Genomic DNA, 246,932 nt, shown 5'->3' on the forward strand with positions numbered 1-246,932 from the left:
GAGATTTGTTATATTACTTATTACTACAGTCGCTGTTTCTATTTCTTTACCGTAATCAAATCTTAAATAATTTAGTGACTATATCAGTTTATATTGCTTGGTCCTATTCATTTTACGAGGGATGGAAAAGTACCAAGACACGTTCAACTAATCACTTAGTAAAAAAAAATATATTTCAACTGCTATTTGTGTTCAGTTTTTGGTGTGGTCCGTGTTGCTTTGTTGCTAGTTTTCTACATTGTTTCTTGTGTACTATTTGTTGGTTGTTTGTTTTTTTATTTTTAGCCATGGCGTTGTCAGTTTATTTTCGATTTATGAGTTTGACTGCTGTTCTGGTATCTTTCGCCCCTTTTTTGTACGGAGATGTTTGAATATACACCCTCTGTTGTTATAACACTACCGTTATTAAATTTGAAATATTTACAAACTTAAATCGGTCAGTGCTGTTTATTTGGAATTTTAAAGACGCAATCGTTCTTGTAACATCGTAACTGTCGTCACCGTTTAAATTTTAGAATTGTGCTAGTTCATATCGCACTTCACTATTTGTATTTGACACAAATCTTTGCAGTCTCTGTTGTAGATAGCCATATATGATATAAAACATATCATGTTTAAAACTTTTAGAATTGTACCCAGGCGTTTTTAAAACTTATGTTCGGCTTAACTGTTTTTTTTTTTTATTAATTTGAAGATTGTTATAGTTAAATCAAAGTAGATTGCCATGATTCATTTAACATCATAATCATACTGATGAAGGATATATGTTATCGGAAATATTTGTAAATAATTAAATTTATATTTTCCTTTTATTTGTACTTGATGTTGTTTTGTACACTTATTTAGGCGTGTATTTAATTTATTTATTGTGTACATGTATGGTTACTCGTAACTATCCAGCACCCTCGTGGGGAAAATCGTTGACAATTGATATACTTAAATGAACAATTATTTTACTTTTAAGTATGAACAATTATTTTACTTTTAAGTATAAACAATCATTTTACTTAAAGAACATTTATTCTACTTTTTAGTATGAACATTAATTTTACTTTTAAGTATGAAAAATTATACCACTTTATGAACAAATCTTTTCTCTTAATGAACACTTATTATACTTTTAAGTATAAACAATCTTTTACTTAAATGAACATTTATTCTACTTTTTAGTATGAATAGTTATTTTACTTTTAAGTATGAACATTTATTTTACTTTTAAGTATGAACATTTATTTTACTTTTAAGTATGAACAATTATACTACTTCATGAACAATTATTTTACTTTAATGAACAATTATTCTACTTTTATGAACTATAATTTTATTTAATAAACAATTATATTACTTTCTGGACTAATTATTTTACTTTTTTTTTAACATATATTGTTTTCTATGAAGAATTATTTATTGTTATTAACATTCATACATTTTTAAGAACAAATATTTGTTTTATGAACAATTATTTTCAAGATAGTATATACGAAATTTAAACATCTCAAAGAAATTTGTGAGTATATTTTTGATTTATGAGTTTGATCGGCCCTCTTTTATTTATGTTAAATGCATATTTATTTTATTTCATGAACGCATATTTTGATTTTTCAAATATATATTTCTTTTTTATGAACATATATTCGTTTTTACGAAAAATAATTATTTTTATGAACATATATTTATTTTTTTGTGACTATTGCAATATTTCATGTTTATTAACCGCAATAAATACTGGGTCGCTATACATTATTGCTGAAAAAAAATTTCGTGCTTTTTTTTGGTTGCTTATATTTCTTTATCGTAGAAACGAACACACTTCATCATTAGTTACATTGTGTGTTAGGTCACTAGCACACCGTGTAACGAATTTATCTTATCAACTATCTTTGCATGTGGTATTTTGACTAGCGGCATTTCAAAGTGATACAGTCTTCAATATTAAGTATCAAGATTATACTTCCATTTGTCTATACACAAAAACAAATGCCAACAAAGATAACTTTTTAGCTTTAAATTTGTTTTGTGAAATTATTTCAATCATTCATTACATATATATATATCAATTTCTTCGTCCTTTCAGGTTTCTTTCTTTGTTTCGAAAGGGAAGTAACTCCGTTATGCCAATAATAACAACTTATTAGGTTAAATTATGTTTTATGAGTTCATAATCAATTTCCTCATCTGTTGAATACTTTTAGATTTTTCCTTAATACCGTGTTGTTTTTATAAAGGGTCGTAGCATCCTTTTTGTTTTGAAAGGGAAGTAACTCCTTTCTATCCTATAAGGTAACTAACCGTGTATGGTAACTAACCCTGTATAGTTTAGGACACCCTATATCAAATTTACATAGTCACCACGTGTAGTCCTTTAATTAATCGTATCTCTATAAATCTATAGGAGGTAAAATAAAAAAATATATATAATATACTTATATTTTGTGCTGCGTTATATACAGAAGTATTGGTAATGAGTTGATATTAGTCGAGCTGCAATCAAAGGCAATCTTTTTGTCTAGACAGTAACGTTATTAATAGTGGAGCAGCAGCACCAACAGCAATATATTCGTCTGCAGAAAAAAAGAAACGTCAATTCTTTTCGAGCAGCAATCTTAAAAGCAATTTTTCAGTTTGAAAAAAAAAAATATTCTAGTGGAGCTGCAGCCTTAAAGAAAATGTATTATTTGGGCGAAAATTTTGATTCCAATCGAGCAGTAATCTTTAATAAAATCTATCCGTCTGAGAGAAAAAACGTTGATATTAGTTGAGTAACAGTAGCACGGTACACTGTGCATAATTCCTTTACTTCTTTTATTATAACAGACGTATGTTACTGGTCGAAAAATATGGCCCATAAGAATTATGAGATTTACCGTCACGATTGTGAATTTGTTGACCAATACGATGTATCAATATCTCAAAGCATAAGGGATATTTCTGTTGTGTTAATTCTTTAGATAATAGTCATCTGATTATGTTCGATTATTGTTTTACTGGGACTGAGTGTGTACATTTATGGCCGGTGGTGGACATATATCGGCACACGCATCTTTAACATAAATAAGGGTACCAGCATAATAATGCTAATATACATCAAATAAAACAAACCAAAGACAGTAGTTCATCTATTTCCGATATGAAATTCAACACTGTTAAACTTGTTTGAATCTTTTTTATTACAATGATGCATTTAAATTACAATCTTAAGTTTGTTGCATTTCAGAAACATGACATTCAATACTGATGTTGAGTTCGTGAGATTGTTTTACTTGTCAGAAGAAGTATGTACAACTGCCATCCAAAATCTTGTACAAAGGACGCTGTTATCGGGATATAATTATGATCTAATTCAGTATCTCAATAATGAAGATATCAAACACATGTTTTATCATCAATTGGAAAGAAAAATCCGATGCTGTGTATGTCCACCAGAAGGTTGTAGAAGCTTTAGCAAATTGCACTATAGGTGTTTTTTTCTTACTTTATACGTTTTTAAGAATGATCATCTTTTTAAATGTCATCACAACACAAACGGTAAATTTAGAACGCAATTTTGTGTTCACTCTTTTTCGGCAAAGCAAAGCATAGCACTAAACGGATTAGATAGATCTACTCTAATTTGTCTACTTGAACCCTGTATGGCTTCCTTATTACAAAACGAGCGAAATTCTTTGACAGTAGTAAGAGAGATCAGGAATGAGATTTGCCATACAAAACCAACTGATTGGATCGCACACGATATCAGTTCTAAGTGGTCTGAACTCGAAACGGCTATACTTTGTCTGGATGACTCAAACAACACCAAAGTTTTAATACAGAAATTGAAGGAGAATATCATAACTTTTACAGAAAGTGAATTTGACGACAAAATGATGCAAATTGAGAACTATAGAGTAAGTGTCTTTGGAGATTATTTTCAATGCATAAATACTCCAGAATTTTGTGACATTTTTTTATTACGAGGAATAAAAGAGGGACAAAAAAACCAGAGGGACAGTCAAACTCATAAATGGAAAATAAACTGACAACGTCATGGCTAAATGAAAAAGACAAAGGGACAATCAATAGTACACATGACACAACATAGAAAACTAAAGAAAAAGCAACACGAACCCCACCAAAAACTCGGGGTGATCTCAGATGCTCCGGAAGGGTAAGCAGATCCTGCTCCACATGTAGCACCCGTCGTGTTGCTCATGTTATAACAAATCTGGTAAATAATCTAATTCGGTAGGTCACATTCATGAAAGGGAAGGGGATTGTAGTAAAGACGTAAGGAACATATCCGATATCATTTGTGAAACGGTTATTCCATAAAGGTCAACCGACTCGTGATGGAGTCCATAAAATTTACGAAGGGATGATTTCAACTTCACCATTTGGAACTCTTGGTTTAATAGCGTCCTTGTGAGCAGCAACCTTCTATCAAGAAAATCATGATAGGAAATGCAAGCACGGAAATATCGTATCAATTTGGAGATATATACCCCGAAAGCAGGTGCTACTGGAATGTTGCTACTTAGAAATGGAAAGTTCACAATTGGAAAGCTGAAATCATCTCATTTTTCGTAAAGATTTGTTTTCAACCGACCCTCATTGTCAATATCTAGATGTCATAAAACAAAATCGCTTTAATAGACAAACCACATCATGCTTTGTTTTCTGGCCAGGTGGAAATATGCATATTCCACGCATAGGTATCGAAACCTCTATTCAATTAGACATATGATCTTAATTTGGTTTTTTTCTTTTCATTTTGACAAAATATTTCTTTTTGCGGTTCCTAACTCAATATTAAAAGTAAACTCAGCTATTTCTTTTAGTATATCAACAATTTCAAAGTTTTAGATATAATTTCAGTAAAAAATCATTATATATATCTAATGAACACCATCAACAAACAAAATCACTGACTATCAGATTGCTGACTTAAGACAGATGCAAACAAATGCAGCTGATTTAAACTTTAAAATAGGCGCCTACAATCACCGAACCCTGAAACAATAGTGTCACACCACAACATAGTTAAACACACATACAATATCAATTGAAATGGTTTAACTCAATAAAATGACATATTAACAACATCAAGCGAACATACACTGAACGATTGAATTAGATCTATGACACAATGTAAATACAAAATTGATACAACAAGTGTGTTAGATATAAACCAATATCAGAAAGACAATCATAACTTTCGTTGTTAATTTCGATTTATTATACTTACATACACACTATTTGATTTCTAAATCCTAATATGAAGTTGCTTTTGGTTTATGTTTTTTTTATATTTTTTTACGGGCAATGTCAAACCAATAACCCTAGCAACCACATTCATAGTTTATTAGATGCATGTCGTAGGGAGCGAATGTTCACTCTGCTTTCCTACTTTTTTTTATTTACTTAGCTTAACTTGTTATTGGTTATTCTGTTGTTGATTGTAAATTGAATGGTTTTATTGCATTAATAGTTTTACGACCACTGGTCAAGATAAGCTACTTGGAAGGATTTTTAGAACGCAGCTTAGAAAGTTTGTTTATTATTATTTGTATGTTTGTTTTTTTTCTGAGAAGTTGTGGGTTTGTGGTAGATGTGGTCTGTTGTACTTGTAGTATCTTTGTGGGTTGCCTGGATAACCCTTTGTATTTATTATATAAATATAGGAAGATGTGGTTTGAATGCAAATGAGACAAATCTCCATCCAAATAACAATTTTAAATAAGTAAACCCATATAGGTCAAGGTACGGCCTTCAATACGGAGTCTTGGCTCACACCGAACAGCAAGCTATAACGGGACACACAAATTAGTAATGTAAAACCATTCAAACGGCAACCCAACGGTCTAATCTATATAACTGTAAGTCCTAAGACAGGAATCTGATTGTCAGTAGTTGTCGTTAGTTGAGGCGGTTCAAAAGTGTTTCTCGTTTCTCGTTTTATATACAGATGAGACCCTTTGGTTTCCCGTTTGCATGGCTATACACCAGTATTCTTTTGGGGCCCTTTATTGATTGGTGTTTTGTGTGAACCAAGGCTCCGTTGTAAAGACCGTATCTTGACCTATTATGGTTTACTTTTATAAATTGTTACTTGGATGGTGATTTGCCTCCTTACAACTCATACAACAACTTCCTATATCTATAGCTTTTCATTAATTACACCTTCTTGTGTAGTTCATAGGCGCCCTTTTAAATTAATGTCAAATTCATATAAATAAGTTTATCCTTGACCGAGGTTGTAACTATAAAAATGTGTTACACAGAAACAGGAAATGATACTTCATTAATAGAAATGTAATGTAGGACAAATTCTGAAGGTTTCATTCATAACTCCAATGTACAATTGATATCTGAATGACAAAATCAAAATATTAGGGTGTTTCCTGTTTAGATATTAACAACAACTTATATAGTGGTTTCCGTTGTAGTCTATATACTCAACAGTTTATACTACGTTCAAGGTCCAAACGGTACTTATATATATGTATGTTAAATCACACAATGGTGATAGCTGTACCTCAATTTCTGACATTTTTCATAATGTATTTTCTTGTTTACACATCGTTATCAATATTGTGGAATTGGATGCGACTGTCGTACAAGTGAGAGATTTAGCTAGCTATAAATCCAGGCTTATCTACCATTTTCTACATAGTTAATGTCTGTACCAAGTAATGTTCGGCAAAATCAAATGATCAAACACATCAAACGAATGGATAACAACTGACATATCCCTGAATTTGTACAGGCATTTTCTTATATAAACCTCTTACTTTCGCTTCAAATTCCTTTATATTGACAACGACGATGCATGCACAAAACAAATAACTTAGCGCCAATACACAGATTGTAATAATAAGTATTAAATAGCTGACTGTAATTCTTAATCGATTTATACTTTTATGACCTGTTGATTACTCTAATATAATCAATGTGTGGTTCGTTTATATCAGTGTCATTGGTCGAAATTCGATTATGACGTCAAGTTGTCTTGCTTTCCTCTGAAATACCTAATGTGACGTCATGAAAAATGTGACCTTGCCTAACGAGGTCACAGAGAAAGATCACATCTTTTTTGCAGATCTTTAAAAAAAAAAGAAGATAGATTAAAATTGTCTGTTTATCGTCGTTAAAATCATTAGAGAAACGAATTCCATCCCCAAATCTCAAAGTCTCGGGTTGATAAATATCGTATCACATACGATGCATTAGAAGAATCTACTTTTGCGCAAAAAATCGTTACATGGGACATTCTATTTTATAACACTGTTGGAACAGTTTTTATATCACAAGAGAACATACCTATTAATGAAGTTCATATACATGTAGGGTACACTTTAACGACCAGAACTCTTTTAATTGGGATATGTTTACGTTATACAATGGGGCAACGATGTCATACTCCTGAGAAATGGAAAGTTGACAATTGTAAATTTGACATTATGACGTTTTAAAAAAAAATACAATTAGGCTATTGATAAATTGGAATACCTTTATTGGTTTAGAATAGAGCTATTGTTTGATGTACCAAATTATAAAACTCACTTTACTCATGTTGCATCAAAACTTTATCCAACCTAAAGTTTAAATTATTCTATTTTATAATATATCAATTGTTTTCGTTTTTTTTTAGAAACGAGACGGTGCAGATAATGAATCGTATGAATACGTAGAAAAAGATATTGTATCTGGAAACCAATACATGCACAAACAAAGGGAAAGCGAACAGGACGATGGATACAAAGTCAAAGAAGAACACTCCAGCTTAGCCTCAGCCCCAGATGACGACAATATCGAGCAAGATGCAAACCAGACATATAAGACGGAATATCATTTACACGATGAAACTGCTAATCGAACAACATCCAATAAAAAACAAACTTCTCATCGAACATCAACAGATCACATAGTAGAGAAAGATAACAGCTCATATCAGTTATCGTCAGGACAATTAACAAGTGGTGAAAATGTAGAATTAAAAGACAGTAATTATGCAAACTTAACAAATCACAACAATTCAAAACAAAGTGTTAATATCACTGAAAAAGTAATGGCTATTCTTTCAAGTAGTTTAAATGCAGAAACTGTTAATGAAATAATAGCTGTTAACACGAATACAATTCACATTGATCATGCTGAAAACGTTAGTATACACAATACAACACACGTACAGTTTACTCATATCAAACACGAAAAGCAAAAGTTAGATAGCGACCAAAAATCAAACACGTGGTAATCATAAAAAACAACAATGTACAGCCCGTAACAGAGTAGTGATTGAATTCGCGTTTCTTTACCGTCAGAATAAGTTACGTTATCGACAAACTTATTTCAGAAGTGACATAATTTAGTTTTCTTCATCGACAAAATATTTCATGTCCAACTTTTAAGTTTTCATTGTTTAAGTCGAAGTTTTTTTAACAAAGTAAAACATTTTTTATAATCAACCTCTGTCATTGGCATTTTCATTAAAATTATTTCAGTGTTTATTTAAAGTTAAGTTTATTTTCAAATATCTTCTGTTTAAAATTGTCGAAACTTCCGTTTAAGATTTCTGTGGTAAACTACCTATTCTACAGTTAGGACCATTTTATAATAAATACCCTTTTGTACAAGAATACTTTCTTTATAGAAGTATAGATCTGCAGGTTATAGATTTTTTTTTATAACTTTCATTTTTGTGACGTCCCGCTATGAAATTCAGATTAATTTATGAATGAAGTTGTATATAAATTTTTGGTCATAAACACAAATCTTTTAAACAGTTTGACGAGTGCGTCAATGTTACAGTAATCTGTTTACTGTAAGTTACTAAGCTTGGCCGATTCATCTGTCATTTATGGAAACTAATTCACCACTTTCTGAGACATTCATTTTATTTCGCCATCAGATATGGAGCTACATTTGTAACTAAAGGAAAACTCTCAAATTAAAGAAATTTGACATGATATACTGAAACTTTCTTATAATCAATTAAACGACTGTTTTTCTTAGATATGTGATTTTTCATGGTCAAACTTTTTCATTGTTAACGGATATTTTGAGATTTTTTATTGTAAAAAAATGGTGGTTTTTTAAAGAAATCAACATTCAAAATTTAGAACTTCATGAACATGTACAGGAAGCTGAATTATAGCACATCTATGTACTACTTAAAATTGTACTTCGATCTGTTGCGTCCTTAAACTGTTCTGACCGTCCTAAGATTTAATGTACGGAAATGTTTCGGTAAATTGAGTCAAATCCTAATTGAATGTTTATGACACACAAAAAGAGAAACCAGAATATCTTGATGACCAAACGTATGTACACGTTGGGGCGATTTAGAGCTCTTCAGAAGGAGTGAGATTTCACCCTTGTTGAAAACCTCTAGATTTTAAAATTCCGTCAGTTTTTCTCATGGATGGAGTGTGGTCTCTCTGTAAATTACCCCATATCTTTTCATTTTCCTATTTACCGAAGGTTCCATGTGAAAATTTCCATTGGATCATATCTGTTAAACTAAATGTACAAAACAGGCTCAAGAAAAGGCGAAATTTCTTTTTCAAACCCGAACTAGAAATCCATTTTTTTTCTTATAGAGCACCTTACATTATCGTCAATGAGTTAAGGCATGTGAAAAGTTATATAATCATACACAAGAAAAAAAAACCTGAACAGGCTTTCAGCAATAATCTTTACCTATTTAATATTAAGTAAATATTAACATGTACATGTATTTGAAAGTACAGATATAACAAAGAAACTGTCCGGTATCCGACGTAAGAGTACACTTTTTACTGCACGCGTAGTCGGGTGTGTTCACTACGAGGACACTTGTACCCAACTACGCGTGAAGTATGAGTACAGAATCGTCCCATACAGGACATTTTCTATGTTATCCTAGTATATTATCCGACAGTTAAGAATAGAGTCTGGTCAAATTGTGAAGTTGAACATGTGGGAATGTTTTATTTTTGCCACGGACCGTTGAATTTTCATTGAGGAAGGGGCCTGGTAGTTTTTAGAAATATTACAATATTCTGACCCTGATTTTGACTTAAAAAATCTGCTGCCTCAATATTTTGTCATATGAAAAAAAAATTGTCAACAACAAACTACTTTTCGCCCAATCGAAATGGTGCATGGACATATTTTGTTTCATATTATTAGAATTATTTTCAATATTATTGGTATTAAAATTGATTATCGACACATGAAAGTTTGTCAGCATTGTCAATCTTTTTAATGTTCAAGTACCAATAGTTCGGTCACTACTCACTACTACAAGGTTTGTCGATAACGTAGCTAATTTTGACGGTAAAGAAACATCAATTCGATCACTTCTCTGTTACGGGCTGAACATATACTCTAATGCAATCTTTTTGTATCAATGGTTTTGATTGGATGATTAACTGTTTATGCTGTGTTTTGTATACTTTTTTTTTTTCTTTAAATAGCTTGTTTTCAACTTGTAATTTCGTCTTTATTCGTGTAAAGGAGAAAATTAGAAATAAATGATACTGATTTATCTGGACAGAAATTTTAGATTGAAAAGTTTTGTTTTTATGTGAAAAGAGTAAAAAAAAGTATAAGACGTGTGAATCTCTTTTAACTGTTTTGATACACATCAAATAAAAACAACCAACGTTAAAACATGTACAGTTAATTTTGTAAAATATTGTTTTGTCATTATATATCTTATAGTTTTCCATGTTTTAAAAACGGATATCAACATCAATAGTTATGCTACTTACATAAAAGCAGGACCAATAAGTAGGTTTAACCTACGTCAAACGCTATCATTTATAGTACATGATTTATTTGTTATTACAATAATTCAAGTTTATATAAATATATATTGAGTCAATAAAGATTTTACCATTGTGTATTATCCCATTTATATCAGTTTGAGTAGTAAACAATGAGGTTTTATTCGAAGTAAGGGACATAACTGTAAAACTCTTATGTTTTTACTAAACCTGAAACAAATGTGATTATATGGATGCCTAAACGATACTTAAAACCTCATTAATAATTATATATAAGAGAGAATAATTGAATACATATAGTTAGTAGTGCTTGAAAGCAGATTAAAGCTATTTATCCACATCATTATACTATATAATTTTTCAACTAAAAAAAACCAAATATAATAGCCTACCTATATGGCTTTTTCGTTTTAAATACATACGTTGTACCTGTAGTATCTAAATTATGTACTATTTGTTTTTCTGTAGGTATGTAACAGTTATATATTAATGAAAACAGTTATCAATTCATTGACTACTAAATACCGTCATAATTTGGTCAAACTCGTCAGATATAGTCTTCCCTTTGCATAGGAAACACAAAAGAAATGTGAGTACAAAGTTTCGATCAATGTTCGTGACCCATATTCCCATATGCATATGCATGATGTATCTGCACTGCCAGTCCCAAATGTAAAAGGGCGAATGTTGCTACAGAAACGATTGATTTTGTAATAGCCATACATTTACGAATTTTTGTTATCAAATGAACTTTTGAGCCTAGGCTCTGTGTTGAAGACCGGACGGTGACCTATAATGGTTTACTTTTATAAATTGTGACTTGGATGGTGTGTTGTATCATTGGCACTCATACCACATCTTCCTATATCTATTAACAAGCTATGCGGGCATCATTTCCATAGAAATACCAAAACGAGGACATAGCTCATAAGACCACTGGTGGCAGGATGAAGTAATTGTTCTTCTTTTAATGTATCCTTGATATTTTCAGACACACCTTGGTGTAATTCTGAAAATCTTAATATAGACTTCAATTTTCCTGCAGCAAATATGGCATCCCCTAAATTGAGTTCAGAGCTAAACTCTATTATTCATATCCCTTGGCCCCACTGTGTCTGAATTGTAAGGTGTCACAATATCTAGTTAGTTCTGGAGTTTGTCAGTTTGGTAAGCATCAGAGACAATCTAGGGTAAAATTGATCGGTATATATAGAGGATGTGCTACATGAGAAAGGCTTTTTCTTATGGAAAAACAAATCACATCACTAACAATCGTTATTAATGAACTGACAGCAAGTTCAAATTCTATTTTTTCAGTGGATGTTTTACCTAATTGCACAGGTGTTGACTTCTATAGGTACTTGGTTATGCATGGATAAATGATTACTAACATTAATAAGCACAACTTAAAAGACTGTTAACACGTTTAGAGGACTCGGTTTTGCGTAGTTTTCTGGGGTTTTTTTAAAGGTTTTTCTTTTACACAAAAACCCTGTTTTCATATCCAAACTACAAAAAAAGAAACTGAGCGCGAGATCGTATAAAAGTTTCAGGTTGTGAGGTTACATGTCGATCAGTTTGGTCACATATATGGATTTCTGTTGTTTCTAATTTTAAGTTCCCCAAGGGTGACTGGGGAAACGAAATATGGTCACTTGGTCTTCCCCCGACCGGCAGTAAAACGAAGTTGGGCGTCCGTTTGGCTGTGCGGGATGTATCAAGTTCGCAGTCACGTCCGGTCAGAATGGGGACGTTAAATCCGCTGCCTCGTGTAAAGGGAGTGTCACGTTCTTTGCACGTTAAAAACCTTTGCATCAACTCTTTAAGGGGTCCGTAGGTGGCATGTTGCAATGGAAAATTTCTGTCCCAATCCAATATCCCATCATTTTCCAGTGGCAGTCTAAATTGTCCCGATTATCATCCCGAATGGCCTCTATTATGACAAAACCTACCTATTGTTTTTATTGTTAGCTTGTTCTCGTCCTGAACATGCATGAAATATTTGCCACTGGACTTTAAGCAACCAACAATCAATCAATCAATTTAATTTAAAGACGCACCAATTTTGCCTTCTGGTGCAAGTCTCATAACATCACTGATGATTCGCCCACGGAAAGCAGAATATCAAGAGAAGTTGGTTTTAGCATTACCTTGTCACACACCAAATCTCTGCGAAACTTCAATAGTACTTTTCCCCCGACCACTTGCATGCATATTAATTGCTCTGAGGTTAAACATTGACATACAATGTTATTTTCACACAATGTCAACTATAGTCATTATCCGAAAAAACCTCTTATCCAAAGGATTTGGTTAACTTTTATATAAAGTCAAAATTTTATTAACAAAAATATAACTTATTTACAGAAAATACACGAAAGAACTACTATATATATTCAAATCACTAAAAATAAATTAACTTCTCCTACAAAATCTACATAATCACATCGAAACTATCAAATTGATTGTGAATGAAAAAATAAATGGTGGAGCTGATTGACGGATAGGAAATTTCCGTAATTAAAAAAGGTACAAATGATGTTTTTATTTTTGAGTTTTTGACAAAATTGTTTGGAATTTGCCCAACAAAATTTGCATGCAGTAACGCAATAATATGTTGTGTCCTCTCAAATGTCAAATACTGTTTTTGAATCATATGTTTTCTCGTTTTCAAAGAAAAACGCGTTAAATTTCTATATAAAAAAACAGCCAACTTTAAGTTTGAAAGTTTTACTTGGAGATGGTATAATATTTATGTCTTCATCATTCCGATGATCCTTGATGATATGTGCATAGAAAATATTTACGAAAATAGCGGGAAATTTAACCAAAAAATATATTTTTGGATTTTAAGGTAACTACCCAAAACCGTAAATTGAGGGGTACCCCCATTAAAGGGATAAAATACAAAAATGTGACCATAGAAACTTTTTACGACCCGACGGAAATTAAAATATAGATATTATTCTATCATTTAAAACAATTTGCAGCCGTGTGTTATTCCGGATCATTAAACTCGTTAACTAAGCGTCTTTATCGATGTCAGTTGCAGTACTAATAGTGAACAGCTTTTACATGTAGCCTACTAGAGGTTAGTCTCGATCATCCAGCCGCTTTATTTTTCAAAGTAGAGCGTCTGGATGACAAGTGATATAAAAATGGTAATTTATGACATTCGGAATAGTATCGGCTTTTTTAGCTTGTTATTAGAGATAATATCCAAGACGAATAACCAAAAAGTTGGTTATTGACTTCGGAAGAAATGACATTACGATAATATTATTGAAAAGCCCGAGTGTATTGATTGTTGTTGAAAGCTATTTATATAGTTTTGTGACGACATACAATTCATGGAAAACACCATACAGCATGGCTTACATGGGCATGGACGCGGAGGAAAAAATCAGCACATCCAACCTTGGTAAGATGTTATAGCAACACATACTGTAACATAAATGGCAATGCAACCTGATACATATATTCTTTCATGCATGTTCGTGCAACGAAAGGGAGTTTATTATTCAATAAATGTCAATTGTTGTGTTGACTGGGACCACTCGAACAGTCGTTTACGTTATAAATACATTTTGGGGTTGATGTGTTGTATCTTTAACTTTATAAATACTTGATGGAAAACTTCTATGAGGCCGAAATATCACCTTCATCCAAGTCGATATAAAGAATGTTGTATCTATCTAGTAAATAAGGGAGTTTGCATCTTGATATGTGTAAAAAAAGGGGGAAAAGAGATACACAATGATGTAAAAATTCAAAGAAAAACAAACTAGAAGATGCCATTTTTTACATAGTATACTAAACGGTCAGCTGATTCATACATTCGATTTTCTGCAAAACAAAAGACAATTAAACAATATATTCAGCATCAATGAAAAGAGGTGTCAATGAGGCAGCAACCAGTAAACCCAATGACATAAATTACAAAAAGTAGACATCATCATGATTAAGAATTTATCATGTAGACTATAAACAAAAAGTGAAGATAAAATTACCAAAAGCTGAGCAAATACACAAATACAGGAGATGCGGTATGAATACCAATGAGACAACTATCCACCAAAGTTCAAATGAATTGGATGTGAGCAGTTATAGGCAACTGTATGGCCTTCAACAATGAGAAAAATCCGTGCATGGTTTGGATAGAGAATACAAACAGGGAATGCATCAAAGATACACTGGGCAACCCGACCAAAGATCAGTAAACAGCTGTTCCAATGCCACCAATGGGTCGAATTTTCAACGCAGCAAGATAATCTTGCACCCCGAAGTGGGATTCAGCTTGCACCAGGACAATAATGTATACAATATATTTCTATGATGTTTTTTTTTCAAACATTTTGTTTTTCATATATATGCTATGCTGGTGACCAAAAATTGGTATTATTTTAATATTTACTTTCTTTTGTAGACAAACCAATGATGATTTATGGACACAGATTTTATATGTAAAATGTGAAGAATTAAAAAAAAAAGTAATATTCAGGAATTTCATTGTATCATAAACATGCTTCAATTTTATAAGAACAAGATTCAAACTGAAAGAATTTAATTACTGAAGCATCAATCAGTATAAATAGGTCGCAGTACCAAAATGTTGGAAAAACAGTATTTTGACAGCCGCCACAAAGCAAAAAAAAAAACCACACAGACGTATATTGATTAAATGAAACAAGTATTGTTGTCAGGTATGTTAGGGAAATCAGATTTGTATTAACAAATTAAAAATCATAGAAACAATTAAACAGTTAGTTTTCACGGTTGAATTGTATCTCATTTTCCTGTCGGGCCTTTTATACGTGGACTATATGGTACAAATGTAGGGAGTTTTCTTAATATTGAAGGCCATGCAGGGATCACATTTGCGTATATCCATGTCAGTTGAACTCTGATTGGTTGTTGCCTCGTTAGCAATAATACAAATTTCCTTATTTTTATATCATAGATTCACAGGAGAAGTTGCGTTCTTGTGAAGCTGTCCTTTATTGCATGCTTATACATGATGGATATTATAAGAGTTGCAGAAGTAGAATACACTTTTGAGTTTGTTCTTTTTACAAGTTACTATGCAAAATGGGATAAATCCCATTCCATCTTTTCCATGCGCATGCTTCAAACATGCATTCAAAGAGTATTGGGTTTCATTGACTGACTGGTTAAGTTCTGTATATCTCCATGGAGACGGGCTACACTTGCAAAGTGGTTTTGTGTGAAAATAGGTTCCTAAATATTTTCTTCCCAAAAGGATTAAGCGATTATTGGTGTAACAGCTAAGAAACATTCAGACTATTCTGTCGTTTGCAGTTTTAAGATCAGTAATTTTGTAAATGAAAATTGAGTTGGCTCATTGTATGATCTTCCTGATCTGTCAGTCATAGTTCAGGAAGTTTTTCTTCATATCATGCAATCTTAGTATTTGTACGAGATGTTTTTCGTTACATAGACGTAACTTGATGTGGGCTTTTTTGTAAGGTAAGTGCATCAGATATATAAAAAGGACAGCATAAATTATTACAGGAATTTACAGAAATTAGAATAATAAGACAAGACTAGGAAAAATGGATTAAAAAATAAAGTAGAGATTACTAACGGTGACACAATATACTGATGGTTGGTTGCGTAACGTCCAGTGACAAATATTTCATGCATGTTTAGGACGATGTGATACAATATAAAGAATAGAAAATAGTGGAATTTTATAGTATGAAGATTAGAGAATAAAGTGGACAGGTGTGCAATAGTATAAGAATAGATATATCTTGGGTTGCTTTTTTATCGTCCTGTGGTAAATAATGTTCAGGACGAAAAGAAATTAACAATACTTAGAAACAGGAGGTCCTAATGTATAGCCCGTTCGGGATAAAGGTTGGAGAAATTATGACTCGCTAAAAAATTAGGGTATATTGCATTTGGGTAGAATATAGATAAGTGCAACAGTCCACATACGGACCCCTTTTTTAAGGGCGCAGAGAGCGTGGTATCCTCTATACACGAACAGTGTGAGAATCCAGGACTTGTTATTAGGGAGGGCACTACACCCACTCATGCTACAGTGTTTCCCTATATAATCAACCCCATTTTTCCTACGAATAAAAAGGGGGTTGGATCCGCCTATGACGAGTGCTATAATATTTAGACAGGGCCATAACTAGGCCTCAGAATCAAACGAGGCAGGCGTTTAGGTGCCACCGTCTGCGGTACCCAGGTAATGGGGGAACTAGGGATGAAATCACCGGCCGAAAATTGTAATATTACGGGTCGAATAATTTTACATCCGTTTTTGTAACGAAAAAGGACATTAGACTATCTTTCAAAGCAGGCTGACAAATACTAGTACTTGCCTAGAACCTTGTTCTATCAACATGATCAAACATGTATCCATTTACAGAAGAGTTTTATGTTTGAACGTAGAAAAAAAACGGGAGACCGGACAAGTGTGTGTGGCCAACGCTTCATTAAAAAATAACACAAATTTTTAATAACACTTCATAAAATAAGCCCAAAGAGTGGAACCTAGTTATTGTATGTGAATGCTAGTTCGACCTTTCTTTACCAATTCGTGTTTGTCTTTTTTTAAAACATTAACAAAATTCAGTTTTTTTTAGAAATTTAAACTAGAAAAGTAGTTTATGGTCAAGCTCGGATCAAAACCATGACGAAAAAAGAGTGAAACTTATATAAAGTACTTTTAATCAACGAAATAAATATCCCAAATCTGAATATAAAGTAAGGACAATTAAAGCTTAAATTTGACTTTAGATCTTAGCTTCAGAAAAGAACTCTGAGAACAAGACTACGTGTGAAATGTTTTTTTAACCAGTTTTTTTTATTTGACTTCACGTTTGTATTAAAATTAAAAAGTTGGCCAACATAGGATGAGCTACAAGAATGTCATATACATAGATATAGGAAAATGTGGTATGAGTTCCAATTAGACAAACTCTCCATCCAAATAACAATTTAAAAAAGTGCATTTACTACTACACTGTTTACTGTTGTTTTTTTTAAATTATTTTGGGGATAACTGAAGTGCTATTTATAGATATGTTCTATATTTAATTATTTGTTACGCCCCCTATAAATATTTGACCAGTCCGGTTAATCACCCCAGACGCTACATTTAAATATGCGTCTGGGTAATCGAGACTAACTAGAAGAGCATTTGCATTAATCAAGTATTTGCTGGCGTATCAGTATCGACGTATCGTATAACACGTATATGAGGAAAGGATGAATTAAATCAAGTTGGTCCCGATGGAAATAATTTATAATGCATTTAATTTTGATTGAGATCGGGGTTAAATCATTATTGTAAACAAATCTGTCCGATACGTATACGTCGATCCGTGCACGTATCTAGATACGTGAATAATGCAAATGCTCTTCTAGAAGAGCATTTGCATTAATCAAGTATTTGCTGGCGTATCCGAATCGACGTATCGTATAGCAGGTATATGAGTAAATGATAAATTAAGTCAAGTTGGTCCCGATGAAAATATTATATGATGCATCTAATTTTAATTGAGATCGGGATAAAATCACTATTGTAAACAAATCTGTTCGATTCGTATACGTCGATCCGTGCACGTATCCTGATACGTGAATAATGCAAATGCTCTATTAGAGCATTTGCATTAATCAAGTATTTACTGGCGTATCCGTATCGACGTATCGTATAACACGTATATGAGGAAAAAATAAATTAAGTCAAGTGAGTCCCGATGAAAATATTATATAATGCATTAAATTTTAATTGAGATCGGGGTAAAATCATTATTGTAAACAAATCTGTTCGATACGTATAGGTCGATCCGTGCACGTATCCTGATACGTGAATAATGCAAATACTCTAGGTGGCACGGTAGTATTTCCTGGCCCATAAGGGATGATGATAGCCTTTTTAGAATTTTCACCACTTTCTAACACTGCAAAAAATTCTACATTCACAGTTAACTGAAGTACTTTCATTTTACTATGCAGAAATGAATTTGAATATGTATCATGACCGTTTACTTTTTTTGCTATTTTTAAAAACCTAAGGCCACTAGTACGTTTAGGTCTTTAACGGTGCAGTGAATACAAAATTTAAAAAAAATTCTCAAAAATTCATTTTCATCTGTATGTAAAATTATTTCATATTTTTCTACACCTGATTCATCCCTCAGTTTGGGAAAGTATGTTCAGTTGATACTGTATTTTTTGTCCAATCACACTGTTTAGATACATTTACCTAAGTAGGGTACACAAAAGAGCAACCTAAATTCTGGAACGCAAATACTACCGTGCCACCTCTAATATTAGAGCATTTGCATTAATCAAGTATTTGCTGGCGTATCCGTATCGACGTATCGTATAACACGTATATGAGGAAAGGATAAATAAAGTCAAGTTGGTCCCGATGAAAATATTATATAATGCATTTTATTTTAATTGAGATCGGGGTAAAATCATTATTGTAAACAAATCTGTTCGATACTAATACGTCGATCCGTGCACGTATCCTGATACGTGAATAATGCAAATACTCTAATATTAGAGCATTTGCATTATTCACGTATCAGGATACGTGCACGGATCGACGTATACGAATCGAACAGATTTGTTTACAATAGTGATTTTATCCCGATCTGAATTAAAATTAGATGCATCATATAATATTTTCATCAGGACCAATTTGACTTAATTTATCATTTACTCATATACCTGATATACGATACGTCGATTCGGATACGCCAGCAAATACTTGATTAATGCAAATGCTCTTCTGGTCGGTCATTTAAAAACGTATCAGCCGTATCGTATACGTTGACGTATCCGCATCTGCAGATATATCAAAAAATATTGTGTGATCCCGAGCTTTAGACCATTATACGTTTTCCTTCATTTTAAACATAAAACTTAATTGGAATCTCTTCGAAACAATCAAACATTCACTTTCAATATTTGCGATAGTGGTGTTTTATAAAAACAAATAAGGGAGTCTATCAACTACTTTTACATGACATTATAAAGGAGCCAATGAAGGGAAGGTACACGAATATCATACACAATCCTTTAATAATCTAGTTGAAAATATTTCAAGATCTTTAAATGGATAAACACGTGTACTTCTTATATACGTGTGAGGAACTTTGAATATAATTGTTCATTTGCGATTTTATCATAAAAGGTAATAGAAACACGAGTTGTGTTCAGATGTCTGACATATAAATACATTTGAAAAAAACAGTACTTAGTATCAATCTATTTGTCAAATAACAATTTGGTTCTACGTGAGCACTAGTAAGTACACAAACAAACAAGTTTGCCGTAGTCACTCCAATCATGCCTGTAAACTGTTCCAACTATCCGGAATATCTTTAAAAGTCGGATTACATCAGTCCGATATGCGGTTTGAATAGAACAAAAGAATTCGACCTCTTGTGTTTAGAAGGTAGAAAAGTGTAATGAACTTTGTATACGGTTGTCAAGATGTCACAAAAGTTACTTTCCGTAAAGTCATTAAAAATATTTGCATTCACGTTGTTTAATTTTCATATTGTACAATTGTTCACAATGCAACTTGCAAACAATCGTTTTTAAAACGACCATAAGTCAAGCTGTTACGTCATTTAGGGGGTCTCCTTATAAACTGCTACTTTTTTTTGCTCGACATAGAAAAAATCTGGGAAAAATTACAAAAATTGAGAAATGAATTGTCAATCGTTTAAGACCATTCCCAAAGTGGCACACCTAAATTTGACATTAAGACGCAACTTCAAAGTTGGATGTTATATGACGGGGTTTGTTAATTAATTTACGCATCGAACACACCCGTCCTATATATGCAACATCACATGACTTTTAAGTGATTAAAACTAATTTTTTTTAAATAATATTTGCATGCTTGACATGTTTTTTTCTTAAACAATTACAATTACACCGACAGTCATAATTTCTGTAATATTTAAAAAAAAGTTGTGTTAAACATTTTTTTACACCTTAGTTATGCAGTTACCCGGATTGGTTGACCATTGTGAAGTTGAGTTTTTGGGGTAGCATAGATTTATATCGTTGTATTCCTTTTGTTTGTGTTAACCGATTGTTGTTCGGAATTAATTTTTATACATCATTTATTGATCTTGCAATTACTTGTAATTTAGTTTGGGTCTTATTTCTTGAGTGTCATATTTTGGCTATGTTTGTGTTCGATCATACAGTAGATTGCAGTTGGTTTTTGTTTTGTTTCATGTGGAGATATGGTGTGATTTTGTTTTTCTTTTCATGTGTTTGCATCTTAAATTGGGATTGCACTGAGTTATTTCATGATTTCTTTTGTGCTATATTTTCGATACATTTTTAGTCTATCTTATAGCATCTTACAATTGTCAGACGACATAATGTGATACTTTTTTGTTCGTCAATATTATTCACACGATTCATACGATTTGAATTTACTATTTATATCTTTTTCTTTTCTTAATAGTTTACCTTCAGTCGAAAATTTGCAAGACATTAAGAGTCTTTACTTATTTAAAAGTTTTACATTAGGCTCAATTTTATTATAGTTTATCACATAAAGACTCGATTGTATTATACAAATTGTAGTATTTTACTTGAATAACCACCCCACTGTTAGTTCTTCACAACTCAGAAACAGATTCAAGGATATCAAAGTTCCCTTATATTAATTTTTACCGTATACGGTAGCTCACTCTATATTTCTCATACATGCTCACTATTACAAGTCAAGTACTATAGTAGTACACCGGTGTCTTCATATTTCATGTACTACACATGCGTATATATATTACTCGAGTGTGAAACATTCAACAATACCATACCAAAGCAAGCCAGGAAACAATCCATCAACAAGGAAGTAAGTCAATCATTTAACTTCAAAGGGGGTATGGTTTTCTTGTCTGAGCGCGAACATTTATTGTCCGCCTCCATCAATCAAATATTTTTTTTCTTTCAAAACTTATCACTATAATGTTTTAGAAGATCAGAATTCATAATACTTTTTGGTTTTAAATTTTGCCTGAAAACAATATGTTTTCGAAAGAATTTTGGATCAGACGATATTTTTTTTGAATGAATCTTACCCCTGACTCTTTTTCGCAATTTGAATGTTAAATTTTCGTTCCTGTATGTAAATAACCAGCAGTCAAAGACTTTCATTATTTTTTTATATACATTTGAAGACTTCCATCGCACTGTTCAAACTAATATTCAGTGGCGGATCCAGAATTTTACATTGGGGGGGGGGGGGGGGCTCTGACTGAGCTTAGAAGAGCACGCTTCAGTCATGCTTCAGTGATTCCCTATGTTTAATAAAAAAAAAAATTTCCGACTAAAGCTTCCCCCCGCTCGAATCCGTCTATATTCTCGAAAACGTTGTTCTTATACATACTTACCTCCATGCTATTGTCTCAAGTCTTCAGTCTCCGCACCAACGCTTACAATCAACCAAGCCGTTGCTAAGACGGTGCTTAAAGAACAGGGGCTTAGGTTAAAATTGTACTTACTAGACAGTCTTTGATAATCTGTTACAGTTTTGTACAAGAGTTAGTCCTTTGTTTTTTTTAATAATAAAACGGAACTATTATGATGTTATGGAAAATATCGAGTTTGCTGGATATTGACAAATCAAAAACTCAAGTCACATGATAATGGTCGGGATGCTTAAACCTTTGACAAATGAATATACTAAAGACCTTTTTGGGGTGTTAACATTTACGGTTGACTGGCATATTTTATGTAGAATGTACAACCTGTTTCATTTGAAAAAAAATAAATAATGATTCTAAAAAAAAACCGAAAATTAAGCATATGCTCTTTTAACTGTTCTTGAACAGGTCTCAAATTTAAAAAAAAGAGTTCAGATGATCAAGTTCTTTGAAGAATTAGAAAGGGGAAACCAATGGCACTGCTATATCATCTCAGAAATTATATAAATTATTACCATCAGTATTACAAGGCTATGAAGGATGCATTCACATCTCTTCTGTTATGGATACGTTTGACAAATTCAGTATATAAAAAAAGAAGTTCCTTTTGTGGCATAACTTTATTCATATAGATTATTTCTCCAACATATCTTTATATATTGCTGTCTTGAGTTCAAATTGGAATCTCAGATAAGCATCTAGTACCTTCTCCTCTCAGTTCCATGCCTCTGGTCGACATGTGTACTTCAGAATAATTCCTGACTGTCAGATGTACAAATGTATAGCACGGTATTCGGTCTATTTTTCATTTGACCATTTCTTGATGCATAAGTAGGACAAAAACAAATCAATTCTACGTTTTATTAAATAATTACTTGTCTTGATTCATCATTTGAATCGAAATTAGATAAAACCTGATTTAAAAAATAAATAATTGTATGTATTATTACATAATTAAGCAAAAATTCCGTGTTCATAATGCCATTTTTGCCGTGTAAGACGTAACAACAATAACTAACCATCCAAATATAAACAAAGAAAACATACAAACTACTGAATGGAATTCGATGAAATTTGTACAGGTGGGATATAATATTATCATTTTCATGATATATAGTAGATGTTGCTTCCATTGACACGAACGAAGATTTTTTTTTTATATATGATCTTCTTGAAAGACACATATTTGGGATGTTGATAGTACGGATAAAAAGACCCTAAATTATTCTCTAACTGTTGTTCAAAAACTACAGCTGAAGGCGGGACTATAACATTTATACTATTTTACCCCTAAACAGCTTCTGAATCGGCTGTTTCAACGCGATGTATATGCCCAGACTTAAATACTTGTGATGACGGAATCCTGAGCATCATAGAGGATAAGCATTTTGTAACAATTGAAATGCTTGGGCAGTGACAAATATTTGAAATGTATACTTTCGTTAAGTTAAGATTATGATAAAATAAAGTTTATTTAATTGTCAAAAGTATACAATCAGTCATGTAAACAGTATATATTTTTAAATGAGTAGTTAAACACGAAAATGCCAGCCGTATTAAAAAAGGTGCAAAGCTTTGACGTTTTGTACAGAAGTTTGTTTAAAATAATTGAAAACTACGTCGAGTAACGTTACCATTACTAAACCGAACACTGTGCGTAACGTCAGAACTTTCACATAACTTCTTGATAAAACTGCTGTCTTCCTCCCTTTTCGACACTGCAAACAAAAAATCGAACAGGCAGTTAAAGAGGGGGTTGCAACCACATGTTCCCCATACAAACGGATCTGAACTAAGAGCTCTTTCCCGGATCTGGCACTGGATTTATACATCAGATGCGTCACAAAATATAAACATGTTATTAAATATACTAGAATATGAATCGAAAATGTTGAATTTTCATTGATGTCTACGAAACCACAAGATCCTACTTAATTGGCCATGTTTTCAAATCATATCAAATGTTTTCATTGGTTTTCACTTGTTAGAAAAATGTACTGAATTTATTGTTAGCTAAATTATCAATGTTAGGTTATTGCATATTCTTCAGAGCTGTATCTTGAACTAATGAATTGAAAAAGAGGGGATGGGTATACGTACTAAACATTTGTCTGTATTTTCAACATATCTAACAAACATGTGAGAAAAATTAGTTTTAGAATACGAAATATCTCTCTCATTCTGTAAACAGATATTGTAGGATTGTTAAGGTATTTTGGTGTTTTTAAAAGACCCCCCCCCCTTTTTTTTGTAATATACACCACAAAAACATTTAGTTAGGATAAAGAACTAATAAACGATAGTCCAATAATGTAAGGCTTCAGAGTTTCATATCATTTACATTCAACATGTTTATCGGATTTTTTTTTACTATCAATGTTGAACCATTAATTTTTATCGGATTTTTTTTTAACTACCAATGTTGAACCGTTGAACCGTTCAAAATTGAAAGTAAACAAAAATTCGATAAAAAATGGTGAATGTAAATGATATGAACCTCCGGTCTTATATTATAGGACAATATATAAGACTTCTGAGGTTCATGTCATTTACATTCAACGGTTTTATCGGATTTTTTTTAAATTTTTACTATGAACCGTTCAATATAAATAGTAAAAAAAATCCGATATAAAAACGTTGAATATTAGTGATATGAACCTCCGAAGTCTTATATAATAGCACTACGGAAAATAGAATAATTGAAATTCAGTTAATTGAGTGTGAGAGGCTATTTTAATCCACTTTATGAGTGTGTATTATATAATGTTACAATGTAACAAACCTATCAAACACCGTGAAAAATAACATTATCTCCCCTGGAAATGCTTAACAACACGACACAAAAAACTGCTACCTTTTTTGGCTCTATATCACATAATTATGAAAACACATTACATAGATAGGAAATACTGTGCTTGTGTACACGTTTGAATGTGTAGGTGGCACACTCAGAACGATTGTCTCTAGATTTTTTTTTGAAATTCGTCCCGGCCTCTCCTGGTTCATGTAGCAACACGTTTCTTTCCTTCTCAGCTATTCCTGATTATGAATTAATCCAAAACATGCATTTATCCCAATGCAACAACTATTAAACAACTCACCTATACTAATGGTGATCGTCTAATTCCTAGCTGATTCCTTTAATCGTACCTTTCTTGACGACACCAATCGTTGTAGCGTCTACCATTGGAGGTAGCGAAATTACATGAATTGACAGGAGAGCGAAATAAACAAGGGGAGCAATTTTATCGAACAACATTCCGGACTGACATGTTCCACAAAAAATCCGATCTCAATTAAAATTAAATGCATTATAAAATATTTTCATCGGGACCTCATAAACGTGTTATACGATACGCCGATACGGATACGCCAACAAATACTTGATTAATGCAAATGCTCTAGTAATAACTAGACTGAGGTAAATAATACTCATGTTTGGGCAAAACAATCAAACTGTATAATACAATAAAAATGCTATTATAAAAACAAATTTAATTTTTTTTTCTCAACCTTATTTGTTTTTATAATTTCACTTCATTTACTGAACTCAATACACACTAAAGATATTTTTTTTGTATTATATATACGGAGTCAAATAAGTTTTGCAACAAATTTATAAAATTTTATTTTATTACAAAATGATAACATTATATAATTTTGATACGGGTAAAACCTGTATAAACCGGCCGGCTACAGGACTATGAAAAAAGGGCTTGGACAGTGAGCCGGTTTATTCAGGTTTCCGTTTTGACCGGAAGTTAATGACTTGTGAAGTCCGATATTTTGCATGTAAAAGTTCTATCTGTCAGATTGTAAATTATATCTGAAAAATTAAAATACTTTCACTTCGTTTTTCATTGTTTGCATTTGCATCAAAATACTCGCGTTGTTTGGATTGTGAGACGAAAATTTCGATTTTCTTCCATGATCGTTAATTTGAAACATTGGAATGCCATGGCCGATTAAAAAGCCAGAATATTATCAAACGTAATTTCATCACTATCGAAACGTTGTCGTACAGTGTACAATACCCATTGATTGTTGCCATCCGGATGTTTTTCATTATCAAGGTCATGTGTTTAGGGGTTCACAACAGGGAACCCAGGATTTCGAAATCACGATGTAAATTTCTTACTCCGCGATTTTTAAAATTTGTTCATCCAAGTTACAACGTAAGTTCAATCCGAGATATATTCAATGTGTCTTTTTGTTTAATTGACACGTTTATAATGTTTTAATAAATAATACAGCTCACTCCTGTACGATTGTCAGTTCACAGTTTAACACCTGACTAATTGATTATCCTGAAAAGCCATATTGTATAAATAAGTCTCGGTTATTGTATAGAAAGGTATATATATACTATGAAAATTAGAGCGAGGGGCTTTGCCCCAAGCTCTTATTTTCATAGTATATACCTTTCTATACAATATCCAATTTAGCACATATTTACAACTTGAGTATAATTCTGTAATTAGTCTATTGATATGTTTTGGCTGACTGGATGTAGCTCATTTACGTAGTTTTGTAAATCTACTCATTATAATATCATTGTAAAAATGGGATTTCAAAAGGCCCTTGACTTTAAAATGTAAAGAAGGTAGCTGCTGGTGTAAGTATGTTTATTGATATGAACGAAGCGTTGTTTTACTATACATGTACTTATTTACATGGTAAGATGACAAAATGAATTGACCAAGAGCAGACAATTCTTAAATTGCAGTGAAAGCTTACCATTCTTGAAAACATTTTTTTAATTTCACATAAAACCTAAAACTAGCTTTTGAATGAGTACAAACAGTTGGATCCCCCTCCCACATCTTTGGCTGAAACACCTTTAAAAAATGGCTGGATCTGCCCCTGGTATGTACCCATAGGTAGTCTAGTAGATAGTTTATATGCATGAAATATTTGTCACTGGACATTAGGCAACCAATTATCGACCAATTTATGACTAAATATATCAAATTGCTTTATTAATAATTTCCCTTCAAAAGATTCATGGTTGACTCTTTTTGTGTACAAAGTAATTGCATGGAAGATAAAGGATTACAAATTTTAGATTGAGTTGTACTTTAATCAAGGTATAAAGCACCATTATTATTACTCTTTATTTAAATGAAGAAACTTTTTTAATTGTCAAAACAAAATTTAGATCAAAAGATTGATTAGTAGGATGTTAAAAATCTGTTTGAAAACTAATTACAAACTATTTAGTTAAATTTGGAACATCATTTATTTCAAAATAGCCAGTAGCAATTTTTGTTCTAATATCTTGATTACAATACAATGAAATCTTACCCTTGTGGTCATTCATGCGTAGTTACTTAGTACACGGAAAAGTATGTACTATGAAAATTAGAAGCAAATTCAAGCAATTTGATTGGACGAGAAGTTGTAAGTATGTGCTAAATACGTTTTCATTGCATATCGATTTTGAAATTAATTAGACAAACCGGTTTTGACAGGTAATAATTAATGTAATTAAGAGTATTGAGACTGCATAATAAGCCCGGAATTCGGAATACACAGGGTCCGGTTTATAAAGTGTATTTTAACAAAGACTCTGAAGGGGAAAAAATGGTACTTTCATTTTCGGCCGGAATGGACAAGAAACCGGTTTATTCAGGGTCCGGTTTAATCAGGTTTGACTGTAATTACAAAATGAAATTATGACATGTCAGAAGCAACATGCACTAGAAATTTCTTTGTATGGAGGGCATTAGGTTCAAAATACGGAAATGAGTATAGTGTTATTCAAATTCAATTTCTTATTTATGCTCCACGTGTATTGATGAAGGATTGACAACTACTCCAGTAGCTGCCCTAAGCATATGCAATACTCTTGTGGCCGGAATAAACTTGTCACATGTTGACGTTAAGCGCAGGTAGTACTCTTCCCTCATAAACTGTTGACTTATGCACATTAAATCGAGCCGCGACGTCGGCAACACTCATTCCGGTATCAACCATTCAAGGAGCTTTCAAACGGTCATGTTCGTGGATGCCAGATTGACGCCTCCATGCAAATTTTTTTAATGTTTATGTTTTTTCTTACCAATGGTGCGTCTCTGAACGTTAGTGAAAAACAAAATTTTTAAAAGTACAGGTACAGAAGGTAAAACATAAAATACACGCGCAAAGCTTGAATGGCGCGAAGTCAATCTCCCGGAAAAAAGTACGACCGTTTAAAATCACAGATAGACCTCAGTATTATATCAATGATGTTGAAAAAATCTTGGCAGAAACAAGAAAAAAATAAATTGAAAAAAGGGTTGCTAAACTTTTTGGCTCAGTATATGTTACACTATCATTACTATGGTTTAATCCTTGTTTATTTATTTATCTAAAAAGTGTCTTTATTTCCAATTGCTGAAATCGATGATTGATTTCAACGTATAGCAAGTTAATCTGATGTCAGTTAAAGACGCGAAAGACAGTACTTTTTCACTTTTCAACTTCAGAGAAAGAATTATCGCTTGTTTACCTAAAAATCGGAGAGTTATCATACTATACTTTTTTTTCAGAATTCCGAATTTTGAATCTATGATATATATATTTTTTGACACGTTACCTAAGCTGTGGTTGGAAAGTATGTATATCTTTTATATTCATTTGATAAAATTTACTGTTTGCAATATCATTAATTGTTCTAAATAATAAGGATGTTCTTATCCCAAGCAGAAAACCCTAGCCGTATTTGACACAACCTTTTTGAACTTTTGATCCTCAGTGCTGTACAAATTTGTACTGTTTTGACCTTCGAACTTTTATATCTGGGCGTCACTGGCAAGTCTTGTGTGGAAGAAGCGCGCTTTTGGCGTATTGAATTTTAAACCTGGTGCCTTTTGTTAACTATTATTCATGTGTTTCTTTGTCTAATATGTTCTCCTATTTATTTGTATTGTAGTCCTGTAACGTTATGTTGTCATTTTAATGTTATATTTATCATTGCCATAAAGTGGGAGGTTTGACATTCTTTAAAAAAATGTCCTGTACCAAGTCAAGGCACAAGGTTTAAAATTAATTTAACGTAATTCAAATAGTTTGGGGGTGGGTTCAAAATTGCTGAAAGTTTTGTTTAATTGACATCAGCTATTATATGTTATTCATGTTTCCTACAAGGTCTACAAAGTGAGGAAAATAATCACCGTAAGCTTGGAATTTCACATTTATACCATGCCTGAAAACTACACTTGAATTACGGATAGCTATGAATTAACTGTACTTGCCTTTACAAGGTCATTGTTTAAAATGTAGTTAAAATAATAATTTATTAATGTGTATTAATTAATAGCGTAGTTTTAAATTGAAAACGCCCCAATTAAGGGTCATTGTTCTGTTTTATCCCCTTTTCAGCCCTCTTAAATATTTTGTCAACATGTAAAATTACGTCACATTACAAAGTTAAAGTCGACATAATGCAGGTTTCAATTGTGATTAAAAACCTAAAAGAACTCTTAATATTTTATAATCTCATATCTTTGTGTGCTTGACGTTCTATTCATTTTGTAAGGGACGAAATCAAATAAAAGTTCAAAGTAGGCTAAAAAAAACGTAATTGATATAGTTTTTCACTGACCCCCTACCTCCACAGTTAACTTAATTTGATAGACCAATAAGGATATATGTAAAATCGATGTCAATTAAACAAAACTTTCAGCAATTTTGAACCCAACCCCAAACTATTTGAATTACGTTTTTTATCCTTCATTGATCTTTTGGTGTCGCTCCTAACGGGCTATTGACTATGGCTGAAATAGATTTATCTCCCTTTGTATCGTGTTGTCAATGTTGTATTTACTTTCTTGTACATACACATAAATCGTCAGTAATTTGATTATTTCTGATATATTCCGGCGTAAAAATTAAGTAAGTACATAACTAATTCATGATTCATTCAAATGATTAAAGGGGTATTAGGTAAGAGATATAAGAACAAATACAGTATAATTTTGTTTTGTTCAATTGTTAATCATGTTTATCAAAGTAAAATAGTGATGTAACATTTCGCTTTTATTAAATGCTTAAATCGCTCATCAATAATTTGAAAATAATTTAATCAAAGTATTAAGTTCATTTTGGATGCCTGATGTACTAATTAATATTGCTGCAGCAGTTTCAGTCTTTATATTTTTTTTAACATTTTTACGTTTGATTCTGTTGTGTAACCTTCGTAGGCACTTTCGGTTGGCCATATTTGTTTACAGATTTTACACGTTACAGTGAATAACTGAATCTCATTTTCCACACTCATCTATTTTTTAATTCTTTTTCACAGTTTCTTACATCGTAAAAAGAACTTTTTACCTTTCATAATCTCGTGTATTTCACCGCAAATTTCAAAAATATAAAGTAATATTAACTCTAGCTTTAGTCATTTCGCTTTTAGAACTTTTTTGATATAATCACCACGGATAAATATCTTGAAGATGAAACGCACGTCTAGTATACAAAATTTCAATCCTGGTATCTATGATGAGTTTATTTACATGTTCTGTACCTGTTCTGTACATTCAGGTGACGTTTTAGTAAATGTTACCCTGTCAACAATTTACAGAAGTTATTTTAATTCGTTGTTTACACTGTCTCCGCATTTATTATAAAGATTCAGTCACAACGCACTATCTAAAACATCTCCAGGATTTATTTTTAAGGCGAGTTTGGCAAGGTTGTCGGTATTTTTCAAATACATATTGTTTTGTAATACACGTGTTCTTAATCAACAGAACTTAACGCTTAGATTAAGTTAAGGTAATATGAATATGGCTAGGTTTTTCAAATGATTATTTGTCAAATAATTACGAAAAAGACACCAAGATTTGCACAAAAACAGCTATTTGCACGAAAGTTATATTTTAGAGCCAATGCATTGAGGTATCATTGTAATAATTATTCTAAAAACATATTTCTACATAGCAGTCGAAAATGTATACCAATTAAAAATTTTCGTGTGTTCGAGGCTCTTATCTGGATTTTGTCAACCTTATGAACGTTTAAAGTAAAAATAGACCTATCTGAAAAGCATTTGCATCGCCGAAAAAGTTTTTGTAAAGATTTTAATTCTGCGAATGGGAGTCAAATATTAAAAACCAAGGAATTTATAAAAGTTACAATTTTAAGATAAGAAAGTTAGGTAGGTTTTGTAAATTTTATTAAGTCGGCGTATATGAACATAGTAAATAAAGGCAACAGTAGTATACCGATGTTCAAAACTCATAAATCGATAGAAAAAAAAAAAACAAATCCGGATCACAAACCAAAACCGAGAGAAACTCATTAAATGTAAGAGAATGACGATACACCATTAAAATGTAACACACACAGAAACGAACTAAGCATTTGACAAAATCCGATGAGAATAACAAATGCAACATCAAAACTAAATACATGAATTTGGGATAGAAAAGTACCGTCACACGACTCTTACAACAATGTGTATTCACACTCAAATATAAGAGGAAACAAACGACACAAAAGACACACAACGTTAAAATTTAATACACTCAGAAACGAACTATAATATAACAATGACCATATTCATGACTTGGGACAGGACATTTTTCAAAGAAAAAAAAAGGTAGGTTGAACCTGGTTGTGTGGGATGCAAAACCTAGTAACAGATAAAATATGAGCACTGGTGATATCTTTAAACGATTATCATACAAAAAATCATGCAACTTTAGTCAAATACTAATCAATAGAAAATAGAAAAGTATGTAAATATGATTAAAGTAATGCGGTAAACACCCCTATAGTCATTGAACAATGGAAACAGCAATCACTGATATATCATCAAAAATAACATAATAAAAAGCATAAATAAAAAAAAAAATTCTTAAATTTGTTAAAAGATATCATAGTTCTATTCTAATTGGGAAGTAAATTAAGGCCTTTTCTATTTTTTATTTATTATAACATTTGAAATATATAAATTGAATTTTAATCTAAAATCAAGCATAGCTCCAAAAAGTGTAACCTCATGCTTACATGAAATGGAAATTCAATTCAAATGAAGCACAATATATTTATCTTATTTTATTTGCCAAGAGAAATAACTTGAAATGCCATCAACAAAATTATATAAAAACATTTAAAAAAAAAAACCTTATGAGACCCTTTTAAATATGCCAAGAATACCACTTAAATTGTTTTTTATGTTTACACACTGTTTTCTGTTTGTTAAATAACTATATAACGTATCAAGTAATGACTTTTAAAGACCATAAGCTTTTTGTTTAAGTGGCAGAAAGTCATGGAGAAGATAGTCAAACGTTTTGAGAAGTTTATCGAGGTAGCTGCAATGCATTTATTTTGGTCCCGGGCTTACTTTCCAATCTTTAATCACTTAATATAGTTGACTGACATCCGAAGCCCAATATAAAAGCTACCAAAAAAGTGTTAGAAGATATTATCAAAGTACTGTACTACATGTAATTGAACTTATATGGCATGTGAATAGTGTTTAGAAAAGGCCGGTAAAAAAGAAAATAAAAAAGAAAAATAGATCAACTTGAGCTTCATTAAAGCTTTCAGGGATGGTTTATGAAAATAATGATAAATTAACAATATATGTTAGCGGTTTTACAATTGCAGGTTAGCAAAACGTAGTACTTTAGATAAACTACCATCTAATCCAATAGTTTTTTTTTTAAACATTTATGTTAAGCATATCTATAATACTAAAATTATGAAGTCCAATTTGTCAGCCGTCATCGGGTAAAAACGACAAATCAAAGAATTCAACTCTATATATAATTAATATAGGACAATGGTGTAGATTAAAAATTACACCACTCCAGACCCTTTTGTTTTCCACATAATTAATATTGCCAATAATTAACAAGTTCCGGGTCTAATCCGATACCGATACTAATAGTATATTCACATGTTAGCTATTACCTTATCTGTACGTTCCGCATTTGACAGGCGCACCACCAAACGGTGTATTTAGGATTTTGCTATATACACGGGTCATAATCAAAGAGCTGACACTACTAAATTCAATCATTGTCAAATTGTTCCCTATTGTAGCTTTATTCAGCAATCAGCAAGACTTTCTAAGATAACTAATATAGGACAATGCTGTTGATTAAAAAATATCCCATTCCGGGATAGCCTGGACCTTTTGTTTTCCAAATAATTAATATTTCCAATAATTGATAAGTTCCAGGTCGACGGGTTCAAACAGAAAGATTTGTAAGCAGAGAAAATTCTGTATCTTATAATCGACATGACTTTATCAGATGACAATACCAATTACTAAAATAAGGCTTTAAGTTAGGCATAGTTATACACTTTAATTCAGTCACGGACCCGCGATATCACGGGTGTGTACTTGTCGTTTATAACAAAGTCTTGATCAATAGGGGAAAAGGTAAATCTGTTTTGGTCAGGATCGGGAGATACCTTGTACAGCAAAAATACTTTGAAATCTATTTTTTTTATAAACGGCATTTTCTAGCTGTCCATTCATATCTGGATTTGGAAATATTTTTCTTTCCTTCAAAGATGCATTGATTTCTTTAGCTACCTCAATGAAACGTTTACGAGCATCAACGTTTACGAAAATATAATTGCCATATCTAGACATATATTTTATATATGTATTTGACACTGATAACATGTAAGTTGCTGTAATACAATTTTAATAAAAAAAATTGTGTATTGAGGACGGTAAGTTGTAAGATCAGGTACAACGTACAACTGCTATAGACTATTTTCATATTACCGACTTTTGTCTCTTAGGTTTATATTGTGTCGACAGATAGCCTACTCTAATGTATGACATACTGGTACTCGGTCGAGCAAGAGCAACCAGAGGAAAAGAAAAATCAAGCTTACAATCAGTATAATTTTAGGGCAAAGTTAACTGTTAAAATTATCTGAAAACAGTAATCTTTCCACCTAAATTGCATAAATTATAAGATTCATTCTACTTTTTTTGGTTGCTCTTACTTGACCGAGTACCAGAATGTCTTGCCCACAGAGTAGATAATCTGTTGAATAGTAATAAAATCCGGAGTTGGTGATATGACAATTGTCTATTGCATGGTTATTAACTTTTGATTTTTTAGATTTGCTGTCAATATGAATTATGCAGAAGAAGAAATTTCACTTAAGTTTTACCATTACGTATGTAGCATAATTGGCTCAGAAGATGTCGTTGAATTAAGACGTAACATATTTAAGGTTATGGAATTTGTACTGAAGGATACTAATCGCATTACCTTCATAAGTAGTGGTAGTAAAGCAGAAGGATTGGACCTCAGAGGTAGTGATTACGATCAGATGGTTGTTTATGAAGCTTTCCGTGTATATGAGAACATGAATAACGAGAGAGATGCAGAAGTCAAAGTGCCTCTTTTAATGGAAACAAATGACACAAAACTTGGGTTTACGAAATTAAAGTTGTATAACGAAACGCAGAAGAACATAATTTTTATAAATCATTGGGTCGAAACTTTAGGACAGGAAACATTCATCTCAAGCAAACTATTCCGGGAATTCCTTTTATTTCCTGATATGGTTATTCATGGTCCTTGCATTTCTCTACCAGGTGATTTGTATGATGATGTAAGTTGTTTCCGAAGTAAACAATGGATAACATCAGCTCAGCAGTGGATATATAGACCAAGATCTATTTGGCCAGATAACAAACTTGTTACTTCAATAGTTCAATATGGAGTTTTATTTGTTCCTATTGGTTGCAAAAGCTCACAAAGCGAGGACTTAGAATGGCGGATCTCATTTTCCATGGCAGAAAAACAATTGGTTTATTCTTTTACTCACACTCAATTATTATGCTATGGGCTACTAAAGGTAATTTTGAAAGACATTATTAAACCAAAATGTGGGGATCTCATTTGTTCATATTTTATAAAAACAATAATGTTTTGGTTATGTGAAGAGACAAATCCTCTAGACTGGGAACCACGGAAAATAACCTTGTGTTTTATGGACTGTTTAAGACGACTTATTTACTGTGTAGAACATAAAATATGTCTACATTATTTCATCCCGGACAACAACCTTTTTGGGAATTGATATGATGATGATCAAAAAGCAGTATTACTGGAGACGCTGAGGATTATATATTCTTCACCATCGACTTCAATTTTTAATACGTCTACCTTTCAAGAATATAAGTTGAACTCCATCAACTCACGTGTGCTTGAACTGAAAACCTCTGAATTGTCATGTCTTTTTCATTTAAATATAAAGATTAGTGGCATCAGTAGGGAAAACGTACATTATTTAAAACGTGCTATAATGCTTTGTACTGAATTCTCAAATAAGAAATTGTTTCAGTACGTCTTATCTTTGGCGTCAAATAGATATATGCAATGTTGTAACTTATCGAATTTGACAAGCAGTAACAAATATTTCTACAGACAAAACAATATAACATTAGGTTGTTTCAGGATTGTTTTATTGGTTTATTCACCGATACATTATGTTCTTGGTTATTGTTGGCATCCTTTATGTATCAATGTAAACGTTTTAAAGAGTGTTCATATATTATCAACTTCTGTTTATCTGAATGTACACCAGATGTAATAATTTTAAGCTTTTCAAATAGTTTAAAAGACCACACGGTGTTCCAGAGAATGAAGCAGGCAGTTGGTTTGTTATTGACGTGTAAACATTTTATTATTCAATACTTAGTCTTCAACTACCCATTTAATTTATTGCCACGAGAACTGATAACATTATCACAAAACACTGAAAACATCATGATCCCCCCTGTTGTTTACTGTAATGTGTTATTATTTTTATGTTTTCATTATCTTCGAGATGACGTTGGAAAACAAAATGCTCTTCATGATCTTGAATTAACAATAAGAGAAATATACTTTATTCAAGGAGATTTTGAAGTCAGTAATGAATGCCTTGATATAATTAAAAACAAATTGTAAAAGTTATAAAAATCACATTGATGTATAGCAAGATTCACTTTTCATACATTAAGACGATTTGATGATTACAGAATATCAAAAGGCCAAGAAAAGACATTTCTTATCCAAATTTTGTTTAATTGTTGGTTTTTTCAATTCAATTTTCTAATTGCATATTACTGTAAAACAAAATAGAAGTTTTTCATGTGTATAAAATGCCTTGCTAACAGAATGCTGACAGAAACATTAACGTATTTGTAAATCTAGAATATTTGCCTATTAATAATTAGTGAATGCATGTAGTTATGTCCATCCAGCAATGACTACGTAGAAAATGTATTACAATGTGTATGAAAGACATGATCAAATACTGTAATTTTATAAAACGATGATTTGTTTCCAAAATAAAACAGAAAGATTCAACATCATGATAGGTAGTTTTATTACAGAGCACCTGATATAAGACCCAGTTTTATGTGGTTTCGTGTTGTTCTGTCATTAATCTTCTTGTTTGAATGTTTAGATATAAGAAGATGTGGTATCAATTCCAATTCGACAACTCTCCATCTAAGTCAAAATTTGTAAAAGTGAACCATTATAAGTCAAAGTACGGTTTTCAACACGGATCCTGACTCACAGCGATTAGCAAGCTATATTTTTAAAGGGTCCCAAAAAATGACTAGTGAATAGCCCATTCAAACAGGAAAACTTCGGTCAAATCTATACGAGAATTGATAAACACTTATGAACCACATCAACAAACGACATCGACTGAATATTATATTTTGTATTTCTGTTTGTCTTTTCGTTGTTTCATGTTCTTTGAGTTTTTTAATTACCGGTTTGTCAATGACGCATGCGTTTGAATATTCCTTCGGTATCTTCCGCCTTCCTTTTATGTCTTTGTTGTATTTTAAATTGTATTGAGTTACTGGATTCTGAAAAGTTATTCCATCGATTCATGATATTGGATAGTAATGTATGAACCATGAACATCGGCAATTCATTGATTAAAACAATGTTCAAGAAGGGAAGTTAAAAAATAACAAAAAGTGATTTTTCTATTGTAAATAATTAAGAATCAACCAATTTCTAGTATGCAAAAAACATTTACACCCGTCACAATTTCAGTGCCTGTTCTAAGTCTGGAAGGTCACCAGTATCCAATATCTTAAATTGTCTTTTTTTAATTTATTTATTGTACTTTACAACTTACATAGACTCATGACGATTTAGTGCATGGCAAGATGTACAGACCATTGCTTATATTGTACAATGTATAACGTAAATTGACTCCTATCTGTCATTAGTTATTTGTTTGATTGCTGTCACAATTCAAAAGTGTATACTCACATTACGATTTAAATATATGAGTTTGACTGTCCCTCTGGTATCTTTCGTCCCTCTTTTATATATGGATTTGTTTGGTTATGTTGTAAATGGCTAACTATATCGTTAGACTGTTTATCTGAATTGATCGAGCTTGTAGTTTTCATCCGGACAACTCTTCGAATGAGTTATGCAATAATGTTTATATAACAAAACAAGGAAAATAGTGGAATAAGATAAATCATACTTTCTAAAGAATCACTCTGATTCAAACAAAAAATTCTCTGAAACCGATATTATCAAGATGCTTGATTTCTTGATTGACAACATATTTGTAACCTTCGGAGGACGTGTTTTTCAACAGACTGTCGGCATCCCAATGGGAACAAACTGTGCCCCTCTACTTGCCGACTTGTTTCTTTATTATTATGAGGCTGACTTCATGCAGGAACTTCTTAGGAAGAAAGATAAGAAGTTAGCAATATCCTTTAACTCTACTTTCCGCTATATAGATGACGTTCTTTCACTAAACAATTCAAAATTTGGTGACTATGTGGAACGCATCTATCCCATCGAATTGGAGATAAAGGATACTACAGATACAGTTAAGTCGGCTTCATATCTTGACTTACATCTAGAAATTGACAATGAGGGTCGGTTGAAAACAAAACTTTACGACAAAAGAGATGATTTCAGCTTTCCAATTGTGAACTTTCCATTTCTAAGTAGCAACATTCCAGCAGCACCTGCATACGGGGTATATATCTCCCAATTGATACGATATTCCCGTGCTTGCATTTCCTATCATGATTTTCTTGATAGAGGGTTACTGCTCACAAGGAAGCTATTAAACCAAGAGTTCCAAATGGTGAAGTTGAAATCATCCCTTCGTAAATTTTACGGACGCCATCACGAGTTGGTTGACCGTTATGGAATAACCGTTTCACAAATGATATCGGATATGTTCCTTACGTCGTAACTACAATCCCCTTCCCTTTCATGAATGTGACCTACCGAATTAGACTATTTACCGGATTTGTAATCACATAAGCAACACGACGGGTGTCACATGTGGAGCAGGATCTGCTTACCCTTTCGGAGCACCTGAGATCACCCCTAGTTTTTGGTGGGGTTCGTGTTGTTTATTCTTTCGTTTTCTATGTTGTGTCATGTGTACCATTGTTTTTCTGTTTGTCTTTTTCATTTTTTGCTAGGCGTTGTCAGTTTGTTTTAGATTTATGAGTTTGACTGTCCCTTTAGTATCATTTGTCCCTCTTTTAAGTGTCCTAAATTTGCTCGAAGTACAAGTATCTAATAAATTCCATGGTAATTTTAGATTTGGTTCTTTTGAATCATGTTCAAAGTTTAGATTTTTCTAGCCTATACAGAAATATTAATAAACTCACCATATATACCAGGATTTAATTTTGTATTTACGCCAGACGCGTGTTTCGTCTACAAAAGACTCATTAGTAACGCTCGAATCCAAAAAAGATAAAAAGGCCAAATAAAGAACGAAGTTGAAGATCATTGACGACAAAAATTCCCAAATTTTTTGCCAAATATAGCTAAAGTAATCTATTCCTGAGACTTAGTATTTCAAAATTGATAATTGTTTCACAATTACTGATAACTAGGTCAAAACAAATAGCAACAACTAAAAAAATGCATCTAAGACTAAAATATCAATCATTACTCATCCTTCATCAAATGCATTTAGTGTAAAGACGTCAATAATAATCAGAGAAAACATGGCTTTGTGGATTGTCAAAATATAAAATGTTTTGTGTATAAAAGGACGAACAAAGTAAAAACAAGCAAGGGCCATATCATACGTAAGAAAGTACCAGTATTTAGAATGAAACGTGTTGTGCCTCTTTGTTCGCCGACGTGTTCCTGTATACAGGGATTTTTTAGATAATATAATTAAGTAGTTGACCACAACATTATAAGCGTGGTATCTTTACCATCACCTAACAAAACATCTTTCGCTAGGTCCATGGTCCGGTTAGAGAAGTTATGAATTCTGTGGCACAACAAATTTGACAAGAATGATATTCAAAGTGATAAATTGTAAAGATTAGATACAGTCGAACCATATTTAAGTGTCCAACAAAATGCGAATGTCTTATGAGCTCTTAAGCCGTATTTAAAAAAAAAGCATCGAAATCAAGGTTCAACGTAAATAGAATTTCTACTCAATTCATAATAAAAATGCCGATGAAAATAGTATATGTTCCACGCTTTTATCCTCATAGGCGATAAAAGGTTTCATACAAAGTTTCTATAATGTTGTTTTCAATCTTCTGAAAACACATGAACAGTTAATTATACCATCATCATGATCATTTCAGGGTTAATTAAACAGCTATTCATGATAGATATGATAATTTAATTTAGCTGATTGATTGATTGATGTTAAATGCACTTTCAACACTAGTGTTATATTCCTTGGCGGTCATTTTGAATTGATCGAGGAAAGTGGAACGCCCGGTTAAAATCACTGATCTTTGGTAAGAAAACCAATAGTCAATTAAGATTTGAGTCGAGTCACCTACCAAGTGCGGAATTCGGCACAAAACCACAGTATTGACAGGCTAGTGTTACATTAGGTCGACTACTAAAGAAAGCTATCAAACCAAGAGTTTCAAATGGTGAAGTTGAAATCAACATTTCGTAAATTTTACGGACGCCATCACGAGTTGATTAACTGTTATAGTATATCCGTTTCACTGATAATATCGGATATGCTCGTTTTGTCGTGACTGCAATCCCGTTCCCTCTTCACGATTATGACGTACTGGATAAGACTATTTACCGGGTTTGTATTAATATGAGCACCACGACGGGTGCTACACGTGGAGCAGGATCTGCTTAAGCTTTCTATGCCCCTGAAATCACCCCTGTTTTGATGGGGTTCGTGTTGCTTACTCTTTAGTTTTCTATGTTGTGTCTTGTGTAATATTATTTGTCTGTTTGCCTTTTTTTCTTCTTTTTGTGTTATTTTAGCTCTAGCTTAACAAAAAAAAGCACATGATGATCTTTTCTTCTTATTCAAATTTTAGGGAAAATGCATTTAGAAAGTTTCTGAGAGAACTTTTTGTGAAATTTAAATAAAATCAATAGGTATATTTTAATAAACTAGAGAAAAATCAAGCATTTCTTTCTATTTTTTTTCTTTTTTTTTTTGGCGTCCATTTGTAAATAAAGCGCATGGTTGTATATTTTTTAAACTTGAAAATTAAAAAATATGTATAAACAAGATTTTCTGAAAATTTTGTGAAATTGTATTTTCAAAAAAAAAGTTTATTCTAAGAAAATAGAGAACAATCAGCCATTTTCCCGTACTTTTATTTGTTTTCAGCGTTCAGCTAAAAATAAAGCGCATGATGACATATTTTTTTTCTTGGAAATAAATGACAAATTTATGAGGAAGATATTCTGAAAATATTGTGAAGCTGTATTTGTAGAATAAATGTTAATTTTAAGAAAATAGAGAACAATCAGGAATTTTCCCGTACTGTTTTGTTGATGTCAACGTCTAGCTAAAAAAAGTGCATGATGATATATTTATTTCTCGGAAATTAATGACAAATGTATGAGGAAGATATTCTGAAAATATTGTTGGGATATATTTTGTTTACGAAGATGTTTATTTTTAGAAAAGAACAAGAAATCATGAGTGTTCACCAACTTTTTCAATTTTAACTAAATTGCTAAAATAACACAATTTGTTGATGGATTTTATAGAAAAAAATATTTAAAAAAAATGTATCACTGATATGTATTATACTTGTTCTACCACCAATAAAATATTATACACTGAAAATATATTGGGCATCTTTTTTTTTTTATACAAAACCTGTTTCTCTAGCTTTTCACAACTATGCCATATATTGAATATTTGAAATGAGTATACCGAAAAAAAAGAGCGCATTAACCCATATTGTTTTTCAACATTTTTTTAAACATCTATCTATACTGAATGTAGAAAACCAGAAAAAGAATGACCCTATTTATTTTGAGTTTGAGCAGAATCATCCTTACACGACATGATATCATGTGTACAAAAAGTGTGAATACAACTGTTATATACAGATAGACAACTTGTGTATTGTGTGAACACTTAACACACAATACATTATGTTCTTTCTTTTTTCTTTAGTTTTCTATGTTATGTAATGTGTTCTATTATTTGTCTGTTTCTCTTTTTCGTTTTTAACCATGACGTTGTCAGTTTATTTTCGATTTATGAGTTTGACTGTCCCTCTGGTATCTTTCGTCCCTCTTTTTTAAATAGATGTATATTATCAAAAGGAAAAAGGGAAATCTTTCAATGTTTTATGGGGAAAATGTTTCTTCACTTCCTTAACTTATTAGTCATTATAAGAAAGTATTCTGTACTGAAAATAATCAAGCGACAGGGAAACTTTTGAAAAATTATAAATAACTGTTTTGTCACAATTACTTTCGTGGCATGAAAGTTTCAGCATTATGAACTGTGTTGTTCTTCGATTAGAATCATACCACACTGTCCCCGTTAAACATGAACATCTCAAGTCAGGAATATAATCGTGTTTTTCTTAGGATATATTAAGTGTTTGTTTATTGTCGAACTTAAATCTTGCAATATGTCATGTTTTTTTCTTCAAAATTATAGCCATATATGTTTTTTTAATGTAACATAACACGATTTATATTATATTGACCATGCTTATCATTAAACATGTTAAATGCAAATTAAAAGAGTATCATTATAAGAAAATAATTCGTACTGAAAAAAATCAAGCAAGTGGGAAACTTTTCAAATATCAATATTCAATGAACATTTCTCAACATTTGAAATTCCTGCTCCCAAATAATTTTTGCATCGATTTTTTCCTATTCATAAAACATCTTTGATATTCAAATAAGAACAATTAACTTGTTCATGCGCAAATAGTTGTGAAGGTCAACACCCACTTTCAATTTCGATGCAGTTGTTGAGACATTTACATGTTTTATCTGAACTAAACCTAATACAGGGCAACAGTAATGGTTACCAATCATAAACCTACATGTGACTACCCATTAGTTTGGGTAATAAACGAGTATGAAAAAAAGTTTTTGTGTACGGCGTACAACAACTTAACTATGCACCGTACATAAGGATTTATTTGGTCAGCTAAACACCGTACACAACGCTACTTTAGGGATAAAATATCGAATAATAACATATGTATGAACGATTGCAATGCCAATTATTGAAACAGCTATACTTATAACACACGCACATTGACCTTCTATCAGAAAAAGAGTTGCAATGAATATAGAATTATATCGGATGAGACGAGGGCCTACTTCTCTTACAAGTATTTGCACATGCTTTTGGTAATCCCTCTTGTTTTGGGAAAATAATGAGACATCAATAATCATCAACCTACGACCAAATCATTTCTTAAAACAGCAATTATTTTTAGATTGAAGTACACATTGATATTGTGTGAACAAAACAAAGATTTTTCGTTACCGTGTAAGATCAAAATTGCTCACGCCCGCTTGGTTAGTACCTATTTCCGCTGTACAATGATACACGGTGATTATATATGTTAAAAAGAATGAATGATTACATGGAATTTAAAAACAATAATGTAGAATACCAAAAATCGATAGTATTGACACAATATCAGAATATAAGTGATATTAAGTAAACTATATAGAATTGGAAAAAATAACCAATATGATAGAGCTTCTTCTTGATAATTTGAAGTCGCTTAAATTTTGAAAATAAATAGAAAGGCTAATATTTACAATCAAATTCACACCTGTCATGTCTTGGACAGCCGTTTTGAACTGCATGAATTTACAAATATTTGATTGATAAAAGCTGATCGACAAAATTGTAATCTATCTCAAAAACCATTTTAAATAAAATGTTATCCAAATTTTTTACAATTTTCAATTTCTGATGTACAATTTCTTTTTGAAATCCATTTAAATTGGAATAACAGTACTCCAGTTTTTGATTGACGGTCGATATGTCTCGTACAACCTTAATATTTATTGTTTCATAATTTGTTTTATTTTCTTATTTCTTTAGATATTAATAATGAGTACGAAAGAAGAACTTTCACTTACACTTTATCATTATCTTAGTAGGATAATTGGTGCAGAGGATATTGTAAAAACCAGACAAAACACATTTAAGGTTATGGATTTTGTAATGAATGATAATGATGGCTTCACCTTTATTAGCAGTGGTAGTAAAGCAGAAGGTATTGATCTTAAGGGTGGTGATTTCGATAGGATGATAGTTTTAAAAATGGTCCATGTTTATGAAAGTATTCATTATGCAACGTATGCTGCAAATAGAATCTTTATTTTACTGGATCATACACCATCTGGATTTACGAAATTGAAGTTGTATGACAATTTACCAAAATGCATTCCTGTTATAGGTCAATGTTCTCAAACTTTAGGACAAGAAACATACATCTCAAGTAAACTTTTCAGGGAATACTTTTTATCAGAGGATATGATAATACATGGACCGTGTCAGTCTTTACCAGGGGATGTTTAAAATCGTGTGGTTTGTTTCCGATGTAAACCATGGATTGCATCAGCTCAACCATAGATTAACAGATCTCAATCAACGTGGCCAGATTACGAGCAGGTAAAGTCAATTGTGCAAAATGGTGTTTTACTAGTTCCTATTGGATATAAAAACTCATTAAATGAGAATTTAGAATGGCGTATATCTTTCTCTATGGCAGAAAAACAATTAATTTATTCTTTTTCACATACACAATTACTGTGCTATGCTTTGCTGAAAGTTATTTTGAAAGATATAGTGAAACCTAAGCATAACGATCTTATTTGTTCATATTTCCCTAAACAATGTTAAAACAATAATGTTTTGGTTATGTGAGGAATTGGGTCCTGTTGTATGGAAACCAGAAAAAATTATCACTTGTTTCATTAATTGTATAATGCGACTGATATACTGTGTAGAATATAAAATGTGCAGTCACTATTTTATTCCAGAAAACAACCTTTTCGAAGACAGATTTACCGATGACCAACAAGTTATGTTAATGTCTACGCTTCGGCTGATATCTTCTACACCATGGTCTTCCATTTTTCAAACCTCAACATTCGAAAAGTATAGGTTAGATGCATGTGGACTGACAGCTTCTTCATTGTCGTGCCTCATTTATCCTACATCATTAATAAATCAAATAACTGGTAATGTTTTGAAAAACGTTATACGAGCTATAAAATGCTTCCAAAGTTGTTCAGACCTGGAAGTATGTAAATACATTATAGCTTTATTTTCTATTTGTTACATACAATCACAGAAATTATATAACATTAGAGAACAAAACAAATCTGTGTATAAACAGTTTGATATAACATTTAGTTGCTACAGGTTTGGAATATATTGCGATGCGTTGTCATATTGGTTATTACTTGCATCATTCATGTATCAACATAAGCGTTTTAAAGAATGCATAGATATAGTTACCTACTGTTTATCTAAAAGTACACCAGATAAAATATTTTTACAAGCGACAAATAGCTTGGAAGAACAGACTTTACTCGAGAAAACGAAGAGAGTGGTTGGTTTATTAGTGACATGTAAACATCTTATCATCAAAAATGTGTTTTTTGTCTCTCCATTTTATTTATTGCCAGCAGAACTGTCAACATTATCAAACAACACAAAAACCATCGTGATTCCGAACATTGTTTACTCTCATGTACTGTTATTTTTGTGTTCTCATCATCTTCGAGACGCCAAAGGGAAATCTGAAGCTATTCATGGTCTTGAATTGACAATAAAAAATAAACACTTCATTCAAAATTGGAGGAATTTAATAGTAGGAAATAAAGTCGCAATTTGAAGATAAATTAAGGAAATATTACTTTTCAATAAATATTGTCATAACAAAGTTGTTTTTATTCAGTTAATGGTAAAGTTGAAGTCATCCCTTCAAATAAAAGTTTTACTGACGGTTTCATTATTTGGTTTATCGTTATGATATATCTGTGTCACAGATGACTATGGATATGTTCCATATGTCACAACCAGAATATTGCATCTCCTTTTCTTGTAATATAACATCATAGAATTTTCTGAATTATGACAAAACGGAAGCGACTGATCACCGTTTTTTTTTTAACTTGTTATAAGTTATCGGAAGGAAGCCACTATTAATGCGGGTACAGTTTACCCGTCCAAACCACGTTGTTTACCTCTAGATTTTGATGAGGGTGGTGTTGATCAATCTACATATGTTTTCTGGTGGTTTGTGACTTTTTTTTTTCTTTTAGCCGTTTGTTCACTCTTAGGGCATATCTATACTACTAAAGGGAGAGACCGATTTCTTTGAGCCGCAACTCCTCTGAAACCATTCAACATGTTCAAAGTCGGAAATATTTCTGACATGACGTATTAATTTAATGTTTTGTACCTCCTAAATTTGTCTTTGAAACAATCTTATTTTCCATAGAAACCGACAAATTTTGAGAATATAAAGTGATTCTCAGTATTGGATAGTAATAACATAAACGATACCAATTGTTCTGCACGAGATGCGCATTTTGACAATTGTCTCTTTAGTGATGCTCGAAGCCCAAAATATTTGAAAACCCAAAGCTTAAAAAAAGAGAGCTATAAACCAATAAAATTGAGAATGAAAATGGGGAATATGTCAAAGAGACAACAACCGGACCAAATAGCAGATAACAGCCGAAGGCCTCCAATGAGTCTTTAACGCAGTGAGAAAATCATCCTTCTGGGGTTGGTCCTCCGCTGGCCAAAAGCAAAAACGACAAAATAGGTAAAGCCAAAGGCGACCAAGGAATCAGAGCTTAGTTGTTTATTTATATTTTAATCAACGCGATAGTGTCAATCTGCTTTGTGCAAAATATGTATTCAGTACACAATGTTTAAATATCTGCAGGCCTAGGAAGTGGTTTTTTTTAAACCGACGAAAAGACGATACGCGTCGACCTACACTGTAAATGAAAACAAACTGTAAATTCGAAGACCAGGTAGACTTTGATCTATGCGTAGTGTAAAAATGTGTACTGATTGATATAACAACAAATATCAATGGCCTTCAGACTTGATACAATCACAATTAGAGGGGGTCAAACCAGATTTAATTGCGGTATACTACTGTTGTTTTTATTTACTTGCGCTAAAACTTCAGCATTAAGTATCTAGAAAATAAATCAAAATGAAACACGAAATGAAAGCCTTTCACCGTAAAGCACAGTTACCACCAAGATGACCACTTACTTCAAAATAAAAATAAAAGAAAACACCAAATAAGACACAAAAATGTTACTCTCACAACAGAAAACGAGTTAAGGATGGTATCTCTCCTTTTGCATTTGTAGAGACAAATATTTCTCTGTTCAAGAGTCATAAATCGATTGAGAGAAAACAAATCTGGTTTACAAACTCAAAGTTAAACTTCGGAAAACAAATCAACTATAAGAGGAAAACTACAAAACAATAGAAACGCTGAAATGCAACAAAATACAAACGACAATGCAACACACACAGAAACGATATATTAGATAACAACTGCAATATTCCTGATTTGGTAGAAGACACTTTCAGAAAAAAAGTGGTGGTTTGAACCTGGTTTTGATGGCTAGCCAAACCTCGCGCTTTATGGCAATGATAAATTTCCGGAATACAGTACAAATAAATGCAAGATCACTCAGGACACATGAATATATGAATAAATAATATAATAGTACATTTCGACATGTAAATTACAGAAAAAACAACGAATACCCAAATCAATTTACGACAACACTCAAAAACAGCATAATAGAATTAAAAACTGTGCGTCATATGAATGTTTCAACGCCACAAAAAGTGACGTCACAGGTTAATTTATAAAAATTGAATTTAAATCGAGAATAAGTATCTAATTATGTTATAATATAAATACCCAAAATCCAATGAAAATTAAACTAGAGGCTCCAAAGAACCTGTGTGGCTCACCTTGGTCTATGTGCGTATTTAACAAAGGATCCTCTCTAACATTGTAGACGGGAATAGATGTATGACAAAATTCTCTGCATTTGTTGATCTTGTATTACATGTTCTGATAATTTAATCTCTTTAGCTGCTCTACAAATTCTTCAATTTTTGCTAAAAACAAAAACCCAAGAGAAGGTAAAAAATAATCTACTAACTATATTGGTAACATTTTCTTGTTAGTAGAAATTGCCTTGCTGATCATTTTGTGACTTGAAGACGAGTATATTGACTTATTATAATATTTATCATATAATGCAACACGTAAAAAAAATGATGATTATCGTCATTAAAGGGCAATAACTACAAAAAAGAGTCGTCGGACGATTTCTTCCATATCGTTCTGGTTGTTGATCTTGTCTTGCTCATCGTTTTTGCGTATTAAAGTATCTATAAAATTGTGAATGAAAATGGGGAATATGTCAAAGAGACAACAACCCGACCATAGAAAAGCAACAGCAGTAGGTCACCAACAGGTCTTCAATGTAGCGAGAAATTCCCGCACCCGGAAGCGTCCTTCAGCTGGCCCCATAACAAATATATACTAGTTCAGTGATAATGAACGCTATACTAAACTCCAAATTGTACACAAGAAACTAGAATTAAAAATAATTCAAGACTAACAAAGGCCAGAGGCTCCTGACTTGGGATATATCCATGTATTGTATTTGTAAAGCATATGAAGCAAAAAACAAATGGTAAATTCGTCTTCAAATGGAAATTTCACTTTAAAAAGAAGTTGAAAGACGATTTCGGCCATTTAAAACTTATTTGTTGATTATTTTGAGTTTTTCTCCGTCTATTTTAGTTAACAAGATGATTGGCATATTGAAAAAAGGTGAAATTTGTCAATAAAGTGAAAACCTAAAGGAAGTCGTCTGACAGTTTTGACATAATGAGACAAGTGGTAGAGCTCAACGTTCGAAACAATTTTTTGCTCCTGTCAGATTTTTTTTCTATTTATAACGGTTTTAAAACATCGGACATATTTTTGAAGCTACATTGTATATACCCCAATAATGAGTGTGACTTTCTTTGGTTTAATTTGGCCCAGTAGTTTCAGATAAAATCATTTTTGTAAAAGTTAACAGACGACGATGGATGACGGACGACGACGGGTGACAGTGACAATTGATGGGAAAAGCCCAATTGACCCTTTGGGACAGATGAGCTAACAAAAGTGGAAGTCCATAACACTGTATGACACCTGTTTATAGCTCCGTTATATTGCAAAAAATGTGTGAGAAACCTCTAACAGATGTAAAGGTTAATTTGACAAAATTGTGTCAACATAATTATATCATATACATACAACACAACTGAAGGAAATATTCAAACAAACATACAAACAAATCTAACAAAAACGCCATCAAAATAGTGTTTGTGGTTCACAATCGATATATACATACAACACAATTGTAGGAAATATTCAAACAAACATACAAACAAATCTAACAAAAACGACATCAAAATAGTGTTTGTAGTTCATAGTACACACAGAAATTAACTTTCGCGATCAAGTATAAATTAAGTAAAATATAAAGATAAAACTAAACCAAACGATTTCAGCAAAACAATCTTGCACTAGGACATGTTAGAATGCCCAAAACAAACATCTGATAGCTGGATGCATAAATACCGAGTCCGTTAAAGGCCAAAACGACAAAAAGAAACATAATAGCAAGATAACAAATAAATCGAAAACTGTAATGGTAATTAAAATTTACACAAATTCAGTACTTAGAATCTATAACTGAAGACCATCGGTAGTGGACACTGCATATTTATCTATTAGGTCTTTGTACTTTCCGATGAACTTTTTGAGAAAAAGAATGAGACGTTCTTTGACAAAAACCTGCTAATCATTATTTTGATCGGACTTAGATGACGTTTTACAAAGTCTAAGACAGAGCTGCAAACTTTTGCATATCTAATCTTAAAAGAAATATATATTCAATACGATGGTGAAGTTGGTATATCGCTTCTAAGTCGTCGAATCTGAACCGAAATAAATATACATAGTTTAGTTTAAAATATATTCTCGGCATTGGTACAAAAGTCGATAAAAGAAACTTGTAAAAGTCTGGTCATTTGAATTATGTATTGCACGTTATAAAAAAGATGTTTACACAGAAAGTCTACGTTTTACTAATCTGTGTGTTTAAATTTGTTTGTATTTTTAAAACAAATCGACAAAAAGATGTTAGTCATAAATGTTTCTAGTAGCGCTCGGTGTTTAGGGATAATTGGAACCACAAATCCCAAAACTTTGTGCCAAATTGGAACATCTATACCATGGAGTTTCTTCAACAAAATTTCGAATGATTTTGAAGAGTAATGAATAGTGAATTCAATTAAAAATATTTCGTATCAATAAAATTTCATGCCAGGAACAGGAGAAGTGGCTCCTGGGCTGGTAATATTGTAGGAGACAAAACGTCTGATTGGCAAAGACTAATAAGTTGTTAAAACTCGTCAAAGACAGCAGAAAAAATTCTGCTCAAATAGGTTTCTTCGCAACAAAAGTCATTTTAATGGGATTCGACAATAGATTGGAGATTAATGTGACTTTTAAAAATGGGTACCGAATCACACTAAAGCAGAATAGTTGAACATTTGAATTATTTTGACAAATTAAACAAAAACATATTCTTATAATACTTTAATACAGCCTGTTTCTTGTTAATAACAAAAAAAAACATATTTTGATATCACATTTGCCTATTGTTACGTGAAAAAGGACATATTTTAAGATTCAGATGAATAAAACCTATCTAGTGTGTGACACATTAAAAACGCTGAAGAAGGTTTATTTTGCTTTAGATATAACAATATCATTGTGAAAATTTTCACACTCATTGTCAAAGGTGCCATTGGCTCATCTAAGTGTTACTGGTGAAATATGTCCTATAATACATACGGTTATAATATTACTTTTAAGAACAACAAAATTAAATGAGCTTTCTCCTTTATTTTATTATATAATTTTGTTATTGACACTTGTGGAAAAAACTAGAGTACTTATTCAATTCTGAAAGATGGTATATTTAATTATGACGTCTTTTATTTGTCTTTATTTGTCCGAGAAGTTGTTTCTTTCAGATTTGAAATTAACGAAAAATTATTAAGTTTCCACTTATAACACAAAATATATATATACAATCAATTATTAAACAAAACTGAAACTTACATATTTTACTCATCGAAATTTCATAATAATTTCCTTAAAAATGAATAATTTTCATATTTCTTGGAAAAATTTATATCATCTAACAATAGAAATAATCTTATCTAAACCATAAGCTTACTGTGTATAATAACATTTTCTACTGTTAAACCATGAGCTAACTTTATATAACAACATTTCTTTCTGTTCATCACTAGCTAGCTATGTATTATCAATTTCTTTCTGCTCATGATTAGTTTACTTTGTACAATGAAATTTCTGTCTACTCGAAAGTAACTTACTTCGTATAATAACATTGCTTTCTGCTTGTCAATAGCTTACTGTGTACAATTACATTTCTTTCTGCTCGCCAGTAACTTACTTCGTATAATAAAGTTGCGTTCTGCTTGTCAATAGCTTACTGTGTATAATAACATTTCTTTCTGCTCGTCATAAGCTAACTTTGTATTATTAAATTTCTTAATGCTTACCATTAGCTTACTTTGTATAATTACATATCTTTATACTTAATATGAGCCTTATATGATATTTTTTTACTACTTTTCGAATACGTCCGTATTTGTGATTTGTATTCGTTTGTGTATGAATGAATCAATAATATCCTAGTTCAGGTGGCACGATAGTATTTACTTTCAGGGAACTATGTTGCTCTTTTGTGTTCCCTACCTAGATTCATGTATTGAAAAACTGTTATTGTATAAAGTATACAGTATGCACTCAACATATCTTCAAAGCTGAGGGAGAAACAAGGTTTAGGAAAAAGAAAATATTTCAAATATAGGTGAAAGGAATTTTGTTAAATTGTATATTCAATGCATGATAAAAGACCTCAAAGGGCTATTAGCCTGATGTTTATACAGACAGCAGAAAAAGTAAACAGTCATCATCATTAAGATGTTTACTTTTGCCAATAGTGACTTGGATGTAGAGTTGTCACATTGGCACTCATACCACATCTTTTTATATCTATATATCATACAAACACATATTTTCTTCTGAATATTGTAATGAAAGTACTTCAGTTAACTGTGTATGTAGGTTCTAAGTCAATGTTAAAAAGTGATTAAAGCTCCACATTAAATACCAAGATTCATGCTTTCACTGTCGAATAACATGTATAAACTATTTGTACTAAAGTTCTGTCCCTTTGAAATGATAATTCTATGGAATATTTCATTATAAACTCTCACACTCTCAAGTGTATAATTCGTGTATCGAACTTACACGAAAGGTTTATATTCGCAATGTCTCGGACAAGTTCGAAAATGACTCCGGATTAACTATTACAAAAAGAAAATACCGCTTTAAAATGGTTGATTATATGAAAATTGCATTGTAAGGGCTTTCAGGCTTATAATTCTATAAGAGAATTAGAATTTTTTTTAAAGAACACAAAACAGTTTTAGTTTCTGCCCTTTCTATATTTATAAATCATTATTATCATCAATTAAAGACGAGAGGAAACTTACACCTCGTAAATATCGTATAAGTTAAAATCCCTAAAGTGGATACCTTATGTATCTGTACTATAAAATACTTAAAACTTTTAAGGAATAAGATAATGATCAGTGAGGTTGGGGGGGAAATCTGATGGAGAGTTTTTGCCATTTAAATCAATGAAAAGTACTTCTATATATGTAAATCTGATAGGAAAAATCCTGTTTGAACGAAGCCAATTGGAAGTAATATACCTCTGTTTGAACGAAGCAACATTGTTTATCATTCTTATTAATAGTTATCAAAGGTACAAGGATTATAATTTAGTACGCCAGACGCGCGTTTCGTCTACATAAGATTCATCAGTGACGCTCATATCAAAATATGTATAAAGCCAAAAGAGTACTAAGTTGAAAAGTGAGGATTCAAAATTTCAAAAAGTTGTGCCAAACACGTCTAAGGTAATCTATGCCTGGGATAATATAATCCTTAGTTTTTCGATAAATTCAAAGTTTTGTAAACAGGAAATTTATAAAAATGACCATATTATTGACATTCACGTCAACACAGAAATGTTGACTACTGGGCTGGTGATACCCTCGGGGACGAAACGTCCACCAGCAGTGGCATCGACACAGTGGTGTAAATTACTTTCAGACCTTCCGTCACTTTCTATTTAAAAATTTCTCCCAATAGTGACATTGCACTATGGCTACTTTCCTAGCCAGCAGAGACAATCGTATGGCTTAGCCATGGAAATATAGATAAACAGTCATGTCTAAATGCTTAACATTAGAAATGAGCATTTCTGAAAGCATAACTTTCTTGCCATGTACTATGAAACATGCGTGAGGCTAAAATTTGAAGTAAATTTTATCAGACACGACGTTCTGGTTCTCTTTTTGCTAACTAAATTATCGCTATCCGTAATCGGTATTTGTATGGTATGTTAGCCTTTAAAAAAGTTAACATAACTTTTTGGTAGATCAATTGTAGAAAAGCTTTATTAGAAAAACAAATCACAAAGCAAATTAACTTTAACATAATCTATTACCAGATTACTAAGGTAGCAAAATATAATGATATGTTCTACCCCAAGTAGACAGCTTTGAACTGATGAAATTACTTTTATACAGCTCTTAAATTTATAAATGAAGAACCAAGACAAAGAAGAAAGATACATTTTTCATATGCTTATAATTTCATTATATATAACTATAACATAATCGGTTATTATAAAATTAATTGCCAAATTGTCCACATTTGAATGAAATTTGCTTTTTTGTATCCTTCGTGAAGCTCATCAACTTCATTTTAATTCACGCATTCTCAAGGGTATCCTTCAGGATTGACTATATTTCTAAATCAATTAATTTTTGATCATACATAAAGAAAAATACACACCTTGTGCATCACAAATCAGATATGGCGGGAGAAGTTATATCACAGTTGACCTTGATCTAAGTCATTTGCTACTGATTAGGTCAAAACTCCGCTGACCTGGATGTACATCAACTATCAATAATCTCAGTAGTCAAGTTACACATTGCATTAACTTTTCCATTTATTTCCATTTATTTCTTTTTTTTCGCCTGGCAGCTCATATATTACATATAAATGTATTTATTTGGAATGTATTTTCTTTTTCTATGCAATTTTCCATCTCTATTTTCCATAACTGTTTGAATAGCTGGTCATAAAGCTGTAAGTTGATTCTATTGATCGAAATAATTAAAAAAAAAACAACAACAACATCAAACAATACGTGTTTATTCAATTCCTAAATGCATGTGTTTGTTTTGTTTTGTTTATTTTTACCTATATTGCTTTAATTTGAGAAACCATATCAAACGTATGTTGGCCAAAATGAATCAGATTGAGAAAGTAATAAAAAAAAATACATTTTATAAACGACGAAAGTGAAGGAGCGGGAAAGTCTTGAAATAGACAATTTGAATAGATATAAACTTAGTAAACCGGAGAGCGGAAATAAACGCTTTACGACAATAAAATTTACAAAAGGGAAGAATTTATATTTGTTTTCTATACAATATACTTCCCTTTATCAAATACCTCCTAGAGAAAGGAAGTCAATAATCAGACCAAACAATCAGTTTGTTTGTCATATTTTGCAGAAAGTAAGATGAGAAAATAATGATAAGAAATAAAATATCATTAAATTTATTCATTCTTTTTATTTTAAATGATTTGCTCAATTCATAGAATAAGAAATTGGGTGCCATTTTAAGTAAACTTTCTACAAATGGGTAAATAAACCCAACATAGATACCAGGACTAAAATTTGTATATACGTCAGACGCGCGTTTCGTCTTCAAAAGAACTTATCTTTAGAAATTTGAAATGAATCCTTTTGTTAGTGATTAACTTAATACTACACGAAAATTATAACGTGCATTCCTTGGCTTATGAGACCTTGTTTCAAGGAAAGACATAATTAGATTTAATAATCATTCTTTCATTTCAAACTTCTGAATAAAAGCTTAGAAATAAACATCTTTAAATTTCGCAAAAACAATATGCTGAGATAAGAGCTTACAAGTGTAGAAACACAAATTAATCCATATGAAATTTGGCCCAACAGAAGCTCGAAAGACACAAAACCGGTTGAAATTAGTACAAAAAAACTAAAAACAAATTTTCATATAAACAAATACTAAAAAGAAACAAACGAGAAATACATCAAACAATATGAATAAAACTTTGAACACTTGAATTATATAATGTAGAAATTGTAAAAATATGATATTTTGATTGCATATGAGTGGGATTTTTTTTTATTTGAAAGAATCAAAAACTGTAGTGGCCAAAGACAATAGCAATCAAAACCAAGGAGCAAACAGAAACTCACAAATCCAAAAGATATGTACATCAACAGATATAAATAATAAATAAGAAACAACACGACCTCCTAAAAAAACTGGGAGTGAAATCAGGTGCTCCGGAAGGGTAAACATTTCCTGCACCGCATACGGCACCCGTCGTGTTATTTCTTTGTTCAGTTTGGTAATGATGGAAGGTTATTATGACTGAGGAAGAATCTCAGATATTATTTCTCACACACTTTTGTCATAATGGCCAATCAGCTCATGATGCGAAATCAGATCCATTGATAAAATTAAAAATGATAATTTCCTTAACGTCTGAAGAAATAAGTTCTTTGTATATATCTTAATAAAATCACCTTTATGCGTTAAATAAAGCCGTTGAAACCGTGACTAATATCGATGATATGCCGCTATACATAAATGATGTGTGTGTCAAGCCTTTGCAATCGTGACTTTTTTTGATGATATGTCTTTATACATACAAGAGGTTTGTCTGTGTTTTTGATGTGTTTTGTTATTTGATTTTGCCATGTGATTACGGACTTTCCGATTACATTTTCCTCTTAGTTCAGTATTTTTGTGATTTTACCTTTTTTGTGTGCAACCTTTAAAACATGACTTATACAAATGACATGCCGTCTTACATATAGGGGCTTGTGTGTCAAGCATTTGCAACCGTGACTGATATCGATTCAATCACGTTACACATATTTTTGTAAAGATATACAAACAAAAATTAATGAAACGAATTGAATGTTTAAGGACGATTTTTTCCCGTGTGTTACTCATTTATGTTTTTTATTTGGTCGGGTTGTTGTCTCTTTGACATATTCCCCATTTCCATTCTCAATTTTACGGAAGAAAGTACTTAATCCATTGTCAAAGTTTCAAGTTTCTCAAGTGGTTTTGTGTTCACTATTCTTATTAAAATAGGCACAACAGTGATGAATGTGATGACAGTTGACGCTCATAGTAGTACTAGTGTGTAAACAAGTTAAAAGGTCCAAGTCATAAATTTGTTATATATTACATAACTAATTGGACACTAGATCACAGTTGACACTAATACTATAATATTCAATTATATAAACCAAAAAAGAGGTAAGTTCTTTTTCGATTCTATGTTTCTCAAATAACGAATAGGTTTCGGGAGGGACAATGCCTGATATTCAGATGATAAAGGCATAATCTTTCAATCAGTTTAATTGAGGTCTGAAGCTGGCATGTCAGTTAACTGCTAGTAGTCGGTTGTTGTTTATGTATTATTGTCATTTTATTTATTTTCTTTTGTAACATATCCTGACATCGGATTCGGACTTCTCTTGAACTGAGTTTTAATGTGCGTATTATTATGTGTTTACTTTTCTACATTGGCTAGAGGTATAGGGGAAGGTTGAGATCTCCTAAACATGATTAACCCCGCCGCAATTTTGCGCCTGTCCCAAGTCAGGAGCCTCTGGCCTTTGTTAGTCTTGCATGATTTTTTTTATTCTAGTTTCTTGTGTATAATTCGGAGTTTAGTATGACGTTCAGTATTACTGTACTAGTATACATATGTTTCAAGTAGTCAGCTGAAGGATGCCTACGGGTGCGGGAGTTTCTCGCTGCATTGAAGACCCATTGGTGGCCTTCGGCTGTTGCTCTATGGTCGGGTTGTTGTCGCTTTGACACATTCCCCATTTCCTTTCTCAATTTTATTTGTATTTTGGTTTTTCAAATCATCGTTTACAAAGTACCGTATTGGTCATTTTCAAAACGACAGGTGAAAAAATAACAATTTCACGGCCAAAGAGCAAATTTAGCGAAAAGATAATCCACATAATAGCAGAAATTTTTGCAACATGAGTGTTACTTATACCGATGGGGAACTATCAAAAACTCTTTTCAGTTTTAATACTTAAACTGTTGGTCTCTCGAGAACGCTTAATGATTATTTAAGTTAAACAAAGAGACCAAACACTCAACGATCTTAGTATTTATGTTGCCTCAGATTCTAATCCCTCAATGAAAAGCTTTAACAAACTTTGGATAACACAAAATGCGTCTTTTATCTGTGGACATCTTTTTATTTTAACGTCAATGATGAGTTTTTTGTAGACGAAACCGTTTCGCGCGTCTAGCGTTCATTATCTTAAGCCTGGTATATATAATGAGTTTATATATAGAGCTATATTTTCAAGTATTCAATAAAAAAATCAAGTTTCTATGAAAAGAAACTAGATAAAAAATGGACCACTTGCAATATGTGTCAGGCTTTATATTTTCAAAGAGGGGTGGTGCATCTGCATATTAATATTAAAAGAAAATATTGAAAACACAAAATCTATAATATTCATCTTCCAAATTTACATTCAAAATTCCATACAAAAAATGTTTAGCAATAAATCATAACGTGGTGCGTTAATTTGTCAAGTACCAAATGAAACTAAATTAATAGTTGAATTATTTATTTCTTTTAAAATTTTAGATTTTCTGGAATAATGAATCATACAGACGAAGAAATTTCACTTGAATTTTACCATTACTTCTGTAACATTGTTGGTTCAGAAGATGTTGTGAAAACAAAACGAGGTTTATTTACGATAATGGACTATGTGTACAATGGTAATGGTTTAACCACTCTTATTAGCAGTGGAAGTAAAGCAGAAGGTTTAGATCTAAAAGGCAGTGATTTCGATAGAATGGTTGTATTGGATTTATTTCAGGTATATGAGAATAACAATAATGTGATAAATGGTCATTTACATAGGCCTATTTTAATGGAAACAAATGACACAAAACCTGGGTTTACGAAATTAAAGGTGTATCCCTTTTTTAAAAACATACCTTTCATGAGGGACATGCTTGATACTTTAGGCGAAGAAACTTTTATCTCAAGCAAACGATTTAAGGAACTCTTTTTGGTATCGTATTTAATTATACATGGTCCTTGCATATCTGATCCAGACGAAACATTTGATTACGCTTACTGTCTCCGATGTAAAGAATGGATAACATCAGCTCAACCGTGGATTAACAGACCAAGATCTACGTGGCCAGATTACAAACTTGTAACGTCAATAGTCCAATATGGTGTTTTATTTGTTCCTATTGGATCTAAATATTCACCTCACGAAGACCTAGAATGGCGAATTTCATTTTCAATGGCAGAAAAACAATTAATTTATTCTTTTTCACACACTCAATTATTATGTTATTCGTTATTAAAAATTATTTTAAAAGACATAATCAAACCGAAACATGGTGACCTAATTTGTTCATATTTCCTTAAAACAATAATGTTTTGGTTAAGCGAAGAGTCATGTCCTTCAGACTGGAAACCCGGATCATTTTTGTCTTGTTTTCTGAACTGTTTTAGACGACTGAAGTACTGTGTAGAATACAAAACATGTCTTCATTATTTCATCCCAGATAATAACCTATTTGAGGATCGATTCACTGATGACCAACAAGTTTCTTTACTGAATACGTTGCAGCTTATATATATGTCACCATGGGCTGTCATTTTTAATACGTCGATGTTTCAAGAGTATAGGTTGGATTCTAGATATTCACACGGGTTCGAACTGACAGTTTCCGTATTGCCATGTCTCTGTCTTTCTTTATATAGTAGTGATGATTTTCCAATATACGATTTAAATGCTGCACTGAACCGCGTTATAACATGTTGTATTAATTTTCCAGACCAGGAAGTATCTAAATACGTGATGTCTTTGATGTCAAACCTGTACATACAAGTACATTTTCCGAGGAACTTAACTATAAGTAACAAATCTTTCTATAGACAAAGCCATATCATATTTGGTACCTTCAAGATTGGGCTATCTTTCGATGTATTGAACTCTTGGTTGTTGTTTGCATCCTATTTGTATCAATGTAAACGTTTCAAACAATGCATTACTATAATAAGCTACTGCCTATCTAAGTGTACTCCAGATAATATACCGTTGTATTATTCAGTCAGTCATTTCAGCTTAGAGGAGCAGACAGTTTTCGAGAGAATGCATCGGGCAGTTGGTTTAATAGCAACGTGTAAAAATCTTATTATTCAAGATGTTGTTTTCTACTTTCCGTTTATTTTACTTCCAATAGAACTGACACGGCTACCTAAAGTGATGAACAGGATGTATATACCGTCTGTTGTTTACTGTCATGTATTATTATTTTTGTGTTTTCATCATCTTCGAGATAACAGGGGAAAATTAACTGCTATTCGTGATATCGAACTCACAATAAGAGAAAGATACTTCATAAGCCATGATAAGAAAGCATTAGACATAGTGAATCAATGCCTGGATATAGTAAAAGCATTGGTATAGACGGAATACACCGCAGCGTTGAATAATATACAATTTTAGAATAAAAAAGATTACTTTAATAGTCATGAAAGATACTAATTCTGAATTAAAAGTATGATACAACAATATCTTTTGAATTGGTCTTTTTTATTTTTCGTTTTTATTGATAATTTACTTTAAAAATATGAGTATGTTGTTTGTAGTATGGTGTCGGTAGGCAAGACAAAAATATTGAGACGAAATTAAATTTTTCATGACAAGCCGTTGAATCAAACTAACATTTGAAATATGATTCCTGGCCGTCGATTTATACTATTTCTTTAATTTAAACCATGATGGTCTAACATGAGTAACACGACTTGTGCCACATATGGAAAAAATCTACTCACCCTTCTGGAGCACCTTAAATCACCACTAGTGTTTGGTGGGCTTCGTGTTGCCTAGTCTTTAGTTTTTAGCTTACCTGGCCTAAAAGGCCAAGTGAGCTTTTCTCATCACTTGGCGTCCGTCGTCGTTAACTTTTACAAAAATCTTCTCCTCTGAAACTACAAGGCCAAATTTCACCAAACTTAGTCACAATCATCACTGAGGTATCTTGTTCCAAAACTGTGTCCGATGACCCGGCCAACCTACCAAGATGGCCGCCATGGCTGAAAATAGAACATAAATGGGGTAAATGTAGATTTCGGCTTATATCTCTGAAACCGGGGCATTTAGAGCAAATCTGACATGATGTGAAAGTGTTTATACGGCCAAGATCTATCTGCCCTGAAATATTCAGATGAATAGGACAACCCGTTGTTAGGTTGCTGCCCATGAAATTGTAATTTTAAGGAAATTTTGCCGTTTTTGGTTATTATCTTGAATATTATTATAGATAAAGATAAACTGTAGCAACGATAGTGTTCAACAAAGAAAGATTTACAAATAAGTCAACATGATTAAAATTGTCAGTCGACCCCTGTTATTGCTCTTTTTTGCTTATATCTCTGAAACTAAGGCATTTAGAGCAAATCTGTTACGGGCAAAAAATGTTCATCAGATTAAAATCGATTATCTGCCAACAATTTTTCAAATCTAACAACCCGTTGTTGGGTTGCTTTTCCTGAATTGGTTCTTTTAAGGACATTTTGCAGTTTTTGGTTATTATCTTAGCTATCATTATATTATCTGAAAATATTTAACATCTAATACTATTAATAATGTTTTAACCTAATTTCACATAAATAACAAAGCATTCGTAAATACAGGTGATCAACACAAGCTCTTGGGAGCCTCTAGTTTTATATTAAGTTTGGAATACTGTTAGTTGTCTTTTGATTAATTGCTTTTCTTCTCTTGCCATGAGATTGTCAGTTGTTTTCGGCTTATGAGTTTGAATATGCCTTTGATCACTTTTTCTCACGCATTTACTTAAATACTACATGAGTACTCTTTTCCCATTCTATTGATAACTTCTTAATTATACTATGACGCTACATATTTAAACTCACTTATACGTTAAAAAAGAAAAATTAAAATTAAAATTACACATCAAGATATAGTTATCAAAGCTACCAGGATGACAATTTAGGACGCTAGACGCACGTTTCGTCTACATAAGACTCATCATATGTGATGCTCATATCAAAATAGTTAGAAAGCCAAACAAGTACAATGTTGAAGAGTATTGAGGACCCAGAATTCCAAAAATATTGTGCCAAACACGGCTAAGGTAATCTATTCCTGGGATAAGAAAATCCCTAGTTTTTCGAAAAATTCAAAGTTTTGTAAACAGGAAATTTATAAAAATGACAATACAATTGATATTCATGTCAACACCAAAGTGCTGACTACTAGGCCGGTGATACCCTCGGGGATAAAACGTCCACTGCAGTGGCATCAACACTCAGAACTCCAAAGTGTTAAGACCGATTGTGTCAATAAGGTATGCGTCTCCTAGTTTATATGTTGAGATCAATTGTGTCGATAGGGTATGTGTCTCCCAGTCTATATGTTGAGACCGATTGTGTTGATAGGGTATGTTTCTCCTAGTTTATATGTTGAGACCGATTGTGTCGATAGGGTATGTTTCTCCTAGTTTATATGTTGAGACCGATTGTGTCGATATGGTATGCGTCTCCTAGTTTATATGTTGTCCAATTGTGTCGATTGGGTATGAGTCTCCTAGTTTATATGTTGAGTCCGATTGTGTCGACAGAGTGTGCGTTTCCTAGTTTATATGTTGAGTCCGATTGTGTCGATAGGGTATATTTCTCCTAGTTCATATGTGAGACCGATTGTGTCGATAGAGTATGCATCTCCTAGTTCATATGTGAGACCGATTGTGTCGATAGAGTATGCATCTCCTAGTTTATATGTTGAGACCGATTGTGTCGATAGGGTACGCGTCTCCTAGTTTATCTCTAATGCACTTCGAAATGAGGAACTCAAAAATAAAGTGAAAAGAAAAAATCTCTGTGTAGTGATATTGGGCATATTTCTATTTTTTACAAATGACTGAGCTTAACCATTTGTGGTGATTAGGAAAGTAGAGGAATATAGAATAAATATGTAAAAACTCTAGAGTTATTTAATGTGTTCAAAGTATTAAATTTTCAAAGAACTTATTGTCTTCAAAAGTAGATATTTTACCACAAGGAGCCGCATCACAAAAGGCTGTTCGGGGTATGCTAATTTACTGAAAAAGTAATCTCACTTCGTACCCCGAACATTTAACCACATATGTGAAAATGTCACAGCATCGAAACGAGCTATCATACATATCCAAGTTTACGATATGGACTGAGATACAGGAAAAAACGTTACTATTACCGCCTATGTAAAAACAATTTAAGATATTGACCCAGCTGATTTTATGATGTTTGTCCAGATTTTAACAGGTATAACAATTATTGCAGAGAACAGCTTATCACTTTAATAACCAAAATCCCCCCACCAAAAAATAGATAAAAACAAAATGTAAAACAAAGTTTTTCTTTTTATTAATATCCGAAAACAACGATTAGAAGTTTATCATACTGACATTTTGCATATGAGTTTTAAATATTATAAGATATAACGTTTTCCCGATTCAGAAGCAATTGCAAACGTAAGTTAACCCAAATTTAATTTTAGATATGGAATATATGTTTAAAATATAAATTATGGGAGAAGAAAGAAAAAAAGAAAGTGGGGAAGTAAATTGGCAAAAATATTAAACATTGTGAAGTAGAAAAGTTACAAGGTCATAAACCCTCTATGAAAGTACAATTAATCACAAGGAAGAAAATACCTACGTGTTTGTCAGTTTCCTTTAGATAATAAATTCCTATACTAAAACTCTGTGCTAAAGGACCTTACTAAAGGGGAAGTTTCTATTTCGACGAAATTCAAAAATCCGTGTGTATGTCAAACATATGTTTACAACTTCATAATCGCTTATACAATGCGAATACAATGGAAACAAAATAAAGAAAAACTCAAGATTCGAAATAAAAAAGCAACAAATTCAAAAAAATTAATATATAATATTTAAGCTTATTTATTCATGACAGACACAATATCATTATTTCATGATAAAATATAAATGAATAAAATAAACTTTTTCAAATATTTCTTTTGTCAAATGAACATAATAATCTTAATAGCATATGAGACAATATCCCTAATGCGTCTTGAAATGATGAAATCAAAAGTCACGTGTAAACAAAAAATCTCTGTGTAGTGATATTTGACACTTTTCTATGATAAACGTGTGACTGAGCTTAACCAATTGAATTAATTTAGAAATTAGGGGAACACAGAATAAATGTGTAAAATCTATGATGCTATTAAATGTGTTCAAAGGACTTAATTTTATTGTGTTAAAAATGGAACGTTTTACCATGAGGAGCCGCATCACAAAAGGATACTCGGGGTTTGCTAATTTACGGAAAAAGTAATCTCACTTCGTACCCCGAAAATTTAACAACATATGTCAAAATGTCTCAGCTTCGAAACGAGCCATCACACATATCCAAGTTAACGATATGGACGAGCAATAGAAGAAACCGTTACCATTACCGCCTATGGAGAAACTAATACGCATACAAACAAGTTATAGGAGCAGTTAATTATCACAAATAGTTTATATATTAAACTTTAGCTGTTGTAACGTACAATATCCAGTCATACTCATAGGTCGAAAATAAACTGACAACACCATGGCTCACAATGAAAAATCAAACAGAATAACAGTAGTATACATGACACAACATAGAAAACTAAAGACTAAGCAACATGAACGCCACCAAAAACTGGGGAGGATCTCAGGTACTTCGGAAGGGTAAGCAGATTCAGCTGCACATGTGCACCCGCCGTGTTGCTCATGTTATCACAAACCCGGTAAATAGTAAAATTCGGTAGTACACATTCATGTAAAGGGAAGGGGATTGTAGTTACGACATAAGGTACATATCCGATGTCATATGTGAAACGGAAATTCCACAAAAGTCAACCAACTTGTGATAGCGCCCGTAAAAATTACGAAGGTATGATTTCAACTTCACCATTTTGAACTATTGGTTTGATTGCTTCCTTGTGAGCAGCAGTCCTCTTTCAAGGAAATCATGATAGGAAATTCAAACCTGGGAATATCGTATCAATTGCAAGATAAATACGCATGTAGGAGCTGAATTACTGTTGCTACATAAAAATGGAAAGTTCACAATTTGGAAAGCTAAAATCATCTCTTTTGTTGTAAAGTATTGTTTTCAACCGACCCTCATTTTCATTTTCTAGACTAAAGTCAAGATATGAGGCAGACCTAACTGAATATGTTGTATCCTTTATCTCTAATTCGATGGGATATATGCTTTCAACATAGTTACCAAATTTTTAATTATTTAGTGAGAGAACATCATCTTTTTTAGCGGAAAGTAAATTTTAAAGGATATCATCTTTCTTCATAAAAAGTTGCTGTATGAAGTCATAATAATAAATAGAAAAACAAGTCGGCAAGAAGATCATCTTTCTTCATAAAAAGTTGCTGTATGAAGTCATAATAATAAATAGAAAAACAAGTCGGCAAGAAGATGAACACAATTGGTTCCCATTGGAATGCCGACGGTCTGTTGAAAAATGTAACAAATATGTTGTCAATCAAGAAATCAAGCATCGTGATAATGTCAGTTTCAGAGATATTTTGTTTGAATGATTCTTTACAAAGTAGGATTTATCCCTCCCTAAGACAGGATACTTGTATCTAGGTTTGCCATTCTTTTTTATGATACAAAGCAATACCATCGCTTTCAATTTGTCTTTTAGTTTGGAATGGGAATACTTGTGTAAAGTGTAGAAAAGTTAAATGTTTTGATACTATTGCAAGATGAAAGAAACTTAGAATGTGTGTACTCTAAAGGATGTTTGGATTTTTTTTTATCGAAATCTAATTCATGCCATTTCTTGAATAGGCATTCTAAAAATATCTTATAGCCCGGCTTTGATTGCTGATAAAATAGATGTTAATTATTCAGATAAAGGTTTCGTGTAGCACTTGGAAGTGTTTGTAATGACACTTATGTAGTTAAGTTATACAATACAGTGATGGAAGATCCATTTCTTCGTCTTTAGTTGAAACTGTAAAAGCATTATAAGACGTCATGATTACTTGGTCTACATTTTTTACTTAATTAGGTGCTAAATTGTTTTTTTTTTATTTCAACCAACCTCTATGAAGACTATCTAAGGAAAAAACAAGTTTTAAGGTAAGTCTTAATAATAAGAACATCTTGAGCGGTCTTTTAAAATGTTTGCGTTTAATGAAGATATAATGAGGTCTTTGCTGTAAAAACCCATAATCGCATCTTCTCGATTTGGTTTCAATAACAATATGTACGTTACTCTTTCATTTTTTTATATGCACCTCTCCATCGAGCCATTAGCTATTTAATTGCATTCCTAAAACAGATAAAATTGAGAAGGGAAATGGGGAATATTTCAAAGAGACAACAACCTGACCGAAGATCAGACAACAGACGAGCAAAATGACAAACATAAACCAAAGACAACATATGAGCAACATGATAGACATGAACCAGGGGCAAAAACTGAACTACAATGGACAGGCACATACACAATGTTGTGGATTAACACATTACAAAACAATAAGCTATATAATAGTTATCTAAGGTGCTAGGCTTATAATTTAATACTCCAGACGCGCGTTTAGTCTTCAGAAGACTCATTAGTGACTCTCATATTAAAATAGTTATAGGCAAACAAGTACAAAATTGAAGAGAATAAACAATCGAACACCAGGTCAAACAAGTTTATTTTCTTTCATAAATGTCTATTTTAGTGTATACGATAACATGTGGTGGAATACTAGAAATTACATTACAAAGACAAAATAGAAGTTGCTTGTATTTTAGAGATTCATCATTGTCACTCTACACTGAATGACTCGTTTCCTTGTACTTTGTAAGTGTTTTTCTTGCAATTACTAAAATCATTTGACCACGAGTTGAAATAGTGATCCCAAACTTTCTTCATTACTGGTGGATAAGGTTGGAACGTTCCAGCATAATGAGCAAGTTCTTTATCCCAGTCAAACTGATTGTGACACGTGATTCGTCGATTGGCCCATCGTATTCAATTATCTTTTGCATTTCTTCGTCATTCGGTAATTTTGCTTTGTTTTCCAACACCGAACGCATAAACAGTGCTTCGTGATCACTCATCTTGAAAAACGACACCTGCCGTGGTATACCCATGAAAAACAGAGTGCGCCACTCAGCGGGAAATATGTATTTAAAGAAGTTTCTAACATCTGAATTTTTCCCGATCTTGACTATTCCTTCCGGTAAGAATTTAAATTCGTGTTTATATCCAGTACAATAGATAACAGCATCGACGTCAAGTTTGTCGTCATTGTCTAAAATGACCGATGATTTGGTGAACCGCTTAAATGACGAACGTTTCTCTGTTATGTTATCTGGTAAGATTGTTGGTGCTTTAGTCCAATTATGGCAAAGATAAACTTGTAAAATAAATGATGGACTGTTCAAAAACAAAAAACAAAATCAAATAATGTAATTGATTTCCGTTGTTACTTTCAATCAGGTATAAATCGGACGTCCAAACATCATTTTTTCTTTTAGTTTAAAAATAGGGTTTTTGTGGTATCTTATCAATTGTGTCATATCATGATATTCATGTTATAAATAGGGGGAAAATGTATTTTTCTAGAAAGTTTTTTTTTTAAAAGAGAGGCGAAAGATATTATAAGGACATTCAAACTCATAAGTCGGAATAAAATTGACACACCATGCCAAAAAATGAAAAAGACAACCACTAGAGCACACACCACGACAAATAAACTAAAACCTTAGCACAACGAGTCCCCCAAAAAACTTGGGGTGATCTCATGGGCTTTAAACCTATGTGTGTGCCAAATGCGGTGAAAGCATAAGAGTGACTTAACAGTAATAGGTAGAAAAGAATAAATACTGTATCTGAAATACGTAAAGACTTTTAAAAGAAAACTGTAAAATAAATCGGGGATCGAAACATCAGGATTTTTTCTGTTCAAAAAATATTTTTTGTTAATAGGCTTTTAGTTACGAAATTGAAGAATGAGATGGTTAGATATCCCATACTTGTAAACTATTTCAAATCGATGCAGTCATTTTTGTATATTACTGAAATATATTGGAGTTTTATATGCTCTATTTCTGTGTCCCTCCCCCCAGTTTGGATGGTTTCACGTTGCTAAAATTTTCTTTTTCAGCTTAATGTTATGTAATGTTGTTTGTCTGTTCGTCGTTATTCTTTCGCCATTGGATTTGCCATTTTTAAAAGGGAGTATCCCATTGGTGTCTTTTTTTGTTAAAACAAAAAAACAAATTAAGTCAACAGTAGTTTACCAGTGTTCAAAATGTATCAATTGATTGAGAAAAAAACTGTTTGATAACAACTGGCACATTCCTGACTTGGTATAGGGCATTTTAAGAAAAAAACGGAAGATTTGAATCTGGTTTAATGGTTATCCAAGCCTTCCGCTTTATTATAATAATAAATAAAATAACTCTAAAAAACGGTGCATATGTTTCACAATAAATATATAACTTACTTTCTTAGCAAACTTTGATAGTTCAAAAGCAAGATCTATCCCAGTATACCGACATCCAAGTAATGCAACTTTCAGATCTACAAAATTTTCTGGTCTACGGTACCACATACTGTGTAATAAAAGCCCTTCAAATTCCTCCTGGTTTTCTACGTCCGGATATTTAGGCACCGAGCAATTTCTGCAAACAAAATCAAAGATTTCAAATTGTTAACACTGAACAAACATTAGAAATTTCTTAGGGTACTAGATTTCATTTAAGGTTTATCTTATAGTAAAAAAAGGTAAAATCACAAAAATCCTGAACTCAGAGGACAATCAAATCGGAAAGTCCATAATCACATGGCAAAATCAAATGACAAAACACATCAAAAACAAATGGACAACAACTGTCATATTACTGACTTGGTACAGGCATTTTCAAATGTAGAAAATGGTGGATTAAATTTGGTTTTATAGCGCTAAACCTCTCAATTTATATGAGTCTCATCTAATTCCGATTTATTTACGATGATGCGTGAACTAAACAGAATAAGAAATAAAATAGTCAAAATACGGGTACAGTAGTCATCATCGTGTTATAATTTTAAAAGATACAATTTCGCGTGTCTGACGTCTGAACAATTATACGTCACATATTTTTGTCGTTCAATGTTTATACAAACAACTCTAAAATTTCACATGGGCAATGTTGGATAAGTTTGAATCAGTGAACATATAGACTGAAACAATATAGCTACATGCAATGTAACAATTCCCCTCCTTAGATGGCATGACAAAACTGTTACTTGTTCATTGTATTATTGTTCTATGGTATAATTTTTGTATTCTTGTTTTTCATATTTGTTAATGTGCTTTGTCTTAATGCCTTTTGTAGGTTTTTTTTGTCACATATGACGTGGCTCTGTACTTAACATCCCGTCATTTTGTTATTGTTCTATGGTAAAAATGTGTACCCTTGTCTTTCATTTTTGCCAATGTGTGTTGCCTTTTTGTGCTTCTTTGTAAAATATTTGTGCTTTTTATTGTTTTGATAGTGATTAAGATTAAATAAAATTGAGAATGGAAATGGGGAATGTGCCAAAGAGACAACAACCCGACCATAGAAAAAACAACAGCAGAAGGTCACCAACAGGTCTTCAATGTACCCGCACCCAGAGGCATCCTTCAGCTGGCCCCTAAACAAATATATACTAGTTCAGTGATAATGAATGCCATACTAATTTCCAAATTGTACACAAGAAACTAAAATTAAAATAATACAAGACTAACAAAGGCCAGAGGCTCCTGACTTGGGACAGGCGCAAAAATGTGGCGGGGTTAAACATGTTTGTGAGATCTCAACCCTCCCCTATACCTCTAGCCAATGTAGAAAAGTAAACGCATAACAATACGCACATTAAAATTCAGTTCAAGAGAAGTCCGAGTCTGATGTCAGAAGATGTAACCAAGGAAAATAAACAAAATGACAATAATACATAAATAACAACAGACTACTAGCAGTTAACTGACAAACCCATTGTTGACTGCAGTATTCCTGTTTTGATATTCTTATTATTTTTGTTTCTTTTGTTCACATATCGTTGTCAAAATAATTGAATTTTATACGACTGTCATACAAGTGAGAGGTTTAGCTAGTTACAAAACCAGGTTTAATTCACCATTTTATACATAAGAAAATGTCTGTTCCAAGTCAGGACTATATGAGTTGTTATCCTTTCGTTTGATATGTTTGAGCTTTTTCACTTTGTCACTTGATTAGGGACTTTCCGTTTTGAATTTCACGGAAATCTGTATTTTTGTGATTCTAATGATTTGTAAATGAACATTTAATAATTTTTTACTCACCCATTGCACACCACAACGGCATCAAATTCCTCTGTTTGCAAATCATTTTTATGTCTGATGTCACCGTATGTAATTTTCCATTTTGTATCTTTTGCTGACAAGTCAACAGGTTTTACCTCTTCAACCTCTGTATTGAACTTAGATGCATAAAAAGAGATAGAATATTACTATATATGATCAAATATCTTCATTTAATTCAAGTATATAGCAGTTTTACGGAATTGTTAAAATGTAAACATTTGGCTATTTATTGTAAAGAAAAATACTTTTGTTACATACATATGGGTTAATTTTGACAATACAATACACATATATCGGATACTAGCATCATTAAGTCATGCTGATTTACTGAAATCTTCACAATCTTAGCATTTGAGTTAAATTTTGACTGTTTCCGTCTTAAATAGACGTGGCAGCAATTGTGTCCATTCTTAACATTTAAAAGCAAGATGTATTTTGTAATAATACATAACATATATAAAAGTGGAGGATGAACACGGATGCGGCCACTTTCATTTTTGACAAAACCATCTGAAAAGTGTAAAATAATGGTAAATTTGATAGAGTTTGAATATTTAAATTGAATTTGAGCGTATATTGTGACTAAATTAGTCCAAATATATCCCCAAAACTCATTGAATATACTAAATTAAACACTTAAGTGTTCAAAAAATGTCAAAAAATCTTTCATCAGATGAACATGAAGTTTTAAACCAAAATTGGCCGGCACCAGATCTACTCCTTTCTTTAGAAAGTGAAAAACATGTCAATCGATTACGGTGCAGAAAAACAAAAATTACCAGACGAAGGTGTACTAATACAGATTGCACCGAATCGGCTATTAATAATCATCATATTAATTACAACAACAACAAAATAGATAAGTTTATTATTTTTGAGTCGAAACATGTGATTTTTTTAGTAAAACATAGTTCACTACAATTATTAAGTGACAGTAGTGAACCGCTTTTCAAACCATGTAGTCGTAATAAATGGCAACATAAGGACATAATAAAATAATGAATGGATTACAAAGAGAAAGTTTTTTCTACAGTTCAATCGTATCCTGCTTTGCAAGCATCACCTGCCATTCTTTAGCATGCTTGATACCATCTCACATATACATTATCAATTTACCTTGATCAATTTTCTTATGTCACAGTCATCAACAATCCAATTAAGATACTGTAAAACCTGCTGATGAGTCATAAAGCAAGGTAAACCATATTTTTCTAATGGATAATCGTCGATTTCCATCAGTGGTCCTGGGGTTACTGTTCTACAACAGACAAAAGGTATGTTTATATATAAATAAACTCATAAAACATACAATACTTATTATAGTTAACGCTAGACGCACGTTTTGAGTACACAAAAAAAGCACACATAAATGCCGTTCGAATATAACAGTTAATAAATATGATTGTACTTCAAAAACATAATGTTATACTCGTTTTCAAAAACTTTAATTTGAAAAACATTACAGTGCTAGTGGAAAATAATATTCGGTACTACAAGTTTATCCTGAAGATCTTTCATATCAGGGAATCGTGTGCCCCTTGGTTGCCTGCACATTATCAAAAACTGCTGTCCAATTTTAACAACACTATTGCATATCTTATCAATATCGTGAAAGTAAAGTAAAGTAAAGTGCAACTAAATTTTAAAACTTTAAATGACTTGCATGTTCATATACATGTAAATTTATTCTTTTAAATTAATATACCGAACATAGAATAAGGTGAAATCTATCAACTATTACAGCATTAGCCCAACAAAAATGTATGTGTGTTTACAGTACCCCTACCTTCCATAATTTTTATCCACTAAAGTTTTTTTTAAACATTTTTGATCAAGCATTGTTAAAGTCCCAATGTTGCTACCAATAACTCAATTTTGAAACCAATATTAAAATCAAAATAAATTCCTACCTACCTACTCTACTTTTTTTCAGTATGTAACAGTAAACACACATATTGTTTTGTTTAGCCTAAACAGGGAAAAGCAAACATATGTGAAATTCCAACATAAAAGTAATATCAGGATTTCAAGAAAGTAGATTTTTTTTTACTTTATAAAAGTATAATAACAAAACAACCGACCTCCAATGAAAGTTCAAGTGGCAAAATTAAAAGCTCAGACACAAAAAGCGAGTGGAAAACAACTGTCATCACATTTCTTGATGTTTAAAAACGGTGGATTTAACTAGGTTTTCTAACTAGCGTAACCTATCACTTGTTTGACAGTCGCATAGAAGTCCATTATATTGACAACAACAAAGTTTGATACAAAAAAACAAGCATAGTTGGTATAATTGAAAACAATTGTGGTTCTGCAGTCAATATTGTGTAATGTCCGTTCATATTCACGATACAATAAATGCTAGTGCCGATATTTTCTTAATTACTTGTATTTAAATGTTTTTTAAAAACTCAAGTCATTAGTGTTTTTAAGGTCTGCAAACTTTAGAAAAACTATATAGATATAGGAAGATGTGTTATGAATGCCAATGGAACAAATCTCCATCCAAGTCACAAATTATAAAAGTAAACCATTATAGGTCAACGTATGGCCTTCAACACGGAAATTTGGCTCACACCGAACAGAAGCTATAAAGGGTCCCAAAAACACTTTTATAAAACCATTCAAACGGAAAAACCAATGGCCTAATCTATATAAAAATGAAAACGAGAAACACTTATTAACCAAATAAACAGACGACAACCACTGAACATCAGATTCCTGACTTTGAACAGGTACAAACAATTGCATATACAAGGTATCACTGTCTTTGTGGTTGTCGTATGGTTTACTTTTACAAATTTTGATCTGGATGGTCTCATACTGCATCTTCCTATATCTCAACAGCGTGAAATATTTATTGTCTAATAATAACATACCTTAAATTATGATAAATGGCACTGGTTATCGGTCGTCCATAAATGTCTTCTTTGATTTGATCTGTATACAGCCATGTTCCTCCTAAATCAAAGTTTCTCTCAAAGCATTTTAATTTGAAGTTTTCATTTTGAGAAAGACGTCGGAGTGCTGAAATACCATGAAGTCCGGCTCCAATAATACCGATTCGTTTTATGTCAGACATGTTTTTCTTAAGACACTCGTCGAGTGCTATCTATGTGACAAATAACTTGTAGCTATGACGGATACTGTGTTATTTGTCCGTTTTATACCATTCTGAATTTTGAATTTCAAATATACACCCATTGATTTGATATTTTAATTTGTATACGAAGGGGGAAAACAAGCACAAACGTCCTGGTTACTAGCACGATTTTTGTCATAACACTGTTTTATTGGTATGACTATTGATGCACATATAGTAAGAAATACGGTTAACTACTATGTCCTTAATTTTACACTATAGTGCGTGGTAAACTTAGGTAATCTAAGGAATCTTCAAAGTTTTGTACTATTGATTAAAGTCAAATTTGAAACGGATTTTAGCAGTTAACTTCGTACTGTGTTTAAAATATCATTATTAGTCAATAATAGTATAAATGCCTCGTATGAATTTTCGATTTTGAATTTAATGCCAATACTTAACGAGATTCTGTTTTCTGTGTGGGTACATTTGAAAAATATTACCATAAATGTATTCAACGACAAGTTCTAATAAATATCGAGCAAATTTTGCACTTTCGGAGATTAAGCGAATAATTAATCTGCAGAAGAATAAAGGCAACATTATCATACCGCTTTAAGCAAAATCCTTAATGGATTGAGAGAAAACAAATCCGGGGTACAAACTTAAACCGAGGAAAACAAATCAACTATAAGACCAAAACAACGAAACAACAGAACACTGAAGGGCAATAAAAACAAACGACAATGCAACTTACATAGAAACACTCATAGCCTGGTACAGGACATAGTTTGCAAGGGAAGAGAATCATTCTATAATGCGTATTTGGTTTCTTGTTTTTGTAGTGCTTTTTGACATTAACATCGTCCTGACTTTTCAAATCTTTTAACTCGCTACTGATGAGTCTTATGAAGACGAAACGAAATTATAGATCATGTTTCGTTGATGATTCTTGTTAAAACTTAAGGACACCAATGTCGGCTTTTACTTTAAGGGGCACTAGCTGTCATATTTATTTTCACCGATTTGACTTAAATTCTTATATATGATTGATAACTATATATAAGATATTTATTCAAGTTTTAACCAGTCTAAAAAAATATGGACTCGAAAGGTCAGTTTAATTTGATATTGAAGATTAAAAATATATGTTAATCATAGTTCTACTTGTATAAGAATGATTTTTTGTGGTTTTAATCAGTCTGACAATCAAATGATTTTCCTTTTTTTCACTTTCAATGTTGACATTCTTTTCCTTTAAATAACCAAACCACACAGAATTCATGCGTTTTAGATCTCTAGCTAAGGGGTTAATTTGAAGTTCACAGGAATACAGATTTAATGAGGCCGAATTATTCACTTGCAAGTAATTCATAATGTTTCATCGCTTAATTAGACAAACACCATACTGGCTGCTATTTTACTTCCATTAATGAACAAAAAAAATCATATTTTTTTTATTTATCTCGTAGCTAGCTATAGTGCTCTTCTTTAAAGGTAAGTCATTGAAAATTGAATTAATTAAAAGTTGAAGATAAATTTTTCATAGCGTTTTGTCTCATCGTCGACGCTCGAATAAAAAGATACGATTTATTGTACTTTTATCATATTACACAGGACCAGGTGAGTTGACTTATTTGTACTCTTTCGGGAAGCGGATATACATTTATCCTGATTTAGAGTAATTTCTCGCGTTTTGATTGGCTGATATTGTCCTAATAAATTTCAGTACAATTTTTTATCACGTCAATTGGAATTATCTCCCTTATTTATTACGTCAATTGCAATTATCTCCCTTATACCATTGACCTAATAAAAAAAATAAAAAATTGAGTTGCTATATAGTCATAATATTTTTAATTTTTCACAGTTTTAGATTAAATATCTAATATATATTATTGATATTGTCCAAACATTGAATTTGAATATAATAACATGTAATATAACAAAATCAGGATAAATTCGTTACACAGTGTTCAATTGTCCTAATACTGAATTTATCGGGTCAATAAAATTCATATCGGGTTTGACCCGATAAATTCTCGTATTAGGACAATTGCACACTGTGTAACTAATAATATCTTTTCATATGATTCAACATTAAAATAAAATTGTGGTTAAATGTTATGGAGTGAAGTTTGTTTTCCAGATCATTCACCAATTAAAATTTAATAAATATTGTTTTCTTTAATTTTTTAAAGTGTAAATCATAGTTTTTAATCCGGGATTAGGTTCATTTGGTTATAAAAAAGTATTAAAAATCATGAATGTGAAAGTACAATGATTGAAATTTTCTGATTCTCTGACCTATGCTCGTCCGTTTTAAAGTTTTTCTACTCTAAATTCATAAGGTTATACATTTTTACGTTGTGTTTCTGTTGTGTCGTTTGATTTCTCTTATATATATTTCAGTGTGAATTCACATTACTATAAGACGTGTCACGGTACTTTTCTATCCCAAATTCATGTATTTGGTTTTGATGTTATATTTGTTATTCTCGTCGGATTTTGTGTAATGCTTAGTCCGTTTCTGTGTGTGTTACATTTTAATGTTGTGTCGTTGTTCTCCTCTTATATTTAATGCGTTTTCCTCAGTTTTGGTTTGTTACCCCGATTTTGTTTTTTGAACAGCGGTATACTACTGTTGCCTTTATTTATAAAAAAGGCAAACAGAGACATAAGATTGATTGCGATACAATATTTCATTTAACTGAATTGCAGAGATTTCTTCATTTCAAACAACTTAAATAGACCTAGAATAATTCAACAGCACGTGGTTGCTTAATCTATTTATATCTATATTTATGTTTACATCGCTTATATGGTCATCAGATGACTATAGAGGTCAACTCTAAAAATAATTAGATGGTGTCTACACTCAAATACACACGAAACGAAGCTACGTATTTTAATGCCAGTGTCTTGTTTATTGTTTTATTTAGACTATAAATGTTTTACATTGTTATAAATCAAATATGAGAATTTGATTAGAATCGGTGAACATGAATTTGACAGCTAGTGCCCCTTTAAAGTCTTATAATTTGATTCAAAATTCCATTAAAGTTGGAGTTATGACGACACGGTCACATGACAAAAATATGTGTTAGGCCAATCAGAAGACGCGTAACATTTAAAATTTATACAAATACCTAGATGACAAGCCTCGTTTCGATGTAACTGCAAAAAATCTGAATCGACCAAAGTCATGAAGATAGTGAAACACTGATTAACCTTTAAAATACAGGAAACAGATTATGTAAATCTATGAAATGTTTGCATAGTTTGCGTCTTATGTCAGCACAAATACTGCAATGAACAATGTATATACCGACATGTTAAACAGTCTTCATTTATTCGCCAAAGATTTTCGTGGTATGTCGTAGGGTGCAGAAATGAAAGGAACAACTACACAATAGTATCACCTCTTACATAAAGGTACATTTCATTTAAAATTGAAATATATAAGCGTCATACATAGCAGAATTATCGTTTCATCTACGATATTGTCATCAGTGACGTTCGCAATAAAAGTCGGTTACGTGTACTTTTATTATTATACAGAGGACCCAGGATATTGACTTATTTGTACTATTACGGGAAAGCGGATATAGATATTTTAACAAATCGTGGTTTTAGTACTATGCTATGAAGTGAAGTTTGTTTTCCATATCATTCTATAATTTAAATTTTTAAATTGGTGTTATCAAGTGTAAATAGTAGTTCTTAATCCGGGATCATTTTCATTTATATATAATAAAAAATATTAAAAATCATAAATATGAAAGTGCAAAGATGAACTATACTTATGCATCTCCTTTTTTCGTTTATAATTTTTAAAGTTACTTAAGTGACTAATTACATTTTCTAAACTGTAAAAACATTGAAAATTAGCTTGCGATTCATCTTAATATTTTTAATCTATGAGTTTGACTCGCCCGCTGGTATCTTCAGTCACTCTTTTAGTAGAATACAGAAAATACATTTGTCAGCTACAATATTTTTCATTTAAACGTTAATAATCTAAATCATCAATCATTCTATTCATACTGTTCATTACAAAGCTACATTATAAAGATTTTATATAAAAAAAAATCAATATATTCCAAAGTTTATCCATTTCCTCTTGAATATTGATAATGATAAAGATGAAAATACAGCGACCAACATGTATGACAAGCAATTCATCAAATAAACCCATATCAGTTTTGAATTTATAACAAACGAGAAAATCATATATCTGACAGCAATTTGAATGTCCGAAATTGCAAAAGTCATGGAGACAGTGAAAAAATATTTTTGACTGGCATTTGACCTACACAAAAACACATATGTCAAGATCCAACAAAACAGATAATCATAAAAATATATGATGACCAATTTTAACAATTCTTCACAAGAGAAAAATGTTTCTTTAAATAAAACTTATTCTGATTATCAAGATAGCAAGAATGTTAGTCTATAAAGACAACAGTAGAATACCGTTGTTCAAATATCATTAACCGATTGATATAAAACAAATCCGGGTTACAAACTAAAACTGCGAGAAACACACCAAATATAAGAAGAAAACAAGAAAACAACAGAAAACCAAACGACAATGCAACACACACAGAAACGAACTATAAGATAACAATTTCCATTTCTCTGACTTGGTACAGGACATTTTAAGAAAAAATGGTGGTCTGAACCATTGTTTAATGGCAAGTCAAACCTCCCGCTTTTATGGCAATGTTTAATATAACACTGATATGACAACATTATATGACAGGACTACAATACAAATAAATGGTAAAACTTCAGAACAAAAACTATGTACTTTGTTTGCTTGTTCTTTTTGTCTTTGTAACTGTTAATGGTTATTGGAGTTTCTAGGGAAAATAAACGTGTAATTGTTAAGTCAGTTTTAATCGTCGAATTAAAAATAATATTTATTTTGGTTTTAAGTACTTGGACGAGAAATCAGAGTTTTCATCAGTATTGACAAAAATCAGTTATTACAGCAAAGGGACATGTTTGAATATGCTTCACGGTAATTTGATAAGTTTAGTCGAATGAATTGAATTATCGGATAAAACTATGTATTGCCGGTCTGTTTCTGCATTGTTCCTCATTTCCAATAACACTGTAACATTGAGCCTTCAGATTTAGTCCAATTTAAGATGTTTTCAAAATGTGAAAGTCATGACATGATCCAGGACAGTTAGCACTTACATTTTAAAAAAACTAAACAAATAACATATTAATATTCTAGCTCTTATGTGTACAAAAAGAGGGACGAAAGATACCAAAGGGACAGTCAAACTCATAAATCTAAAACAAACTGACAACGCCATGGCTAAAAAGGAAAAAGACAAACAGAAAACAATAGTACACATGACACAACATAGAAAACTAAAGAATAAACAACACGAACCCCACCAAAAACTAGGGATGATCTCAGGTGCTCCGGAGAGGTAAGCAGATCCTGCTCCACATGCGGCACCCGTCGTGTTGCTTATGTGATATCAAATCCGGTAAATAGTCTAATTCGGTAGGTCACATTCAGGAAAGGGAAGGGGATTGTAGTTACGACGTAAGGAATATAAGTTCAACGGGATAAATCTACTTAGTGTACAATAGTGTACAACATGCACAATAGAGTAAATGAATCATAATGCATTCATTCTTGATGGCTTTTGACCTACATCCAGTAGTCTGTCTTTTTCATATTTTGTTATGCCGAGAACCTATATAATTAGCTGATATCATACGTTATATATGGGGTCAGTAACTTTTATATGAGGTAAGAGCGAACATTGAACCCCATTTGCAATGTATTGTCCGAATATCGTATTATGTCTCTATCAAACTGTATAACGAGTTTATCTTACCGACTTAACACGAGGCATCGAGACTAGTAGCATATTAAAGTGAAAATAAGCCAAAATCCAAAATTAGAACTTGACCTAGACCTTTGACCTTCATCTTATTCTCATTTTTGTTGGACCAAGGATCTCAAATCAAAATACCCTATATCTCTATCACTTATGGTTAACAAGTAACAAATGCATATAACTTAAATCCAATGAATAAGGGAAAATAACTCGCATATGGAGCTTACGAAAAGCTTCGGTCCAACCAATCTCAACATCCTGAGGATATAACGAGCAAATTGGTGGAATAATTTAGCCGTTATCTTTAACAATTGCGAAGGAGAAGCAAACACAAGAAAAACATTATTCGGGGAGATATCTCCTTCAAAGAAAATTGTTTGTGTAAGCAGTGTCAGTTTTGAAAGCGCATAAAGCTATTCGGTATTATATACCAAATACCAAATCGACAGCTTGAGAAACAACCAAACAGCGAAAGAACACAAAATTCGAAAACAATCCATAGGTCTTTCCAAGGGAAAGGTTAAAGATCTAATAATCAGAAAAAAGGCGAAAGGTCTTTCCATGGACAAGTAGGGAAAACTAATGATCGAAACAAAAGTGGAAAAACCTAATATTCAAAACAAAAGCAAAAGATCTTTCCACAGAAAATTAGAAAGACCTAATAATCAGTAGGAAAGCAAAAGGTTTTTTCACGTAAAAGTGATATTGATATTTACGAATGATGTCTTTGTACCATTGATACAATTTAGTAAATGTATGCGTATTAAAATCTAATACGTTGTTACATACACACACGAATCGTACAAGTTGAGATATGTAAACACCATAAGATGGTGACAAGGAAACGTCACCATCTAAAATGAATAATTAATAGTAGGAAACAAAAATCATCTCTTGTGTCATATATTTTGGTTGTAAGCTACACGTTAATAATATAGATATCAAGATCCAGTATTTATTGTTAGTTTTAGCTTTATTAAAAGTATGTTCAACGGGATAAATCTATTTAGTGTACATACTGAACTCATTATTATTGAGACCCAAAATCTCATCCAAATATCTAAAAGTATTATTTTTAATTTTTATATCAGATGTCGTTTCGATGGGTCCTGCTAATTTTAGTCATTAATTGTAACATGGAGCATTTGCTAAAATAAAACAGGAAGCTTGGACCATAAAAACCCTTGAAATAATAAAGAGGGACTAGGAACCTAAATTATTTTCAATATCAGTGTCTACTAAAACTTCCATATTAATAGCGGAGTATAAGAACATTTCTATTTTAAGACATAAATCTATCATTTTGCTATATAATATAAAAGGTTTAATACTTGCTTGAACAGGAATGCCTCTCACGAATATCATAGTTGTTACTATTCGTTTGATGCGTTTGGTGTGTTTGAGCTTTCTTCTTTTGTATTTGATAATGAACTTTCCGTTTAGAATGTTCCTTGAATTTCGGCATTATTGTTAACTTAATTATAGGAGGAATATTGAAGAAAACCATGCGAAAGGAAACAGTAGACGAAGGTGCAAATGGAGGAAAACCTTGACAGTTATTATACATTCGTTTGATGTGTTTGAGCTTTTAATTTTGCCATTTGATAAGGGACTTTCTGTTTTGAATGATCATCTGAATTTAATATTGTTATAATTTTAATTTTTGACTATAAACAAAGACGAAAAGACCAGCCATATTTGATGTTATTGACTATATAAAACTGTCTCAGTTAAAATAACTGCATTTTTAATATTCCAATACTCCAATGAACGAATCTGCCTCTCATCGCAAACGTCAAACAAACAAGTTAGAGTTACCTCGCATTTTACTGATGACAAGCAATATCTTTTACAATGTTATTTGTATGCCTAGAAAATCAGTCTAACAATGTTAGCGTATATCTGATTCTTTATTTTCGGGGCCTGGAACGTGTTCATTTCAACTCTCATATTTAATTCATCCTCGTGAGACTAATTTTGTTTAAATTAATAAAATGTATTGATAATCTTACATGAGTGTACTGACATAACTATATCAAATGGAACCAACTGCACCGGAAATTCTATAACAAACAGTGATTATTTACGGACAGGGTACCTGAATTTTGAGATCAGAATCATATGCATGTGTCTTTTGTGTTACTTAGGTCATCTATGATAATCATAGTGAACTAAAATCAAGTCTTCTTTTCATAGTTTATAATTATTTTAAACTACTTGTTCATTCATAGACCAATGTCGTGAATTTGATATATTTGATGAAAGCACATTTTTCATTTTTTTATGGGAACTATTAAATCTATGATAATGGCAAAAATAGTAAACAGCTGTTCAAAATGATTTGAAAAATTGATATGAAAACCCTGCAGTGTTTACTCCCTGTGATGGTTATTTTCTAAAATGCTATTTAAATTTAAATAGCACTGAATAGATTAAACCTGTAATCTCGCATTATTTATTTATTTATTTGATACAAAGATGAATTCTGCACGATATATTTTAAAATGCATATCTTACAATAAATGGTGATATTATACAGGTTTTTTTTTTTATTTGATATCTGTTTAGTTTGATTTGTTATAAAAACGTTAACTTAAAACTAGATTTGTCATATCATCGTTATAAAAGATTTTAATCAATTTAAAGGTATCTATTGTTTCATTAATTTCTTTGTTTGCTATTGCAAATCTATCACGAATACATGTTGAAGTTTATCTCATTAAGTTATCCAAAATACATAACATTATGCAATTCTAACTATTGGATTAAATGTCACGAAATTGACAATAAAACTTTATGTTAATAATCTTTTAATTAATCATTTAAACATATCACTCAGAAATTCTTGATCACATATTAAGATGCCCTATTGCCATACGCTAAGGAGAAAAACAAGTTAGGTATAAAATATTAACACCATCGTACCAAATGTATTTTTCTGAAAAAACTAAACTAGAAGTCATATATATGAAGTGGTATTATAGTTCGTTATTTACATTTCGCATATTATTCAACAGACTGATCGGAAATATGAATTTTAATGAAATGTTAAAGGGAACGAATTGAAAGTTCTTCAATAGTTTTGATATACCTTGTATCCACTCGTTTTGTAGTAGCCTTAAAATCAACCGCCAATTGCGAATTAAATTGACAAGTTCAAAATATATTTTAAAAATGTGTTAATAGTTCTGTTAAAAGAATCTTCAAACTTAAAAAAGTATAAATATTAATCATATCAAAAGAAGATGTTGTATGATTCCCAACTCTCCACAAGAGACCAAATCACACACAAAAAATAACAACAGCAGGTCACCGTTAGGCCTTAAGCGATGAGCAAAGACAATACCACATAGTCAACTATAAAGTAACAATGTTCACATAAAGAGAGAGAGAAGACACAAAGAATTTTACATAATTTAAGGAAGGCATAAAATATCTGGAAAACCAAGGTTGAACAAAGGTGCTCTTGGAGGGAAAGTGACGTTATTGTCACGATGGCTAATAAGAAGCAGTATTGTGGTAATATCCATGAAACATATGAGTTGTCATATGTGAAACAAATTGTTCATTAAAATTAAAGAAGTCACGATGTCAGTGTAACTATGAAAGTGACTACTCATTTTTACCACTTGGAACTCTAGGTTCAATAGCCTTATCTCAAAGATAGAACGATAGGAAATGCAATTCCTTGGAAATGCAATTTGAAAATATGCACACCCGCATTTGGAATGTTGCTATGTAGAAATGAAAGTTAATTAGAAAAGCTTAGTTGTCAATGACCCTCATTGTCAAATTAATGGTGCTAGTCTGGATATGAAACAGACATTCCTTTGCATATCATGTATAATATCTGTAGTACAAGTTCATTGTATTTAAAATAATCACAAGAGTTTGAATAGCCATGTTAGCCAAAAGTCTAATTAAAAAAGTATTAACTCTAAGTTACATACCACAGCAAACAGAAAAAAGTTAGATAACAATAGCCATGACTCATCATATCGACAAAATAGTTATCAAAAGTACCAGGATTATAATTTAGTACGCCAGACGCGCGTTTCGTCTACATAAGACTCATCAGTGACGCTCATATCAAAATATTTATAAAGCCAAAAAAAGTGGAAAAGCATTGAGGATCCAAAATTTCAAAAAGTTGTGCCAAATAAAGCTAAGGTAATCTATGCCTGGGATAAGAAAATCCTTAGTTTTACGAAAAATTCAAAGTTGCACAAAACACGAACACAACTAACGAAAAAACTAAAAACGCAATGTATCGATGAAGGACTACTCACTTGTACTGAAAGCTACTTGCTTGGTTAAATGAATGATTGTTTGTAGCTTAACGTCCAGTGGAAAATATGTCCTTAACGTCCAGTGGAAAATATGTCCTTAACGTCCAGTGGAAAATATGTCCTTAACGTCCAGTTCAAAATATGTCCTACATGTTCAGGCATTAAAGCTACTTAGAATAACATAAACGGTACCAGATGAGCATTTCGACAATCAATGTATCTTCAGTGATGATCGGGGTAAAAATATTTTAAAAATTTAAAGCTTATTAAAAAAATAAAGATATTTAGACAAAAGGAACAAAAAAGGATAGCCATGACGAAGAATGTGCGAACCAAAACCGGACGGTTTTTTTGTTGAATCTAAGTCAAACAATGTATACACAGTATGCAGAATTCTAATCTTTCAAGAAACATAAACCCAACAAACATAGCCTTTTATAAAATAAAGGTATATCAACATATTATTTTTTGGGGAGTCTGTCTTAAGTGTATGACCAAGCTCAGTAAAGTCCCGTCTAAATTGAATTGAATTTACCGTTGTCTTGGTGATATTTTTTCGTTAGATAATCAAGAATTTTCTAAATATAGTCGCGAAATTTACCCAAAGGAACGGTTTAAACGGGAACCTCCACACTAACATTTACGACAAAAGGGACGATTTTTCGTTCCCTATTGTTAGTTTTCCCTTTTTGGATGGTGAGGTTTCTTTTCCACCAACTTACAACGTTTATATTTCACAATTATGAAAAAAGAAGATGTGGTATGATTGCCAATTAGACAACTCTCCACAAGAGACCAAATGATACAGACATTAACAACTATAGGTCACTGTACGGCCAACACTGAGCAACAATATAAACAAACGACCAGTTTGCTATTCCCGTGTCTGTTGTGACGTTTTTGATTTTGACGAACATGATCTATGTATCATTTGTAAATAATTAAGTCAGGGATTTCGTTACCACAAATTAATTAAAACCTTTACTTAATTCTTCGATAAGTATACTATTTGGTTTGGAAGTTTGGTTGTCTGATTTCAGACGGAATAGCACATCCTCATTATTACGAAAAAGCTGTTTCCTGTGCCTGGAAATTTAGAAACGTTCCTGGTAGTAATAGTAGGTGCTTGCATTTCATACATCCAAGCGAGCGATCTTAAAATTAAGAATACTACCGTTAGTAGAAGGTTTGCTATATATCTTTATCTTTTACATCGGTATTGACATGACTATGCGGTATGGGGTTTTCCCATTGTTGAAGCCGTACGGTGATCTATAGTTGTTAATGTCTGTGTCATTTTGGTCTTTTGTGGATAGTTGTCTCATTGGCAATCATACCACATTTTCTTTTTTATATATAGATTGAAGAATTTGACTTATATTCTATGACAAACGTAATGTTTTCAATTTTCCAATTGTCAACTTACAATTTCTTAACAATAACATGTCCTCTTCCCTATAGCATGTCGTTTATGTATTTCAATTTATACATTTATAACTCATGCATTATCACACTTTATAAACTCCATTATCAGAGGTATGTTCCTTATACAAAAACTGCTGCAACAGAATTGTAAGGCAGAACCAATGAAATTGGACGCAACATAACTTTTAAGGTCTCCATCCCAAATAGGTAGAAAGATACTATATATGTGTGTCTCATTTCACTAACGACATGCTCTTGAAGTCTAGATCTTAACATATTTAAGTAATCATCTTATCTGTATTTTTATCGATTGTGTCTTGTTCCCAATTGTGTGTTGTTGATTGAGTGTGGATTCATAAGTAGGCGATGTGTGCATAGCACATGACGTTTATTATGCAAACACCTTGGATATCGACCCTTTTTTTATTCATCCGATTCTCTTTTCTTTTAGACCTTGATTTGACTACTTAATCGAAGGTCTAAAAAGCGGGTATCTACTGTTCTTTGTACCTAGATTGTTAAATTAATTGGATTTAATCAAATTCAGTGGTTTACATTCGAGGTAAAGAGTACAGATTGGTGGTAGCGACAATTGGAACATATCCGGCGAAAGATATATATTAATGTGCTGTTAAAGTATAACTAGCAAAAACCTGTATTTGTCTCGTTTGAAATGTGTTTTGTAACAACGCAAATAAAACAAACTGTAAAAATTTATCATAAGTACCAGGATAAACATGACATTCGGGGTTTTCTTGTCAGTCATCCCGATATACAAACCATTAATACAATGTGTAGAGAATCACTCTTTTTTCAATATCATGTCTAATAATACATTCCAGCTTCCAATACATCTTTTCATTTTTGAATAAGTTTCAGACGTGTTTTACATGGGAATAAGAGTTCAGGAATTGCTGGCATCCGAAAAGCTTTTTACAGATACATGTATATCTGGACATCATGAACACTAAAACCTAACACTCTATGGTGCATTTAAAATACGCATTTGGAATATGTTATGCCTTATGAGCTAATTTCAAAATGTAAACCTAATATAATGATTGGTTTAAAGTTTAGGTCACATTTACTAGCTCTAGTTATATAAACGTTATGTGACCAATGTTGTACAAAAGAGGGACGAAAGATACCAAAGGGACAGTCAAACTCATAAATCTAAAACAAACTGACAACGCCATGGCTAAAAATGAAAAAGACAAACAGAAAAACAATAGTACACATGACACAACATAGAAAACTAAAGAATAAACAACACGAACCCCACCAAAAACTAGGGGTGATCTCAGGTGCTCCGGAAGGGTAAGCAGATCCTGCTCCACATGCGGCACCCGTCGTGTTGCTTATGTGATTACAAATCCGGTAAATAGTCTAATTCGGTAGGTCAAATTCATGAAAGGGAAGGGGATTGTAGTTACGACGTGAGGAACATATCCGATATCATTTGTGAAATGGTTATTCCATAACGGTCAACCAACTCGTGATGGCGTCCGTAAAATTTACGAAGGGATGATTTCAACTTCACCATTTGGAACTCTTGATTTAATAGCTTCCTTGTGAGCAGTAACCCTCTATCAAGAAAATCATGATAGGAAATGCAAGCACGGGAATATCGTATCAATTGAGAGATATATACCCCGTATGCAGGTGCTGCTGGAATGTTGCTACTTAGAAATGGAAAGTTCACAATTGGAAAGCTGAAATCATCTCTTTTGTCGTAAAGTTTTGTCTTCAACCGACCCTCATTGTCAATTTCTAGATGTAAGTCAAGATATGAAGCTGACTTAACTGTATCTGTAGTATCCTTTATCTCCAATTCGATGGGATAGATGCGTTCCACATAGTCACCAAATTTTGAATTGTTTAGTGAAAGAACGTCATCTATATAGCGGAAAGTAGAGTTAAAGGATATTGCTAACTTCTTATCTTTCTTCCTAAGAAGTTCCTGCATGAAGTCAGCCTCATAATAATAAAGAAACAAGTCAGCAAGTAGAGGGGCACAGTTTGTTCCCATTGGTATGCCGACAGTCTGTTGAAAAACACGTCCTCCGAACGTAACAAATATGTTGTCAATCAAGAAATCAAGCATCTTGATAATATCGGTTTCAGAGAATTTTTTGTTTGAATCAGAGTGATTCTTTACAAAGTAGGATTTATCCCTCCCTAAGACAAGATACTTGTATCTACGTTGGCCATTCTTTTTTATGAAGCAAAGTAATACCAACTCTTTTAATTTGTCTTTAAGTTTGGAATGTGGAATACTTGTGTAAAGAGTAGAGAAGTCAAATGTTTTAATACTGTTACAAGATGAAAGAGAGTTAGATTGTATGTACTCTAAAAGATCTTTGGAATTTTTAAGTATCCACATCTGATTCACGCCACCTCTAGAATAGGCAGTTTCACAATAACTTTGAAGCCCGTCTTTGATTGCTGATAAAATGGATGTTAATAATTTAGAAAGAGGTTTTGTGGAGCACTTGGAAGACCCAGCAATATACCGCTGTTTGTAAGGACACTTATGTAGTTTAGGTATCCAATACAGTGATGGAAGATCCAGTTCTTCATCTTTGGTTGAAATACCAAAGGAACAAAGAACAGACCTATGATTATCCAGGATTTCCTCTTTGGTAAGTGTCGTGAGGGTATATGTTGAGTTTCCAAGTGAATTGTCTATACCTAATTCGTTTATCAAGCAATTAATGTAATGACTTTTACAGACAAAAACGATGTTATTTGGGGCTTTGTCTGCGGGGACAACAACATATTTATCATGGAGGTCGGATAGGTGTTTAGCAACATTTGGGTCTTTAAAAATTGACGTAGCATGGGCATTGATGGACCCATTCAGTTTCTTAATTCTGATTTGTATTAAGGACCTCACTGCCTTTATCCATTCGGATAGAGTGTCTACGTCTTCCTTCTCGCGCTTAGCCCATTGCCTGGCATAATCCTCGACTGAATCCATCAAAATTTTAAAATTGTATTTCCAATTGATGGATTTAGGCTCACGATATTTCGGACCTTTCGATAACACGTTTCGTAGAGAAGTGTTATTAACAATGTTAAGGTCACCGGTAATAACGTGGCCAGCGGGATTATATGTGAATTGGGAACTAGCACAAGTGCAATCAGGAGGTTTAGACTTGAAGTCGTCAATATCGAGATCCTGCAAAACTCGTTTGTAATTGAAAATTTTAGTTGCAATAGGTTTGGTATAGGTATAAGAAATTATTGGTACAGACTGGTCTTTAAAATAAGGAGGTATTTTCGATTGAACTAATTTATGATGAAGGATATTGCCAAGGTTGACGCCATCGAGACCTTTGTTGGCAAAGGAAAGATATAGAAAATATCTTTTCTCTTTTTCATCTTTTCCAATGCGAACTGGCTTGAAAAGTCTGTGACTTGCAATATCCGAAATTATAGCTTGAAGTTTGTATTGGTTTGAATGAGGGTTTGTAACAGTGGATTCCAAACATAAATTGAACAGAGAATGAAGTTTTGAAAGGGGTAAGTACAAGTTGTGACGATTGCAGTTACATGTGTGATACTTAATAACAGGAGATAGTAGTTATCCGTTGCATTATAGGTAGGACATACTTTTATATTCCTAGATTGATTCTTTTTTACGAGAACATACTCTGCCTTATTGTCCAACCAATTAATAAGAAATATATCAACAATTGAATAAATCGTTTGATATTTTGAATAAAATGCTGGTTAGTATAATCATAGGATTTACTCTGCGAACCAACTACATCCCTGCAATAATCAATCAAATATAGCATTATTAAAACTTTAATAATCAGTTTGAAAATGAAATAAGTTTTCATATCTGAATGTGTTTTTCGTTGTTTGATTTACTTGTTTTATTACTACAGTTTTGTTTTTTTTAATTTTTCATCCCTATAAAACATACATAAAATGTTATAATATTCAATAAAATTGTCGATTTAAAAGTCTGATTGCTAATCATCTAAAATTCACACAAACCTTTTCCCCGTAATGAAAAATGTATACTTGATTAATATACTTACTGGAAGTTAATTAAAGTAACTGTTGGAAAATTTCTTCTCGACATCATATGCGTAACAATAGATTATAGCTATTTCGAAAGGTACCAATTGCGCTTCTTTAAAAGCAAACTTGTTCCTCTGCTCTAACTGTGAATGCAATCTTTACACTTAATCCAGTATAACTTGTATGTGTGCTGATATTTTAGTTTTAGATGATTTTCCTAATATTTTGTTTTCCTTATACAGATAGATGTAACCAACTACGTGTAATCGTATGTCCTTCAACAACGACATTACATATACATGTACCTTGAAAAATAATAAACTGCCCCGACAGAACAAAAGATAAACAAGACAAACTGAAAACGACATAAAAAAATGACTGATAGGAACAATTGACAGCCACTGATTTCCAGACTCCCGACTCGTGACAGTCACGAACAGAGCGTTGCTGATTTTGAAACGTTTGCAATTACAAAAGTCTGCCTTGACATTATACAGTGATGCAACAGCACACTAAAAGAATCGATTGTAAAACTCGGTTTGAAAAGTCTTGACTCATCAAATAAAAAATAATCAAAACAAATATTAAGTATTTAAATACAATATATTATAGACTCAATTGCTGAAGCTAGTTCAAGGCCAATTATTTGGTTACATCTTCTGACATCAGACTCGGACTTCTCTTGAACTGAATTTCAATGTGCGTATTGTTATGCGTTTAATTTTCTACATTGGCTAGAGGTATAGGGGAGGGTTGATATTTCATAAACATGTTTAACCCCGCCGCATTTTTGCGCCTGTCCCAAGTCAGGAGCATCTAGCCTTTATTAGTCTTGTATTATTGTCAATTTTAGTTTCTTGTGTACAATTTGGAGTTTAGTATTGGCTTTCAATATCACTGAACTAGTATATATAGTTTTTTAGGGGCCAGCTTAAGGACACCTCCGGTTGCGGGAATTTCTCGCTGCATTGAAGACCTGTTGGTTACCTTCTGCTGTTGTCTGCTCTATGGTCAGTTTGTTGTCTCTTTGACACATTCCCCATTTCCATTCTCAATTTTATTTATGTTAATATCATTTTAATATATTACCCATTACAGAGGTGTTTTCCATGCATGCATTTCGAACTAAAAGACAAATAGAAAGAATTTTGTGTGGTTTGTTTCATAAAAAGAATTGGCACAATAGAGACAAGTATCGTGTCTCAGGGACTGATAAATTCTTCTCTGTATAAAAATACCTCTGATTCAAACAGAAAATATTTGAAACTAACATTATTTCTTTCATTTGGGGGACATGTTTTCGACAAACAATCGGCATTACCTTGGGAACCAAATGTGTTCCACTTCTTGTCCATGTATTTGTTTCTTTATTTATATGAGGCTGACCTCATATTGGAGGTTTTTATGGAGAATAAAAATAATCTAACGTTATCCTTAACTTTACCTTCTTCTATATAGATGATATCATGTCACGAAATAATTCAAAGTATGGTGACTGCGTCGAATGTATCTATCCAGCCGAACTTGGAATGAAGGTTTAAAAAGATACAGCAAAGTCTGCCATCTATTTCTTGAGTTACATATAGAAATTGTCGACGGGGTCGGGTTAAACAAATGATATGCTTTAAGCTTATGAATTATAACATTTTCATTTGTTTTTGGAGTATTCGTTGCACTAAAATCAAGAGTAGCAAATGGTGGAGTCGAATAATATCTTAGAATTTTTAAGGTCGTCATCAAGAGTTGTGTAAATAGTTATAAAAGTTGCCAGGCTTATCATTTAATGGACCAAGTGCGCGTTTCGTCTACATAAGACTCATCATTGACGTTCATATCAGATTAGTTATAAAGTACAAAGTAAAAGAGTATTGATGTGCCAAATACGGCTAAGGTTATCTATGTTTTGGATAAGAAAATCCTTAGTATTTCGAAAAATTCAAAGTTTTGTAAAAAATTACCATATAATCGATAATTATGTCAACACCGAAGTGCTGACTACTGGGCTATCTGCTTCAATGATGACGCCGGATGTGTGCAATTAGTGCAATTTCAATCACGCCTCTTTTCCTAGAATGGGACGAACGAATAAGATTGCACACCGGGTTCGTTCTGACGTGAGCATCTCGATGAGTTAAATGATATGCTTGCCCTTCTAAGGCACCTTATTTCACCCCAGTATTTGGTAGGGTTTGTGTTGCTCAGTTTTTATTTTTCTATGTTGTGTAAGGTAAACTGCTATTTATCGTTTAATCGATTTTTCGTTTGTTATCAATAAACTCATCATAGATACCATTACTAAATTTTTTATATACGCCAGACGCGCGTTTCGTCTACAAAAGACTCATCAGTGACGCTCGAATCCAAAAAGTTAAAGGGGCAAAATAAATTACGAAGTTGAAGAGTAGTACGGACCAAAATTCCTAAAAGTTTTGCCAAACCAGTTTGTTTTCGAGATTTTGTTTGTAACTTTGGTATCTTTTATAAGTAAATATCGATTTTATAAAATGACGTCATCGGTAGTTTAACATTAACATGAACTTATGCAATGCTAAAATATAGAAATCACTAGATTGTCAACTCTATACCTGTTCATAACTGTGTAGCAGTAGATTTAAAGCATTCATGTATATAAAATCATAATTCGTTCCAATTACGAAAATACAATAAATATGGTATTAAACTGGTAAATTAATAACCTTCAGAAATACATTTACAATAAGAATAATGTCAATAAGCTCACATAAACATCTAAATTTATTGTTCATTAAACCACCATGAATTTCAAATAAGGATGTGATATCCCAATTGTACAATTAATGAATACGTACATAAATCTACAAGGCAAATCTTTGTATCTATGAACTATTAATTAAGGTTTCAAGTACCTTTTTGTAACTCAATGTTTTTACAGTGATAGAAAGATAATACTCATATTAAAATCTAATATATAACTACATAATCAGGCATGGCAACCGAGCTTGGAAATAAAAACCCCACTTTTGAGTCTTTTGTAGACGAAGCGCGCGTCTGGCGTAAATACAAATAATAATCCTATTATCCATGATGAGTTTATTTACAACCACAGGGTCGATGTCTCTGCTTGTGGTGTTTTAATTCCCAGAGGGTATCACCAGCATAGTAGTCAGCACAGAAGTGCTGACATGAATTATCTTTGGTATGGTCATATTCATAAATTAATTGTTTACTAAACTTTTGAATTTTTGAAATACTAAGGCTTTTCTACCTCAGGAATAGATTACCTTAGCTGTATTTGGAAAAACTTTTAGGAATTTTGGTCCTCAATACTCTACAACCTCGTACTTTTTTTGACGTTTTTAATTTTGTAGATTCGAGCGTCACTGATGAATCTTTTGTAGACGAAACGCGCGTCTGGCTTAAAGAAAAAATAATCCTGGTATCTATGATGAGTTTATCTACTGCTTGATTTATAAAATTTCCCGTGTGAACCTGAAATATCTAATTAAAATCTAGAAAAAATGACAGATAATGCTGATTATATTGAATTTAAGGACTCGGTCAGTTTTGCAATACATGAATTACATCAAGTTGACCGATCTTAACAGGATTTGGTTAAAACAATTCGGGAACAAGTCTGCTAATAAAGGGGTGACACACTATTCCAGGTTTTTTTCCAGTTACTTCACAAGAGGGGCGAAAGATATAAGAGAGACAATCACAGGTTACAACCCGTACGAAGTCATGCCCCTTTACCGAGGTTGCGTGAATCAGATGTAGATACTGAAATATTCCAAAGATCTTTTAGAGTATATACAATCTAAGACTCTCTCATATTACAATAGTATTAAAACATATGACTTTTTTTCACTTTACACAAATATTCCCCATTCCAAACTAAAGGACAAAGTGAAAAAGTTCGTACCGCTATGTTTAATAATAAAGAATGGCGAACGTAGATGCAATTAACTTGTCTTGGGGAGGAATACATCCTACTTTGTAAAGAATCACTCTGATTCACACAAAAAATTCTCTGAAACTGACATTATAAAGATGCTCGATTTCTTGATTAACAACATATTTGTTACGTTTAAAGGACGTGTTTTTCAAAAGACTCTCGGAATTCCAATGGAAACCAATCGTGCCCCTCTTCTTGACGACTTGTTTCTTTATTATTATGAGGCTGACTCCATATCCATATAAGAATTTCTGGGGAAGAAAGATAAGTAGTTAGCAATATCCTTTAACTTTACTTGTCGCTACATAGATGATGTTCTCTCACTAAATTATTCGAAATTTGGTGACTATGTTGAACGCATCTTTCCCATCGAACTAGAGATAAATGATACAACAGATACAGTTAAGTTTGCCTCATATCTTGACTTACATCTAGAAATTGACAATGAGGGTCGATCGAAAACAAAACTTTACGACAAAAGAGATGATTTCAGCTTCTTAAAGTGAACTTTCCATTTCTATGTACTAATATTCAAGCAGCGCCTTCATACGGAGTATGTATCCCAATTGATACGATATTCCCGGGCTTGTATTTCTTATCTCGGTTCCTTGATAGAGGGCTGCTGCTCACACGGAAGCTATTAAACCAAGAGTTCCAAATGGTGAAGTTGAAATCATCTATTCATAACTTTTATGGACGCCATCAAGAGTTAGTTGACTGTTATGGAATAACCGTTTCACAGATTATATCCTTATATCCTTGGAGCACCTAAGATCACCCCAGTTTTTTGTGAGGCTCGTGTTGCTTAGTCTTTAGTTTTCTCTGTTGTGTCTTTTGTACTGTTATTTTCCTCTTTTTCTTTTTACTTTTTACCAATGGCGTTGTCAGTTTATTTTTGATCTGTGAGTTTGACTGTTCCTATGGGATCTGTTTCTCCTCTTTTTTTACCAAAACAATATTCATTATTGTTCATCTTGTTTGTTACCATTGTTTATCAGGTTCTGAGCTATTACTATTGCATCTATCTTTAAAACACCGTGCAAACTCCATGAATGCTGAATAGAATAAATAACTTGTAATTTTAACAGTATGATAGTTGCATTAAATTTACGTAATTTCCATATTTTCTGAATTGGTATCAAGCGGGCCTGATATAAAAAAAAACTGTTTCAGCTATTATCACATGCCTATGCGTAACGTTATCGCATGGCATTCCGGCGTTACTCGGTAAATTCCGGAAAGTTAACCTCAATGGTACGGTTTCAGTAAAAAAAAACATATAAAAAAGGATTACAAAAAAATTATTAGGAAAAAAAAATAATTATAGTATGTTTAAGAAAAAATTAAAACAATAAATGCATTTTCAAAGTCTTCAGCATCATTTAGAAAGAAACTTTACAAAATTGTTGTTGACCTTTCCAAACAGTACTATTACTGTTCATTGTGTTACGTTTGTTTTGTTTTTTTTTGCAGTATCTGCGGTGCTGTTCTCATACTTACGCATGTAAATTTGTTTTTTTTCACTTTGTCATCGTAATTGACATGATATGTTGTTACGAAGTCATTCTAATTTCAGCATATCTTATCATTTATGATGAGTACAAGTGCGTCCAGCAATATCCAGCATGGAGAAGATCTTGACAGTGTTATTCAGACACTTAATTATACAATAGTGTGTGGAATTGAGATTAAGAATTCTACAAAATATACTCTTCATTTACCTAAAACAACAGTTCAGTGGGGATTTTTGTTATCCTCACCGACCACAGCTATCAAATCTGGTGGAAAAGGACATTTTGTAAGTCACTGTACAACATGTAATAAAGCATTTTCATGCTTAAGTTTTGTTCAAAGCTGCATTTCCCCATATTTCCCCATGATATCAGTAAATATTTGTGTGACTATCTGGTAGTAAATATCAGAATTTATGACTTACAAAAACAATAAGGGAGAAGATTCACTCAGGGTTCAAATTGGCCCTTAATTTTTCATGTTTTTTTTTTTTTTAATTGGGCTTAAAAATTACAAATGTTACATAGAAATATTGGTGATATTACTATTAAGACAATTTTTTTTTTTTAGCTCCTTTCTATAAAACTTGTGAAGTTATGACCCCTTAAATACACATTATTTGTATATTAAGATCAACTTTGGTAATATTTTTCCATAATTTTAGCTTTTTTTATGATAATTAACCTTAGTCGCCATCCACGATCCAAAATGTTTTCCTAAAGCTTTTAGATCAGTTAATTGCAAATATAATCATATTTTAACAAAATGTCCTAAATTGGATTACTTTGTAGAATATTTTTTACTTAATTACTTAAATGAAAAGAACTGACTTATTTCGCATACAGGCTTTTAAGAAAAGTAAAATCACAAAAATACTGAACTCCGTATAAAAATTAAATCAGAAAGTTCCTTATCACATGGCAAAATCAAATGATAAAACACATAAAACGAATGGACAACAATTGTCATATTCCTGACTTGGTACAGGCATTTTCAAATGTAGAAAACGGTGGATTGAACCTGGTTTTTAGCGCTTAGCCTCTCACGTTTACGACAGTCTCATCAAGTTCCGTTATTTTTACAACGATGCGTGAACAAAACAGAAATAATAAATAAAATAGTCAAAATATGGGTACAGCAGTCATCACTATGTTACAATCTTAAAACAAACAATTTTTATAAAAAAAGCACAAAAAGAAACATTTACGAACCAAATTGTGATCTTTTTTGTGTATTATGATATGTTAGGCAATTTGGGCCATAATAGAACCTTGTCCTTTTTCAATGCATTTCAGTGGTATTCAAGTGAAAATTTTCCACAGCTTTATGACAGATTATGAAAGTAAGGGTTAGTTCCCATTTAAGTGTGACAATTGCGATTTTCTCAAATTCTCATTTGGCGATTTTGAAAACTTGTGGAAAATATTTAGGAAAAAATGAGAGGAAGAAATTCGAACAGTATTTATATAATAATGTTGTGTTTAACATTGACTATGTGAAAATAGTAGCCAGGGTGAGAGACAATAGTGCACGACCCGAAGTCAATGTTAAACACAACATTAATATCATTATTATACTGACTGTTTACTATTTTGAATAGTGACAGTAGTGTATTTCAGTGTAAAAAAAAATGCGCTTTATATATAGATGTATTCATACTGCAACTAGTTGTGTCTATTTCCTAAATATAGAAGCATAGCTATATTTTGTATAATGTCAATTTCATCATGGAACACTTTCTCCACAATCAGAGGTCCATTAAGGGATACAAAAGGTTTTTTTTACGATTAAAAAAGCTATGATTTTATTAATTTAATTTGCAGTATAAAAACAATACTCATATAACTCAATATCTTACAAAAAAACAATGATAGCGGATCATAACTATTTATCTGTAAACAAATTACTTCTAAAGTGTTCAAACAATTTTGGCTTCAACAGCAGTAAGCAGAAGTTAACAAAGAACAAAAACGTTCCAACAGAAACTACAGTAATTTAAAGTCTCTTAAAATGTCAGAGAAATTAAAATGAAAATATCTTCTATTTCCCCTGATTGTTCAATTGTAATAGTTTATTAATTGCCATGCTTATAAATCCAACCCCCTTGTCTGTCAAAGCAACTAAGCTCCGCCTTTGCACGTGAAATTGACAATGATTGACATGAAAATCAATAGTCTGTTGCAACAGCAAGGCATACTATTTTCGCATAGTGCAGTTAACGCTATATATTTCTTTAAAAAACTAATCAAAAATATAGCATTTTTTCTATAGAAGGACATTCTTACAGGAAGTATAATAATACTCGATTTATTTCACTTGACAGGGCGGAGTTTAACCGATTCGCTCACAATTAACCAGTCCATCTATAGATAGGTGTTTTAGGATAAACTGATCACTGAAGTGTCCGGTCATTGTTTTTTAAATTCCTTTGGTGACACTGATAGGTGATTATCAATCAGTAATAATTATAACGGCAATCACACGTCTTCAAATAGACTGTCCTTATGCAAATTAAAACGTAAGCTCCGCCCGATCAGTTGAAATAACATTGGTAATACTAGACAAATTTTCATATAACATATTTCATTGCTTATTAGTAGAAATCCATTGCTAGAAGAAGTGTGCAACGCACTTTATAGTAAGGCGATCACGTTGTCCTCGAACTTCCAACTGTAATTGAAACGGGATTTTAGCGAGATTGCTATCAATAGTTCAAATAATCGATGGCCAAATATGCATTTTGGGTAGAGATAAGTTATGCGAAACACCCTTTAACTTAATTAGCACACAGTTAAAAATAATGTTTTAATTGAAGAAACATGGTTGTCTTACCGCATTTCATGCGATAATGACTTTTATATGTTCAGACATATCCATTCTACAATCAAACCGCATAAAGCATGGACAATTGCGAAACAGTTTTCCTACTTCGTGTCGCCGCCAAGTATGTTATTGACTAATGTTTCTATAGTACGTTATGAAGATGAAGATGAACATTTACTTTGCGACAAACAATGACAAATGCGGAAGGTTCGTCTGGAATATTGTTGAACACTTACTGGTATACAAGACACAAGAGATGATCAGACTATGGCAAGACATTATTAACATTAATCCCATTCAGTTCAGACTTTTCTGGACAGTCTTTCGGCACATGAATTCACAACAACAATTCTCTCTTGCAATACGTCATATGAATTAGAAAACGATGAATTACCGTTTTTCACTAAGACTTGTGTTCGTCACATTGAAAAAATCTACAGAGATTTCTGCAATCGATAGAAGATGTGTCCGTTATCAATATTACTAGTATTGACAGTGCTCATGTTTTCTCATATTATCTTTAACTAGTAACTTTAATTCTTTGTTTTTAATTTTCTGATTAATATATTTCATGTACACCAAATCTAAAGTTATATATACAGTATAAGTAACACAGGATTAGGAATGAGTTTAATAGAAATAAACATTCTGTTATATATATATTTTATAAGAATATATGTCGAATTAAACTGAATATTGGCTAAAACAAAACATCCGAAAGTGGTTCAGTCTGTGCAATCTTTGTTGGAAACTAGAATTAAAACACATAAGTGTATTGCGTAATATTATTACTATAAATAGACTAGTTGATTAAACCAAGACAGTATTATCTTTTCAGATTGGTCATAAACACAGCGCCGGTGTAACGGGAACGACAGGTGTTGTATCCTATTTGATTGGGGAGTTTGATTTGCGCATGGTTATTATGTGGTCCGCACCATATAATTTCGATTTTTTTGACAACCGTTTAGCAGTTGGATTTATAAATTCTAAGGAGGATGGGGATATTTACAACCGCATGTATTATGGAATTGACAAAGATTTTGCCAGGAACAATTATTGTAGAAGTTGCAACGCTATATCAAATGAGAGAGATGGCTTTATTATTCAGGGAATCATGGGAACTTCTCATAAATCAAAGGTGGAAGTTGAGTTATCGGAAATAGTTAAAAAGAAATGAAGTTAAAATACATTTGTTACATAATAAAATAATAAGAACTGAAGATTTTAAATGTCAAGTGTCTAAAATAAAATCATTAGTAAAACTATCATCAAAGTGAGAGGGTTAGCGCTACAAAACCAGGTTTAATCAACCATTTTCTACATTTGAAAATGCCTGTACCAATTCAGGAATATGACAGTTCTTGTCCATTCGTTTTTGATGCGTTTTGTTATTTGATTTTGCCATGTGATTATGGACTTTCGGAATTGATTTTCCTCTAAATTCAGTATTTTTGTATTTTATTTCTCTAAAAATATATGTTAATTTGTTGGATTGTTGTTTTATTTGCAATCGTACCACATTTCTTTACCTTAATATTGTTTGAACATTGCCTTGAAAATTTGTTATAAGCATTAATTCTTTATCTCTTTGCTGTCAATAATGCACATCAACCATTTTCAGTCATACCGATGCGACATTGGGTAAACTGGACAAATTTTCTGTTGTGAAGCTGACCTTGATTAACATGATCATGTACAGTAATACAAAGGTGACCTGAGGTAACCTAACCATTTTCAGTGATAATGTGGTAACCTGATGTAACCACACGATGTGAAGTAATACAGATAAAGGTGACCTGAGATTAGCTGGAATATTTATGCTTTGTAAAGCTGAAATGGGTTAACTTGACCATGTATGGTATTTCAGTGATGATCTGGGGTAACCAGACTATGTATGGTATTGCAGGGATGATCTTGGATTACCTGAATTTGAGAGGTTTAGCTAGCTTTAAAATCAGCTTCAATCCAGCATTTTCTACATAAAAAAATGCCTGTTCCAAGTCAGGAATATGACAGTTATTATCAATTCGTTTAATGTATTTGGTGTATTTGAGCTTTTGATTTTGTCATTTGATTAGGTATTTCCGTTTTGAATTTACCTTGGAGTTCAATATTTTTGCGATGTTTTTTAATGGTATTGCAGTGATGACCTGGGTAACCTGAATACATATATACAATAAGTTTTGTTTAGGTGACATTTGGTAACTGTATACATATATATTTAGGTTACCCCAGGTCCTAAATGCAATAGCATACATGGTCAGGCTACTCTAGGTCAGCTTTACAACACAAAGATATTTCCAGATATCCTCAAATCACCTCTGTATAACTTTAATGTTGAGGTAACCTCAGTTCAGCTCAGTTTGACTAACCATGGCCATGTTTCCCCATGTTAGCTTTACAAAATACTAATATTTTCAAGTTACCTCAGGTCACCACTGTTTTAATGTACATGGTCAGGTAACATCAGGGAACCATTGCAATACTGTACAAGGTCATGTAACCCAAGTCACATTTACAATACACTTGTATATTAAGATAACCTGAGGTTACCACTGCAAAAAAACATTTACACGGTCAGGTTACCTAATGTCACTTTTACGAAGAAGAAAAAAATGTATCTATAAGAAATGCAATGCAAAATTAGACCAGGTTCCTTAATTTCACCTTTATAATATCATTGATATTCGGATTACCACAGGCTGCATTTGTGATTACAGTTCATGGTCAGTTTTATTCAAATGTCACCGTTAAGTAAAAAAACAAGCTTTATAAAACACAAATGTTTCCAGGTTACCTCGGATCACCATAAGAATACTGTACATAGTCACGTTACTGCAGGTCATCACTGTATTATTGTATATTAACTATACCCTGGGCCAGCTTTACAAAACACAAATATGTTCAGGTAATCTCGGGTCAGCATTGTATTACTGTGCATTGTCATATTATCTCAGGTCACCCATTGGCCAATCCATAGCCTTCCCCAACCCAATTTCGTGGAAAAACTGTGGTGGAATATATCGGGAATCACTGAAGCATGACTGTAGCGGGCCTATTCAGGCAGTCAGTCGACCCCACCTTTATAAAAAGTTTTTGATCCGTCACTTTCGCAACTCTATTACTGTACATGGTCAGGCTACCTCAGGTCAACATTGATTCACCTAAAATGTCAAGTCATTTTATCAATTTTAATTTTCCTGAAAATGCTATTTAATTTTACCATCCACCCCCAGTCAACATGCACACATAAGATATATGATCGGTGCCTTAGGTATGAAATAATTAAATGAGCAAACTTAACATCTTTGATATTTAGTCACATTAAAATTTGCTATTAAGGACAACAACTTAGTAAAAAGTCGTTTTCGGTCATGTTGACTTATTTGTAGTTCTTGTCTTTCTATTCCAAATAATTATGACGTCTAGCAAGGCTATTTAATTTTTTTCTGACGTAATAATTATTTGGACTATTGTCTTTCTGATCATTTTTGCTGTCACAAGTTTCTCTCGATCTATTTTAAATTTTCTGAGATAAAAGCAAAAACAAAACAAAAGGGCCAATAACTCCTACAGGAAGTCGTTTGAGTTTTCATGTTAGATGGCCATAGTAGATCTCGACTGCATAATCATATCAGGTTTTGTAAGATTTTGTTTCTATATATAATGGTTTTTAAAATATACAAAACTTGTAGGGCGTCTTGGTTTGCAGGCGGGGTCATCGGACACTTTTTTTTATAAAATAAAGTACCCCAATATGACGACTGTGGTCAAGTTTGGTTTATAGTTTCAGAGGAAAATATTTTTGAAAAAGGTTAACGTACGACGACGACAGATGACAGACGCCAGTTAAGCTCATAGACAAAATTCTGATTAAATGGCATATAATGATTGTCTAGTCTACTGTTATTGAGCCCTGTCAGTATCTTTACAGGTAAAACAAGCACCTGGACATGCAACTTCTGGTGGACCTTTTTCTCCTATAGCATAACCAGACAAATTACAGTTTTTTTTATTATCTAGTCTACTGTTATTGAGCCCTATCAGTATCTTTACAGGTAAAACAAGCACCTGGTCTATGCCACTTCTGGTGGACCTTTGTCTCCTATAGCATAACCAGACTAATTACACTGGGTTTTTTTTTTTTTTGATTTCGACCAATGTTAAATAATTCATCAAGAGTGCAAACATATCGTTTAGGATGATTCTGAAAGATTGGTCACTAAGGGTAATGGTTTGAGGATATAAATTTAAAATAAAAAGGATTGAATCAATGAATCACATTAAAAACATTACAACAAACCATTGCATATAAACGTTGGTTTACATGACAATATTGTATTTACAATATCCAAGCTTAAAAAGGCTCGTCTAAAAAAAATAGGGAAAAGATTTGCCATCAACATAAGTACATAACACTGAATGACAAAACAAAATTGGATGTAAATGAAGCAAATCACTTACAAGGTTTATAACTCGTGCCAAGACATAGGAGCCAGTTATTGGAATAGTGATTTCTAATGGTAGATGTGCACAGCAACAGATTTTAAACAGCCAGCTGTGGCAGTCTTCCAACTTGGATTTTTGTAAAGCACCTCATCCAACTGACGTAAATATATACTGCTCACAGATGAAAACATTAGAAAAATAGAACTATTTCAATTCGTGAGTCACCTGAGGGTTTCTATATGCCAAAAGAAGACATCGATAAGGAACCATCAACCAAGTCAAATTTCCAGCTCTATATAGATCAAAGTCTGAGTCAGTTCTGAATGAATTCATTACATATGTTGAGAAATATTCAGTGAATCCTGCCTTTGCAAAACTCTTGTATTTCCATTAGACAAATATTTTATTTAGGGGGTTACAGAATAGCATTTGTAGCTGGTGTAAAAAAAAAACCTTCAAGATAACAGGCTTATAAATAACTATGCCAGACACGCTTGTAGTTCAAACAAGACTCATCAGTGGCATTTAAAATAACACAAAGTTGGAAAGCCAAACCAAATACAAAGTTGAAGAATATTATTAACCAAATATCAAAACACACGATGTGCCAATCGTAGGCCATCTTTGGCTGGAGCAAGTAAAGCCATTATGTTTCGAATATTTCAATATTTATCCACAACGTGTTTTAGATGATTCCATGCATTGGGTTAATTCAACGGTATATTTAACATTCCCATAAAGCATGAGGTTTTGCTAGCCACACAACCAGGTTCAAGCCTCCATTTTTGCTTACAATGTTCTGTACCAAGTCTGGAATATTGCAGTTGTTATCTTATAGTTCGTTTCTATGCATATTCGTTGTCGTTTGTTGGTTTTTTTTTGCACTTCAGTGTTCCTGTTATTTCGTTGTTTTTCTCCTATAGTTGATGTGTTTCCCTAGGTTTTAGTTTGTAATTCGGATTTGGTTTCTCTCAATCGATTTATGACTTTTAAACAGCGGTATACTACTGTTGCCTTTATTATACACTGCTCACAGCTAGATTGACAGAGTAATCATATTTCAATTCGTGAGTCACCAGAGGGTTTATATATATATATATATATATATATATATATCAACTAAGACATTGATATCAACCAAATCAGATGCCCAGCTCCATTAAGACCAAAGTGTGGGCCTGCTCTGAATGAACTCTTTGTAGATATTGATTAATATTAGGTGAAACCTGCCTTAACAAAATTCCTTTGTTTCCATTAGATAAGTGTTTCATTTAGGGGGTTACAAAATATCATTTGTATATGCTTAAGGAAAAACCTCCTTAAAGATACTAGGGAAATCAATTACTATGCAGGAATGCTTTTTGTCTATACAAGACTCATCAGAGACGCTCAAATGAAACAAAGTCAGGGTGCAAAACCATATAAAAAATTAGAGAATATTGTAAACCAAATATCAAAATAAATACTATAAAGGCTATCTTTGGCTGGAGTAGGTGAAGCCTACCTGTTTCAAAAATTAAACAATTTACCAACAGGTTTCCACCATGTATTGGGTTCACTTTAAACAGCTTCAATTGAATGCATAAATATAATAGTTGATGGTGCAGGCAATTAATACAAACACTTCTCACTAGTTCCAATTTGTTATTTTAATGGAAGTAATCAAGTTTAATTCTAGATAAATTACATCTCACAGCTGATCCTACAAAATACTCAACGTCTCAACGGTAATTTGTTGTACATTTTCTTGATAATTTGCCTCAACCAGTGAGACTGAGTGAAACAATACACTACAAATGTTGATATAGAGCACAGTGTAATGGTAGGTGAAAAAAGAGTGGAGAAAGATACAAGAGGGTCATTTAAACGGTAGGTGAAAGCTGTGATTAGGGATACTTAAACATGCATGAACTTCTTAAAAAGTAAAATCACAAAAATACTAATACAGTATTAGTCGCTTTTTCTTCTCACTATTATCATTGGAGAATTTTTTCCAGGGTATAAAAAAAAATCAGTCTTGACATTAATTAACATTGTATTCTGAATTAATGTCTTGTCAGTACTATTTTATCTGTGTTGGTATACTAGAATTTAAGAATTTTGACATTAACATTTTAGTCTGATTTTTTGTCTTGACACTAACATTTAAGTTATTATTTATTTAAATATTAAAATACTAGGACTTCCCTTAATTAATCATATGATAGTTAATATGATTTCTCTTTAGGATTGTTATAAACCTTGAATGAAGTCAGATTGGTGAAAAAAGATTTACCAGTAATATTCTTGTAAAAGGCTGTCTACCACTAACAATATGAAAGCAATTAACTTATCAAGACAGCCAGTGAAGAAGACCAACCCAGGTGAAGCCCCCCCCCCCCTTTTTGTGGGAAAAATGTGGTTGATTATTTGAGAATTATCTGAAGCATGATTGGAGTGAGTGCCAACTTAGGCAGTCAGTGAAAATTTCTGGATCCACCACTAAACACTTTCCACAGATCCTACTTTTATTTAAATATTAATAGTTTAATTCATCTCTACATTTTTCTAAATAGGGATTCAATTCTATCCAAGATCAAGGGTTTGTTCTTTAATAATACCACTAAGTTTGCATGTTAATGGGCAGTTTTTAAAACATATCTTTAAATATTGTGAATTGTATTCAATATTTTCAAACTTCATGGGTATATTCTTTATAAGGTACAATCTGAATAGTATTTGACAACTTTGAAAATATACTACATTTAGAAGAAATTGAACTTGGAATTATTCCATTAAAATTAATTAGTATGATCCTAATTATATTCCAAATGTAAAGTTTTTAAAAAACATGAATAATCTGATGCCTTATTTACTCTCATCCAAGTTTATTGGTTTACCTTATAAAAATGAATCTATCTGAATAAAAGGAGGAAAGGGATATTTACCTTAGTTAGTACAGTCTAACCACTTATTAAAGTCACCTTTTGAATTAACCTGTCAGACCCCTTTCTTTTTTCCCCAACTGTAGTAAAAGCTAAACATTTTGAACTTCAATTAAAAATCTTCTCTTTTCTTAGCTCCATTTTCTCTGGGTCCACCTTTATTTATAGGTTGTAAAAGCTTAACACTTTGAACTTCAATTAAAAGATCTTCTCTTTTATTAGGTCCATTTTCTCTGGTCCCATAGGGGTCCACTGGGTGACCTTTATTTATAGGTTGTAAAAGCTCTAAACATTTTGAATTTCAATTCAAAGGTTGTCTTATCTATTAGGTCCTATTTCTCTGGTCCAGAGGGTGGCATTTATATATAAATATGACTGTACCATTTCTCTAAGGTCAAATTTCTCTGGTCCCCAGGGGGTCTACAGGGTAACCTTTATTTACAGGTTTGACTGCAACATATTTCACCTACCAATTACACATGTGCTCACATGACTGCAATTGGAAAGGAGACGTTAAGAATATGACAAATTAAATTAATATTTACAAAGACTTCTTTTCACAAATCTATTACATACATACATTTCAATTTTTTAAGAGGAATCACATTATTTGAAAAAAAAAAGATACTCCTCAAAAAAATATTCACTTGTCATTATGGCAAAAAAAGTTAAACAATTGTACGGCACACACGCACCCTCACACACACCAATAATATACAATTAATTTCTCATTATAAACACTCATACACAAAATACACATAGAAAATTATATCTATTATGAGTAAATCTAAAAATAACTTCTCCCTATAAAAGCCCCTTATTCTAATATTAGATGTGTACTCCATTTCTAAACAAAATTCATTATATTAAGTAAGATCTTGCAAGTAAAACATATTTTCTCCATTGTTTCCCCTTGTTGGCAAAGATATTTGTTTGTTTACTTTACAATATATATATGGTTCACTTTCTTTGGTAATTTTAAGACTTCAATTCAGCCCATTTCATCTAAACAAAATTTTCCATTCTGTCGGATTTGTTTTGGTTTTTTTTTGGGTTCAGAAACTTAAACATTGTCAACATTAATATATAGTCCATGATTTTTTTGGGCTTGTAATTAGTAGAAGAAATGTATTTAATGTCATATTATGATATCAACCTTTGAATAATAAGAATTACACTTTATGGTGTATAATAATACAAACCTTTGAATAATGAAAAAAAAATTCCACAATATTACAAAATCTATTAATCATTTTTTGGTATAACAGATAAAAATTCTCAAAAATATCTAAATACAATTTTTTGTAGATTTTTTGGTATTGGGTAAAAAAGGCAATTACTGAGGATGGTCTTAAGAATTTTTAACCAGTTATTTTTCAATATATTATATTCTTCAGAGTATCAGATATTTGACTTGCGGTTTGTGGACCTAATAAAATATATTTCAATAATGTCAGTTTATCCTTGCAGTACAGTCTTCCTTTTATAGTCGAAACAATCAATGTGACTTGAAAAGAGATGTGAATGTATTTAATATAAAAATAGGGTTCACACGTATAATTGTTTCTTTAAAAGTCAGGAGGTTTTAAAAGTTTAAACCAATGCATTGCACTTACTCTGCCATATTGTTCATAAAGTTCAAGCTACTAGTCTGACTGAATGTGATAACAAAAATACAGAAATGTCCTTTCTTCATTTCTAACTTTCTTGCCGATTAAAGAGTATCAGCAGATGATTTTTTATCTTTTATTTATCATCTATTAAGCAGAAAATGTCACTGCTAGAAAATCTGAGAGTCTTTTAAAAGAGTTAATAATAAAATTTAGAATAACTATACTAAAATTATGTTTCTTTATAGAAATTATTGTGAATACAACCTTAAACAAAACAAATAATATACAATATGAGTGTTTACAGGGTTTGCCTTAATTTCAAAGCATCATGTATGAATGTGTGAATAAATAAAATATTAAATCACCAACTACCATATCTGATCTTATAAGTATCTATTATCTCTTTCTTTTTAAATTCAATACTGTGCACAAAAGATTAGTTTCTTGGTGTATAAATTTCCCAACTTCTAGGACCAAACCAGTTCCCAAGGGTTTATTCTTATGTTTTCCTCATCCAGACTTCAAATCTTCTATAATGATTTGTGATGAAATAGTTTTGCCATTTATCCTAATTGCAAATTAAGGGTGAAATACACTGTCAAGGAAATTTCTTTTTACAATTGAAATAATGGAGACAAAAAACATGCATTCTCCACTGCTACTTTTGCTTAGAGAGCTACCATTTGATTTTTATGGGGGGGCTAGGATGATAAATTTTGTCCCGCTTTTTTTTTTAGTTGTAATCTCTGTCTTTTTATTTTTTACTCTATTCGGTCCTGCCTTTTTTTTTACTAGTTTATCCTGACTTTTTTTACCCAAATTGTCATCCTGTCTTTTTTTTTGCCAAGATGCTCATCCTGCTTTTTTTTTTTACTCAAAACTCCTGTCCTGCCTATTTTTTTCAAATTTCATCCAAGCCTCCCCATAAAAATCAAATGGTAGCTCCCTTATTTAAAAAGTAAACTGCAATTGTAGTAACAGACTAGTCATTGTCCAATTATGTGCCACAAATGGCAGAAATCAGTAATGGCCTGGTTACAAGGTTAACAATCAATATAATGAAGGGTCACCAGAGATCCAAAACGTAAAATCTTTGTGATGAAAGTTACCTTTGCATGAGACAAAAGTATACTTTCTATGGAGTGCTGTACAGTACATGCTAAAATAAGAGTTTTTAAATAAGAGTACTATACAGAATGTGTTCATATTACAAGGATGCCCCACTCCCACTATCATTTTCTATGTTCAGTAGACTGTGAAATTGTGTTTAAAACTCTAATTTAGAATTAAAAAGAGAGAGATCATATCATAGGGAACATGTGTACTAAGTTTCAAGTTGATTGGACCTCAACTTTATCAAAAACTACCTTGACCAAAAACTTTTACCTGAAGCGTGACAGATGAACGAACAGACAGATCAAAAGACCCACAGACCAAAAAACCCAATGCACCTAGGAGGGGCATATTGTTTTTTTATGTAAACCTGAAATAATTAATACAAGTGCAAAGAAGACAATGACATTTGCACAATGATATTTGTAAGATCCGATATGGTATTTGGTCAAAACACCTTGATATGGTAAATTAATTGTAATGCCTCAAGTTTATCTGTCAACAGATATGGTGTAAAATTAGTCCATTGTAACTACAACAAAAATGTAAATAAAAGATATGTGATGGATAAATAAATACAACCCTGACTTAAATTAACATCCGATAAATATTTTCCTGATACATTTTTCTTCTTCAACTATTTACTGATGAATATGTCATATATAAGATTAAATGACAAAGGAAGAAAGCTTACCAATAGATAGAAATTCTTTAGATTTTAGGAAAAAGATAGGGAACATACAACTATAAAGTAATTCTTTGGATTAAAGGAAAAAGAAAGGGGACATATTCAAAGTTAGTAATTCTTTGGATTTTGAGAAATAGAAATGGGACACACAAAGTTATTCTTTGGTTTAGGAAAAAGAAAGAGGACATACCGAAAGGTAGATTAATTGCTAAGATTTTTAGAAAAAAAAGGAAATACAATTAAGACGCAATTCTTCAGATTTTGTGAAAAAGAAAGAGAACATACTGTATATGAAATTCTTAAAGATTTTATGACAATGTCTGACTAAAGGGGAATAATCTAGAATAAAAAAAAGAAAGATTTTTTACATCTAAATATTTAGAATTTTCAAGACAATGTCTGAGTAAAGGGTCACTTATGGGGAATATCTGAAATGACAAAAAAGAGATCCCCTTTAACATCTGAATATTTAGAATTTCTAAGACAATGTCTGAATAAAGGGGAATAACTAGAATGATAAAAAGAAAGATTTTAAACATCAGAATATTTAGAGTTTCCTATCTTTTATGAAGTAAAGCACAGCATGCTAACAAACATAACCTTGTTTAAACAGACATACAACAATGCTACCTGTAATTGCCTGTTTCAGAATCTACTGCATTCTGGGTAATATTTTCAAAAGCATACACAGTGATTGGTTAGAAACGTTCTAAACAATGAAAATTCAACCAATGACGTAACTTTATTTTCATTTTGGTGTACGAACAATGAGATTACCCATAGTCCTTTAGATTCTGAAAAGGCGAATTGGATAAATGATCTTTCTTCTATTTTTATTCTTCAAATCATCAAGAAAAACTTGACGAGTGCAAATAAAAACATAGAGAGCTTCCATAACATTAAGTAAACTTGAATGCTACCTATTTCTAATATAAACGTGAACAGATTACCTCCCTTTGTCTCTTGTTTCCATAGAAACAAGATTTTCTATAAATAAACCACATGCACACATAACTTACATTTAGTACATGCACGCACCCACACACACACAACCCTAACCTAATTATCACTCGATCACAAATTTAAGAACATTCTAAGTCAGTTTCTATAAGAGGGTAAACGCCATTCAATCTGCATGAGTCAAGCCAGTGTAGACTCTGGAATCATCACCAGGACACCAGTCCAACATCTTGAATGGTTTCCTGTCGACTCATAAATGGATTTCAATTCACTACAACCTAAATGTCCTGAAAAATATCAACAAATTAAGTGTTTTATTTGTAATTTTCCAACATACAATTGCTAATTTATATTTGACAAAAAATAGTTTTTTGCACAATTTTTTTTATGTTTTACTCAATACAGAAATGAATATAGTATGCATTTTAATATACAAATTCAGTAAATTACAATCATAATTTGTGAATAACTACCAAAATTGTCCATTTACAGCCATCTAAACAATTACTAATATTAAATCAATACCATAAGGTGTATATAGCCCAATCCTTTAGCTCTGCAGCATAAAGGTGTATGAAATATGAGGGCCCTCATGGGGTTTTTGATTATGTGATTACTTGGCCGTTTTTTTAATGATTATTTGATTATTAAGCCAAATATTTCATGATTATTTGATTACCTAGGACTGTATTTTTAGTTTATGATTATTTGATTACTAAAGATAAGCAAATATTTAATGATTATGTGATTATATTGGCAAAAAAATGGTGATTATGTGATTACTAGGACCCCCCCATGAGGGGCCTCAAATATGTAAACAACACTTTATAATTACATTAGATGTATGTTTCATTATAATACGTTATTCTGATTGGCTAACTACAATCTCATGTTATTCCATAATCAACTTCATTACACAATGAAATTTATCATTCATGATGACACGAGGTCCCACAATAAAGTGCACATGTAAATTAAATAAAAACTTGATAAAAATCGTGTTTTCATTATCCTAGCTAAAAAATGTAATCATACGTATTGGATGCTTTTTTTTGTAACTTCATAGGGTTGTAAAAGAGTTGACGGTGCGCACATTTTTAGAATGAAGTGCAGAATATAAAATGTACTTCAGTCAACGCTTTTACACCCCAATGAAGTTACCAAAAGAAGTATTCAATTCTTTAATAAATTTCATGTGTACAGAAAGCTCTCAGGATTTACCTGTATTACATATTTATCAGAGTATGCCTGTCTTTTTAAAGTATCATGCAAAGGAACAAATTTAAGTGGGTAATAATATATCAAACTTATATCAATCAAGTCAACAAAATTGTGAAAATATATCACCAGGAAAAGGCAAGAAAGGACAAGATGGTAACAAAAGTATAAGCAAAATTAAATCACTACGATGATTTCAGTAAACAATTTTTTGACAAGACTTTGTGTGATTGGTATTTTTTTGCCTCTCCCCTTTTACTTTCTGCTTTAAGGTTATATTTCAACAGGCCATATTAACAATGTCCAAGTGCTTCTATTTCATCACTCTAGGATGAAATGGTAGTTTATAATTTTTTTTACTCCCTCTCAACCTTTTTTCTTTCCATTTCAAGGTTGTATTTTGACAGTCCATACTTACAATGTTAAAGTGGTTCTGTTTCATCACTAGGGCACTGAAGTTGTTTTTTTCTCCCTCCCCCCCTTTTTTATCTTTCTGTTTTAAGAGAGTTTGATTCATACTTACAATGTTAAAGTGGTTCTGTTTCATCACTAGGGGACTGAAGTTGTTTTTTTCTCCCTCCCCCCCTTTTTTATCTTTCTGTTTTAAGAAAGCTTGGTTCATACTTACAATGTTAAAGTGGTTCTGTTTCATCACTAGGGGACTGAAGTTGTTTTTTTCTCCCTCCCCCTTTTTTTATCTTTCTGTTTTAAGAAAGCTTGGTTCATACTTACAATGTTAAAGTGGTTCTGTTTCATCACTAGGGGACTGAAGTTGTTTTTTTCTCCCTCCCCCTTTTTTTATCTTTCTGTTTTAAGAAAGCTTGGTTCATACTTACAATGTTAAAGTGGCTTTGTTTCATCACTAGGGGACTGAAGTTGTTTTTTTCTCCCTCCCCCCTTTTTATCTTTCTGTTTCAAGGTCATATTAACAGTCCATACTAACAATGTTAAAGTGGTTCTGTTTCATCACTAGGGGACTGAAGTTGTTTTTTCTCCTGTCCCCCCCCCCTTTTTTTCGTTATGTTTTAAGAAAGCTTGGTTCATACTTACAATGTTAAAGTGGTTCTGTTTCATCACTAGGGGACTGAAGTTGTAATGGTTCATTGTCAGGAAAAAATATACTAGGTTCTGTGTTTCGTCTCTTTATTTTATTCTTACTCTTTTTTAACATTGTTGCCTTTTAAAAAATTAGAATAAAGACATGGACATAAAATATCACCATAATCATTACATACAAACTATTTATGGCTCCCTTTATATTGCAGGAGTCACAACTTCTATATTGACAGAAACTATTATTGACGTGGTCCTATTTACAAATTAACTGATTCTGCAATTTAAAATTTTTCGAAATACTAAGGATTTCTTTTCTATCCAAAAATAGGTTTCCTTACTTGTATTTGGTTAAACCTTTCTGAATTTTGAGTACTCAATGCTCTTAAACTTCATACTATATTCAGCTCTTTTTAACTTTATGATTCAAGTGTCACTGATGACTCTTTTTTTTTTAAAACAAAGTGCCCATTCGGCATAAAAATTTTAAGTCTTGTTTCTATGATGAGTTTATGTAAGACATTATTGATATAGTAGTGTACAATTGGGACCATCTTCCTAATGTTGTAACATTTGACATCTTTATTTCAATATTTCAGATCTTTAAACTATTGTCAAAATGTAGAACAGCAATAAAATAAGGAATATCATGACACCATGCCCTGCTCACATTTTTTGCATGTTTCTCCCCTCAATACATTTTTTCCCCCTGGTGCATGGCAAAGACTTGCAGTCCCAAAAAAATAACTAAATTTAAACTTAGGCCACAGTTTTTTAATTTGTTGGTTTACGGATTTTCTTCATGAAAAAGTCGGTCGGTCGGTCGGGAAAAAAATAAAAAAAATACCTTTCAAGACAGAAAACTGATATGCAAAATAAATATATATTTCACCTTTCTAATAATATGTTTGTTATCCTATTTTGTCATCATTTCTTAAATTTTAGTTTAATGAAATATTATTGCTCAGTTGTAATAAAAATTGCATGACATTGCCTAATAATTTCCCGTAAAAAAGGGGGTGCACGGACAAAGACGTAATTAAATTTCATAAAGGAAGACAAATTCACATAGCTCTTAATCAATTCCAGAAAACTTGGTGAATAATGATCTTCAAGAACGAAAACTGATAAAGAAATAAATGTAAAAGCGTGGTAAGAAAATAATTTTCAACACACGCGTCAAAAACGTAATAGACTCGTCCACTGGAAAAAACAAGAATATCGGGTTAATGTCACGCATTCCCGTTTTTATCCAAATGGACGAAAATTTTTTATTATCTATGAAACAAGAAAATTTTAAACGATCTGTTAATATTCAGTACTTTAACTTGATGTCCTGAATTTCCACCTGTCCACATTTGGACAAGTCTATTTCTATGAGAAGATGCATCTTACGGACTGTTGACAAATAAGAGAAACGAACTTATTGTGTAATTGGTTTTAAACACAGGTTTCGTTCCACAAAAATATTTGTCCAAACGACATGTCAAGGTCATTAATAATTGATTTATCTATTTTTAGAAACGTAAACTGGAAGTTTCATTTTTTCACAACAGAAAGTGTTATCAATTCTGTTAGTGATTTATAATGCATTTCATTTTATAAAAAAAGGCTAATTTATTTATTTTTCAGGGATAATGCATTTGTTAGGGTCGGCGGGAATGAAAAAGCATGAAAAGTCAATTTTATTTTTATTCTGGAAATAGGCAAAATCAGGTCGGCGGATCCGTAAACCAACAAATTAAAAAATCCTGGCCTTATCACTTGAACTTATATTTAAACCGAACACTTAAAATAATTTAAACTGATAACTAAAACTTAAATTTAAACCAATACTAAAACTTAAATTTAAACCAATACTAAAACTTAAATTTAAACCAATACTAAAACTTAAATTTAAACCAATACTAAAACTTAAATTTAAACCAATACTAAAACTTAAATTAAAACTGATCACTAACACTTACATGTAGATTTAAACTGATCATTAAGACCTACATTCAAACCTAAAATTCAAACTGATCAATGAAACTTAAATTTAAACTGATCACAAAAGCTTAACTCTAAACTGATCATTAATTCTTACCTTTAATGCTGATCTAAGAACTACAACTTGACCTGCAGGTTGTATCCATGGTTCACCGTCTACGTGTACAGGAAGATCACTTAATAATGTTATTCTTAGCTGAAATAAATACGTCTATATGTACAGGAAGATCACTTAATAATGTTATTCTTAGCTGAAATAAATACGTCTATATGTACAGGAAGATCACTTAATAATGTTATTCTTAGCTGAAATAAATACGTCTATATGTACAGGAAGATCACTTAATAATGTTATTCTTAGCTGAAATAAATATGTCTATATGTACAGGAAGATCACTTAATAATGTTATTCTTAGCTGAAATAAATTTTAAAAAAAAATCATAACTTCAATAGTAAATTTTTGCTATTTCTAGCTAAGTTAAAGGTGTTTTTTTTTTTTTCTTAACACTTTCACTACTGAATTTATTTTTTTCGCGGGATTCTCTGGCCGAAATTTATTTGCACGAGCCGTTTGCCTGACCGGGATTAATTTGACATGTGCTGCAGCAAAAACAACCTCGTAGTTTTGGTCATTGAAAACTCAGGAACCATGGCGAGTTGTGCGGTCAAATTTTGATAAAATGAAGATAAATATCATAGGTTGAGCGTCCGTAGACTGTTCATAGAGAAAGAAGCAGTTTACCATAAAAACGCGTGTCGATAACGTAGATTGATTGAGTCGGAAGATAATTTTTGTCATTGCGTACCGTATATCACTTTCACTTACATTCGGCAACATTTCTTATGCACGCGTGTGTTTCAAAATGCTATTTCAATGAGCCACTGAATTTTTTTCCTTCAAAAACAGTTTCCGTTTTCGTTTTCTTGGCAAAAATACTTGTAAATCGAGACTGTCGTTCACGTAGATTTTGGCCGCCATTTGTTTACGGTTTCGAAAGAAGAAAGATAACTCCGGTTTGATAACGGACAATAACTCTTCCAGGCGATTTGTATAAATACCCCCAGCGTTGATGTGCGATCATGAACTAATTAATAAAAGTTTTTAACAGCAATAATAATCGATGGGACTTCCTTACTTTATGACTTAACCCCAGTAATGCATTAATTCTTCCACATGTGAATGAGATGAAGCTTTCCAATAAATAAAATCAAGCCAAAAAGTAACTTTTTTTCTAAATCCATGAAATTTCCAATAAATTTGATTTGTGTCGTGGGGGTTATATAATATAAAAAATATTTAAACATGAATAAATGTACTACAGATAAGCAAATATTCAGCTGTTTCTCAAGAAAAAGACCTTAGTGAATTTTGTTTGTTTGGAAAATTGTAAAAATTAAATCTTAACTATGTAGTCAAAATTTAGGATGTATAAGATAACATAAATTTGACAAATACATCAACTGATGTTTGTTAAAGCAGCACAATTAAATACCAAAAGCTGACAATTAATATTTTAAATTTACTTTCATCATAGTTTTATTTATTAATCACATGAAGTACAGGCAAAGAAGATAATAGTATATGCAGGCAACTACTGGGTACTGTTTTATTTAAAATCATGATATGCACACACAGATGCAAGTCGTTGAAAACTATTGCCAAAAAAAGGGATTAAAATACATGTTTTACTGCAGAATGCAGTTTTAAAATTCATTGATGGAAAGCTACATCAGGGAGCTGATATAGTTTGTAATAACATTTGGAAGCTATGAAATTTGTTTTATTTTCAGTTTATTATGCTGCTTTGAATAGAAGGATTCATATCATAAATTCTAATTTTTAAATTGAGTGAGGACATATGGAAACTATTTTTTTAATTATTTTCTGTTCATATTGTTGGGCTATTTAATGGAATGGTTTGTCAAAAGGTAAATAAAAATAACTTGAGTGAGGTTGTTATACTATAACCAATGTTACCAGTCTATTGATTAATCTATTACATCCAGTAGCAAGTGTCACTTACATATACATGTAAGCCTATATATTAATGTGGTATGAAAATCCTGCTTACATGTACTAGTCCCATAAACAGTGTTAATTTAAGAAGCTGACTTACAAGGTAATAGCCACAAGACCCTAAAATAGTCCCATTATCCCATTTCCAATTTGATCAGTCTTTTCTCTTTAGAGTCCTATATGACTTGGCTTCTGAGAGAAGCAGCAATTTCAATACCATTTGAATTCTCTTTTTGAACACAAAAGAGGTGTTTCCTAGTGTAAAAATGGTTGTTTATATGAGAATTACAAATTACAATAACAATAGACACTGCCACACTGGTCATTCATCTTTTGTGTTTATATGCAATATGAGGGAGAGTAATTTATTATGTTCCACAAAATTATTAAAACAAAAAATTGAACCCCTATTTTTTTCAGAAACATACAGGAACAGTATTATTTTACAATAATGAATAATGCCATCTTAAGATTAATCAGTAGAAGCAAACAACACGTTATGTTTTTCACTTTGGAAAAAAAATCACTTCCCTTCAGCAAAAAAAAATAATTATTTTTCCCTTCCCAATTCTGAAAAAAAAAGCCAATTTTCCCTTCCCTTCTAAAACAAATATTATTTTTCACTTCCCTTCTTTGACAATGTTTTCTTTAAAAAAATATAGAGAATAAAAACAATTTGTTACATAAAAATAATCATCTTGGCATCTTTCAGGATTTTTTTACTCTCTGTCAACATTATTTGTTTTTCAAAACAACTTTTAAAATTTTTGTATGCTGAACAAGACTTTTAAAAACCTCTGTCACAAGACGAGATACATCATGGAAAATAATTTACACTCGATTAAAATACGAATAAGATTGCAGAATATTGTCTCATCTTTCAAAACCACTTTTCTTTTAAATAATAAAGCTATGAGATGAGACAACACATGTTTTTATGAACCTCACTATTTATAGACTCTCAATTTTGTCAATATCCGGTTCTATTTTTAATGGAAGTGGACTTTCGTTTTGTCGACCTAGATACTGCAGTTCAGCCTTTCAACTAAAAGAAATAAAACCCGTAGCACTGCAGACTCCTGAGAGTGTCTAAAACGATGATATAGGACTCTGATTCAATCGGTAATGAAAAGTTGACCATCAAACGGCAGCGAGAAATAATAATTTACAGTCGTGCACCTGATGACGACAATCAAAGTCTCGATTTCAAGTTGTTTTACAAATATGTTTCTCATCAATCCAAAATTTACGTTCATACATTACTTTTGTACAAGTTAAACGACTTTCATGACCGCATGTTAAGTTTTCTCAATGTTTCAACTCGAAATGAAACTCCTGACCACGATTGTTTATGATTCCGCCATTTTGTTTTTCACGCGGTTTTTTCTTGTCAACAATCTTTGAAAAAACATATTTTGACAGCGTTTTTACGCCCAATACTAAATTATAGAATGCATTTGATGTTTATCATAACATCTATGGAGCAACTGCACCAAGAAACATGTCTAAACTTTATTTTTACTGTTTGCACTGTGACCGTCTAAAAATAGATATCTATGTATCCTTAAGGATAATTTCGCCCTCAGCTCCGTGGTGCCAAAAGGATAATTTCGGCTCGCGCTCGAGGGTGCCAAAAGGATAATTTCGGTACGAAAGGGTTAACTTCAATAATAAATTTTTGCTATTCTTAGCTGAAATAAATGAACAATTTTTCATAACTTCGAATTTTATAATACATTTTTGCCATTTTAAGCTAAAAAAAAATGATTTCTATTTCAAAACTGCAATAATAATTGTTTTCTATTCTTAGCTGAAATGAATAAACAAATTTTCATAACTTCAATAATAAATGTTTACTATTTCTAGCTAAAAAAATCTTTTTCATAACTAATAATAAAAAACATTTTTGCTATTCTTAGCTAAAAGTAAATGATTTTTTTTTTTTTATTCAATAATAAACTGTTTCAACTCTTCGCTAAAACATATTAGATTTTTTTTCAGAATATGTCATAAGTCTGGAAAACTATGTCTGTGAAAACTTACATGGCCTCCCTGGGCTATCCGTATACCAGTGCGTAAACCACTATGTATCTGACCCATATGGACGACGCCTGTCACTCCAACAATTTCAAGCATGCCATCATAATGTGTAGGCTTGGCAAATTGGTCCTCTCTTTCTGGCCCCCATGGATTGGATCCTGATCCCCAACTACAAATAAGAAAAGTATATTTTTCAGGCTCTCACAGAGGTAAGATCACAAGTTTTGTACTCTTGAAAATTGGTTCAGACAAAGTCAGTCTAAAAATACATCAAGATTGTAAAATGTTGCATCAACTGAGCACATATATCATGTATATCATTTTTTTTAAAGATTTTTTAACAAGAGTGCACACGCTGAAATGTCTCGCCTTCTATACTAATCATTGATTTTATGTTGATAGTCCTTAGTATAAAGCTAAGCTTTATTACAACTGTCACATAAACATAACATTAACAAAGATAACTAAACAAAGACCAATGAACCTTGAAAATGAGGTCAAGGTCAGATGAACCATGCCAGGCAGACATGTTCAGTTAACAATGCTTCTATACAACATATATAGTTGACCTATTACTTATAGTTTAAGAAAAAAATAGACCAAAACACAAAAATTAACACTGTGCAATGAACCGTGAAAATGAGGTCAAATAAAACCTGCACGACTGACATAAAGATCATAAAATATTTCAATACACCAAATATAGTTGACCTATGGCATATAGTATTAGAAAAAAAGACCAAAACTCAAAAACTTAACTTTGACCACTGAACCATGAAAATGAGGTCAAGGTCACATGACATCTGCCCGCTAGACATGTACACCTTACAACCATTCCATACAACAAATATAGTAGACTTATTGCATATAGTATGAGAAAAACAGACCAAAACACAAAAATTAAACTATAACCACTGAACCATGAAAATGAGGTCAAGGTCAGATGACACCTGCCAGTTGGACATGTACACCTTACAGTCCTTCCATACACCGAATATACTATCCCTATTGCTTATAGCCATGATAGTATCTGAGATATGGACTTGACCACCAAAACTTAACCTTGTTCACTGATCCATGAAATGAGGTCGAGGTCAAGTGAAAACTGTCCGACAGACATGAGGACCTTGCAAGGTACGCACATATCAAATATAGTTATCCTATTACTTATAATAAGAGAGAATTCAACATTACAAAAAATCTGAACTTTTTTTTCAAGTGGTCACTGAACCATGAAAATGAGGTCAAGGACATTGGACATGTGACTGACGGAAACTTCGTAACATGAGGCATCTATATACAAAGTATGAAGCATCCAGGTCTTCCACCTTCTAAAATATAAAGCTTTTAAGAAGTGAGCTAACGCCGCCGCCATAGCTGCCGTAGCCGCCGCCGGATCACTATCCCTACACGTATGTCGAGCTTTCTGCAACAAAAGTTGCAGGCTCGACAAAAATCTGATGTTATTTCCTTGCTCTATTTGGTCATCTGGATTTAAATAACAAATTCTGTAGCAATAAAATTACATCTTCTCACTGCTCAACTTGCCATGAACAGTTGTTTAAAGTGGTGCTTACTGAATGACACATGCACACAGTTTATCTGTGTAATGGAAACTATGACTGCAGTTAAACACATGGAAGGTAACTTTGCTATATGTTGCCAACGGTTATTTTTCAAGTAATGTTTTTCAAAAAGCCCTAACCGTAACAACTATGTTGACTAAATACAAAGTATTTTGTTATTGAAATGTGCCTAAATATTTCTGTTAGCTTAATGAGAAACAGACTGACATATTGAGTGAATGCAATATAAGCCCCACTACTAGCTATAGACTCAGGATACAATGACTTAAATACCTGAGTATATTCAATGTGTGTGATTGGAGCATGACAAAATATATGTTTAATAGCTGAATTGACAGACAGACTGACAGACAAAGTTAATACACTATAAGCCCCACTCCTACACTAAGGATAGAATTACTAACCTGAGTATATTTAATATAATAAGTCCTTCTACAGGTGGCAGGTCTATAGGTTTTCCGTCAACTTCTACCTTTATATACCGATGTAAATCTCGTACTAGGGAGCGTCTATTTATCATTTTTCGTAAACCAATTTTAACATATACACCTTTGTTATGAAATCTGAAAATAAATTAATCAAAAGTAATTATGAATTTCTCTTAATTTGAGTCAGACAGGAACCATGGATGTGTCAGACAAACATCACCAGGAACCATGGATGTGTCAGACAAACATCACCAGGAACCATGGATGTGTCGGACAAACATCACCAGGAACCATGGATGTGTCAGACAAACATCACCAGGAACCATGGATGTGTCAGACAAACATCACCAGGAACCATGGATGTGTCGGACAAACATCACCAGGAACCATGGATGTGTCAGACAAACATCACCAGGAACCATGGATGTGTCAGACAAACATCACCAGGAACCATGGATGTGTCGGACAAACATCACCAGGAACCATGGATGTGTCAGACAAACATCACCAGGAACCATGGATGAAACATTTCAGTTCACTTCTGGTTTTTAGTGGGATTGGTGTTGTTTTTCAATCTTACAACTTTCAGTCTTATTTTCAATCAGTTTTTTCAACTTTTTGTCCTTGTCTATGTCCGGCATGGACTTCCAACTTTAATAACCTCACTCGCATATTTTTTTTGATAATGGCAACTTCCAGTACCCCTTCTCCCTTTTTTGTTTGAGTGCTCAAATAATGAATACGCCGACTATTTCCCTCAACATTAGTATTCTACTCACCTGTATCTAAATGTCTGCTTGCTTTACTGTACTCACCTACTATTAAATTTATCTGGTTTCCCTTCCCTTGCATTATGGAAGTCCAAACAAACTTCAGCGTCAATGCCGATTCCAAAATAATTATTCATTACAAATATGGTTGTGGTGTCCTCATTAGTGTTAGGACAGTTCGTGTCATGATCTATAGCTATTTTTGTCTCGTCTTGCTCTTTCTCATTTGGATGGAAAATCACAGTCCACCTGGAAATTCAGGAGTTCAATTAAACCATATAATTTTTATAAATCAGAAAGTGACAATTTTATTTCTTGTCAAATTATCCTTCTTCGGTCCCTTCTACTTATTCATTGCTTCAGCTATTTCAATAAATTTTCTCCAGATTTTAGTAAAATAAAAGAACCTTGGCCTATCCTCCCTAGACTTTAAAGTCCAAAAAGTATGTTACTAAGAAAGAATTTGGTTTGTGGAATGACCTATTTCACACGACAATTAGAACATTATTTGAATTTTGGAAGCCTTCAGCTTATTTTTCTTGAACTTAAGGGTTACTAACCGATCTAATTTGATTTCATCAGCATCTATCACATCACGTAACACATTTAATGGATCTTCTCCACCGCCATAACCTGGTCCCCATCTCAGTACACGTGCCAGATCATTACCTGTAAGCAAAAGAAACATTTTTTTATTTTTTCTCAATAGTAAATCATTTTATTCATTTAATAAAACCTTTGATCAAAATTCTTCAATTGTACAAATTACTGTAAATTCTCTTTTATCATGAGATGTTTTCTTCAAATTATCAAAAATCTCAGAGCATTTTCATGATTTTTCGAAGAAATGTACCCCCCCCCCCCCTATTTTTGTGTTATCTTTATGAATAATTTCATATGATTATCTAATTACAGGTATTGTTTATCTTACCTGTCCCCAGTGGAACAATAGCTAAGGGAGGCGACTGGCAAACTGCATCCTGTCCAACATTATCTAAACAGGATAAAACCCAGCCAACTGTCCCATCACCACCACATGCTAAAATCTTGTAATAAGGAATATTTCGAAAGACATACAACCTAAAAAATTATCATCACAATATTACCAAAATTATTCTTCTTATTCAGCTGCAAAAAAAAATCTATAGCAAATTCAATATATCCCATGTAAAATGTGTCAGTAATTATGAATTTTTGCATCATACATTCATTACATGTAATTTTTGTAACTGATGAAATCTGGTTACTCCTAGGAAGCAGCTACACCAAACACCAGAGTTATTACTGTATAGGTGTTAATCAACATATTTCTATTTCTTTTCCTAACATCTTGCTGATCACATTTTGTCTTGTGATGACACATATGAAATAATGAAGGTTATTCTACATTTGACGAAAGAAACGCTTCACTGTTAAAATTGCAAAAATAGTCAGGAATCTAATCCTGTTTTCTTGATATTTTATCAAACATCAATGGTATTTTTAAATGCTATGTAATAATGCAAACCCACTTGTATAAAGTGGATACTTTATTTCATATTTACCCCTTTATAGCAAACTTGGCGACAATTTAATTTATTGCAATTTTATAATTACTGTGGAATCACTATTATTAGTTGGATACCAATTTTCGTGGGCTTCTTGGGTACAGGTGAACCAAGAAATCAAATGTTCAATGAAGTACACATTATAATAGGCTTTGTATACAGAGATTGTCTAAATCACAAAATCAAAAATCCACCAATATGCAAGTTTTCAGCGATCCATGAAAATTGATACCAACGAAAATAAATGAATCCACAGTATATAACGTTTTATATATTCAAGCTCAATTTATCTTTTATCCCTTAAATAATTAACTTACCCTGGTAAAGGACCACCATTTTCTAAATTAAAAACTTGATGAGGATTGAGAAGCTTGCGAAAGGACGTAATGAGCTCACTTCCTTGGCAACCACCACTTTTCACATTTACAAAAACTAACAAAGGGTTGGTGCTATCAGGAATCATCTGTGACTGAAATATCAAAGTCATTCATTCAGATATATAAATACAAGAATCATAATTCTAACGCAACATCGTTTGCACCTTTATTTTAATTGGATAATGTCACCAATTTTCATGGCATCAATTCACAATTGATGCTATGTTAAATACACCCAAGCGCAGACGTCATATGACATATTTTAAATGTATGATTTAAGTAGTTTTCTCTCAGTTTCATTAGAATTGAAATAACAAAATTGAATTTTAATCTCCGACGGAATCAATTGGTGATTTGATGGTTGCAAATCCCTGTTTACTGGCACCGCCAATGCATCGCCAGTAAACTTAATTTGCGACCAATTGATGCGGTCAGAGCTTAAAATTCAAAACAGTTATCTCCTGATTATCACATGATACCAGATAATGATGATAACAATGATGATGCTTGTTGAAGGCCATGCTGGTATCTATATTATTACTTGTATTTTAATGTCATTTGGTCTCTTGAGGAGAGTTGCACTTTGGCAATAATACCACATCTTCGTTTTTATAATCATAAATCTGAAAACAGCTGTTTTTATTTCCACAATATTGACTGATTGATTGGTCAGTTCTGAAAGTCATGTTTGTTTTCACAGAGTATAAAAAGAAGATGTGGTATCCCATCACACCTGATCTACTTTATATGTATTATCTAAAAATGTTTCAACAGTAAACACCTTTAAACAAGCTTAAGTGTTACATATTGTTTTCCGTTCATTTTTTGTACATAAATTATGCCATTAGTTTTCTCATGTGAATTGTTTTACATTGTCATTTGTGTCAATTGTTTTACATTGTCATTTCAGGGCCATTTATAGCTTACTATGCGGTATGGGCTTTGTTTTGTTGAAAAAAAACAATACCTGCAATACCGTATCCTATAGTTGTTAATTTCTGTGTCATTTTGGTCTCTTGTGGAGAGTTGTCTCATTGGCAATCATACCACATCTTCTTTTTTTAATAAGACATACCTGAATGTTTGGAAGTAACAAAACAAGTAACTGTTTGTCGTCAAACACAGCATCTTGTAAAGAATTAAAAACTGCGTTAGCTTTCTCTGAAGTGGTATACACTAATACCAGGGCACCATACTCATAATATATTACATCTACTGCTTGCCACTTATTTCCTAAAATACAATATCAAGACATTGTTCAAACTTGTCTCTCATCTACTAGTTACCTATTTAACCCAGTTTCTACTTAAACAAGAATGTGTCCATAGTACACGGATGCCCCACTTGCTCTATCATTAGGTCTTTTTGTTTTAAATTTTCCCCAGTGTCTAGTATATTTGCTAGCTTTCTTTTCTCTGATTATCTGATTGCAATATGCTCAACATTTTAATAGCAAAATCTAGTTTTCTGCAAAAATTTAAGTTCATGCAACAAAACTGACGATACAGATTCATCTTGGCCAAAATGAATTTAATTGTTTGAGAGAAAAGATTCCTGCTTTCAAGTCCTCAACAAAAGAACAAAATCGTGAAAAAAATATCAGGACCTTTGCATTGGTAATTTAGATTAATTGGTAATTTCTACAATTGAAAATGCCTGTACCAAGTCAGGAATATGACAGTTGTTGTCCATTTGTTTGATGTGTTTTATCATTTGGTTTTGCCATGTGATTAGGAACTTTCCGATTGAATTTTCCTCTGAGTTCAGTATTTTTGTGATTTTACTTTTTAGATAAAATTAGCCCTACCTGGACCAATTACATCCAGTAATATTTTTTCATACTGGCGTTGTGCTAAACCAGTAGGTAAGTTTCCCACAAACAAAGAAATCCTTGGTCCATGGGGATCTTCTTTTTGTTGAAGGTAAAATCGAGTCATTCTGTTCTGCCGTAAAGATTCCTACAAAGATATAAGCATTGTAAAAATCATTAAAAAAATTTCATCGATAAAATATATCTATCTGTCTAAGTGTCTATCACAAAATTATGTGCTTGGAATAAAATGATAAAGAAACTATTACACTACAATGTTATAGCAAGATCAAGTCTTTGACATAAAATATCAAAATAAAGTTCTAGATGACACAATAGACATGTGACCTAATTCAAATTAACAGTTAAGCTCATATTTTTCTAAGAACATGGAATCACCCATTTTTGTAGGGTTCATGTTGCTTGTTCATGTTGCAGTTTTTTATGGTGGGTTTTGTTCATTGTTGTTTGCCTTTTGACCTTTTTTAATTTTGCCATGGCATTGCCAATAATTATTTTGAATTTTAAACTATGAATATCCCCTTGATATCTTTTGTCCATCACATATTTTTTTTATGTTTTTGCCTAGGACCAAACTAATTCAAAATTAAGTACTGACATGAATGTTGCCATGGTAATGACCTACCTTTCTACTTTTCTGCATTAGTTGTCATGGTAATAACCTACCTTTCGACTTTCCTGCATTAGTTGTCATGGTAATAACCTACCTTTCGACTTTTCTGCATTAGTTGTCATGGTAATAACCTACCTTTCGACTTTCCTGCATCAGTTGCCATGGTTTTTCACTCATGTCTAACATTCTTTCTGTTACTCCTTTATCTAGTGATACTTCTATTAAACTGAAATTCTCTGGGTTGTCATGAATATCATCCTATAATTGGAGAACATAATGCATAATAAAGTTATCCTGAAAATGATCCTAAAAACACTTATATTTCTTTGATATAAAACTGCTGTGGAAAATTCAACTTTTTAACCCTTTTGCAACAAAGACAGATCTATCTGGATTCACACTTTATACAGCTGATGATTGATCAGGAATTACATCAACATATATACCGCTTTTAAATTTCCAAAAACATTGTGAACACAAGTTATCTTTCTTGGTTTGTTGCCAGGATGAAAATGTTAAGCTGGTGTTATCATTGAAAACTGTGCCAAAATAAATTAAAAGGAGTAGGTTCAGTAAGACCCTTTTTTGGCCCCAAAATATAGCAGTTTTACAAAATTGTGAAAATGTAATCTTTTAGCTATTTAGTGGAAAGTAGAATTCTTCTGCTACATAAATATGGGCTGTATTTTGACAATACAATGCACATATATCGGGTACTAGCATCATTAAGTCATGCTAAATTACTCAAAACTTCACAATTTTTTTGTTAAATTTTAGACGGTTTCCGTCTTAAATGAAAGTGGCTGCATTTGTGTTCATTCATAATATTGAAATTTAAGTTGTATTTGATGATACTATATAACATATATAAAGGTTGAGGATGAACAAAGATGCAGCCACTTTGATTTTTGACAAAAACCATCTGAAAAGTGACGTTTTTTGGCATATTTGATAGATTTTTCATATTTCAGCTTGAATCGGAGCATTTTTAATTGACTAAATGAGTTAAAATCTTTCACATAAACTAATTGAATCAATAAATATAGACACTTAAGTGTTTAAATAGTGTCCAAAATCTTTCGTTAGATGAACCTGAAATTTGAGGACAATATCGGCCTTTACCGGACCTACTCCTTTACACTTTTTACAGAAATTTGAAGAAAAAGATAATTTTTATAAGAATTAGGAAAAACTGAAGCCAGTGTATGTACTTACACTGAATCCAAATTTCCTCAGTGCTAGCTGTATAACTTCCTCTGTAGTGGTATCTTTGGTTACTTCAATGTTCTTGTACCCAGATGTGCCTCTGGAAGACAAACAGTATGGGATGAAAATACAGTCAAATATCTATTAAGCAGTCAATTGTAGGAAATACTATAAGTGATCCCTTACACAAGGTTCGCATTTCGAATATAGTCTGTGTTAAGTACACTCAAAATATTTCCATAAGAAGTTTTATCACAATGATTAATTAGTAGAAATATCATATTTGTATAAACTTATTACTACTTATTATTAGCCCTATGTTCCACAAGGAAAGAAGAGGATTAAGTCAAGTAAGTCATAAACTTATTACCATTATTAACTTAGTTTATCTAATCTCTTTATAAAAACCTTTTAGTATCCACTGGTTTAATCACACCTTAATAATTTAAAGGCTGAAATTTCATTGCCTCAGATAAACAATTAAACATAATAGACCACTGCATTGTAAGCAGGCCCGTAGCCAGGAATTTCAAAGAGGGGGTTATTTGGACCCACAAACTTGACTTTAACAGTCACAATTCAAACGTTGACATTAACAGTGCTTATATGTTTTCATGGGGGGGTTTGTCCAAACACCCGAACCCCCATGGCTACGGGTATGTTGTAAGATAAGGATGTTCTAGGATATTTATTCTGATCAGATTGCACAAGTGGCCATTTTGATCTTTTAGTGAGTGAAGCAATCAAGTTCCATAAAAAAATACAAAATATCCCTTCAATTATTTATCTGAATCAACTCACCTCACACCGCCTGGGTACACCTTGATAACACCTTTATTGGGGTCTCTTTCTTTGTAACGGAGGAAAATTGAAGGCCTCTTCCCGTCTGGCGATAGAAGTTGGTCTCTGATTGGACTGTTTTTATCTAGCTCCTTTTCACCTGCAAAATAGACACCTGTAAAATATTGTTAGTATTTATTTGTAAGTTCATAAATATTATATATATAAGAGAAAGAAAATTATTATTTCTAACACACAAGATCTGAGTTAAGTTTACATGATCTTATCAAACAAAATGTCAAGCAAAATTTTCACTTTCTCAAATGCATTCATAAAATGTTACTTGATAAAGATATAAATAATAGAGTAGATAAGACAACATCAAGTCTTTTACTAAGTTGATTCACATTTTGTCATTAAGGGACCATTTATTGCTTAATATATACAGTGTTGCATAGAATATATATATAATACCTTCATTCAAAAAACAAGGATAAGAAACTTACAAACTACAATGCTCAACTGTCATGAAAGAATCTCAAGAGCATTTTATAGCTTGCTATTCAATATAGGTTTTACTGATTGTTGAAGGCTGTACAATGACCTATGATTTCTAACTTCTACCACATTTGGTTCATCCGACTCTGTTGGGGAGTTGTCTCATTGGCAATCATACATCATCTTATATTTCTATATCTGATGTAAGAGTGATAATATAGAGTAGCAGTGACCTAAATAAAAATCTTACCATATTCAGAAGCCTCAGATACATAGTAATTCTTTGGGTCATCTGATGTTAAAGTGATAATATTGAGAAGCAGTGACCTAATTAAATATCTTACCATATTCAGAAGCCTCAGATACATAGTAATTCTTTGGGTCATCTGATATGTGGAATGTTTTCAAAGCTGCTTCCTGTAATGATGAATATAATATATAGATTCATGTGTAATACAATACTTCTACACTCAAGATTGTTTAACTTTCCATTTATAGCATATAAAATTCAGAAATAATTGCAATGTTCTTATTATTGCAAAAAATGCTACATGGTTTAAATTGCAACAATTTAAACTCGCATTTTGAAATTTTGTATATGAATTTTAACAGTTTTTTTCTCAATCTTGTAAAAATTAAAATTGCATTTTAGTCTACAATAACAAAATCGAAATAATAAATGCACACATAATTCCTGAATTTACAGTATATTAGTTTCTACTGCTGCATCATGTGTGATACAAAATTTCTACAGACAAGAGAGTTAAATTTTCAATTTTATATCCAAGGCTTGCAGAGCTTCATAAATATTTAAAATATCAAACTGTGGAGGATAAGCAAATATCATATTGCATGAAATTCTGTGTTTGGAATCTGTTTTCGCTAATTTCCTGCTTTTTCAAATTCAACTATGATTAAAGAAAGATAACTCCAATTTTAACAATGACAGCATTGATATTTGCATAATTTATGTAATTTCTTGACAAGTATGGTTGGTTATACACATAACAAATCATTTTGTAACTTGAATATATAACTGTATAATTCATTGATAAATTTTTTAATGTTCATGGGTAGGATCGTTAAGAATGTTATGCTTAATGTTTTTTTTTAATTTCAAAAGTAGTGACAAAATCTGGAAAATTTATAACAACCAAGTCAGCAACAGAAGTTATAAAGGAGGAACAAGTTCTCCCTTTGTTTTCCTCACAAGAACCATTTTTTCCACAGTTATATTTGAGATTTTCAAAACATTGCTTATGATTGCATGTTGATTAATAATTGATTGTTGGTGTTCTAATGCAACTTTTAAGCACCACTTTTGGGCTATTTTGTGGTGGCCAGTTTTTATTGGTGAAGGAAGCCAGAGTGCCCGGAGAAAACCACAACTTCAGATAGTAAAACTGACATTCCTAGTCAATTAATTTTGGAGTCGAGTGCACCTGCAGGGTTCAAACTCACAACCTCAGTGTAGACTTGGTTGCATATTGAAAATTTAAAAATAGTTCTGAAATAACATAACTAACAATTAACATATATTTGATGTTTGATTCAAGAATATTACTTTGACTTACCAAAATAGCTTGAGCAGGAGCATTTTTAGGTACAGATATTGTCCTTGACTTTGACTTACCAAAATAGTTTGAGCAGGAGCATTTTTAGGTACAGATATTGTCCTTGACTTTGACTTACCAAAATAGCTTGAGCAGGAGCATTTTTAGGTACAGATATTGTACTTGACTTTGACTTACCAAAATAGTTTGAGCAGGAGCATTTTTAGATACAGATATTGTCCTTGACTTTGACTTACCAAAATAGCTTGAGCAGGAGCATTTTTAGGTACAGATATTGTCCTTGACCTTGACTTACCAAAATAGTTTGAGCAGGAGCATTTTTAGGTACAGATATTGTCCTTGTCTTTGACTTACCAAAATAGCTTGAGCAGGAGCATTTTTAGGTACAGATATTGTCCTTGACTTTGACTTACCAAAATAGCTTGAGCAGGAGCATTTTTAGGTACAGATATTGTCCTTGACTTTGACTTACCAAAATAGCTTGAGCAGGAGCATTTTTAGGTACAGATATTGTCCTTGACTTTGACTTACCAAAATAGATTGAGCAGGAGCATTTTTAGGTACAGATATTGTCCTTGACTTTGACTTACCAAAATAGCTTGAGCAGGAGCATTTTTAGGTACAGATATTGTCCTGTATAATTTCCTCTTCATGGAAGAATTACCATCAAAAACTCGTATTATTTCAGCTATGAAAAAAAAAATATATATATAACATTGACTTATGGAATACAACACAAAATATCTGACATCTGACTCAAGATGTTTTGTATTGAAGAGTTGCTGTTTCACCAATATTATTGTAAAGTCCAGTTTTCTTTTTTATTTGATATCAATGTCAAGTGAAGAAACAATTAATCACAATTGTATCACAATATCTTTATCCACATCTTGATTTTTAGATCATATCATAACAGATTAACTCAAAAGCATATAAAATTCTTCTGTAACTACCACCTATATGGCCTTTCAAATTATAAGCTTGATAAAACATGTATTGCTACCTGGTCATTTAAGCTCTTGTTCAAATTTTGTGCTCTTCTTAAATCTGATTCTGATTTTTTTTTCATAATTAGTACAAAATTATTTCATATTGAACCACCATACAAAACGCTTTACTAAATCTGTCAGTTTGAACTTTTTACCAAGTTTTGTGCTCATCTTAAATCTGAATTTTAATTTATTAGCACAACATTATTTCATACCAGCATGCAGGCACTATATTTAACAGTTCATTAACTAACTTACTTTCTAAATCCTTTTCTTTATCTTTTGAATCTTTATCCTTTGGTGATCTTGTAGGACCTTGTCTCTCGTCGTCATCGGTTGTAGCTGTGTCACCACTAGAGGGCCATTCCTCGGAGATTGTCCTTCCTACTGTACACAAATTAAGCTTAGAAATATCTTATTTACATTTTTAAGAGCCAAAAAAAGAAACTACAGATATTTAAATGTGGAAAATAAAATTTGGTGCAATTTTCTATAATACAACAGAAAAGTGACAATATCATATAAGCAATGATTAAAAAAAAACTTGCATTCACAATTTCAGTGACGAATTTCCTGCATAAAATTTTTGCAATCACATTAATTTCATTAAGCATTTTTGTCAGTAATTTGCAATATAAAAAGCATGCATTAATATATGAATGTTCAGTGACATATCATGTGACAGTGTTACAATAGCTTTTGCTGTAGTGGTCAAGATGAGTTTTTTTTTACTTTAGTCAATACAGCTGCTATAAGTTATAAGTGACATATCATGTGACAGTGTTACAATAGCTTTTGCTGTAGTGGTCAAGATGAGTTTTTTTTTACTTTAGTCAATACAGCTGCTATAAGTTATAAGTGACATATCATGTGACAGTGTTACAATAGCTTTTGCTGTAGTGGTCAAGATGAGTTTTTTTTTACTTTAGTCAATACAGCTGCTATAAGTTATACACTTTGTTTCTCCTTCACACTTTCAAGCTTGAAATCTTTAAAAGTAGGTTCAAACTTAAAAATATCATATAGTGACCATAAAGATCATCCAAATCCAGAGACGGTTTTGTATAAGTATTTCATCAAAATTGTTGCTGGACATAAAAATACACCTTTCCACTATTTACAAGTAGGATCTTCTTTCTAAGTAACACATGGCAACCCAGCAGCCAAGGCCAAGCTGATCAACAAAATTGAAATAAATAGAAAATGTTTGCACTGTAATGTTACAGATGTTTGCATGAAATTTTTTTAAAAACTCTTTTGTCAAATATTCAGAACCCCTGACTTTATCCATTTTGCCCGCTAACTCTACTTTTTAAGAATAATTGTTCCTGTATCTATAAAATCCTTTCTGAAATTGTCCATTTTCTTAAAAAATCTGTCAATGAATTCCATTTATGCAACAAAACTTAGAGAACAAACCTATTCATACATAAATTTATGCCTAATTCTTAAGAGAGATGCTCTGAATTTTTCTCCATAATTAAAGTTATTAATTGCTTTTTTAGAATTAGTTTTATAATGCAACCATCGACTCACCTCAACAGTCAACAAAGTATCTTGAAATATAGATAAGAAGATGTGGTATGATTGCCAATGAGACACCTCTCCACAAAAGATTAAAATGACACAGAAATTAACAACTATAGGTCACTGTATGGCCTTCAACAATGAGCAAAGCCCATGTTGACTAAAATTTTCAAGACTTACAAGTATTATTTCTCACAAGAAGTTTTGGAAAACAGTCATAATTTTCTGCAGAAATATATTTTAATAATTTTAGTTTTTTTTTTTTTTATTATTTCAATTTGAAATACTGTGGATTCATTTCATTTCATGGGTACTAATCTTCATTTATCGAGAAAAGTTCTAGTTTCATGTATACTTGATTTGATGGTTTTAGCAAATTATACAAGTCTATGGACAATTTGTATTTCGTTAAACACTAATATTTTGTTGTTGTTCACCTTTACATATAAAATCTTCTACAATTAGTACCCATGGAATTTCATAATAAAGCCAAAAAAAAAACTTAATCTGTTTCTCCCCTCCTTGCAGAAAAAAAAACATGTTAGTTAATATAGAATAGTTTATATGGGGATTTTTTTAAAACTTTAACAGTGCTTTATTTAAAATATTTATGACCAGTTTCACAAAAACTTGCGACTAGAATTGAATTCAGAAGTCATGAACAATTCAATATACTTATGATCGAATTGAGTTGTAAGATTTTTTTGTGAAAGTGATAACTAGACTTCAAACATTTCTTAACCATGTGAAACAAAAATGTGCATAAAACACAGTAGTCTGCACCAAAATCTTTTCTAATTGCTAGTCTGAAGAGTAATTTTTCCAACATTTTTCTTATAAGCCCAAACAAAGTTTGTTAAAACTTACTATTCCCAATAAAACTTTTCTAGTCATGAGACTAGTGGCGAAAAGTGCTGATGGAAATCGAATAGGGTAGGCATGAAACTTTATAGAGTAATTATAGAGGAGTGAAACAGAACTATATTTTTTTGGCCTAATAACGAATCTCCAGTATATATAACAAAATAAGCTTACTTCTAATGAAGCATCGACTGTAACATTTTTCTAAACGCGTTGTTTGGGTTTTCTTTTGTTTTCTACGTTTTCTTTTCTTCTTTCTCTCTTCAATTGTTTGAATTTTCAAATTAGATGAGGGCAGCATAGATATGTTGCTTTCTGAAAACCATTTTTGATATATTTCAACAAAGATTAAAAATATGAATACAACAATTGAATTCACTTTATCTGAAGAATTTTAAAATCAGACAGTAGTCGTCATTTTCATCTGAATACAATGAGGTTTTCTTCCTCAAAAATATAATTTTAGTATGGTCTCATATGCACTTATCTATGAAAACTAGTTTTGGAGGGAAAATCACTGTACTGTTTTGTCCGAGTTGTACAATGATAAAAATATTCAAATAGTAAGTTTACTTGCTAAACTTTCAAAGATCACATTGTGAAATTTTCAGTTTAAATAAAAATCTCTTACGACTGATCCAAATTTAAATATTGACATAAAATAAGAATCTTCTAAGAGCCTGAATAACTCACTTGGTAACAATATGACATTTTGATATATTTCTTTAAATTTAATTGCAATCCTTTCGGTCATTTTCATTACATTTGTACAATGTTGTTCTACTGAGCATTTTTATTGAACACATGCACTGCAATAAGAACCTTTTTATTATACTTTTGAGATAACTTGCAAAAATAAAATTTTTGTCAAAAATTGTTTACAATTTTTTTTTTCTCTTCCCCTAGTTTATTCATCATTTAAAATATATTTGTTGTCAGCTTGACCTTCATGCACTCATTTACATTGATCACATTCCCCAAAATAGAATTCACCGTTTTCAGAATCTAATGCATCCTGGGTAATATTTTCAAAAGTGTAAACCAAAACGTCCTGATTGGTTAAAAATGTCATAAACAATGAAAATCTAACCAATGACGTGATGTTATTTTCATTTTGGGGTACGAACAATGAAATTACCCATGATGCTTTAGATTCTGAAATGGCCAATTCTGGACATTACATTTTTTTAAAATAAAGTGTGATCCATTTAAAGGAGAATGGAAATTTTGTTGACCATTTTTAATTTCCACTCTGAAAAGCAACACTGTAAACAATCATCTGGCATTTTAACATGGAGGAAAATAATTAAAAATTGACATCTTGCTTTTTACTCTCCTGTACAACAGCTATTTTTTTAAACTTAAACACAAGTTGAATTTAAAGTTCATAAAGTTTTCAGACTAAGTAGACTACAATCATACCTGTTCAAATTTGTAATTCTGCAGTATTTAACAACAAACTAAACACATAGAATTGTTAGATATAGGCAAACAATATAATTCATGACAATTGGCATTTCAAAAATATGAATAAACAATTTGCATTTCAACATGGCAGTGGTTAAATATAGGAGGTGAATAATGTGAGGACAATTAGTAAAAGCAGGAGGTATGATAACAGCCACAAGAGACCCAGGGAAAATAATAAAACACATTTTTGTGTGAGGCACCAAGAATGATGCATACAAAGCAATTCCTGTTCATGGGTGGTCAAATTTAATATTTTTTGAAGATCATGACATTCAAAATGTGTTCTTGATCAATATAAGTTTTGTTAAAATCCCAGCATTGTGTATTTTGTGGCCATGGACAACCAAATATGTTTTGGCAGAGAGAATCCTTTTGAAATACCAAGTTATACCTACATTTATTTATTATTGAAAATTTAGCAAAAAAACAGAGACGTTTCTCAAAATTCATAATTTTTTACAACAAAATCTAAGGTTGGACTATAATTTTGATATCAGGTTACAGTCGAATGGAAAGCATAACAATAATTGTTGAAAAAAGGACATCTTTCTCAAAATTTCAGATTTTTTTTACAAACTTTTGAAAATTTTTACCATAACTTTTATCCATTTCACACAAAGAGAAAGTGACCTTCCTTTTATATATATCAATGGTGTGCATCCAAATTTTGAAAAATTTTCAAAGTGCTTTTATCACCAAGGAAAAATGAGGTATTTTTCCTTGGCAATATTTTTGAATAGTTTTGTATAAATAAATCTATATTTTCTTTATTTCTTTAAGGATGAATTAAAGTGTTAGAATGTCAACATGTCAAAACTAAGTAAAGGCTAAATGCAAATAATTCACATTTCAAAGAGAATATAATTAGACTGTCTTTCTTAATTCTGGATTAGGGATTAAGGTAAACTTGAGGTAAAGCTATTAGCACCTTCAAAATGTTACAATAAGACTATAATTAGCTATTTCCTATTTAAGATAAAAATACAATAGAAGTGTTATATTTTTGTTACATAATTTTATACTTTAACTATACATTGTAATTGATAAAAAGGTATCTAAGGGACCATATTTTTAATAGCAAGGTTTTAAATAATTACTCTCCCCTTTTTGGGAGTTATGTATTTTGATTGGTCAAGTAACTTTGATATACATTAAATGATTATTGAGAGAGGGGAGATGTGTTTTAGAAAGGGACTTGGATATATTAACTTGATGTAATTTAGAGGATTGGATAATTTTAGGCTTTGTCACATCATGGTGACTTAGTCCCATATTCGTATACATGTATGACTTGTGTTGTAAATATAAATGCTTATCTATTCGAGAATAATTAATGTGTACAATCATCAAACTTAGTGTTTTATTGACTTCTTGTGCGTTATACAAAGAAAACCAGACAATGCATTACATATGCTCTACCATCATTATTCACCTAGTTCCCCTACAAAATAATATGATCAGAACTGGGTCGCAGAATGTCAGCTAGTTCCCCCACTTATTGACATGCGATCCAGTCCGGTCATACTTTTATCATGGTAAGTATGACAGACCCAACCATTACTATAGAGCTCTTGCCAACTAATCAATAGAGTCTTAATTAATGAACTTAAACTTTAATGATGGATGATCAGTGGCGGATCCAGAACTTTTCATAAGGGGGGCCCGGGTCAGTCATGCTTCAGTGATTCTCTATATAATCAACCAAATTTTTCCCAGGAAAGAGGGGGCCCGAGCCCCCCAGGACCCCCCCCCCCCCCCTTAAATCGCCTATGATGATTTGCCGGTACGTAAAGGTTTAGCATGAAGACTATTATTAAAGCTTCAAATCAACACAATGGTAAAAATAACTATAACTCAAAAAAACAAAAATATAATTAAATAATACAAACTGAAAAATACCGCTTTTTGTTAACCGTGAGAAAAAACCAGCCCCAGATTCCCATAGCTTCTCAAAATTTGAAGGTTCCAATATCTTGTTTATTTTTTCAGCATGCAACCGTTTACGTTCTACAAAATAGACAACAAATAAAAATGTTTACATCATAAACAAACAAAAAATAAACAACAGGAATAATTAATAAGATCACTACATACGGTCTACAATAACTATCACAACTGAAGAGAGCACACACTACTTTTAACATTTCAATAACTGAGTGTTCAGAAATTATTGCGAGGTTTTGATTATTGCAAAAAATGGGACAGAGTTATGAACGCAAAAATTAAAACTCACATTTTGAAATATTTTATATGAATTAAACAGGATTTTTCTCAAAATCGTAAAAAAATAAAATCGCATTTAAGTCTAAAATGACAAAATCGCAATAATAATTGCACACAATAATTTCTGAATTTACAGTACCTGTATATTCAGACACATTTGTGTGGATCTATTAAAGGGATTGTTGAACAACAGTCAACAGATTAAAATGTGGTATACATTGTTGCCATATCGGATTAAGTTAGTTATAAGTAATACTTTCAATTTTGGCGAAACCTATCCAGTGGCAATTTCCACAATAATAAAAAGGTTGCTAAAACTTTAGGAAATATTGCATTCAAATTGTGTAAATTGTGAATTTCTAATTTACATGAAACCATAACTCGACAATAAAAACATCACAAAAATTTCTAACTTTTCAGAAAATTGAAAGCAAGCATGCCATCTTCAGTTTTGTATAACAAAAATATGATGCAAAGAACTACACTACAGTTCATGTTATTTTTGCTTTTTGCTAGCCTCAGTGGACAACCCTTCCATGTCCAAAAAAATTATGATTCTTTATGAATTTAGTCTGCTTATATCTATAGGTTGTAATTGTAAGCATCATGATTACACGAGGGAAAACAGCATTTCCTGGTCATAGGGTAGGCAGGTTGGGCTAGCTACGATTTATGCCCAACTTATGCCCAAACCCATTTAGTATTGTTGAAAAAAGCTGAATTCACCAGTTAAAGTGTAATATTTCATAGCTCTATATAAATGCCATAGTAAAGCTGTTCATTAGTTTAATATCTGAGCGCTAGTAGGTTCATTGCTATATCCCGAAGTCATAGTGAAGGTCTTTATACTTTGTGCCTAATTCATCTAAGGCATCTTGTAAGTCTCTTTAGAGCTTTATATCTAATCTTTAGTGAAGGTCTTTATAGCTTTATACGTAAGCCACAGACTAGGATTTCATAGCTTCAGGGTTTGAAATTAGCAGGGGACCACTCGCCAATGGTCCCTTAAATTGGTGTGGGCTCCTCTAAAGTTTCTGCTTTTCTTGTATAGAACTATATATATTGGCTACAAAAATTAAGCTGTTAGCAACCATTGCCAAAACCTTAACTTTGTATCAAAGACATGGTGTAGGTTTCAATATATTTAACATATTTATAGTTAAGCTTTTGTGTACATGTGTATGTCTTCATAGCTTTATATTTAGGCCATACTGTTGACTTAGTCCTTCTATCCTTATATTGATATCTAAGCCATAGTGTAGGTCTTCACAGTTTACTATCTAATTTAAAAGTAGGTTTTCATAGCTTTATATCTAAACCATAGTGTAGGTCTTCATAGCTAAATATCTAGTTTTTAGTGTAGGTCTTCATAGCTAAATATCTAGTTTTTAGTGTAGGTCTTCATAGCTAAATATCTAATTTTTAGTGTAGGTCTTCATAGCTTAATATCTAGTTTTTAGTGTAGGTCTTCATAGCTAAATATCTAGTTTTTAGTGTAGGTCTTCGTAGCTAAATATCTAGTTTTTAGAGTAGGTCTTCATAGATTTATATCTAAACCATAGTGTCCGTCTTCGTAGCCTTATATCTCAGTTGTAGCGTAGGTCATAGTGGCTTAATATCTAAGCTGTATTGTAGGTATTCATTGCTTAATATTTATGCCATAGTGTGATAAATTGTTGAGAATTTAAAAATACCCACAATTTTTCTCTAAAAACGGTAAGAGCATTTTATTTCTTTTAACAAATTTAAAAAGGATTTTTTTTTTTATAAGTATTGGAATAGTGCAGTGTTTATTAAACTATTATAGCATCTATTGATTGGCATAATTCTGAAAACATCATGGAAATAATTTATATTTTATTTGACACAATCTTCGTGGAAAGTAAAAAGGACTTATTATTTAAAGGATAAGCTAAAGCTACTGTGGATTCATAATTATTAGTGGAATACCAACTTTCGTGGATTTCGTAAGTATAGGTTAACCACAAATACAAATGTCTAAAGAAATACAAATTTTCCTAAGGCTTGTAAGGAGACTTGAACAAAACCACAAAATCAAATATGCAATTTGTTTTTTAAATCCACCAAAAATTGGTATCCCCCCCCCCCCCCCCAATAAAAATGAATCCACAGTAATTTTTAACATCATGCATGTCACACAACATCAATTATGGAACAATGTAACAATAACATGCAGTTTTACATATATAAATAAACATGCACACATACATACCCTGAACAGCTATTTTTGAAAATGAAAGAAGAATATAGTCGAAACCTTAAACTGTTAATCTGTTTTGTTTCAGAATTTGTTCTCATCTTTACAAGACAAAATGCTCTTTGGACTTTTTGTGATTTTGATTCCTATGGATTTCAGTAATGACTCATTGCCATTGTTGGACAAGGAATTTCTAATGTTCTTCCTTGTGACACACATACTACTCACATTCAAACAAGAATGTGTCCATAGTACACGGATGCCCCATCCACACTATCATTTTCTATGTTCATTGGACCATGAAAATGGGGTAAAATCTCTAATTTGGCATTCAAATAAGAAAGATCATTTCATAGGGAACATGTGTACAAAGTTTCAAGTTGATGAGACTTCAACTTCATCAAAAACTACCTCAACCAAAAACTTTAACCTGGAGCAGGACAACAAGACAGACAAACGACAAGGGACGAACAGACCAGAAAACATAATGCCCATAAATGGGGCATAAAAATCGGCATAAAAATTTATGAAAATTTGACAGGAAATGAATTTGAATTCCCCTGTTTAAATTCAAATGCAAATTCACAGCTAGCAAAATATTTTCAGTAGCACATAACTTTTTAGCTTGACAATTAGATGGCTTAAAATGTAAATTTTAAGTACAAATGTGACTTTCTGAATCGGAAAAGGTGCAAAATAGTTCAAACCATTATAATAATGTACTCTAGATTGAACATAATTTCACTCGCTAACATATAACTATTATTACTTAATTTCCACATTATTTGACATTTCGTCAATTGAAAATCTCATTTTACTGGTCCAACAAACAAGTTAAACAATGGACCCAATGTTCTATATATGCAAAATCAGCACAGTGTTCAATTCTGCTTTTCTGAATCTAAAGAACTATGGGTAATCTCACTGTTCAAATCTAAAATCAAAATAATGTAACATCATTGGTTGAATTTCGATTGTTTATGATATTTTAAACCAATCACAATGTTTTGGTGTACACTTTTGAATATATTACCCAGAATGCATTGTATCATGAAAAAGCAAATTAGTAATAAACAAACTTACTGTCTCCCCTTCCTTTGATTCCAAGAACTGTTTCCATGGGAACATCCATACGAGGAATGGTTAAACAATTCGGTGGCAGCATTATCTCCCTTAGACTCCCAAAGTTACATTCTGTCGGGAGAAGTCTATAGCAGCTAGCATGGGCCTGAAATATGAATATGTCACAAATTATCTTCCTTAGACTCCCAAAGTTACATTCTGTGGGCAGTAGTCTATAGCAGCTAGAATGGGCCTGAAATATGAAAATGTCACAAATTATCTCCCTTAGACTCCCAAAGTTACATTCTGTCAGAAGAAGTCTATAGCAGCTAGCATGGGCCTGAAATGCAGTAATGAGATGTGTATTTATCTCCCTTAGACCCCTTAAACAATTAGGAGGCAGCATTAACTCCCTTAGACTCCCAAAGTTACATTCTGTCGGCAGAAGTCTATAGCAGCTAGAATGGGTATGAAATATGAGAATGCCACACATTATCTCCCTTAGACCCCTTAAACAATTAGGAATAGGAGGCAGCATTATCTCCCTTAGACTCCCAAAGTTACATTCTGTCGGCAGAAGTCTGTAGCAGCTAGAATGGGCCTGAAATATGAAAATGTCACAAATTATCTCCCTTAGACTCCCAAAGTTACATTCTGTCGGCAGAAGTCTATAGCAGCTAGAATGGGCCAGAAATATGAGAATGTCACACATTATCTCCCTTAGACCCCCTTAAACAATTAGGAGGCAGCATTAACTCCCTTAGACTCCCAAAGTTACATTCTGTCGGCAGAAGTCTATAGCAGCTAGAATGGGTATGAAATATGAGAATGCCACACATTATCTCCCTTAGACCCCTTAAACAATTAGGAATAGGAGGCAGCATTATCTCCCTTAGACTCCCAAAGTTACATTCTGTCGGCAGAAGTCTGTAGCAGCTAGAATGGGCCTGAAATATGAAAATGTCACAAATTATCTCCCTTAGACTCCCAAAGTTACATTCTGTCGGCAGAAGTCTATAGCAGCTAGAATGGGCCAGAAATATGAGAATGTCACACATTATCTCCCTTAGACCCCCTTAAACAATTAGGAGGCAGCATTATCTCCCTTAGACTCCCAAATTTACATTCTGTCGGCAGAAGTCTATAGCAGCTAGAATGGGCCTGAAATATGAAAATGTCACAAATTATCTCCCTTAGATTCCCAAAGTTACATTCTGTCTGCAGAAGTCTATAGCAGTTAGCATGGGCCTGAAATATGGTAATGTAATAATCTGTAAGAACAGATCTTATTGGTCTGTTTGTCAAATGTGTATTTATTTACATCTAATCCTCCAATAAAGAACAATCATTTACAAATTATCTGTTAATTTGGAACCTTCCTGTACATTAGCTAAGAATTTCTAAGGCCTAAATTAATATATTGTTTGTTTCCCCAATCACTACCCTTCCAAGCCAGGTGTGGGTAGGTAGTTTGGGAAATTTTCCAAAAAGCTGGAACAATATCATTTGATTCGGGAAGCCTTAAAAATTTGAAATGAATAAAATAATATTTGACTTAGTTTTAACAATACAATTTTCTGAGTCATACCGTTTTTGCAGGGTCGGTCAGGATTGGGAAAACAAACAATATTTTATTTTAGGCCTAAACTTTTGCCATAGGTATGTGACTAGAATAACAAACTAAGTACTGAATCTGACTTTTTTCAATTAAAGGCATTGAATGGTACAAACTAGTAAAAGTTGTCTCATTGACTATCATAACACCTTATTTTTAAATTGTAAAGAATCACTGAGTCCAGTGTTTCCCGAATCACTGAGTCCAGTGTTTCCCGAATCACTGAGTCCAGTATTTCCCAAAACACAGAGTCAAGTATTTCCCGAATCACTGAGTTGAGTGTTTCACTAGAATTGACATACTTACCGTAACTCCACACCATTCACATCGCATGCCTGACAAACATTCTGATGACCAGCAAGTCTTCTTACAAGCCAGACATTTTGAGTTAGCTGGAAGGTTCCCTTCTCTCCAGTGGTGATATTGTACAGCATTTACCTATAGACAGAAATTATTGGTTATGCATGTCTGTATATTACTTATGCCACAAAAAAATTGTGTTTGTTAAGAGTGCCCTTCTTAAAATAGTAGGGTTGAAGAGTCATGATTGTTTTGGTCACATTCCAGACCAGGTGCTCCGCTGGGCGCTGCTTTATACAACCGCAGAGGTTGATCCCTGAACAGTTGGAGCAAGTATGGACACAACATTCAAGCTTGATACAGCTCTGAATTTGAATTGTGATTAAATAGTTGACACAGCATAGGTTTCTGACACAGAATGAATTGGTCTAATGAACTTTAAAAAATGTTTTTGCTTTTGAGCAATACACTATGCTGTTGAACATTAATCCCCGAAAAAGAAAATATTTGAAGATATTTTCTTTTTAATTTCTGAATTCTGAAATGACAAAACAATGTACCCCCCCCCCCAAGTTCTTACCCCCCTCCCAATTTTTTTTTACCTCTCCCTTTCCCTTTATCCAAAAATAATCTCAATTTAAATTTCTAATGGTGTTTGCAACAATAACTACTCATTTAAATACATCATCAAATATCAAAATATAAAATGACATACAGTCATGGTTAAAATTAATATTAATTAATAGTAACTTCTAATAATATATTTACAGCTAATCATCTCAAGACAATCATCATTTCTTAATACATAATTTTCAAGCAGTGTAAGGGAGGTAATAAAACATATATATAACAGTATTCTTTGAATGGAATTTGATTACCTCTCTTACACTGCTTTTAAATTGTCTAAATTGTCCTTTAACCAGAAAAAAACTTGTTTTTCCACCTTTTTTGTCCCTACTTGCTAAAAGATTTGAGCCATAACCCCCCTTACCATCTCTTTGTAATATGGAAACTTGTGGTATACTTAAACACAAGTTATTGACTGGAAACTACAGAAATGCTTATTTTGGCCTCTTTTTAGGCCCTTTATTTATTCCTAAACCTTTGGAACCATAACTCCCAAAATCAATCCCAACCTTCCTTTTGTAGTTATAAACATTGTATTGATTTCAATTAACTTATACTAAAGTTATTATCCAGAAACCATCTGTCTTTGGACGGCGCTGACGCTGACGTAAGTACTTGAACACAAAAATACAGATTCAAACAAATATAATACAACATGTACAATAATAACTGTACCTTATGTGGACCATAAGTTGCACATTCTTTACAATCACTGACAGAGAAATCGGAACAGTCTTCATGTGCATAATATTCACAAACTGTGGAGAAAAAAAAATAATACATAATATTAAAAGAGGTACAGTTATATGTATTAACATAGAAATAGGAACAGTCATCTTGTGCTTATTATTCCAAAACTATCAAAAGAAAATAGTAAAACAGAATATCGAAATGGCAGTCTTTACACTCAACCACAGGCCCACTAGCCCGGGCTTGTAAAAATGCTGTTAGACCTGTAAAAATTATATACACAGGCTAATAGAATCTAACTAAAATTTTCATAATATTCAGCTTCAGGCGTCTGTAGATTCAAAATTTTGCATGAAGACTGAACACAGGAGTCATGGATATGGGAACAGGCTTCATGTGCATAATATTCACTACCCTATTTTCAAACTGGAGTATTCACCATTTCAGAATCCTTTTGTTTTGTGGGATATTTCATTGTTTGTAATACAACTGGAACCAATGGAAATCTGCCAGTAACAGCATGTCTCATTTTATCTTTTTCAATTTCATTGAGAGAAGACAAAATAAAACTGGTATAAGTATAACGCCTTTTTCTAAATAAATAACTCTCGATTTCTAAATATAGAACTTATTTTCACATCAAATAGTTTCAGCAATTTCTAAATATAGAACTTACTTTCACATCGGATAGCTTGACTATCCTCCAATCGTCTACGACAAACATTACAAAATTTTCTTTTAAAATGGCCTGCTTCTGACCAACTATGGGCTACTGGATTCTACAAAAAGAACTTTAACTGTAGTTTGACTTGTAATCTGACAGCTTGAACTAGTTGAATGTGAATGTTAATTAAGCAAACATCAATTAAAGTAATCGGACAGAATTTGTTAAATTTTCTGAAGTCTAAGAATTCCTGTTTTTAGCATGATAACTGATTTCATCTATTTTCATGGATATCAATTTTTGTTAAATAAGAGTATTTGTATTTTTGTAAACATTCGATTTCTTAGTTCCGTCAAAATCTGTGTACAATATACAATCTATTGGACGCCAAGTGATAAGAAAAGCTCACTTTTCCCTTTACACAAGGTGAGCTAAAAATGTTAATAAAGGACAATTACTCCTATACAAGGTAAATTGACAGTTTTGATCATTGACTTATTTGGACATCTTTATTTCTGATTGTTTTACTCAGTAGAGTTTCTCTCTATTTATTATAGTTTCAACATTATTGCTGAAAATTCATCGTTCAGGGGCAAAAACTCCTATATGAATTTTTTTTTCGAATTCTCTGCTAATCTTTATTTGGTGTTGGCAGTTATCGTCTATCTGTTTTAACTTTCATACATTCATGCATAAGCAATTAAAAACTTACCTTAATCAAATTAGTAGCAATACTAGAACAAGCTGAGACAACTGTTTTTAAACATCTTTCATGGACAACAAAATTACAAACTGAAAAAAATATATACATTTTTAGTTTGTATTTTACTCTTTAAAATGTACATGTACATGTTTTTAAAAATATATATCTAATCCTTTATATAGATAAAGAAGATGTGGTGTGAGTGCCAATGAGACAACTCTCCATCCAAATAACAATTTATAAAAGTAAACCATTTTAGGTCAATGTAAGGCCTTTAACACGGAGCCTTGGCTCACATCGACCAACAAGCTATAAAGGGCCCCAAAATTACTAGTGTAAAACCATTCAAACGGGAAAACCAACAGTCTAATCTATATAAAAAACGAGAAACGAGAAACACATATAAATTACATAAACAAACGACAACTACTGTACATTTTAATTTTTTTAATTTTATTTTGTACATTCATTTTCAAATCAAAGATTCAAGTTGAGTACACCTGCCTCATGCTACATAAAATCTCACAACCTTAGTGTTGACAGGATTATGAGTGATACAGTAGTTTTAATTACTTAGACCACTAGCTATAGGCCACAAAAGCCCCTTGTACTATCCCATCCCTAAATAATGCTAAAGGGCACCGGCTCAGACATTGTCAGACCACCATTTTTAATAATTAGAGAAGCTTTAAGTCACTCACTTAAGATATACTTATGTTAGAGTGTAAAGCTGGACAGAAGGACATTGAGGATAGTATTTATAGATTCTACCTCTGTCAGTGGAATACGATACTTCTCCATTCATAATCATGGTGATAGTTATATTTTAAAATTTTAAAATTTTAAAAACAAGACTTGTAATATTTAAAATTAAGAAATAACTGTTGCAAGCTATACTTTATTGTAATTTTAACATGTATAGGCATTATATTCGTGATTATTTTTGCCTGAGCGATAGTGAGTAAGCTCTTCCATGAAATGTGATTTTTCAGAGGGAGGAATTTTGAACAGCCAGCATAAGCGGTTGTCGTATCTAGGTCAAATGTGTCAATTTCAAATTGCAACACTTATAGTCCTAATAAATGAATTAGTAACAACATGTGCATCATTTAAGAGGTTGGAAGTTTTTTAAGTTAATCAAATATATTAAATGCATGCCAGTTTGATAAAATTCATTATTCTGCAGTAGTCAATTTACGCATGTGCTTACAAATTTTATTGGATTTAGAGCATGGGTTTATTCACAAAGCGAATGAAGCAAGTCATATTATGATGCTAAGAACTTAGTATAAACAAGGAGTAAGAGCAAAGACTGGTCGGCTCGGAGGTAAAACAATGTGTCCAGTAAGGGGGACATGTCTTTATGCAGACGGTTACCTTGTGGTAATTACGGACTGTTAATCAAGCTCAGTGTGTTAGTCTAGAACAAAGTAGGGTTTATCATGTTCATATTTATATCACAGTAACATGATCTCATTCTGAATCTACATTTAAGTTGCCACTGGAAGTTGAACAGCCATCAATTCATCCACTTAAAAACACTTATATTTTCAATTGTAATTGTCAAGAGGAGAGTACTACTATATATATATATATATGGTATTGCATGAAATGCAGTGCTGGGATCTGTTTTTTCTAATGATTTAGAGGATATTATACGATCTTCACAAAGGATATGAGCTCATACTCCCTGTCAGTTTCTATTACATCCTCAAGCAAGAAACATAGGTAAATATAATACTAGATATGATTCAAAAACGGAAACAGTCTGTGAGTTTTTCTCATTGTTGGAGGTTAGGTTGTACAATGTACGTTGACCTTCAGTTGTTAACATATCTATGTCATTTGGTCTCTTGTAGAGAGTTGCCTCATTGTTAATAATACCACTTCGTCTTAAATGTCATTCACTAGTTTGCTGATCAAATAAAAGAGAATTAAAAAATTTCAGTTTCATTTTGAATATAAGTTGTACAAGCATGACAAGTATCTACCATTATATTCTTTTCTGAAAATGACAGTAAACACATATTTTTTTGTTTTGCCTTAGGAATCTATATTCAATTTGAATACATTGGTTTCCAATCCTAATATAATTAATTCGTTTCCTTTCAATTGACCCTAATAAACAAAATGTACGACCACTACGCAGTACAACACTCATATCATTATTCAAAATTGTTTGATGTGGCAAACGTTTCATATTTCTGAACAGCATTATGACGTATCACACAAAAAGTGTTGCACTGTCTAGCCTAGAATGTACATTGTAAGACAACCTCTGTTTACGGTAAGAAATGTCTATTTATTTTTCTGTTCAGGGCTGTATTACAATTGCCTCAGTAATTATTCCATTTGTATGATAAGAAAATAGCAAGTGAAATAATAAATTTGATCTATGTGATTTTTGAAACTAAATGTGAGGGACCTCTTAGCTTCCCTATTTCTATTTACTAGACTCTATACCAGTGTGTGAGAAAAATGAAGTGTGAATGAATTAGACAGGATATTTATAAGTTGTCTGAATGGCCAATTAACAATAAATGATAAATATAATTCTTATAAATGTATTACATCATTGTGTATTTGTTTCAGAAAACCAACTCAATTTTGTCCAAATCAAATATATAAACAAGCCTCCCCCTTTTCATATATGTGAATTATTTATGTAAGGTGCATACCTAGTTGATAATATAAATTAATTCATGTAATTTGTAATGATAAAACAATTTTACATTATACAAATGTGTAAAATATCTTTAATTTCATTAAGAATACTTATAATCCAATGTTATTGTGATGAAAAAGGCAGAAAATCAACAAACTATCACATTTTTATTCAGCATTCTTTATAAATACATACATATGCAAATGTAAATTGCATTTTAAATGAGGTCAATACAGTATGAAATTGATGATGTTGTTTCAATTGTGGTAAAAACATGCAGGAAATGAATTAGGTCAGGTGACAATGAATGAAATAGTTTGACATGAATGAGTGGGTTCAATTGTTTATCAGGAAAGCTTGTTTATTATTGACTTACAAACCAATAAACATAAAGCACATTATAAATTCGCCTCGTCACCTAGTATACAAATCAAATTTATATGTACGATTTTAATTGCAGAAAATTGATTAAACCATTAATGCATCTAAATAGCATTACCTGGTCCAATTAATAAACGTGTGTACTTTATTTTTCACCGTATTTTAATGAGGTGGCGTTCAACCGGCTGTTTATACTGACATCTTGGAGGGACCTTACCTTCACAGACGAATCCTTGCCCTATAAGCCCCCATAACATATCGGTACAATGATGACAATAAGTGGGCTTGTGAAAAGTCTTCTTGATGAAAAAATGCCCGTGTCCGGGGTCGTCCGGGGTAATTCCTCCACCCTGTCCGCGGACCATGTTTTCCGAATCATCCATTAGAACGGAGATGATCAACCTTCAGTGACAATACACATCTCCAATTCAGCTTTGTCCGGGCGAAACAATTCGTGAACAGGTGGATTGAAAACATGGAAAATGTACTAAACACTTCATTTTGAGGTTTTATATATTCCAGTGAGTTGAAAAACATGTATTAACTGTCTTAATCGAACCATTTTTACTCTTCCACGGAAATGAGGGATGTGACATGAAAAAGAGGCTACATTCCGCGGAGAGTCGGATTCAAAGCCTGCGCCGGGGGATGCTGAGCAATCGATCGATGCCATTGATCTTACAAATATAATACGAAGAAAATAGAACATTAGCTTCGAATTTTCTTTAAAAACAACCAAATATATGCCGAATTTATAAGCTACTTAGAATGTGATTGATTGATTTGTGAAATTTAAATAAAGATTTTCTAATTATATGCACACAGTCACATAGAATACTATTTTGCAATTTATAGACAAACATTGTTGCAATCATTATCAATCAATATATTTATGTATAAATATATGTCCAATCAATTTATTTGATATAAATTATTTTGTTCAAATCAAGAATATTTTATACCTATTACAAATCCTTGTTTAAAATGCAATTCCTAAATTCAATTTCTGATTAATTTTATCAGGGGCGGATGCAGGAATTTTCGAAAGGGGGGGGGTGCTAACCCAGGGCACCCAGGGCAAAGGGGGGGGGGGTGCAAAACATATGTCCCGATACAAATGCATTGATCGGCAAAAATAAAGGGGGGGTGCGCACCCCCGGAACCCCCCCCCCCCCCCCCTGGATCCGCCACTGATTTTATCATTTTATATCATATATATTTTATCATGATGATTTTGATTTTTTTTTTTGTGTTATTAATCCATTTTAGAACAGTTAAACTGTGATATAATATTTAAATATTTTTAAATAGTTATCTGAAAACAAGCGCGGACGTCAACGAAAACGTTTCATAATATTTCAACATTAACGCGGACGTCATCGAAAACATGTACCATATGAATTCATAAATTTGATATGAAACAGACGTTACGGTAATCGGTGATAGGTTTTCGTTGTCCTGTATATTTTATTTCCCAAATTACATAAACTAAGAAAATGTGTAACTACAAGAAATAGACAATTTAATAATTGATCTGGATTGGGTTTACCAGAGACATATATACATGTGTATATATGTCTCTGGGTTTACCAAATAGAGAATGATTTGGAAAAAACATGAATAGAGAAAAATGGGGGGAGGGATTGAAAAATAATAGGGAGAAAAAGTATGAAAATTAATTGCAGAGAATGAAGAATTTAGTTGATAGAAAATAGAAAATCGAATTAAGCGTAAAATCATTTTTATGCGATTAACAGAATAACCTTTATTCTGAATATAATGAAAATGTACTAGAAATTATGAGGGGGGGGGGGGGGGGGAATTGAAAACTATTGGCAAAAAATAAAGAATAGAGTGAAATGGGTGTTTAAATATAAAGAATAGAGAAAAAATGCATAACAAGTTAAAATGAAGCAAAGTCACCCTTTAAGGTCAATCACTGATTATCAACACTTTATTTACATCATTCATATGTAATCTAAAGCCAATTTCCGCCGTATACCACAAACTACTTAAAACCTTTACTATAAATTCTTCCTTACATAAATTTATCATGTAACGAAAATTGGTTTTGAAATTTTTGAATGTTCTTATTATAAACAGAGACATCACTCTGTTATAAACGAGATTTATATTTTAATTTTTACAGAGCCCGTGAATTTAGAAACGGTCATTGGAAACTTATCGATCTTTTAAACAGATTTTTTTTCTGAAAGGTTGTCATTTCAACACCGCATATCTTTGAATATTGTCTTTGTTTTTGTATCAACATTGAAATATAACTAAATAAGTATTCCTAGTGCAGTTATGAACACTTAATTACGGTCCTATTGGTATTTACATTTTATTGCACACGACCGGCTATTACGTGCATCGGAGTAAAACTAGCTAAAGACTTATTTCATTCTGATCTAAAACAAACTAATTAAAAAATCAGAATTCATGCAACTCGCGTGCTCGTCAAATAAGGATAACAAAATCAGAGATCCATCTTTTACTTAGATTGGACTGACTTGACGAAACTGCTGGCCATCACGGTAGGCCATATCAACCACACTGGCCTGTGAACATTTCTAATTTACGGGACAATCCCCTTGGAGAGATGTTGACACAAAATTTTAAAGCATCAATTTCATCGACTGAATTCCCCAAAACAGTTTTCATATTCATTTAAATCAACGAATATATGGAATTAATTGAAAGGTTATTTTGTGCTCCACACCTCACCACCGCCTGGGAATTTTTGAGAAGATGGTAGACATATGCATGACGTTCTGGACAACAAATAAATCTAAAGACAAAAAAAGCCTGACCAATTAACGGAGCTTAAAATTGCCTTTTTAGGGAAAAACTATTTAAGGTTAGGAAATGGCTAACTAAGCATAAAATGAAATCTCCTGCATGAGACCGTACAAAAAAGTAAAAACTTAAAGGTTCAGTAGTTCTGTGGGTTTTACAAGACAAGAAAATAATGATAAGAGGAAAATGCCAAAAAATATGAAATAAAGAGAATACGAGTGTGTAAAAGAGATGATGATTATTGTAGGAAATAAAAGAATAATACTGTCTACAAATCGAATGTACAGAATAAATTTAAGAAATCTGATTACAGAAGGATTCAATAGTGAAATCAATTCATGAGATTTACAGAACAAGCGCTATTTTAAAAGAGAAAAATCTAATCTTCATGTATTTTTGAAAATACATTGTTGGCCTAAACGTTAATTATACTATTTTTATGGGCCAATTTAATGCTTCCGAAATTTTAGCCTCAACTGGTGTTCTTACAAGTGGTTCTTCTCAATAATACAGTACTTCAATACTTATACTTATATATCTTGGGTGTAAACACATACATCCTATAACATCTCACCATACACATGTGTTTAAAGGTTCTAACACAACCATGCATGTGTGCATTATTATCATAGCAAACCAATTTCGAGGGTGAGGTGAATGTGACCACGAATTTTGATTTCAACGAAGTAAGATTTTTCTATATGCTTTTATTCAGACTTTGGAAAAACCACGAAAATACAATTTTCCATTAATCCATTCAGACTATTTGAATTTCAATTTACTCAAATCCTAAGGGTGACTGGGATCGAAAAATTGTAGCTTTGATCTTCCTACGATCAGCATAAGAACTCTTGTAAAAGTGGGTGTCCGTTTGTATGTTCGGGATGTTTAACGCAGCCATGTCCGCTCAGAATTGGAACATTAACTAGGATTTCTCGTGCAAAACTCTATGAGAGGTCCCTCGGTTACCTGTTGCCGATGGCTAAATTTCTGTTACAATTTAAAATGAATTTTTTTCCCAGAAGCATTACAAATTTATAACTAACTCTTTCAGATAAAACACAGACAAACAAACACACAAAGACGAAAAAACATGCATGGAACATACAACCTGATTTCGCACAGTACAATGATTTAGTCTGATCAATCGAATTTTAATATAAACCTAAAATCTATCCTTTCTTCAGAAAATTAATTTCCTTTTTCTTAGACAATGTTAAGCTTATGGCTTATTGCTGTGTTAGATATCTGTTTTTCGTTCATTTTTAGTACATATATTTGGCCGTTAGTGTTCTTATTTGAATTGCTTTACATTTGTCATTTCGAGGCCTTTTATAGCTGACTATATGCTTTTGCTCATTGTTGAAGGCCGAACGGTGGCCTTTAGTTGTTAATTTCTGTTTCATTTATGTTTCTTTTTGAGAGTTGTCTCATTGGCAGTCACATCACATCGTCTTTTTCATATTTCCAACAAATGTCTTATCTAAACCTCAAATTTTCCTATTTTTGTGTTTGTTTTTTTTTTTCAATATTTTAAAAGACGTCATAATTAATATAGCTCAAAGTCTTATAACAATTTTATTTCTTGTAGGCTCTGTGTTAAGAGTTTTACGTCCGCTGGATGTTTCCTGATTGTTACGTACTGTAGTAAGGGAAAACGATTATTTATTTATTAGTTCTTATCGGCTCAAACTAGATTCCGGTCAAGTTCTTCTAGTACTCGTAAGACGGTATATAGTGTATGTTGTATGTATGTAAGTTGGTTTTGTGCTTCTTGTCAATCTTATGAGTCGAGCAATTTGCAGCTGACAGTTTGTTATTTCTGCTGTGTTAAGGGTTACGCCGCTGGCCAGGTTAAGAGAGTTTGTGCGTTACGGTTGCTATATAAACAAATAACATTTAAAAAAAGCTACTGGCGTAAATGGCATTCCAACCTCAGATTACAGCAACAGAAGTGACGTATTGTAAAGCTATAATTGTGCCACAGTTTAATAACACTGATCCTTTTATCTGCAAAAACTGATGTGTTTCCCGAAACACTTAAGCATGTCTAAGTTACACAATACTACAAAATAAACCAACCATGTAGCCGTTTGCTAAGCTAACTATTTGTCTGTCAGTGTATGTTCTGCCTACCTTTTTTTTTTTTTTTTAAATCTGATGAAAATATGTTTGAAATACAACTTGGTGATTTTTTTTTTTGGGGGGGGGGGGGATATGTCATCCTTATCTATATCCTTTTGGACTCAGTCTTGGATACCAGACCTTACGGTTAAGCTTTCTAGAAGATTGACGCGCAGCATTAGATATAATAACCATTATGTTGCAACAGTTCTATTGGAGCTTTCGAATGAATTTATTGCCTATCACATGACATTCTGTTTGATTGGTTTATCTTCTCATTCAATTTCACTTCTTCAGTCCTACTAGTTGTTAAACAGGAAACAGTAAATTAAAATGAATATTATTCTTAGTCGTTGTGCTAACATTCAAAACAGGGGGCGGATCCAGCCATTTTAAAAAGGGGGGGGTTCCCAACCCAGGATAAAGGGGGGGAGTTCCAACTATATGTCCGCATTCAAATGCATTGATCGGCCAAAAAAAAGGGGGGTTCCAACCCCCGGAACCCCCCCCCCCCCTCTGGATCCGCCACTGCAAAAGCTAGTTCCCTGGGGTTATATCATGCATGGTCTCAGTACTGCTCAATTCTTTTTTATCAATGATATATATTTTTATTTATTAAGAACGGAACTCTGTGTGACAGTAATTATGCAGATGACAATACTTAATAACTGTTATCCAGATTATGACTCTATTCTAATGTCTACCTTAACAATCTTAATCACTTAAACTTATTTAATGTTTCAAACTTGATAAAATATAGGCAAACACTCATAAACAGGTTTAAGCAATTGGGTAAAGGACACGTTGCTCGGTTCTTTCGTGTACAGAGGCGGATCGATCCAGCCATTAAAAAAAAGAGGGTTAAACTATATGCTCCCAATCAAATGCATTGATCTTTAACAAAAAAAGGGGGGGTCGCACCCCCCACCCCCACCCCTTGGATCCTCTACTGCGTGTGAGTATACTTTCAAACTTCTTGGCATGGACATTGACTACCAGTTACATGCATGTCATTAACATATGCAGGAGGTTTCTCAGCAACTAAATATTATGAAACGGTTTGGAATCTATTTGAACAAGACAAGTAATTACGCTTATTGTATTTTATACATTTATTTGAAGCAATGCTTTCTTCTTCTTCTTCAAAATACTGCCCACATTCAACAAGATAATACTTGTATTCTGGCATGCAAGTTGCGCATGATTTAAAACAGGTTAAAAAATTGTTCTGTTGATTTAGTTGGTCAGTTGAGACTTGAATATCTCAAGAGACTTTGCTGTGGCGATACCCGGTGTCACTGTGTGGTCCACTCCAAGACGGTCGTGTTTATGAAGAATCATCATTCCTACATTCTTTGGTTGCTTGTTGTAATAGGTAAGAATGGTGTCCTGTCTATTGTTGCTATCTTATAACACATGATGAGTCGAGCTTCTTTCCGTCTTGTTTGTTAGCTTTTTCATCCTAATTCAGTTATCATGTTGCTGAAACTTGATCTATTCAATGCAGATCGTCTTGTACCTTTTCACCTTTATTCAATAGCAATGTGGTTTTACTGGTACGGGTATCATACTGTCGTGTCGTCCGCAATTTTTTGTCTTACTAACATTTTAAAGGTTTGCTCTTTGGTAGGTTCTGAGCTAATGCGGAGCCGGTTTTGATGTAAGAAACCAAGGTTACGGCTGACTTTTCTTGTGATGTTGTTAATCTCCGCATTTGCTGTCCTTTGGCACGGCATTTATAATGTACTGCTAAAATAGAAAAAGGACAAGGAATAGTACGAAGAGTTTGTGTATGAAAACTATTCAAGCTCTTATCAACAGTTAGAACAGGCGCGGATCCAGCCATTTTAAAAGGGGGGGGGGGTCCCAACCCAGAGTAAAGGGGGGTTCCAACTATATGCTCCCATTCAAATGCATTGATCGGCCAAAAATAAGGGGTTCCAACCCCCGGAAACCACCCCCCCCCCCTCTGGATCAGCCACTGTAGAAGTCGTTGTTTTTTTTATGTAGATTATCGATAAACTGTTCGGGTTAATCAAATTATTATTTTTTCGTTATAGTACTTTTCCGAATTGAACCCGGCATTACTGGACCATTTTATTTTTGTTTTTAATTTAAACCATATCTTAATTTAATTTTAAAAGCCAATAAATGTACGATTTACTTATTTATGAAAATATTCCCTATTACCCATGAAGGGGTGTTCATAAAATAGGAAGCTTATAGATATAAAAGAAAGAAAGATTGATTTGCTTAAATTTGCACGGTATGCCTTTACATGTTCTTTTAAATCTACATCTACATCTAATCTAGGTGTTCATGTTGTTGTTTTCGCTGTCTACTATTGGTACTGAATGTGTATCTGCTTGGTTTATTCAAGGATTTGTATAGTTAGTTTAACTAAACAAATCCTTGGTTTGTTGTACCTCTTAATTATAATAAACAGTTTGGACATGACCATTTTATGTTCTCCCATTTACTCATTTTGTTATAATCTTCTGGACTAATGTTACCACATTTGATGTGAACCCATAATTGACAATTGTCAAGTGACACAGCTGTAAGATTTTTTCAACAGGTTTAATTTTAAGTTGTACCATAAAGTTTTGCTTAATTTTTACAATTGTGCTTAATTTTTCTAAGTTGTTTACTGATTTTCGTGAAAAATCTCTCATGATGGTATCGTGATATGTGATCCAATGAAAACAAAACGTTCGTATTCTTATCCGTATATTCGTAAATTAGTTTATTCGAATTTCGTATAATAGTATATTCGTATTCGTATATCCGTATTCGTATTATGGGTGTAACATTGTTATTTGGAGTAATACGGTAATTATTCTCGGACTTTTTCATCTTGCTCGATTCGATGTTCCGAATGTATTGACATCCAAGATGGCGAATGTTGACTGACAGCTGATAAAGAATTGACAAATAGAGATTACACGTTGAACTTTCACTTTGACATAATCTAGTGTGATACTAACGTTTGCAAATGGAAAGAATATATTTTTTTAATTTTGCTGTAACCGTTTAGAAAAGGTTTGTATACTCCAAAATTCAATATAGTTGCCTTGGGTTGGGATAATGAATCACACCTCGAGCCCTTGGCCTTGTCATAATTTTTGTAATTTTGATTGATGTATTACATTTGTTGGATGGAAGTGAGAAAATATGGACACTTTCAACAAAAAATATTTTTTTAAAAACTTAACTGCAGTGTATATCTGTGCATGTTATGATGTTAATTCTTACCGCAAATTCACTTTCAGATCCAGAAATTTTCATATAAAGGGGGGGGGGGGCACTTACTGCCTATAAGTCTAAGTTAGCGATTGTGGTATCGGGTCTGTTCACTCCCAATACACATTCGCACCTAACACTAGTCTTAATTGTGACGTGTTGAAAGGCTATTTAATTTTTTTTGTGACACCTTTGACTCTAGGAAGGCATCACAGAAAAAAAAAATATGTGTGGACGATGTGATCACCTGAAATCATGTGCTTTGTGTCCTGGTTATTCCTTGTTGTTGTGTTGTTACAAATAAAGTATTAACAAGGATTTGTATAGTAAGAAGGATTGGAATCTCGCGGTTTATCGTAATCTCTTCCGCGGCGAGACTTCGGTACTCGCCACTATTACTACTACTACTACTCGTCACTTACGATATCGGAACGTGATTTTTTTGTACACATGCATCGAGTTGTGTTCTTATTTTTGTCACGTATAGACAATGTTGTAATGGTTAAGGACTTTATTCATTCTTTTAAAATGTAATTATTATTGATTTTCACTCAAGTTTCAATTGACGAAAAAGCATAATTTAACTGTTTTATTTGATGGAAGGTGTACATAACGACAGTTGACAGTGTGTTTGTATGTTAACTTCTGTAATTTTTTATTTTCAGTTAATTGTCAAAGAAATTTAAAAAAAAATCTTTTTCTTGTAAATTATGTCATTATAGCTATACATGCGAATTTGCATCTTCGGAAACCATCAATCTTGGGAAACAGGTGCAAAACAATTTTTGTGGCAAAAAAGAACTGACCACACATTTCAGGACGAATTACTGCATTGAGTTTTATACATATGTCATTCATCTGAGAACCACATTGATTTTTCAAGACAGAAAATCATCACAATTCCCTTATTTAGCAGTTTGAGCTTTCTTCAATACATTTTATCACCAATGTTTTACGTTTGTAAACATGTTTGAACGTTACTCTAGGCCAATTGAAAAACTTTATTCATTTTTCCGAAGCCACCCCCATTTTTTCTCCAGAACGCCATTTTTGTTGTAATCAACTCAAAAAAAAGGGAAAAATTAGGAAAACTACTGCACCAATCACTACGAAATTTATTCAATACACAAAGAAATCATATATCTATCAGAAAATATAAATATTTTCACTCATCTCCGTTTTTTGAGGAAGGAGTATAAAAATAGAAAATGATGTTAGGACCGCCCAATAGGCGTGATAGGGTGAGGTCACTTCGGTCAATATGCAAATTCATTCTATGGAGCTGTGTATTCTTACTGCGATCGTAAAAGTTATTCATAACACCAGAACCATTTTAAACTTTTATTTCAAGCATAATATTTGATAAATATAGATTGTAGATACTTACATATCGATGTCTATTTGTTTAGGTGATGCAAATGTCAGCCATTAATCAGAGCTAGTTTAGCATTTTCCAGATGCATCACGGGTAATCTCACAAAATCTCGCGCCGCAGAAGATATTATACTACAGTCTATGCAAAAGCCCACGAGATTCCAATCCTTCTTACTATACAAATCCTTGGTATTAATCAACAAAAATTAGGTTTAAAAATGACAACACATACATGACCTAAAACATTTGTAAAAGAGAGGCGGTCACTTTAATTTATTGTTTAAAAAAAACTGGAAAAAAAACATTGTCGGAATCATGAGCAGTGTTCTCCCAAGGGCCCTTTAGCATCATGGCAATGTGATGCTATCTGAAATGGTTTTCTTTCAGATTGTTTTATGGACAATGATGGATGTGACTTGATTACTAGACTATATGGTATGATATTTTTTTCTTTCTTCTTTCAGATTATTTCTTCATTATACATTTGTGTATCAAAATACAAGCATTTATAATGAGGACTAAACAGAATCATTAGAATAAGGCTAGATGATGTAAAATGGCTGAACCTATGAATGGGACAGTAGACCCAGTAAATAGGAGTTTGTTTTCTGTTTCTGGGCATACAGACCACATACAAGTACACAAAGTTGTCAAAGGGGATCATCATGTACAACATAATGACAAAGAACAGCATGTTCTAAATGGAATACTTGATATTGAAGCATGTCGAAACAAAAATAAGGTGCCACCATGTGCCATGGAGAGAAGCATATCAACGTCTGCCATAGAGCATTCAAACAGCAAAGATTTGTACAAAGATGATGATAAAAATGAAACGAAGGCATTAAATACCAATGGAGTTCACACAATTAGTTGTCAACCTAAATCTCCGTTTTATGTCGGGGAACCAAGTACTCCTGATTCGAATTGTGTCTGCGAAAAAGATCGGTCACATGATCAAACAAAATCAAACAATAAATCTGATATGGAACTTAAAATTGAATCGTTATCAGTAGTAGGCATTACTGACCAAAATGATAACGTAAAAACTAATCTACCTCTATATGATATGTCTACTAAACCCCCACCTGGAAAACGTAATCGATCATCAATACAAGGGAAACAATCCTGGTTACTGAGATTATTTGAATCTAAATTGTTTGATATGTCAATAGCAATTTCTTATTTATTCAATTCTAAGGAGCCTGGTGTTCAGAGTTATCTTGGTAGGTATCATGATATAAATGTATATTTATATACATGCACGTAAATAGACATGTAATACACAAAAAAAGACACACTTTCAAGACATACTGAATTGATATTAAGTTGTTTGCTTTCAATGGCACCAATTTGACACGCACAATGTTTGTAAAAAAGGGTGTTTTTTTTTATAAGAAAATAAATTTTCGCTAACTTACTGCAAACAAAGTTTTGCTTTATCAACATTTTTAAACAAATGTTAGTAAATTGAGTCTCAATTTTACATATAAACATGATACACATGCACATTTACTACAGCTGCATTTTGTCATTTCTACCTGCCTTCAATGGAGATCTCACTCGTGTAATTGTATTCTCAAATCAAATCTAAGACAGATAAGAATTGAAAATAAAGAATTAAAGATAGGGAATGTGTCAAATAGACAACGACCTGACCAAACAGCATAAGGCCACAAATGGGCCAGTCCAGTTTATGGGGTATGTTAAAGAAAAGACACATTTTGCTAAGGTATCATTTTGTTCAATTCCTATGACACACAAAATCTCATTTCTTTTGGTGTGTTTAAACTTTATGTTTCGTATACATTTTTTTATTTCATTTACAGGTAACAGAATGTTCAGTTTCAAAGATGAAGATGTAGATTTTTACCTGCCACAGTTGTTAAATATGTATATAAACATGCATGATGTAGCTGAAGCTGTTCATCCTTATATTATAAACAGGTAAGATTTAAAAGTGTTCTAATACTAGAAAGAACAATGCCACTAGCTGCTATCATTGAATTCATATAGTGATGACATTATAAATGCATATCTTCTCACGGCGTATTCAAGACTAGTGAAAGCTACATTTTCCTTAATTGTATCATACAAAGTTTTAAAAAAAATGAAGAATACATACCAGTTCCGAATATAATATTATGTATTAAACATTCTGTATACATTTCTGAAATTTAACGGATACTATATTTCTCTTTTCGATTTTTATACGACAGCAAAAATTTGAATTTTTTGGTCGTATATTGCTATCACGTTGGCGTCGTCTGCGTCGTCGTCGTCGTCGTCCGAATACTTTTAGTTTTCGCACTCTAACTTTAGTAAAAGTGAATAGAAATCAATGAAATTTTAACACAAGGTTTATGACCACAAAAAGAAGGTTGGGATTGCTTTTGGGATTTTGGTCCCAACATTTTAGGAATTAGGGGCCAAAAAGGGCCCAAATAAGCATTTTCTTGGTTTTCGCACTATAACTTTAGTTTAAGTGAATAGAAATCTATGAAATTTTGACACAAGGTTTATGACCACAAAAGGAAGGTTGGGATTGATTTTGGGAGTTTTGGTTCCAACAGTTTAGGAAATAAGGGCCAAAAAAGGGCCCAAATAAGCATTATTCTTGGTTTTCGCACAATAACTTTAGTATAAGTAAATAGAAATCAATGAAATTTTAACACAAGGTTTATGACCACAAAAGGAAGGTTGGGATTGATTTTTGGAGTTGAGGTCACAACAGTTTGGGAATAAGGGGCCCAAAGGGTCCAAAATTGAACTTTGTGTGATTTCATCAAAAATTGAATAATTGGGGTTCTTTGTTATGCCGAATCTAACTATGTATGTAGATTCTTAATTTTTGGTCCCGTTTTCAAATTGGTCTATATTAAGGTCCAAAGGGTCCAAAATTAAACTTAGTTTGATTTTAACAAAAATTGAATCCTTGGGGTTCTTTGATATGCTGAATTTAAAAATGTACTTAGATTTTTAGTTATTGGCCTAGTTTTCAAGTTGGTCCAAATGGGGGTCCAAAATTAAACTTTGTTTGATTTCATCAAAAATTGAATAAATGGGTTCTTTGATATGCCGAATCTAACTTTGTATGTAGATTCTTAATTTTTGGTCCCGTTTTCAAATTGGTCTACATTAAGGTCCAAAGGGTCCAAAATTAAACTAAGTTTGATTTTAACAAAAATTAAATTCTTGGGCTTATTTGATATGCTTTATCTAAATATGTACTTTGATTTTTGATTATGGGCCCAGTTTTCAAGTTGGTCCAAATCAGGATTCCATATCAAAAATTGTGCAATAGCAAGAAATTTTCAATTGCACAGTATTGCACAATAGCAAGAAATATCTAATTGCACAATATTGTGCAATAGCAATTAATTTTCAATTGGAGTTATCTTTCTTTGTATAGAATAGTAGTTGATAATATATGTTGGAAATTTGCCAGACATGACTATGATGTCATTTTCTATTTTTATTTGCCAATAACTTTATGTAAATAACTTCATTGGAAATTTGCCAATATAAAATGTTGCTGATGAAGCTTTTTTTCCTTATCTTATCTAAAATGTTTTTAGATAATGTATGTTGGACATTTGCCAGACATGACTATGATGTCATTTTCTATTTTTATTTGCCAATAACTTTATGTAAATAACTTCATTGGAAATTTGCCAATATAAAATGTTGCTGATGAAGTTTTTTTTATTGTTTTATACAATAAACAATGTATATTCACTTTTACTACCAACCAATCTTTACCATTCAGTGATAACAAGCACTTTATTTTACATTTTAATATTTTATGATGTATTTAAAAGAGTAGTTATTGTTGCAAACTCCATTAGAAATTTGAATTGATATCAGTTTTGGAAAAAGGGAAACGGGGATGTGAAAAAAAGGGGGGGGGGGGGTTTAAATTTTTCTCATTTCAGATTTCATAAATAAAAAGAAAATTTCTTCAAACATTTTTTTGAGAGGATTAATATTCAACAGCATAGTGAATTGCTCAAAGGCAAAAAAAACCCTTTTAAGTTCATTAGACCACATTCATTCTGTGTCAGAAACCTATGCTGTGTCAACTATTTAATTTTAGATTTAAAAAGTTTGAAGAAATCTTTAATTGATTTGTAAAATCTTGACATTTGTTTTGTGTAAAAAAAAACCATGTAATGTCAAAAATTTGATCACAATCCAAATTCAGAGCTGTATCACGCTTGAATGTTTTGTCCATACTTGCCCCAACTGTTCAGGGTTCGACCTCTGCGGTCGTATAAAGCTGCGCCCTATGGAGCACCTGGTTCTAGTCTTGTCACAGCAATATTTTTCTCTGATTTTCTTATTTTCTTGATATATATCATGTAAATATTTTACCCTTGAAAAATGAATTGCTCCAAAGTTAGTTGTTCACTGTATATATGCTGCAGTAGTATCATTTGTTACCATCACAACAGCATCAAATTCCTTGAAATAACAAAATTGTTAAGATATAACAAATGGCAAACACTGTTTCTATTGTAGATGTCGACAAAGTATAGAGTGCTCTATCCGATCAGCTTGGTTACTTGGTGCATATTCTCTGGATGTTGTAAAACCATCGTGGAAAAACTCACAAGGAATTAAATTAAAAAATATGATCATGAGAGAGGAACTAAGGTAAGAATAAAACATCTCTTTATTTTTAGCTCACCTGGCCCGAAGGGCCAAGTGAGCTTTTCTCATCACTTGGCGTCCGGCGTCCGTCGTCCGTCGTCCTTCGTCCGTCGTCCGTCGTCTGTCGTCGTCGTCGTCCGTCGTTAACTTTTACAAAAATCTTCTCCTCTGAAACTACTGGGGTAATTTCAACCAAACTTGGTTACAATCATCATTGGGGTATCTAGTTTAAAAATTGTGTTCGGTGACCCCGCCAACCAACCAAGATGGCCGCCATGGCTAAAAATAGAACATGGGGGTAAAATGCAGTTTTTGGCTTAAAACTCAAAAACCAAAGCATTTAGAGCAAATCTGACATGGGGTAAAAGTGTTTATCAGGTCAAGATCTAACTGTACTGAAATTTTCAGATGAATCGGACAACCCGTTGTTAGGTTGCCGCCCCTGAATTGGTAATTTTAAGAAAATTTTTGCTGTTTTTGGTTATTATCTTGAATATTATTATAGATAGAGATAAACTTTAAATAGAAAAAATGTTAAACAAAGTAAGATTTACAAATAAGTCAACAGGTCCAAAATGGTCAGTTGACCCCTTTAGGAGTTATTGCCCTTTATAGTCAATTTTTAACCATTTTTCGTAAATCTTAGTTATCTTTTACAAAAATCTTCTCCTCTGAAACTACTGGGCCAAATTTAACCAAATATGGCCAAAATCATAATTAGGGTATTTAGTTTAAAAATTGTGTCCAGTGACCCAGCCAACCAACCAAGATGGCCGCCATGGCTAAAAATAGAACATAGGGGTAAAATGCAGTTTTGGGCTTATAACTTAAAAACCAAAGCATTTAGAGCAAATCTGACAGTGGAAAAAATTGTTTATCAAGTCCAGATCTATCTGCTCTAAAATTTTCAGATGAATTGGACAACTGGTTGTTAGGTTGCTGCCCCTGAATTGGTAATTTTAAGGAAATTTTGCTGTTTTTTGTTATTATCTTGAATACTATTATAGATAGAGATAATCTGTAAACAGCAATAATGTTCAGAAAAGTAAGATTTACAAATAAGTCAACGTGACTGAAATGGTCAATTGACCCCCTAAGGAGTTATTGTCCTTTATAGTCAATTTTTTAAAATTTTCATAAAATTTGTAAATTTTTACTAACATTTTCCACTGAAACTACTTGGCCAAGTTCATTATAGATAAAGATAATTGTAAGCAGCAAGAATATTCAGTAAAGTAAGATGTACAAACACTTCACCATCACCAAAACACAATTTTTCATGAATCTATCTGTGTCCTTTGTTTAATATTCACATATACCAAGGTGAGCGACACAGGCTCTTTAGAGCCTCTAGTTATTTACCATGTTTACCGGTAAGTTGATTTGAATGGTTCAAATGCTGCACTCGAGAATACAATCTAAGACTTTTTGCCATTATGATTCTATGGACATCTCAATCTGAAATGTAAAAAGAATGAGATGAACTTGAACATTACACCTAAGATCAAAATAGATTTCATGAGTTTGTTACCTGTACCATATTCAACTGGAAAAATTACCGTAAACTTGGATTTTTTAGCTGAGTTGTTATTTTCTCAATTAAAATGCCTAGATATTTTGTTTGGAATTGTATACATGCACCAATAGTAAGTTTGCACTTCATGATAATATTACTGCTTTCTCATAATATGCCTCACCCTGTGATATTTTTTGACAGTTTACCACAGGAATATTTCCACAGTATTTGGTAATAACGCTTGACTATGAAAATTCATTTAAAAGATTTGAAACGTTTTTGTATGTTATTGATTACCAGGCCTTTACTGTAATTGGTTTATTTCAGGCCTCCAAAGCAATTTGGGAAATGTTCATCAAATATTCCTAGTCCTGTTATCAACCCGATGATGGCTATGTCACCTCCTAAAACGAAAACTCATCATAGGTCAAGGTCAGATGCTACAGGTAAATATTATATATATTCAAATTCCAGAGTAAGAATAACATGTAACAGAGTTTAAGGTCATTTCCTTAAATTAAAATGTTTGACATATTTAACACAGCTGTCTATAGAGAATAATAGGCACAAAGAACAGAATACAGGACAAAACTGTAAAAAATAGGCATACCTTATCTCAAAGCTATCTACCTTCAATGAGATTGTAGCCGAGAATCTACCTCTTGTTTTAAGAACCATAAAAAATATAAGTCTTTGAAACTTGTTGATATTTCATGACTAAATCTAATATAAGGGCTATCACTCTTTGTTGTGATTGTAATAAAGAAACGACCAATGTTTGAACTTGAAGATGTTTTTCAACTTCATCTTATATCAGAGCCACATGTATTTCCCTTCCATGTGATTTTACCTGAGAATTCCAACCTCCCTCAAGAGTTTAAATTTGACGATATTTATGTATTGTGAATGCATTTTTGTTGCTCCTGCAACTTTTGTTGCAGAAAGCTTGACATAGGGATAGTGATCAGGCAGCTACGGCGACGCTGCAGCTTTAGCTAACTTTTTTAAAGCTTTATAATTAAGAAGGTGGAAGACCTGGATGCCTCATGTTAGGAAGTTTCCGTCAGTCACATGTCATATGTCCTTGACCTCATTTTCATGGTTCAGTGACTACTTAAAAAAAAGTTAAGATTTTTTGTTATGTTAAATTCTCTCTTATTATAAGTAATAGGATAAATATATTTGGTATGTGCGTACCTTGCAAAGTCCTCAAGCCCATCAGACAGTTTTCACTTGACCTCGACCTCATTTCATGGATCAGTGAACAAGGTTAAGTTTTGGTGGTCAAGTCCATATCTCAGATACTATAAGCATATAGTTTAGGTTTAGTATATTCGGTGTATGGAAGGACTGTAAGGTGTACATGTCCAACTGGCAGGTGTCATCTGTCCTTGACCTCATGTTCATGGTTCAGTGGTTTTGTTAAGTTTTTGTGTTTTGCTCTGTTTTTCTTATACTGTATGCAATAGGACTACTATATTTGGTGTATGGAATGATTGAAAGGTGTACATGTCTAGCTGGCAGGTGTCATCTGACCTTAACCTCATTTTTATGGTTCAGTGGTCAAAGTTAAGTTTTTGAGTTTTGGTCTTTTTTTCTAATACTAATTGCAATAGGTCAACTATAGTTGGTGTATGGAAATATTTTATGATCTATATGTCAGTCGCGCAGGTTTTATTTGACCTTGACCTCATTTTCACCGTTCATTGCTCAGTGTTAAGTTTTTGTGTTTTGGTCTGTTTTTCTTAAACTATAAGCTATAGGTCAACTATATTTGTTGTATGGAAGAATTGTAAGCTGTGCATGCCTGCCTGGCATGGTTCATCTGACCTTGACCTCATTTTCATGGTTCATTGGTCAATGTTTAGTTTTCTCGGTTAAGTTTATGCGACAGTTGTAATAAAGCTTTATTTTTAGGACTATCAACCTAATATCAATGATTAGTAAAGAAGGGGAGACATTTCAGCGTGTACACTCTTGTTATTAGTAATATACATGTACATCACAACATCCCAGAGTACCTCTAACATTGGTAATATAGCCATGGATATCTACTGAAAGCTCAAGAGTTTTAATTTTCTCATGTTAATAAATTGTAAATGTTATTTTCTTAGGAATATACATCAAGACATCCCAGAGTACCTCTAACATTGGTGATATAGCTATGGATATCTACTGAAAGCTCAAGAGTTTTAATTTTCTCATGTTAATAAATTGTAAATGTTATTTTCTTAGGAATATACATCAAGACATCCCAGAGTACCTCTAACATTGGTGATATAGCTATGGATATCTACTGAAAGCTCAAGAGTTTTAATTTTCTCATGTTAATAAATTGTAAATGTTATTTTCTTAGGAATATACATCAAGACATCCCAGAGTACATCTAACATTGGTGATATAGCTATGGATTTGTCTGGAGACTTGACGTCAGGAAGGGCCTTCGACAATGGATGTACCTGTCATCAAAGTTCTGTAGCTATCGTAAATGACCTGACAGGGAAAGAAACATTCTGTAATTGTGGTGTAAGTACAGTGAAAACATTCTGTAATTGTGGTGTAAGTACTGGGAAACCTGTCGAAACTGAATCCTGATAAACCAAATTTCAGATTAGATTGAACAATTTTCAGTCCCATAAAATTTCTCTATTAATTAACATTATTTTATTAAGTAGAAAACAAAGAATGTGTGGTATCCATCCATGACACAAAATCAGTACATACACAGAAAAAATATACAAAAAGACAAAGAAACAGTATTTTTTTATTGACATAAAATATATGAAAAACTGTATAAATTATCAAATACAAAATCAAAACTCCTGTGTCACAATTCAAATAACGCAAGAATTCTTATGCAAATGAAAACAATGATCACAAAGTGAAAGTGAAATTGACAAGTCAGAGACTGATGATGCTACCAAGGTCAATTTGACAGTCGAGAAAATGAAAAAAAGGTTAGAATAATAACTTTATGAATTTGGGGAACAACCACTTTATTAAATTTCTATTGAAAATGAATAAGAGGATTCAAAACAATGGTCGTGCAAAGTTATTACATTTTTTGTATTCATCAAATTTTAAAATTTTTACAATCAGACAGAACGTTTACATGCAAGACATCGGACGTCACTAGTCATCAACTGCGGGTGAAAACGGAAACCTGAATACACCGGCCCACTGACCAAACCGACCCTTTTCCATAGTCCCGTAGCTGGACGGTTTATACAGGTTTTACTGTATTGTGATAATGGATAAAAAAAAAATAGAAACCTAATAAAATGCCTGATTTAGTAACACATTAGAAAAATTGCCATGTTTATAGTATTTACTTCATTTTAAATTTCAGGCTCCAAGACTAAAACCAGAGTTTGAATTTGTTAATGCATTGATGGCCATTGGTCAAAAATTACAAATACTTCCAACCAAGGAACTAAGAAGTAAGTATACTTTGTTAATTGGACATGCTTTGATACTATATATGCCCTTGAATTTTTACTAGATAACATTTTTGTTCGCTTTGGGGATTCTGTATATCGTCAGATTATCGGAATTCCAATGGGGACTAACTGTGCACCACTTATTGCGGACCTGTTTTTGTATTGTTATGAGTTACAATTTATGACAAAAATAAGCAAAGACCCATCGAAACAACATCTGATAAACAAATTTAATAATACTTTTAGATATTTGGATGATATTTTGGCTCTCAATAATGACGACTTCAGTATGTATATTAATGAAATTTATCCTGTTGAACTTACTTTAAATAAAGCTAATACTAACAATGACCACTGCCCTTTTCTCGATCTTGATATCTATATCACTAATGGAAAGCTGAATACTAAAATTTATGATAAAAGGGATGATTTTTCATTTCCTATCATTAATTATCCGTTTTTAGATGGTGACGTTCCCTTGTCACCATCTTACGGTGTTTATATATCTCAACTTGTACGATTCGCTCGTGTATGTAACACTGTTTTAGATTTTAACGAGAGAAATTTATGTATTACTGAAAAATTATTACACCAGGGTTTTCGATATCACAAACAAGTCAAAACATTTACTAAATTTTATCATCGGTATAAATACATCATTCGTAAATATAGCTCAACATGCAGACTTCTAATACGTTCAGGTATTTCACATCCAATTTTTTATGGTAATATTCTTTATAAAGCACAAAGGTGTCAGTATTCACCTCAGAAACTTACAAAACCTTTGAATAGACTTATTAAGAAGGGATATAATTACGATACTGTTGTCAAGTCATTAAAGATTGCATATTTTGGCGTTAATATTGAGTCACTGATAAGGTCTTTGCATCGGAACTAAACACATTTATTCTAAAAACAGTTGTTGGAATGACACGGGTTATGTTCTTTTCATATATGTTATGATGGTATGATACTAAACCCCTAACGGGAAGGATTGTGCCTGATGTTCATATGATGAAATCATAATCTTTCAGTCAGTTTAATTGAAGTCTGGAGCTGGCATGTCAGTTAACTGCTAGTAGTCTGTTGTTATTTATGTATTATTGTCATTTTGTTTATTTTCTTTGGTTACATCTTCTGACATCAGACTCGGATTTCTCTTGAATTGAATTTTAATGTGCGTTTTGTTATGCGTTTACTTTACTACATTGGTTAGAGGTATAGGGGGAGGGTTGAGATCTCACAAACATGTTTAACCCCGCCGCATTTATGCGCCTGTCCCAAGTCAGGAGCCTCTGGCCTTTGTTAGACTTGTATTATTTTAATTTAAGTTTCTTGTGTACAATTTGGAAATTAGTATGGCGTTCATTATCACTGGACTAGTATATATTTGTTTATGGGCCAGCTGAGGGACGCCTCCGGGTGCGGGAATTTCTCGCTACATTGAAGACCTGTTGGTGACCCTCTGCTGTTGTTTTTTATTTGGTCGGGTTGTTGTCTCTTTGACACATTCCCCATTTCCATTCTCAATTTTATTTATAACTATGGAACAAAAGTTAAATTGAATTCACAGGTGGTACATATAAAATATAGGATATGCATTTTTTCCTGCTAACTCAAATAATTTATACCGTTGTTTGATTTGGAGCTACTGTGTTTAGAGACCTCTTATGTCGGAATATCATTACTATAATACTCATCTTAATTCATATGTTGTGTCTGTTATTGTTCATTATTTTAAAACTAGTTAGAAGGTTTCTCATGGATGAATTTAAGAATTAACACTTATCAGCTGAATTCATAACTATGCATGAAAGTGTCTAAAAATATACTCACAGAAAACCCTATTTTATTTTTAGCCTCCAGATTAATAGCAGAATTAGCCATGTTAAATTTAAACCTTCCAGCAAGAGTGTGGCTGCCTACTGCAGAGAATATGAACCATCATATAGTCAGAATACCTCATACACAGGCTATTGTCCTCAACTCTAAGGAAAAGGTAAACAAATAAGTCACATTGGATCCAGATTTTTTTGTGTCAAGAGATTCAAGGTACTGTGGATTCATTTATTTTTGTGGGTACCAAGTTTTGTGGTTTGAGGAAAACTTGCATATTCGTGGATATTTAATTTCGTGGTGTTGACAAAGTATGCATATATTCCTTTAGAAAATTCATTGAATATTTAAATTCGTGGTTTCCTGGTACCCACGAAATCCACGAAAATTGGTATTCAACGAATAATAATGAATCCACAGTACTTTTTTTACACAACTTTTGGGTAAAAAAAGACCAAAGAACATTGTGTTACAACAACATTTACAAGAAGCTATGACTGGATCCCACAGTGGACTCTGTTATAAAGATATATATATTTTACTTAGCATTAATGCTTTTGCAACAGATTCATTTTAAAAGCAATTCATGAACTTTTTGATTTCTATTGTTAAATTGCCATAGTGAATCATAAATAATGGCAAATTTTAAAATTAGTTTTCAAGACATATTTTTTCACACCATGAACCGTATTGTAAAAATAACTGAGATAATCCTCAGCTAAAATAAAAGTTATAAGTATACCCCAAGAGTTCTGAAGGGTATAATGTTTTTAATCCATCTGACAGTCTGTCCATCCCTCCTTCAGTAATGTTCTTATCATCACAAATCCTCTGAAACTACACAGAATTTTATGAACTTACAAAAAATTAAGGACATATGTGTAGATGTACATATACACAGTAATTTTAATCATAAATCTTTGAACTGAGGAATCTTTTGAAATGTTGTTTGCCCAGTGACAGTTGTGGTGTATGGGCTATTTGAGTGTGCTCTCAAAGGTTCTTTAATCACAATAATCTTTACATTGACAGGCACCATACCTTCTGTATGTTGAAGTCTTAGAAGTAGAACATCTGCACACGAGTCATGTTCCAGGAAAGATACTTGAAAATACCATACGATTTACACGATCAGAGGAAGACCTGCCATCCCTGGTTACCAGGACGACAGGGTCACCCCATCCTGAGTTCAGCGTGTTTGGTAACTTTGTGCACTGTGACCTTGATGATGCTGAGTGTTGGTCACAGGAAGACGATGAAATCATTCAGGTAAAGTTAGGAAAAGATGCAGATATTAAAAAAAATGAATTGTATGCAACTTGCAGATTTTTATGCCCCCGCCATAGTGGAGGGGCATTAAGTTTTACCTTTGTCAGTCTGTACATACGTAAGTCTAGATGTCCAAAAGTTGGTTTATTTTTCTCTAACTTTAGTATGCCTCTATCAAATGTTCTGAAAATTATACACAATGTTTATTACCACAAAACACAGATCAAGTTTGAATTTTGGTGGAGTCACTTTAACTGTTCTACAGTTATGCCCTTTACAAATTACAAATGGAAAAATAGCTGAATATTTTTAAACTCTTTTAGGTTTCTAAGGAGGCTCAAGGGTATAAAAATTTCAGAAAAAAAATAAACATTATTTATTACAAATTCTATTAATTACCTTTATTAGTTGTTACTTTATCATATGGTACAAAGATCATTTTAAAAAATCAAATCGTGGTGGCCCCAGATGATTTTTAAAATGTATATATCATTGAAAAAGCTCCAAATTATCTCCCTTTGGTGCAATTTTTTTTTTTCATTTTTCTATAAGCATAAGATAAAGTTCGTTTATAGAAAAATATAGCAAATTTCTATATTAAAACAAATGATTTAGACCCGCGAGCCCCCTTAATAGGAAGGTGTCTGGATTTTTATTTTTTTTTCAAATTTGACTTAAAATTCAATCATCAATAAAATAGGCAAGACATTCTAAAGCAGGCAGTCATGTATAATTATCAGAATGTGTAAAGCCTCAGGTAAATATATGTACAGAATTGTTCAAAATCATCAAAAATTTTCACACTCTAACATTACTATACATATTAATAAGCTGGGGCATCTGAGCCCACACATTGTTTTATTTATAATAAAAAGAACTATGACCTGTTTTCAGATGCATTTGCCAGTGAACCATTCCAGATCCAGTGACACCATATCTCAGTTCTCTGTAGACAGTACCACCAGTGGTGACAGTAAAGATCCTGTTTATATAGGGGCCGGAGATATCAGACGGAGGCTGTCAGAAAATATCTCAGCTCCTAAGGGAAAATTTGAGGTAGGTTGTGGAAACATTTACACTCCTTTGAATTTTAATTGCCACAATTTTTGTTTTTGCACAAACTGCTAAAATGGTGAACGCCAGCACAAACTATGAATATATGCAGGTGTAATTAATACCACTAAATCAAAGTACGTCACATCTGGTTGAATACGAGAAAGGGTAGAAAAAAATGTATTATAATAGGGGATAATCAATGTTGGTATAGACTATTAGAGGTCACTATTGGGCCTTCAACAATGTGAAAAATTATATTTGTGTTGTTTGATTGCTGCCTCAATGATGTTTATGCCACATCTACTTTAAGGGAGTTCGCTTCTCAGTGTTAAAGTAATTAACTTTTCAAAACACTAGTTTATATAGATAGGGGATTAATAAAGGAATCCAAAGAGCCAAAAAAATATATAGGTCACTGTGCTTGTTTTCGAGATATTAGCCATTGAAATTTTGGCGGGAAAATATTCTCTCTTGACTTTTCATAGCTTTATTATTGACAAGTTGAAGTTCTCAAAAACTGTTAAAAAGTAATTAAAATTTTATAAGACTTTTACAGATGGCTTATGATTATACATGTAAAAGATTTACAAAAAGAAAAATGGGGGTCACCGGGCAATTTTTTTAAAGGCATTCAAATGGATAAAACCAGAGGGTTCTGAAAATCTGACCAAAAATCTAAAACATGACAAGCCAGCTTCCTTAATTCATGTCATGTGTTCCCAAATTCAACATCAACTTTCTTTTATAGAGAGATCCGGAGGATCCTTCAGCAGCGGCATTAAAAGAACCATATGAAGACAAGGAACAAAGAATAAAGGACAATTCACCTTATGGTCACTACCCTAACTGGAAATTGTTCTCTGTCATCATAAAATGTGGAGATGATTTAAGACAGGAACTTCTAGTCTATCAAGTACTGTCTCAGCTAAAGGTAAACATAGCAATCATTGGTAAAAGGGGGAGGGTTTTAGGAGGGATTTCATAAAATGTGGAGATGATTTGAGACAAGAACTTCTAGTCTATCAAGTACTGTCTCAGCTAAAGGTAAACATAGCAATCATTGGTAAAAGGGGGGAGGGTGTTAGGAGGGGTTTCATAAAATGTGGAGATGATTTGAGACAAGAACTTCTAGTCTATCAAGTACTGTCTCAGCTAAAGGTAAACATAGCAATCATTGGTAAAAGGGGGGAGGGTGTTAGGAGGGGTTTCATAAAATGTGGAGATGATTTGAGACAAGAACTTCTAGTCTATCAAGTACTGTCTCAGCTAAAGGTAAACATAGCAATCATTGGTAAAAGGGGGGAGGGTGTTAGGAGGGGTTTCATAAAATGTGGAGATGATTTGAGACAAGAACTTCTAGTCTATCAAGTACTGTCTCAGCTAAAGGTAAACATAGCAATCATTGGTAAAAGGGGGGAGGGTGTTAGGAGGGGTTTCATAAAATGTGGAGATGATTTAAGACAAGAACTTCTAGTCTATCAAGTACTGTCTCAGCTAAAGGTAAACATAGCAATCATTGTTAAAAGGGGGGAGGGTGCTAGGAGGGATTTCATAAAATGTGGAGATGATTTAAGACAAGCAAGTACTGTCTCAGCTAAAGGTAAACATAGCAATCATTGTTAAAAGGGGGAGGCGTGTTAGGAGGGGTGTCATTAAATGTAGAGATGATTTAAGACCAGAACTTCTAGTCTATCAAGTACTGTCTCAGCTAAAGGTAAACAAAACAATCATTGGTAAGGGGAGGAGGGGGGAGTGAGGAGGGGTTTCATAAAATGTGGAGATGATTTAAGACCAGAACTTCTAGTCTATCAAGTACTGTCTCAGCTAAAGGTAAACATAGCATTCATTGGTAAAAGGGGGGAGGGGGGGAGTTAGGAGGGGTTTCATAAAGTGTGAAGATGATTTAAGACCAGAACTTCTAGTCTATCAAGTACTGTCTCAGCTAAAGGTAAACATAGTATTCATTGGTAAAGGGGGGAGGGGGGAGTTAGGAGGGGTTTCATAAAATGTGGAGATGATTTAAGATAAGAACTTCTAGTCTATCAAGTACTGTCTCAGCTAAAGGTAAACATAGCAATCATTGGTAAAGGGGGTGGGGGTCCTGGGAAAATAGAAAAAAACTGAATTTCTGATTAAATAAAGCAACCTATAGATTTTTTTTTTTATTAATTCCTGAGTCCTGCTATTTAGTGTAAATCCTGAATTACCAAAGAATTGGTAACCCAATTCCAATGCCCTATTCACTCTGTATATACATGTACACATTATGGTTTTCTGTCATTCAGTTCATATTTCTTTAACAAAATTTATTGTTTATTTTTCACCCCACCTTTTGGTAACATGAACTTTATGATGCAATAGTAGGGGAATATGAGACAAAAGCCACACAATTTGTATTTGATAGATACAATATTTTGGGGGGAATATTTTTGTTTTTTGAAAAAGCTAAAAATACATTACTGTGGATTCATTTATTTTCATGGATACCATTTTTCTGTGATTTAGGAACTAGTGGGTTTTTTTTGGTAGATATTTGAATTAACGGTCCTGGCAAATTCTGCATACAGGTTCAAATTTTAAGAAAATATGGATAAACTAAACCCATTAAATCCATGGAAATAGGTATTGCAACAAATAATAATGAATCAAATAATAAGTATAAAATACACAAACTAGTTTTCAGAACTTAATGCTCAGAAAAACATGAGTTAAACAAATATTTTATTTCTTTTCATGACATATGGGGCGAAGAGCAAACTTAAGACTAAAAAAAACTTGATTTAAACAAATATTTTTTATCTTTTCAACACATATATGGGGCAAAGAGCAAACTTTATGCTTAAAAAAACTTAATTTAAACAAATATTTTATATCGTTTCAGCACATGTGGGCTGAAAAACAAACTTTAGGCTAAAAAACTAAATTTAAACAAATATTTTATATCTTTTTAGCACATATGGGGCAAAGAGCAAACTTGATGCTAAAAAAACTTAATTTAAACAAATATTTTATATCTTTTCAGCACATATGGGGCAAAGAGCAAACTTTAGACTAAAAAACTTGATTAAGGCCTAAAAAAAAAATGTTGTGTTTCCGGTCACCCGACCGACCGTCCTTCAGACCCCCGACTCAAAAGTTTTTAAAGCTGATGTGGGAAAAAAAATAATTTGTATACCTACCGACCGTTTTTTCTGAAAGAAAATAAAAAATTCTAAGTCCCTCGATCTTTTTATCGCCCCAAAAGAAAACAACGCTAATTTTAAACTCGAGGCTCATTTTTAGAATGTACTGGAAAGTGGAATCGTCTTGGCTAATTATATATGCGGGAGCATGCGCAGTAGTTATTTTCATTTGTCAGTGTTTGAACATGGCAACACAACGCGTCCTATTCAATGTTTAACGCGGAAAGTGTGACCATTTCGTGGAGAAAAAAATATTTCTAAATTTTACAGAAAGTAACACCTTTTTTACATTAGCAATGAAATTCATCCAATGTCTAACATCGATGAAAAAAATACACAACACAAATTTTGTGCTCGGCCACCGGCAAAAATGACTGGACCGAGATTGATGACAATAACACAACTGTTTGAACAATGCAATCTTTTGGAATTAAATTTATCAAATTTTCATGCCAGACCCTTCATTAAAATGAACCTGATATTAATCCATCTGAAACTGGTCAGCCAATCAACGCTTTAGACATTCTGATGAAAAGCCAGATGCTTTGCCAAAAGAAAGTGTCCTGCCAAGTACAGTGTATATAATATATTTGTCTATCTGTAGGTTTGGGATGATGTTTGGTTCATGTTCCTATAAATGAATCTGCCCCACATCTTCTCAATTTCTTTTTCTGACAATCCCAAACTTTTGCATGGTCCTGAAATGGGGGAATTGGGTTTAAAAAGCTAATTTCCTAGGGGAAGTGCTGCCCAAATTTTTTTTAAGGTTTGGACTTAAGTTTTTTTCACAGGTATTTTAAAAGGGGGTAAACTAAAAGTTATTTCAGGGGGATTTTAAAAGGGGTAAACTAAAAATTATCTCAGGGAGATTTTTAAAGTGGGTAATCAATCTCTTTCTATTAAATCCCAAACTTTTGTCTGGTAACTGGAAATTGAGTTTTATATATTAATATTATAAAAAAAAAAAAAAAAAAAAAAAAAAAAATCCCTACCTACCGTCCCTTCAAAATTTCAAGGGGGTGATCGGAAACACAACATTATTTTTTTTAGGCCTAAAACAAATATTTTATATCGTTTCAGCACATGTGGGCTGAAGAGCAAACTTTAGGCTAAAAAAACTTAATTTAAACAAACATTTTATATATTTTCAGCACATATGGGCTGAAGAGCATTGCCCATTGTGGATAAGACCTTACCAAATAGTGGTGACGGCTAAAGACAGCGGCATGATTGAACCTGTTCTAAACGCAGTGTCTCTTCACCAAATAAAGAAACATAGCACCAAAACAAATAAAAATACAGGACAGTTATTAGAATATTTTATAAATGAATTTGGACCACAAAATAGTGAAGAGTTTCTCACTGCCCAGAAAAATTTTGTACAAAGTTGTGCTGGATATTGTTTGGTTTGTTACTTACTTCAAATCAAAGACAGGTAAGAATACTATAAAAATGCAGACATTTTAAGTGTATTTATTAATGTGATTTCAGAATCTAAATGACTATGGATAATCTCAGTGTTCGTACACCAAAATGAAAAATTATGTTACATCATTGATTGAACTTCCATTGTTTTAATATTTTAAAGCAATCACAACATTTTGGTGTACACTTTTGAAAATATTACCCAGAATGCATTAGATTCTAAAATGGTGAATTGTTGAACAACAGAAAAAAATAAAAGATTTTTTTATTGCAACAACAGAAAATTGGAATCCAAATAATGCTTACAAATTTAGATTGAGAATATTTATTTTAGTGAAACTAATACTGTCACAATTTTAAGTTTGCCTCAACCAAATGTTATGAAACTTACACACAATGCTTATTAACACAAAACACAGATAAATTATGAATTTTGGTGGCATCACTATTACAATTCTAGAGTTATGCCCCTTTACAAATAGAATTTTTTTTGGAATTTATGTTTCTTTTCTCTCACTTTAGTTCGCTCCAACCAAATGGTATGAAACTTGTACATAAAGTATATTACCAAAAATCAAAGATTAAATTTGAAGTTACATGTCACTTTTACCATTCAAGAGTTATCTTTTAGGGGGCTCTTGTGCAGCTTTTGCAATCATATCACATTTTCTGTATTTTTACATTAAATTAAAAAACGAACATCTTTTTTTCAGACACAATGGTAACATATTGCTGGATTCTGAAGGACACATCATACATATAGACTTTGGTTTTATTTTGTCTACGTCTCCTGGCAAAAACCTTGGATTTGAAAACTCACCATTCAAATTAACACATGAATTTGTAGAGGTAAGACAAATGGGTCTCAACCTATAAATTTTGGTACAAAAAACACCCCCATTCATATTTTATTTTATACGAGATAAACCAAGAATTTAAAGGTTCCAAGATGTTTGAATTTTCTTTAAGCTTATAATAATATGTAGACTTTTTCAAAAACACAAAATCAAATACGATACCCTAAAAAAATGCAACCTTCAAAAATTGGTATCCATGAAAAATAAATTCACCATTCAAATTAACACAGGAATTTGTAGAGATAAGAGTAATGTACTGTGGTCTCAAACCCTCAATCTTCAAATTTGGATACAGATGTTCGATAGGGGTTGGTAAAAACATCCCATTCATATATTGATATCCCTACTCATTTATATATCTTGTTGATACTAGATTAAGCAGTGTTTAAGACTCCTGCAAATAATATAAAAATAAGAAGATGTGGTAGGATCAGGCCTGGGGTAATGGTAATTTGTAATTGTAATGCATTGTAATATTACTTTTTTTGGATGTAATGCAAAGTAATTTGTAATGCACATTTTCTGCATTACAATTACATGTAATGTAATGATTACTTTAGTTAAAAATTGATGTAATGCCTCCATTACAGTACATTACTTTTCATTACAAATTGGTAAAATAGATAAAATTGAAGAATATTGTATAATAAAAATAAAATATTAACAAAAACAAAAGAAAGTATGGAATAAAGTTTTTGTCACAGTTAATTACTGTATTAAATAAGGTAAGAAATATAAAATGGTAAACAATATCAAGTCTTTGATCTTGGTTTCTGATATTTGTTTAATATGATATGGGAATATTTTGGTGTTAGGTGGTCTTTGAAAAATCTTATAAAAAAAATTATCAAACAAACTATATAGATCAATGAAAAAAATATGAAGATGAAAATTTCATAATTCTATACACACCTTACATTTATTTCAATGAAATATTGAATATATCAAACAACATTTTTAAACCAAACTGTGTGTTGTTATTTCACCTAATTTAATATCACAATGTTTTTATTGCAATCAAATCTTCTCAACTTATGTTTGTCCTCACAGAACCCTTAGGCATTTCACAAGATAATCCTTTAATGACACATTTATTATATCCCCTTGAAATCCTTAGTGATGTCTTAATGATTAAGTGATCAATGTTAGAAACAAAATTATATGATAATTTATTTATTTTTTACCACCACCTAAGAAACTTAAAAGTGACTTTTTCAGTTTCATGCCTCCTACTACTCAATCAAAGGGTATAGACACAGGTAAGGTGCAGTACATGATGTTGACATCTACTTGTCTGAGCCATGTGAAGAAATTTCAATCAATGCACTGGAATAATGGAAGTCAAATTCAGTGTGCCTTTCTTCTTTGGTTAATACAGCTATCAAGTATTTAGCCATTTCCCACACATAAGCTCCTGTAGAAAGGCTTTTAAGGAGGCTTGAGGGTATAAAAATTTCAGAAAAAGTTAAACATTTGTTTTTCATTACAAATTTTATTTATTACCTTTTGTAGTTGTTACTTTATCATATGGTACAAAAAACATTCAAAACAATTAATTCGTGTTGGCTTCAGATGACTTTTAAAATGTAAACATCATTGAAAAAGTTCCAAATTATCTCCCTTTGGTGGAAAAATGCCATTTTTTTACTTTAAAATGGAAATATCTCTTTTAACTCATCGGTGACCTATATTTTTTAATATAATTTCGATATATGCTGTACTTAAACTAAATTATTGTAAAATTTGAGCGATTTCTGTAATAAATTTCTTTTTTTATTTCGATATTACATTTATTTCACCTATTAGTTCAACAGAACAAAAACACTTTTACAAAGATGTATGCTTCTTTCGAAGGCAGATTGTGAGCGCAAATGAACGGTGACCCCATTTTTTTATCTTATGTTTCTATTAACTATAAGATAAAGTTCATTTATAGAAAAATATAGAGAAATCCTATATAAATGATTTAGACCCGCGAACCCCCTTAAGTATTGCCGGAAAGGTGTACAGAACTGATCGCTGTTCTCTTAATGGCATCACATTTAAACCACTTATGATGATAAAGTGCAATGGACATATTAAGTATTTGAAGTCTATGTCCCTAACACTGTACACATATGTACATATACCTCTGTTTTTGAAATGCTTTTTGTTTTTATATTGAAAAAGTAATGTGTAATGTAATGCATTACACAGGCAAAGTAATTGTAATGTAATGCATTACATGTGAGAAAAAATGTAATTGTAATTGTAATGGAAGAATCACAAAGTAATTGTAATGTAATGCATTACATTGCAATGTAATGGCCCCAGGCCTGGGTAGGATTATCAATGAGACAACTCTCCACAAGAGACCAAATGACACAGAAGTTAACATCAACAGATCGCCCATACCGCACAGCTGTAAAAGGACCCAAAAACGTCAAATATAAAGCTAAACAGCAAAACTGACAGCCAAATATATGTACAAAATAATGAATGAAAAACAAATAAGATACAAGTCAATTGGTATTTTTGCCACATTTTTTGGGGGCATTTTCGTCTTTGAAAGGGCAATAAAAATTTGCACTGTTGACCTTCATTGTAAGTGTTTTACAGCTTTGTGTCACACATGAGAAAAACATGATCCAATTTATATATTTACTTTTACAAATTGTGTCTTGGATTGAAAGTTGCCTCATTGGCACTCAAATCACATCTTTTTATATCTATTTATAAAACTTATATCTATTTATAAAACTTAAATCTATTTATAGGTAATGGGAGGACAAGGAAGTGATATGTTTGAATATTTCAAAATCTTGATCCTTCAAGGTTTGGTCACGTCAAGGAAACATATGGATAAACTAATCTCAATTGTAGAGATTATGCAATCAGGTTAGTGGAATTTTTTCCATTGAAATGGTTAGAAAGTATGAGAGTTTCCAATTTCCTTTTTATGAACACCTGAAGTCAATCTGGGAGTACTTGATGGCAATGCGTCATAGGACATTGTGGCATGAGGATATTTCAAAGAAATGTGCATGGTTTTTTCAAGAAAATATATTAGTTTGAAGATAGTGTACATCTTTACATGTGTACATTTTGTTTTTTTTTCCTGAATGTGAAATTTACATATTAAAGTTTGATTTTGAAAAGAATGAAAAAAGAATGGGGGAAATGCTTTATTAGTTTGTTTCTTTTTTTCTGCCGAATACTTAAACAGTTAGAACTATTCTATTCTTTTAACAGTCATATCAGTATATAACCAATTGTTGTCTTTGATTATGTAGGGGGGAGGGGGATACATTTTAAAATTAATATGAGTGTCAAATTTGAATAGAATGAAAAGAGAACAAAAGCTTTATGAGTTATTTTGAAGAAGTATTAAGTCTATTTATTTCTGCCTTATACTAACGTTAGAACTGTTCTTTTGACAGGTTCAGAACTGCCATGTTTCAGTAAAGGTGTCAGCACGGTACAAGCTCTGAAGTTACGATTCCACATGAACATGACAGAAGAACAGCTCCAGTTATTGGTGGAGAATTTGGTCGAGCAGAGTCTCAATTCCTTAACCACAAAAATATATGACAGTTTTCAATATATAACCAATGGCATTCTGTGATTTTTTTTCTGCGGAAGAATGTCAACATTTATTGGAAATTACATTACAATTGTTTACGTTGACTTTGAGCGTAAAGGAGAGGTGTACTTCAAAAATCATATGATGTCTGCATAAAAGAATTGAGAGATATGTGGAAAGGTTTTAACTCTTATGTCTTTCAAATTTTATGAATATTCATGAGGATTGTATGGTCATTAAATGGCATTAGTTTAATTTATCTTCAAAACTACACACTGTTCTATGATAGGGGAATTATGGATAACAAACAGCTCTGCTATATTTTAATATGATTATCCCAGAGGGAGCCTGTATTCCCGTTGTAGTCATTGGTTGCTGTTTCAGAATCTAATGCATTCTGGGTAATATTTTCAAAAGTGTGCACTGAAACGTTTTGATTGGAATGTCATAAACCAATAAACCAAGTGACGTTATTTTCATTATGGGGTACGAACAATAAAATTACCCATGATTCTTTAGATTCTGAAACGGCCAATTGGTTTTCCTATATTGTTTTAGTTTAAATGACCGTTTGTTTTCAGTTTAAAATTTTTGCACATTTTTTCATTTGGGATTTAGAACTTTGCAGCACAGGTTTTATTTATTGTTGAAGGCCATACTGTGAACTGTAGTTTTTTAGTTGTCTCATTTGCAATCATTAACATCTCTGTATTTGTCATATAAATTTGAAATGATTTGGAAGGAGTCTGTGTATGCAAGAACCAAGTAAATATTTGTTGATCTAAAAACCATTTGAAACAATTGACTCATCAATGACATCATAATTATATTTAGCCTGAATTTTTGGATCCTAAAACTATTATTTCAGTTTTGTATTATTTCATTTTTTTGTTAAAGAATATAAATTTTCATTTATTATTTAGTTAAAAATATGGTCCAACTAAGGCCTAATTGTACCCTGTCCTTTTTTGTTGTGCATATGCATTTTGATGTCTTTCATAATTTAATGAATGTATTTTGTAAATATATTCTCTCCCTTTTATTTGTATTGAATTTTATTGTGTATTGTATGTCATCTATTATTCATTGAACATTTGGACTGTAATTTACAACTATTGCAGCTCCATATTTTTTTCTTAAATATTACTCTTAATTTTCTTTGATTTAAATGCAGCCCTAGTCAATGATTAGATATAGAAATATTTTATTTTGACAAATGAAGTGTACATGTATTTAATTTTTACACAAATTAGTCAATATAATAGCAGAAAAAAGTAGTGATCTTTGTTATATGAGAACCTGTACTTAGTTGCTGTTTTGTTCTGAGGGACGGTTAATTTTAAGTGTTAGGTTTAAGGATGCTCGCTTGTCAAGTTTTTGAATTTTTGTCAGATTTTCAGAATCCTCTGGTTTTATCCATTTAAATGCCTTAAAAATTTTGACCATTGACCCCCTTTTTTCTTATTATAAATCTTTTACATGTATATTAATAAGCCATCTGTAAAAGTCTTATAAAATTTTAATTATTTTTTAATAGGTTTTTAGAACTTAAACTTATCAATGATAAAGCTATGAAAAGTTCAGAAAGAACAATTAAGGATGTACTTAGGTGAGGTTAGGCGAAAATTAATATGTCAAGAATTTTAAATTGAGACTATAATTTGGTGAGCATTTGTTAAGGATAAAAATAAACTAAAAATATTTATAGGTCATGTACCTCCTTTTCGAGATATTTGAGATTTAAAATATAGCGGGAAAAGGCTGACTCAGACTTTTACCTTATCTTTGCATCGGTATTATTTGGGTCTCATAACAAAAAACAAAAATTGTTAAATGACCTTTCATGAGCTATTAAGTATCATAGGAAAAAATAAATGGGTGTTATGGGGCAGAATTTTTTACCTTGTATTGTATGGAAAAATACCAAGATGTCCGAATATTTGACAGGAATTTAAAAACCTCACCTAAGTACATTCTTAAAAAAGGAGTTAAGGAGAAAAATAGTATTGCTAAGTCTGGTATGGGTTCTTTGAAAGTGGAGGAGGATGAAGGGGGCCTTTGGCTAAGTCTGGTATGGGTTCTTTGAAAGTGGAGGATGAAGGGGGCCTTTGGCTAAGTCTGGTATGGGTTCTTTGAAAGTGGAGGATGAAGGGGGCCTTTGGCTAACACACTTGGCTTTCTATATTGTTATATAGCTGGGTGTCTTGCTTTTGGATGTACACTATATAAGAAAATTTAAAAGTCATCTGACAACAAGCTTCTAGTATAAATTTCTTCATTTTTTTGTCTTTGCCTGTAAAAAGCTTTGATGATAATATTTGTATTTTGAATATTCTTGTATGTTTTGTAAATTAAAAATTTGTAAAAATTGTTCACTTTATAAAAGTTGTAAACTTTCTATTAATACTGTATGTTTATTTCCCCAAACTTGTACCCATAATTTGACTCTAAAATTATCATTTAAGAACTGATTTTTTTTAGCACTGGAGTACACATCTAGGGTTCTTAGCTAAGTGTTTTGTGGTCTGTATTTTCAGCTTTTTAATTTTGGTCATGGTGTTTTCTGTCTTTTTTTAACTTACTAATTTTGTTTGCCCCCTTGCTTTTTCCTTACATGTTCTTTTTCATATTGCTAATTACTAATTTCCTGAATTTACCTGTTCAGATGCTTATGGAAATTTGCCAAACTTTTTCAAACCAAAAGTTATACAAAAACTTATGGATGTACTTAGGTGAGGTTTGGGAATTCGTGTCAAATGTTCGGACTCCTTGGGTTTTTCCATACAATATTAATGCAAGGTAAAATATTTTGCCCCATAACACCCATTTATTTTTTCATATAAGTCTTAATAGCTCATGAAAGGTCATTTACCAAAATTTTAGAAGATTCTTAATTTTATTTATTTTGTTTCGAGACCCAAATAATACCAATGCAAATATAAGGTAAAAGTCTGAGTCAGTCTTTTCCCGCCATATTTTGAATCTCAAATATCTTGAAAAGGAGGTTCATGACCTATATTTTTTTTTTTAGCTTATTTGTATCCTTAACGAATGCTTTACCAGCTTATAGTATCAATTTCAAATTCTTAATTCATTAATTTTTACCTAACCTCACCTAAGTACATCCTTAAGTTAGTAAATTTTAGTATTATATTGTAGAAATGTACTAAGACTCAAGTCATAATTCATTGAGGGAACAGTCCATATTGTTTAAATTTAGTTGTCGTAGTAGATATTAAAGATTTAAATAAAAATTTACAACAAAACCTATGTGAAATTATCAGATCTCCTTAAACAAAACAGCTTAGATAATTCAAATGATTCAATATTTTAATTCAAAAACTAACTTGCTTTACAAAATATAATTAATTCACTTGTAACTGAAAGATGTCATATTAATCAGGGGCGGATCCAGCCATTTTAAAAAGGGGGTTCACAACCCAGGACAAAGGGGCGTTCCAAAAACATTTCCCCATTTAAATGCATTGATCGTCCAAAAAAAGGGGGTTTCAAGCCCTGGACCCCCCCCCCTGGATCCGCCACTGTTAATTTTCATAATCCTTGTAAAACTTTCTTATAGGATTTAATTGTAGTGCCATGTAGCGGTTGTATTGGGCATGTTTTCAAGGTGTATTGACAAAAAGATATATTTTTAAAGAGAAACAATTATTTTTTAATTTCATTTTGTCTGCATGTTAGTGAATATGTTTACGATTTTATGTGTATTAATATGTTATTTGAGTTTCAATCAATGCAATTTATTATTATATCAATGCAACAGTAGGGTATTTTATCATTATCATCACAACAGTGGTTTAGTTCAATATTCAAGCAATCTGTAGTATTGTTTTGTCTTATAATCCAAATTAGGTCTTGATGGGGATTTCAAAATAGAGAATAATGGGCTGAAAATATATAGATTATTGAAAAGTGGGTATAAAATATAAAAAACAAAGAAGAAATCGCAAAAAAATGAAAAGGGGAAAAAAATACCATGAAAAATTAAAGAATAGAGAAAATTGACATAACAAAATGTCAAATTGGAGAATACAGCCTCCTCATATTTAGACTTTGACATCATTAGTATTGAACCCTCCTACAGCCCCTCATATTTAGACTTTGACATCATGAGTATTGAACCCCCCTACAGCCCCTCATATTTAGACTATGACATCATGAGTATTGAACCCTCCTACAGCCCCTCATATTTAGACTTTGACATCATGAGTATTGACATCTGTTGTGATGAGTCAGTGTATACCAATGCAATGGATTTCAGCTGCCATTATTATAACTGATTTATTTGAGTGTGTTTTACAATAATAAAACATAAGCTTTGTGTAGAATGTAATTATTTATCACCTTTTGTTTTAAAAATAGGTAACAAACTAGTCAACTGGTATCAACCACCCCGTGTGTTACCTGTCCTTCAATTTGATTGGCTAATGAAATAAAATCATCATAGATACTAGGATTGAAATTTTATATTATCATTACTCTTTCAACAAAGGGGAAAAAGATTTTACGGTCTACTGAGCAAACTTAACGTTATTGTTCTATGTACACACTCAAATATATCGACTATAAATTTTTGTTGTATATAAATATTTTATCATGTTTTTTTGTCATTTCAGAAATCAGCATTGTACTAACTTCTATCAAAACAAATTGTTTAACAAATTTAAGGAGGTAGACCTTAGTTAAGGGAAATAACTCTTAAAATTGTCAGTATGTTTATGTCAACCATTTTCATAAGTATATTCTAAGAATCTAGGTTACATAGATTATTTCCAATCTGTTTCAGGTAAATGCTTATAACATATTGATGAAACTTGACTTAAACAAACGCATTACTGATTTAAAGAGTTATCTCCCTGAAATAAGGTCTACACCTTTAAGTTACTGTTGTAAAGATGTGTAAAATTAATTACATAAAATTGTTCATATGATTATTATGTAAACTCTACATAGAAAAGTTAAATCAGAACATTTTTGTTTTAAAGATTTTTTCTAAATGATAAAAAAAATATCCATTAAGTATCAGTATTTTCAATTAATGTCACAAATAAAGAAGGGATTGCCAGTCTTTCCAAAAAAATCAAAGTTCAAAAGTACACACATGTAGATTCAGTCAAAATTATCATTTGTGTTTGTGTTAAGTCAATCACTTTGGCAATTGCTTTTGATTTGTATTGATAACACTCCTATTTACAACCACATATAGAAATTATTTGAGAGATATTAAGTATGAATTACCAATGCACTCTTAAATTCACTGTGTCAGTGTGAAAAATAACCCATAAAAGTGATTTTTATTAAAAAGCACCTTGTGTGTCATGTGTAAATGGAAGGTTTGAAAAGATTCTTTCATTCACACAGAGTAATGCAAGTTTTTACAAGGGGTCAATCCTCCTAATTATTTGCCACTTGCCATTAAGCAACCAACAATAAATTAATAACCAATTATTATTACATAGGTTGCAATAAATTACATTGATTTCCCAGTTAAATAAAAACCGATAATTTCACATGTGAAATAAACGTGGTTATTTCACTCTCTGACGTCATACAACAATAGGCGTTGTCAAGACGTCGATAACGTCGGATCAAAACAAATTGTAAATGCGTAGGAAAAACATATAGTCCCTTACATTTTCTACATTAATTTCATAAAAAAAAGCCATTTGACAATGTAATAAAAAGTATAACTAATAGCCGTATTTGAATATCAAAAATAAGACAACTTGTGACCTAACGCCGCTATGGATTAAACTCGTGCTGCGCACTCGTTTAATCCATGCGTCGTTCGGTCACGCGTTGTCTTATTTTTTCATATTCAAATACGGCGATTAGTTATACTATAATTCCAAATTATCTCCCTTTCCACCAGTTTCCTCCCCTGCTTTCCATTAACCTTTATGCACTCTCACCAAACTGTCTTCATATTTCTGAGTCCTTCTACTGTTTCTTTCTCTTAACTTTCTATACAAGAATACTGACAATACTTAAATTGGTATACCCATTTAATTTTAATAAAATTCACCAAATGTTTTGCAGACACCAAAATATTCCAAAATACAACAAAGCTTTGATTTTTTTTTTGAAAGACTGGTACCCCATTGTAAAATAAACCAGGTCACAAGGTCAGTAGTGTGTAGAGGTCACATGGTAAGTAGTTTGTAGAGGTCACATGGTCCATAATCATTCCATGTCACATGTATATGTCATTTTATTGAATGCTCAAAAACGAACAAATTAAATCATATGAAAAAAGTATGTCTTTGTGTTTTTGTTCACTTATGACTAAAGAAGATTTGATTAAAAATGCAATTTAAAACTGGGATTGTCCTAGATAGTTTTGTATTTGAATATTCGGTTAGTGCATAGATATAAGAAGATGTGGTATGAGTGCCAATGAGACAACTCTCCATCCAAGTCACAATTTGTAAACTAAACTAGTATAGGTCAAAGTACAGCCTTCAGCATGGAGATTTGGCTCAAACAGAAAAGCAACCTATAAAGGGCCCCAAAAATGACTAGTGTAAAACCATTCAAACAGGAAAACCAACCAATAAAATTAAAAATGGAAATGGGGAATATATGTCAAGGGACAGCAACTCCATCAAAGAGCAGACAACAGCCGAATGGGTCTTCAACACAGCGAGAAAATCCCACACTCGGAGGTGGTCTTTAGCTGACCCCTAAATAAAATTGTGTACTGGTTCAGTGAAAATGTACGTCCCACTAAACTCCAAAGTTTGCTTACTTGTATTTGTGGCATTGAAGAGAATGGTAAAGACTGGCTTATCTGGTTCATAGCTTAAATAAAAGTTTTCTGATTGAACTGCCATCAACGGTGCTTTGGTAATGTGCAGGCTTTGAATGCAAGCAGTCATTGGTAAAACTGACTTGTATAGGATTTTTCTCCTCTTTCCCCAATCACTCAGCATCTTGAAGTAATTACAAAGACTAGTCTTCTTCATTTGGCATGGCTATGGTGACAGTCTTTCTGAACATGACTGTTATCTTGTAAACTAGAAAATTAGAAATATGTCTTAGTGTGTAGGTATAGTGCAATATATTTTATTTATTGCATAGCAATATAATATTTCCCACAGGAAGTAACCAAAAGTTAGCGTGCAATAAATTCTAATATTGAACTAGTGCAATAAATCTTTAAAAGTCATGACGTCATCAACGACAAATTCTTAGTTTAAACCAATTTTTACTTTCAAATATTATATTGCTATACAATAAAAGGGTTATTGCATGAATATTGGGGAATATGGTCCCTCGTAGAACATATATTGCACTCGCAAGCTCGTACAATATAAAATTATACTCGAGAAAATATTCCCCAATATTCATGCAATAACCCTATATTATATATATAACATCTTGATGTGGCTGTAATATTTGCCACTGATGGGTCTTGACTAGTCTACCTTTGTTATTGTAGAGATTTTCATTGAGGTGAGTAAATATGTCTGAGACACTAGGAGTTTGTACTTGTCATGAGAGTGGATGGGGTTTAAACTGAAAAGAGAATAATGGACAAAAAATATTAAGAAGAGAAAATCGACCCCAAAAATGAATAATAGCGAAAATGAGGCGCTTATCTTTAAGGAAAAGAGAAAAACAGGCGAAAAGTATAAAGAATAGAAAGAAATGGGCAAATAGTATAAAGAATAGAAAGAAATGGGCAAATAGTATAAAGAATAGAAAAAAATGGGCAAAAAGTATAAAGAATTAAAATAGAGAAAATTGGTCTGAAAATAAAATAAAAAAACAAAAACAAAAGGACCCATTTTATACCCTTTTGCATGGAAGACATGGTAAGTTTCTTTTTTATGCAACAAGTATTTGAATGAAGACAACATTTTTATAAATCCTGTAGAAAATGGCATTTAAAATAAAATTCTGCAAAATCCAATTTTCATATTTTGCGTTATAATTCATTGGAGGAAACACGGTACTGTAAAGAGTTATTTCCCTTATAAAATGTCAGCGCCCATGAATCAAGGTGACATTTGTAAATATCAAGCAAAAACTTTAAGAAATCGTTTGTAATTCATTTGTAATTAGTAAATTACACATAAGAGACAGTTACTAAACGTCTTCCTGGTCAATGCCGACGACAAAAAACTCTGTAATTCTACATAGGATTCCAATTTTGATAGTCTATTTATATTTTTACCGGTCTACCTTCGACTTCGTATAATTTACAGGCACTTGTCTCAGAATTTTTTCCCTATATGGGTCGTTTTCAAAAAATGTCGAATTTTCAGTACACCCATGCTAACTTTTTTATTTCTAATGGAAATTTCAGTTGTAATGGTTTAAATGAAAGCTTGTCGGATTTGTGATTTAGAACATTAATAATAAACACACCTTACATCTATTTTGATAAGATTAAACTGCATTTAAGATCCATTTTGGGGGTATTTGTCTGCGTACAGTGTCAGAAAAACACATTTCAAATGATTTTTTTGCGATTTTCTGATCGCCTTGATATCTGCAAAAGGGACTTTTTAAGAACGTTTAATATTACTCTAACGAAAAATCGTAGCTTCTATATCATTGTATGTAACATATTATCTACAAACTAAATTGAATCTGCGTACAGGAGGTTCATGTCTTTCCTGTTACCGCTACTTAAATCAGCCGTGAAATTATTCTCCCTATGAATATTGAATCAGTCAGTGTTGATCTCAAAAGTGCAAAGTAATCTTTACATTTAAAACGCCTCGTTTCTTGAACGACAGTGTAGAGAAAAGAAATTTCAAGACATTTAGTGAAAAAAATATAGCGTACTTTTTTTCATGTCTATGCTGTTACCACCAATTTTGATTAAATACACCAACAGTATACTTGTAAAAAGTGCAATAACGTGTTGGAAACCAAATTCACAATAGAAAAACATAATCACTTCACCAAAGGGAGTAGTCATTTCACAACAGCAATCAAAAACGAAGAAATTTGTCTATCCTGTTATGTCTATCCTGTTACTATGGTTGCTATGGTTACAGTAACAGGATAGACAATTGTAGACAAAAACGTCGTTAATTTTTTTATCTTAACATATAGGTGCAAAACGAATGAAATATTTCGTTGTTTGAAGTCATCTTAAGGTTATAACGTATTAATCTTCCCAATTAAGCATTCGCAGGTGCAATACTGATATCGGTAACAGGATAGACAAAAAGGTAACAGGATAGACTTTTATATAGTAATATATCAGAAACGTACGTTCCTGTTACCAATGAAATATAGAGAAAAGTAAACTACCTTATGAGGGATTTACTTGATGTTGGGTTTATTTGAAAGGGTGAAAAAATGCCGAACAATATAAATTGCTATCTTAGACTTGCATTACTGGTGATAATTTTTACAACCTTTGAAAACCAATTTTTAGAGGCATTTTTCAGTACAACCTGTTAAATTGGCAAATAATCTATTATATTACAGAATGAATATATATAGAAGTTTATTCTCTTGAAAACCATCTAATTGTCTACGTAAAACAAGCTTAACATTTTATCTAAACCTTTTCTTAATAACCCAAAATTTCTTTTGAAAATGGTAACAGGATAGACAAAATAATGTACCACCGATCAAAAAATGTTTCAACATATTTTTGTATGACATCATTAAGATTGCATCTTTTAATATGTTGTTCTTAAAGTACTGTTTGTTTTGATTTGCTTATGTAGAGGGTTGTTTGAATAAGTAACTTTTAATAATATTTTCAATTTCAAAATTCGACATTTTTTGAAAATGACCCATATACCTTTATATAACACAAGGTACTTCACTTGCATTTTAGAAAAATGTCAGGCGGTGATAAAATTCTGTTTAATTCAGCTTTATAGCCTGTCAACCCCACTAAAACTCATAATAATTTATTATTGACATTATATCGTAAATCTAAATTGATTTATCTTTATACAGTCGGAAAGCTGACCCCGGTTTGACCCCATTTCTTAAAGCAACAATGGACGTCATGTGATTACCATATATGGGCATTTTTTTACCAAAAAAAGTGAAGCTCGTTTTTTGGAATTTGTAGTTTTTTGCATGAATTAAAACTAATTTCCTTTTAAGTGAACATTCTTGAGTATATAAGAAATATATTACTCAACTCAATTATGGATTAAACTCATTTTTTTCTCTCAAAATGTGTCTTCAAAGTCAAGGTGTTGACGAAAAAAATTGGTCACAGAAAATTAAAATCGTAATTTTCTTTCTTAACTTCTCGGGAAGGTATGCTGAATTTAAATTATGTTATGTAACATAACTTGGACTATGATGTGTCAAATTTGTGCCAGTTGATATGCTAAGATACGCAAATGTGCCAGTTAGATGTGTCGATATTTCTGACGAAGCGGGGCCGACGGTAATTCACGAGTTACGTCCCTTTGTTTGACACTATCATGAACAAACTATTGTTATATCAAGCAATATGCTGTTATTTACATGTGGATATTATTAAAAATTATCTTATTAAATATATTTTGATACTGTAATCATGTGCCAAAAAATAGAGAAACACATTTTATCACTTTTCAGAACTCAGTCATTGTGAAATAGGCCCTATGAGTCCCTATGTGCCATAATAGGGTTAATAATTTAATATTAATTTAATATTCCAAGAGTTAATTTAATATTCATGTTTTGGTAAGTATTTTTACTGCTGCAACCAAATTATTTTAACACAGAAATAAATGTCTACTCAATTTATACAAGGGGTAGTCTAAATATTAATGAATAATGGATCAAGACAGTATTAAAATGATAAAAAACAGGAATTCCTTTTCATTAAATACTGACACTTGCAAGTTGGTCCTACCTTTTTCATTTAAACATAAAAGAGATCATAATGAAAGTATTATGAATGTAAAATCTTCATTATTTTAAATCTATAAAAGGAAAATTAGTTTGCAATCCTTGTATGAACAAACTAAATATAACCATGCAGTGATATTGTTTGCCTCAAATTACAGCCGAAATTCGGCCTTTTCCCCTAGAGAAAATTCCCAATTACTAAAAAAAATGGCTTAAAATTCCTCCCAAAAAGTTTCAAATTTTCCCCAAACAGTGATGGCATTGGTGTAATGTTTGTAAATATCGTATTCATGCTATTATTTTGATATTAGAAAGCACTTTTGAGATCCGGTTTTCTGTTCAGAATCATCATGATGTTTGTAACACATGTAGTTTTCAATGCATAAAGTACCATCATTGCTTCTGTTTCTTTCCCCTCTCCGAAAAGTACCTTTCAGGTTGAAAATGTCTGACAACCAAAATATACGGCCAAAATATACATGAAAAAACAGTGCAAAAAAGACAGCAAAGGTCAGCAAAAAATTGGAGATGTGTTTAGAATAAAATATACAAATTTCCCAATTTCAATAAAAAATATGCATTTTTCCCAATAAAAAACGGTAGAGGTAGTTTTGAAAAAAGACAACAATATCACTGCCATGTTGTCTCATTGATTTAATGCAAGTTATAGTTCTAATGAATGGACTCAAATTATAAAAATAACACACTAAACCAATAAATAAATGGTGCTGGTCATGAACTTGAAAATAAATAAGAACAAAATAGACTTAGAAATATTTTTCTTTTTCTATTTGAAAAATATAATAATAACATTAAAAAAACTATGCATTTTTACATTTATATAAAAGTATTTCAGAGCAGTTTCTGGGGGCTAAGTCAACAATTATGTTTTAGAGTCAAAACTAAGTCACACTTCATGTCAGTATGATAATGCTTTGAATAAGATTGATTAAAATGATACTCTGAAAGAGATTGTTTGAAGGCAGCAACCATTTGTTTTCAGGGAGGGGGGGGGGGGGGGGGGGGACTATGGATTTTTTTCCAGACAAGTTGAAAACAATTCTTCTCTTTCAATTTTAGCATTTCATTTAATGGCAGCTGAGGGTAAAACAAACATTTTTTTTTTCTCAGGGTCAAAAACAAATTATTTTTTATCCAAAATTTGGAAACAAACTTTTTTTCTTCAAAACAATCAAAAGCCACCACCCCCTACCCCCTACAGAAAATCAAATGGTTGTTGGCTGCCTAAGTTGATATTTAGGACAATACTTTCTCATTTACTTTTGCAGGATTCCTTTATCACAAAAAAAAAGTATTATTTTAAACAACGAATGTGTTTTATGTCAGTGCATCTAAAGCGTGGGGAGCTCATTTTTGCCGGGGACACAATTTCGCCGTTTAAGGATTTTGAGGTGTAAAAACTTCAAAGGATGGCTGAAATGGAAGAAATGTACCCGTAAATTATATTTTTTTAAACTGAGACAAAATTGCGGATCCTACCGAAAATGACAGAAAAACGGACAACGATTTTCGGACAATTTCCTGAATAAAAAACACGATTTCAAAGAAGTATTTCTAAGTAAATATTTGACTGAATGCCTTAATTTTGAATTCTTTATACCTTTGAAATGTCTGCTATTCATCTATAATGCAATTGATTTTGAAAAAAATTGTTAAAAGCTGCGGTTATTTGGTTTTGAATAGATGTGTTAAAACGGCGAATATGTGTCCCCCATTGACAAAACATCTGGAAATTTCAAACACCCTTTAATCTAACTTTTCAGATGATTTTCTTAAAACAAACCGGTTTTCAAGCTTAAGTATATTTTGCATTTGAAGTTATCTTCATATAGAAATATCAGTATACTTCAAAAACATTTAGACCTGAACATAAACTGTAGAAAACATGGAAAGATGTGGCGAAAATGAGCACCCCACTCTAAGGTTGTGCAAAGACAGTATAAGATTTCCTTACCTTGGTTTAGTTAAGTCATACATTTCACTGACTTAAAGAGAATAATTAATCCAGTCAAATATTCACAGCTGATCTCGCCATTACTTTTTCAAACAAACATACTAAATGTGTGTACATTGACTGTGTTCAGATGCCAGGTGACATCGATGTGTAAGACCGAAAAACTATACAATGTCAAAAAATGTCTTTCTTTTGGAATTTAGTTCAAACGGGGTTTCCCAAGGGGTAATAGAACGTTATACTTTATGATTTTTTTTAATTTTGAGATATGTATTATTAATTGTTTGTATAGTACATATAGTCTTTGTTAATCTGTGAAAAATAGAAGAAAATAACTTTAAACGACGATCAACGGCATTACGGGATCGTTAAAACACGGCCAATTTGACATGTTTGAGATTTTTTTTCCCTTTTGATAATAAACACCATGCTCAACAAATCGAAATAAATCTATTTCAGACCCTAATGGCAAGTAGAAAAGCAAAAAAGATAAACTTCTAAATTGGCGCCAAAAAAAAAATCCGCTAAATTAACGCAATTTCAGAATGGCGGGTTTTAATATCAGTCCCATTGTTGTCTTAAGAAAGTAGCAACAACGGTCGTTTCTAAGGGCTTGCTTTCCGACTGTATAATGGTGTATAACACACCTTCATTTGTTGTCCTAATCATCCGTAGCAATCCTACCCAATTATATCAATTGTAATAAGTTGGCAACCGCTCAAAAAAATTTGTGATTTCCCGTGTCTCGCTAGACTTCATTTCCCTTTTTCACAGCACAATAATTTGACTTTCACATGTCACACTTACTAAAAATCGGCAATCCCACGTCACGCTTAGACCCCAATGAGACCCAATCAATGTAGCTCATCCAGTTACAGTAGTGCTGACAGACATCAGTCAGGGGACTTACTTAAATGAGTGATTTTCTAAATCACTGGTTTAAGTAACATTATTTCCATAAAAGTTGAAAGTAAGAGTTGTCTTTCTTTAATAATCACCTATTTAAGTAGTACAAATTAATCAATAGAAGAAGTGATTTAATCTTATTGTAGCTTTAAATATAGAATACAAATGATTCAGGGACTAATTATGTTTCTAAACTTATCAGAACCAACATCTGTGTTGTCTAGGATGACCAGGTCATTTCAGGTGATGACCTTGTACTGAATCTAGGATAATGACATTAAAATCACTTGTTTAAGTATCATACCTCAATTTCCTTCCCAAAAATCACTTATTTAAGTATCATTATTTTAATAACCCCCACTAATTTCAACAACCCCGAACAGTGAAATGTTTATTGCGAACAGTAGAATTTTATTACATATTCTAAAAGATGAAACCTTGAACTTTACAGGAAAAATACTCCCACTGCTGGGAAAAATCTGTAAAGAAAGTATCAGTTCATTATGTAAAGCCATTATTATAGCATTTTTTCAAATAAAATAGAATTTTCAGCTAAATGATAGCATCTAAGGCATAAACCTTGCTACTTTAAAGAAGCAAAAAGTTCATTTTTTTCAATTTTACTAATTAAAAGATATTATTTAAACCTGTGTTTAAAATTTTGAAAAAAACTACAAAATCCCAATTTGTGACAAAACTTTGAATTTGCTACTCAAATAAGTGATTTAAAAATCACTTATTTCAGTAAGTCCCCTGACTGGACATCCTGGTTGGTAGTCTTTGATTACTTGCATGTCCAACGGCTGTTTTGCCAGACATACAAGTGCCAGCTTGTCGGGCAAAACAGCCATTCACAGCCTGTGCGACATCAGAGTTTTTAAACGACGATCAACGGCATTACGGGATCGTTAAAACACGGCCAATTTGACATGTTTGAGATTTTTTTTCCCTTTTGATAATAAACTCCATGCTCAACAAATCGAAATAAATCTATTTCAGACCCTAATGGCAAGTAGAAAAGCAAAAAAGATAAACTTCTAAATTGGCGCCAAAAAAAAATTCCGCTAAATTAACGCAATTTCAGAATGGCGGGTTTTAATATCAGTCCCATTGTTGTCTTAAGAAAGTAGCAACAACGGTCGTTTCTAAGGGCTTGCTTTCCGACTGTATAATGGTGTATAACACACCTTCATTTGTTGTCCTAATCATCCGTAGCAATCCTACCCAAGTATGTCAATTGTAATAAGTTGGCAACCGCTCAAAAAAATTTGTAATTTCCCGTGTCTCGCTAGACTTCATTTCCCTTTTTCACAGCACAATAATTTGACTTTCACATGTCACACTTACTAAAAATCGGCAATCCCACGTCACGCTTAGACCCCAATGAGACCCAATCAATGTAGCTCATCCAGTTACAGTAGTGCTGACAGACATCAGTCAGGGGACTTACTTAAATGAGTGATTTTCTAAATCACTGGTTTAAGTAACATTATTTCCATAAAAGTTGAAAGTAAGAGTTGTCTTTCTTTAATAATCACCTATTTAAGTAGTACAAATTAATCAATAGAAGAAGTGATTTAATCTTATTGTAGCTTTAAATATAGAATACAAATGATTCAGGGACTAATTATGTTTCTAAACTTATCAGAACCAACATCTGTGTTGTCTAGAATGACCAGGTCATTTCAGGTGATGACCTTGTACTGAATCTAGGATAATGACATTAAAATCACTTGTTTAAGTATCATACCTCAATTTCCTTCCCAAAAATCACTTATTTAAGTATCATTATTTTAATAACCCCCACTAATTTCAACAACCCCGAACAGTGAAATGTTTATTGCGAACAGTAGAATTTTATTACATATTCTAAAAGATGAAACCTTGAACTTTACAGGAAAAATACTCCCACTGCTGGGAAAAATCTGTAAAGAAAGTATCAGTTCATTATGTAAAGCCATTATTATAGCATTTTTTCAAATAAAATAGAATTTTCAGCTAAATGATAGCATCTAAGGCATAAACCTTGCTACTTTAAAGAAGCAAAAAGTTCATTTTTTTCAATTTTACTAATTAAAAGATATTATTTAAACCTGTGTTTAAAATTTTGAAAAAAACTACAAAATCCCAATTTGTGACAAAACTTTGAATTTGCTACTCAAATAAGTGATTTAAAAATCACTTATTTCAGTAAGTCCCCTGACTGGACATCCTGGTTGGTAGTCTTTGATTACTTGCATGTCCAACGGCTGTTTTGCCAGACATACAAGTGCCAGCTTGTCGGGCAAAACAGCCATTCACAGCCTGTGCGACATCAGAGTAATCTCTAAGACATCTCATTTTCTAATATGAATGATGCTGTGCCTGACAAACTTTGTTACACAGCTGCTGGACGTCAGAGTAATCTCGGACTGATAATCCATTTGAAACAAATAAAAATAAAAATATTTGATTTGATTGTCGAAATACGTAGCTAATGCTCTTTTAATCAAAATTCTGTTAAGATATTTTCCAGGTAAAAGAATGCGTTTTAAGGTAAATCAATGGTTATTTTTTGCTGCTCTCCACATACATTTTGTACATTCTAGACATTTTTTACAGAGATTTAAATGATTGTAAACTTGTATGTAATTACATTTTCTCATTTTTAATACTTTGCCTTAACCATGATAACCAAATGTTTCTGTGTATTTTAGGCCAAAAGTAGATACAATGGTGTTCCAAATGGTTTTTGCAGAGAATGAAACAGAATCAAAGAAAGTAAAAGTTTCAGAGGTATGAACAAATATACTATGACCAACTGTGCAAGGGCTGTATAGCTAGTCAAGGTTGTTAAAAACTTCCAGTTGTGAAATATACTAAAACTAAACAAAGAGTGCAAGACTTCAAAAGGAAAAGGAAAAGTTCGGACTCGCTGTGAGTCAAATGGAGAAGTTATCAACACAGTTAATAACTGGGTTTTCCAGTCAGGCACCAGAGAAGTTAAGATTTTGTATACTTTAAAAAAAGAAGATGTGGTATTATTGCCAATGAGACTATTCTCCACAAGAGAGACTATAAAATTTTGCAAGGTTTTTGTTTATGCTAAAACATGACTTCCTGATAATGGCAATAATTAGAACTCATTCTTATATCTGATACATACATTTATCTACATGTATATGCAGATTGTATTGAAATTGCTGTAATTGCCCTAATATTTTTGTCAATTCTTAAAAAATCACTGTAATAAATGCACGCAATAATTTCTGATTATGAAATATTCAATAAGACTTATGAACGTTTTATACTGTTGTTTCACTATAATGATTATTGATGGATACCAATTTTTGGTGTATTACCTGGGTATAAGTGAACCACGATTTTCAATGTTTGACTTAGTACAAATTTTCTGGAGGCTTATAAATTACGTGCAGACTTTGGCAAGCCCATGAAAACAAATATCCACAAATACTTAATTTAATTTTTCATCAATCCATGTAATTTGGTACACATGTAAATAATTGAATCCACATTATACAATGAAAATATTTCTATTACAGTTACCAATCTATGATAACCCTGAGGATAGATACGAAGTTCAAGTTTTCCCAGAAGAAAAGACACCATTCAAAAATGGAGTAACAGAATTCAGAAAATCTCTGTTTACAGTGCTAGACACATTTAAAGTAAGAAGATGGAATAATGTCTTTACCTCATCCTTTCAAAAGTCCAACTAATTAAGGATGTACACTTTAATTATGAAAAAAATCTCAGTTCCACAATTAAACTTTTCATACTTTCAATAAAGATGAAATGGACCAATTTGAATAAATTTAACTTCAAAAAAACTATAAGTAGATGTTAGTATAAGAAAGTTTTGTCTTATTTTGATGCTTTTTCATGGCAAATTTCCCATGCTGTCAATTTTGTAAATTTGTGATTTTTCTCTGTTTTAGGAACAAAATGCATATAATCTCAAGTTTTTTTTTTATAAGTGATTGAAACAGTACATAACTAAGAAATTTGAAAGACAAAAGTGATATGGGATGCACATGTGTCTTGTAAAATCATTTTTTGTACCCCTCACCTATTTTCTCAAATTTTTGGCTAAAAAGACTGCCTTGATTGGTTATAAAATTTGATAATTTAATTACTCAAAAGCTACAGATTGTAAATACCCGTTTTTTTCAGAAAGCTTAGTTTTATGTTCGATTTTGATATTAATTAAATACATTGCTATTTTCCACTTTTATCACATGTTTTGGAAATAATTCCAGAACGAGATTTCAACGAAACTGATACGTCAGAAGGATACATCCTTAAGTTTTTTCTAGCAAAAGATAGATTTTAGTTTACCAAATGATCAGTAAATAGCAGTCTTCTTTGATCATTTTGTTGTTGGGTTGCTGACCTTTTTTGTACATGTAGATATTGAAACGTATCAACTTCTTGTTACAATTTGAAGCCTTTTAAGAGGACTTGGGAAGTTAAAAATCTAAAAAGGTTGAGCACTCATCTTTTAAAGGATTTCAGTTTTTACATATAAAAAAGAAGATGTGGTATGATTGCCAATGAGACAACTATCCACAAGAGACCAAAATGACACAGACATTAACAACTATAGGTCACCGTACAACCTTCATCAATGAGCAAAGCCCATACCACATAGTCAGCAATAAAAGGCCCCAATGGCAATGTAAAACAATTCAAACGAGAAAACTAAAGGCCTTATTTGTTTAATTTTCGCTTTTACGTTTGTTTAATTTTCGCTTTTTTAAGCAACTAAGAAATTCAAAAATATGACCCTGTGCAAATTTCCCTGCATGCTCCAAGATTTATCTATGGTTTGAAAGTTTCATACCTTATACTATACTATTAATTATTGAGTCTTTTGTGTTATTTTACTGGATAACCATACATATCACATTTTTAGGAAACGACAGACACAATTAAAGACAAATATGAAATTGGAAAAGCACATACACAACGTGAGTACTTATTTTGTTTATCTGATTTTTTCTCAATATTAAAATGTCTGTTACTTAGGTATATGATATACAAAAATTACATGTTGATATCTTGATACATGTACTGCATTTTACACTATAGTAAGATGTCCAAATAAAAAAAAAACGGCGGTGGCGTTCACAAAAATTCACTCTGTGATAGTTTTTGAACTTTTCATAACTTTCTTAAAGTCATAAGAAACGAGTGAGTGGTGAAAAATAATGTTTATCCAATTCTTGAACCAATGCATGTATATATCATAAACTATAAACTTAGTCCTCTGTACGATTTTCTCATTTTTTAAGCAAGTATATCGTATAATCGTCATTTTTTTTCTCTTTTTCTGTTATGATTTAACAAATATGGCTGCTCATTAAATGCCGTGTTTTGAAGCCGAAGTTTACCGATTGTCACCTTATAGTAAACAAATAACAAAAAGCATGGGTATTGACACGTGTTTAACATGTACAATCATATAATTGTTTATTTTAATGACAGATCCATGCGTATTGCGATAACCGGATTTTTACGAGGAGGGTTACACTCAGGTCACTATGAATACGGAAAATATGTCGGCGAATAGCTTCCTGGAAGGAAGCAATTAAAAATAAGTAAAATTCTTCTAAATGTGGACAAATTAAAGAATTTTCCTCAGAAAAAGTATATGTACATAAGTTGTATAATGAAAACTATCCATTTAGTTATTAAAAAACATATGCATATTTTTTTTTTAATTTGAGGTTTCTTATGACTTTAAACTAACCTGGTTTTGTACCAAACTTGTACAGAAGTTTGTTTATGATCATAAGATAGTATCCAGAAGTAATTTTGTAAAAAAGAAATTCTGTTTTTTTACTTATAAATGGACTTAGTTTTTCTGCCAGGAAACATAACATTCACTCTGTGGTTAAAGTTTTTAAAATTTTAATAACTTTCTTAAACTATCCTGGATTTTTACCAAACATGGACAAAAGCTTGTTTATGATCCAAATCTAGTATCTGCAGGAAATTTTGTTAAAATTTCATACCTGTTTTTTCGTATTTTACTTATAAATGGACTTTGTTTTTATTTTCAGTTAACATTACATACAGTCTGCAGTTAAAGGTTTAAAAACATTTATTAGATTCATAAACTATCCTAGATTTTTACCCAACTTGGACAGAAGCTTCTTACAATCAAAAGATGGTAATGAGAGGAATATTTTTATTATTTTTTTTACCTCTTTTTTGTTGAGCCTGCGATTAACAGCAAAAGAAGGCGAGAAATATGGTTCCCCAAAACCCTGACAAGTTTTATTGTATACTATAAAAGTATTTGTTGTATTTTGTTTTGTTTTAGAAACTATCGAATATATACAGAATGATCCAGGAATTCTGCCAAGAGCAGGAGTTATAACTGTTGCTGGATTGGGTGGAATTGTTCTTGGTCATAGAGGTAAGAATTAATTAAGTGAAAATGTTGTTATTTGAGTTCACATGGATAGAATTTTCAATAAATTTTGTTAAGAACATTTACCAAAAGCTTATGTATATAAAACTAAAAAATGATTGGTGATACATGTATACTTTTTTTTTTTACCATAGATGGTATTTTTTCCTGAAAGAGGGGATACAAACTATGTCTAGACTAGTAAACACAACATAACAGAAATCTAAAGATGTTGACAATATTATATATCTGATGTTTTCTTAGGCAAAGCATTCACATTATTTGCTCAATGAAACTTTAAAAAGAATTCTGCTCCAACTTGTGTTATTGACTGTCATGGAACATGGGATTCCAATGATCATGATATGTAAGATTTTGTTTAGTGTTGCATGGTACTGTTGTGACCTTTAAATCATAAAGAATATCATTTAGGGAGGGTTTGTATAATTTGAAGAAAAAAAATTTGACAAGAGGTACATAGAAATCACCCTGTTTGTTCATTTGTAAACCAACTTCTGGCAAACAGCTTGATGGGTATTGATGGAAATGTACACAGCAGTACAACACTTCCTAAGGAAGTGCTTTTAGGAATAGAATTTTGGTTCAATATGTTTAAGGGGAGATAAACAAACTTACTTCAATATACAGATAGTATTACTGGGAGGGAGATATCCTTATTGTGAGTTCCCTCACAGCTCTTGTTTTGTATTGCAGGTGGAATTTTACGGAAACTGTTTTACTCCTCCTTTGCTGTTGTTGGTGCTACATCCCTTTGTTACCCAAACCAAGCAGTTGAAATATCACAGAATGGCTACAATAAAGCTAAAGACCATGCCATGTCATTATGGAACGGTCCAGGTAAGATTTTATAAGATATAACAGAATGGTTACAATAAAGCTAAAGACCATGCCATGTCATTATGGAACGGTCCAGGTAAGATTTTATAAGATATAACAGAATGGCTACAATAAAGCTAAAGACCATGCCATGTCATTATGGAACGGTCCAGGTAAGATTTTATAAGATATTACAGAATGGCTATAATAAAGCTAAAGACCATGCCATGTCATTATGGAACGGTCCAGGTAAGATTTTATAAGATATTACAGAATGGCTATAATAAAGCTAAAGACCATGCCATGTCATTATGGAACGGTCCAGGTAAGATTTTATAAGATATAACAGAATGGCTACAATAAAGCTAAAGACCATGCCATGTCATTATGGAACGGTCCAGGTAAGATTTTATAAGATATTACAGAATGGCTATAATAAAGCTAAAGACCATGCCATGTCATTATGGAACGGTCCAGGTAAGATTTTATAAGATATCACAGAATGGCTACAATAAAGCTAAAGACCATGCCATGTCATTATGGACTGGTCCAGGTAAGATTTTATAAGATATTACAGAATGGCTATAATAAAGCTAAAGACCATGCCATGTCATTATGGAACGGTCCAGGTAAGATTTTATAAGATATCACACTGAATGGCTACAATAAAGCTAAAGACCATGCCATGTCATTATGGACTGGTCCAGGTAAGATTTTATAAGATATTACAGAATGGCTATAATAAAGCTAAAGACCATGCCATGTCATTATGGAACGGTCCAGGTAAGATTTTATAAGATATCACACTGAATGGCTATAATAAAGCTAAAGATCATGTCATATCATTGTGGAATGGTCCAGGTAAGATTTTATAAGATATTACAGAATGGCTATAATAAAGCTAAAGACCATGCCATGTCATTATGGAACGGTCCAGGTAAGATTTTATAAGATATCACAGAATGGCTACAATAAAGCTAAAGACCATGCCATGTCATTATGGAACGGTCCAGGTAAGATTTTATAAGATATTACAGAATGGTTACAATAAAGCTAAAGACCATGCCATGTCATTATGGAATGGTTCAGGTAAGATTTTATAAGATATCACAGAATGGCTACAATAAAGCTAAAGACCATGCCATGTCATTATGGAACGGTCCAGGTAAGATTTTATAAGATATCACAGAATAACTACAATAAAGCTAAAGACCATGCCATGTCATTATGGAACGGTCCAGGTAAGATTATATAAGATATCAAAGAATGGCTACAATAAAGCTAAAGACCATGTCATATCATTATGGAACGGTCCAGGTAAGATTTTATAAGATATCACAGAATGGCTACAATAAAGCTAAAGACCATGCCATGTCATTATGGAACGGTCCAGGTAAGATTTTATAAGATATCACAGAATGGCTACAATAAAGCTAAAGACCATGCCATATCATTATGGAACGGTCCATGTAAGATTTTATAAGATATCACAGAATGGCTACAATAAAGCTAAAGACCATGCCATGTCATTATGGAACGGTCCAGGTAAGATTTTATAAGATATTACAGAATGGCTATAATAAAGCTAAAGACCATGCCATGTCATTTTGGCATGTCATTATGGAACGGTCCATGTAAGATTTTATAAGATATTACAGAATGGCTACAATAAAGCTAAAGACCATGCCATGTCATTATGGAACGGTCCAGGTAAGATTTTATAAGATATTACAGAATGGCTATAATAAAGCTAAAGACCATGCCATGTCATTATGGCATGTCATTATGGAATGGTCCAGGTAAGATTTTATAAAATATCACAGAATGGCTACAATAAAGCTAAAGACCATGCCATGTCATTATGGAACGGTCCAGGTAAGATTTTATAAGATATCACAAAATGGCTACAATAAAGCTAAAGACCATGCCATGTCATTATGGAACGGTCCAGGTAAGATTTTATAAGATATGACAGAATGGCTACAATTAAGCTAAAGACCATGCCATGTCATTATGGAACGGTCCAGGTAAGATTTTATAAGATATCACAGAATGGCTACAATAAAGCTAAAGACCATGCCATGTCATAATGGAACGGTCCAGGTTAGATTTTATAAGATATGACAGAATGGCTATAATAAAGCTAAAGACCATGCCATGTCATTATGGAATGGTCCAGGTAAGATTTTATAAGATATGACAGAATGGCTATAATAAAGCTAAAGACCATGCCATGTCATTATGGAACGGTCCAGGTAAGATTTTATAAGATATCACACTGAATGGCTATAATAAAGCTAAAGACCATGCCATGTCATTATGGAACAGTCCAGGTAAGATTTTATAAGATATTACAGAATGGCTACAATAAAGCTAAAGACCATGCCATGTCATTATGGAAAGGTCCAGGTAAGATTTTATAAGATATCACAGAATGGCTACAATAAAGCTAAAGACCATGTCATATCATTATGGAATGATCCAGGTAAGATTATATAAGATATCACACTGAATGGCTATAATAAAGCTAAAGACCATGCCATGTCATTATGGAACGGTCCATGTAAGATTTCATAAGATATTACAGAATGGCTACAATAAAGCTAAAGACCATGTCATGTCATAATGGAACGGTCCAGGTAAGATTTTATAAGATATCACAGAATGGCTACAATAAAGCTAAAGACCATGCCATATCATTATGGAACGGTCCATGTAAGATTTTATAAGATATTACAGAATGGCTACAATAAAGCTAAAGACCATGTCATGTCATAATGGAACGGTCCAGGTAAGATTTTATAAGATATCACAGAATGGCTACAATAAAGCTAAAGACCATGCCATATCATTATGGAATGGTCCAGGTAAGATTTTATAAGATATCAGGAAATGGCTATAATAAAGCTAAAGACCATGTCATATCATTATTGAACGGTCCAGGTAAGATTTTATAAGATATCACACTGAATGGCTATAATAAAGCTAAAGACCATGCCATATCATTATGGAACGGTCCATGTAAGATTTTATAAGATATCACAGAATGGCTACAATTAAGCTAAAGACCATGCCATGTCATTATGGAAAGGTCCAGGTAAGATTTTATAAGATATCACAGAATGGCTACAATAAAGCTAAAGACCATGCCATGTCATTATGGAACGGTCCAGGTAAGATTTTATAAGATATGACAGAATGGCTACAATAAAGCTAAAGACCATGCCATGTCATTATGGAACGGTCCAGGTAAGATTTTATAAGATATGACAGAATGGCTATAATAAAGCTAAAGACCATGTCATATCATTATGGAACGGTCCATGTAAGATTTTATAAGATATCACAGAATGGCTACAATAAAGCTAAAGACCATGCCAAATCATTATGGAACGGTCCATGTAAGATTTTATAAGATATCACAAAATGGCTACAATAAAGCTAAAGACCATGCCAAATCATTATGGAACGGTCCAGGTAAGATTTTATAAGATATGACAGAATGGCTATAATAAAGCTAAAGACCATGTCATATCATTATGGAATGGTCCAGGTAAGATTTTATAAGATATCACAGAATGGCTATAATAAAGCTAAAGACCATGCCATGTCATTATGGAATGGTCCAGGTAAGATTTTATAAGATATCACAGAATGGCTACAATAAAGCTAAAGACCATGCCAAATCATTATGGAACGGTCCATGTAAGATTTTATAAGATATCACAAAATGGCTACAATAAAGCTAAAGACCATGCCATGTCATTATGGAACGGTCCATGTAAGATTTTATAAGATATCACAAAATGGCTACAATAAAGCTAAAGACCATGCCATGTCATTATGGAACGGTCCAGGTAAGATTTTATAAGATATGACAGAATGGCTACAATAAAGCTAAAGACCATGCCATGTCATTATGGAACGGTCCAGGTAAGATTTTATAAGATATGACAGAATGGCTATAATAAAGCTAAAGACCATGCCATGTCATTATGGAACGGTCCAGGTAAGATTTTATAAGATATCACACTGAATGGCTATAATAAAGCTTAAGGCCATGCCATGTCATTATGGAACGGTCCAGGTAAGATTTTATAAGATATTACAGAATGGCTACAATAAAGCTAAAGACCATGCCATGTCATTATGGAACGGTCCAGGTAAGATTTTATAAGATATCACAGAATGGCTACAATAAAGCTAAAGACCATGTCATATCATTATGGAATGATCCAGGTAAGATTATATAAGATATCACACTGAATGGCTATAATAAAGCTAAAGACCATGCCATGTCATTATGGAACGGTCCATGTAAGATTTCATAAGATATTACAGAATGGCTACAATAAAGCTAAAGACCATGTCATGTCATAATGGAACAGTCCAGGTAAGATTTTATAAGATATCACAGAATGGCTACAATAAAGCTAAAGACCATGCCATATCATTATGGAACGGTCCATGTAAGATTTTATAAGATATTACAGAATGGCTACAATAAAGCTAAAGACCATGTCATGTCATAATGGAACGGTCCAGGTAAGATTTTATAAGATATCACAGAATGGCTACAATAAAGCTAAAGACCATGCCATATCATTATGGAATGGTCCAGGTAAGATTTTATAAGATATCAGAAAATGGCTATAATAAAGCTAAAGACCATGTCATATCATTATTGAACGGTCCAGGTAAGATTTTATAAGATATCACACTGAATGGCTATAATAAAGCTAAAGACCATGCCATATCATTATGGAACGGTCCATGTAAGATTTTATAAGATATCACAGAATGGCTACAATTAAGCTAAAGACCATGTCATGTCATTATGGAAAGGTCCAGGTAAGATTTTATAAGATATTACAGAATGGCTATAATAAAGCTAAAGACCATGCCATGTCATTATGGAAAGGTCCAGGTAAGATTTTATAAGATATCACAGAATGGCTACAATAAAGCTAAAGACCATGCCATGTCATTATGGAACGGTCCAGGTAAGATTTTATAAGATATGACAGAATGGCTACAATAAAGCTAAAGACCATGCCATGTCATTATGGAACGGTCCAGGTAAGATTTTATAAGATATGACAGAATGGCTATAATAAAGCTAAAGACCATGTCATATCATTATGGAACGGTCCATGTAAGATTTTATAAGATATCACAGAATGGCTACAATAAAGCTAAAGACCATGCCAAATCATTATGGAACGGTCCATGTAAGATTTTATAAGATATCACAAAATGGCTACAATAAAGCTAAAGACCATGCCAAATCATTATGGAACGGTCCAGGTAAGATTTTATAAGATATGACAGAATGGCTATAATAAAGCTAAAGACCATGTCATATCATTATGGAATGGTCCAGGTAAGATTTTATAAGATATCACAGAATGGCTATAATAAAGCTAAAGACCATGCCATGTCATTATGGAATGGTCCAGGTAAGATTTTATAAGATATCACAGAATGGCTACAATAAAGCTAAAGACCATGCCAAATCATTATGGAACGGTCCATGTAAGATTTTATAAGATATCACAAAATGGCTACAATAAAGCTAAAGACCATGCCATGTCATTATGGAACGGTCCATGTAAGATTTTATAAGATATCACAAAATGGCTACAATAAAGCTAAAGACCATGCCATGTCATTATGGAACGGTCCAGGTAAGATTTTATAAGATATGACAGAATGGCTACAATAAAGCTAAAGACCATGCCATGTCATTATGGAACGGTCCAGGTAAGATTTTATAAGATATGACAGAATGGCTATAATAAAGCTAAAGACCATGTCATATCATTATGGAATGGTCCAGGTAAGATTTTATAAGATATCACAGAATGGCTATAATAAAGCTAAATACCATGCCATGTCATTATGGAACGGTCCAGGTAAGATTTTACAAGATATCACACTGCATGGCTATAATAAAGCTAAAGACCATGTCATATCATTATGGAATGGTCCAGGTAAGATTTTATAAGATATCAGAGAATGGCTATAATAAAGCTAAAGACCATGTCATATCATTATTGAACGGTCCAGGTAAGATTTTATAAGATATCACACTGAATGGCTATAATAAAGCTAAAGACCATGCCATATCATTATGGAACGGTCCATGTAAGATTTTATAAGATATTACAGAATGGCTACAATAAAGCTAAAGACCATGTCATGTCATAATGGAACGGTCCATGTAAGATTTTATAAGATATTACAGAATGGCTACAATAAAGCTAAAGACCATGTCATGTCATAATGGAACGGTCCAGGTAAGATTTTATAAGATATCACAGAATGGCTACAATAAAGCTAAAGACCATGCCATATCATTATGGAATGGTCCAGGTAAGATTTTATAAGATATCAGAGAATGGCTATAATAAAGCTAAAGACCATGCCATGTCATTATGGAACGGTCCATGTAAGAGTTTATAAGATATCACAGAATGGCTACAATAAAGCTAAAGACCATGCCATATCATTATGGAATGGTCCATGTAAGATTTTATAAGATATCACAGAATGGCTACAATTAAGCTAAAGACCATGCCATGTCATTATGGAACGGTCCAGGTAAGATTTTATAAGATATTACAGAATGGCTACAATAAAGCTAAAGACCATGCCATGTCATTATGGAACGGTCCAGGTAAGATTTTATAAGATATCACAGAATGGCTACAATAAAGCTAAAGACCATGCCATGTCATTATGGAACGGTCCAGGTAAGATTTTATAAGATATGACAGAATGGCTACAATAAAGCTAAAGACCATGCCATGTCATTATGGAACGGTCCAGGTAAGATTTTATAAGATATGACAGAATGGCTATAATAAAGCTAAAGACCATGTCATATCATTATGGAATGGTCCAGGTAAGATTTTATAAGATATCACAGAATGGCTACAATTAAGCTAAAGACCATGCCATGTCATTATGGAACGGTCCAGGTAAGATTTTATAAGATATGACAGAATGGCTACAATAAAGCTAAAGACCATGCCATGTCATTATGGAACGGTCCAGGTAAGATTTTATAAGATATGACAGAATGGCTACAATAAAGCTAAAGACCATGCCATGTCATTATGGAACGGTCCAGGTAAGATTTTATAAGATATGTCAGAATGGCTACAATAAAGCTAAAGACCATGCCATGTCATTATGGAACGGTCCAGGTAAGATTTTATAAGATATGTCAGAATGGCTACAATAAAGCTAAAGACCATGCCATGTCATTATGGAACGGTCCAGGTAAGATTTTATAAGATATGACAGAATGGCTATAATAAAGCTAAAGACCATGCCATGTCATTATGGAACGGTCCAGGTAAGATTTTATAAGATATGACAGAATGGCTATAATAAAACTAAAGACCATGCCATGTCATTATGGAAAGGTCCGTGTAAGATTTTATAAGATATGACAGAATGGCTACAATAAAGCTAAAGACCATGCCATGTCATTATGGAACGGTCCAGGTAAGATTTTATAAGATATCACAGAATGGCTATAATAAAGCTAAAGACCATGCCATGTCATTATGGAACGGTCCATGTAAGATTTTATAAGATATCACAGAATGGCTACAATAAAGCTAAAGACCATGCCATGTCATTATGGAATGGTCCAGGTAAGATTTTATAAGATATCAGAGAATGGCTATAATAAAGCTAAAGACCATGCCATGTCATTATGGAACGGTCCAGGTCAGATTTAATAAGATATCACACTGAATGGCTATAATAAAGCTAAAGACCATGTCATATCATTATGGAATGGTCCAGGTAAGATTTTATAAGATATCACAGAATGGCTATAATAAAGCTAAAGACCATGCCATGTCATTATGGAACGGTCCAGGTAAGATTTTATAAGATATCACAGAATGGCTACAATAAAGCTAAAGACCATGCCATGTCATTATGGAACGGTCCAGGTAAGATTTTATAAGATATCACACTGAATGGCTATAATAAAGCTAAAGACCATGCCATGTTATTATGGAATGGTCCAGGTAAGATTTTATAAGATATCACAGAATGGCTACAATAAAGCTAAAGACCATGTCATGTCATTATGGAACGGTCCATGTAAGATTTTATAAGATATCACAGAATGGCTATAATAAAGCTAAAGACCATGCCATATCATTATGGAATGGTCCAGGTAAGATTTTATAAGATATCACAGAATGGCTACAATAAAGCTAAAGACCATGCCATGTCATTATGGAACGGTCCAGGTAAGATTTTATAAGATATCACAGAATGGCTACAATAAAGCTAAAGACCATGTCATGTCATTATGGAACGGTCCATGTAAGATTTTATAAGATATCACAGAATGGCTATAATAAAGCTAAAGACCATGTCATGTCATTATGGAACGGTCCAGGTAAGATTTTATAAGATATCACAGAATAGCTATAATAAAGCTAAAGACCATGCCATGTCATTATGGAACGGTCCAGGTAAGATTTTATAAGATATTACAGAATGGCTACAATAAAGCTAAAGACCATGCCATGTCATTATGGAACGGTCCAGGTAAGATTTTATAAGATATTACAGAATGGCTACAATAAAGCTAAAGACCATGCCATGTCATTATGGAACGGTCCAGGTAAGATTTTATAAGATATCACAGAATGGCTACAATAAAGCTAAAGATCATGCCATGTCATTATGGAACGGTCCAGGTAAGATTTTATAAGATATCACAGAATGGTTACAATAAAGCTAAAGACCATGTCATGTTATTATGGAATGGTCCAGGTAAGATTTTATAAGATATCACAGAATGGCTATAATAAAGCTAAAGACCATGTCATGTCATTATGGAACGGTCCAGGTAAGATTTTATAAGATATCACAGAATGGTTACAATAAAGCTAAAGACCATGTCATGTCATTATGGAATGGTCCAGGTAAGATTTTATAAGATATTACACTGAATGGCTATAATAAAGCTAAAGATCATGCCATATCATTATGGAATGGTCCAGGTAAGATTTTATAAGATATTACACTGAATGGCTATAATAAAGCTAAAGATCATGCCATATCATTATGGAATGGTCCAGGTAAGATTTTATAAGATATTACACTGAATGGCTATAATAAAGCTAAAGATCATGCCATATCATTATGGAATGGTCCAGGTAAGATTTTAGAAGATATCACACTGAATGGCTACAATAAAGCTAAAGACCATGCCATGTCATTATGGAACGGTCCAGGTAAGATTTTATAAGATATCACAGAATAGTTACAATAAAGCTAAAGATCATGCCATATCATTATGGAATGGTCCAGGTAAGATTTTATAAGATATTACAGAATGGCTACAATAAAGCTAAAGACCATGCCATGTCATTATGGAACGGTCCAGGTAAGATTTTATAAGATATCACAGAATGGCTATAATAAAGCTAAAGACCATGTCATGTCATTATGGAACGGTCCAGGTAAGATTTTATAAGATATCACACTGAATGGCTATAATAAAGCTATAGACCATGCCATGTCATTATGGAACGGTCCAGGTAAGATTTTATAAGATATCACACTGAATGGCTATAATAAAGCTAAAGACCATGCCATGTCATTATGGAACGGTCCAGGTAAGATTTTATAAGATATCACAGAATGGTCCTTGTAAGATTATATAACATCATCTTTGCCTAAATTTTGTAGATGACATATACTTTGAAAATGATCTGTGTAAAACTATTTTATAAAAGAAAATTACCAAAGAGGGCAAATGTTGCTGTAAAGAGGAAGGAAACTAGGATCAAAATCTAAACAGAAATTTACAAAAATTTACTAATTCTGTCACTGTTTAATGGTTTTCTATGCATAGACATTCCTGGTAAATTAGAGGACATTTCAATTTCTGAAGGTCATGGAATCCATTTTAGAGGTTTTTAAATTTGTGTGTTCCAGTTATGATTCAAGAATTTATCATTAGTTAATGTTTTCTAAGATTAAAATTTGTTACCAACATCTATATGTACAGTAATTTATTGTGGCCAGTTATATATTAAAGTAAAATAAGATGTATTTCAATTCAATCATATGTCATTTTCAGATAAAGATAAAAAAGAATAAAGAGGAGAGGTAATAATTTTATTCATAATATTTACAAATTGATAAAGTTTATACCATTATAGTTATGATATACTCAAGCTTACCATTATATTTATACACATACAAGCTTTACTTTTTGTATAAACTAAAAAAAAAAAAAAAACATTTATATCAGATATTCAGTTTACAAATTGATGTATATGTGATTTCAATCCTTATCCAAAAAAATTAAATATTTTGATAAGAATTACAGTTGCAAAAACTAGTTATAATACATAAATATACAACAGAAATTACCGAAAAATATAGTGCGGAACAACTGGCAATAATGAACACCAGCATCTAACATCTAAAAAATATCAAGCATAAAATTGAGAATGGAAATGGGGAATGTGCCAAAGAGACAACAACCCGACCATAGAAAAAAACAACAGCAGGAGGTCACCAACAAGTCTTTAATGTAGCGAGAAATTCCCACACCCGGAGGCGTACTTCAACTGGCCCCTAAACAAATATATACTAGTTCAGTGATAATGAACGCCATACTAATTTCCAAATTGTACACAAGAAACTAAAATTAAAATAATACAAGACTAACAAAGGCCAGAGGCTCCTGACTTGGGACAGGCGCAAAAATGCGGCGGGGTTAAACATGTTTGTGAGATCTCAACCCTCCCCTATACCTCTAGCCAATGTAGAAAAGTAAATGTAAATGTATACAAACAAAGACAGACTAAACTAACAAAGCTTGGCCTAGAAATCCTGGGCCCTTGTTCATAAAACTACTTATTAATCAGAGTGCAAAATATGCATGAAAAGGCCAAATTCTGCCTTCTTGCTTGGTTGTTTTCTGAGTTTTTTAAAATTATGATGACATCGAGGCCGAATAGTTTTCAATATTTATGGACAAAGGGAGATAACTCAATTCAAATTCTAAATGGTTTTTTTTTTTTGATATATGTCAAGAAGTCGAACAAACAAAAAAAGACTTTTGGCATGATTTCCTATAATCCTCAAGATAGGTGAATGTAATTTAATCATAACAAAATATAACTTTATTATTATTTATTATTAATTTCAGATTCCTGAGTGAATTAAAAGAGGTGGAAAATAGACATGTGTATTTGTGATATGTACATTTAAAAAAGATTGTTGATGCTTTTAATAAAAAGCATGAAAAAACAGAATATGAATTATTGTGGTTGATATCTATTAAAAAGATAAAAAAGTTTTACATTGTTCACATATCAAAAAGATTGTTGTGTTTTTGTATTGAGTGAATATGTTCATGTTGGCCAGAGACACATAATCTTATAAAATCTTACCAGGACCATTCCACAATGATATGACGTGACGTGGTCCCGAACTTTATTCCATACAAAAATATGTAATTCAACTCCTGATGAGTCAAAATTGGATGAGTCGAAATTTCGGTTGAGTTGAACTATGTTTACGGTCCCAAGGTTAACAAAAGCATTCAAAATTCATTTTTAGCTCAAGTGAGCTTTTCCCATCACTTTGCGTCCGTCGTCCGTCGTCGTCGTTAACTTTTACAAAAATCTTCTCCTCTGAAACTACTGGGCCAAATAAAACCAAACTTGGCCACAATCATCATTGGGGTATCTAGTTTTAAAAATGTGTCCGGTGACCTGGCCAACCAACCAAGATGGCCGCCATGTCTAAAAATAGAACATAGGGGTAAAATGCAGTTTTTGGCTTATAACTGAAAAACCAAAGCATTTAGAGCAAATCTGACGGGGTAAAATTGTTTATAAGGTCAAGATCTATCTGTCCTGAAATTTTCAGATGAATCGGACAACCCGTTGTTGGGTTGCTGCCCCTGAATTGGTAATTTTAAGGAAGTTTTGCTGTTTTTGGTTATTATCTTAAATATTATTATAGATAGGGATAAACTGTAAACAGCAATAATGTTCAGCAAAGTAAGATCTACAAATTAGTCAAAGTGACTGAAATGGTCAGTTGACCCCTTTAGGAGTTATTGCCCTTTATAGTCAATTTTTAACCATTTTTCGTAAATCTTAGTTATCTTTTACAAAAATCTTCTCCTCTGAAACTACTTGGCCAAATTAATCCAAACTTGGCCACAATCATCTTTGGGGTATGTAGTTTAAAAAATGTGTCTGGTGACCCGGCCATCAAATCAAGATGGCCGCCATGGCTAAAAATAGAACATAGGGGTAAAATGCAGTTTTTGGCTTATAACTCAAAAACAAAAGCATTTAGAGCAAATCTGACCTAAGTAAAATTGTTTATCAGGTCAAGATCTATCTGCCCTGATATATTCAGATGAATCGGACAATCCCTTGTTGGGTTGCTGCCCCTGAATTGGTCATTTTAAGGAAATTTTGCTGTTTTTGGTTATTATCTTAAATATTATTATAGATAGAGATAAACTGTAAACAGCAATAATGTTCAGCAAAGTAAGATTTACAAATAAGTTAATATGACCGAAATGGTCAGTTGACCCCTTTAGGAGTTATTGCCCTTCATAGTCAATTTTTAACCATTTTTCGTAAATCTTAGTTATCTTTTACAAAACATGCAAAAATCTTCTTCTCTGAAACTACTGGGCCAAATTAATCCAAACTTGGCCACAATCATCTTTGGGGTATCTAGTTTAAAAAATGTGTCTGGTGACCCGGCCATAAAATCAAGATGGCCGCCACGGCTAAAAATAGAACAAAGGGATAAAATGCAGTTTTTGGCTTATAACTCAAAAACCAAAGCATTTAGAGCAAATCTGACATAGGTAAAATTGTTTATCAGGTCAAGATCTATCTGCCCTGATATTTTCAGATGAATCGGACAACCTGTTGTTGGGTTGCTGCCCCTGAATCGGTAATTTTAAGGAAAATTTGCTGTTTTTGGTTATTATCTTGAATATTATCATAGATAGAGATAAACTGTAAACAGCAATAATGTTCAGCAAAGTAAGATTTACAAATAAGTCTACATAACCGAAATGGTCAATTGACCCCTTAAGGAATTATTGCCCTTTATAGTCAATTTTTAACAATTTTTATTAGCATTTTCCACTGAAACTACTAGGCCAAGTTCATTATAGATAGAGATAATTGTAAGCAGCAAGACTGTTTAGTTAAGTAAGATGTACAAACACATCACCATCACCAAAACACAATTTTGTCATGAATCCATCTGCTTCCTTTGTTTAATATTCACATAGACCAAGGTGAGCCTCTAGTTTTATCTCGAACTAATACACATATGTCAAAACATGCCCTCCGGGCTTTAATTGGATTGAAGTGTAAATCTGACAATACACCTGTAATTAAATTTCCGGTCACTGACCACTGTATTTGATTTATGACATGCTATTTCCATGAGTGTTTACCTAGATTATCTTTTATAGAATTTTGATAAATAATTAGTGATACATTGTTTATGTTTATGAAAAGGTATTTAAAATGTTCACAAAACAATAGAAAACTTTCGAGTTTGATGCATTTCCGTCAAAAACTCTGGTTTTAGTGAACGTCATGTGTGCTTTTAGGGGCGTCATCACTTCCTTTCCAATGTTGAGCGAGTGGTTGGAAAACTATAATTCTATATTGTATGAATTATTCGGCAAATTGAATTCTCAAAATTGACAATCAGCATTGCTGTCATTAGGGAATTGTCATTAAGCACCTACAGAACAACTATTATTTCTAGTTTATCCTGCACAATGACGATCACTAAGACGCTTGATGAACGTAAATAGTGCAGGGATACAGGCGACCCCCTCTACCTGGTAAATGACGTCATAAAGGCGTGTATAATTGACGATTTTTTGCAGTGACGGATGAACTCGAAAGTGGTCTATTAATTTGTGATTTACACTAATTAGCTTGGGTGTGTATAAAGTGAGGATTATGGCTTCCGTTGATGATCACCTAAAAACTACTCAAACGGCGTCTTTGATCTTGTTAGGCAGCAACCATTTGATTTTCTGGGGGGAGCTATGGTTTTTTTTTCTGGACAAATTATTTTTTTCGCCTGTGGCGAAAAACAATCTATTTTTTTCGCGACAAGTCGAAAACAATTTTTTTCTTTCAATTTTAGCATTACATATAGTGGCAGCTGAGGGTGAAACAAACAATTTTTTTTTCTCAGAATCAAAAACAAATTATTTTTTTCTCCAAAAACTGGAAACAAACTTTTTTTTCCAAAAAAAACCATAGCCCCCCCCCCCCCCCCCCCCCAGAAAATCAAATGGTTGCTGCCTTATATTTTCTTTTGAAAAGAAAGAGTGAGATAAAACAAAATGAATAGAAATCTAAATTTTCTTAAATCTCTTGTATCCGAGAATAAACAATTTTGTCAGCTAAGGGAGCTACCATTTGATTTTTATGGGGGGGCTAGGATGAAATTTGAAAAAAATAGGCAGGACAGGAGTTTTGAGTAAAAGAAAAAGGCAGGATGAGACAATTGCCAAAAAAAAGTCAGGACGACAATTAAGGTAAAAAAAAAATCAGGATAAACTAAAAAAAAAAAACAGGACCAAACAGTGAAAAATAAAAAGACAGGACATAGATTACAGCTAAAAAAAAATCATCCTAGCCCCCACCCCATAAAAATCAAATGGTAGCTCCCTAAAACCGACCTGAATAACGAAACTTTCTATTGGAAATTACTCTTGGAAAAGCCTAGGTTTTTTTTTAATTGAAACAATTGAATAAGTAAAAATAATGTCATTATAATAACAAAAGACTGTGACATACAAATACATCGATCTGATACTAGAATATCGATCCCCTTGCCATATTCACCACATGTGAACCAAGCTACGCAAGAGTTGTGTCCCTTAGATTGTCGAACTTCCTGTGTTCGTTTGAGTCGAACTACGTGTATCTCGAAATATTTCTGTGGTCCAGCTGACTTCGACATAACGAGAGTTGACTGTATGTATGTAGTAGTTGAAATTTATTGAATAGAGAAGCAAAGTTGTTATATTTCACATAATAAGGTGTTGGTGAAATTCAAAACTCATATTGTGAAGAAATACTGACAAGGCCATGACAAAAAGAAAAAAAGACAAAAAGTCCATGTTATATGAGTTGATTTGATATGTTTAAACAAGTTGCTTTCTTTAAAACAAGAAATGCAATCGTAAACCCAAATGCTTGTTTGGCATTAAATATAAGATAATTGTTTAATAAATATGTATTGTTTCAGTTATTATTTTTGTGGTATAAGAATTAGAAACTGACATCGATAATCATTGTTCAATACGGGTGATATATTCTTGTTAAAGGAATCATTGACCGCGTCCAAGCAATTTTTTTCTCCTCTCTCCCGAAAGACAACATGCTAAGTCACCCACTGGATGTTCCATTCTAAGGTTCTAGATTTTTTTTAGATAAGAGTTAGTTTTAAGGCTAAAATTCAAATGAAAATGTGAAGAAATTTAATCAATTAATGATTATTTGTGTTTAAGAAATGCAATACATGAACCTGTGAAATAGCTGTTTTATTGAAATTTGATTATGTTCATGGTTATTTGAATAATGGCTTGATATTGATCATTATCAAGATCCTTACACCTGTGTCATCAGTGCCAGTTGTTTGTTTAACTTATGGTGATTAAGAAGGTGTCAACGATACATGTGACATAATGTCATAATCAATTAAGATATGATCAGATATGCATATAATAAAAAATTATTTTCAGAGAGGGACATTATTACAAATAATTATACTGAAAAGACAAATCAGTGGTGAATTTTCATATTAAAAAGAAGTTTTTTGTACTTTTTTTTGTATATAGATATCTATCATGTTAACGTATTTTTTTTTATCCCCTTCAAAAATGTTTAAAATAAATTATTTAATTAATTGTAGATAAAAATTAATTTCAAATTAATTAAAATTAATTCCCAATAGCAACAACAACCAACATTATACTTATATATGTCTTATATTCTTCTAGTAGTCCGAGTTTTGTATAGTCCGAGTTTGTTATAGTCCGATTTTGGGAGGCCGATTATGTTATAGGCCGAGTTTGTTATAGTTCGATTTTGTTATAGTTCGATTTTGCTATAGGCAGAGATATCAGGGATTCAATCATATTTAGTGTATTACTATTGGCAAATTTCATTGCAACAGAGATTATTTGGCCCTGCCCCCTCATGGTCTATTGACTTTGAAACTTTTTCTTATTTTACATGTATTAGTTTGTGATTAGGAGATTTTATGGAGAACAACTAGTGGTAGATCAATGATATTTGGTTTATATATTTTGCAGTTGTATAAGCTTTTGCATATCTCGTTTCCATGGAGATTATTTGTCTCCACCCCCTTAGTCATGATCTATTGGCTTAGAACATTTTCCTTAGTTAACATGTATTAGTTTGTGATTAGGTCAGTTCAGGGGACACCATTAGTGGTAGGCCAATGCTAATTGGTATTCAGTTGTGTCAGCATCAGGCCATTAGCTAATATCATTTCCATGGAGATTATCTGGATCAGTCCCTTCAGTCATGGTCTACTAACTTTGAAACTTTTGCTTAGTTTATATGTATTAGTTTGTGATGAGTTCAGTCAAGGATTTGTATAGTCTTACTATACAAATCCTTGGTTCAGTTTAAGATGAAATGCTAATGTTTAGTCAATGGTATTTGATTTGCAAATTATTGGCATTTGTAAGGGTTGTTTCCATGGAGATTATATAGCTCCGCCCCTCTTCATGGTTCATTGACTTTGTCACTTTTACATAGTTTACAAGTTAATGTTTGTGATTAGGTTCGTTTAAAGGGAAAGACTTATTATAAGTCGATGATATTTGGTATGCATTTGTATTAGCAATGACACATCTCATTTACATGGAGAGATTGCTTAGGAAGTACCTCAGTCATACATGTAGTTAACTGACTTTGATATTTTCCTAACTTATATCACATGTTAAGTATATCTATTTTAATGTCAACATTTGCATAATCAAAATTACAAAAAAGCGAGACCTATCAGCTGTTGCTAAAGTCATTTTAAAAGATTCAGTGGCAGATCCAGAAATTTTCATAAGTGTGTGTGTGGGAAAGGGGGGGGGGGGGGGCTGACTATCTAAGAGGGGGCCTGCTCCAGTCATTCTTTAGTAATTCCCTATATAATCAACCAAATTTTTCGAACTCTCTAAATCCACCTCTAAGATTACTTCTGTCATTGAATTAAGCACCATCACCAGCGTCAAAATGTGTATAAATCCACAATTTCTTCAGTAAGGCTTGAAAGAATTCTACCAGACTTGCACAGATTTTGTTCACTATTTATTCATGTTGGTTAACTTTGGCTATGTATTAACTCCAAGCCTGGCCGTAACTTCCTTACAACCTTAGGTTTATGTAATTATATTATTTTATAAACTAGAAATTCACAGACCAAATACATTACTTAAATCAAACTTATCCTCGATCCTTGTTTACTCACTGGATAGTATAATTATCGTGGCACCAGCAGTATCATCAATGATCAATCATGAAGGATATTTTTTTTCACCATACCATGTCTTATTCTTAGTGTTGTCAACGGTTAACAGGTTAACCGGTTAATCGGTCGAACGACCGAATACCGAATACCAAAAACGCTAACCGGTTAACCGGACTTTTTTCAATTTCGATAAATTTGATATAAATTTGTGTTTAAAATTAATTCTTAAAAGACTGAACAATGAAAAAGTAAATTCTCAGGTTTATTTACTGTTGTAAAGTCAGTACTGTTTTGCTCACATTAAATTAAGAAGTGTTCAGACTCTTCAGTGGTTGTCATTTACCTATACACAGCAATAAGCAGAAATTTTCATATGAGGGGAGGGGTGCAACTGACTTCCTAAAAGGAGGCCTGCTCCACTCATGCTTCAGTGATTCCCTATATAATCAACCAAATTTTTCCCACAAAAGGGGGGCCCAGGCTCCCTGAAGGAAAACCAAAATCCGCCTCTGGAATATACCACTGTAGGTGTATAAGAAGGAAAATGTGTCTCAAAAACTGAACATGACTTGAAAATTTATTATTCAGACTTTTTAGAGAATGTTAAGTTTTAAGATTAAAGTTAATGTTAAGTTTTAGTATTTTAGTGTATGATAACAATAGTTGTTAGCTGTTGATAGTGGCTCATTTAGGGCTACTTTTGCCATCCTTGCGGTGGCTGTTGATAGTGGCTCATTAAAGGGCCCTTCTCTCACCATCATTGTGGCTGTTGTTAGCTGTTGATAGTGGTTCATTGAAAAATTCGTAACACACATGGCTACAGAAGGGGTCATAAACCTTAAAAGTAATTCTATAAAGTTGGTCTGGTTTAGTATTCTCAATAATTTGACAGAGGATGATAATTTGACATTTTTAATATTTTTTACAGTGGGTTTGGTAACAGGATTTTGAAAATAAATATTGTGGCCTTATAAGGAATTATAGATACAAATAACTTGGCCAAAAATAGAATGAAAATACAAAAAATTACCTAACACAATTCAGGATAATATAATTGTGTACTTAAGTGAATGAATACAAGCTTGCATCTATCAAAAGTTAAGGAAAAATGGCATGGCTTTTTAGATGCACTAGAACATACCCGCGAAATCGCGGGCATATACAGCTTGTGAACTGTTGTAGGATGATTTTTTGTAAAAGATATTATGTATGGAGAATTTCATAAAAGGTACCAAAAGCCCTCTCCCTTTTTCCAAAGTCCGATATTTGTTTCCTTTCTGTTAAATTCAATTATTTTCGTGTTTCTAGCCTCAGACCACAATTATTCTTCTCCTTTGCTACAATGCTCCTTTTGGTAAAAGTCAAATCACCAAATCATTCCTTGTCAAATTTGCACCGTTTCAAACATGAAATAAATGTAACTGCTTTAATATATATAGACCATTACTAGTCTAATAAAATATGCTTCTAGGAGAATCCATCGGTGCCATTTTCTTTTGAGAGCCTTATTAACATGCCAATGGTAGGATATGAATCATGTATAAATGAATAAGACCTAGGACTTAGGCTAATTTTAGGGGTGGTCGGAGGGGTCCTGATCCCGAAATCCTGGGCTTAAAATAATGAAATCCCGAGATGCAGAATTTAAATAAATACATATCACGAAATCCAGAAATCGAAAAATATATTCCCGGATTCCGTAAGGATCAATCCCCAAATCCCGAGTTTAAAAACACCCGATCCCGACGCCCCGAAAAAGGTCCTGCCTCCCTCTAATCTCTACCTTACTTTCATTTTTGCCAAATCACCATTTTCCCTTTCAACCATAAATTTTTATGCCTCATTTATGGGCAGTATGTTTTCTAGTCTGTGCATCCGTGCGTTCTTTCGGTCGTCCGTCCGTCCGTCCGTCCGTCTGTCCCGCTTCAGGTTAAAGTTTTTGGTCGAGGTAGTTTTAGATGAAGTTGAGCATGTTTTACTTATTAATATATATGCAAGTGACATGACCCCTTAAATAGTAATCATTTCAAAGAAAACAGTAGACAGAAGCAGGGACTTTCTATACTAACATAGAAAGTCCCTGACAGAATACAGAGAGTCGGCTCTATATATTAAAGTAGTATAATCAGATAATCGCCGAAAATAATTCTCCTCTCTAAGGAGGTATAATAATTGTGGTTCTTGCGATCTAAACACCATGATATGAAACGCGAAAAATAATTGTCCTCTATATAAGGAGGTATACTAGTTGTGGTTCTTGTGTTCTAAACACCATGATATTGAGAACGCTCTGATTGGCTTATATATTTTTCATTTTTGTTATCTATCATACAATTGGTTGTTTTTGTGCATGTTTCAAACCGGAAGTCTTATCTATGACTAAAATTCAGTCTGATGACGGAATCATATCCGGACTCTTTTTTTGTCGTTTTTCTCCCAAAATAACTCAATCCGAATAATCAGAATGGATGACAAATGCGACTATGCATGTTACCTATAGGACACAGAGGCATGATAATTGATTTATTGTGGAAGGAAGAGAAGCGACACACAAAATGAGGTCTTCTCGTTTAATAGTATAGATTCTTTTTGGGTTGTTTTGTATGTATCAAAACTGGCTTTTTGGCCTTTGTAATTATAACGTGAACCCAGGTGTAGAAAAAAAAAGCATTTGTAAGAAGGAATGATACATTTTGTATATTGTTCTTCTAAATACGTAGTAATTTAATTTTCTGGTGGTTGTTAAATTCGTTCATAGTTGCATATACTTCAGTCAAAGTCAGGATAAAAACGTAGAAAACTAATTTGAAATGGATGATCTGCAAAGTTCGGATTTAAGAGGGGAGCGTGGTTTGGCCCGGCTGAAAAAAGAGAGAGACAAGTTGGATCAGAGGACACTTTTCTCTAGCATCAGGCCTGCTGGAAATAAGTTTTGGAATTTCCTTCAAGTGCAAAGTGTGTGACACTCACTGACCGTACAAAACCATAGAATGTAACAAACTTTTTTTAAGAAAAGTGAAGCAGAAACATTACAAAAAATTCAGAAAAGAAATAGTTCATTTAAAGATATTTTACAATTTAAATGCCTTATTTTGCTTATTTTGGAATGCACCGAAACGCCTGTAGTGTAGATATTGTTATCTGTAAAATTCTAATAAAAGGTTAAATTTGTATTCAATGCTGGGACTATTATGCCAACTATAAGTAAAATCGTGACCGTCCCATTTCAATGTTTGTTTTTTATTGTAACCAAATGTGAAAACAAATCTATGATTCTTTTACCTTATTTGAATATGAATTCAGAACAAGAAACCCAATTTAAACTTTAAATAGAATAAACTTGACCTTAAACGAAAAGTTCATAATCTGAAATCAAAATATTTTGTCTATACAATTTAAATACGAATACAAAAACTCAGAGGCGGATTTAGGGGGGGGGGGGCAGGGGGCCCGGGCCCCCCTTTTTGGGAAAAAAATTGCTTGCTTATGTAGGGAATCATTGAAGCGTGACTGGAGCGGGCCCCCTCTTAGGTCAGTCAGTGGGCCCCCACTTATGAAAATTTCTGAATCCGCCACTGAAACTGTCATCACAACATTTTCTCTTTACAATAACTTAAAGAACACCAAAGGCAGTATATTTTTTTATTGCTATAAAGTTTAAATAAAACTGTGTGAGAATACTTACGTTTGGACATAATTCATCAAATCGTAAGTTCATTTTTAGTTTCTTTTATTCAAAATTAGAGTTAAATATCATATATATATGAAGAAAAAAATGTGGTCTGATTGCCATTGCGACACCTCTTCACAAAAGACCAAATCATGTGGCATTTGGCACTCATACCATATCTTTGAAATTGAATATCAAAGAGTCTTTATCTTTTTTACAATTTTTTTTCGTATAAAACAAGTGTGGACGCAGATCAGTGTGGATAGTATGTTTGGATGTTTGACAGTGTTTTCTGACAAAAGGACTTCTTTGTTTTTCCCCCATAGGATTCTATATTAAACTGTGTTGCACAATGACAGCCAACCTGAGCAAAACAGTAAACATAAGCAGTTTTGTTTATCTAATATTTAGTTTTAATGTTCAAGACTGTCATGGAGGAGACACCAATTACAATGATTACCAAATGATTATGATAAAATATGTTCCACATCTTTGATTTTTTGATACATTTGTAGCTAGGAGAGGAACACATAAGGTTCATTTCAGCTTAATGATGTGATTTTTTATATGGGAGATTATATCTGACAACCTGCATGCATGTACTATTTGTACTGACGTCAAATTATGTACTATAGAAGAAGAAACAACTAATATAAAAAAGAAGATGTGGTATGATTGCCAATGAGACAACTGTGGCCACAAGAGACCAAAATGACACAGACATTAACAACTATAGGGCACCGTACGGCCTTCAATAATGAGCAAAGCCCATACAGCATAGTCGGCTATAAAAGGCCCCGATAAGACCATGTAAAAGAATTCAAACGAGAAAACTAACGGCCTTATTTATATAAAAAAATGAACACATTATATCCGAAAACAATTTACACAGTTAAATAAAACGTATAAGTAAGTAAGTAAATAAATTGTTTATTATAGTGACGTGTGTAAATCAGCATAAATTTATATTTGTACAAAATATAATTACATATATAACACCCGCGGCCCAATGGACCAATAAGTCACCTTTATGTTAACTATATATATATTAGTTTTGAATTTTAAAAGTACTTTATCAGAAAAGTGATGCATTTATCGCAGACGATTCCAAGTAGTATACTTTAACTCGACACTGAACCCATGAAAAAGGATATTATTTGAGATCTCTAACAAATCATGGTAAAATTTTAACCAATTTGACGCTAATTTTAGCCGAAAATGACCGTTTGGCGCCTGACGGTAAATGGCATTCCTGTCCTTATGTATATATTAAGTAAGGAGATTTGGTATGATTGCCAAGAAACAACTACTCAACAGAGTCCCATTGAAACAAATGTAATCAATAATTAGACACTGTAGGGCCTTCAACAATGAGCTAAAACAATACCGTATAGTCGGTTATAAAAGTTTCCCGAAATGATAAATTGTAAAACAATTCAAACCACACAACGGAGAAAATTGAGAAAATCAAGTTGTACCTCGCCATACAACGGAGAAAATTGAGAAAATCAAGTTGTACCTCGCCACACAACTGAGAACATTGAGAACATCAAGTTGTACCTCGCCACACAACTGAGAACATTGAGAACATCAAGTTGTACCTCGCCACACAACTGAGAAAATTGAGAAAATCAAGTTGTACATCGCCACACAACTGAGAAAATTGAGAAAATCAAGTTGTACCTCGCCACACAACTGAGAACATTGAGAACACCAAGTTGTACCTCGCCACACAACTGAGAACATTGAGAACATCAAGTTGTACCTCGCCACACAACTGAGAAAATCAAGTTGTACCTCGCCACACAACTGACAATAATAAGGTAGTTAAGAAAGATACCAACGGGATATTCAAATTCATAAGTTGAAAACAAAGAATTCAGTTGTTTCTACATATTAAATTTGGATTTGTTCATTGTTTTTTTTTTTACATATATCTCGTTTGAATTGTTTTACAGTTGTCATTTCGAGGTGTTGTATAGCTGACTATGCGGTATGGGTTTTGTTCAGTGTTGAATGAGGTAATGGTTTTGTTCATTATTGAAGGCTGTACGGGGACTAAATTTGTTAACTTCTATGTCATTTGGTCTCTTTTGGAGATTTGTCTCACTCATGCAGGCAATGATACCACATCTTCTCATTTTCATATTGACAATGTCATGTAACAAAAACCAAAAAACTTGTCGATATATTCCTCGTTCTAGCCATTACTACTTATAAAAAAAAATTGTAACAGTTACTATTTTTCAGAATAAAGACTGGTAGTAATGGTGCAAAAGTATGTCATTTTAAAAACAGGATGTTTAGTGGTTTCCATGTTTCATGTGATATTTATATATCATGTATATGTAAAATTCAAACCTGATGTCCAAATGAAATTCAAATCAAACTATTATTACAATTCAAGAAATATTACCAAGAAATCATTGCTGACTCTTTTTACTTCCTGGTCTGAAGACAAGGGGAAATATATTTGTCGAAATAATACAATCAACAACTGGAATCTTTTACACGAAAATGTCGTAAGAATTTTATTCACAAATGATGCTGCGTTGTCTGATCGAGTTAAGTCCATGGGTTGGAAAGTGCTTCCAATTACAAAGGTAGGAACAACAGGAGTGCCTATTTTAAAATATATGTTTTATGCAACAATGGCTGCCGAAGATTCCTTATTTTACGCTTACGCGAATGGTGACATTCTTTTCACTGATGGTTTGATCAAAAGTATAAAAGCTGTGAAGAAATCAAAACTCGGAGGTGCGCGAGACTTGCTTATGATTGGTCGACGCTATGATGTACGTAATGTCAGTAAAAATGAAGCAACAAATTATTACAAACTTATAACTGCAGTAAAATCAAGAGGAGATCTTCATCGTCCCGAAGGAATCGATTACTTCATCTTAAAAAAAACTTATCCACTTCAAGATTTTCCTGATCTTGTGATTGGACGAATACGAATTGACACCTACCTCGTTTCGGTAGCTGTTAGCTCCTCCCACAGTCACGTGGTCGACATCAGCAAGACATCAATTGCCGTTCACCAGGTAACACTACCTGGAAAGACAGGCGTTGATGAAGGACGTTCTAAGCATGACGCATTATATAATGTCAAATTGCTTGAATCAAAGAATTTTATTAAATTTTATTTAAGACGTGGTTCAACAATGTGTGCTCCATTTTACACAAAGAGGAGTAAAAATATGACGATTAAAATAAAAGACAGAAAGACAGACATGCACATAAGATGCACAGAAACGGTAAAAATAAAAACAAAGCAAACGATTGATAACAACAACAAAAAAAAATGAAAAAGGTAAATCATGATCAATATGCACTTCTCTTTTGCCTTTTTGTGCTTCTCTTGTTTCATATTTGTTTGTGTTTATAGTGATTAAGATTAAAACACTGTGCACGTACTGATCTAACATTCAAGTAAAAGTAACGTTTTCCAGATACCTTTTTACTTAATGCTAGCGCAGTCACGAAATAACCAAATTAACCCAGGTTCTTTACATAAACTATGACCAGCTCTGCCCTGGACACCTTGTCACACTAGGGAACAAGTGTCTACAACAGCCGACATAACGGACAATTCTCTGGGAGGACAAAGCTAATACTTGACCAGATAATGATTTGGACAAGTATAAGCCATCATTCTAGGAAGGGAAGTCTTAAAGAAATAATACCTAAATTATCATATTTATTTCATTCCAAAATACACAATAAATATTCTAAGATTATGAAAGTTAGTTGTACAACAATACAGAAGTAAAATAAAGTGGGGAAATGTCTTACTTAAAGTAGAGCTTTTAAACTGTATCATCTAAACCATTTTAAACCCAAGTCCTAGCGTTTTAACCCTATATAATGCCAAAACATTTACAGGGACGTAGCTGCCGTTAGGCACTTTAGACACATAATTTTTTCACAAATATTTTTTTTTTCATCAAAAAAAAAAAAAATAAACAATGTTATTTGTAGCTGTGCTTTGCTTTTGCGCCAATTGGCATTTCATTTGCGCCACAAACAATATTTCATTTGCGCCAAATATAAAACCTTTCATTTGCGCCAATTTGCAGGTAAATACAAGTAAAAGGTATAAGACTTTTGATAATTATACAGTTTTTGCAAATGCATTATGAAACATCTTCCTCAGAAACCAGTCAGCATTAAAAAAAAAACAAGTAATGTAAAATCTTGACAATTCTGTTATAATTTTAAATCAACGTTACAATCTGGTTGATATCTTATTTCAGGGGTTATATGTTTCCAAAACATAGTCAGCATACTTTATGCATCTGCCAATTTTGTCCCAAGACGAAGTCTACAAAAATCGATCTTCGATCCCGGCATCATTCGCAAAATCACAATATGCATAGCTTATTCACAGTATATATATATGAATAGATTGTGACGCTCTCTAGTCATAAATCTTTAAAATAAAGTTTCACCTGTTTGTGTAGCAAATTTTCCTTTTTCCTTGAAGCAGTTCGTATAATATTGGCGCATAGTTTCCATTATATCCACACATACATCTTGCGTATTATAAGAAAGACATTCAAGATTAGCTATACTGTAAAAAATGATAATTAAACTTTGAACATTGTCTATCAATAAAAAAATCTCAAATTTGTTTGTTTCCATATAATATGGATATCTAACTTTTCCGTTATATATTACCTGCATCACCTGTAAAATGGCGCAAATGAAGTTTTTAAATGCAATAAACCCATCTGTAGATGAATGCCGGTGAAGTTGTCAAAACTGTTTAATTATCGAATGTCATGTGTACACTAGTCTCTCGTCCTTAGTGAATGGAATATTGTATAGAATTGACTGTTTTTACGATTTTACCTTATATAGAAACTATCAACTAGAACTTTGGTTCAGATCATTTCACTTCTATCAACAAAAACTTGAATGAACCTCAACTTAGACACATGAGTTTTTTTAATTAGTTGTTAGTTTTCAACTAGCTTTCCACTTTGTCTTCACCCGACTTGCCAATGTTGGTCGTCCGTTTGGCTGTGCAGGATGTATAAATACGCAGTCACGTCTGGTCAGAATGGGGACATTAAATCCGATGCCTAGTTATAAAGAGAATGCAACTCTTTGAGGAGTTCGTAGTTAGTCTACTGAAAGGCCAAATTTCTGCTCCTATCCAATTATCCTTCATTTTCCAATGCATGGCATTTTTAAATTTCCAGACCTTCGTCCTGGACGACACCTATTACAGGACCTAGCTCCAAGTTGTATTTATTGTAAAATTTATTTTTTTCAACGGTACTTAACATGCATACATATTTGACACTGGATGTTAAAAAATCAATCAATCAACTGGCTTCCAGTAATTTTGAGTACTCTCAACTCTGCGTGTAATGGCCACAATTATTCAAAATTCCTAAGCAGGTAGGGATTTTACAGTAGAGGATATAAAGAAATACGAATTTCTTGAATTTTGTTAGGCATCGACTGTATCTGTATGTGTTTGTGTGGCTAGGGTGAAGGTTTAAGATTCAAAAGATTGATGGTTGATGTCTAGCCAAAAGGATACTTCTATTTTATAGTAGTATCAGTGTAGGATCGTCAATATGTACTATTAATTAAGTTAAACGTATATATCAATCAGAACGGAATAGATATGAAAATACCAAACAGGATGTACTGCTTAATCAAAGGGATACGCTGATCTACGCTGGGCAATGCATATTGTTAATATTTTTTTTTTATATTACGGATTGTACAACGTTATTGATGTTTTGGTACATTATTCATAATTCTACGAACTTTTCATCATGTATATTATAATTATCATGATTAAATAACCAGTAAATTTAATATACTTTTTGGACCTTTTGGATTATAGCTCTTCATCTTTTATATAAGCTTTGGATTTCAAATATTTTGGCCACGAGTATCACTGAAGAGACATGTATTGTCGAAATGCGCATCTGGTGCAAGAAAATTGGTACCGTTAATTTTATTACTACCACTGGGTCGATGCCTCTGCTGGTGGACTATTAGTCCCCGAGGGTATCACCACCCCAGTAGCCACTGAGTACTTCGGTACTGGCATGAAAATACGGATTTTTTTTGTGTTATTAAAATTTACTGTTACAAAATGACAGAAATTATTATAAATTAAGGAATGTATCTCCCTCATGCAAAGCTCTGATTTCTTTTACGGATTTGGCTATACTTTTTGGACCTTTTGGATTATAGCTCTTCATCTTTTATATAAGCTTTGGATTTCAAATATTTTGGCCACGAGCATCACTGAAGAGACATGTATTGTCGAAATGCGCATCTGGTGCAAGAAAATTGGTACCGTTAATTTTATTAATATGTTTGTACATAAGATTTTGCAGCTAAAACGCTGAAAACCGTTTTCCGTCGGGGGGCAAACCCCTGACCCCCCTACCAGGGCTCTACCCTGGACCTGATAGGGACCTTAAGGTTTATGTACCCTTCTGTAGCCATTTTTGTACGAATTTTTCAAACCTCAATTGTATCAAAACTAAAGATATAATAAATAATAGAGATAGGCCATTTAGTACATGTTCCAAGGGGAAACTTGATGTAAAGCATTATTTTTTACTGTTTCATTGGATTTGATAGAAAAGGACTTTGTGGCAAATAAATCAAGATTTTTATAGAAAATCCACAGCCTTTAATACAGAGATTTTTGTTATAAAATTTGAAACATAAATTACTCACTTGATTTTCTATGATGTGCTAGTGTTTATTTTTTACAAAAAGTTCTAAGTAACCTGTAAATTCCAAAACACCTCGTGCTGAGTCACTAAAGTCGAGCGCACCCTAAAAGGTGTACTTGATTTTGGCCATATTTATACTTGTCTTAACCAATAACTACATTTATAAACTTGTTTTAAGGAAATCAATGCTAGCACTGCATGCAATAATCCTATATCTATCAGTCATCAAATTGCCAAATATGAGAGTACAAGGATAAAGGCTGTGGATTTTCTATAAAAATCTTGATTTATTTGCCACAAAGTCCTCTTTTTCTATTAAATGCAATGGAACAGTAAAAAATAATGCTTTGCATCAAGTTTCCCCTTAGAATATGTACAAAATGACCTATCTCTATTATTCATTATATCTGTAGTTTTGATACAATTGAAGTTTGAAAAGTTCGTACAAAAATGGCTACAGAAGGGTACATAAACCTTAAGCGGCCCCAGACCCCCTGCCGATTGGTGCCTACAGTTGACTGAATACCTAGCTACGCCCCTGATTTAAGAGGCGAATTGGTCCAGAACAGTAAGAGTAAACAGCATGGCTGTAATGAATAATGATAGTTACCTTCGAAAAAAGTATGAATGCTGGAATATGTATAAAAGGTGAATTCAGTATATAATTAATAACAAAAGGACTTAACAAATGGTATTTTCTTAAAATAAGATTTGCAATTTAACCAATTTCCAACACCATCTTACCTTTAAGGTTCATGTGGACCCTATGGCTAAAATGGCCGTATTTTCACCTCAAAATTTACTATGAGTACAGGCAAACCTGTGCATCTGGAAATGTTTTAAGACATAGCATGCCCTAGATAAATAAAATTCAAATGCATTGTATGATTTAGAAAATTCATAACTTAACTGGATTTTGCCGAACACTTTTTTTCGTCCCTGCAGAAGATGATAAAATTAACAAACAGTTGAGTTTACCTTGATATGGTCCACTCAGGTACACAGTTTGAATAACCAACTATTGTCATGTATCTATTGTCCATCTAATGTCCATGTCAATCAATACTACTCCCTTCAATTATTACCTGTGGGGAAGTTCTCAAACCTGTTTCCCAACTTAGTTTATTTTGGCACCTTCTGGAGGAATGAAAAAAAGTGCACAGCAAAATCCTGGTAAGTTTTTATTTTTCTAAAACATAAAACATATTTGAAATTATTTTATCTAGGGCATGCCATGCCTGAATTTTTTTACAGATGCGCAGGTTTGTCTGTACTCGGAGTAAATTTTGAGGTGAAAATACGGTCATTTTAACCGTAAGGTCCACATGAACCTTAACTATGAATAACCGGTTTAGAAAAGGAGTCAGTTTATTGTGTACATAAACACAGGTGAAAGCTAACAAGGGAGCTAACAAATAACTCTTAATTCCAATATTGCCACAACACAATGTTGACTGCTATACCTCTATGTTTGAAATTTTTACCTATTATATGTATGTCTGTTTGCTTCGTTCACACATCGTTTTCTATAAAATGGAAATTGATGATGCGACAGTCATACATGACCTCTCCGTAGACAAAAAGAGGACTTCTGGATTAGACAATTGGGAACTGCGACACCATATGGTTGCAATGACAAAATTAATGGTAAAGGTATTATATCTAGTCCTTCGTGAAGCTCGGTGAATGTGATGAATATTTTCAACTCTACTCCTCGACGTAGACGCAGTCATGGTCATCGTCATTTATACATCACCTACTCTGCATGATGTCACTATTAATGACTTGCTGCCATTTATACAAAAGCCGATAGGTATTCATCACATTCGCACGAAACTTTATTCATTACCCCTTTCAAAACTTTTATTCTCTGTTCAATTTATGTTTGGAAACCACTGTTACAAACCCTCATTCAAACCAATACAAAATTACAGCTATAATTTCGGATATTGCAAGTCACAGACTTTTCAAGCCAGTCCGCATTGGAAAAGATGAAAAAGAGAAAAGATATTTCCTTAATCTTTCCTTTGCCAACAAAGGTCTCGATAGCGGTAATATCCTTCATCATAAATTAGCTCAATCGAAAATGCCTCCTTATTTCAAAGATCAGTCTATACCAATCATTTCTTATACCTATACCAAACCTATTGCAACTAAAATTTTCAATTACAAACAGGTTTTGCAGGATCTCAATATTGACGACTTCAAGTCTAGACCTCCTGATTGCACTTGTTCAATCCGGCTGGCCACGTTATTACCGGTGATCTCAACATTGTTAATAACACTTCCCTACGAAATGTGTTATCAAAAGGTCCGAAACATCGTGATCCTAAATCCATCAATTGGAAATACAACTTTAAGTTTTTGATGGATTCAGTCTAGGATTATGCCAGGCAGTGGGCTAAGCGCGAGAAAGAAGACATAGACACTCTTTCAGAATGGATTAAGGCAGTGAAGTCGCTGATACAAATCAGAATTAAGAAACTGAATGGGTCTATCAATACCCATGCTACGTCAATCTTTAAAGACCCAAATGTTGCAAAACACTTATCCTACCTCCATGACAAATATGTTGTTGTCCCCGAAGATAAAGCCCCAAACAACATCGTTTTTGTGTGTAAAACTCATTACATTAACTGCTTGATAAACGAATTAGGTATTGACAATTCACTTGAAAACTCAACATATACCCCCACGACACTTACCAAAGAGGAAATCCTAGCTAATCATAGGTCTGTTCTATGTTCCTTTGGAATTTCAACCAAAGATGAAGAACTGGATCTTCCATCACTGTATTGGATACCTAAACTACATAAGTGTCCTTACAAACAACGGTATATGGCTGGGTCTTCCAAGTGCTCCACTAAACCTCTTTCTAAATTATTAACATCCATTTTATTAGCAATCAAAGACGGGCTTCAAAGTTATTGTAAAACTGCCTATTCTAGAGGTGGCGTGAATCTGATGTGGATGCTTAAAAATTTCAAAGAGTACATACAATCTAACTCTTTTTTTTTTATCTTGTAATAGTATTAAAACATTTGACTTTTCTACTCTTTACATAAGTATTCCACATTCCAAACTAAAAGACAAATTGAAAGAATTGGTATTGCTTTGCTTCATAAAAAAGAATGGCCAACGTAGATACAAGTACCTTGTCTTGGGGAGGGGTAAATCCTACTTTGTAAAGGATCAGTCTGATTCAAACAAAAAATTCTCTGAAACTGACATTATGAAGATGCTTGATTTCTTGATTGACAACATATTTGTTACGTTCGGAGGACGTGTTTTTCAACAGACTGTCGGCATTCCAATGGGAAAAAATTGTGGCCCTCCACTTGCCGACTTGTTTCTTTATTATTATGAGACTGACTTCATGCAGGAACTTCTTAGGAAGAAAGATAAGTAGTTAGCGATATCCTTTAACTCTACTTTCCGCTATATAGATGATGTTCTTTCACTAAATAATTTAAAATTTGGTGACTATGTGGAACACATCTATCCCATCGAACTAGCGATAAAGGATACTACAGATACAGTTAAGTCGGCAAAAGAGATGATTTCAGCTATCCGATTGTGAACGTTCCATTTCTAAGTAGCAACATCCCAGCAGCACCTGCATACGGGGTATATATCTCCCAATTGATACGATATTCCCGTGCTTGCATTTCCTATCAGGATTTTCTTGATAAAGGGTTGCTGCTCACAAGGAAGCTATTAAACCAAGAGTTCCAAATTGTGAAGTTGAAATAATCTCTTCGTAAATTATACGGACGTCATCACGAGTTGGTTGACCGTTATGGAATAACCGTTTCAAAAATAATATCGGATATGTTTCTTACGTCGTAACTACAATCCCCTTCCCTTTCGTGAATGTGACCTACCGAATTAGACTATTTACCGGATTTGTTATCACATAAGCAACACGACGATTGCCACATCTGGAGCAGCTTACCCTGTTGTGTCATGTGTACTATTGTTGTCTGTTTTGTCTTTTTTCATTTTTAGCCATGGCGTTGTCAGTTTGTTTTAGATTCATGAGTTTAACTGTCCCTTTGGTATCTTTCGTCCCTCTTTCATACAAGTGAGAGATTTAGCTAGCTATAAAACCAGGTTTAATCCATATTTTCTACATAAGAAAATGCATGTACTAAGTCAGGAATATGACAGTTGTTATCCATTCATTTGAGTGTTAAAATTTAAGTTTGGGATATTGTCATTTGATTAGGGATTTTCCTTTTTGAATTTTTATTGGAGTTCAGTATTTTTGTGATTTTACTTTTTGCAAGTATGCAAGAATAAAACAAGAATTTATAAAATACAACAGTGAAAGAGTTGATTCCAACATAACTAAAAGTTGTTTAGGGGACGAATATTTAATTTCGCCTTGACAGGATATTTTTAACAGAATTTTTCAACTGTTGCAAGGCCATTCATTAATTCATTCGTTCATTCTTTCTATTCATTGCTACTATTTAGTCGATCCTTCGTTCCTTTATTTTTACAAAACTCTACTTCCTTTATTCTATGTGGTAGATTATGTTTTTAACCATGTCTTACGAAAATACTTTTCCATGTTCTGTTCCAACCAAGTCTTAACTATTCAAAAGTCAAACAGATTGATTTCTTTATTGGAATTTGATATTTACAGTAAAACTGTGGACTAACTATTTGCCGTCATCTGCAATTCAAGATAGTGGCATATATATAAAAACGATTGAGTGAACAGAGTCTTACACACTACCGTAGTTTAGATAACCTGAACTTAACCTTCAAAAAGAAAAATGTTGTTATAATTGTTTGTTCAGTTTTTATAATCCCTTTTATATCTGTTTAAATTTCTGATCAAAATCTATTTGCTTGCAGTGGAAACTTATCTGTTATAGATATGAATACATTGTCCCATTTGGTACTCAAGTATGAACACTATAAAAATACCAACAATGTAAACGTTAATTTACTACAGGAACTATTATTTGAAGTCTTTTTTTAGTCTTTTTTTACAAGCTCCTTTGTGATACCATTTACTGTTCAGAGCGAAAAATTTCTTTTCCTGTTCCATTAATTTAAAAGTATTTGCACTTTTTGCACAAACAAGGTATCTAGCAACATATAAGGTGTATATTATGACAACAAAAGAGGAATGGTACCTAACACTACAGGGAGATAACTCTGTAAAATCAGCTCAACGTTTTAATTACCTTGTGTTGTTAAGGGAATATTAAGCTTCTCAATGATCAAAATAAATGTTTGTCAAACTGCTATATAACCAGTGTAATTTTTCTGATAAAACGGTTGGTTCAAATTTTTTGAATTTTTTATATTTTTGTAAAAGGGTCAAAGTAAATACTTTGTCAAAATTTTAAGAAAATCAAACGAGCCAAATTAATTTTAGTTAAAGTGTTGGGTACCACCTTAAAGCTAACAATGTATGGTTTATCTCGTTTATGACAACAACCAAAGTATGAAATCAAGCTACAAACAAGGTATGAACTATGACAAGAATGTTTACATTATGACAACAAGCAAAGTATATAATAAGACAACAATCAATGTATATATAATGACAACATAAAAATTGTATACCTTATGACAAGAAGTAAAGTAAACATTATGACAACAATGAATGTAAACATGACAACAAACATTCTAATGCAACAACGTAAAAGGATAAATTTTGTAACCATCCTTGTGGCTGTTGTCAGCTGTTGATAGTGACACATTAAAGGATCCCTTATGCAACCATTCTTGTCCCTGTTTATAACTGACACATTGAAGGATAACTTTTGTCACCAGTGTAGAGGCTGTTGATAGTGACATTAAAAGGACCACTTTTGCCACCATCCTTGTCGCTATTGTCAGTTGTAGATAGTGATACATAAAAGGATAAATTTTGTAACCATCCTTGTGGCTGTTGTCAGCTGTTGATAGTGACACATTAAAGGATCACTTATGCCACCATTTTTGTCCGTGTTTATAACTGACACATTAAAGGATCATTTTGTCTTCAGCCTCATCGCTGTTGACAGTTACAAGTGAAAAGATCACTTTTGCCACCATCCTTGTCGCTGTTGTCAGCTGTTGATAGTGACCCATAAAAGGATCACTTTTGCCACCATCCTTGTCGCTGTTGTCAGCTGTTGATAGTACTGTGGATTCGTTACTTTTCTTGGGTACCAATTCTCGTGGATTACAAAAAACTTGTATTAAAGGATAAATTGTTGTGCCATCCTTGTGGCTGTTGTCAGCTGTTGATATTGCAAATTTCGTAATGGCTACAGAAGGGGTCACGCATAAACCTTAAAAGTAATTACTAGTATACTAAAATCAATCTGGTTCAGTATTCTCAATAATACAAAAGGGGATGACCATTTGGTATTTTTATTAGATTGGGTGGGGGTTATAGGATTATAAAAATAAATATTCTTACCTGGTAGGGAATATATAAATAACTGGGCCCAAAATTGAATGAAAATAAGTATTTTACCTAGCACAATGCAAGACATAATTGTGAACTAAAGTGAATAATTATAAGCTTGCATCTAGTAAAAGTCAAGGAAAAGAGAAGATATGGCTGTTTAATTATATGCACTCTTATTGTAAATGTTTGTATCAAATTCCCTGTTTGGCCTTTGTAATCATTACGTAAACACAGAAGTAGAAAAAAAAACCAAAGCATTTTTAATTGTGGTTGTTAAGACGTTCAATTGCAAATATTCATCGACAGTCAGGACAAGAATACATATCAAAAACTAATATGAAATGGATGTTCTGCAAAATTCGAGCTAAAGAGCGGGGAGCTTTTGGACTGACCCTGAAAAAAACCGAGAGGGACAAGTTGGATGAGAGGACACTTTATCTCTAGCATTAGGCCTCATGAAAAAAAAATTGTTGGAAATGTCCTTACACGTGCATAGAGTGCCGGGCGTGTTGAGAGGGGGCGTAGAGGGCGTACGCCACCATTTTTACTTGTATTTTTTTTTTTATAATAAAGACTGTAAAATGATTAATCATACTAGATTTCGTTGACTTTGTCATTTCCCGTATATTTTATTTAATTCGTTACTTATAAAAATATTATTTGCTCGTATTTACGTGTAATATATTATTGATTATGTCAAAGTCAACATGATTCGATACCGTGCAGTTGACCAGTACGTTGAAAAAAACGTTACTAAGTTCCACAGCTTAAATTTAATTTACATTGCTGAATAATGATCTCTAGATTGATTAAAAGTCTAAGGTACGGACCATTCATTTTCGGGAGGATTTGGTGGTCACATATATTTTCGAGAGAAAAAAATCTGGCCCTGATTTTTGTCTTAAAAACATTCTGGCCGTACCTGGGTTGAAATTTTTTTTATATTAGAAAAACAATTTCCAACATAACTATTTAGCCTGAAATGTATAAAAACAGGCGTAATCAGAGGAAGATGCTTATGGTGAACCCTCTGGCTTTGACGAAAGATGTGTATAGAAGCCATCACTAGAAACTCTTACTAAATATTTTTTGGTGGAATCATTTTTTATTAAGTTCATGAATTAAGTGAAACATCAATTATATTTGTATTGTACGATACATCTGGGTTGCGAATAACAAATTCGCAATGTATTCTTCAAATGCTAGTTGTGACCTTAATTTCAGAGACTGACTTAGCTAGGGAGAATTTGTCCATTGAAATATATATTGGTACAAAGCTTTAGATCCATCCAATCAGTTTATAATAGACAATTGATTGGAAGAATACGGCATCAAAAATGTCCAACTCTAACATAACTATAAGATAGACATGCCCCACGTCAGATACCGTTAAATTATTGCATTTTACACGTATCATGTTTTTAGCCCCAAAATGATCCAAAAATATCTATTCTCGTCCCCACTTTCTAAAATCCTGGATCCGCCCCTGGAGCGTGACACTGTCCGTATCAAACCATCGAATTTTAAACAAAAACTTTTTTGAAGAAACGAAAGCATACAGCAACATTACACAATTTTCCATTTAAAGATATTTTACAAATAACAATTTAAATGCTTTATTTTATTTATTTTGGAATGCATCGAAACGCCTTTCGCGATGTTATTGTTATCTGTGAAATGAGAATAAAGGGTTTTAATAAACCTTTATTTAGTGTTGGGACTATTTATATACTAATTGTAAGAAAAATCGTGACCGTCCCATTTTCATTGTTTATGTTTTATTGTAATAAAATGTGAAAACAAATCTATGATTTTTTACCTTATTTGAATATGAATTCAGAACAAGAAACCAATTTAGATTTAAATAGAATAAACTTTACTTTAAACGAATAGTTCATAATCTGAAATCAAAATATTTTGTCTATACAATTTAAATATGAATAGTTCAAAAACTGTCATCATAGCATTTTCTCTTTACAATAGCTTAAAGAACGCCAATGGCAGTATATTTTTTATTGGTATAAAGTTTAAATAAAACTACGTAAGAATACTTACGTTTGGACATAATTCATCAAATCGTATGTATACTTATATTCACATTTTAGAATTAAATATCATATATATGAAAAAAGAAAATGTGGTGTGATTGTCATTGAGACACCTCTTTACAAGAGACCAAATGGCATTTGACGCTCATACCATATCTTCTTGTATATATTTGAAAATGAATATCAAAGAGTCTTTATCCTATTTACAAAACATGTTTCGTATATAACAAGTGTGGACACAGATCAGTGTGGATAGTATGTTTGGATGTTTGACAGTATTTTCTGACAAAAGGAATCCTCTGCGTTTTTTCCTCATAGGGTTCTATATTAAAATGTGTTGCACACTGACAGCCAACCTGAGCAAAACACTAAACATAAACAGTTTTGTTTATTTAATATTTAGTTTTAATGTTCAAGACTATCATGGAGGAGGCACTAATTACAATGATTACCAACTGATTATGATAGAATATGTTCCACATCTTTGATTTTTGGATACATTTGTAGCTAGGTGAGGAACACATTAGTTCATTTCAGCTTGATGATGTGCTTTTTTATATGGTAGATTGTATCTGAGAACCTGCATGCATGTACTATTTGTACTGACGTCAAATTATGTACTATAGAAGAAGAAACAACTTATCAAATTAGATCCAAAAACAATTTACACAGTTAAATAAACATTTATGTTAGCTATACATATATTAGTTTTGAATTAAGTACTTTATCAGAAAAGTGACGTATTTCTCGCAGACAATTCCAATTAATTCGACACTGAATCTATGAAAAAGGATTTTATTTGAGGTCTCTATCGAATCACGGTAAAATTTTAACCAATTTGACGCGAACGGTAACCGAAAATGACCGTTTGACGCCTGACGGAAAATGGCATTCCTGCCCTTATATATGAAATAAGGAGATTCGGTATGATTGCCAAGAAACAACTACCCACAGAGTCCAATTGAAACAAATGAAATCAATAATTAGACACTGTAGGGCCTTCAACAATGAGCTAAAACCATACCGTATAGCCGGATATAAAAGTTTCCCGAAATGACAAAATTGTAGGGCCTTCAACAATGAGCTAAAACCATACCGTATAGTCGGTTATAAAAGTTTCCCGAAATGACAAATTTGTAGGGCCTTCAACAATGAGCTAAAACCATACCGTATAGTCGGATATAAAAGTTTCCCGAAATGATAAAATGTAAAACAATTCAAACCTCACAACTGAGAACATTGAGAAAATCAAGTTGTACCTCGCCACACAACTGACAACATTGAGAACATCAAGTTGTACCTCGCCACACAACTGAGAACATTGAGTATCAAGTTGTACCTCGCCCCACAACTGAGAACATTGAGAACATCAAGTTGTACCTCGCCACACAACTGAGAACATTGAGAACATCAAGTTGTACCTCGCCACACAACTGAGAACATTGAGAACATCAAGTTGTACCTCGCCACACAACTGAGAACATTGAGAACATCAAGTTGTACCTCGCCACACAACTGAGAACATTGAGAACATCAAGTTGTACCTCGCCCCACACAACTGAGAACATTGAGAACATCAAGTTGTACCTCGCCATACAACTGAGAACATTGAGAACATCAAGTTATACCTCGACACACAACTGAAAACATTGAGAACATCAAGTTGTACCTCGCCACACAACTGAGAAAATTGAGAAAATCAAGTTGTACCTCGCCACACAACTGAGAACATTGAGAACATCAAGTTGTACCTCGCCACACAACTGAGAAAATTGAGAAAATCAAGTTGTACCTCGCCACACAACTGACAATAATAAGGTAGTTAAGAAAGATACCAACGGGATATTCAAATTCATAAGTTGAAAACAAAGAATTCAGCTGTTTCTATATATTGAATTTGAATTTGTTCATTGTTTTTATTTACATAGATCTCGTTTAAATTGTTTTATAGTTGTCATTTCGAGGTGTTGTATAGCTGAATATGCAGTGCGGGTTTTGTTCCCTGTTGAACGCAGTATGGATTTTGTTCATTGTTAAAGACCGTAAAGTGACTTAATTTGTTAACTTCCATGTCATATGGTCTCTTTTAGAGAGTTGTCTCACTCAGGCTGGCAATGATACCACATCTTCTTATTTTCATAATGACAATGTCATGTAACAAAAACCAAGGATTTGTATAGTAAGTATTACTATACAAATCCTTGCAAAAACCAAAAAACTTGTCGATATATTCTCGTTCTAGCCATTACTACTAATAAAAAAAATTGTAACTATTTTCAGAATAAAGACTGGCAGTAATGGTGCAAAAGGATGTCATTTTAAAAACAGTATGTTTAGTGGTTTTCATGTTACAAGTGACATTTATCTATGTAAAATTCAAACCGGATATCCAAATGAAATTCGAATCAAACTATTATTACAATCCAAGAAATAATACCAAGAAACCATTGCTGACTCTTTTTACTTCCTGGTCTGAAGACAAGGGGAAATATATTTGTCGAAATAATACAATTAACAACTGGAATCTTTTACACGAAAATGTCGTAAGAATTTTATTCACAAATGATGCTGCATTGTCTTATCGAGTTATGTCCATGGGTTGGAAAGTGCTTCCAATTACTAAGGTAGGAACAACAGGAGTGCCTATTTTAAAAGATATGTTTTATGCAACAATGGCTGCCGAAGATTCCTTATTTTACGCCTACGCGAATGGTGACATTCTCTTCACTGATGGTTTGATCAAAAGTATAAAAGCTGTGAAGAAATCAAAACTCGGAGGTGCGCGAGACTTGCTTATGATTGGTCAACGCTATGATACACGTAATGTCAGTAAAAATGAGGCAACAAATTATTACAAACTTATAACTGCAGTAAAATCAAGAGGCGATCTTCATCGACCCGAAGGAATCGATTACTTCATCTTAAAAAAAAATTATCCACTTCATGATTTTCCTGATCTTGTCATTGGACGAATACAAATTGACACCTACCTCGTTTCGATAGCTGTTAGCTCCTCTCACAGTCACGTAGTCGACATCAGCAAGACATCAATTGCTGTTCACCAGGTAACACTACCTGGAAAGAAAGGCGTTAGAGAAGGACATTCTAAACAAGACACATCATATAATGTCAAATTGCTTGAATCAAAGAAATGGTATAAAAGACGAGGTTCAACAATGTGTGCTCCATTTTACACAAAGAGGAGTAAAAATATGACGATTAAAATAAAAGACAGAAAGACAGACATGCACATAAAATGCACAGAAAACGATAAAAATAAAAACAAAGCCAACGATTGATAAAAACAACAAAAATAAAAATGAAAAAGGTAATTCATGATCAATATGCATTTCTCTTCTTTGTTACATATTTGTTTGTGTTTATAGTGATAAAGATTATAACACAATGTTGGCGGCTATACCCCTATTTTTGACATTTTTACCTATTGCATACATGTATGTCTGTTTGTTTCGTTCACACATCGTTGTCAATATAATGGAATTTGATGATGCGACAGTCATACAAGTGAGAAGTTTAGCTAGCTATAAAACCAGGTTTAATCCACATTTTCTACATAAGAAAATGCATATATTTCAGGAATATGACAGTTGCTATCCATTCGATTGATGTGTTAACATTTGAGCTTTTGGTATTGTCATTTGATTAGGGATTTTCCTTTTTGAATTTTTATCGGAGTTCAGTATTTTTGTGATTTTACTTTTTTCAAGAATGCAAGAATAAAACAAGCATTTGTAAAATACAACTGTGACAGAGTTGATGCCAACATAACTAAAAGTTGTTGAGGGGACGAAAATTTGATTTTCGCCTTGGGCAATTTTTAACAGATGTTTTCAACTGTTGCAAAGACATTCATTAATTCATTCGTTCATTCGTTCATTTTTTCATTCTTTCCTTCCATTCATTCGTTCCTTCGTTCGTTTATTTTTACAAAACTCTACTTCCTTCATTTTATATGGTAGATTATGCATTTTACCAAGCCTGAAGAAATAAATGTATTGTTAATTTCCAACCAAACCTAAATTTTCAAAAATTAAACAGTTAGATTTCTTATTCAACTATTTTCAGTAAAACTACGGACAAACTATTGCAGTGCCGTCATTTGCAATCCAACATAGTGGCATATATATAAATGCCTTTCTTTCAGCAGTATTTTAAGCAGAATTAAAGGTAGTACGGAGTTCTTTCACCATCTTCGTTCGATAAGTTCATTGGCAGAAAAGGCAAGAAATTTAACACGATTGAGTGAAAAGGTGAACAGAGTCTTACACTTTACCGTAGTTTAAATAACCTGAACTTAACATTCGTCTCAACTCGGCCGATTCCGTACCCGCATCTAAGATAGAAGGAGAGTAGCGGATTCTACCGAGAATTGCCGAATGCTGAACTTAACCTTCAAAAAGGAAAATGTTGTTATAATTGTTTGTTTAGTTTTTATAATCCCTTTTATATCTGTTTAAATTTCTGATCAAAATCTAGTTGCCTGCAGTGGAAACTTATCTGTTATAGATATGCATACTTTGTCCCATTTGGTCCTCACAAGTATGAACACTTTAAAAATACCAACAATGTAAACGTTAATTCACATCAGAAACGATTATTTGAAGTCTTTTTTTACAAGCTTCTTTGTGATACCATTTACTGTTCAGAGCGAATAACTTCTTTAAATGATTTGCACATTTTCAACAATCAAGGTATAAAGCAACCCATAAGGTATGCATTATGACAACAAAAGGGGTGAGCATAATGACAAAATAACTACCATGATGTATGGGCTATTTCGATTATGATAACTGCCAAGGTATACATTATTACAACAATGTATGGTTTATGACAACAACCAAAGTATACAATAAAGCTACAAACAAGGTATAAACTATGACACACACAAAGTATATAATCAAGCTACAAACATGGTATGAACTATGACAACAATTTTTGTTACCTTATGACAACAAGCAAAGTATGCAATAAGACAACAATCAATGTATATGTTATGACAATGATGATATTGTATACTTTATGACTACAAGTAAAGTAAACTTTATGTAAACACGACAACAAAAAATGTAAACATTATGACAACAAACAATATAAATATTATGACAACCTACAAAGCATTCATTATCACAACCAACAAACCATTCATTAAGACAACATACAAAGCATTCATTATGAAAACAAACAATGTATAAATTATGTCAACAAACAATATAAACTTTATGACAACCTACAAAGCATTCATTATGACACCCAACAAACCATTCATTATTAAAGACAACAAAGGCTTTTCTACCTCCGGCATAGATATATTAGCTGTATTTGGCAAAACTTTTAGGAATTTTGCTCCTCAATGCTCTTCAACTTCGTACTTTATTTGGCCTTTTTAACTTTTTTGGATTCGAGCGTCACTGATGAGTCTTTTGAAGACGAAACGCGCGTGTGGCGTATATACTAAATTTAGTCCTGGTATCTATGATGAGTTTATATACAAAGCATTCATTATGACAACAAACAATGTATAAATTATGACAACAAATAATATAAACATTATGACAACCTACAAAGCATTATGACAACAAACAATGTAAACATTATGACAACCTATAAAGCATTATGACAACAAATAAAGCATTCATTATGACAACAAACAATGTATAAATTATGACAACAAACAATATAAACATTATGACAACCTACAAAGCATTATGACATCAAACAATGTAAACATTATGACAACAAACAATGTAAACATTATGACAACAAACAATGTAAGCATTATGACAACAAACAATGTATAAATTATGACAACAAACAATATAAACATTATGACAACCTACAAAGCATTATGACATCAAACAATGTAAACATTATGACAACAAACAATGTAAACATTATGACAACAAACAATGTAAACATTATGACATCAAACAATGTAAACATTATGACAACAAACAATGTAAGCATTATGACATCAAACAATGTATAAATTATGACAACAAACAATGTAAACATTATGACAACCTACAAAGCATTATGACATCAAACAATGTAAACATTATGACAACAAACAATGTAAGCATTATGACATCAAACAATGTATAAATTATGACAACAAACAATGTAAACATTATGAAAACAATCAAAGCATTCATACCTTGCGTTATGACCACAAGCAAAGAATGCTTATAAACAACATCCAATGAATGCATTATTCCCCAAAAAAATGTATGCATTATTTAGAAAAAAGATTTGCATAATGCCATCAAACCAGGCATGCCTTATTACAACAATCAATGCATGCTTTATTTCAACAACCAACAATGAATGCATTATGACATCAAACAATGTATGCATTATGACATCTAACAATATATGTATTATAACATCAAATAATGTATTCATTATGACATCAAACAATGTGTGCATTACGACATCAAACAATGTATTCTTTATGACATCAAACAATGTATTCATTATGACATCAAACAATGTATTCATTATGACATCAAACAATGTATTCGTTATGGCATCAAACAATGTATTCATTATGACATCCAAAAATGTGTTCATTATGACATCAAACAATGTCTTCATTATGACATCAAACTATATGTAGTATGACGTAAAATAATGTATGCATCATGGCATCAAACAATGTGTGTATTATGATGTTTAAAATTGTATGCATTATGACATCAAAAACAATGTATGCATTATAACATCAAATAATGTATGCATTATAACATCAAATAATGTATGTATTATCATCATACTATTATGACATCAAACAATGTATGCATTTTGTTAACAAACAATCAAGGATTTGTATATTTGTACAAATCCTTGCAAACAATGTTTACATTACTCCAGAAAAAAATATTTGCATTTTGACAAAATAAAGGTCGGGGCAATGTCAACGAATAAAGGTCTCTGCTTTATGACATCTTCGCTAGTCAACGGTTATCCACTCCAATCCTCCCCATCCATGGCGGATTAAGACATAGTTTCGGATCCATGATGTAATGATTTTCAATGGTTGCAATGGTAACTGACTGCGTCCATTCAAAACGTGCCTATAACTTGATCACGTGTAAATTTAAAAAATGTAGGTTAACAATTGCCACGTGCTGATTGTGGAACAAGTCTTAACTCCAGAAAACATACGACGATAATTAGGGACAATTTAAATGTTTTAATCAAATAATAGAAGTTCATGTGCATGTTTCTTGCACAGATGTTGTAATGTCAACGTATACTTTCGTTTCCTCAATCAACCAGTTTGTAGAATCTGGATGCTACCCTTTTTTTTACCTCCTCAATGAAGAGAGTTCAAGTGCTACTATTGGTCAAGGATAATGTATTCGGAATTGGCGTGACCTTAGTCAACCGATAGATGGCGCAACATTGTTTTCACAAATGTTTGCTTACTCTGCCAAGGGTGCAGAGGAGGGGAAGTGGATCTTAACCCTTGGCTAACGAGATGGCTTTATAAAAACACACTGGTGGAGAGTACGTTGTATCATTGGCAACTATAAATCTTATTTTTACAATCAAGAAGCAGAAGGAAATTTGTAGAAAAATGGATATGTATTTCATCAAAGTCAGACTAACCCTGAAAATTAGCTATAATATAAGCCTTACAATCATTTCGTACATCAATTATATTTATATGACTTTCAATATTAGTGAAAATGATAATAATACCATGAAAAGGTACTTACCAATGAACCATGAACGTGAGGTAAAGGTAAGATGAAACTTACTAGACTGACGTGTACAACTTTCAATCATACCATACACCAAATATAGTTGAACTGCCTTTTTTTCACATATAAACGCTTTATTCCTAAATATTTCCTGTATATAATTACATTAGTCGTCCAGGCAACATGCTTTTAGTGCCTGAGAAACAGGCCTGTGAATGAAAACATATAAGTTGATTATGGATTATGTACCCTTGTGTTGATTCATTGCTAAACATATGGAATTTTATAGAAAATCAACAGCCTTTTCCCTTGTACTCTCATTTGGCAATTCGATGCTTGATAGATAGAAGATTATTGCATGTAGTGCTAGCAATGATTTCCTTCAAACAAGTTTACAAATTTAGATATTGGTTAAAATAAATATATATATGGACCAATTCAAGTACACCATTTAGGATGCGCTCGACTTTAGTGACTCAGCACGAGGTGTTTTGGAATTTTAAGGTTGTTTAGGGCTTTTTGTAATTACAGATTACAGAAAAACAAGCGAGTAGTCTATGATTAAATTTTTTTAACAAAAATCTCTGTAATAAAAAGTCTCTGGATTTTCTACAAAACTCTTGGTTTAATTTTCACCAAATTCTCTTTTTTTTACTTAATGCGATTTAACTATAAATTATAATGCTTTCCACGAAGTTTCCACTTGATAAATGTATAAAATGGTCCAAAAAAAATCCCAACAAATATACAATTTTGAATACAAATTTTGACTTATAATGGTTAACTTTTATAAATTGTGACTTAGATGGAGAGTTGTCTCTTTGGCACTCATACCACATCTTCTTATATCTAAATAATGAATTCCCTTTATTAAAATGTTTTTGACAAAAAAGCTTTTTTTGAAATTTTCCATAAAACTCAATAATTTGGAATTAACAAATCAAGTACGAATTGGCCAGGTAAGATATGACAAGTTTTTGATTCAGTTGCTGAACCAGGAAATGTCAGGGGCATCAACATATGCCATACCATGAATTTATGAACATGAGTCATTTGTATACAAATAAGATATTTCCAGATCTTCTAAATTCTGATATATACATGCTGCTGCTGCTTGATAATCATCACTTTGTCTTGTGGTTTTCAGTAGGCACTTGAACAATCATTCTAACATGTTTATTCTTTATGTGCCTGTCCCAAGTCAGGATCCTGTAGTTCAGTTGTTGTCCTCAGTTCATGTGTCATTATTGTTTTGTGATAAATTAGGTTGCTCCTTTTCTCAATTGAATTGTTTGCAAAACTATTCAAAATGGGATCTTTCTTATTATTGAAGGCCTATAAATTCATATATCTACTTCACGTAAACTTTGATAGACAGTTGTTTCATTTGGCAATCATACAATATCTCCTTATTTTTTAGCAAATGTAAAAGAGTTTTAAAATGGAATGCAATTTTTGATATTTATTCATTGTCATTAAGTATGATTGATTGTTGGCGTTTAACACTATTTGCAACAAGTTTTTATTGGTGGAGGTGGTTGAAGTTCCTGAAAAGACCATCTCACCTTTGGCACAAAAACTAGCAATCCTAGTCAATTGAATATAAAATAGAACACATACCTTCTGGAAGAGGAGAAAAAGATATCAGAGGGACATTCAAATGCAATGATTAAAAATAAACTGACACCATGGCGAAAAAAAGAAAAAGACAAACAGACAAATAAAAGTACTCAAGACTCAACAAAGAAAACTAAAAACTAAGCAACACAAACTTCACCAAAATCTTGGGGTGATCTCAGGTGCTCTGGAAGGGTAAGCAGATCCTGCTCAACATGTGGCACCTGTCATGTTGCTTATATTATTACAAAGGGGTTCAAACTCACAACCTCAGTGTTGACAGGCTAGTGATACACTAGACCATTCAGCACAGATGCCAACCATTAAATATGAACACAAGCATTGATTTATCACCAATTTATTCTTGACATTACAAAATAATGTACAATAATTAAAATTTCTATAATACAAGAGTGCACACGCTGAAATGTCTCGCCTTCTATACTAATCATTGATATTATGTTGATAGTCCTAAGTATAAAGCTTAGTTTTATTACAACTGTCTCATAAACTTAACTTTAACCAAGATAACTAAACAAAGACCAATGAACCTTGAAAATGAGGTCAAGGTCAGATGAACCATGCCAGGCAGACATGTACAGCTAACAATGCTTCTATACAACATATATAGTTGACCCATTACTTATAGTTTAAAAAATAGACCAAAACACAAAAACTTAACACTGTGCAATGAACCGTGAAAATGAGGTCACCGTCAAATAAAACCTGCGCGACTGACATAAAGATCATAAAATATTTCCATACACCAAATATAGTTGACCTATGACATACAGTATAAGATAAAAAGACCAAAACTCAAAAACTTAACTTTGACCACTGAACCATGAAAATGAGGTCAAGGTCACATGACATCTGCCCGCTAGACATGTACACCTTACCATCATTCGATACAACAAATATAGTAGACCTATTGCATATAGTATGAGAAAAACAGACCAAAACACAAAAATTTAACTATAACCACTGAACCATGAAAATGAGGTCAAGGTCAGATGACACCTGCCAGTTGGACATGTATACCTTACAGTCCTTCCATACACCGAATATACTAGCCCTATTGCTTATAGTATCTGAGATATGGACTTGACCACCAAAACTTAACCTTGATCACTGATCCATGAAATGAGGTCGAGGTCAAGTGAAAACTGTCTGACAGACATGATGACCTTGCAAGGTACGCACATACCAAATATAGTTATCCTATTACTTATAATAAGAGAGAATTCAACATTACAAAAAATTTGAACTTTTTTTTCAAGTGGTCACTGAACCATGAAAATGAGGTCAAGGACATTGGACATGTGACTGACGGAAACTTCGTAACATGAAGCATCTATATACAAAGTATGAAGCATCCAGGTCTTCCACCTTCTGAAATATAAAGCTTTTAAGAAGTGTGCTAACACCGCCGCCGCCGCCGGATCACTATCCCTATGTCGAGCTTTCTGCAACAAAAGTTGCAGGCTCGACAAAAATCGTAACTTGATTATGGCTGATAATAATCAGCTGTGAACATAAAATTAAAAATAAATACAGAACATTCAATTAATGTACAATTGTTCAATAAGTTTGACGGCAAGTCTTTGTTCTACATATCACTATATAAAGAACCTTAATTCATCACTTACATTACAGCTAATTTCCTAAAGCATGTAGAGTAAAACTTTGGTTGGCTTGCTTGCTTTGTTCATACAAACTTTTACTCAAGCTTTGTACTCAAGATTGACATCTTCAAATAATAAATATAGGCAAACTTAAACCTGTAAATATTATAGTTAAAACCTGTAAATATTATAGTTATATTCAATTGAACGTTATCTAAATTACTATTGTACAATATACATACAAAGCAAGCAAGCTAACCAAAGTATTGCTCTACATGCATTAAGAAATTAGCTGTAAAATTATGTCTAGTAATATTGGCCGATCTATAAAATCTTACATGGGATCAAGCAGAGGCAATTTGGAAGTTGCCACTATGGATGGGTGTGACAACACACTTTTAAATGTATGCACGTCTATATTTTCAAATTGTCTTCTCTGAGTACCATGTATGTTTAAATGAAACACCACTTTAGTCTTTTCTGCCATTTAAAACAAAAACAAATGTATATAGCAAACAAAGCAAAACATTTTTCCTTCTTTAAAAAACAAACATTGTTAAAGTAAAATTATTATGTGTAATTGTTTCTATCATTTATAGTTTTGTTAACTCTTGACCTGTGTTGATCTTCTGCTTGTACTTATCTTGATAAATTAAAATGTTTCTACTGAAAAATAATGAATTATCTCCCTTTGAAATATCTTCTGCACTTTTTAATTTCTCCTAAATCCCACATCTGGGTACACATGTACCAAGAAACTAAGAAACTAAATGTTCTGAATTGTTAGACA

At 32.4% G+C, this 246,932-nt stretch overlaps 5 protein-coding genes and 2 long non-coding RNA genes across 13 annotated transcripts; 6 read left to right on the top strand and 1 right to left on the bottom strand.

Annotated features, from left to right (window-relative positions):
* Positions 1-3,218: 3,218 nt before the first annotated feature.
* LOC143054752 (uncharacterized) lies at positions 3,219-10,862 on the top strand. Its single transcript, XR_012971815.1, has 2 exons — positions 3,219-3,884; positions 7,628-10,862. It is a non-coding gene; the product is annotated as an uncharacterized LOC143054752 (long non-coding RNA).
* Positions 10,863-34,083: 23,221 nt separating this feature from the next.
* On the top strand, positions 34,084-36,521 carry LOC143053601 (cyclic GMP-AMP synthase-like receptor 2). The gene has a single exon (XM_076226395.1). It carries the CDS (start codon positions 34,283-34,285, stop codon positions 35,237-35,239), a length of 957 nt encoding a protein of 318 aa, XP_076082510.1. The 5' UTR covers positions 34,084-34,282; the 3' UTR covers positions 35,240-36,521.
* Positions 36,522-55,838: 19,317 nt separating this feature from the next.
* On the top strand, positions 55,839-59,349 carry LOC143054753 (uncharacterized). Its single transcript, XR_012971816.1, has 2 exons — positions 55,839-56,032; positions 57,399-59,349. It is a non-coding gene; the product is annotated as an uncharacterized LOC143054753 (long non-coding RNA).
* A 28,066-nt stretch (positions 59,350-87,415) lies between these two features.
* LOC143053603 (echotoxin-2-like) lies at positions 87,416-97,381 on the top strand. Its single transcript, XM_076226396.1, has 3 exons — positions 87,416-87,460; positions 93,402-93,623; positions 96,999-97,381. Exons 2-3 carry the CDS (start codon positions 93,417-93,419, stop codon positions 97,338-97,340), a joined length of 549 nt encoding a protein of 182 aa, XP_076082511.1. The 5' UTR covers positions 87,416-87,460; positions 93,402-93,416; the 3' UTR covers positions 97,341-97,381.
* A 4,861-nt stretch (positions 97,382-102,242) lies between these two features.
* LOC143054754 (diacylglycerol kinase theta-like) lies at positions 102,243-146,033 on the bottom strand. Of its 6 annotated transcripts, none has more exons than XM_076227791.1 (25): positions 145,651-146,033; positions 142,397-142,476; positions 141,697-141,799; positions 141,006-141,088; positions 139,710-139,841; positions 137,810-137,954; positions 134,185-134,292; positions 130,990-131,130; positions 128,686-128,811; positions 128,029-128,126; positions 126,209-126,281; positions 125,388-125,541; positions 124,596-124,686; positions 123,516-123,638; positions 122,744-122,894; positions 122,012-122,169; positions 120,877-121,028; positions 119,944-120,092; positions 119,573-119,681; positions 119,058-119,261; positions 118,219-118,377; positions 116,232-116,397; positions 112,268-112,366; positions 110,179-110,305; positions 102,243-108,197 (listed from the first exon to the last, which is right to left on the bottom strand). In XM_076227791.1, the coding sequence occupies exons 1-24, from the start codon at positions 145,814-145,816 to the stop codon at positions 110,183-110,185; spliced, it is 3,093 nt and encodes a 1,030-aa protein (XP_076083906.1). In that variant the 5' UTR covers positions 145,817-146,033; the 3' UTR covers positions 102,243-108,197; positions 110,179-110,182. The 6 variants fall into 6 exon arrangements, with proteins under 6 accessions (XP_076083906.1, XP_076083907.1, XP_076083905.1 ...); XM_076227792.1 differs by having other exon boundaries at positions 125,388-125,526; positions 128,686-128,814; XM_076227790.1 differs by having other exon boundaries at positions 128,686-128,814.
* Positions 146,034-153,234: 7,201 nt separating this feature from the next.
* Positions 153,235-182,001, top strand: LOC143054755 (phosphatidylinositol 4-kinase beta-like). The gene is made up of 15 exons (XM_076227796.1): positions 153,235-153,398; positions 155,438-156,199; positions 156,803-156,920; positions 159,495-159,629; positions 161,470-161,588; positions 163,499-163,668; positions 164,492-164,582; positions 166,442-166,581; positions 167,451-167,687; positions 168,582-168,743; positions 169,492-169,674; positions 173,077-173,360; positions 174,064-174,199; positions 176,964-177,084; positions 177,627-182,001. The coding sequence occupies exons 2-15, from the start codon at positions 155,530-155,532 to the stop codon at positions 177,809-177,811; spliced, it is 2,751 nt and encodes a 916-aa protein (XP_076083911.1). The 5' UTR covers positions 153,235-153,398; positions 155,438-155,529; the 3' UTR covers positions 177,812-182,001.
* A 3,739-nt stretch (positions 182,002-185,740) lies between these two features.
* LOC143054756 (MICOS complex subunit MIC27-like) lies at positions 185,741-210,106 on the top strand. 2 transcript variants are annotated; one of them, XM_076227797.1, is made up of 8 exons: positions 185,741-185,801; positions 194,192-194,270; positions 195,038-195,163; positions 196,411-196,465; positions 197,824-197,919; positions 198,628-198,771; positions 208,877-208,905; positions 209,957-210,106. In XM_076227797.1, the coding sequence occupies exons 2-7, from the start codon at positions 194,208-194,210 to the stop codon at positions 208,894-208,896; spliced, it is 504 nt and encodes a 167-aa protein (XP_076083912.1). In that variant the 5' UTR covers positions 185,741-185,801; positions 194,192-194,207; the 3' UTR covers positions 208,897-208,905; positions 209,957-210,106. The 2 variants fall into 2 exon arrangements, with proteins under 2 accessions (XP_076083912.1, XP_076083913.1); XM_076227798.1 differs by having other exon boundaries at positions 185,761-185,792.
* Positions 210,107-246,932: the final 36,826 nt, after the last annotated feature.

The sequence above is a fragment of the Mytilus galloprovincialis genome, chromosome 12 (genome assembly GCF_965363235.1).
Source record: "Mytilus galloprovincialis chromosome 12, xbMytGall1.hap1.1, whole genome shotgun sequence".
NCBI classification, from domain to species: domain Eukaryota; kingdom Metazoa; phylum Mollusca; class Bivalvia; order Mytilida; family Mytilidae; genus Mytilus; species Mytilus galloprovincialis.

Bases quoted from the DNA above. Each gene is read 5' to 3' on its own strand.
- LOC143053601 (XM_076226395.1), top strand. From the start codon at position 34,283: ATGAATTATGCAGAAGAAGAAATTTCACTTAAGTTTTACCATTACGTA.
- LOC143053603 (XM_076226396.1), top strand. From the start codon at position 93,417: ATGATGAGTACAAGTGCGTCCAGCAATATCCAGCATGGAGAAGATCTT. The intron at 93,624-96,998 runs GTAAGTCACTGT...TTATCTTTTCAG, and splicing joins CTGGTGGAAAAGGACATTTT to ATTGGTCATAAACACAGCGC.
- LOC143054754 (XM_076227790.1), bottom strand. From the start codon at position 145,816: ATGGATGATTCGGAAAACATGGTCCGCGGACAGGGTGGAGGAATTACC. The intron at 128,815-130,989 runs GTAAGCTTATTT...ATTTGTGTACAG, and splicing joins CAGTCGATGCTTCATTAGAA to TAGGAAGGACAATCTCCGAG. The intron at 116,398-118,218 runs GTTAGTAATTCT...TCTTATTTGTAG, and splicing joins ATTATATTAAATATACTCAG to TTGGGGATCAGGATCCAATC.
- LOC143054755 (XM_076227796.1), top strand. From the start codon at position 155,530: ATGGCTGAACCTATGAATGGGACAGTAGACCCAGTAAATAGGAGTTTG. The intron at 168,744-169,491 runs GTAGGTTGTGGA...TTTCTTTTATAG, and splicing joins CTCCTAAGGGAAAATTTGAG to AGAGATCCGGAGGATCCTTC. The intron at 169,675-173,076 runs GTAAACATAGCA...ATATATTTTCAG, and splicing joins AAGTACTGTCTCAGCTAAAG to CACATATGGGCTGAAGAGCA.
- LOC143054756 (XM_076227797.1), top strand. From the start codon at position 194,208: ATGGTGTTCCAAATGGTTTTTGCAGAGAATGAAACAGAATCAAAGAAA. The intron at 195,164-196,410 runs GTAAGAAGATGG...TCACATTTTTAG, and splicing joins CAGTGCTAGACACATTTAAA to GAAACGACAGACACAATTAA. The intron at 196,466-197,823 runs GTGAGTACTTAT...GTTTTGTTTTAG, and splicing joins TGGAAAAGCACATACACAAC to AAACTATCGAATATATACAG.